General features: G+C 40.2%; 1 protein-coding gene and 5 long non-coding RNA genes across 6 annotated transcripts; 3 read left to right on the top strand and 3 right to left on the bottom strand.

The window, feature by feature from the left end:
* The first annotated feature begins 54,216 nt into the window (after positions 1 to 54,216).
* zmat4a (zinc finger, matrin-type 4a) lies at positions 54,217 to 282,743 on the top strand. Its single transcript, XM_032516090.1, has 7 exons — positions 54,217 to 54,422; positions 90,016 to 90,117; positions 137,573 to 137,662; positions 169,434 to 169,590; positions 198,702 to 198,923; positions 237,213 to 237,309; positions 280,450 to 282,743. Exons 1-7 carry the CDS (start codon positions 54,336 to 54,338, stop codon positions 280,475 to 280,477), a joined length of 783 nt encoding a protein of 260 aa, XP_032371981.1. The 5' UTR covers positions 54,217 to 54,335; the 3' UTR covers positions 280,478 to 282,743.
* LOC116689534 (uncharacterized) lies at positions 92,496 to 110,567 on the top strand. Its single transcript, XR_004332020.1, has 3 exons — positions 92,496 to 92,506; positions 101,707 to 101,710; positions 110,461 to 110,567. It is a non-coding gene; the product is annotated as an uncharacterized LOC116689534 (long non-coding RNA).
* LOC116689539 (uncharacterized) lies at positions 117,667 to 134,950 on the bottom strand. Its single transcript, XR_004332026.1, has 3 exons — positions 134,805 to 134,950; positions 127,987 to 127,989; positions 117,667 to 117,677 (listed from the first exon to the last, which is right to left on the bottom strand). It is a non-coding gene; the product is annotated as an uncharacterized LOC116689539 (long non-coding RNA).
* LOC116689528 (uncharacterized) lies at positions 155,802 to 169,726 on the bottom strand. The gene is made up of 3 exons (XR_004332013.1): positions 169,647 to 169,726; positions 162,133 to 162,141; positions 155,802 to 155,812 (listed from the first exon to the last, which is right to left on the bottom strand). It is a non-coding gene; the product is annotated as an uncharacterized LOC116689528 (long non-coding RNA).
* LOC116689542 (uncharacterized) lies at positions 234,093 to 247,485 on the bottom strand. Its single transcript, XR_004332029.1, has 3 exons — positions 247,473 to 247,485; positions 242,735 to 242,738; positions 234,093 to 234,177 (listed from the first exon to the last, which is right to left on the bottom strand). It is a non-coding gene; the product is annotated as an uncharacterized LOC116689542 (long non-coding RNA).
* Positions 243,149 to 263,766, top strand: LOC116689536 (uncharacterized). The gene is made up of 3 exons (XR_004332022.1): positions 243,149 to 243,159; positions 244,035 to 244,038; positions 263,650 to 263,766. It is a non-coding gene; the product is annotated as an uncharacterized LOC116689536 (long non-coding RNA).
* Positions 282,744 to 288,358: the final 5,615 nt, after the last annotated feature.

Raw genomic sequence — 288,358 nt, 5'->3', positions numbered from 1 at the left:
GTCTCAGTTTTTGGGTGAACTTTTTGTTCATCTTGTTCTGTCAATCCCCATGTTTCTGTATTGCATTTGTCCATGTTCAACAACCCCACCCATATTTCTCTTTCTGCGCTTCATACGCCTTCTGCTTTGTTAGTCAATTTAAACATTTCTTTTCTTTTCCTCCTCTGCCTGCCTTTTCCTCATACGCCACATACTTTTTTCATACTTCCACTATTTTCATTCACTTTCTCTCGGGGACGGCGCCCCTTTCTCCCTAATCATCCTTCCCTCTCTCTCTCCCATTCTTTCACAATCTCTTTTTCTACTTTCTCCTCTCCTTTAGTGCCATACTTTTTCCACTGCCCCTACGGACACTTTAACCATGAGGGGTCGCATTTTACAACAAATAAGCAGTGAGAAAAATCCACAAGGCCAAAACCACAACAAATCACACAGGGCAACAACACAACTTTTTCATTATACTCCACCTAGAGCCTTTTTTATTTTACATCTCTATAACTTTACAACTTACAAAGTGACCTCTCACTCCTTTGCCAACATACACTCTCGGTGGGACTCGTATATTACAATGACCTGTTAACGCAATTCGTTTTCAGGATGGTTCCACAGACCAGGGTGCAATTCACAATCACTCATCTAACTATCTGTCCTTCATCTCCTACTCGTCAACCATCTGGAATTAATTTCCTCGACTCTTTGTCCCTTTCCTCTCCTACCGCCCACTCCCGTATTTCAACAATTCTCTCACACTCGCTAAGTTGTTTTTTCTCTGTTTTAAGCACTCACATGCCACTTTCATCTGTTATATCCCTTTAATTACAGACATTCAATCAATAGTTTTCGCTTAAAACCACGCTTACCGACAGTTGAAATGTGATCACATCCATTTAGTTTTCAGCCAAAACAGAATTTTGCTTTTAAACAGGCTTCTGCTTACCTTTTTTGTTGAGAGCTCGCAGTGATCACACCAAACGAATCGCAGTACGCCGCTCGTCCCCTTCACGGCTGCGGGATGTCAGTCCGTTGGCTGAGCTGACCGGACCAGGGTAACAATGCCAAGGTTCCAGTTGGATTCTCCTGTCCAATTACGTTTCCCGTCTGGTTCCCAATTTGTTGGAGAAATCCTTCGATAAACTGACAACTGAACGTCCATGATAATTAACACAGCGTTTATTCTTGGTGGTCACAGATGAAAATGCGTTTTCGGCGTTTTTAACCGTGCACGGACCAGATGGAACTTGTCTAGTACAGGGTTCCCAAAATGCCTTACACAATAGTGTGCTCAGGTTTATTTGGTTCCCCTGTGGGGCCTGATTGGTCAGCTATACGGTTCGGGTCAATCCCTGCTCGCCTCCTTCCTCTTGCCTGTCTATTATTTCCTTATCATGTACTACCTTCACAAGACAGCTATTTTTTACCTCCCTTCTAAGTTGTACGTCCTGTTCTCTGAGTTCTCAGAAACGCGTCCTCGAACTTCAGTGTCCCTTGGCCTCACCATCTCCTCTCTCCTCTTCTGTGCTCACTGTAGCTTATCTGACTAATAATCCTTCCTGTTCTCTCCCCCCTAGCCGTCAACCCCAGCGCAAAGCATATGTATAATAGTCACACATACACACACTCTATTTAGTCTTTGTTACTTCGCATATACTTTAAGCCGCTTTTACGTGGCCGTTCCTGAGTCCCTGTTCATCCACCACCTCAGTCCAGTGTATTAATTTTCCCACACACTACTATGTTGCTGTCTTTGGAAAGTTTAATGCACTGGCATATTCATCTCTCTGTATATTCCGTTACCGATATTCGTAACGTTAGTCAGAGTTTAGAAAGTTGGTGTGTTATCCTGGTTGGATCTGTAGACGGGAGGTAACACTGCACTGTTAACTTCACTAACAACGTTTAACGAAGGCTACATTATAGCACTCCCGTGTAATAACGTTATGTTATATGCTTCATTACGAAACCATTACCTTTAGGTGGTTACCTGTCCCTTGAACAGGGACTAACGGAGACGGTCCCCCAAGGACGCAAAGCCACGACCAGCAGGGAAACAGAGCCAAGAAAGAGGGACTACATTATTTTCTATATTACCGATTGTCTTTCTAACTATACATGCTTTAAATTAACTGGTTGTCTCGGGTCCATTAAGTTCTTGTGCGTGTTATATCTAAACTATTATTGTTACTGTATTTCGTTAAATTTGACGTGGATTGTTCTGAGGCTGTTGTAACCACTCTAAGGTGTCATGTTCAAACATTACTAATACTGTACACACAAGTATATTATTCAACATAAGGGCGATCAGACAGCTGCCGTGATGTTGTTGCTTGCAGACAAGGAGAAGGTTTAGGTTAGTCACCGTCCTGTACAGTTGCATCACAGTATTTATACAGTAAGTCCACGTGTAGTTTTCTTCATCCATTAACGTAACAACCCTTGACCTTACACACACCTACTTTACTGTTCGCGGATTTTTATCAATGGTATGACTTTTCATGTTTGTACACGTGTCAACCGTATTATTTAATCTTTGCTCACTTACAGTTTACTGCATGTCATCTACCTGCCTGTGTAGCCTTAGCGGGTTACCTTGTAGTTGCTGAATCATATTGTTTCATTTCTTGACCTGTAAAATAAGCTAATCTACATGTCTGCCCAGTAAAGGCAGCTATATTTTAACATCTACCTTTTCTTTTTTAAACATGGATACGATAGCATCTGAATTATAATTGTTGACTTATAGTAAATAATGATTTTCCTCCTCTGTCCGTCACAATTTTGATGGAAAATAGACCTTGAACAACTTAATTATGATATACACACGCCAATAACTTATGACCCGGACAAACCAGTTAATTAAGCATTTATTGTTAAAAGAACAATCTTTAATATAGCAATACTGTATTCAACCTCTCTCTTTGGCCTCTGTCGTCCCTGCTGGTCGTTGGCTTTTGCCGTCCTTGTGACCGCCTCGTTAGTCCTGTTAAAAGACAGTGAACACAACTAAAGATTTTAAACTATGTTATGATGCGATAACATACCGTTATTACACGGAGTGCTCATACATTCAGCCTCTCGTTGAACGGCTAGTGAAGTTACCAGGGTGCAGTGAAATTCCGTCTACAGATACAACCAGTGATAAATCACCAACTTGCTAATCCTGCTATTGCTAACGTTACGCATTTAGCGATAACGGCAGATAAAGAGATGAACCTTGCCACATTAAAATTTACAAAAGACGGCAACCTAGCTAGCTACAGCCGAATGTTACTGACATGTTCAGTTAGTTCGTCAGCTCGGGGTGTCTCTACCTAGATTGTAATAGTCCCTTTGTACAAGCCCTTTAAAGCGTTAAGCTTGACATTATGTACCATTAACGGTGATAACAATGTACGGCACACACATAAAGATACTTACATTTAATTATACTTCACCGTCAGCGAAGCCGCTCGAACTCCCGCTTATTCAGCTGGTTTTTTTTTTAAACGAGCCGCCAAAGGCTCGCGCGAAGGATTGTGGTGAATTTGGGACCGCAAGGATCACATATGCTCCTTCTCCGTCAATGGGAAAATTTCTGAAAAGGACTTCCGTCCTCGGGGAAATTCGGAGATGGCCGAATGGAACGTCCTTCGAGGGACGTTTTATGACGTAGCTCCTCCTTCATGGCTTTGGATGATTCTTCCGTGCCATTAATAAATGGCTTGCTGATTCAACTTTTCTACAATCCCACACATAATTTAACAGCACAGTTAACACTCCACAACCATTTCCTCCAGTGTTTTTAAAGGCAGCAAAAAAATTACGTGACGCAAGCCCCCTGCGTGCACGTTGATGAGCCTGTTCCATTGTACATGGTTCCCCAAATGCAAGAGGACTCTGACCGCTCCTGAAGGATCCTTCCTTGAAGACGAGTCCTACCAACGGAAGGATCCTTGCCATTGAGAAACACCCAGTGTTTTGCCATTGGACAACATCAGCATGCTATTGCTAACATGCTATGGTTAGTAACTTCGTCCTTGGGCTTGTGACGTGAAAGCCGTGCAGATTTTGATGCCTTTCCACATCCACCTTTGAATCATTTTGCTCTCATAACATAAAACCACAACCCTATATTGTATTGACAAACTATCACCTAGCTCCTTATCAATGTCAAAAGTTGGGATTAGACCAAAATACCCTAAAACGATGCTTTACATTTTTATATGAACTTTGTTAGTACTATTAGCCCATGCCGCATGCATCACAATAAACTAGGAATGTCCGATTAGGCTTTTTTGTTTTGACGCCCCCCCCTGCTCCAATCTGTTGGTTTTTAAATACTGAACAAATCTGCCGATACTGATCCCATCCAATACTTGTATTCTGCGATACTAGAAGCTGGACACCGTTTTCAAACCAAAAGTAACAGTAATAAAAAAAACAGTATGTCTTGTTTTTGTTAGAAATAAAAGAGGGACATAAAATATCACAATAAAAACATCTTTTCACAAATGTAAATAGCCAGATTGTAGCCTTAAGCTATTTCCATCTGCAGACCCCTGGTCTTAACCTTATACATTGTAACTTAGTGCAGCAAACGAGTATAAAACAGTTCTCGTTAAGTTAAGATCCTTGTGCTTAATAGACATTTTAGATTATTTTTGCATTTTTAATTTTTACATTTTAAAGTCAAATGCAAAACCCATTAATGGCTGAGGGGGTAAAAAATGGGGCTGTGCTTGGTTTTATTCTCATTTTTTTAAAACTGCAGAACAACACTAGCCCCAATGGAGTAAAAATTATAGGCCTCCTTTTCACAGACTTTTGGGCACAGCGTTTCCCCCCCGCTTGGGGCCCTTCTTCCTTTTTAGGCGTTTAAAAACGCACACCCGTTAAAATTTAAATTTGTAACTTAGACCGGACATACAATAACAAATTTTTTTGGGGAAAGTCACACGCAAACGGGGCTCTTCACTTCCACTTTTGAACTCTTATGCAGGTAAGCCCCTCCAAACCCCGACCGGGGCCAAAAAAACCCCCCCCGTGAAACATAATGACCCCTTTTTTTTAAAATCACTGCCAGTTTTGGTGGGCCCCTGAGCCCACATGACAAAGTGCTGTCGGAAAATTTTAAAAATTAGGGGGCTGGTGTTGGATATTTAAAGGAAATTTAAAAAATTATTTTTAATTTCACTATGATGCAAACTTTTTTCATGGGATTTTCAAAAAATTTTAAATAGCTTTAAAGGGGAGGAACTGTCACCAATCTGGGGGCCGCTCCTTGTCAATTAAAAAGATGCATTCCGTTCTTTTGTTGGTCCCGGGGCTTGGGGATTTATTTTTCTTATCTTATTGACTTTTCCAGGCAGGGGAACAGTGCGGGACCAAAATTTAATTCAAATAACAAATAGTCTATACTGGCCTGGGGCTTTTAATTTTCAATGTTTTTTTTTTTTTTATTTTGAAAAATTTCTTTGATTTAAAGAAATGAATGACCCCAATCCCCTCGTAGGTTTTTATGTCCCAGACCCAGTCCCTGACAAAAGTCTTGTCCCTTTTCTTTTGGGGAACCAAACCTCTATAACCCTGACCTTTTTAATTAACCCAAATTGGGGGGAAGAAAAAGCTCATATGAAAAGCAAAACCCCCCAAAGGATGTTCATGCCCTGAATAAATTTGTTCACTAAAAAAAAAATTTTTTATAAAAACAGAAAGGTCAAATTTTTGCAAAACAAAAATTTTTGGGCCCTTTCAAAATTGAACAAAAACAAAAAAGTCACAAAATTAAAAAGTGTGCTGGGGAGTTCAAATTTAATATCCTTGTATGACTTCCATGGCCAAGGGCGGGATTTCCTGCGGTTTTGGGAAAAAATTTCCCACATGGGATTTATTAAATCATCAGGAAAAGCCGGAAAACTCTTGATGCCTCCCAGAGTTCATCAATGCGGGGGGGGGGGGGCCAGGGGGGGTTTTTCATCCTTAAACCCCCCAATGCTCCATGAGGGTTTAGGGCGGGGGGCTGGGGCCCGGCCATCCTGGAGCCTCTTGGGTCTTCTTCGCCTTGAGGGAAATTTGGAAATGGGGGTGGAAGTAAAGCATGGGGCACCACCGGGTGGGGGAGAATTTGGGGGCCTTTTAGGGGTTGGGAAAATAAAGGGGGGCCAAAAATTTTTTGGTATTTTTAGACTATTTATGTTTTCCCCTTTCCCCCCCTGGGAGATCCTCGACACCCCCATCCTTTGGGTGTTTCCCCCGACCCGATTTTTTTTCCCCCACCAAACCTTTACTTTTTTTTCTGGGGAAACTTGGATTCATTTTGGGGGGGCTCCATAAAGGGCCCTGCAAATTTGCGGCAAATGTTGTATTCAAAAGAAGATTTAAACTGAACCAAAAACCACCTTTTTTTTCCCCTTTTTTTTCCCCTCGTCCATCCTTTTAGGGAGGGTGTGGGCCTTGGGAAATTTTGTTTGTGAGGCCCTTTTGGAAAGATTTTTTGACCCCGGGGGGGGGTTTCAAAACAGAATCCGACAAACCCGTTTCAGGTTTACACAGGGGCTTTTGGGGGACCAGGTTGTAGAGCTCTGCTGCAGGGAAACTTTTGGGTGGCCTTGGATTTTGAGGGGCCCAAAAAACGGCCTCTCGAGCGTTGTCTTGGGGGGGTCTGCCCGGCCCCGGGGTTGTCAAAAACATCTCCATTTTCCCAAATGTTTTTTTTAAACCCCTGTACTTACGCTGAGAACATTGAAGGGGTTTCCGCCACATCAGCAGTTTGGGTCCGGGCTTCAAACCCCCTTGAAAAAAAAACTTTTGTCTCAGGGGGAAAACTTAGGGAAAGTTTGCAGATTCCCAGTTCAATTTATTTTGAAAGGGCTAGTGTACTGGGGGGGTTTTTTTGTACCCACCTGAAAGGAAAAAATTTATCCTTTTATCCCCGGGGGAAGCTTTATATGACCCGCGCAACACTTTTGTCTTTGGGAAAAATTTTAACCCCAAAAGGCTTTACCCCAACTTGAATATTAGAATTTCTTTTTTTACAGTTTTGTTTTGCACTGAAAAAATTATTACAAAGGGTGTTTTTATAAAAAGACCATTTCTTGTAAAAAATCTTGATTAGAAATATTTGCAGCACCTTCAGGTCAATTTTTACCCAAGCGCAAGATTTTGTCCCCCGGAAATGTACAGGGAACATTTGGGAAAACTTTATATAAACCTGTTTTACCCCAGTAATCCACATTCGTTTGGGTTTGTTATTAAGCAAAATCTACAACACAGAAAGTTTTTCACGGTAAAAAACCACAGTCCCCAAAAAAAAAATCCCAAATGGTTAAAAAAAAACTAGATTTGGCTGTGATATAATGCGCTTTTTTCAGTAAAAATAGAAGTAGCCGGTGTGAACCGGGGACACGTTAAAGTTAAAATGAGTGGGGAAAAAAGCTGTCTCGTTTCCGGGCCCAAACGGAATTAAACTGCTATTTGCCGCCGCAGGTTTAAAATAAACGACATGGTGTTTCTTTTTAAGGCACTACAGGTCATAGACAGCAGCGCCCAAAAAAACATAAGCCGGGCTTAAAGAACAATTTTTTAAAAGCTGAAACACATAGGGGTTTTATTACTGAATTTAAACTGAAAGTAAATGCTAAATTTTTAAAAATTTAAAAAAATTTTTAAAAAACCTCCAAGGTACTTTTGAAAAGCGTAAAGGGTCATCCTCAAATCGCGGAGAAAAAATTAACTGACTTTTGTCTGGATTTTAAAAGAGGCCCAAACACGACACTTTGAATCGGGCAACCAAGGGGAAAAACTAGCAAAATATCGGGCTAAAACGGGTGTGATTCAATGTACCCCAAAGATCCTTGTGTGCCATAGCAGCTGAACAAACAAAGCAGTTAGGGAGAGAATAAAATGTGACAAATATCATGTTTTTTCCCTGCTTACCCCCGAATGCATCACACCCTCCTCTATCTCTTTTTAAAAACTTTTTTCACCACAAAAAATTTTTTTCCACCCTTTTCCTTTGGTGGGCCTGACCGGGAGGGAAACCCCCAAAAAATCCTTTCCACCTTAAAAGGCGACATAATCATTTGGGGAAGAGGGCACCACACAGACGTTGAGAAAAAGGGAGCGGGATTAAAAAGGACATGGTTTTTTATTTTGGAAAAACACGTTTTATCTATTTTGATTTTAAAATTTTCCATTAATTTAGGGCTGTTCTTCTTACTTCCAAATGTTTTTTGACAGCAACCGTTAGTGTATTTCATATTACAAATAACTTCCATTAAAAACACCAAACAGTTTTTTAAAAAAACAATAAAAGTCTTACCAAAATTTTGGGGAAAACCCTTCTCCTTTCTGATAAGAGGGACATCCCAAATTTGTACCACTCTCTTTCATTCATGGACCCCTGAAAGTCTGAGGACTGGCGGGGGCTCCCTCTAGTCACTGAAGCCGTACTTTTTCCACCCCACTTTCAATTTATTAAACTGAAGTTCGGTAAAAAACTCATGTAAAAAGCCAAAAGTGGTTTCCATTGAATGGCTTTAAATCGAAAAAAATCTGGGGTATGACGTACATTTTTTTTTTTTTCCGTCAAATTGGCATATTAATTGTTTTTAGATTTTAAGGTTTTCCCTTTTCATTTTCACACGAATCCCCAAAACATTCAGCAAACTTTAAAAAAAATTTTTCAGACAAAATGGTTGCGCCGCTACCAAAAAATACATATTGCTTTAGTGCTTTTGCCAGCTGATACGCATTTTAAGCTTAGTAAGAAAAACACTATTGACCATCGCTGAGGATGCCATGAAACTTGGCTTGTTTTTTCCCTCCGGCACCCGTTGGGAACAACTTTTTTTTGGACTGCTGCTGTTTGAGCGCCTTCCCATTTCTCCGAGACTCCCTTCTTGTCCAACCCTTTTTTGGGCCATTTCCCTTGGGAGTTCCTGATAATTAAAAAAGTCTCCTTCCCTCGTTGTCCATTCCCACCCTCTTTGTTGACACCCCCATGTTGCAACCCCAGAAAAACTGGGCGGAATTAACTCAACTTTTTATTTTGTAGTGGGACCAAAAAGGACCTAAAACTTAAACCCAAAAATTCATTTTTATTCGCAAAAAACTTTTTCATCAGCGTTTATGATAAGCCGTATATCGAAAGATAAAAACGGAGCCTTTGTTTTGATATTTTAAATTCCTGAATTTTACTTTTTTCCTGTCCTTTTTTTATTAAATTTTCCTTATTTTATGAAAACTTTTTGGTGGTTTGGAGGGTTAGCTCCCCCTTACCCATTAAAATGGCTATTCTGCCCTCCCTGCCCTCTTGCTCGTGTTCAATTTTTGCTATTCCCCTACTCCTTTAGTGAAAACGGTCATGATAAATGTATATACCGTGCCCAAGTTGGGCTAGTGATTTTGAGGTGGCTCGGCCCATGGTCTTTTATATGCCCCGTACTACCAAAAACTGTATTTTCTGTTACCCCCTTGGCAGGCCCAGAGCCGGCTGGGGGTGATTGCCCAAAAAAGAAGCTTGGGCGCTACTCAAAAACCGGGGAGGCACCACCCTCCAAATCGGACCCCTTGGCGGGTTTTGGATCTTACTGGGGAAAATGAGTTGGTGGCTCCGGTGGCCGTGCCATGTGGTCGCGGGGCCAGAGGGGGCGATGTGCTCCCCAAAAATCCCAATCGACTTCTCTCAACCCGGTTTTTTTTCACCTGAGCCAGGCTCAATATCAAAAGCCCTTGGGAGCCTCTATTCCTTGCTTGGTTTTAAACGACTCTGAGTTTTTTTCCCTGATAAAATTTATTAAAATTTGAATAAATTCACCCCCTTTTTCCAGAAATTTCTAAGGGTTCACCATTAAATCGTACACAAAAACAAAACCCCTGATAATATTTACCCCTGCTTATTCCTATGCCCTTAAAACTTGTGTCAAGGTCTTTTCGCAAGCCATCTCCCGTCTTTTAACCCCATTCCAAAAACTGTTTAAAGAAGGTTACCAGGGGTTTAAACATTTAAGTTGTGCTTAAGGGTTAATTCCTAGATGATAAATTCTATATTAAACGGTTATTCTGGGGTCATTAAATAGTTTGGGAAAAAACTCTCATGAAAACCCCCCCAAACCCTGGGGGGTCTTGGAAAACTTCCCCCTATTCAAACCTTCCTTTCCCCCAAGATCTTGCGAAGGTAGTTGAAAATCAGTTTGTGTTTTACTACATAGCAATTTTTTTACTTGAGTACTTTCTTCGGTTTTAGAAAGATAAACCCAAAAGGACGGCACGGAAACTTCTAAAAAAACACACAAATTGGTTTTTGGGGTCTTTTTTCCGATTGATCTCATTTGTAAATTTAACGATACTTTTTCCAAGACCAAAAAGTTACCATGGCGTCCTAAAGGCTTATGTTTGGGCCAAATTTTATCTCCTTATATTATCTTCCTCTGGGCTTTTTTAGGAAACCTCTTCACTTTCCCTTTATCGGATGACACCCAAATTTAACTAAAATCAAGCCGACAAAACCCACCCAATTAGCAAATTTCAGCAGCAAAAATGATATAAAACAGGGAAAACCTACAATTTTCTGATTTTAAAACTCGAAAACCCTTAAGTTTTGGGGCTGCCCCAATACACCCCCAAACTTTTTCATTTTTCTGGATATGCCTCGGGATGGTTTTCCCCGGGCCCTTCACCCCTCTGAAAAACTGGGGGGTTTATTTTTGGTCGGGAAAACCCTTTAAAACGCCCACAAAAGATACCTCAAAAACTAGTTTTTTCATTTTTGTACTTTGTAAAAACTAAAAACCCCTCCTCTCCCCAAACGATTTGTAAAACAGTCCCTTTTGTTACTCCACGGGGACTATTTAAATTTTTTATTATCACGATGCCAAAAAATCCCTTAAGCTCCCAGCTAATCCAAAAAATGCCCCAGTGCTTTAAAATGACAAAAAAAAAATTAAAAATTTTTCCCTTATTCTTCTCTGATTGGCTTCCTGAAAAACCCAAAATTGTATTTAAAACCCTTCTCCGACCTACAAACCTAAAGGGCAAAACCCTCTTATCTTGGAGCTCTAGTCCCTTTATTGTCCCACTTCCCCCCAAAATTCAGATTCTTGTTTCAAAGAGTCTGAAATAGGCCAGAGCCTTCTTTCGGGCCCTCACGTGGATCGTTTCCAGTGGGGGTTTGGGACGACCTGCACCACATTTTAGTAACTTAAAATCTCATTTTTGAAAAACTTATATTTTGGGAGTGTGATCACAACTCCGCAAACCCGGTCCACCTTTTGTCGCTATTCCTCCATATAACAATATAAAAATAAAACAAAGGGGCGGCAAAAACCCCTCCAGGCTTTTCGTTTTACCCCTGCCTCTTTTGTTATGCTTTTAATTTTTAGACCCCGGGGGGCTTCCTTTGCACCTGACCCTCTCTCCTCTTCTTTCCTTTTGTGTGCACCTGTCCCAAATGTTTGTTACAAACCCAGCTCTGGGGATCATTCCCCTGTCCTTAAGTTCTTTTTCCCCCAGCTTTTCTTTTGGGTCGGAGGGTCCAAATCATTTTCATGGTGGCCTTGGGCCCCGCACAAACGATCCTGCACTCCTGCGTGCCTTGTAAACCGCCAATGCCCGGGATGCCATGACCACAACAAACCCCAAACACTATTTTTTTGTACGTTTTGCCACTCTTTTTTTAACCCCACGGTCTCAGACCGCCTACCAAGAGTCTGGTCTTTCAGAGGTTTTGACCAAAACAAAAATTTTTTTTCTCGCCACTGCGGACGGTGCTTTTTCTGGGGGAAATACTAGAGCTGTTGGGCCTTTTAAATTTTGGAGGGGCTAGACCACCTTTGTAAAGTTCTTGAATACTCTTGTTATGAATTGTCTCATAAATAAAATTGATTGAATAGCTAGTGTCCGCAAAAAAACAGCTTGATCTCATTTTTACGTTTTTTTTTTTTAAATTTTTTTGTGAGGTTGGGGTCACTGGGCCCGGGTTTTTGTTTTTGTTATTTTTCCCCTGCCTTTTTTTTGCTCGCCCCTAACCCCCAAATTTCCCCCGTGACACCCCAGGACTTGTCGTTTTCTGTGGCCTCCAAGGGAGCTTGCTCGGCCCCACCCTCCTATTCGCTATGGGCCGGGGCCTCCGCTCCCCGACTGGGAGGTCCAGCGTTGGGTTGACAACCCCCTTCTCATAATCCCTATCCCCCCGGGAATCTTGTTTCCCTTGCTCGTCCTCCCCTCGCTCACTCCCCCCCCGGCATTCGGGACCGTCCCACATCCAAAAACCTTCACCACGGCCGCAATTTTTTTTTCCGGGGTGCTTGGAAATGCAAGGGGTTTTTTGGTACGTGTTCCCGGTGTTCACAGACAGCCTAAAATTCCACTCCCACGAGGCTAGGTTTTTTTGGGGCGGGTTTCTCCGGACCCCCGCTCTCCCGGGCAACCCCGTGAGCAGGGGAGGCCCAATCCCCTCCCTACTCCTCCTCGGGCGTGATCGTTTCCCCGGGGGTGTTGCGCCCCCCGGGCCGACAAAAATTTTTTTGGGGTATTTTTTGTTCGCAAATCTCCGTTCCCCCCGTCCTCTCAACCCCCCCTCCCCCGCCACTATCTCAACTCGTCTTCGCCACCCCCACTGCACTCCCCCCCTCCGCTCCCTTTCCTTTGGGAACCCCTACGAAACCCTCGCCTTTCACCAATTTCCCCCCCGCCCTCCCTTGTTCCCCAGTCTCCCCCGGCTAGTCCACAAACCCCAAAAAGTGAAGGGCGCGGGGGAAGATCAAAATTGGAGAACCCCCCGCCATTTCCTCCTTTTTTTGCGCCTAGCCCCTGGTACACCCCTCCACGTTCACCCACCCTCCTGACCTGTCTTGGGCCCAGCCTCCCCAATCTCGCCTTGGGTTAACAGGGGCCAAGCGACTCCTTACCCCCTCACGTCCCTAAAACTGCTCCATGCCCCCTTCCGACGCTCCACTGCCTTTGAGGGCCCCCTTATTTAGCTGTCCGGTCCGAGAGAGGCTATTTCATACATTAAAAAGCACTCGCCGCCGCATTATCCGCCCGTCCCCCTCCCCATTGGCGCTGTGTTTCGGGCAAATCCTCCCTCCTTAGACACCCGGGGGTCAACGCGATCAATGCGGAAAAAATCCCCCCCACCCCCGTGGATTCGGGGTAGATCCCCCCCCCATCCCCTGTGTTCCCCAAACTCGATCTTAGGAACCGTACCCCTTTTTTGGAACCGGAAGGGGGATGGGGGAAACCCGTTCATCCCCCCCCTGGGTCTTTGAAAACCCGTTTTTGCCTTTTTTGGCCCCCCTAGGGTCCCGCTGTTTTTTCCCAGCTTCTCAAAAATGCTCTGTGATTTCTCAAAACCCATTTTTTTCTTCTCTACCTAACACTCCTGATCTTTTCCGGACCCTCCACACAAAAACAGTCCGGGTCCTGGAGAACATACTTTTAGTAAGGCGAGAAATTGTAGTTTATGTTTCCCCCAGTACAGTTTCTTGGTTTTGTTATTTAGTGCTGGCCGGGGTTTTTTTTTTTTTTTTTATGTTTTTTCTGCTTTTTTTTGTCGTCCCGCCCTTCCTTGTTTTTGTTTTTTTTTTTTCCCCCTTTTCTCCCGTCTGAAGCCCCTGATTAACCCCACTGCCACCCTCTGCAATCATCGATCCTCGCTCCCACCTCCCCATCACCCCCCCCCCCGCCTTCACCCTGCTCCCCCATCAACCTCAGATCACCCCGGGTCTTCACCCATCTCCCCTGACGTTGCTTTGTTACTTTGTTTATCTCCCCGGTCAGCTGGCTTTAAACCCCCGGCTTTTCCCCCCTGGCGCACCTCTCTCGCCCTCCCCTCCTCGTGCCTGTTCTTCTTAAAAACCCCCCTCCACTCTCTTTCCCCTTTCTCCTCATCCCCCTCGCTCCTTTTGGCCGTGTCTCCTCATACCCTCAGTCCCTCTGTCCGTGCTTCTCCCAGCCCATGCTCCCCCCCCTCCCTCCCGGGCCTCTCCTGTGTCTCTCTCCTTGTTCCCGATCCCGCCTCCCCCGGTCCTCCCCTCCCATCCCGGGGTCCCCCCCCGCTTCCCACCCTCCTCCACTTCCCTTTGTAAATACCTTTTCCCTTTAGCCTGCTTTGATCCTCCTTTTTGGTCTGTAACAGTTAGCACTATACGGGACTTTAGACACAAGGCCACAACCTATAAACCTTCCCAACCCCCTGAACCAATTGTTTAAATCGACAACACTTTCCCCGCCACACACTTCTCAGTTCAAAACCCCACTTTCAAACACTAACCACAATTCTCTACTGCAAAACCCCTGCCGATAAAAAGCTGGGCCTTAATGTCCTGCATCCACCTTTTACCGTCACATGGGCCAACCCATTGCACGACGTTCATTAGCAAACAAGCTTAAATACGACTCTGACTCTGCTGGAAATCAAAATGCTTTCTCACTACACACGCCTTTAAAACAACACACAAACCTTCTTAGACATAACCTCAACAAATTGGGAAAACCCGTGTCCAGGGGATGTTACGAAAAAATTTTTTTCTTATAAACCCTTGCGAAAAAAAAATGTATCACTACGTGTCCCGTAAAACCTTGACCGCAATTTGGAAGGGGTACAAAATTAATGTCTGTTTACAGCAGCAATGTAAAAGGCCAAAGGACAATGGAAACAAAATGAAAAGCACATGACAGTACACAAAAAAATACTGTGGAACCGCAAAATGCGACATCAACATTCATTGCTCCTGTGCCTGCCACTTGTGCACTCTGAACTGGTTTATACTGTATGTTCTATGATTGGTTGATCACTTCATTAGAAACATGTGTGTACAATTTTTAGTTGCTGACAACTGTCTTGTAGTTGTGTTTAAGTTTTGCTGCTCGTGCATGTGTTGTATGTCTCCCTCCCTCCAATCTTTCCTCTCTATGTTTTTTGGCCTTGGGACAGTTCTTAGTCTTAGTGTATTGCTTGTAATTGTTTGTCACTGTTTATAATTTCTAAATATATAAAAAAAAATGTTAATCACTTTGCAACACAAGCACATCACAGTGTGAAATGTATAGCGACCAAGAATGTGTTTAAGTTTTGCAAAAGAGTGATTGATTTTGACAAATGGGTTTAGGCTACTGAGCATTTGGTTCAGAAAATGGGCTTAAGTGTTTTAGCAATTCAAAAACACTGTTTTTTTCCAAATGCTTACAGTTTTTGCCACACACTGAAATTTATAGTATTACACAATTATCAAGACCTTACACACAAGGAGCAAAACACTGGCCCAGATGTTCACCACTATAAGCACAATGTCAGCCTCACACTTTTTGCAAAACAATACACACAGGTTGAAGTTCATACATTAGACACAGAAGTACCGACTGTCAAATTATCCCACCTATGACCCTATCTGTGAAGCACAGCTACCAGGTGCGGAAACACATGATTGCTTACAGTTTTTCTCAATCAATTTAGTACATTTCTCCAAACTCAGGTAACTGCTCTCAAAACAGTAACACAGCAAACTAAACACACTCTTATGTTGGCGAAACAGTTGAGTATTCACTGCATAATAAAACAGAGAATTGTATTCTAGTAATGCATTTATTAAAATTCAATATTCACATCAAAACTAAAAGTGTGTTCTCTATTGATTCGATAACAAATTCAGCTGAAGATACACAAAGAAATAAATGTGAATACACGTTTTTCATCATGTTCTTTCATGAGGAGTTCAGGTGTATCACAATGAGTTGTCACCCCACAAAACAAAATATTTAAACAACTAAGTACTGGTAAATAGAAATAAAAAAGAAAACTAATGCCCTTCCTTTTTATTCATTCCATTTATTGATCATGCCTCTCAACTACTTGGCCCAAAAATTCACACATCACGCAAAATTTCCAGAGTCGCACCCCCTTGACACTTTTGCCTTAATATCTCCACCCCTTCTTGTTAAGAAAAATTACTTTTTGTAAGGGTTGTTATGTCGTTCCATCCCCAAAAAGGGGAAAAATTTTCCTCTTTTGGTTTCGGGAAAGGAGAATTGGTGGCAAGAAACCACCTAAAATGTGGTTGAGCCCCAACCACTCTTGCTCTGTGTGGATGGGGGAAATTTGGGGACATTGTTAAATACTCAATTCCGCACCACTTTGCCCTGATACCTTGGGGAAAGGATTTCTTTGAGGAGTTTAAAAAAATGTAGGGCCTTTTGGGTGTTGTATGGCCAGGGGTAAAAAATATGGCACGGGGATGATGTTCCCCTCCTTTGTTCGGTTCTTGACGTAGCACAATACCAAAAACTTTTCCCCCTCTTCTCCTTTTTTTGTGAAATTAAAGCCTGTCATCAATGAAAGGTACTCGTAATGATTTTGCATATATCCAACCTCCAAAGTTCTCCAGAGTAAAAGCCCAAAAGGAAAATACGAAAGTTAGTGTTTTAGAGTAAGCAGGGATTGCAGAAAAATTGCATTTCCCCTTTAAAACACGATCAAATTTTGACGAGACGGGGAACGCTTTGGGGTTATGTAAACCCTTATTACCCTTTCATTTTTCTTTGCTAAATTTTCTTTGAGGCGGAGGGGACTTTTCGGCCCAACCAGTCAAAAATGCACCCACCATCCATTTTCACCGCTTACCGAATTGGGGGCGAAATGCTTTTGCCCAATTAAAAAAAATTTTTTCGTTCACCTAATTTTTTTAAGTTCAATTTTCTGAAAATTTTTGGAAAGCGGAAATTTTTATATAGAAATCTAGACCTATGTAAAACAGAAAACAGGACTTCTTGTAGAATAAATGATTAGAAATACTGGGTTTTCCCTCTTACCCCTTGCCCTCCTTTTAATTGCCCCCCCTTTCTCTTTCCTTCCTCTTTGTTTTTACTCCTTTTTCCCTATCCCCTTGTCCCCCTTCACTATCTTCCCCTTCTACCCTCATCTTCTCCGCTCTTTTTTGTTTGCTCCACTCCTTGCTCTCCTGTTTTTCCCCCCTTTCTCTTCCCCCTTTTTTCCCTTTTTACCCCTTACCCCCTCACCCAAAAACCCTTTTTCCCTTTTACGGGTCTTTTCTTTTTTTTCATTTTCTTTTTCCTTTTGTCTTTTTTGTTTTTTTTCTCTTCCCCCTTTGTATTGTTGTCATTAAGACAGCTTTTGTGAACAAGGAAAATGGGGGTTTTTTTGGTTTAGTGGAACAACTAACAATATAATTTGGGGTATTGGGGGACATTGGGGTAAATGACTATTTTTTAATTCACAATTTTTTTATGTTTGTTTTTAAAATGGTAAAATGCTTGGGGGTTTTTTGAAAACCAATGAAAAAGCTGCAAATGGTTTTTTCCCGTAATTAAAAATTGGTTTTCTTTAACCTTTTGGGCAAAATTGGGGATTTGTGCACAGTGTTTTGAGAAAATTATGCTTTTTATTTTTATTGTTGAACTAAGGAATTCATATCTTTTTTATAATTCAAAGTTACAGATCCTGGTTAAATGTTTTTAGAGAGTTAGTTGAGTTCGGGGAAAAATTTCCATATCATTTAGAAAAAAGTGTTGAACACACCAACAGGTTTAAAACACTATCAACGTAACCCGTACGGATGCTATTTTGCTGTTTTTGGGTGCGCTAACATGTTTGGGCATACTGGGGCGATGAAACGGTATTTTTTGTTTTGGGTTTTCCCTGTTGACATTTTTTACTGATTGGGATAGGGAGAATACTTTCCTCAGTCAACGCTTGGTCTGGGGTAGTGTTTTTTGAACGTATTTTATAATTGCACCTTTTTCTGTGCGCTTTATTTACGTACTTTATTCCAAAGAAGGAAATTTTCAAAAAAGTTAGCAACAAAATTTAACTGGTTCAAAAGAATTTAACATATGAAAAGTTTTCAATGGTAGCAAACTTGTTTTTAAAATTTAGTGTTAGTTTTTGCAATGTTTAATTTGCAAAGGGGCTGAGGTGTTCTGCTAATTAGGTTTTTGGTTTTGGTAGGGTTAGGTTTTGAGAAAAGGTCCCCCTTTTTTAAAAAATTTTTTTTCTTTCCCCCAAAAATGATAAAAATCCGCATTATGGTTTAAATTTTTTTAGTACCAAACCTAAGTAACCGCTATTTTCCCCGAATCTAAAACCCCACTCATCGTGCTCATACCCCACGTTTTTTTTTGTTAGAAAGCAGGTACCAACATCCCTGGTAGGCATCATTTAACACTTTCTTGTTACTTTTCAATAAAGCATCGTTAAACACCTAAAATGCTTAAAAACCCTTCTTTTACATACCAGCCAACCCAAAACCAAAAAAAGTGTTTTACGACAAATTTTTCAAAAAAAAATAGGGGTGTCAAAATTAGCGCGTAATAAAAAATTAAGAATCATATATTAAATTTGATTAAAAAAAAATGCGCAATTAAAGCAGTTGTCTTTGACCCCTTGGGAAGGGCCCGTATTGAGGGTTTTTTGCCGGGGGGCGCGACACGAGAAAATAGCTGTGCCGCCAATTAGTTCATAGGGGGTGCAGCCCAAATTTAAAAAAATCCACGAAGGGATTTGGAAAGAAGGGGTAATGGATGGGGAATTTTTTCAAACTTTGCCAGATAGTACACTTGACAAACGAAATTATAGGTGCATTTGTCGAGCGGGTTTAGTTATCCAGTCGAGGTTCACTCAACCAACCCGGCCCCCAGCGTAAGCTCTCCCTTTGGAAACTACGCAAACTCACTTACACCTTTTAGAACAGATTTTTGGGATATCGACCTCCAAAAACCCCCAAGCTATGCTAAATGGTAGCCACAATGCAACCTTTAATAGGAAGACGAAGGGTCCCGTGATTACCCGGGATTGCCTCCGGTACCCCGTACGGTTGCCATCCGGGCCCAGTCCCGGGGTACACGATGGTATGAACGGAAAAGGGAAAAACACTACGAATTTCCCCCAAACCATTTCTTCCCTTACTGGTGATTTTGGACCTGCAGGTAATCATACTATCTTGGAGAAACACTCTACATCGATCGGGGGGAAGTGCAATCACAGTTTTTGACTGAAAGAGAATGATAAAGGGGCCCATAGCGAGTATGCGCGGTCTTTTGGTTGTGGGGGGTCATTGGAACATTGAAGAGAATGGGCACCTGAACCAGACAGTGCTAGAATAGTTTGCAGCTTCAAACGCTCCCATTCAACACCTCCCGGCCGGCTAAGTTTCACCTCTCACAGTGTCTCTACAAAAAGTGCATTTGACTTGCATTTGCTAATGTGAAAAGGGGTTGGCCACTTCAAACTACCCCCTAATATGCTAAACTCAAGACACAGAAATTTGAGCTAAATTGGTCGTTTTTTACTTATTGTACTTTGGTAAAATGAAAAGTGTCTTACTTTGAAAATCCATTTAAACTTAAATTGGAGTGGTTTTAAAATAAAATTTAAAAAAAAATCGTTTAAATCGTGAGTTAATCCCATTCGGGCGTTAATCAACTAAAAAATTTTTTAATGTTTGACAGCCCAACGAACGAACTCAGTTTAAACCAACCAAAGGAAAAAGCCCAGGGAACAGCTTTCTTTTGAAAATTGAAACACAATTTAGAATACAGCTTTTACAATGAAAACCCCTGTTTGCTTTGTTTTTTAATTTTTTTAAGGGAAATCATTTGGGCCAGTGTTTTTAGTTGCTTATAATTGTTGATGTCAACTGTTTCAAAATTCTTTGTTCATCAGTTTGACCTTTTATTTTTAAAAAATGCTTAAGCAAAGAAAAAAAAACTGTAAAGCAATCTGTGTTTCCCCCACTGAGGGCTGTTTTCCCAATTGGTCAGTGCTTTGGAATTGCAAGGAAATGCATCATGAATACTGTACTTCGTGTCCCAAAGTTACAGTGTGTTTAGGTTTAAATCACTTGGGTATGTTTTGTAAAAAGTTTAACTGTTGTGCTTACGGGGAACATTTTCGCAATGTTTATGGGTGCTTGGGGGCCCCTGAAAAAAGAAAGATGCAGCCCCCAATTTTTTTCTTTCTTTTTTTCTTTTTTTTTTTTATATCAGTATAATTTCTTAAAATTTGTTCTGTATGTAGAAGATTTTACACATTTAGCTTTATGTTTGATGGGGTTTTACAATATTTTGGGGGAAAATAAAATTTTTTGATTTATACATTTTTGGGGCTTTAAAAATTTTATGCAAAAATGCAAAAGATTTTACAACACACAAGTTTTTTTTTACAGATCGTGGGCCCAACAGCAAAGGCGTGTCTGTGAAACGAAAATTTTTTTAAATCTAATGTTTTTTTACAATAAGTTCTCTGGTTCTTACCCAAAATGGTGTGTGTGTTTTTCAGGTTGTGGTGTGTTTCATTTTAAAAACAAATGACAAAGAAGGCAGAGTTTATTTTCCGGAGATTTTTTCCTTTTTTGTGGTGGTGTTGGTGTGTGTGTTTTTTGGGATTTGGTGTGGGGTTCTGGATATGAGGGGACTCAAAAAAAAAAAGTAACAAAGAGAAAACTTATACTAGTGGGGTCCCGGAAAAAAAATCAAAATTTTTCTCAACAAATCATTTCTTTTTTTTCCCCGGGTTTAATTCAAAATTTTTACAGCTGTCTGATAAACTCAATGAAATAAAGTCCTTACGGCTTTTTCTGGAGCTTTCAAAACCCCAATAATGTTTGTTTTGAATTCCATTTGGGCAAACGTTAGATCTTTAAAAATAGGGAAAAAACTGGGGCCTCTGTTGGGTTTAAAATACCATTTCCAGGGTCAACAATAAACATTGATGCTAAAATATCCAGTTGTTTTTATACCCATTCTCAAATCTGTTCTTAGCCAAGATGTAAAAAAAGAAAACAAATTCCATTATATTGGGGTTTACTACACATCTGTGAAATGTCCTAAACAAAAAAAGGTTCATAAGTATCCCCATGATATAAACATCATTGTTGAAGGGACATTAAAGAAGGCATGTTTTAACAAAGTCTAAAGGAGAAGAGAAGGAACACGATCTTAGTTTCAAAGTACATATTTTCACACATTTACAGTGTTTTGTTGTGCTCTCTTTTTAAATTTTAGGTTATGTAAATCAATGTGGGTTTTTTTGTTTACAAAATAACACTTCATGATTATTTCCTTCATTTGGATTTATTAGATCAGATTTTTCCACAGGGAAAGTTGACAATATTTCAGTTTAATGTGTTTTGGCTAACAACTGATCCACAATGTGGTAAACCCAAACAGGCTTTTGCTGTGAGCAACTTGAACCAAATGATACAATGATTCTCACATACTGCCTGACCTCAGGTCTGGTCTCTGGATACCAACCTTTTCTTCACTCAGGCCCGGAGAGGATGAGGTGAGATGCTGTTGGACATTTACGCTGATATTCAATTCTTTGCTTGGCAGCACAATAGGTTCCTTATTCCCCATTTACTCCACGCTGGGATGCCAAGACAAACACGCAGCTGCCTGTCAGCTCTCCACCTCTGTGGGCACGAGTGCCGTACGACCGACAACCCCCCACACACTCTTCCAGCCTTCCCTGAGAGGTGACGGGCATGTGTGTTCACAGTGTGCTTCATTTTCTTTTCCCTCAGGTTAGGTTATGGCTTTTTCTCTGCCTCCTGGAATCTTGTTTAAATGGAAACAGTCCTGATTGCCTGTCTGTGGTTGTTGGAAAGGGGTGGCAGTGGTTTGGGTTGAAATGCTATCAAATGATGTGTGGAGGGGTGAACCTTGATGTATTTTCCCTCCTTTGCTCTTTCCTTCCTACCTGTTTCCGTTCATCTAAAGAGAAGTGAAATAAAATAAACTGACATACACTGACTTCATATTAGGTAGTAAATTAAATAAACGTTCAAATAATTATACAAGTGCAAATTGTTTACATTTTTTTGTTTGTTTATTTTGTAATTTTAATAAAGTGCCTATATTTTTAAGTGCAAACAAATTCATTTTAAGGTACAATCAGCAATCAAAGTGTTATTCTAAGCACTGTATAAACTGATTGTTAGGTTCAACTTCAAAATCTACTTCAAAATCTTAGTTATGTCTTTGTCCTGTCTTGGGGCAGGGGTTGATGCATAGACTGTATATGTGAAGTCAAAACATCTAAACCACTGTTTAATTCACTTTAAAGCTTTAAATGTGGGGCGGCTGTGGCCGCCCCACATTTAAAAGGGGCGGCATTTAAAAGGGGCGGCTGTGGCTCAGTGGTGGAGCGGTTGCCTGCCAATCGGAAGGTTGGTGGTTCGATCCCCGCCCCTGCAGTCATTGTCGAAGTGTCCTTGGGCAAGGCACTGAACCCCGAGTTGCCCCCGGTGCTGCGCATCGGTGTGTGAATGTGTGTGAATGTTTATCTGATGAGCAGGTGGCACCTTGTACGGCAGCCCCGGCCACAGTGTATGAATGTGTGAGAATGGTGAATGTTTCCTGTAGATGTAAAAGCGCTTTGAGCAGTTGTTAAGACTGGAAAAGCGCTATATAAATACAGCACATTTACATTTACATTTACATGTGTCCTGCCACACAAAACTGTTAATACTGCATGCTTGCATTTTTTTAAATCTGTCTGGTCCATATGTGTTTGGGTTATGTGGTGAATGTGAAGATGAACTGCTACCTCCTCTGTCAGCTCTAGCCACTGAAAAGAAATAAGCAGAGAAATCAGGCCAATCACAAGAGCTGGACAGTCAGTAAGTTGGCTGAGCTCATTACTATTCATGAGCTCGCCCAGTTGCACTGGGTAAAGGATGCTGATAGCCAGGCTTTCATTGGCTAGCTGTTAACCAGTCAGAGTCAAGCAGCTTAGCTATTTGAATATTAATGAGAACTGGCACAAATCGAGCAGAGTCTTCCTTAAGGCTTTCTGTACCACACTAGAATGGCTTGAAACAAGGTAACCAAGGCATTTTTTCCACAAAAAATGTTTGTGATAGAACTTCAGACATTACCACAAAATAATAAAATACATGTGGCAGGGCACCTTTAATGTGTAAATTTTGACATTAATGAGCGTCCATTACACACGTTGGGGTTGAAATGAATAGTGGCAATAACAGTCACAGTAAAAGATAATGGAACAGTGAATACAAAAAATAGTAGTTTGTAGTAGTTTATGGCATAGCAGGGCACTGTGCGGCATTACAAGGCACAGCAGAGTGTAGTAGGGCACCGCAGAGCATGGCAGGCTGTAACAGGTAATCGCAGGATGTGTAGCAGGACCACGGCAACAGATGTAACCATGATTTTGGAGCCTCCCTGATCCAAGGAAACATGCTGGAGGAAAAGAACATTAGGGCTCCGGGGAACAACTCCCCAGTGCTCCCCAAGCATTTCTGGGACATGGATGCACACAAATGGAAAGATAAAGGAGCTCAGTGCGTCAAAGGCAGTCTAAAACTATTACAGCATAACTAAGAGAGACATAGTAAAGAGAGGAGCCTGGTCGGGCTGTACTGCCCTACCTCTCTGTAGTTTAATTATATTATTGATTATATGGTAGATGAATCTGACGACTATGACGAGAAGCAGGTGGGCCGGGTTAGGCAGACGCTGCGACTCCTCACTCGCTAACCATAAGCTTTATCAAAGAGGAGAGTTTTAAGTTTACTCTTAAATCTGGTGATGGTGTCCGCCTCCCAAACCCAGACTGGAAGCTGATTCCACAGGAGAGGAGCCTGATAGCTGAAGGCTCTGGCTCCCATTCTACTTTTAGCGACTTTAGAAACCACAAGTAAAACTGAATTCTGGGACCATAGTGCTCTAGTGGGACAATAAGGCACCACAAGCTCTTCAAGATAAGATGGTGCTTGGACATTTATAGCTTTGTAGGTCAGGAGAAGGATTTTAAATTCAATCCTGGATTTTACAGGAAGCCAATGCAGAGAAGCTAATACAGGAGAAATATGATCTCTTATTTGAGCATCCTGATAATAAAGAATTACAGTAGTCCAGCCTGGAAGTAACAGAGGCATTGACTAGTTTGTCAGCACTGTTTTGAGACAAGATGTTCCTAATTTTGGCAATGTTACAAAGATGAAAAAGGTTGTTCTTGAGGTTTATTTTATTTGGGCATTAAGCATGGGCATGTTGGAGGCCAGGGCAATACAAACCAGAGTAGCTAGTGTGTTTCCTTATATAATGAAGTTTGGAGATGTTTCTGGCTCAGCACAATAACTGAGTTTAACATCAGAAAATTGTAGGTCATCCATGATTTTATATCATTTATGCATGCTTGAAGTTCAGCTAATTGACTGGTTTTGTCTGGCTTAATTGATAGATATAATTGGGTGTGATCCGCATAACAGTGAAAGTGAATTGAGTGTTTCCTAATAATACTGCCCACAGGAAGGAGAATATAATTGATCCAAGCACTGATCTTTGTGGAACGCCATGGCTAACTTTAGCGTACTTGGAGAATTGATTGAATGAATCAATCAGATAATTATGACTTAAACCAACTTAGAGCGATTCCTTTAATACCAACTAAATGTTCCAGCTTCTGTAACAGGATGCTACAGTCAATTATGTCAAATGCAGCACTAAGATCTAGTAAAACAAGTACTTAGATAAGTCCTTTGTCTGCAGTTAAAACGTTGGTCAGCTTGTTTGGTAGCTTGATGGTTAGTTAATTAGCTAATGTTAGCTAGCTCATCCCACCCAACATGCTTTCATTACTAACAGAAAATGAGCCTGACAAAGATCTCACTCAGCTGACCAGAGCACTGTGCTTTTCTATACTCTGACAAGAGTGTGTGAATGAAACATTAAGTTGTTAAACTTTACTAATTTAGTGGCTGCTGGCTGGCTTGTTAGTTAGCTTACAAGGCTCAGTTTTCAGTTCAGTATCATCTGTATAAGAGAAAAGAATCACTTCATCCAATGTTTAAAGTGAATAAGATAGCTTTGCCAGCCTACTTACTGGAATTCCACAAATACACACTTCCTGTCTTGTGTTTGTCCCTTGAGTGTTTGTATGTTCTGTTTCCTGTTTTATTTTGAAGTGTCTCGTGTTTTCCCACCTGTTTGATGGTTCTGCCCCGCCCTGATGTGTTTCACCTGCTGTATCACCTGTCCCTTGTTTGCTTGTTACCTCTTGTATTTAGTCTTTGTGCTTTCCTTTTCTTGTGTCGGATCATTGTTTGTTTGTATTTCCCTGCGTCAGCATGCTGTGTGTTTCCCTGCCTGTTTTCTGTTTATTCCCTCGGTTCTAGTTCATCTTTGTTTCTTCGTTTTTTGGGGATAACTTAACCTGCTTTTTGTATACACCTGTTTAATGGACGTTTTGCCTAATAAAGAATCAAGTTCAGTAGGGGAGAGCCGGGACAGTTGAAACTCTTATTAATTAAACGTAATTTACAAAGCGGTCGTATTACACTGAAAGCTGATATTTTGTCACTAGCAACCTACACGTGTCATCTTTCAAATACAGTTGCATTTTAAGCTTTGGACAAAACCGTTCAGGAGTTATTGCAGCAAAAGTGGGACGTGCGTAATGTTTCATCTGTCCCTCCTGGACGGGGCGAATGAAACAGCATGCGGGGACGAATGAAACATACAGTTTAAGCCATATAAACTTCCCACAACATTAATATTTTACTGTATATCATGGATGGTACTTCCAAAAGGTGTTATTATAGATAGATTGTTGCAGGACTATGCGTCTTTGTGAATGTCTGTTAATAACTAATTGCCGTCATCCTGAAACGCATATGAAGCGGTTATTGAAATATCATGCACTGTGGATGATTGTGCTATTTTTATAGCTAGAACAGTAAGTTTTTTTATTTAAATCATGTTTCTATTGTAGAAAATAGCATTTCACTAGGTTTTTACATGGGTTATACCACTGGACGTCCAAAAAACGCCCCCCTACCCGTCAGTCTCCATAGGATAACATGGGAAAACTCTCATAAATAATTGTATGAGCACAGATATTTGTGCATTTACTTAAAATCCATGGAGTTACAGCCAGGTCGGGGACAGTTGAAACAGCTGTTTCAACCGTCCCGACGTAGACATATAACATTACAGCCTGTTTTTCTTCTCATGTAAACAAGCATGAAATGTGAAAGTCTGGGATTGTGGAGAACACTAACTGGTCTACCGAATAAGCATGCAGTCAAACCTTTAAATGAAAAACCCTCGTTAATAATCGAAAAAATGTGACCGCTAATGAAGTTTACTTTTGACCATCAAAACTCGTTTATCAGCTGTAACTCTGTGATAAAAGAAAATAACAGGAAGATATTTGGCTGACAGGAGGAGGGTAACATGCTCTATGTTCAGACCTAAAGAAGTCTGTCTATCATCATTGCACTCGGAGAAAACTGGAATGTTTCATCCCTCCCACATTTCAATCGTCCCGGCTCTCCCCTACCTTGCCAGTCATCTCTGCATTTGGTTCCATTCTTCTTCACCACTCACAACACTTTTCATGTTTTAATGTGATACTGATCCTTTTGTTTTGGTGTGGCATAGGGATGGTGAACTGAAGCTTTCTGAACCAGTGAAGCTTTCAATCCAGTTGAATTGACAAAAATTCAGTACTCAAAGCTTCAGAACTCTATGAGGACATCTGGTGGTTAAAAGAAGGATAGCATTCTGTCACAAAGTTGAAAATGAATACATTTTGAATATGAATTCATGTATAAATAATGACATACAACTAAGCCTATTTGGGACCTTGCATACATAAAAAATGTGGTTGTCTCCTCTAGAAAAAAACCTGAGGATTTTGGTTGTATTTGTGAACAAATACATCAATTTGGGAGGGAAATGAATGAAGAAAACATTCCCCAGTGCATACACATTTCTGTGATTGTATCAAGTACGTAGCCTAGAGAAGCATTGTCTCCTCAGCCAAACAGTTGAGAAAGGCAGTGCAGAAGGCATAGGCTATATGAGTAATCTAACAATCTGACTTGTAGTCTCCTGCCAGTGTGGTCTTTGTAGAAATTGTTTGAGTCAATTGTTTGGGGAAGTGTTTTGACAGTGACAAGGACATACTTTGGGACAGTGAAAGTACTTGTGACAGTTAACAAACAGGGATGGTTCTTATGGACAAGAACAGTGCTCGTGGAAAGGTCAGGGGGATATTATTGTGCTTGTGTTTGTGGGAATAGAAATTACATGCCATTTTTATTCAGAAATAGAACTTTTTCCACTCTTCCAGGGCTTAGCCTATTTGTTTTCATGCTGACCATTTCACCAGCTTTAGAAAAACCTGATCACATAGCACAGAGGATGCAGGTGTGCGCAGAATATTATGGGCCAGCACATACAAATGACTCGCTATAAACTTACTTACAATAAACTCTACTATAAACTCTCTACTCACTATGAACTTTCTTGGCTATAAAAGTTCTACTGGCAAAACACTTTCTATGAACTCTCTACTCGCTATAATAATTACTATAATAATCGCTATAGCAATCTCTCTATTCACTAACTTTCCTGACTCTGTTGACTCTCCTACTGCAACAACCCACAAACTTTCAAGCTTTGAATTCAACTTTGAAGCAGTCACATGTGTGCTTGTGAAACGAAGCTTTGGACGTCAGTGGTCATGTGATTAATCACAAAACGAATCAAGCTCCGATACGAAGCTCCTTTCCAAATTGGTTCATGTCGTCGATACATGCCTCGAAGCATGGGGTCCACGGGTTACATCACTAGTAGCAAGTAGGAGCAGCTGTCGTAAAAGATACAAATATAAGAATAAATATTAAATAAAATAACAGAAAGTTAAAATTATATTTGCCTTGTGTGTTATTTGTACATAATAGATGTAATATACGCTGACTATGTAACAAAAAATTAGAACATGTGTAAGTGCAACCATACAGTACATTTTTTTAATTATTATTTTCACACCATTGATGGGTGTAGGAAGTAAAGCCACTTTTAACCCAAGAGTAAAATTTAGCAACAGTAAACTGTTAAGCAACAGGCGTTTTCATTACAGGAATGCTTTAAAGATGCTTATTATTTCAACTGGAATTAAACTTTTTTTTTTAAAATATGTATGGCTGCTATTAAATAGGACAATAACAGGTGTTGAAAAAAACAAATCATGGAGATATAACATATTTAGCCTACTGTATATATACACAACATATTGTCATGCACAGTTTTAGTTTACCTCAATAAAAAGGAATGATCTGCATGACTTGCATGTCTTGTGGCCGGACTACCTTAAGATGGTGCTGTTCTCTAGCGTTACTAAGGATTTTATTCATCACCAAGCACTGTAGCCAAAGACAGTATACTGTGCACCTTATATTGCTTATTGTATCTCATTGTTCATGCAAAAACTACATAAGAAAGAAAAGAAGTACCGAAGAGCCCCACCCCTCCTTTGAGATTTGGATGGATGGTCCCACGATTCATAGTTTATTCATCATCATGGATGAGGGTACGTAGAGGCCCCGGGTCCCAAGAGTCTGAGCGATTGATATGCTTAACTGTGGACTATTGATCTGTTGTACATGGAGATGTGGTGGTTTCCCCCTCTTCTCTTGACTGTACCCTCCCCAGAGGATCATTGATCCTCTAACAACAAGTCATTCTGCTGGATGAATTGTTAATCAGCAGCTGCATGCTCACCACAAGTGGAGGCAATTCAGTCATTTCAGTAGTAAAAATCAAGTAGATGAATCTAGATCAGGGCTCACCATCTGGCGGACTCCGGTCCAAAACTGGCCCGTGAGAGGCTTTCAGCGAGTTTCTCCTGACAATACGGTGATGACACAATTGTTAGCCTATTTTTACAAAAACGTCTGCTACGGAGCTAGGTGAGATACAAGGTAATGGAGCCTTTTAGACATTGTTGGATTTCTTTAGAAATAAATAGTGGAAAAATAGAGTCTTTAAATGCTTCAGATGTAAAGTTATTTGCTGTTAAAGTGACATAAAAATGAATGGTAGTCATTGGAAAGCTAACAATGGGTGAGGGCTTCGTAGCATTAAAATGGTGCCATAGGAGCTACGCTTAGAGGGGAGGCTTTTTCCCTTGGCGACCGCCTGTGACTGTTTGTTTCCGTTGCTAGGTTTTCTGTTACTTACGTTACAAGTTTTGCGAGGCAGGTGTGCCCTGGGCGTGCCTGTTGAGTCTGTTGCTATTGTCAAAAGTGGAAATATTAACGTGTTGGGCGTATAGGTCCCGGCACCGGGATTTATCTTCGCCGTTTTTCGGAAGTGCTGACTTCCGTCATAAATTGCAAGCATTAAACCGTCATGAACACGCTCAAGTCATACATCGTTAGAAAGCTTAAAGTCTCATGATTCCATCGAGCCCACACACAAGCAATAAGGTGACTCACAACGGTTACAATCATGTTCTGAAGTACAGCAAGACAGACATATTCGAGTCTAAATTGAGTGTGCTTTCCTACCTGTCTGCTCGTGTCTTTAATCACAGCGGTGAAAGATCGCCGAAAACGTGGTATTCCTCCTTCGTAAACATGTAAAACTATTAGAATATCCAAGCCTTGTAATCCATAATTATCTGGTCCCCTCACAATCTTGTAGTTTCTGGCCAGTTTCGACATTCAAAAATCTAGGTAGTGCATCATTTCTCGGTTTTGATGGCGTGTAACTTTTTCCCTGTGCGCGCTAGAAATCATGTCGACACATCATTGTAATCTGTGGTGCCAGCACGTTCGAATGAACCTGGTTGCCAACCAATAGCATGATTCTATCAAAAGATACACTCAAACTAAACCAACCCTATCGTTCAGCTCCCATTGGGCCCTCGTGGAAAGAATGACAGTTGAAGCCACCAATTAGAAGGACCGGCCATAAAACTGGCATCGCTGTGTAGCTAGTAAAAGACGAGTTGAATGGTACCAGACATGGCCAACAAAACCTATCCCTGAGTTCACTCCAGCTGTCTGAAAGCCAAAAATAAGGCTGTCTTATGGCATTTCACCATTTCATCAAATTATGATTACTTATTCCTATAAATCTATGTATCTACTTATTTTAGGAATGTGTGTGAGTGATGTGGATGTGTTTTTGTATTTCAGAAGTTATGTATTTAGCACTTTTTGGGCTTTTTTTAGAAATAAGAAATTAGACAAACGCACAGACATATCTGTAGAAAAACATTCAATAAAATCCATTTTATAAGCAATTTTCTTCTGGATTTTTCTGTTCAAAGTTGAGACATGTGGCTAGGGTACTATTTTAGTATATAGCAGTTGTAATATGCTTACAGTAGTGATTTTTATTAATTTTTAGATGATTTACTTGGACGGAAATAGAAATTCTGTGTTCTAAACCTCTGTAGCTCTGTGTCAATAAGGCCTAGTGTCACAATGCCACTAGAACAACAAGCTGAGAGTGTTAGCTTCACAATGAACTCAGGGTCATCACAGAGGGCCAAAGCATGTGGAAACTGCAGCATGTTTTAGGGGGTAAAAATTTAGGCGAGAAAATCATATATTTCCAGTGTGCTTCAAGAGGTTAAACGGCACTACAGTCCCTGACAAAAGTCTTGTCGCTTGTGTACAAATTGACCTGAAGTGCAGCTGAAATATATTTCTAATCAAGATTTATTTACAAGAAATGGCTCATTTTAATCCCACAGCTTTTGTAATAATGTTTCAGTGCAAAAAGAAACTGTCAAAAAGTATTCTAATATTCACAGCTTGGTAAAGCCCATTGAGTCATTTTTGCAAAGACATAAGTGTTGTTGCCTTGTCATATGAGCTTCACCTGTGACTAATAATGGATCAATTAGGTGTCAGGTGTGTATAAAAACAACCCCAGTACACTAGACCTTCACATCAACTGCAACTAGACCTCTGCAAACATGCCTAAGAATCACCCTGAGACTAAAGTTTGATTATCAAGAGCTGAAGACCAGATCCCCTGCTGATGTGGCAGACACCTCAATGTGTCTCAGCGTCAAGTAGAGAGGATTAAAAAACATTTGAAGACACTGGAGATGTTTTGACAAGCCCAGGTCAGGCAGACCCCGCAAGACAACTGCTCGAGAGGACCGTTTGTTGGCTCAAAAATCCAAGGCCAGCCCAGTTTTCACTGCAGCAGAGCTCCACCAGACCTGGTCCCCTGAAGTCCCTGTGTCAACCAGAACGGTTTGTCGGATTCTGTCTCGAAATGGCCTCCATGGTCGAATCAGTCCCCAGAAGCCAGCACTAAAAAAAAGATAATTGAAAAACCGTGTGGCGTTTGCCAAGGCCAACAGCCTGCTAAAAGGATGGACGCTGGAGAAGTGGAAGAAAGTGGATTTTTCAGATGAATCTTCTGTTGAATTACACCACATTTTCCCCAAATATTGTAGGAGACCTACTGGAGCCCGCATGGATCCAAGATTCACCCAGAAAACAGTGAAGTTTGGTGGCGGAAAAATCATGGTATGGGGTTACATCCAGTATGGGGGTGTGTGAGAGATCTGCAGGGTGGAAGGCAACATCAATAGTCTCAAATACCAAGAAATCTTAGCTACCTCTTATTTTCCCAACCATAAAAGAGGCCAAATTCTCCAGCAGGATGGTGCTCCATCGCATACTTCCATCTCCACTTCAAAGTTCCTCAAGGCGAAGAAGATCAAGAGGCTCCAGGATTGGCCGGCCCAGTCACCAGACATGAACATCATTGAGCATATGTGGGGTAGGATGAAAGAGGAAGCATGGAAGACCAAACCAAAGAATATTGATGAACTCTGGGAGGCATGCAAGACTGCTTTCCTAGCTATTCTGATGACTTCATCAATACATTGTTTGAATCCTTGCCAACCGCATGGATGCAGTCATTCAAGCTCATGGAAGTCATACAAGATATTAAATTTGGTTCTCACAGCACCACTATTAATTTGCTGGACATATTTTAGATTTGTGGTAAATTTGTTCAATTTATGTATAGGCGACAAAACTTTTGTCTTGCCAAAATTTGACCTTGTTTCTGTCTGTTTAAATGATAAATCTTTTTTTAGTGAAACTAATTTATTTCAGTGCTTGAACATCATTTGGGAGGGTTTAGCTTTTCACATGAGCTATTTCTTACACCAATTGATTAATTAAAAGTCAGGTAATAGCAGGTGTTTCTACAAAATAGATAAGCGACAAGACTTTTGTCAGGGACTGTAAATGAAATTAGACACAGAAACTTTGAGGAAACTTACCCACAGTAGTCTGAGGTGAGGACGTGGAAAATCAATCTGCTCAAAGCCTTTATTTGAGTTATCTACACTGTCTCACTCTCTCACAGCGCAACACAGGCTTGTGTGTTCACTGAGAATTCAGTAGATTTTAGGACAACATAATTATTTCTATCTATCTATGGAGAAGTGGTAAATGAGTGCATGTATTATTATTGACAATGCCAAGCTTTATGTAAAATCTGAGATTTTACAATGCAGAGAGAAAAGATTTTTGTGTTGACACCTTAGGTGTCGTGGCTAAAACATATACCAGAGGCGAAGACGTCAGGCCATAAAAGAAATATTGACAAAGAGAGGTATCAGCCTGAAAAAGGTCTGATCTTATGGATCTCATTTGTGATTTTTTTCAACCTAGTTGAACCTAGTATGTTAGGGTGACCAGACGTCCCCGGTTTTCGGGGACAGTCCCCGGTTTTGGTGACCTGTCCCCGGCTGGATATGTCCCCGGAAATGTCCCCGGTTTCCACTGTGACTGACAGACCCGAAAGTGGAATGAAAGAAAGAAAACACCCACCAAACAGAGCCGATCGAGCAGCGCTGCTCAGAGCTCAGAGATGTTCTAGAAAGCCGTGTTTTACCATGCTAAAATCACTGATTATTTACATGGAGTCTGGTGGCTTTAGCCAACGCAATTTCGCAGACTTTTATGTTTTAAAAAAGGATCTTAATCTTTAACAGAAAGGTCGAGCTCCTTAGAAATCCTGTCCATAATGTTGTCTGTTGGGGAGAAACAGCTCTAGGCCTAGTGTCCTCGTTTTAAGTTTTACAAAAATAAAAACATGACGTGTTTTGGAGGTAAATTTGCTTCTGAGCTGAAAATGTCCCCGGATTTTATCTAAGAAATCTGGTCACCTTATAGTATGTGCTTCTTTCTTTAAGTGATTTTTAAGCTCAGGTCAGCCTCAAAGAGCAATATTCCGTTTTCCTTTGAGGAGGACATTTTTATGGACTGAAATAAATATTTACAAAGCACATTTAAATATGATTCATGGAACTTTTTAATTTCTTCAGCCTCTTTGAGTTTATTAATAATTTGCATTTTACCTAAAAGCTTTAAATGAGAATTCCGGTCGATTTCAACACATAAGTCTGTGGTTTGGAAACTTGGAGTGCTGTCAGCAGAGAAGAAAAATGAAAACAATTGCTGCTGCCTACATCGTATTATCCTCCTGCTAGAGTAAGCACCCAACAGGCTTAAACAGGGCAAGTTTTAAACTTGTTTTTAGCCTCTAAACATGAGGGAACACAGTGAATCTTACTGCAGTAGATGTGACAGAAAGGCATAAATGTTGTGTTAATCCATACCTCTGTTTATTTCCTTTTTTTCTGGTGAAGTCCACACTAGTCGATTGTCCAACTCATACAATCCAATATTCCAAAATGTACAAGGAATTACTCTACATGGGTAGGCCCTTTTAATGACATTTTGAACATGTTTAGTGACTAAAAACAAGTTTAAAACCCTGTTTACGTCTGTTGGGTGCTAACTCTAGCAGGAGGATAACACGGTGTAGGCAGCACCGATTGTTTTTGTTTTTCTCTCTACTGACAGCACTCAAAATTTCCAAATAACAGAGCTACGTGTTGGAATTGATCGGATTTCTCCTTTAACAAACCAGCTTGAAAGACAGAATAGAGCAGTGTTCGATCCTTTTGTCAAGGTCCTCCCCAAAACATAAAACATAAACCAAACATAAAACTAAGAACATTGATGACTAAACTGATTTTTTCAGTAGATATAGTAATATATATATATATATATACATATATATAATATAATAATAATAGTTTATGGAATTGTTCGGACCTCAGCAGGGGCGGAGGGTTGACTTACTGGACCTCTTGCAGTTTAAGTTGAATACCCCTGATCTAGATGGTTCAGGTAACTGCTTTTGTGGTCCAATGAATCCTGAAGAATTATTGGTGGTTTGTCAGCATTAATTACAGAAAAATACAGGTAAAAGATAGATACATTTCACTAATAACTGGTTCATATCTTCTTTAAAGCTGTGCCAATAAATACATTTACACTCACCTAAAGGATTATTAAGAACACATGTTCAGTTTCTCATTAATGCAATTATCTAATCAACCAATCACATGGCAATTGCTTCAATGCGTTTAGGGGTGTGGTCCTGGTCAAGACATTCTCCTAAACTCCAAACTGAATGTCATAATGGGAAAGAAAGGTGATTATATATTAACAGAGGATTATGTGAAGATGTGAAAGGGATGCTCTGAATGACAGACTTACATAATAATTATCACCTGACTCTGCAGTTCCTCTCAGCTCTATGAAGTGCTAAGCATCTTACAGCTAATTGTTTTGGTTTTTTAATTGTTTACTTTGCTCTAAACTAAGTTGAATACTTTGTAAATGTGGTCAAAAGCCCCAGACAAGGCGTATACAGGGACATTGAGTTAAGAGTTTTTCGTAGGACTAAACATTAATTTATTGTTTTACTAGTATTTCCACCTCCTCCTCCTCCTACTTCCATACTACTACCACTATCAATAATTCATCATTCATCATTATATATTGCTGCTGTCAAGAAGAAATCTTGTATCTCCATGATTCATCATTTTAATTTATATTCATGAATCAATGGTATTGGTTACCCTTCAGGTCTGTCTGTGGGTTTTACAAATATTTAAACAGTGACAAGACAGGAGACTTTGTCTGAGCAAAATTGCCCAGTAAAATGTTTTTTAATTAGCTTTCATCATTTCTTGTAAAGCAACTTTTTTGGACATACAAGGTTTTCAATGACCAGTGACGATATGTGGAAGTGTCATTGATTGCATAATGCACTGGATTTAACTCTAGATGACCGGCTTCCAATTGACAACCAGTGAACTATTGATAAGTTCTCCAATTACTAACACTATAACTCTCACTAATCACTATATAACTACATAACAACTGCATCGTATTAATCATATCAGAGCTGAATAACAGTCACAAGCCGATATGAAATCTTTACAGCCTGACATGTGGGTGTGTAACCCTTGTAATAAACCCACATTATTCATTTTAGTCGGACTAAAGGCAGTTAGAAGCTACTGGCTGTTTAGGCTGCTGGCAGCTTGTCCAATGCTAAAACCTTAGTCAAGAGAATTGGAGTTCCATGTTGCTGATAAGGACCGATCAGCCCTCTGTCATGGCTGAGAGCTAAGGGATTTTCCCTTTCTGCCTCACTTATCTTCCTTTGAGGTTATAATGAGGTTAGCAAAGGATTTAATGAGTGGTTTTTGCCTGGCGTTGTTTTCTTCCCTCTCCTGTCATCCTGGCAGAGATACTGAGCTGTAATCCTTTTCTCATTTTTTGTCTGTCTGGCAAGGTGAGGTTAGTGCAAGGTAACACTCTGGGATGATTTTGAGTAAATTTGATCCATTATCTCCTCTAGCAACAACAGCAACACCACCACAATAGGAGCCAACTATAGGAAAACAAATTTGGTGGCTGTAAAACCATTTAAGATGTTTTACAGCACTTTAGTAAAAGTTTGAAAATTGCTGTATTTTCACCTCTTTGTTATGTTACCTGACAATGTATTGTTTATAGAGCGTATTGTAGTTTTTTTTTTTAATTTTAAGTCAAAGTCAGGGTCCAAAGAAAATATTATAAATGCTGGGAAGATTCAGCACCCCATCCCCACACCAGTCATTTTTGTACAATCCCTTACCACTTTCTCTGTCCCATTTACTGAAGTCCTAATCCGGGATGCAGGCTTGAAACAGCGGGGCCATTTGCCTATTTGACCCATGACTGGCCTGTGCCATTAGCAATGTACAATCTAGAGTGCTATTACCCAGCAGGGCCCACAGTATATCCTCCCAGAGCCGATAAACTGGCTGATCAGCACTCAATTTTCTGCTCCCAATTTCACAGGGACTTGACCACTTTCCACCAGCATTGACAAACAGAAAAAAGCGCTCAGCCAGGTTTCCATTGATCACAGCACTTCTGCAGATGAAAACATCATGGTCTGTAACTCCAAAAAGTTCCATCTAAGCTAACCACTCTCACTGTGATTGCGTTAGGATTAAAAGGTGTCTGGAGCAAGAGGAAATGAACTGAAAAGTGCAGCTTTGTCAGAAGGATATAAATCAGTGCAGTGGATGGAAGTGACCTGCACAGCCTTTGCATGATGAGACATGAAAGAGCCATTAACAACCGATAGGAATTGATCACAGCACTTCTGCAGATGAAAACATCATGGTCTGTAACTCCAAAAAGTTCCATCCAAGCTAATCAGTCTCACTGTGATTGCGTTAGGATTTAAAGGTGTCTGGATCAACCAGTAGGAACTAGGCTAACTCATGTTGGCTTGTCACACATTGCATGTTTCTAATAATTGGGCTGACATGAAACATGTCTGTGGATGGCTGATGAGCTCTGTAGTGTAAAGCATGAAGCTGTGCTTCCACTGCACTAAATAACTAAAGCTGCGCCAATGGACACATATATATTAACATAGGATTATACGAAGATGTGAAAGGGATTTCCACCTCCTCCTCCTACTTCCATACTACTTCCACTATCAATAATTTTAAAAATAAAGGTCAATACATATCGCTGCTGTCGGGCAGAAACCTTGTATCTCCGTGATTTATCATTTTAATTTATTTTCATGAATCAATGCTATTGGTCACTCTTTAGGTCTGTCTGTGGGTTTTACAAATATTTAAACAGTGACAAGACAGGAGACTTTGTCTAAGAAAAATAGCTCAATAAAATGTTTTTTAATTAGCTTTCATGATGACCGGTTTCCCATTCACAACCAGTGAACTATTGATAAGTTCTCTGATTACTAGTACTATAAATCTCACTAGTAATCATGTTACTACATAACAACTGCATCATATTAATCATATCAGAGCTGAACAACAGTCACAGGCCAATTTACAAATATTTATAATTAGAGTCTGACATGTGGGTCTGTAACCCTTGTAATAAACCCAGGTCAGCACTCAATTTCCTGCTCCCAATTTCACAGGGACTTGACCACTTTCCACCAGCATAGACAAACTCTGAAAAATAGCGCTCAGCCAGGTTTCCATTGATCAGAGCAGTTCTGCAGATGAAAACATCATGGTCTGTAACTCCAAAAGGTTCCGTCCAAGCTAACCACTCTCACTGTGATTGCGTTAGGATTTAAAGGTGTCTGGAGCAAGAGGAAATGAGCTCTGTCAGAAGGATATAAATCAGTGCAGTGGATGGAAGTGACCTGCACAGTCTTTGCATTATAAGACATGACAGAGCCATTAACAATAGGAATTAGGCTATCTCATGTTGGCTTGTCACACATTGCATGTTTCTAATAATTGAGCTGACGTGAAATGTCTGTGGATGGCTGCCCTAAGCTCTGTAAAGCATAAAGCTTTGCCTCCACTGCACTAAATAACTTGCATGCAATGGCTCTGTTAGCGTCCAAGCTCAGATTCTTAGTGTGCTAGTGTGAGTGTGTTGATTGGGGGGGTTGTACAGCCTGATGCATGCATTTCCTAATAAATCACACTGTTGTACTGAAGGCCTAATGTGGCAGAGGCTCCGCAGACACCGTACAGATGCCCACAACAAGCCAGACAATGCAGGAAATGGATGCAGGAGATCATTTGAATATTAAAATGACCCATATCATCAAGTAATCCATTAAGCAAGGAGAGAGGGCAAATGTAATTTAAAATGTAAGTTACTGTTAGCTTGGTGTGGGCATGCTATGTTTAGGACAAATGTGTTTGAAGGGATGGAAATTTTTTCAAACAAACAGTTTTGTAGACAACAAAGATTTGCTCTGGGGAAAAGTGGCCTGTGTGCACTACTCAGTATTTTCTAAACAAATGAATTGTTAAGGGAATTATTGTATAACTCAAACTTAGTTCCCCTTAGCTCTATGGAGTGTTTTAGTGTCTTTCATCCCATTAAGTTTTTTTGTGGCAACCAAATGGTTCATTCTCACTGCTCCCATCAACAAGACATCTAGCAGCAGTTCGCTTTTTTAAGTGAGAAAGCTCTGATGAACCCACTGTGAACCCAATCTGATGCTAAACTCTATTGAACGTATTGTACTTGGCCCCAAAACACCCCTGAAACACAAATAAAGATAACGACATCTTTAGATGGCATTGTCCTGGCCTTCAGCACAACCCTAAGACATCTTTTATCAGGACAAGTCCTTTTGCTACAACATTAAACAACCTTCAAGTACTGCCTTTTAAACCTGCGTAACATTGCAATAAACAGCCAAACCATTTCTCAAAAAGATTCCGAAAAACAAGTCCATGCATCTTCCAGTTTTCCAGACTCCATCTAAGAGTAGGCTTAAAACTTTCCTTTTTTATAAAGCTCATATAAAATTAAAATAAAGCGGCTCAGCCTTGTTTAAAGACAGGGTTTTCAACCTGGGGCATGGAGTTCATCTCCCAGGGAAAACACAAGGCTTTCACCAGGGAAAAGCTTAAAAGACAACCCACTCACCAAAAGAGGTGAAAATAATTGTTCAGGGGACTCAAAATATGTGTGAACTGTGTCTAGTTGTGCTACACTCGGGGGATAAAGAACACAACAGAACCGTTTTCCTTACAAAGAAAAGATCTCATTTCACTGGTACTGGTATCCGGGTTTCCTTGCATATGTGGATCCCAAACCCTCGGCTTGGTGCTCCTGGCAATAATAATAATAATAATAATAATAATCAAAGGGTTTATTGCCAAAATAAGTTGCACTTATGTGGAATTTGCAATTTTTGAATGGTGCATACATAAACAAACATATTAAAAATATGTGAAATAAACAATACATATAGAAACAAGTATGTACATACAAAATAACTGCTGCATGAGAAACAAAGGGGGGAGGGGTTAAAAGTTAGTGTCAGTGGGGGTCCGGGGCCTTGTTGGTGAGGCTGACTGCAATTGGGAAGAAACCGTTATTATGGCGTGAGGACGGACTGCAGCAACCTGCCAAAGGGCAGGGGTTCAAACTGTTTGTTTCGGGAGTCCAAATGATTGGCTACAATCTTTCCGGCCCGCCTCAGTGTCCTGGAGGCCCCCGGGGAGATGGCAGATTTTTGCCAATCACCTTCTCAGCAGAGCACATGATATGCTGCACTCTGCCCTTTACCTTAGCAATGGCAGCATCGTACCAGATGGTGATGGAGCAGAGGAGGATGGACTCAATGATGGCAGTGCATGATTGTCTTTGACAGATTCAACTTCTTCGGCTGCCGCATGAAGTGTAGCTGTTGGTGTGCAGGGAGAAGAACAGAGGGAAAAGGACGCAGCATTTAGGGTAACCGGTGCTGATGGTCAGAGAGTCAGAGATGTGTTTCCCCATCTTCACACGCTGCTTCCTGTCAGACAGGAAGTCTGTGATCCACCTGCAGGTGGTCAGGCACATGCATTTGCATCATAAAGTGATGCAGAAAAGGCACAAATTGTTGCAAAAATAATTACCAGAATGCTGAAAATTAAAGAATGTTGAAAGAAAACTTACGCCCTTGCAAACAACAATATTTTTTTCTAATCTTAACTAGTTTTGGTGCCTAAACATAACTGTCATTGCCGAATGACTCTCACTTTTTGTTGACTGAACTGAATGCCACAGACCCTGAGAGGACCCGACAGCTCACAGTGCTCTGTAGCCGGCTCCCAGTAACCTTTTGTCGGCTAAACTGTAAAGACCGCTAAACTTAACTGTCACGTGACCTGCCGGTGGTCGCCTATTTTTGCAAGATATCATATTGGTGGTACAAATTGGTGTGCACACGTTCTTGTACGATATCATACAAACCTGTTTAAGTTGTACTGGAGTACATGACTGGCAGCCCAATACAAGTAATAGTGGTATCAACATTCATGGTCATAGTTGAGGAAGAATGACATTCACAATAGAATAACCAATAATACAGGATACTAGTACCACTAGTAGTATAAGGGGATGCAGTACAGTAGTTGCAGTGGAAGCAGTAGTGACACTGCAGTATCAGTAATAGCAGTTGTTCTGTGTAATATTCTTTGTAACAGAGCACTGTACTGTAGTGAAGCACTGCCGGTTGCAGTCCTCATTTTTTGCTTTTTACAGAATTTAATTCCCTATGATGTTCAGGTAAACATATTTATCTCAGGAGCAAATAAATGTATTTACTATTGATTTATGCAGCAAAATTAAAAGCAAACAACCTTGTCTTTACTGTCTATCTCAGTATTAAAGAATGTATGTTACAGTAGTGTGTGTGTGTGTGTGTGTGTGTGTGTGTGTGTGTGTGTGTGTGTGTGTGTGTGTGTGGTGTGTGTGTGTGTGTGTGTGTGTGTGTGTGTGCGCCTGTCAGCATTTGTGTGTCGAATGAGCCTGTTCATTTATGAGTGCACCTAAGTGAAATGTGTTTGCATGTGTGTGTTGTCATGCAAACAGCATCACCATGTTAAGCATTAAAGCAGTGTAATGGCTGGAAACATGCCAGGTGTGTTTATGCACATATTTACCAGCCTTTCTTTCTGTTCTAAGAATTGCACATTAAACATGGCACCAATACAAAAGGTTCTCTGTAAGAAACACAAATCTACCACAAAATGCCTTTTAATGAAGATGAATGTACATACAGGAATAACATTTAAACTCCATTACATAATGCCAATAAAAGACGATCAGGATGATAAATTACTCTGTGCACCTCAGAAACTCATTCCTTTGTCTTTTAGCATCCTTTAAAAACATACCCATGAAAGGGGGAAAAAGGTTGGATATTTTTGAACAAAGGACAAGGCTGTTGAAGTCACTGTCATGGGCTGTCATACACCCTCAAAGCAGGCTGGAGTCACAGCTCCCTCAGTACTGGCCACAAGCTTCATATTGTGTGTAGGGTGATGCCTGTGACGACCGACAGACTCTCACCCTTGAGGGGGTAAAGATGGGAAGTGCACTGCCAAGGGATCCTTGAGTCAGAGTTGCGTGTTTGGGCTTGCAGTCTTATTTGGGGCTTAAAGTGCCCGTCTTCCCCATAGCAAGGAGCTTGACTCAGACCGTGGAGTCTGTATGCCAGGATTACCAGATCCATCCTATTAGACGAGCTACATCATTCTCTGTCATGTCTTTTAGTTGAATAATTTTAGCTGAAGCTCCTTGTTTTGCTTTTACAAACCACAACCTTACTGTTTTGGCTGAATCTCACCGCTCTTGACAATCCGGTTTTCATTAGCAGCAGGCAGCTTTAGTGGAAATACTCTGATAAACCCACTGTACCTGCTCAACACCAAACAGCAGACAAGTTGGAGACAATCTGGTTAATGTGTAGCGTTTAGCAGCTAAAGAGACAGATATATAACTTGGTGGTGGTGGAGACCAAAGCAGCTAACAGCGAAATAATTTAATTTTAAATAAAAAAGTGTCATAATATGTCAATGTTTACAGGTTGTTGCATTGCCATCAAGTATCCCAAAAATTAATCAAGGTCGTTTTAAGAAGTGTCATCTGAATGTTGATGGCCCGCCAGCAGGCCCAACTGACTTTTTGTCTTTCAGCGGCTGTAGTAGGTTCATATTTGAAAAATGCAATTCTTAAGGAAATCCTCTAATGTCCAAGGTTTTTGATACCAAATTAATCCCAGCATGTACTTTCTATGGTGTTCCTCATGGAACGCCATATTGAATATTTAAACAATCAGAGTTCAAAGCCATTGCAACCCTATAAATGAGTGAGAAAACTTTGTCAACAGCTGTAGACCTCCACTATGATCAAATGAAAGCGCTTCATTCATTCGTGAGCATGTACCACAGCAAAGTGTGTTTTGTGATTATTTTCTACACAACCGCCAGTGTTTTGTCTGCAAACGCATATTGCCTCATAACTGCAATGTGTGTGAGTAATTGCCTGGTGTGCACCTGTGATGCACAAGGCAATTTCAATGAAGCACTCAACAATGGAGCACTAGAGTAATCCAACCATCTACTTCCGCTTACCATATCTGTCCATTCACCACAAGGGTAGATGGAGAACATAAATCACAAGCCCTGCATTATTGAGAGGGTGTGAGACAGAAAGAGGGGATACAATCAAACTCACTAGTCAACGGTGACCCTGTGTGATCAGTCAGGCACTGGCCTGTGTTACATTCAGGGATGTTAGTGTAAAGGAAGGGAAACTGCTAACCTGCTACTCTGACAATATATTTGATCTGTGTGGTCCAGATAATTAAAAACACAGACCAAGCCCTATGTCTTGTGCACTGCAATTACTTTTTTTCATTAACACAATGAGGAACTGTTTCCAATGAACATACAGTATCTTCAAAGTCAAGAAATATCCATACTGAATGTTTCTGCAATACACTACTGGCAACTTATTTAGTTTAATTCCTATAATACATGGTTGTAACAACTAAAGCATTATGAACATTTGTATGTTTATAGTTGCACTTGGTTAAAGTGGGAAAGATAGGACATCTTCTTTAAATACTGAAAAACTGAACTGTGACTTGAACAAAGTGTTTACATTATTAGTATTTAAACAGCACCTCCGTCTTTCCCTAACGGTAAAGAATAATATTTATCAGCCCGCACAACACAGTAAGTTAATAGATAGAGGGTTGATGAACTTGCACTGGCGTTGGAGGGCACCGTGAGAATTCCTATTGGCCCAGGCTAGCTGATTGGCTGAGAGTGTCAAGTCGGTGTTAAAAATGAAAAATAATATGGGTAGGCGAAAACCAACCTGTGGTAACTAGAAGTGGGAATCAATTTAATTATGATTGTCCTGTCAACAATTTGATACAAATCAGATATATAGAAAACACTTCCTGAATGAGTCTGAACACAGCAGACAACAAATAAAAGGATAAAAGAAATAAAACAGCAAGCAAAAAATAATATTAAGTTCCATAAGTAGCCAATAATCGCTTATGATCTGTCACTGATGCAGAATCGTCCAAGCCCGCATTACAATGCATCGATGCAATTATTACTGTAATTTCAACAGCGCTACTGGCAACCACCATCACAAAGAACTGTGGACCATAAGCCTGCTTTTAACCTGGTGGTATTACATCTTCCTGTCATCACATGCGATTGGTGGAGTGCACATGGCCGATCAGTGTGGAGAACAAATGGACTATGCAGGAGAACGAGAGAAACACATTAAAAAGAGAAAGTATGCCAAATGCTGCAACATTACAGATATGTTCATGCGCAAGTGCAAGAGCAAGCCAAGAGCAAGCCATGTGTTTAAAAACCTGCTACCTTATAATATTGAAAATAATGCTTTTATGTCAGTTGGAAACAGCTCCAGTGACTCCGAGCCACACAGATTGTAAAAATTATGGACACGGCTTACAGGCCTGAAAAGTGGAGCCTTAAAACTGCATTCTTTTTTAATTTCCAGCAGGGGGCAACTTTACTGGTTGTAAAAAAAAACTGTTTCTATAGAATGGGAAAATGACTCTACTTCTCACTTCATTTATGACCTCATGGCATTGAGACACATTACTTTTTGACCCTATTTATGACCCTTTATCACTAGTTTCTTCAATAGTCTTCTACAATACAGCATGTTGTTAATCTCATAAATGATGGTGTCATTTATTTTATAATTGATGATCAAGCAGGGGATGCTTTGGGGCTTGGCTACACGCCCACCTGTCAATCAGTTCAATACTAACCTTGACACTGTGTACACTATGTTAACTTAGCGTAGCGCCATTGCAACCATAAACAACACTGGCTTGGCCACGTCATCCACACAAGCTATCCAGTTTAAAAAAAAAAAAAAAAAGTGGCTGTATCCTACAGCTGTCAACTGATGCTGCCTGTGTTGCATTTTGGAATACCACATCTACTATCAGGAATTTTCCAGGTATGTCGTATATGGGTAATAGTCATTAGGCAGAACAAAGAGTTGAAGATGAGGCACGAGTAACTTGAAACCTCCCCTTCATCTGTGAATCTCTGCTGTATGAGAACCTTATGTGAAACAACATGATTAATTTGTCAGGGAAAGGTAGACTGAGATATAAACGCATGTTCATATGTCTGTGAGAACCTTGCTGGCTTATCCCCATTTTCCCTGCATCAGTGGAACTCATTCTTCACCTGTCAGGATCTGTCATCTCCACTGCTGTCATGTCAGTTCCCAGAGCCTATTGTTGGCAATGTCAGGCCTGTGTGAGCGTGTGTGTCTGTGTGTGTGTTTGTTAAGGTAACACCATTGCAGCAGGCTGATTTATTTTTACAAAAAAATTAATAATGTCACCCAGCCCAACTCAATTCACATATAATGGATTCCCTGATCTAAAATCTATACTCTAAATCTATATTTGACTAAAAAAATAAATCAATTTAATGTCTTCTGGGAAACGTTCTACTCAACAGGGTACACAACCTGCAGCAAAACCTCAGCCATGTCCACACTGTATATAGTTTACACTTTCATGGGTTTGTACATTATGGATCACAAGCATTTTAAGTAGAGCTTCAAAGATTAATTGATTAGTTGTCAACTATTAAAATAAACGCCTAATACTTTGAAAATTGATTACTGAGTGAGGGTTTTTTTAATGAAAAAAGCACAATTTTTCTTAAATGTGAATATTTTCTGTCTGTTTCTATCTATTATATCTATCTATTAACTATCCTGGAGGGAGCCTGGGAGTATGCCCAACTGGTCTACATGTGTTTTGTGGATACTGTGGGAGGTTCTGCAGGAGTATGGAGTGAGGGCCATCCAATCTCTGAATGACCAAAGCGAGAGCTGTGTCCGGGTTCTCTGCAGTAAGTCAGACTCGTTCCAGGTAAGGGTTGGCCTCCGCCAGGGAGGCACTTTGTCACCAATCCTATTTGTAGTATTTATGGACAGGAGAAGCACAGTCATCTGTGAGGAGCTCAGAGTAGAGTTGCTGCTCCTTCGGGTCGAAAGGAGCCAGTTGAGGTGGTTTAGGCATCTGGTGAGGAGGTCTCCTTGGTGCCTCCCTAGGGAGGTGTTCCAGGCCCATCCAGCTGGGAGGAGGCCTTGGGGAAGACCCAGGACTAGGTCGAGGGGTTATATTTCCAACCTGGCCTGGGAATGCTACGGGATCCCCCAGTCGGAGCTGGCTCGGGAAAGGGAAGTTTAGAGTCCGCTTCTGGAGCTGCTCCCCCGCGATCCCATACCGGATAAGCGGACGAAGATGGATGGATGGATGGTAAATATCTTCTAGTTTCTTCCCTCCTCTATGACAGTAAACTGAAAATATTTGAGTAGTGGACCAATCCAGACATTTGAGGACATCATCTTGGGCTTTGGAAAATACTGATTGACTTTTTAACTAACGAGGGGTAATTGCTCTGTGTGTGAGCTCTGTCCGTTTACATGAGAAGTCACTGTTGTGTTGCAGCTACAGCAGAAGTGTCCTGACACCCACTGTGCAAACAGATACACACGGTTTACCCCCACACTGTGTGAGGCCATCCAAATTATGAGAATAATATTACAAAGATGTTTAATTTTAAACAGATAATGTGGGGCTGATGATGCCAGTGGGGATGTTGGCCACAATTTCTACAATTAGAATGTTATGTAACGCATGGTGTCATGCAGTGGCGTGGGGCAGTTACGACAAGCAGCAGAGCAGGCTATTATGGAGTGCCCTTGCACACACTTGTTAGTACTTATGAAACACACACACACACTCACACTCACACACACCATGCAGATGGGCTTAGTCAGTCTTGACAGATTTTGTGCCTAAACTAGCTATCGTGTGTTGTAGCTTCTCATCACATGACCAAATAAGGACTTGAACAAAATCAACATATATATTACGCAGTAATAATCATTGCATATCTGAATACTATAGCAAAATTTGTTAATGTTAAAACAAACTATTTGTTCCAGGGGTGCAAACGTGTCACCTTGTAGATATATATCGCTGTTTTATATTCCAAAATAAGCTGTGTGATTCAACAGTAATTTGTAAATGTTGTCTAATATTTCTTTTATGATGAAATACCAGCAAAACAATTGACATTCCCATCAGCCTCAGCTGTACTTTACATTTAGTGCTAATAAGCTACAGTTAGCGTGCTACTATGTTAAACTAAAATGGTAGACTCTGTTTAAGTTTTAAAAAACTCCGGGGTTTCTTTGTACTCTGGAAGATAAAGATGTTGCACTGCATTTATGCATTGCAATACAATTAAATGTATTTAAAATTGCATTTCACAACTTTTCACATCTGAACTTACAGGAGCAGCAAGATGAAACTGTTTGAGTATCTCTATTCCTACACAAATCCTTGAAGATGTCAGTGAGCTAAAATAATGACAAATTTTATCTTAATGTAAGACAGTTTTCTGTTTTCTATCTATTTAATCTCATCACAAACAGATGTTGCTACAGTAAGGATGACGTAGCTGCACTTGATTATTTCAGTTGCTAAATTGGCTGTGTGGTGTGTGTGTGGTGTGTGTGTGTGTGTGTGTGTGTGTGTGTGTGTGTGTGTGTGTGTGTGTCTGTGTGTGAACATATTATCTCAGTTTTAAAATAGTCTACTCAAATCATGAGTGTGAGATTCAGTCAGTGCCATACCAAAGCCACATGAAACAGTATTTTTAAGATATGATGAGTAGCACTGGCAGGTTTACAGTTTGTTCCTGCTTTCAGGGTCACAGTCAGTTTGATGCTGTAGTATTGGCTGGTTGCTAGGGGCTACGAGGCAGAGATTGACTGATGGTGGCTTAATGTGGCAGCTCAAACTGTAAAAAAGAAAAAGAGGAAAGACAGGAGCCAAAACAGCATGCCAGCCACAGACAGACACGTGTGCTGCAGGCTGACACGGAGGCTCCCCACAACAAACTGAGCCAGGTTTGAAAAGCTAATTGCAGCTACCTGCTGTGTTTAGAATAAGATAACCATATTGTAGAGCAATTGTTTGAACCTCTGGTAAAGATCCACTGTCTAAGGAAACATGAGTCCTGCTACTTTTCTCAAGGAGCCTGGTGAAATGGTATGCTATTACCAGAGGCAGGGATTTCACCCGTAAATCCTTAACCTTTAGGAATGGCCTATATTTTGCTTCTCATGCTTCATAAAATATCCCGGAGTAAGTGCTTTATGCACTCTTATTTCATTGGGAGTCTTTGCATTTATGTGCTTTGTTGCTAAGTGCAGCAGTTTGTGACTATATATATATATATAAATTATGCGTGCTAAGCCTAGGAGGTGGGAATCCGATTTTGGAAATGATGTAAAAGAGGGAAGAATTAATACGCAGGGCTCAGCTACAACCACTCCTTCATAATGCATATCATGAATATATTCCACAACCGAGAACTGAGTAATGAGATGCAAAGAAATCTACAAATGAACAAAAATAGATCATCTGGCCCTGACACATTTTCTTTTTTCAAAGCTCCAACATGCAGCTGGGATGTGAGAGCTCTTATCCGCTTGGAGCAGGTTGGCAAGGAGGCGAGAGCAACTCTGTTCCCTACTAAAAGGTCACAGGTTTGATTCCCACAGCAGCCTGCGCATCCGTTATCCGTCAGCTACCGAGGGTGTATGCCAGAGGGCAGTGGAACGTCGCTCTACCACACATGATCCAGCTAAAATTGATATTGTTTTAAGCTCAGAAAGATCCAATAATCATAAAAGCGTATGTCATGCAAGAGAGACAATAGAAACAAATAGAATAGTCAAAGTTGTTATAGTGACATTTAATGTGTGTTAATTGAGTCACAACGTCAACTTTAATGCAAGGAAATATTCAACCTTGAAATTATTTTTCAAAATTCATAGCTAGCTAACTGTTTACTAGTAAATATGACTATGAGTAGGGATGGGTATAGGTTGGGTTTTATCCAATACCAGTACCTACTCAGTATTTCTTATACTGTTCTGGTGCTTAAACGGTTCTTGAACCGGTACTTGAAAAAAATATTATGACTTACATTAAGCAGAGAAATATCTGACACTGAGCAGAAATATACACTCACAGTAGGCTATAGCCTTGTATTAGTGTTCTTTGTTAACACATTTTGCACACGTCACACACGCTGTAGAATAGTAATGGTGTTTTTTAGCCTACTTGATATTGCGGTTGGCATTAATTTACCATACTTACCTGAAGAGGAACAGCTTCTGTCATCATCATCATCATATGTGATGTTCACCACCACACTGGCAGGGCTGGGACTCTCTTCAATTTGTCCGGCGGCGAGGCCAACACTGGCTGCTGCTGTTGACGTGCATTGTTTGGTTTTTAAATAAACTCCATGTCTTGCCAGATGTTTCATTAAATTCTAAGTGTTAACTCCCTTGCATGATATTGCTTTAAGGCATTTGTTGCAGGTTGCAGAGTCTACATCCTTGCACATAAAATGCAACCAAACCTTAGAGTATTTTGCCCTCGGCATCTTCATTAATCCTCGCTATCAGTTCAACAAGTGTGTTGGCACTTGCGGCACTGACTTCACGCAAGTTGATGCCGGAACACCAGGGGTTGGTAATAAAAGTCAGGCACTGAAATTAGGTAAATAGGTCTTGTTCCTAGCGTTTACGTTGGAACAACGGTACCCAACCCTAATGACAAGGCAGCAAAACATCCATTTATTTTAAAGTTGTTGTCGTCTAAAGTGTGTACACTTTGTAGGAATAGATGTTAAATAACCTTTGAAGCAAACAACAATTTAACAAGTGCGCTCTGGTACTTAAACAAATAACAAAACGCCGCTGTCAGTTCCCTTGCCTAGCGCCTATCTGCTGGCTGACTGCAAGACACACTGGATGAATGCCAAAAATGTAAGTGTGGCACAGAGAAGCCCAAAAAGGATGTGACATGTTTCCTTTTGCAAACATAGCTTGTCGTGACAGTCCAACCATCTGGACCATGGGCCCTGTGCTCAAGGCCAGATGAAAGACATTTCCCCGCTCTTTTGTATTTTTTCTTTTCTCCCCCTCCACCAAATGCAATTCGGTACTGACCTGATATTGTGACCTAGTTAAAATATTCAGCAGTGGGGATATTTTGCAAATTGCATCGCCAACCCTATTTGCACATAAAGGTTGCTCTGCGGCTATGCACCGCCTTTAAACCTCAACCCACATTCTGAAGCAGACCTTGAAGCAGGAGGTGCTGGGGGTATCTCTAGGAGCTTGTCTTCTAACTATCTATTTCATACTCTTTTGACTCCTCCTGTTTATGTAGCATGACAGCTGCTGCACTTCCTGCACAACACAAACATCATCAGTCTATATGATCCGATGAGGAGCATGGTGCTACATAATTAGTGGGTTGTTCCCACCATAGGCTACACTACATCAAGTGAATTGCTTGGCCCACTGATAAATATTGTTGCAATAATCAGTCCCTCAAGGATTTCGCCGCCTTTTTTTTGAAATTGTTGCGGCTCAAAATGCCGGATTTTACGGTAGCTTTTGTGAAAAAATTGCGATAAAAGTTGCAATGTCTTTTGTATGTTTGTTGCAATGAAGTGCCTTAACAAAAAGGCTCAGGATGCTGCAAATGTTAGTATAATTTGAAAATGGCTGATGGATTTAAGACAAAAAATAATATTTTATTATTATTATTATTATTTTATAAATTTGAACATATGTGTCAGTATGTTGATCTGTAGTTAATTTGTTATCCTATTATTTGTTTTAGATGGGCGTTAAAGGATATACCCTTATCAAAAATAACTCCTATATTTCTGACAGTAGTGCAGGAGGTCAGGCCAATACCATCTAGAGTAGCTATATCCCTAGATAATGAAGTTTGGAGGTGTTTCAGGCCCAGCACAATAACTTGTTTTTTCTGAGTTTAACATCAGAAAATTGTGTCATCCGCATAACAATGGAAGGTAAATGAGTGTTTCCTAATATTAAAAGTTAACAATAACAAATTGAAATTGATGGGACAAATATGACTTAAACCAACTTAATGCGATTCCTGTAATGGCAACTAAATGTTCTAGTCTCTGTGACAGGATGGCATGGTCAATGGTGTTGAATGCAGCACTAAGATCTAGTCAAACAGGTACAGAGACAAGTCCTTTGTCTGCAGTAGTAAGAAGGTCATTAGTAATTTTCACCAGTGCCGTCTCTGTGCTATGATGCTTTCTAAATCCTGACTGAAAGTCCTCAAGTAAACTGTTGCTATGTATAAAATCACATAACTGATAAGCGACTACCTTCTCAAGGATCTTGGAGAGCAAGGGAAGGTTAGCTATAGGTCTATAGTTTGCTAAGACCTCAGGGTTGAGGGAAGGTTTTTTCAGAAGAGGTTTTATCACAGCTACTTTAAATGGCCGCGGTACATAACCTATTAATAGAGACATATTGATCATATCTAGTAATCGAGTGTTAACCACGGGTAACGCTTCTTTAAGTAGCCTCGTTGGGATGGGGTCTAAGAGACAGGTAGATGGCTTAGCTGAAGAAACCTTTGACATTTATTGTTGAAGGTCTACAAGACAGAAGGAGTCTAAGTATATGTCAGGTCTTGTCATTCTTTCTAGTGCTACTGCGTTTAAAGGTGAACTGTTAGAAGTTGAGGGCAAAAGGTGATGACTTTTATCTCTAATTATTATAATTTTATCATTAAAGAAGCTCATAAAGTCGTCACTACTCAGAGCTATAGGACTATATGGCTCAATAGAGCAGTTAGCCTGGCTACAGTGCTGAAAGGAAACCTTGGGTTGTTCTTATTTTCTTCTCTTAGTCATGAGTAATAGTAATAAAATCATGGGCCCGCTGCTGTCTATGTCTGTCTTCCTTTTTTCCCTGTGTGTCTGTCTGTATTACTGTCGTCCACTAGAGGACTCTATTGAGGAACCTGGTCCAGAGGCGTGTCCAGACTCTGCCATCCGCTTTCCACACAGCTGCAACTCATCCTCATCAATCCAGCTCCACAGCTGCTAACCATCCTCATCAATCCAGCTCCAGCTGCTAACCATCCTCGTCACTCCAGCTCCACAGTATATATACCCGGGCCGAACACCTCTTCGGTGCCAGTTTGTACTACCCCCTACGTGGTTACTAGGCCAGTCATTGGTACACGTTAATCTCTAAACCTTGCATCTGACTAACTTTATTTGTTCCTATCTCAGTGTCTGTCGTCAGTGTTTGCCGTTTCCTCAGACCCGCTCCGTGTGACCATCATCCACCACCACCACCTGCTTCTCGTCTGTGTGTTTTTATGTTGCATTAAAACCTCTTCTTTACCTTTTGTCTATGTGCTTGTGTTGTTTCTGTGTTCGGGTCCAACCTACCCATAACAGTCTTGCCAATCTAAACAAGATTCTTCCAGTTTGGTGGAACGCCATTTACTTGCGAGATTTGTTTTAATTTGTGAATTAGGGAGTTATACCAAGGTGCTAGTTTCCTTTGCTTCATCATCTTCTTTTTGAAAGGAGCAACAGAGTCTAAAGTCATCTGCAGGAAGGTCGTAGCACCATCAACAAATTTATCAATTTGGGAGGGAAAGTTAACATAAAGGTCCTCTGTTATAATAAGGAATGGAACTGAATTAAATGCTGTTGGAATATCTTGCTTAAATTTAGCTATAGCATTGTCAGATAGGCATCTAGTGTAGAAGCTTTTATTTCCTTTAGTATAGTCGAGTAGAAATAATTCAAAAGTTATTAGAGAATGGTCTGATAATAAAGGTTTCTGTGGAAATACTTTTAAATCTTCAATTTCAATGCCATACATCAGTACAAGGTTGAGGGTGTGGTTAAAACGATGAGTGGCCTTATACACACTCTGACTGAAACCAGTTGAATCTAGTAGTGAGTTGGAAGCAACACTAAGGCTATCATCAATGTCCACATGGATATTAAAATCACCTACACTAAGTACTTTGTCTGATTTAAGGACTACACCTGATAAAAACTCAGAAAATCAGATACAAATTAAAACACAGCCCCATACCATCACAGATGCTGGCTTTTGCCCGCATCTGTCTCGTCAGACCACAGCACACTTCTCCACTTTGCGTCCGTCCATCTCAGATGAGCTCGGGCCCAGAAAAGCCGCAACATTTCTGGGTGCTGTTGAAATTTGTTTTTTTCTTTGGGCGGTAGAGTTTTAACTTGCACTCGTAGATGTAGTGACGAACTGTGTTAACTGAAAATGGTTTTCCTAAGTGTTCCTGAGCCCACATGGTAATATCCTTTAAATAATGATGTTGGTTTTCAGTGCAGTTCCATCTGAGGGATCTAAGGTCACAGCCATTCAATGTTGGTTTTTGGCCTTGCAGCTTACGTGAAAAGATCTCTCCAGATTCTCTGAATCTTTTGATGATATTATGGACTGTAGATGATGAAATCCATAATTTCCTTGCAATTGTATGTTGAGAAACGTTGTTCTTAAACTGTTGGACTATTTGTTTCCGCAGTTGTTCACAAAGTGGTGAACCTTGCCCCATCCTTCCTTGTGAACAATTGAGCCTTTTGGGAATGCTCCTTTCAAACCCAATCATGGCCAATTTACCTGTTCCCCTGTGGAATGTTCCAAACAGGGAATTTTTGAACATTCCTCAACTTTCCCAGTCTTTTGTTGCCCCATTCCCAGCTTTTTTCCAACGTGTTACAGGCATCAAATTCAAAATGAGTGAATATTTGCAAAAAACAAACAATAGTTTGAGTTTCAACATAATCTTGTCTTTGTAGTGTATTCAAGGGTGTGGCAGGAGGTTGTTGAACATTGCAATTGCAGAAGAATTAATAAAAACATTGTAAAAACACATTACTTTTGCTGCTGCTAATTACTTTGTCAACAACTAATGACTTAGAAACTGGTTTTAGTTATTTGCCCAACACTGGTCAACAAAATAATTCAGACCAGCTAAATCTGTCCACTATGACCAACAAAACTTGACAAGAAAAGGATTTGGACCTTTATCCTGGAAAATGATTACAAACAACAACATTGAATGGTTGAATAAACAATCAATACATAACTGTTGGAGAACATATGGTATTTAGTCAGAATGTTCTGAGAAGAGAAAAGTGGGACATGGGATCTCAGTATTTTCAAAATACTGGCAACTATTACTACTACTCAGGGGCAATTCTAGGATCAGACCTTTAGGGGGCTTAGCCCCTAATGAGAATGTGACACAGATACAGTTCCTTGCAAAAGTGCAACCCCCCGCTAAATCAGTAATTTCATTAACAGATCATCTCTGAGCTAGCTACTAAACAACAACATCAGCTAACGTTTTTATCAAACATGACACTTTACAAGTTAAAGTAATAATGACCAATTTGACACAATGTTCTAACCTTCAGCAAATTTAGTTCCTTACGTTTCAATCTAATCTTGGCCATGAAATGACCAATTTCTACTCTGGGGACTGGCAACGTTAAATTTTACAACCGCACTCCTGCTCTCCCTCTGACAGATTAGATTGAGACTCAGCCAAAGGCGGGAGTCTGGCACAACCACCTCCAATTGACCTAAACTATTTTTCTGTTAACCCTTTCCTTGACTGGGTTACAGGTGCCTAGCATTGGCTACAGCCTCACATGATAATAAACCTGTTTTAAGCCCTTTGGACCTATAATTGTTTGTCCTCTGTCACGAACAGACAAGTTTCCAAACTCTCACTTGAAGCCCCAAAATTGACTACAATAAAAAGGGTGCTGAGATAAAGTTTAAGCCCCCCTAAAACGGGTATAAAATCGCCCATGCTACTAATAAAAAAAGAGAATTAGGCTATGATAATAATAGGCTGATTATAATAAATAAATAGGCATAGGCTAATAAAAGTAGGCTGCCACTGATAAATGCCTCTTCATTGGTCCTTGCTGCTCTGTGGCCTATGTAAGAATAGTTTGGGTGCAGAGTAGTGGACTGATGACTTCATGTCACCATCAGTACTGTGTTCTTGTCGTTGTTGTTGTTTATGTTGTTTTTTTGTGCATTGTCTAAATTTTCACTGCTGTGGTTTTATTGTCTTCTTATTGTCTTATTATTGTTTTGCTGTTGTATGGGCTTAATGTTTAAATGTGGCTCCCTTGAGCGCAAAACCAATTCCCCTCGGGACAATAAAGGTTTCATTCAGACCGTGACATTTGCTGATGTGAGCTACCACTTCCTGATCAGCCTCGAGTGAGTTGACGCGGCTGATAAGCGAGTGCGGCCAATGGGAGCGCAGCAGGGCGGAGAGCAGCGGCACATTGTACTACAGCGGAGAACTGCCGCCAACAGTAGACGCGGATCCCGCTCTGTCTGTCGCTATTCAGCATATTCTGGTTAATGGATTATACAGTTTCTCTCCAAGTGCAACATCAGCTGGCGGTGTTCCCAACACACGTCTGCCAGGGTTACAGTGTGGAGTTACAGGTACATTTATTTTCGCATTTCTCTTCTCAGTCCCGTCTTCTTTTCTTCTCTTGAGAAAGAGCGGTGCATGCGTGCAGAGGAGTGTGTGTGACTTTCTGGAGATGCTTTACTGCAGGGGGGAGGCATGGTTGTCGTGTTGCATGCAGATTTTTTTTCCCCTCACCGAGATTCTTGTTGCGTTCCGCTGGGAGATGAAGCGGAGCCGGGGGCTGCACGCGCTGTGCGTTGTGAACATGGGGGGGGGGGCTGGGTGTTAAGAAGTCAACAGAGCATCCTGGTGGAGGTGGACCTCACGTCTCATAAACAGGTCCCGCTTGTTGGAGAGCGGCGGTTCTTTGACGGGGGTCCGGCCGGGGACACCCCAGGGGATCCTTTCGGAAGTCCCCCAGTAGGCTGTGACTGAGACAGACATGAGAAATGTAGGCTAGTCGGCTATGTCTTTACTCTTCCAATCAGCGATTTAACTTTCAACGAACAACGGATACAGTCCAGTGCAAACTCCTGCATCAATTAGGCAAAAGCATCTGTACACTACAGTTGCCTTGGATATCTGTTTCAGAGTTTCAGAATAAGGTCAATTCTGCAATCTGGCTATTTTTTTTTTAAAATTTCTACAGTGGACAAACAGTGACGAATATGAAGCAAAGTAACGATGTGAGCATCAACATCCTATCGGTTGCTCTGCATGCAGGAGAACGGCTGGTCGATTCTCTCAAGGTGACATTTAAAGTGGATTAGAAGCAGTGATGTAGCACCTACCTCACCTCTGTGGAACACAGTGCTTGGTTACAGCTCATAGGAATCCTAGTCACATGAACTGACATTGTGGGTCATAATTAAAAAAAAAAAAACTTTTCTTGAATTCTTTTATTTTTTTATATATTTGGTTGTAGACTTGAGGTCATAGTTTACCATGTTTTTATGTAGGCTATCATCCTTAACGGAGTGAATGGTCTATATGTATAGCGCACCAGAAGAGAAAGGACTCCTGATAGACATGTTGCTATGCTCTGGGAATATACATTGCTAAACATATTAGGTCTGCAACCAAGGACTATTTGCATCATTGAATAATCTGTCTTTTGTCATATTGATAAATTGATTCATTATTCGACTGATGAAATGTTTAAGAATAGTGAAAATGTTTGGTTTAATCTCCCAGAGCACAAGATTAATTGAAAAACAGTCAAAAAACCCAAAGACGTTCAGTCTTCTATCCTGTCTGGAGAAAAAACAAAACATCAAAGCTTTACTTTTGAGAAGCCAACTGAAGCAATACTTCATCATATATATTACTCTCAGTTCACTTTTGATTTTATTGCTCTTAACAGCTGTCTACTCTTTGTACCGTAGGCTTTTTTGCTTCTGTGCTGTGTCTTGTTTTGGGCCAAGTTCAGCTTTGCTTGTGTTGTCTTTCTTTTTATTTCTTTGTATTTTAAAAAGCATTTCTTTTTTTAACCTCCTGGGGCAGGGTACCACAGAGGGAAAAAACGCCTTTTGGCTAATTCTGGCATTTTCAACCCATGTAAAATTATGGGTTTTATTAATATTCAGTGTCCTCTTTCATTAAAAACAAAAACAGAATTAAATTACCAAAATACTAAATTGTCGATTGACTCATTGGTTTATCAACTAATAGATTTTGAGCTCTAAAACCCCAAAAAATAAAATAATATCTAAATTCAGTTCTTTCTGTCTCTCCGTCGTTTACTGGCCCTTCAGGACTTGTGATCATTTCTCTCTTGGACAGAAAAGCAAAAATAGAAACTACAGAACAGGGTTGTTACAGTCTTTGCTTTGATGTCTCTCAGGTGGCTATTACTAATTAGATACAGCATTATTGCTTTGTTTCCAATGCACAGCCCAAATATCTTTTCATTCCACCTAGTGGGATGTAGACTTTAATATTATAAATTAGGGCTGCAACTTTATTATCATAAAATAAACAACATTATTACGATCTATTATCATTATCGATTAATCAAGACATCAGTTAATTGTTTGGTGTATAAAAACGTGGTGGAAAATATCTACATTTGTTTTTCCCATGGTCTTCAAATGTCTCATTTTGTCTGAGCAACAGTCCCAAACCCAAAGCTATTTAGTTTACTAACATAAAGACGAAGAACACCTGTTAATACTCGCATTTGAGAAGCTGGAGCCAGTGAGGTTTTGTAATTTTTAAGCAAAAAGCCACTGCCCCTTGCAAAAAAAGTTTGCTGTCACTGTTTTCCTGGAAAATCCGATTTCTCTAAGCATCACCAGGTGCTCTGCATATGAACTCGAGCATGATTGTGTACACAGAGTTCACTAAAAAGAATTTTGAACAACTCACTTTAGCTAATTTTGCGCTTAAGCGAAAGTTTGACTCGAGTACATTCACAAAAACAACCTAGGGTGCATTTTGGCGAGAGTCACACTTTAACACATACTTAAGATCCAGCTATGGATGATATGTTTTATTCTGCAGCCTCTAGCGTGATGGAAAAAAAATAATGTCTTTCTAATCGACTAAACTTTTAACTCTAAGAATTGACTCTTAGCCCAACATCTCCTGCTGTAAACCACAAGATGGCTCCATTTTGGCACCATGGAAGCTTTCTCAAAAGCTTTCTCTGTCTCTATCACTTCAGCTCTGTTCTAAGACACCACATGAGAGTTTGTCACTAGCAACATGTTACAAGCAGCCACAGATAGTAAAGCTCCCTCATCGACCCTTTCTTAAATGATTTTCCTGCGTCTTTGCGGGCCCTGCAGTCATCTTTTTTTTGAAAAATTTGAAGAGGGGGAAAAAAAACACTTCCATTATTCCCCAGTCTGCTGTCTGTAATTTGCGATGCCTATAAATAAAAGACTTTGAAGCTCAGTGCTTCGATGTCATCAATAATTGTTTGCTTTTGTAAGTTAAAATTGCCCTGCTTCTTTGTTGCTTCCATAGTTTTCTTGCAGCAGTTGTTTGCTGTTCCATCGCCATTATTTCTTTCATAGAAGGTCAACTGAGATGGGTCTGAGGATTTTTATAAATAGCACACAAAGAAACAAACAGCTCCAATAATCTTGGGTGAACACATTCATTTTCACGTAGTGTAGAAGTGGCTTTGAAGCAAACAACTGAGCAGAGTCAGCCGCATCACAGAGGGAAATGTGGTCTTCATCAAAGGTGATAAATCTTTTCCTCTAGTCTTTCATAACAGCCAAATAACAAATGTTGGATCTGCAAAACGTGCTTCTTTTTTTTAAACTAACAAGCAAACTGCTTTTTTACTTGTAGTGTCTAAGAGATATCCAACGAAGCATCCAGAAAGTGACAACTATTCTGATTGACAGCCCGAGCATCAAATACAACATGACACTTTAATGAAGTGAAGTCATTACTTGGCAAGCTAATAATTCAACTCACAAACATGTGAATAAGTTTGAAGGTACATTTTTACCACCAAATGATTCAAACAACATCCTTAAATTAATAAGGGAAATTACATTTTAGTTTTAAAGAAATCCACCATTTAATATTCTACTTATACAAAGTTTGGTGAATTGAGCTGGATAGATTTAAAAAAAAAAAGAATGGTGCAGTTTGATGCAGCACATGAAGAGGTATCAGCGGAATCCAAATCCAGCCCCTGGACTTGCAGATTGAGGCCTGGCAAACTTTGATCAAATGTAGTCTTAACATGCCTGAAGTGTTCACTGTGATCACATCAAGTCTTTAAAGGTCAGGAGGATATAAAATGCAATATGAGATGGGGCTTAAAAATCTCTCTAGTTTCCATGGAAATGCAAGCAAGATCTAATTTCATTTTTGTTAGCTGGATGTGAACCAACCCATAGAAATAGGATGAATACATTGAACTGTTTGCCATGGTCATTTGACTAGTTCAAAAGAAAATAGCACACTGTGTATTGACAGTAAAAATAGAATGAGTTAAGCCACTTAACTTAAGCCACGGTCACAGTTCTTTGCAATAGCAACAGTACACATAAAACTGGTCAACGCTCTGATTGTCCGTTCTACTATTGTACTATTCTATTCACTCTATGTTCTATTTCTGTGAACTACAAAGGCGCTGAAAGGCAAGGTGAAAAAAACTAATAGTATCTTCTATGTAGGACATACACTTTTACTTCTTTATTAGGCTGTTTTTAAGGGCAAGACAGCCCTGCCCAAGGCTTAGTGCATGATATAAAGTGAATTGAAAGTTTAGCCAAATGCATAATAAACAAAAGCTTTTACCGTCTTTGTGTAAAACATAATGGAACTGTGTAAAGTGCTGACTTAGGTTAAAACAGTGTAGATATATGAGCACATGATTAATTAATATTCACTACACATAGTTTGATGACTCAATCACGTAAATATTAATGGGGAATTACGGTTGATTCCAATATGTAGCTCTGTTGTGTGAAATTTGGAGTGCTGTCAGTAGAGAGAAAAATCTATCCTCCTGTGTTATCCTCCTGCTAGAGTTAGCACCCAACAGGCTATAACAGGGCAAGTTTTAAACCTGTCTTTAACCGCTAAACATGTTCAAAATGTCATTTAAGGTGCCTAGACATGTGAAGTGATTTCTTCCTAGTAAACACTTTGAATCTGACAGCAAAAGATGTGAAAGAAATGCATGGAAGTTGTGCTAATTCAGCTGTGTTTAGTGCAATATGAAGTCGAGATTGCGTGCAGCAGGACAACATGCTGTACTTTTACTCTGTGCGACACATAAGCCCATGCTCCAAAACCCTTTTAATTGATCTTCTACACACTTGCACCACTTATGCAATATGAAAATACTCTTTTTACGTCTGTCTTAATTAGTTGCATGTTTTCCTACAAAAGGAGCTGTACACACAACCAGGGCTTGAAATTAACACCCGACCACCTGCCAAATGCGGGTGAATTTTGCAATTGGCGGGTAATCAATGAGAATTGGGTGATTCAGATACGCAACTATTGGTAAGCAGGGTATGCAGTTGCTTACAAGCCCGGACCAATCAGTGGCCCGCATCACTGGAAGACATTGATTGATAGCCAGGGCCCCCTATCACATTTTCATTAATCGCGATAATCCCAGCAGTCCCACGTGCAGCCACTGCCCAAACGGGAGTGAGAACGGGTCAAAGTTGTTTCCATGTTTCTGATATGAGGACGAGACGTGTGTGACTCAAACATCTCATATACCAGCAAAACATACAGCGCAAGACCATCCTGCCAACATGTACACATTTTAACATCAATGTACGCTGTAACGTCTTTTCACTATAAACTCGCTGTCAGCTCGCTGCAGCGGACGGGGTTACTGCTCCGTTCCCCCCATGAATGACACACACACACAATCACACACGGTGGATGCAGAAAAAAACGCAGATGAGATGTACAGGATGACCTAAACTGAGGACAGCTACATAATTTTAGGTGCAATGATAAGTTAAAGTCCAATAAGTATTTTATCAAACTGTATATGTTTCCCAGGCCAGGATAGGAAATTATGCCTTTATGATGGATTATCAAGGCGTGGCCCCCTACTAAAGCATGTGATGAAGGTCCACAGTCCACGAGTAGGCTACCATGAATAGGACAGTATAGATCTCATAGAGAAACAGCAATTCCTGTTTTTCACCTTTATGAGGCCAAAAAAAACTGGCTGTTGATTTTTAGGCCTTGCACACAACCTTATCACAGCTGAATATTTTATCACTGTACTGTATTTAATCAAAATAACCAAAATAATAATGTTCTAATTTCCAACAAAATTGTGACTTGTGAAAATGCTACATCACTTTGGAAAAAAAAAGTGGCTGGTGAGCCCCGCATGTATGAAATGAAATACATACAAAAACACATTTCAAGTCAAACATTACCAAGACAAGCAAATGTAAATATAATTATATATCCAAGACACATGCAATGATAATGTCATGCAACTGCTTAATTAGAGCACAGGCACCTCTTTTGGTCCAATTCAGGCATTGCTTATAAGCTATGACATTAGTTATGTTTATTTCACCACATGTTATGAATTTGAATTTAGCATAATCCCTGAGTAAGAAAGCAAACACTACAAAGGCTGTGCTACATTGGAATCAGTTCAAAGCCTCCTGCGTCTGACTGAGATGCTAGGGGACTTTCTGTGTAGATAACTTGCCGAAGGCACCTGACCAAGCATTGGTTTTTGACGTACTGTGAGTGAGACCTGTTAACAGTTAGCTAACAGGGCAGCAGTGAAGTAAACATGACTAAAATTATAGACTACAGTATAAGCAGTCCCTGAATTGGACCAAAATAGGTGCCGCTGCTCTAATTCAACAGCGTCCAGATCTTTTTTCTCTCTTCCAGAGAACACACTGCTACGTAATATTCATATGAATGGTGTCATCACACTACATGCACTACATGAATATTAATTTGTCATGTGCCTATATATACTGTTTAACCCTGGTTGGCGCTATACACAGTTCCCTTTTACAGTAGACAATTTTAATTAATAAGGTACAACCTTTTGTTCATGTTGCACTTTGCTGCACTTTAAATTACCTTTCTATTATGCAATAAGCTTTCAGCACGGCTGTCTTGGCCTCAAAATAGCCTAATAAAGAACTACAAGTTTTGTCCTTGAAGATACTATTGGTGGCCAAAACCTAAGTATGAGTCTATGTGTCTATGTACAAGTTACACTTGGGTTTTGGGCCAACAATTCCCAAAAAACCTTTTTCTTCACCTTGCCTTTTGGGTCTTCCGTAATGAACTCTGCTGGTCCAAATTTTCAGATTATAACTAAACAATCACTTGTCTGCAGAAATAAATATGTTCTGCAATTATTGTTGTTACTTTAATTGTTGATTAAATCTGGGTATCAATGGTCTGCACCCCCAGCCAGCTCCCCTTGCATACTTGATGAGATGTGGATTTTGACAGCCATAGACACTCCAGGACTTCCCTGTGCCTGTTAGGTCTGTGAGTTTACAAGTGTGTGGAAGTCCAGACATTTGGATTTAGCCACTAGAGTCAGGGATGTACTATACTGATACACAGGCTTTTATCGGTGCCAATACAGATAGAGATCTTGTTAAACCGATCAAGGTATTGGCCAGGTCCATGTTAAATGCAGTTTCTTTGTAAATATCATTATACAATTCAGTGCTTTCACTATTAGTATCATTGGTGGCAGCTTACTCATGTTACTTTACACACTTAACTTTGATACCAATAAGTTTCATATGTTGAAATAAAACAATATTAAACTTGGGAAAAGTAGAGCTGCAACCATAGTCTGTACACAAAGATGGACGACATGACATCTCCCCAAAAGGGAAGCCAAAACATCTTGATTGCCTGCTGGTGGCAAAAACCTGTTTACTCTTCAATGTGAAAGGAGCTGAATGACGGTTTAAATAAAATATGAAAATATAAAACACAAGTGTGTAACAGACTTTGGTATGCATTAAAGGGTTCTTCAACAACAAAATTGGTCCTTGATGGAAGAGTGTAATCAGGGTTGAGGATGTGAATAATTTTCCTGAATCTGTCATCCTCCACCATTGAGAGTGGCCTCATGTCAGTTACCAGCATATTCAGGATACATCAGTCAGAACAGCTGTTTGCTGTGGTGAGCATGGAGAGAGACAATATGAGGATGCATAGTAGCGTAGTTTACATGTAATGAGGGCTGAAACTGATTATTTTTTATTGTTGATTATTTTCTTGATTACTCGCTTAATAATTTGGTTATAAAATGTCATAAAATGTTAAACTAGGTGGCCAGGTGAGCTCAGTTAGTAGAGCAGGCGCACATTTAGAGGTTTACTCCTCAACACAGCAGCCGCGTGTTAGACTCCGACCGGCAGCATGACATTCTTCTTCTCTCTCCCCTTTCATGTCTTCATCTATCCTGTGAAAATAAAGGACTAAAATGTAATAGTTGAAAAATAATCAAAAAATCTCCAAATCATTGCAGCTCTACATGTAACTCAATACACATCTTGTTGTTTCAGTTAATAATTGCTGATGTAAAAGGAAAGTACAGACAAGGCCACTACACTATAAACAGAAATTTAATAAATAGATATTGAGGGTATAGCTATGCACTGACAATAAAAGGAAAATGTAATTAGTATATATTTAACCACATATTGTTTAAGTTTTGATTGTGAAGTAATAAAGGATTCACTTTAGACTGTTTATGACTAATAGCATGAACTATTCCAAAAAGTCCATAATGTTACTTTACTTAATTTTAGCTAATTAACGTAAATTAAATAAGCCATCTCTAGCAGATTTGTGTTTGTTTTGATGGAAAACACAAGAATACAGGTTAATATTACAAACGTAACCGACCAAAGTACCTGTCAGTTTTCTCTCTGTTTTGTGATGAATCAATGTACCCGGGCATTAGCTTTATCAAGTGTCTCCTTAAAAATTGCTTTATCGGGTACTTGTTTTGTTTTTAAATTAGAACCTGTAATCGTGCATATGTCCGTCAAGATGGATAACAAATGGATACTCGTCATTGTAAACTAATTCAAAACAAGGCAAACACAACGGATCAATGTAGCCAGGCTAATGGTTTTGTAAAGTTACTAACTTACTGTGGGTCCCCTTTATCCATTGCTCCAACATGCTTCTTCTTCAGGTGCTCACACAAGGATGATGTGCTGCTATGTCAAGTGCTCCCACACTTTTGACAACCTTTGTCCACTGTGACTCTGCACTTTTCTCCGCTGTAACGTTAGCCTCTGACTCGGCATTTTTCTCTGCTGTAACGTTAGCCTCTGACTCTTCTTCTTCTTTGTCAGTGTCATTATAAAATGATGTGTTTCTGTGACCATATTTTGATTTCCAAAAAAGAGGACACTCGGCTCAGCCTCGAAACACAAAAAGGCTTTTCAGTCTTTTATAGGGATGAGCGAGTACAGCATTATCTGTATCTGTTTACCACTTGTATTATCTGTATCCGGATCCGTATTTGGAGTGGGCGGGACCTAAACCGGAAGTGGTCAGATTTAACCCGGAAGTGTGTCAGGTTCTCTTGAAATGTGCGGGGCTTTAACCAGTATGTTATTTAAGCATGCAATTGATATGAGTTGATCAAAAATTGTTATATTTATTGCTGATTTGAAAACTATTTACATGACAGCATCAAGCTTCAGATCAATGGTGTTGTCATGGTAACAAACTATATAGGCCCACAGTATATAACAAGTTTTGCAACAATAAATACAGCAATGTGGTTGCAATTATTAAGTAAAATGTAATGAACAAGAGTTTTCATACTCAATAATATAACTATTTTTTCTATTATCAGTGTGATCAATTTTTTTTTTTATTGGTTCTTTTTTATTTTCCCACCAGGTATGCGTGAGTGTCTGTGCCTGTGAGTGAGTAGGAGAGAGAAAGAGAGAGAGGCAGAGGCGGCGGGGGGGGGGGGAAATGTGTTTGTGTGTGTAACTTAATTTATAATATTATTCATTTCAGTCTGTCTGCGTAGGGAGGGGCGCTGGGACTAGCCAATCACAGAATAGTGTAGGGGAGGGGCGCTGGGACTAGCCTATCACAGAATAGTGTAAGGGAGAGGCGTTGTGACTGGCACTGTGACTAGCCTATCACAGAACAGAGACACAGTCAATGGAGAATTTCATTGAATCCGAGCACGGATATTGACTCGCATTACTCGGATAATACTTGTACTCGGCAAAAGTGCATTATCCGTACCGGATACTCGTTTCAGCCGAGTACTCGGCTCATCCCTAGTCTTTTATCTGTGATTTGTGAATGTAGAAGGTGCTGCTTCATTCTTTTACAATGTAACTTTTGGCCTAGTGATAAATATTAAGAAGCTACATGCTAACACAAGATTAGAGATAGTCTTGGCGGCCAGTACTGGTTATTTCTCCCCAGTTGCGATTGATTTAGAAGCTTTTATTGGTGATTTTTCACGGTATAAAGTCCTGCTATAGCAATAGGTCCAGTGAATCAACAGTGGAGGCTGCGGAGGGGAGCAGAGTCCAGGTAACACTCTGACCAATCAGACCACACTGGACTTTGTCGGGAGGGGGGCTTGAAGAGATAGGGGCTCCAACTGAGCACTACATACAGAGGGTGAGTTTGTTAAATGGTCGAGTTATTTAATCTATTGGTTTGTACAGGCTACGTTAATGTCGCTCTCTCTGTTTGTTGATTAAAAATTTTGGAGTAATGTATTTCAATGGGAAGCCTATATCATGATCACACAGTGATTACGATAGCGAGTAGCATTGAAAAAACCCAAATCCATGCAGGGATATTGGTTGGGGTGGTGGATGGGTCAAACAACACAGGACTTTCACCCTGGAGACCGGGAATTGTGTCCCATGTGTTGCAGAACCTTTCCGCATTATTCTCTTTCTAACCACAACCTTCTCGTTAATGTCGGCGTGTTTTGCGTGTGGCGGTTCCTTTCCCCGGTTTTTTTTTCGTAACCACAACGTCACGTTGTTGTGGCCGGCGTGTGGCGTTTCATTTCCAGGTTGTTACGTGCCACAGAGACCGCGGATCGTGTCCCTGCGGCAAGGATCATGTCCCACGTGTGGCGGTTCATCCTGTTGTTGTTTCCGGCGTGTGGTGTTTTATTTCCCCTTTGTTGCATTCCCCAGAGACCGCGGATCATGTCCTGGCGCCAGTTGTTGTCAACGTCCTGCATGTGGCATTAAATTTACCCCTTGTTGCATCCCCCAGAGCAGCCCATGTCATGGCAGTTTGTTAAATGGTCACATTCTAAAATTGTGACCTGTACACAAAAATTAAAATCTAAATAATGTGACTATTTCACGAACTAGCATGAGACCAGGTTGGAATACAGGTGCAGTATGAGAAAAATACATTAATACATCTGCTTTTACATTAAAGCAGATAAACACAATCTAGCATAAACACAAAATACAAGTATTATCCTGAAAAGTCAAAAGACCCTTTGTACATGACGTCACCCTGTAATTGCAAGAAATATGAACACCATGACGAAAAAAAAAAAGCCAAACATGTACGTGTTCATTTGTGCTTGTGTTCTCATATACACAATCTGCAAATTATTCTCACCAACACAAGCATGTGTATGTATTGCCTTTCTGTTTTAAACTGACTGACTGATAAATAATAATAAATTATCCTCACCAGCTAGCTGCCGTGCTAACCAGCTGTTTCTGCAAAATGTCAACCCGGTGATGACCAACATAACTAACTATCAGTGGTTATTCATTGACCTAGCTAGCTACATATGCCAAAAGGAAAGCTGTTCCTTTAATCATTTAACTTAACACACATACTAAAATATCAGTTAAATGAAAGATGACATAACAGGGAAACTTAGAGACATAACTTAAAGAGTTAAATTGGGGTGTGCTGACTACCATGACTAGCCAACCAGCTAGCAGCAGCTAGCTTTGGATTGCTCATTAGCTGCTGCCCATTGCGTCGTAATATCCACCGGTCAAATCTTAACAGTGAATATAATCACAGATATGAAGATGGCAAGATTTTACAATTATGTGTGGTTACTACTGATTATGTGATTTACTGCATGGATTAACCGGTTTGTCTACTCTCACGCATTGCCTGTGAGACACACGCATTTGACTGGTTTCACACGCTCACACGCCACACCCCCGATTTCTCACGCTGAAGTGTCAACCCGGTCGGTCAGATTTCTGAAAGATGAGTATATCTATAGATCTACCTGTTGAGCCACTTGTGATCGACTAGTTGTGCTTTCAGAGACTGTGAGGGGCTTCAAGAGCGCTCCCTGTCTGTGGAAGTTTCGAATTGTCGCAAACTGAAAACATTTTGTTCACGAGCCATCCCAGGTGCATTTCTCCGGCTTCAGGTATGAGCTCTGAGTATTACAGACCCGTCCGTCGCTTCGTGTCCACTCTCTCTGTAAAGATAGAGGTGAGCAGCGCGGCTGGTGGACCCGCTCCGCTGGGGGCAGTGACGTGTTGCATCTGAGCGTAGTCCTCCGATAATGAGCAGTGTACAGCCTCCTCTAAACTTTGTCAGAGACCAGAGACCCAAATGGGCCTCTGTGTCTGTCAGACGGTCTGAGTGAGATCCACCATATCAGCGGAGCAATGACATGTACAGCAGACTATATTACAACTCTCCAAATCTCGGACACCAGAGATGCGAGGAGTTATATTTTTAATGTTTATTAAGTTGTAAACATGAGCAGAAATCTGATGAAACACATCTAAACTATACTATATATACTGTACCACGTATACGATACTGCAACGTTGGGCCACTATGGTGCTTCTCTAACCTCTGTGCATCTCTTAATGTAACTGTAAATAATTCATTCAATGTTTTAGAAAATGAACAAATAGTCTTTATTTTCCCAAAAAAGTAAATACAGTAAGTGGGGCACAGAGGATGAGGGCCAAACATTGCTGAGCCTTGGCACAAAGGTTAAAGGATTAGAATTTATGCAAAACAGTGGTTCTCATTCTTTAGAATTTCAGTGGTCTTAGTTGATCCCTCAACATTTGATTTGATTGATTGATTGATTGATATCTTTATTTTGAACATGCAAGATTAATTTAACTTTGGGTCCCTGGTCCCTACACCAGGGACCCCTGGACCTGTTCCCCAAATCTTCTCAGCTGTTGCTGACATATGCTACTGTCTCTTCATGTGGTTCATTATGTTTGGCACATTGTCTGGGTCAGTTCTTATATCATAAGAAGTTAATAATGTATATAATGTAAATGCTGAATGCCCTAAAACCTGTTGATACTACAACAACACAAAGGCTCTTAACCCTACAGTTTTGCACATATCATGCAAGACTTGATTTCTCCATTTTCTTTGCACAAAACTCTCCAGAAAGTGCCATTTAATGGTTTATTTTTCAAATTTTTCCCTCAGACCCCCCTAGGGAGAGCCCCATCCCCCCACATATAACAAATCCCAATTTAAATCCTGAAGTATAATGATGCTGAAAGAGCCAAAGAAATTGCTTCGTACACAGCTAAATAAATTAAAACCATATTGATGTCTTATTTTTGCCATTATGAGGTACCTCCCCCCGCCGAAAGCGTAGCATCGCATACCAGTAACACGGCCAGCTACACAGACCTGGTAAAGCATCCAAACTTTTAACAGCTTTGAGATCAGCACCAGCGTATGGGGATGTTTAGCTTGTGCTTCTGGGGATTCTGCCGTCCGTCATGGCGTTGTCATGTGGTCGTGGTCACGTGTTTGCAAAGGGTCTATATAATAGTTACCCTTTTAAAATGTCCAAGGCTGAGTTGTAGTAAACCTGATGATATCATCAATCAGCCAGACATTATAAAAAGTTGACTGTTGCAGTATTTACTGATCATCAATAGTGGTCAATAAAAGTCATAGATCACTTAGTAACCTTTTAGTAATGATCCACACATTGAGGTAATGCTAGAAAAAATGAACTGGACCGATCAATGGTTGTATTTTAAGCTACTAGAGAACATAGGTTATTTTGTATTCCCTGATCGGCTGTTGCTGCACCAAGAGAGTCTTTTAAATCTTAGACGGAGTCAATATATGGATCTAAACACAGCTTTTTACCAGTTTGTACTTGGTAAAATCTAAGAGATACTGCATTTACAGTCTCCTGCAACAGGTGTGAGCATAGGCTGTAATATTTCCTTGACAGAGGAAGATTTTTCATTTTTTAATCATCCAGCACTGCAAAGAATTAATCTCATTAGGCTGACCAGTGTCACAATTTTATTATCACACCAACTCAACATTTGCCCTAAATGTCTGCTTTGGCCGAACACCAAGCCGATTATATTAATGAAGTGCAGGCCGTCTGCCCAGTGCACATGTTAATGTTTTCACTCAGCAGATCTGTGGACGGCGCTTAGGTCACACTGCATGGGAATAGGCCACTTAGCAGCAAACACAAAGTATCTGCTCATTGTTTTGACCTCAAGGCATGGCATTACATTTTGGCTTGCCTTTGCTTCCCCAAAGCCAAAGCAGAATGACAGAGACAGAATGGGAGGCAGATCAGTGCACAGGGTTCTGGGATAGGAAGTACAGTCTCTGCAATGTGAGTGTGTAGCTTCACTCATCCAGTCTGGCTAATTTACCCTCCCCGAGGAGCAATGTTTGAGTCTCTCTCTGGCCCCAGAGCACCAGCTGGACAAAATGCTGCTGATGATAGAGGTAACAGTTTCCAAAGACCTTCTAGGTCACAGTGAGCACAGGGAGGCCAGACAGCTGCTCTCATCCTTATATCTGAAGCTTTTCCTTTCTTCCTTACTAAACCACCTACCAGCCGGTAGTCTCGTTTGTGTTGAAGATAGGATTATTTTAAACAGATCTGTTCAAAAACATGCTAACACTGAACTGTAAAATGACATTATTAATTGCTGAAGAAGCAAACAATATTAGCTAGGGATGTGCAGTTTTGGTCTAAGGTCGATGTGATACATTAAAGATACATATGCAGCAACTACCAATGGGATACAATCTGATTCACCCCTTATTGCGAAGCAGTGCAATTCTATGGGTATTAAAAGCATATTAGTCTATGGAGAACAAATTTGGTTATGATCTATTGACAGAATTTTTTTTTTGAAACACAAAACATAGGAGGATAGTAAAATGGATAATAAAATGTTGTATATATGTTGCTATATGTGTATAAATGATAACCTGGTCCATTTTTCCATTTGGGTTTTTGCAGGTCCTTCTGCTTCTTATTCTCCTCCAGGAAAACACGACCGCATTGCATTGTGGTATATGGGAAAAATTGTAGGGTACATTGTATCAGAAACGGTTTAGAACCAAGACGCCCCAACTCAGAGTAGTTTTCTGTATGTGAGTCACTTGGTCTCCGCCATTGCCACGCCTCTTTAGGAGACTAAGGGCAGGTCCTGAGTGTATTGATTCCAACGTGAGAAGTGAGCCTGAGCACAGGTTATAAGTGATTCTTTGTCACCAAAGAATATATTGGACCAATTTTTCACAAGTCAAATAGCTCCAGAACATTCTGACAATAAAAATTCATTTTTCAGACAAATCAGGAGAAAATTCTCTTTGCTTGAGACCCGTTTCCAAAGTTGCGCAATCTGGCAACACAGAGAAGCTAACGTCCCTTTAAGACACAGGAAGTGTGATGATTGTATGTACGCTCAAATTAGCTGAGCATTGTGGGTATTTTCACGAGACAAGACACACGATTCTGTTCACAAGAATGAGACGAGATTTTAACACTATTTTAAAGAAAACTGCAATTAAATATGACTGGATGGTCTATACCCAGAGAACCAAGGTTACAATGTAACTAAACGTTTCATTGCAGCAGTAAACAAGGAAGTAGGCTGCTCTTGTATTGATTTATGACCATTTTAAGATGAGGGGAGTACATTTCTCTTTGTCTAATATCATTAAAATTAAATTATGTTTTTGCTTTTTGCTTCTATTCTTTAAAATTAGACAGAGGAAGAGATCGATCAGCACGAGTCAGCGCCACCTGCACGCTACATTCCAGTGTGTGTCGTAGTCAAAGTGAATGGAATCTTATGTTGTTGGTTAGCATGTTGTGAGTAAAAGTGAGCCAACAAAAAAACAACAACAACCTAATTACTATTATGAGTACAAAGAGCAATGCAGATTAAGACTTGACGATTTCCTAGGCAGATATTGATTTGGGACAATACTGTGGAAGCACAGCCAAAGCACTGCTACATAGGTAGAGAGATCACACAGCACCTTTAACTTCTGTCAACATACCCGGTGTGAATAGCTGGCTGTATTTCCTACAGTAGATGGTGAATGGCGATGAACATGGCATCTTTTGTGAGAGACAAAGAGGATGACTTCTCAGACAGTCAAGGTCCAGAAGCATATCTCTATGAATCAGAGTTTTCAGAAGGAGAAACTGCGTGCTTTGGAAACTGAACGAGAGGAGGAGGAGGTTGTGACCACTCAACTGTTTGAGGATGTGAGGCATCTTGCAGTCCTCGACTTTTTTTTAAGTGTGATAAAGCCAACTGGGAAAACCCAATAAACAGCTGTCCACAGAGTAAGGGATTACTGTAAACATGATGCATGGTTATTTCATGGGATAGATCAACCAATATTAGACCTGTACTTGCACCATTTAAACCAGTCCACCCAATATAGTCCCAAATCAATATCTGCCTAGAAAATCGCCTAGTCTTAACCTGCATTGCTATTTGTACTTGTTCTGAGTACGCGGGCCACAAGAAGTAATTGGGTTGGGTTGTATTTTTGTTGGCTCACTTTTAGTCACAACATGCTAACCGGCAACATAGAAATCCAAGTACTACGCTAAGCTGACTAGTGGCGGCGATGTTGCACTGGACTAAAACAAACCATCCACTGAGACAAAAAATGTGTTGGCCCTCCTATCTACAGCTAGGGGAGACTGTGATAAGCCCTATTTCAACAAACAGTGGCATAGTCTTTTAACTCACATTGTAGCTTGTTTTGTCGCTGCTGACTGCAGCAACCTTGCTTAATACTGGATCAAAGATTGTTGTTTCTATCACTCACTTAGACACAAAAACAGGAAAATAGGGTCCAACGGGAGTCACAATTTAAGGCTTAAAGCAACCAATTTGTACTTTTTAGTAGTCACTATATCTAAATCAATTTCTGATGTTCATGTCCAAGATTACTTTTGTTACCCACTTTTGCTTTTCTTCTCCTCATTTCCAACTTCACCTTCTTATCTGGCAACTCAGACAAACACTCACAATAGGTAGTGGGCGTGTCTGGTATCCAAGCCGAAAAGGCAGACAGAAGTTGTTATCGGGTAAATATGTCCAAAGCTTATCATCATTATAGACCTGAATTTTATTGTGAATCCATGTGGAGATCATTTTATCGTCCAGCCCTAGCTGCATCATATTCTGATTTCCCAAACTAAGGAGCAGTGTGAGGCCAAAATCCCAGAACATGCATGCGTTATTTGTGCAGGAATTTGCTCATTAGTGTTGCTTTCTTTGGGTGGGGAGTGAGTCCTTACCCCAAGTGAAGGAGTTTAAGTACCTTGGGGTCTTGTTCGCGAGTGAGGGGACCATGGAGCGTGAGATTGGTCGGAGAATCGGAGCAGCCGGTGCGGTATTACATTCTGTTTATCGCACCGTTGTGACGAAAAGAGAGCTGAGCCAGAAGGCAAAGCTCTCGATCTACCGGGCAATTTTCGTTCCGACCCTCACCTATAGTCATGAAGGCTGGGTCATGACCGAAAGAACGAGATCCAGGGTACAAGCGGCCGAAATGGGTTTCCTCAGGAGGGTGGCTGGCGTCTCCCTTAGAGATAGGGTGAGAAGCTCAGTCATCCGAGAGGAGCTCGGAGTAGAGCCGCTGCTCCTTCGCGTCGAAAGGAGCCAGTTGAGGTGGTTCGGGCATCTGGTAAGGATGCCTCCTGGGCGCCTCCCTAGGGAGGTGTTCCAGGCACGTCCAGCTGGGAGGAGGCCTCGGGGAAGACCCAGGACTAGGTGGAGAGATTATTTTTCCAACCTGGCCTGGGAACACCTCGGGATCCCCCAGTCGGAGGTGGTTGATGTGGCTCGGGAAAGGGAAGTTTGGGGTCCCCTACTGGAGCTGCTGCCCCCGCGACCCGATACCGGATAAGCGGATGAAGATGGATGGATGGATGGATGGATGGTGTTGCGTTAATTTTGACATAGCTAATTTTGAAATATTTTTTCACATTGAAATAACCAAAGTTGGTGGCATCACATATGCACTAGGGCCTGCATCAGTACTGTATAAAAAAGTAAAATTAAAAAAAATATTGGTATCAGATTCAGTTAATACACCCTAAACTATTAGAGGTGAAATATTGTGTATGTTAGGTGCACAGGTGTTTCTGACACACATTGATACAATAAGTCCAATTAGTCATCATGTTCTGGTGACATCGTGATTCAACAGGCATAATACTGTACTTGCGTACCTTCATCTGTATACTATTGGCTGTGTGGCTAATGACACATTCATCAGTCGAGATGTTATAAATAATTACAAAGACTGCCTTTTGTTTGCTCTGTTATGGCAGTTTGAGACATAATCTCATTGTATTTCACAGAGAATTGAAGAGTGTATGATACTCAGCTCTACAGACAGTTTGAGACTTTTAGATGGCATCTTTTTCAGCCTGACGATTCTTGCCTACACTGGGTTTTACATTTATATCTGGCCCAAGATAGTTGCATTGGATGTCCTCCAAAATTCATGACCGACATGCTCACTTCATTCCTTATCATCATTCACTGTCAGCAACAGGTCAGCAAAGATAACCACTGATTTAAAAAGTACAATTCTTGCCATTGTACCATCAGTGATTGATTCGTTCTGCTGTGCTGGGCGTTTAAAACTCATTTGTTTCACTTGCAAAGTTAGACAAAATGAGAAATAATGTAGGTGGTGTATAGGACTTTTCCAGAATCTAAATAAATGATGACCATGACCTCTGACAACTTAATCTATACTGGCTGGATAGATTGCAAATTCTGTTTAGTATGCTTTTATTTTCTACAAATCAACACTGACAAAAAAATGGATTACCCATTGATTTTAGAAATATACATCTACTTCCATGGAGCCGCTCCAAAGAAGTTTCTTTTCTATTTCAGCACCAGGTTTGCAGAGACTTGCTAAACTGGAATATCTTCTCTAACTACATTCAGCATTCAACATTCATAATGGAACTGTAAACACCTGCAAAGACAATTATTCAGCAACTCCAAACAACAGCAGGGTGAGCAGCTCTTCACAGTGATTTATTGGAGTTGTGGTCAGGGAGGAAATATTGTATGATCACACTGGTCTATACTGAATATTTAATAAAAAGGCCAGATCATCAACATGCTATGCCATCACAGAAGGATGTCTAATCATAACCCTGACTTCATAATCTTTCTGAGATAAAAGTTTATTAGTTAAAGACTAGGGCTGGGAATCGTTCAAAATCTTTTGATACGGGGCCAATGTTGATACCTCAGTTTTGACGCCGGTTCCTTAGAGATATTTTTTTCAGTACCATGTGTTTTAAAATCCATTTTAACATCAACAAAAATGCATCCAACACAAAATGTTTATTTTCCACCTTTTATTGCCACTTTGCTCATTTTCATCCAACATGGCCCACCCTAGTCCCAGATCAAAAGCACTTTTCAGTTAATTTTTTAACAATTGACGTTTTTGCAACTGTTTATTTATTCTGTTATTATAGTGCAACCAATGTAAAATGTTAGTCTTGAGCCCCGCTTGTAAAATTTGATGTCAGGCACAGTCCAAACAGCCACCAATAACTCAGACTGGCTAAGTTCGTCAAGTGTCCTAAAAACATATGCAGACATGAGGACCTCATTATGACTTTTACTGCATTGTGTGCGTCAGCAGTTTTTGTGACAGCCAGTGTTTTTACAGGCATAGCAGTTATTGGGGTTGGCTCTTACCCTGGTTATGCCAGTTCTCCACATATCCGAGAATCAATTGTCGCTCCCACCCCATCCCGTGCCCTTGAAAATACACTGTCATATCCTGATCACGTGACTACCCCCCTAAAAAATAAAATAAAAAATCCTGTCCCACAAAATCTAGAGAGAAAGACTCCTGAATCCCTTTCTACTTCCGTTTCATTCCCTATGTTGTTTAAAGTTATCAGACTCTGTAGTGGACTCACGTTTCACCAGGCGAGCAGGCTCGAGTGCCACCCGGCAGAAGAGAGAGACGGTTGTCCGTTGCTGTCTGGAGGATAACTAACCAGTTGATATTGAGTGTGTGCATTTAGTTAAATCGCAGTCAAATCAATAAGGTTGCCTCGGAAATTTAGGCTACACTATACATGCATTACCTCCAGGCCTAGGCGATTTCATTACATAATTCCTAACAACTGGCTTTTTCTGCCAGTTGTCCTATAGATGCCAACGTTACACAAGCAAAGCTAGCAAGCTAACTTTATTAGCTAACTAACATTAAAGTTGGCCAGCGGCCCCAGCTGGGGCTGTTCGGTCCCTCCACTTTTTTGCAGACACAACATTGACAGCCATGACTGCTGCTGCCTCAGGTATCATCAGGCATAGCTGTTTTGTTATATGGTGTCAAAGCAACGACTATGACTCACAGCGTGCTTTTTATTATTTTCGCTTCAAAAACCACTGCAGTAGAGTGGGGAGGGGCAGTTAAAGCAAGTGCAGACGCTTAAACCAATCATAGGTCGTTTAATGTGTAGGCTGTACATGGAGCAAAACCCCGGGTACTAAAGGAGTTCTCTACCTCTGTTAAACGGGTTATTAGAACTTTGATTTTTTAAACTGCAAGTATACACACTGATGTGTTGGGCAACTATGATTAATTGTCAGCTTTACTACATGTAGCTGCATATAGAATGAATGACCAACTTCTGATTTATGAGTTGCCACTGTCATGAGTGTGTATTTATTAGGGCTGTGCAATTAATCTAATTTTTCATCTCCTAATGATTACAAAAGTATTCATTTGCATGTTACGCATTGTTTCCGCTCTATCCATTCAGTCTGACGCTGAAGAAGTGATTGCCACTGCTCCTTCAGTATTTTAAAAAATGTCATGAAGTCATAATTACACGACTCTTGAGAGCTGTCTTCTCCAATGGAGTCAAGCGAATAGTCATCTGCTCTCTTTCCTCTTTGAGGGAGAGCAACTGGAACACTGACAGGACTTCATTACTCGTGATGTCATGACAACCAAATAAACAGTGTGAGTATAGCAGTTTCTCCTCAGGCAGAGTGTCAGACAGCGCCAAAAGCATCAGCGGCTGATTTACCATGAAAACCAAGTGACAAATGACAGCTACAGTTGCTTGGAAAATAGCATTTTGGGCACTGACTTTGGTGAATATACTGTTTATCAGACCCCAGATGAGACAAGAGTCCCTCTGCCTTTGACTCCCCACTGCAGTAGACATTGTATTCCCCCGACACCCTGTAACGTTATTCACTTACGGTTTAAACCGTTTTCCAGGTTAGTGGGGGTGGTTCAAAACCAACATGAAAAAACATAGTAATGTCCCCTTAGGATTTTGTTTTGTTGTTTAAACTGTATGTAAAATGAGCGGTCACCTAAAATAAATAAATTCTATTGTAAATGTGCCTTTACATTTGTCCCATGTAAACAGCATATATTAAAACTATAGTGTGTAGTTTCTGTCCCACCCCCATGAGGAATTCAAAGTAATTACAACAAAACTGTTGGCGCATCCACATAATACGTGTCTTTGTGGTGGTGATTGTGCACCACCTCCATGCCTCCTCCACTCAGTTGCAAGTAACCAAGGAGGACACGGAGGATTAAAAAAACATGACGGACTCTTAAGAAGTGGTAATTATCTTTGCTGGATTTTCTGTGTGCAAAAGTCGCCAGATGAAACCAGTTTCTGTACATAGCCATTCTGAGAAATACAAAGAGACGTTGTGTGGAGCTGATGGTCTTAATCAGCTTTGTAGCCACTCAATTGGCAATGGCTTGAACGTAACGGACGTTCATTGATAACAAAATGTTACGCACTAAAGCTTTAAGTTGTTGAAGTATAATAATCACTATTTAAAGAAAAAACGTAAATTGTGCAAATAATCATTAAGAAAAGTGAATGTCTCTTGATGAACTGATAACTTATAGCTGTGGTGCATTATACAGTAAAAAGGCACACAAAATGACATTTAAAAATCAAGCAAAATTAGAAACATATTGGTATAACGGACAGATAATTGGCTTGAATTAGACATTTTTACAACTAATGCAGTACCTGTCAAAAATGTGCCTGTTTGGAACGATTGCTTGGTCTCCGGTATTTCCTGGCCTTCGATATTACTGCTTGCAGCTTTCAGAATTACGGTGGCCAACCAGGGCAAATGCTTCAAAGTGACCCAAAACATTTCCGTTAGAAGATATGTGCTGCAAATACTGAGACAACGCAAAGTAAAAAAAACACATAAACCCAAAAAACACATGCAACAAAAAAAAGTGTTTCTCTCTTCTTAATGGTGTTGACTTAATAGCTCCTACACATAAAAGTAATGCTATACTATAGTCAATCCACTTTTTGCAGTGATGTCTTTGTTGCTGCGGCATATATTAAAGGTACAACAATAAGCTATCGTTGACCTCAAATAGGCCTCTAAGTGATAATTAATCCCTGTTTGTCTGCCACGGTTTGTAATAGTTTTTTTGAATTATGGGCTAAAAGGATCATATTCTGTCTCTGTTTGTATTCTCCTCTCTCCACACATCATTTCCTGTCATTGAATTGTTGCACAGTGCATAGTGAATACTGAGTCATCCATCGGTCAGGCGAGACACTCAGTCTATGGAAAGTGTACTTAAGAACATTTTTCACAGCTCTGACACAGAGTGCTTTCCTATTCCACAATGTATCATTGCTAATATGTGACTTTCCACTATATGTCTTGTATTTATTTATTTTTGTAAATTACTATCAAATAAAATGTATAATACTGCTTAAATTAAAGTCTCTTTGCCATGAATTATATAAGGTCCCCTGTCTTCTAAACTCAGTAATAACCCAGTGAAGTGGGACTGTAGGAGTACTTTAGGATGACCTGACATCGGTGGGCTGTTACCTCAATTTAAAGTGTCTCGTTTTACTATCCCACCAAGTAGGGCTGCACGATTACGGCCCAAATGATAATCGCGATTATTTTGATCAAAATTTTGATTGCAATTATTCTCACGATTATTTGTTGATTTTAACCAAAACAAATTTTATCGTCACATAGGCTATTTATAACTGCGACAGGGAGTGTGATGGACGCTACTCACAGAGAGACGGCTGACTCATTATGAACGGGTCCAGCATGGGTCGAACGGCGGATACACACGCCGTGTGTATGAAATGTCTGTATCGTCACTGCGCTGAATTTTTATTAACTATGATAATCTGGCCCTGCATGGGTCACATCTCTGGCCCAGGTCCAGAAGCTCCGTCTCACACGCTATTACTCTACCAACTGAAGTTAGTTGCATTCAATAACTTCTTCTGTGTTCTTCGCCGTGGCGGCCGCGATAGCAGAGTTACCCGCGGAAACACTGGTACAAATACAGGTTTGGCTCTCATACTTAACAATATACAGCTGTGTTAATAAAAATTTTAACTGTGGACAAATGTCAGAAGTGTGGACCGGGCCGCTGTGTGGCCAGGCTGGAAATTAAGAGGAGAGAGAGTAGAGGAGAGATTCAACACAGACACGGCTTTACAGACGAAATGGGTCATGTAACGCAAAATTAAACCATATCCATATAAACAGCATTGCAGCGGATGCGAGGACGTTAGCACCGATGCGTCCTAGAGGAGCTAACAGCTAACAGACGCTACTAGCACCAACTAGCACTGCTCACTGCTGTTGTCTGAAAAACAACAGAAGGGACAAAATGTTGCGTTTACTGGTAAACTCGTAAACCTTAAGATCGACGTATAAGCGACTGCTATCTGTTGAGTTTTCTTCCCGTTACTCTGTCCTCTGTGACTGTCTACATCTAGAAACTAAGCTGCACGGGGTGCAGGGAACTACTCTGACTGGCACATGAACAGACGGGTTTAAGGCGGGGTAGATTGGCTTTGCAAAATAACCCGGAGCGTTCTGTGAAATGACGCTTTAAAAAAAATAATCGCTCGATCACGCAAATTTGATTGTGGGAGTTCTAAATCGTGATCGTGATTAAAATTTGATTAATTGTGCAGCCCTACCACCAAGCATGTTTTTCTCTCTGTTGTTGCAAATCAGTTATTTAAGCACTTGTTTTTTACATGTTTGTAGCTCAGTTATGTTCATGCATTTAACTATGACATGACATCTTCAAGATAGGATCTTTCAAGTATTAGGTGGCTGTTTACTGTGGAGCCCCTATCTTGGTTTTCACTCGTAACTGGCTGGGTGGTTGCTGCTATGTAGTCAATGCGGACATTGGGCTCAGTTTTTGTAAATCAGTGGTGCACTTGGTGTGATACCAGTATGGCCAGACATGCAAACTGCATTCATGGTAGTGTTGGAAACACTAAAATGCCTATTTTCCTCTCTGTGCTACAGCTCTCTGGCAGTTTAATGATGGAAAGAAAAGCCCAGGACTGATTTGCAACAACAGCTTCTCACAAAAGGAAGCTGAAATCTCTGCATCGGATGTACTGAATCCCTCACTGAATACAGTAGCACTTTAAAATAAATTAAGAAAAGAGGAGACACATTTGGTTTCTTATTGCTCTGGTTCTTGGAGATCATTGCTGAATGTAGAAATGGTCTAGAGGTCTGCAAAGACAGTGTTGTGATTTTAGCCAAGGTAGCAGTGGTCTGTAGGAATGGTATTAACTCCACCAGTTTGGTCCAGACTTAAATATCTAATGGGATAGACTGCCATGAAATATTGTACTGTCCTTGTTCCCAGATGATTGATGCCAATGGCTTGTTTAATTCTCTGACTTTAGTAGACTTTAGTACTAGTAGACTAGTAGACTTTGCAGTAGCAGGTTGACATATTTGGTTTTGAGTTACATACATCAACAGTGATTGTATAGTATACAAAAGAAATTTGTATTGCCGTTCATGGTCCCCAGTAGATGAATCCTAGTGACTTTTGCTGATTTTTGAAGTTCCTTTTTTTCGTGGCCTGTCCCCAAACAACGTCTGGGACGTCTGGTCTAGGTATGGGCTGGCGTAGGATTCGGACGTTATGATAACCTTTGGCAAAAATATCCCGGTTTCATGGTATTGCGGTATTGGAGTTACAGCTTTAAAATGTATATTTTAAACAATCGGGTAAAACAATTTTGTTTTTACGATTGCATACAATGTATTTTAATTTTAAACACACTGCACACTGGCAGAGAGAGTCATTTCTTTTTCATTCTTATTTTCTTTAATTTGTAAAAATATTTGATTGCATAAGGAACACAAGTTATACATTTGCCATCATGTCAATAACAATAAAAAGCTAAATGGAGAGAAGCTCTAGTATGTACACGAGCCCATACTCTGCCCATATTCTCTAAAAGAAAGCAAATAACATAATTTAAGAACAACAGTACAAGAAAAGACAATTATGGATTTACCTTAGGTGGGCGTGGCCATTTTAGGGAAAACTGGCCCATCATCACTAGCCGAGTCAAATACTCAGGTAGATAGTTAAGCAGAGGAGCCCACATTTCATTGAAAGACCTCTCGTTACCCTTCGCAACTGCACTACACTTCGCAGTCTTTTATGTGGGAGGGCCCTGAATATTTATACCATATTGTGACAGTAGGTGGTTTATCATTGATCCAATTCATTAAAATATATATTCTAGCCAAAATCAGCAATTTGTTGCATAGTTTGAATTTTAAGCGGGTTAGAGTCACCTTTCTTGAGGGGAGGCAGAGAATGAAACTGCAGTTTCTCTCCTTGACCACTCGTAAAAAACAGCTCATACCAAATGGTATGATTTAAAGCTTGACTTTTTCAAACCGGTATACCATGTAAACGGTAAATGGCCCATGCCTAGTCTTGTCACACCTATGTTTGTGCCAAGACGAGGCGCTAAAAGGAGATCACATTTCAGTAACTGTGGGAGGGGGGGAACAGCACACACTTTTTGTTTGCCTGAAAGTTCATGTGTTTTTTGGGGCGAAGAGACGATATTTGACAGTTTGTCTCAAAAAACACTGTGATTCCACCAGGTGCAGATGTGCCATGTTTTGGCTGTAACCATGGTTTTGTTCCGTGATACCACTCCGGCAGTGTTTTAGAAGGAGAATATGTTCTTATATGTTCTATATCCCTAACTTAGATACATGTGGATACGATTGAAATTTGGTGAATTTTAACCTTATATAACCCTTTTATTACTATAAAAACTGACTTCTAAAAAAGTGCAAACAGAGCTTTGTGCAACCACTTTTACTTTTTATTGTTTTAACAATAGATGAGCCTGGATCGGTACTTTGTTTCCGTAACTATTGTTCATACCGGAGAAAGCTGACTCACAGCTGTAAGTCTATATAAACATGATCAAGGTGTAAAGTAATACTTTGCTTAGACTAGGGAAAACAGTCTCTGACAGTCTGTAGCCAGCAAGTAGCAGGGTCAGTTGGTATCAGATCAGTACTCAGGATTGGCCGATGCGCGAGTTCAGGTATCAGAATCGGTATACGGAAGCAAAAAATGGTATTCAATTTTATTTGTAATATCAAATCATAACAAGAGTTATCTCGAGATTACAGACTCTGTAATTTATAAAGTCCAAATAGTTCTAGTAGTTCCCTCCAGAGCAAGCATAGTGCAACAGTGGAAAGGAAAAACTCCCTTTTAGAAAGAAACTTTGGCCAGACCCAGGCTCTTATTAGGCAGAGTCTGATGGGCCGGTTGGGGAACGGATGGATGGAGATCGAACCATCTCTAACATGGAGACATGGCGTGCACTTCTTGAAAAATGTAACTACATGTCGTGGCAACATCTACTTATTTCCTGCTTCTCCTTCTCCTCAAGGAGAGGAAGAACTTTTCTTGCTGCAGATTTCCCTCTGTGGTCAGAAAGCACTTTGTTTCTGTCACTATGAGTCTAGGTGATACATGCTTCGAAGCTAATCCCCGTTACTCTCTCACTCGCTCTACCACACACTCCCCATCAACACATTCCATTTGTTGACAGATATGACCAAATAGCTGCGAAACTAATGAGCTGGTAAGCGTAAATTAGCGTGTGATGTAAAGCATTGCTGTGCTTAAATACAACATCATAGAGTTGCTTGTTTGCCTTGGATTCTTCAATAACCGCAAAAAAGCTTTTGAATAAAAGCTGTTAATCCACACACACAAAAAGGCAAAAAATTGGCACAGAACTTTGTGCACAGTACAGTGACCTTTGAGCTGTGTTATTTGCTGTGCGTGAATGAAACACCTTTTCTTTCATTCACGCACAGTTAAGATGAAGAAGAGACTTATGTTTATTGCACAAAGCTCACCATGCCATACATAGTTACATAGTTGTTGGTGTGATGGACATTGAGGTGAAATTAGTATCCCAGTTCCAAATGTGTCTTCCTTTAAACTTGCCATGGTATTACAGTCAGTCTTCTTTGTCATTACAGCAACTGTGCCTTGTGGTGATCAGAATTCCATATCTGAGCTGTCCTCAGTCAAATTCCAGAGTCCAATTGGTCTATGTGGGTGTTTTTTTTAAATTTTTTTTTTAGCTTTCCATCTAAACAACCACCCTAATTAATTACAAATGACCTTTTATCGCTGCTGGGCACTCACTGCTGTGACCTCCCCTTCATCTCTGCACTCCCACTGTTTCATCAGCTTTTACTATCCAGCCTCGGGCTTCAAGCTCCTCGCAGCTTGCCTTGGCTGATTTGCTGGCGGCTCGTCATTGTCAAAGATAGATGGTAAACAGTGTTGACTAGGTGTGAAAAACAAGCTGGCTTCCTGCTAATTTGATCATCCAATTGAAGCACTCAGCATTGTTTCCTCTATACCTTCTCTGTCCTGTTTCTCCTTCACCAAAGTGGCAATACGACTTCTGTAATGAGCTTAAAGTGCTGTGCTAAGAGAGCCTGAATGTAACAATGCAAAACAACAGCCGCTCTGATCAGATATTGATGATTGAATTGTGTAGAGAACCCCTTGTTGTTTGTGATGTGATGCCTTCCCTTATCCAATTACGCTTGGTGAAATTTAATATTTCTCTTAGCATCTGATTTAGAAGAGAGTCAACCTTTTACAATTACAGGGTTTTATCTGACAGTAAAATCCATTAGCTTAATGAATTGATCGCCAAGGAGAGTGGCATGTTAATTTAGTGAGCAGTAGTTGCTCTTCGGAGAGTTGTAGTTCACACTCAGAAGGACCTTGCTTTCCTTCCTTCCTTACATGAGGGTTAAAGAGGTTAGCGCAGATGCTGCAATATCATCAGTAATATCAGAACATGGAACACAGGATATTTCTTCATTGAAAGAGCAAAGAACGGCACTGAAAGCTTTTCTCAATGGACAAGATAGTTTTTTTCTACTTCCATCTTGCTTCTGCAAGAACAAACTATTGAGCGCGTCATGTTACTTCATTCCTGTTCTCAACAAGTTAATCGCTAAGAGTGCTTAAGGCTTCCAGCTATATTTCTATTGCTATACACAGATTGGCACAGCCATTTGAGTTGTTTCCAGCTACTTTTAGTAATTTAATTCTTTATCTATAATCATTGAATTCAAGATATGAGGTGTATAACAGGCTTTGCCAATCCCAAACAGTGTGGGCGTTCCCAAAACAAACTGTCTATCTGACCCACTGCTTGTGTTCTCTTTGCTAACACAAAATGCAGAAAACTAGTGTATAATAACAACACCTAACCATCTGAATGGATAATTATAACACCTAACCATATAATGTGTGAAAGTACAGGCTCTTTGGTTACTGTTTTTTATTAAGTTAAGCTGTTATCTCCAGTGAGGGAACTGAGGCACAGCAAATGAATTAGAATTCTACAGTTTATTTTAGAATAGACTATGTAGATTGTGTTCAAACAATTCTCACAAGTCTGACACACTATGCAGATGGCATTGTGATAAAATCAGGCCAATAATAATAGGCCAAAGCCGTTAAAAGGCAAATTGTAATGGCGCCTTATGTCGCCTGTGTCTTGGCCAAAAAGCTGCAAGAAGTCTCTCCGCGGTGGTGGGACGGAGCAACCCGCTGCAGATGGCTGGCTAGTTAGCTAGGTTGCTAATTCCACCCATCACGTCTTCATGCTACATCGTTAAAAAAAAATTAGCCAAACGAAGTTGTCACTCATTTGGCGATAGCAGGGAGCTTTTCTTATGCGGTGACAAGAGTGTGTGAATGAAACATTAAGTTGTTAAATATGTTCAATTTGCTGACCGTCAGTCCGACTAGCCAGATAGTCTATCTAACAGCTTAAACCCACACAAAAGTAGTAAACTCTTAGCAGTTAAAATGTGCTATTTTGCTATCTGTTGTAAGGCCATCATTGCAAATCCATCAATTCAGCTATGGAGGACAAGGTGGACGAGAGTACCAACGTTAATGGGCGCGACTAATCCGCTCAATCAGATTAATCCCTCTCACTGCCACTTCTGGGAAACAACCGCTGAGGGTCGACTAGTGGCGACAGTGCTGAACACTGCAAAAACTAGGGCAACTGACGCTCGCCATCTACCGACGTCTCCGTGGTGGGTTACCACCTTTTAATTTCAAATAAGGTAAAACTTGATTTGGATGTGGCAAACAAGTTAAATAATGCAAATACATTATAGGCTTTTTGTGCTGTAGTTAAGTTGAAGTATGCTCCCAGTGCTGCATGTTTTCTCATTAGTCCCTGTCACACCAACAGGAGCCTGGTTTAAAGCAGAGCATCAGTACAAGGTCAGATCAGTCAGTCATCCTTAGTTTAGCTGTGTTTTGTTTTCTTCAGAGGAGGCAGGGAAGATAATTTTTGTTATGGAGATGTATTGGGTTGCATTGTAATATCCACATTTGTTGTGGTTATATCACCATCCACCGCCCCAAACCTAGTGGGATCCGCTTGTAACGATTATGTGGTTAAACTCTTGGCTTGTCTGACTGCTCATGTATCTTGCCCCTTTACACTTCATTTAGCAATTAGTTTGGTACAATATTATCAAGACTGATAGCAATGATGGCCAAAACCATAAAAATGATTAATAAGCCATAGTAATCCTTCCGGAGCTGTGCACTTTTTGGTGACAATAACTAAACTCCCATGACTACTGTCTTTACATGCGGACAAAAGTTAGAGCCAGAATTCACATCTTGACAATGGATACAACGCAATGTTTCTTCTCCAGCATGGCGATGCATTATTGAGTCATATATTATTGGAAATAAACAAACTGTTTGTAGATTATCTGTTTAGGATCAGGGCAATTCAGGTGAAAATGCAAAGTTAACAATGAAACAACGGGGAATGAACCCTTCCTCTAGCTGTGGGAAATAAAATCTAAAATAAGAGTTTTCTCCCAGGCTGCCGCTGCTGCTGCTACTGCTGCATCTCCTTGTGCTGCTGCTGATGCTTCTGTTTCAAAATTTAGGTTGATTAATCATTCATTTCCAGCATCTGTGTACCCTTGCTAAAAAGGCATTGGGCCCAACACTGGCACAAGATAATAGAGCTCTCAAAGCTGCTCATTTATGTTGTTTGTCCTGTAGAATCTGAACAGGAAACCCCAGTGCTCTTGAATGATTACAAGACTGAGAAGGAGAGCGGCGTCACTGATTTATTTATATTTCTCTTCTTCCCTAGCCGCTTGTCTGCAGACACATTGCCCCCCTGACATGTTTTATCCTTGTCCAGTCAGTTTGGCTGTGGCCTGTGTGCTGCAGGGTAGACAGCAGAAGGGCTATTGGTCAGAGGCAGAGTACATCCTGATATAACTCACTGACGAGTAGGATTGGGCATTGAGAACAGGTTCCAAATTTAAACCGTTTCAAAAATTACGTTTCCAATGGAACCCTTTTTTTTATTGGATTAATTTGGAAAATTTCGTTTTGAAACCGATCATCTGTTCCAAATTTATTAGCGCAAGTTTTGGTTTCCCTAGTGGCCACCGTACTTCCAGCCGCTTGTTGTGTTGCAGTGATGCAGTGAGGGGTGGCTGTGGCTCAGTGGTAGAGCGGTTGCCTGCCAATCGGAAGGTTGGTGGTTCGATCCCCGCCCATGCCGTCATTGTCGATGTGTCCTTGGGCAAGACACTGAACCCCGAATTGCCCCCGGTGCTGCGCATGTGTGTGAATGTTTATCTGATGAGCAGGAGACACCTTGTACAGCAGCCCCGGCCATAGAATATGAATGTTTCCTGTAGATGTAAAAGCGCTTTGAGCAGTTGTTAAGACTGGAAAAGCGCTATATAAATACAGCACATTTACATTTACAAGGAGCACAGCAAGCGGCACTCTATAGTGTGGCTTTATTTTACGTAAAGTCTGGTTAAACTGTACCATTGTATCAAAACAAAATGTTCCCCTTATCTTTGTGATAAACTAATGAACCATTTCAACTCCACAATAAGAACCAGAAGGAAGAATCGGAATTAAATGCATGTCCTTATCAGCAGCGTTTTAGACATGGAGAGAATGTTGACGGTGTGCCAGCTAACAATGTGAGCCTCCGCACTCGGCAAATATGGGGAAAGGCGTTCTGCCCATTCTTCCTCGGCCTCCCCTTCATCAGCAAAGGTTATTTTATTAGTAGGGTGGTGGTGTCACATTGGTTAGTTGCCCACTGCCACTCGGCTTTGTGCACTAACTTTACCCGGGCTGGGCGTAGACTGGCTAACGGCTCCACTCATTTGACTGCTAAAGCTACATGCCAGCATGGTTAACAGTGCTGGAAAACATCTTGCCTCCCTCTGTTAATAATTCCAATAGCTGTGTTAACATTGTTAACCGTGTTAGCCTTATAAGCTAGCCACTGCCTCTCCAACTCTATCATCTCCCAGGCTGCGTGTGGCACCCCATGGCTTGCATCTTCATGGATGTATTAACTCTTAGCTGATCTTAGACTAAACTGCCATCTGTGTGGACTGGGGCATGTGAAGGCATTGCGCCAGTGAGAGCTGCAATCTATCGACATCTTTTAGTCGACACCTCACTTGAAACTGGATCTTACTGCCAAAGCTGCTAGAAAAAAAACTACCTCAAATCTTACGGACTACATCTTTAAGTCCAAGTCAAGGCCGAGTCCAAATGAGAGACAGTGACAGAGAAAAAAAAATCCTCTTGAAGACCATTTACTTACATCTTTATAATTTATGTGACTTGAAAGACAGTATATCTGCTATTTTAAGATAATCATTTTGCAATATTACTTGTATTGATCAAAAAGCAAGAGTAGCAGAGTAACAACACTGTTGACAAAATTAGGCAATATTATTTTAAGTAGAGGAATTTCACATAAAGCTAAAGTGCAACTTCAGACTTCAGATGTTGAGTCTTTTTTGGTCTGCTGTTCCAAATACATTCTGGAATGCCAATGGAAAATGTAACAAATAACAAGCAACACAGGTGTCACAAAAAATGTTTATGTTCCTATTCTTGAACATAATTACTTGTCCTGAAGAATCCATAGATCCAATGAAATGATTGATGCCTGATAATTGTGGTATGTGACACAGCCAGGCATATACCAGGTAACAAATGTCAATGCCTAAACATGTGGCGATTTCTATGACGAAGTCCGAGACAAATTAGAGACCTTAGAAAAACGTCTTGGACTTCTACAATACTGACTCAAAGTTATAGGACAATCACTTAAAACTCCACTATGGTAGAAAGAAACAAAGTAACTGCTGTTATGTTAGATTTTAGGGCTGCATTTGGGGTGATTGATAATGAGTTATATTTCCTCTAGAACACAGAAGGTCTTTTATAATGGTAGTCTATCAAATGGCAGAAATTTAAAATGTGGTTTACCTTAAGGGAGTTGTTTGGGTCAACTTCAGTTTTAAATTTTTATTAATGACTTGTCCTTTACAGGGAAAAATGCTGGTTTAATAATGTATGCTGATGATTGCACGTTATCAGCTACCACATATCTTAAAGTAAATCAAGTTATGTCTAACGATTTGAAAGTTATTCATTATTGGATCTAAACAAATAAACCAGTTTTAAATATATCAAAAAACAAAGATTTTTTGGATCAAAACATACATTTTCTTCAAAACCCAAATTGGAGTTATCTACACTCACCTATAGGATTATTAGAAACACCATACTAATACTGTGTTTGACCCCCTTTTGCCTTCAGAACTGCCTTAATTCTACGTGGCATTGATTCAACAAGGTGCTGAAAGCATTCTTTAGAAATGTTGGCCCATATTGATTGCATAGCATCTTGCTGTTGATGGAGATTTGTGGGATGCACATCCAGGGCACAAAGCTCCCGTTCCACCACATCCCAAAGATGCTCTTTTGGGTTAAGATCTGGTGACTGTGGGGGCCATTTTAGTACAGTGAACTCATTGTGATGTTCAAGAAACCAATTTGAAATGATTCAAGCTTTGCGACATGGTGCATTATCCTGCTGGAAGTAGCCATCAGAGGATGGGGCCTAAAGTGTGCCAAGAAAACATCCCCCACACCATTACACCACCACCACCAGCCTGCACAGTGGTAACCAGGCATGATGGATCCATTGTCTCAGATGAGTGATACCCGGTGGGGTCTTCTGCTGTTGTAGCCCATCCGCCTCAAGGTTGTGCGCAAGGTTGACAGTTTCTTTTTGCACTGAAACATTATTACAAAAGCTGATGGGATTAAAATGAGCCATTTCTTGTAAATAAATCTTGATTAGAAACATATTTCAGCGGCACTTCAGGTCAATTTGTACACAAGCGACAAGACTTTTGTCAGGGACTGTATATAGAATCACATATGTTGAGTGATGTGTCCAAATCACAAATTTTATGTAATTTGGACTATTGTTCAGTTGTATAGTCATCTGCATCTAAAACAAACCTTGCAAAATTATAAGTTGCACAAAACAGAGCTGCTAGACTTGTTCTGGGGTGCTGTGTGATAACTAGTACTTTAAAGTTTCACACCAGCCTCTCCTGGCTCACCATTGAACTAAGGATATCCTTAAATATGGCTACATTTTTAAAGTTGTGTTGTTCATTTAAAATAAGTTTACAACTTATACGATTCAATATATTTTACTTTATTGAATGACAGCAGAGGCTCTAATGCACTTAATGTCAGACATATGTTGGTGTATCCACAAACAGAAGTCCCATCAGTTTAAGAAATTAATTCAGAAGAATCTAAAATCATGTCTGAAAATCATTTGAAATGCACAACTGAACAAACAAAATGTAGCATTAGCTCTGAAAACTATTTTCGACTCCTTATTTCATAATTTTGTTTTGTTCTCACTGAAGAATATTCAAACTTGGAGAGAGTCAGCATTAATACCCTCAGGACAACTGAATCTGTCCTGCTGCTTCTAATGAAGACGTGCCTGTGTAAATGAGGACGAGTTGAGCATGACTGCTTCCATATATGAAATGTGAGCCCTAATGGAAGCCGGGCTAAATTAGTAATAGAAAGCAGAGATGGCTCAGCTGTGTCCGTGGAAATGGAAATAAAAGCTTTTCGCTGTCTTTGAATCCTCTTTTCTCCAACACCGCAACAAGTTCAGCCATATATTTTAATGAATTTCCAGGAAAAAAACTTTTGGCGGGATCTGTTGTTTTTTATTAGTCATTCTAATATATAATTTTGACTTAATGGCCTCGGCCAACTTTTGGTGGACTGTTTGACACGCAATTTTTTTTCTGACTCATTGCTCAGCCACTGTCACTAACTCAAATGCTCAAGGCAATGAAATGTTGATTTACACCGATGAAGTATTAAATTAGTGAACTGTTTACTTGCTCTATTACGTCCTGGTTGGTTTGTCTTAGCTCCCTACAGACCTACAAAGAAAAGCTGTGTGACAGTAACAACACAAATGAGATTGCTTTTTTTGTGTACTGTAGATAGTATATCTACATAACGTTAATACCAATTTCCATTTCAGCACTTATTTGGTTATTGAGTGAGGTCAAACATGGTTCAGACGTTTTAATAAAATTAAATACTTTACCTAAGTTTGCAGGCAAGGGATTCAACACAGTACCCAAACATCTCACATTTTGGGTTCTCTGAAACATTCTGAAATCAATGAAAACTAGTGCAAATGGGCTGATTGCTCAGCCTGTGGCATTGCTACTTGTAGCTTTCCAGAACCATTGTACCCCAAAATAACTTAGAGAAGAACCACAAAAACAACCCAACTGTGTACTACTGACTTGCTGTGTACTTCTACTTCAGAGGAAAACAACATTTTACTCACAAAGTATCACAATAACAATATGATGAATTATTATTCATTAACCTATGCAGCATTAAATTAGATTTAAAAGCTCCACCTTGAACAGACATTAGGTAAATTAAAGTACATTGAGCTTAAATTGTCTTTCTTTTTACTTGAAGTTAACAACTGAATGCAGGACTTGTATACTGTGCAGTACCGATAGTCTTACTAAAAATAGTTAATAGTTTTACTTCATAAAAAAAACATTGAGTACTTCTTCTATTACTGCCAACATAAACATTCCCAGTTAGAGAAAGGATGAAAAGTAAAGTGAGAATTGGTAACATATTTAACACTTCAGCAGAGGTATTAATTCCCAAACAGGTTTAGTTAGGCTCACTAGGGACGTAGCAACCCCGCCCTCGCTGCTATATCGAGGCTCGTACAACAGCGTGTGACGTCTTTTGCGCCTGCAGGTCATTTCAGTTTCACAGTTCATTTGTTGCGCGTCAAAACTACACCAAAACCGCGATAATGCTTCATTGGGTCCTCAGCGACACACTTGCCAAGTGTGAAGTTAGATTGGAACTGTTCTCTAGATGTTAATTAAACACCGGACACATGCACACACAGAGGTGCCTAACTTTTTTTAGTTAGATGTTTTTTTAAACTGGTCAGTGTGGCGTGTTCAGATCAGTTCCACAAAGTGTGTCCAGGTCAGTAACCATGTCTGTGTTTGTCTTTTTTTCCAGATGAAGTCAACAGAGGTGGACCAAGGGCTTTTCACAGACAGCTACTGCAAAGTGTGCAGCGCTCAGCTCATCTCCGAATCCCAGAGGGTTGCCCATTATGAGGTGAAAGCGCCCCCTCACATTACCTTACATAACTCTGATACACTACACTCTATTGTCATTAATGAAAGGCTTAGGGTGATGCTGTTTTGGCTGTCCCCCCCAGAGACACTTGGCTGATCTATCCACCTGAACCCTGCAGCTGACATTTTGCCTATAAACACAACACACCTGAGATTACCCCGTTTTTTTTGCCTAAGTAGAGAGCTGCAATGTAAATGAAGAAATAATTGCAGTAAAAATTGAACTTTGTATAAAATGTAAGTGGTAAGTGGGGTAAGCATGCATCATTTTTAAAACGTATGCATGCCTTTTTTTTAAAGGTGCCAAGTATAGCTTTTTTAACAGCAATACATCATTGTCATATTATATTTATTGACTCATTACAGTAAATAAGCAAAGCCATTTACATGGTGTTGTACCATGCTGTCAGATCTTGATGGTATAGCAAATCAAAGTGCTGCAAACATGACAGATGATCCAGCAGCCAAAAGCACTTTGTAATAAACACATAGTTACATTAATACTCTTTACAAGAATAATCAAGTCTGCACCATATTAGGTGTGTGTGGCCATTTTTCCTGATAAACGGCTTTCCTGTCATGTAGTTGTAGCATCAAGTGTTGTAATTTAGTAACATTTTACATTACTTTGTAACATGATGTAGTTGTTTTTTTCAATAATGAGTATTTTAAAGGATTTCAATTTTATATTCAGTAATTACAGGGTGGCAGCTCACAAGGTTCCCTGTTCCTTCCTTGAATTGAAGTGTCCATGAGCAAGACACTGAGCCCCAGTCCGGTTAAGCTCGATGGTTGAGCCAGTGCATGCTAGTTCACTGGCATCGGTCTGTCTGTGTTTGTGTGTGTGAATGAGAATGGTAAAGGTCTTTGGTAAAAATGATAAAAGTGCTATTTAAATGCAGCCCATCACAGTTACCAATCCCAGTAAAGCTTATCAAGTCCTTCAGGAGTTAGAAGGGGTGATATCAATAATGTCCTGTGTTCAGTGGAAAGACTGGCCTGCAATTTAATAGCTTGGCACAAGGGCTACAGTAGAGTTGTGGGGAGGGGGCTAGTCTTTACCAAAAGAAAAGAGATCCCTCCCACTTATTTACATGTTGTGTCTTATTAGCTTCTAACAGTGTTGCCAACTTGATGACTTTGTCGACTTTTCAGACCCTCTTAGCGACTTTATTTCTAAAAACTGACCGGTGACAAGTTCAACAATTTGTTCAGAACATCTAATCAAATACATTATATTGTAATGCTGCTTAGATAAATTGCAGTGACCGGCTCTGCTCCGCCTGTCAACAGCACGGGGTCTCTCGCTCGTGGCATTCAAAACAACCACTACATTTTATGCAGATGATAGCACAATGTCGTCATCAAAATGCTAATCGTCATCTGGCAACTTTTGGAGCTAGTACTCGCTACATTTATTGGAAAAGAGTTGGCAACAGTGGCTGCAAGTTGGTAATAGGGATGTAACGATCACCACAGTGAGGAAACCCTGTCTCTAAGCCTTCCCCGCTTCATCCGAGGCTCCTGAAGTCGCCACGCAGACGCACTTGGCTCAGACAGGAGAAGGAGACAGAATGTAGCAGTGAATGTAGCGGACATTTTTCCTTCTTTTTTCTTTTCTTTCCCGTTTTCAGACTTGTTGAAATGATGTGGGTAGCCCAGAACATAAGTTAAAACTATTATATAGCTTGCTATACTGTCATGGGTTTTATGGCCTTGTTATCTTCAATAAATGTTCTGCTACGATGTGGAAGTTTAGCCCGTGTTACAACGTGACACTTATTTGGAAAGAGAGAGAGAGAGAGAGAGAGAAAGAGAGAGAGAGTGAGATATTATCGCCTTGATAACATTGATGTTGCTGTGTATCTTATTGCATAGCGTAGGACAATTTGCTAGCAAGGTGCAATCACCAGTAAACAGACTAGCCTGTAGAGCTACATGGTTATTAAAGGTGTATTACACTGTTTGCTCCGTTATGGTTATGTATGCTGTAACAGATGTGGCTTATTCTCAGTTTGTGTTACTGAGCAACATTAATGTTAATTATTGCAGAGGAATGTAATTCTTAGTATTGTGTCTTGTTATATGCTGGTCGCTATACTATTCAATTTGGGTAAATAATGTTCATAGTAAGTCAGATCCTCATTAAGGCGCATTATTATTTGCTTGTATTTCAGAACCACATCCAAGTTCCCAGGTAACGTCAAATACAACTTCCTAGTTAACTTCATGTTGGAGTTGTGAATAAATCTTCCTGGATCTCAAAGTCAGACATCTCTGGTTCAAGTTCTTGGGACCAGTTTTTCAGTAGCCAGTTTTCAATAGTTTTTACAAGCCTATTGCCTATTATTTGTTATATAATAAACACTGTTACACTTTTTGAATTTATTTTAGCTTGGCTAGGCCTATCAGTGCTTTCTGAACATATTGAACACACTTTTAAAAATACTGCAATACTACTGACTGTGATAATTTTGGTCACTATAATCGTGAGGTTAAATTTACACACCGTTATATCCCTAGATGGCAACTTGTAAGCCTACATAAAGAAATCACCTGGAAACAGTTTAAAAAAATAAAATGGTAGGCCAACACAAACACGGAATAAAAGGAATTAGAAGTTATTTTATGAATGAAATAGACATATTACATACCTGAGGGCCAATTCCGGGACGGTTTTAAATCATTTATAATCCCGTAATTGTCTCCATCTGTTAAGAGTGTGACTTGCGTTATCACACGTTGCCTTTCACTTTTCCTTTTAGCTTTTAGTTCTTCTTCGTTTCATTTCCTTCTTTTCTGTGATGGTCCTGCCCCAGTATCAGCCATAACTACAACCGATAACTAAAATAACATTAAAATACAATCAGACCTATATAAAGAAATCTCCTTCTTCCTTTTACTTGGCTCTGCTGGCATATGCTAACACAGGCTTTTCCGGTGTTACAAAGAAATCTTTGACCCGTGTTACTGTAGCGCTGTCTACCTGCCGCTAATCATTCTGTGACTTTGCGGGAAACATTGGAACCGGGAAGATGCCTTACTAAAAACTATATAAAAAGACTTAAGACTTAAGACTGTTAGTCTTGTTTGCTGTCCCAAGTCAATTAAGACCATTGTATAAAAAATAACAACAAATCCTTTGTGTATAATAAATTCAGTCAATACTTGGACATGTCCCTGACTGTATTAATTATATATTAGGACTGGGACGATATGCTTTTGTCCCGATTCGATTCTTTCACGGTACATTGGTGCCAATTCGATTTGTATTGTGATTTTGTTTTCTTTCTTTAAAAAAAACAAAAGTTGAATAATACCCTTCTAGAGACAGCGTATCATGAGACATTTCTAAAAACGCAAAAAAGAATACACATCACATTTCAGTTGGTCTGAGATTTATTTCATTTCAAGAAGTACATAACATGTATTTTCTGCTTTCTGTCTGTTCTGCTGCAAACGGGTATGATTTAGTTGCTGTCAACGGTACTGTATTAACAGATACAAATAGTTAGGTGAGTCAGTGGTAAAAGAAATAAAGGATGTTGATTGTAGGGAAAGGAAACAATTATAGAAATCCTCACAAAAAAATTAAAATGCATCATAATCAGAATCAGAATCAGCTTTATTTGCTAGGTATGAGGGCACATACGAGGAATTTTTCTTTGTAAACATCGTTGCTACGAATGTGCTTACACATACAAAAACAACCAAAACAAAAATATACACACTAATATATACACAATATATACATACTCTAAACAGAAAAAATATAGATGCATAAGTGCAATGAAGAGCCAATGTTTTGCCCTTCACCTAGTATTTACACGTGTATGTAATGTATATAAATTCTTCTTCCAGAAGGTTTCCAGGAGTTGTACATCTGTGTATACCACCGTCTGATTCAGCTTGACACACAAAAACCAAACGAGTGACCCTGATCAGCTACCTCAAGGACAGGTTTGAGTTAAGCAGCCAGTTGGTTTCCTTCCCTCATGTCTTGAGTGTTGTCAGGTAGTAGACTTTTTTCCCTCTTTGCAAATGCTGCCTCTCACTCACTGTCACTTTGAGTTACAAGACCAGTGAGTCTGACTGCACTCCTGCATGCTGTCAGACATCTGCAGTAACCGGAGTTGAAGGGATTCATATGAACACTGGTCCACTCTTAAGTATTAGCAAAGGGCGGCTGCTTTTTTTTGTGTGTGTTTGTGACGCTGTGATTGGCCTTTGGATTTGTGGATGGTTCTGATTGGTTTAGCAGAAAGGAGAATGCCTCCAACAGCTGATGAAATTTAGGAAGAGTGCATTGATTAAAAGTTAGGTATTCCCGAAAGAATTTACGCTGCGCTACATTTCAGTTAGGAGAGACATGTTTGCAGATATGCAAAGGTTTATTGTACAGCCTAACAAAATGCATGAAGTCTTTGGAGAACAGGTGATTCGATTTAGGAGAGAAAATTGATTAAAAGTTAGGTCTCCCTGAAAGAATTTATGCTGAGCTACATTAGAGAGCAGGTTGCTGTTGAGGTAAAGTCTCATCAAACAGAGGTTTTTATGATTCTACAGGACCGTGTCACTTTGTTGAAAGTTTGCGTTACTTTGTCTTTGAGTAAACTTTTCTTTTGCAACTGTTGAGAAGTCAAACGAGTCAAGCGCTGTGTCACTGTGTTTCTGTGGAGTGCTATTTAAAGTAGTTCACGGGTAACAGGAGAGCTTCTTTGTTGTACAGGGTGTTTGCAGGAGACAGGAAGTGGACTGCACCAATCCAAATCAAATATTCATTTTGTTATTGTGTGGTGAATGCTGAATACAGCACTCGGCCTGTTGCCTCCTGGAGACTGGGCATATCGGGATTCTGTTTTAGCACAGTTAGGGTCTAATGCATCGTGACATGTTTGGGTCACGGTGACGACAGCGAGTAAAAAAAAACAGATGGGAATAAAGGAAGTGCAAACTTTTCTTTCCCATCCAATAGAGGTCATTTAGAACTACAGAAATGTTCCAGTTTTATTCGCATAGATTATTCCCTGTTGTGCTGTGCTTGATTGAATGTGCTTGTGTGGTTATTTTGTTGCAACAGCTAAAAGTAGGAAATGGCTGCAGTAGTTCACAGTATGAATATCAATATCTGGATAAGGGTAAAAAAAAAATAGCATTACTGGGGACATTGTTTGTAATTCCTTAAATCAAATGGAGACATGTTTAAAGGCTTTATTCCTTATCCCCCCCTCCCCATCAGTTGAAATATTTTTGGGAGACTGGTCATCCAACTCACACTAATACAGTGATCTCTGATCTAGTCCCTTTAAATTTGAATACATGGCTTTTAATTGAATCTTAAACTCCAAAGTTAAAGCAGACCTTTGGTGACAGTAGAGACAGAAGATATAATTGATCTTTAAACCTTTTCAACACATCAAAGCCAGTGCTCTTCTACACACCGGATCAGAGCTGTCTCTGGTTTTACAGTTCAAAGAGCTGTGTCACTCATGTTAATTTATGCATCCGTCTTTTTGCATGTGTACTGCAGCCTCTCTTGACATAATGCCCCTGCTCCAAGCACTGCCTGTTACTTCACAGGGAAAATAGAATGGGGAGTGACCTGGGAGCTAAGTGTGTAAGTAATAATGTGTGGTGTGCTGGCAGAACATTAACATTAGCCATTTTCTAACAAATATGTTACAGTTCTTTAAAGCAATTGAACGTACAATGCAAATGAATTAGTATGTAATGGATGTTGAGTGTAGCTTGGGTATTGGGCATTTAGGTGCTCAATAGTTTGTGTAATCGTTTTTTTAATGTGCATTTTCAATTTGTGCACAAAAAAAACTAAGTAGAACGGGACAGACTGTATTTAATAAAAAAGCCAACATATTGCAAAAAAGTGATTTCCCTGGGCTGATGTAGAAAACGTGATGAAAGCTCATGGAAACTGCTGCTGCTCAGAGAAAGTAGTCTTTCAGCAAGGTTTTGGAGTAGTAATATGATGGTGGAATACTAATACATCGCAGTTCCTAAAAGCAACAGACTGTACAATACCTCTTTCTCTTATTTAAGTCAAAATCATCTAAGAATTTATCAATACTAGAAAGGATTACTGCCAGTTGAGTTATCCAGTTAGCTATTGTATGTGGCTTGGGTGTCATGTTTCAGGAGCATCATGTATTCCATGTCAAAGTTTTTTTTCTCAAATGAGGTCAAGAAATAAACGGTTCTCAGATTGATTGGTCACCAATCATAATTGCCTGGTATTCTTTTTAAAGTTCTGTGTATTTTATCTACTTCACCCTGAATAATCTCATTCCTCACATTCAGGAAGAAAGCAAAAACTGGTATTTTTCAGCACTAGTCTTGCCACCAAACTAATATAAACGCCGGATTCTCTTCACAAACGGAGCATAATCCTCTTCTGGTGCAGCAGCCAGCCACATTGACAATAACAGCAGTATTTAACTGCATGGGGGAGATGCTAACATTAGCATTTGGCAAGTCTCACTTTGCCAGACCATGCATTCCCGGATGGGAGAAAAAACATGTTCTGGTTTATTGTCCATGTCTTTTAACCAATCACAATCGTTATGGGCGGCGCTCAACTCCACAGGGAGTCACTCTAAACCAGTCGTGCAAGTAAAAACTCAGATTGGACAGATAGTCTAGCTAGCTGTCTGGATTTACCCTGCAGAGACCTGAGGACCAGGTAACCATAGTCCTCAGATTGGACAGATAGTCTAGCTAGCGGTCTGGATTTACCCCGCAGAGATCTGAGGAGCAGTTAATCATAGTCCTCAGAAATCCACCAAAGTTTAAAATTCCAACACAAAAAAAGCAGACATTGGTGAAAATACATGCATTTTGTGGACTTTCCTGCGGCGACGGATCAATCCTGGAAGTGGAACATCAAGGATATAGACGAGTGTTTGTCTGATGTGTGCTGTTTGACTGCTGTGCTCTTTGTCCACTTCCTGTCTTCACTAATCAGTTTTCCATTATCTTGGATGCCTTGCATAATAAGTTTGCCTATCAACGTTTTAAATGTTAATTTGCTTCTGCTGCTGACCATACAACAATTATCTTGGAAGGTTTGCAGGAGGATTAGAGGGGTTTAGAACAGTGTAACCTTACAGTACATCATCAGTTAAATGGCGTTTTTCCACTGCTGGTAACAGCTCGACTCGACTCGCCTTGACTCGCCTCTACTCGACTCGACTCATCCTGCGTCCGTTTTCCAATGCAAAATGAGTAACGCCTCAGCGTGGCTGGTCACCATAGCTACGCGTGATGATGTAATTTTCAACGCGACTCACAACAGCACGTCGGCTACTCGCCACGGCCAGAAGAAATGTTTTGTTTCTAAAGAAGCTGAAGGAAGCAACAAAATCACCGCTATAAAAAACAAGAGTTTGGGAATTCCGACGGAGTTCAGACGTCGATATGACGGTTGTTCGCTGACACAAACGGGTAAGTTAAGTTTCTTGGTAACGTCAGCTAACATTTGCATGTGTTCGGGGCCCCGGTCAGTATTTACTATACGCTAGCGTTAAATAAAGTCCATGAACTTTAGCAACCACGATTACACACCAACATGTGTGCTGTGTACTGTTTGTGTTTCAGAGCATTCACGCTTTGCAAAATCGCCGCCGCAGACCGTCTGGTGGGCGATGTCCGACCGGTGAGATCTCTGGCTCGGACCTACTGTGCTTTGTATAATCTTTATGAAAGTCATGGAGAGGCTTATGACAACGACTGGGATGCATCTGGGACAGCAGAGCCGGTGGTGACACTGTCACAGGGGGCAGAGGAAGAAGGTTGGGATGTACGGGAGGGTTTGATGCACTACTTGAATAGCGAAATAAAAACTTTTCTTTGATAAATTGTCTTTTTTTTTTTTTATAACAGTGTGCAATATTGGAAACAACATAAAGCCCCTAATGGCCTTTAATATTGAACAGTTGAAAAGTGAGAATAGTGCAGAGAGTAGATAATCTGTCGGTGTCTGGCTAGATTTTTTTTTTAAACGTCCCGTTTGTTCTGGACACACACTCCTCACTCTTGTTTGCTAACAACGCAGTGATCCGATCAACCAGCAGTCTGCAGGTTTCCACGTCACCTTTTGGTATCGCCTCAGCTCGCTTGGAATCTCGACTGAGGTAGTACTAAAAAAAGTACCTGGTAGCGGGTCCCAGGAACTTTTTTTCGTAATGGAAAACCAAAAAAGGCGAGTAGAGTCGAGGCGAGTCGAGTAGATACCACGCAGTGGAAAACCGCCAAAAATGACTCTCAGTACCTTGTTCCTCACACTATTACTCTGCTGTGGTTCTCAAATAAGGTGTCAGAGTGTTTGGTCAGGTTTACCATTGGATTACAGTAATACAGACTCTAGTTCATTTAGGTAATTTAAATAACTTTTATATGCTGTGTTGTCCTGCAGCATTGTAAAAACATAGGTGAGTGTGGATCCAAAATGAAAGTCAACATGATGTCTATAATTTGCTGATACATCATTTTGTGTTATCAATATCCTTTGCTTCTGGAAACAGTTAAAACTGTGTTTTAATAGGGCCATGCAAAAAATAAAATTAATCAAATTACAGACATTGTGAATCCTTTCCAGACCATAAAAGGCACAGAAAACCTCAAACAGCATTTTACAATGAGTGATGGGGTTCCACATTATCATACCAAAAGGTTGAACAGTTGTAGTTATTTCTCTTGAGAGATTTCTGTATTTGAGCCTTTCTGTGTGCTCCCTACACTGGTTTAAAGCAGGCAGGGCTCAGCTGAAACAAAAAGTTGATGTCCTGTACTGTACTTCCGTGCACCAATCACAATTTAGCAACATTTTCACTAAAATGTCAGTTGTGGGTGGTTTGCTTATGTTGCCAGGCAGATAGAATGGTTTTTCCAACCTATAGTAATTGAATAGGGGATGGAACCGTTTGGTCAGCTATAGTCACAGCATGTATGTATTCGGTTGATTTTAGCCTCACAGATTTTAGATGAAAAGGCTTGTACAGAAATTAACTTAAAAATAAAGTTATTGGGGAGAAAAAAGACTTGTGCCATTGTGAAACCACAGTTGGAATGGATGAGGTGTTGAATGAAGCTGTTAGTTTTCTATTGCTGTAAATGTGACAATGTATTGTGTTACATATGTATTTTTGGTCTGTACCCTCCAGGTAAACATTTCCCAACCCTTATGTACACTTGGGTCATCTTTTTTTATGTAACTGGAGACTGTTTTTGAACCCTGTTCAACATTTTGGGAAATATGCTAAATATTGGCTTTTAGGTGGAGAGTTAGATGAGAAGAAATTGTTATGTCTTAACATTAAATGTGAAACTACAGTCAGGAGCTGAGCTTCACATCCAACTCTCAACAAGAAAGGGAATTTCCCGAAATGTTGATGTGTTATAGTGAGATTGGTTCAACAGTGAAGTTTAGGTCACATGTTGTTATATACTGTGTACTTTGTATGATATAATAGCGGCAGGATAGGTGGTGTTGTGGACTGGCAGGGAATATGAAATGTCTTCAACATTTTATTGTTGTCCATAGTTAAAAAAAAACTAAAACAAATCACAGTTATGACAGAAATGATGTTGCTGCCAGATTGGACATTTTGTTAATGTATGAAAAGAAACTTTTTCTAACAACTGGTAAAAATAAATGTGAAACTACACATGCTGACCACGTAGGAAAATACCTCCCTGTATATTCTACCCTTATCCTGGGTGTTTTGTTTGTGATATTCCCACATTTCAGCAGTCCAATAAGGCTGCTGAATATGTATGAAGCTTTAGATGTGTGAAGGAGCCCACAAGGCCTCATAAATGCACTATGGCGATATCATCTGCCCTCAACGATGCCTGGATGACTGTCTCATCCTCAGTTTCCCCCACTTCCAAACACTTTGTGATTATTATTGGTTCTGGCCTCTGTGCGTCATTCAGGGTAGTCTCACATTGCCAGATCACAGCGCTGTGGAGTAAGATCTGGCTACACCACAGATACATTCTGGGATAGGAGAGAAAATCGCTCTAGTTTGTTTGCATTTATTTAAACTAATCACAATTCTTTTGGGTGAAGCTCAGTGGCACGACAGTGGCTCTGCAAAATAGTCTCGGTAACAAACTTGTTTTTGTGGAATATTTGCTTGCCGCAAAAGAGAACGGCACATAAAATATTAAATGAAGTCAATGGTTCATGCATAACAGTAACGTGCGCTACTTGAGTTAGCTGTTTGGTTAAATGATGGTTAAATGTAATCTGCTCATACCAGCGTAGCCCCATGTGTAACTGTTAATTTAAAACGTCCCAGTTACAGAGTAAATGCCGTAAACATATTCTTTGTAAATCTTTACAATTATTCACCGAAAGAACCAAGCAGGCCTGCCTAATTGCACAAACAAAATTTTCTTTGAAACTTGCCATTTCCAGCGTGAAATATATACATATATATGTATATATATATATGTATATATTTACACTATGTAACTCTAGACATACAGTATGCTGACATGACATAGAAATATATACTGTTTTTTTTTTTTTTAAGATTATTTTTTGGGCCATTTAGTTTCAGATAGGGGGATTGACATGCAGCAAAGGGCCGCAGGTCAAAGTCAAACCTGCGGCCGCTACGTTGAGGAGTAAACCTCTATATATGTGCACCCAGTCTACCAACTGAGCTATCATGGCCACGTAGAAATATACACAGTACTTGTAGAAATGTCCTCACAATATGCATTTTGAATGCACATACTGTACTTATAAAGAGAAAAGAAATGTAACATTTTCATCACTTTTTATTTATTCCAAGGTAACCTAAACCCTAAACTGTTCCAGCTGCCTCCGCTCACATCTGCTCAATTCCTGCTTGTAGCATGTGGGTGTAGGAAAGTGTGTCAGTTATTGACGAGCTAATCTGCATTTTCCATGCCCGCTCTGTTTGACCTTTACAAATATTGATTTCGAAGGAGAGGATTAGTGAAGCATCGTAGCTCAGTATGAGTATTAGTAGTTGCCCCCTGGCTCAGATTGTATCACTCTAAACAGACACAAAGAGGTATTTTACAAGAGTGATGAAAATAAATGTCTTTTTGACTTTAATTATTTCTTTAACATGTCACTTTAAACGAGCACTCAGCGAACATATGGCAACTCATTTGTAAACCAACTGCCACACTGATTTGATTAGGCCAGTATACATGCACAATCCTATATATATATATATATATATATATATATATATATATATATATATAATTTTTGGGGGGCTTTATTAGATAGTGACAGTGGATAGACAGGGAAGACATGCAGCAAAGGGCCAGATTCAAACACAGGCCGCTGCAAAGGACTTGGCCTCCATGGGGTTAGCTAGAGGTCACCTTTAAATATATTATAAGAAATGTATTCGTACACAGCGGACTGACACTTCCTGATGTTGTAGCGCTGGCGTTTTTTTTCCCCAGCCCTGCTGCAGTCTGTCATAATTGAACTTGATTGTCAGATAAAGAAACACATTTCCATGATCCCTTTATAATTACTTCTCATGCATCATTAGCCCAGTGAGGTCTCCTAATAGTTTCAGCAGGTCGGTCAGAGAGTTTGTGGATGCTTATGTCTGCGTCTGCAAGAGTGATTTTCACACTGCACCGATCAATCATTTCCTGTCATTCTCATAGGCTTTGGACTTAATGGGATGGAAATATTAGTCATTTCTAGTGCTGACAGAATATAATCTACAGTAATGAAATGAGAGGGAATCATCATGGTGCCTCTGATAATTGAAGAGGCTGGAAATGGCTGTTCCAAAGAGCCTTTAGTGTGATCAGCATGTAACCCATAATCAACAGTAAAGCTACTTTGCCTTTAAATAAAAGTCCTCATTAAATTAAAATGAAAAACAGACAAACCTCCTCAGGAATCTCTCTCCACGCCATGTGCAAAGTAATTAAAATGCTTCCAAACATGTTGGCACAAAGAAAAGTGGCCCAAAGCTTCTTGTGTAAGCAAAAACTGCACCGCTGAGATGCTTAGTCCTTTTTATTTAGTTCACTCAAATGCAGCAGCGTTTACACAGTTTAATTATGAGCCTGTCTCGCCGGGAAACCAAGGGGTTATTAATGGAAATAGTCCTGAGAGATCAGTTGTTAGTCTGCCCTTTAAAAAGTGGCGTTAGTGAGCTAGAGTGAGTGTGTGTGAGAGAGAAAGAGATAGAGCGTGCGCGAGAGAGATAGATAGGTGAAAGATGATAAAACAAGTTTTAAACAGCCCGGAATCATTTTGACAGGGAGGCGATTAGCAAATGAAGCGTGTCAAATTTAAAGAGTGTGAGATTCCGCTCGCACTTAGATTGAATTCTTTCACAGTTTCGGCATGACTCAGCTCATAATCCCAGTGCATGATTTTAATTTCAACAATGCTCATTTTGTGTGTTACCTCTGCTGTGCATGAATACAGAAGTCGTATGCACTCTCAACATTTAATGAGAAAATTGTAATCACTGAGACATTTTACAGGCTTTGATCAAGCTATGTTGGTTTAGCTTTGCAAGACACAAATTTTGGGGCACATGTTGATGTTTTATTTAATTTTAATAAATAACACATTACTTATACACATATAAAAGTGGTGGTGAAGAAAATGAAGATCCAATTCATCCACATAGGCCTAATTCCCCTTCTCCCTTCCACATGCGACTTTTGAACATGATGATGAGATTTCAGGAAGTTACTGCTTCCCACTCGTACCCTCTGTAACCCTCCAGGGTAAACGCTGTGATCAGCTTAATGAGGCATCCAGAAAGTCAAAGCTGGATTCCTGGAGAAAACTGTTTCTTCTCAGGGAGGTAAAGATAAACAGGACTCCAAAGAGGAGGAGTGTCTGATATTTGTATTTTAACATCTTTATTGATCTACTGAACTTTGGATATTATATGACATCCCAAGTATGCATAAGAGCATATAATGTTAAATTTACAGTTAAATTTACAATATTCTCAGGATGTACTAGGGTTAGGCGCTAATACGGTAAACTGCGCGCAGGGTCTTAAAAATAGTAACGGTATCAGTTTCAAAGACAAGGATAGGATTGGAGACAAGGATCAAATGTAATTTATTTAATGCCTAAAAATGCCCATTTTTGGAGGAAAGTGAGACGGGGGGGGATGGCAAGTCGTGCACCGAGTGACCTGGTCTCGAAGAAGAAAACGACTTCTGCAGATTGGCAGCATTTTGGGTTCCGACCTAATGAAAAGGGAGAGGTGTTTCAGTATTTGTGTTTGGTATTCAGTTTCTGAATGGTGTAGGCACCCGCCAACAGTTTGGTGATGCCGTCTGAGTCTTAATTTGGATACCGCCCAACTCTAGGGTGTACATGTTGTAGACCTATATATAACGTTATTTTAATTATTTTCTGTTTAGAAAAACAATCTGTGGCCTGGCCAAGTAATAGTTACCTAGATTACCCCCAATAAGGGCACAATTTCTTGTATGGATGTTGTTTCCCACAAGTGGAAAATGTACTTGTATGGGCTTTGACTTTTTCCTGCTTCCAACGTTACATCCAACGTTACATGAATAGTGGATATACCAAACTAACTTTTCTTCACTTCTCTGGAGCATGAGCAGATAACACACAGGAACATCACAACTGTTGTAAGAATGCCTCTAACTTTCACCACATATGACTTATTACGTTAATACAGTGTTTATCTTTTGTAAAAGTGTTCCTTAACATGGTATAACTAAGGTTTTAAACATGTTGTAGTTCTGTAATAATATGGACACTGGGTCAAGTGATAAGATGGAAATGGTTGCCATATTGTAAACATTGTGTGTGGACCTCTTAACTGCTTGACGGATTAATAATTCAAATGTTTATTCATATATATATATTTTTTTTAGGACCTGCAGTTGGGGTAGGGTGGGGGAGTGGGAATAAGTCTAAAGACCAAAGTGTAAAATATATATATATTTTTTTTTACCTTGTTGTAACCTTTGAATCCTAAAAAAAATCCCTCCTTTTAAAAGAAAAAGAGCAAAACTTACGCCTATTACCATGGTAAGTGCTGATCCATTTTTGCGACACAACTGAAGCGTGGTGGTGCAGCTGATTGGAAGAACGTGTCACGTGGGTCCGGCTGCTCGAGAATTTCAAACTACTGTCATGGCGGCTCAGACGGCATAAAATATCATATTTTACAAAAATAGTTCACTGAAACGTTTTTCTGAAAACATTTTAAGGGAGAAAAAGGCCAAACTGTTGCAGAATCTTTTTTGTCTACTTCTACTGGATAGTCACGTTGCGTTCAACGGATTTCTCTGCATAAAGATGGCCATTGGCTAGCTTTCGGACGTTCAGCATTTTTTTAAATGCAGTGCCACCGTTTCGGAATGCTTTGAGTGACTTTTAAGACGCTCGACGTCACCCATAGGAATAGTTGCACTACGGGTAGAACAGAAGCGTCGCCCGGACATATCGATCACCAGCGTTACGGCTCTAACGTATATCTCCCTCACAAAAAATTAAAACCCGGCCAATAAGTTTATTACAGCCAATAAATTACTACAATCACAATATTGTACCTAACGGGGGAACAGACTACAACACAACATCAAATAATTGAATGTATTTAATCTTTCCCCTAGGGGTGACCGCAGTAAAAATGCAGCAAACGTTTTTTAAATGTTGATGACGCTCTGTACAGCATCGTGGGCTTTGACTTTGACTGTTTTGCGCTACTTGATTACTGGATATAACATTAACAACCAATCTTTTCTTCGCTTTTCCCGGAGCAAAAGTGGATTGCTTGAATGGACGTCACACGAGAGACGAGACAACGCCGCCCTCATTGAACTGTGATATTATGCAATATTGTTTACAAAAAAGACGACACTACAATGTTTTCTCTCCCTTCTCTCTCTCTCTGTCTCTCTTCTGCACACACCCCACACACACCACACACACACACCACACACACACCACACACACACACACACACACAACACACCACACACACACACCACACACACACACACACACAGTCCAGCGCTAAATGTGAGATTGTCTAGGCTACTTGCTTGATTTCTAGTGCTTGATTAACGGAGATAGGTGCTGATTAACTCTCATAACGGGCCAGGTGGATAGTACATTGAGTCTGATTACTCCACATTTTCATTGTGATATTTTGTCATTACATTCTGAATCTGCAACGATCCCGGTCAGTTAAATACAGTATGCCCAGCCCAATGTCTTCCTACACTGTAATTCAGTAGTAGGCTATACAGTGGAGTCCTTCTGTAAGTCATTTTGGGATACATTTTGGTTTTGAAAAATTCTACAAGCACCAATACCACAGGACAAGCAATTGGCCCGTTCCTAACAGGTACATTTTCAACGGGCACTAGTTAAACAAATTAGAATAAAAGATGATACAGATACAGATGAAAATATTGCGACACTATGCTGCATCTGACACAATTTCAGTGTAGTTATTAAGGCTGCACGATGATGAAAATATGCAATATGCTCTAACGTTGTTGAATATCGCGATAATGATATTAATTGCAATGAATAAACACATTTTTTAAATGTACTCAGTTCTGCCTTTCTGCTGCTTTCAGTATTCTGCTCAAATAAAACAAATGACTCATTGAATTTTGAATTTATGACAAAAATCTTTGTTTTTTTTCTCCAGTTTTTTAACAGTTCAGATGAAATACCATACTATAATATGAGTAAGAAAGTTACGTTATTACAAATCTCAACACTGTCTCCTCCTAACTCCTGTTAAATCATAGACAAATCATCGCACTATTGCTTGCTCTGGAGGAAACTACTAGAACTGTTGGGTCCTTGTAAATTCTGGAATGTCTACTCTATCTGTAAAGTGTCTCAAGATAACTCTTGTTATGAATTGATACTATAAATAAAATTGAATTGAATTGAATAGAATCAATAGACTAGCGCCATGAAGTAAATTATTATTCATTGTTTTGTGAAGTGTTTTAATCCTTTTTTTGTGAATCGTAAACATGCTATTATGTACTATACATGTCCGGTTGCACTCATTAAGAGCTCCTCTGTGCATATTTTTGTCATTCAAACTCTGAGTTGTAGTTTAAAAAACAATTTTTTTTAAATTATGGGTCTTATTTGGGCTTAAGTACTTAGCTCGGTCAGTAACAATTAGCTCTGAATAGCGGTTAGCTCCGTTATAAAGATATGGAGCGGAGGAGACTGCCGCGGAAAGGGTTAGCAACCAATCTCTGACGAATGAAATTCAGGGATCATTCACAGTGGTGTGGTTGCGGTGTTTCTATGGTTTTATTAGTACAGTTAATCACACGGTAAGACCACCAGCAGCATGCTACTACTAACTAGCTCTTAGCCTGAAGTGCAGCGTTGATACATTGCTGTCGTGCACGTGGGGGAGGGCCTGGAGGCAGCTTGTCTGCGTGTGCTGTAAAAGAAGATACACCATTGAAAAATGAATTCAGATTTTTATCTACCCGGGTGGGTCTGAATCTACCTGGAGAGGGCCACAAGTAGAACCTAGGTATGGGAAACACTGAATTAGTAAGCTTAGAGCTGCATGTAAACTAATTTTGTTAGCTTTGGACAGAGCCAGCCTAGCTGTTACTTTGTTTCCTTTACGCTAGGCTAAACGGCTGTTGGCTGTAGCTTTATATGTACCGTACAAAAAAAATGGGCATCATTTTTTTTATCTAACTACTGCCAATACATTAAAACTGTATTTCCCAAAAAACACATTGTATTTGACAAACAACAGATGTTGAATTTGCTGATGTACTGACCTCGGACCAACGTTCTCCATCTGAGCTTGCTTTAGTCTGAACTGGGCTCTTGCACAAGGATGTGTTGATTGTGCAGGGGCTGGAGGTGTGGGAAAGTGGCCTGCAAAACAGATGAAATCTTCTTTCCAGTAACTTCAAAGATGTTTTATTTACACGTGTTTACTCAGCAGGCTTGCTGACTAACAGTCGCAACACACCGCAAGCGTAAGCAGCAATAGTTTTGAAGCTCTATTACTTGCGCATTACAGAAGCGGATTTGTCAAGCCAGCAAGACACGCAATAAGGCACACAAAGAGAGAGAGATTGACACACACACACACACACACACACACACACACACACACACACACAGCCACATAGCCTAGGCTACAATTACCACAGTTTTCCCCACTCATCCTGTCTCTTTTTTGTCGGAGATAAAGAGAGAGAGAAAGAGAGAGCGTCCGGTATGAATGGCCAGGCGCATAATCAGGCACGTATCTATTCCATGCGACACTTATGTGTGCAGTGTGTTCCAATTGTAAGTCTACACTCAGAACTCACCTGGCTTTGATGGAGGCTTCACTTTAAGGGCGGGACTTTGGAGTGCTGCATGCAGTCACAGGAGATAAGATAGCTATCTCCAAGCTGTAGACTGACTGCTGGTCCAATTTATTTTTTTTCTGCATGTGTTGTGACTCGTGGGTATGAAGGTTTTGGAATTGTTTTAATAATTACTTTTGCAGTTGAGTAATTAGTAAAGACTGCAATTACATTTTCAGAAATATCAAGTCCAAAAGGAATGAAATGAGTACACGGCTACTTAAAGAAGAGGTTACTGCCTGATAATGCCTGTGTCCTGGTCAGGACAGTTCATGTGACCTCTGATGAGCACAGGAAGCCAGGTTAGGAGAGTGAGCGAATCATAGAGCTAACTAATTCTCTCTTTGCACTGTTGCTATTAGCGCTCTTAGCTCTCCCTGTTTCCTTCTCCCTTTGTGATCCGCTGATATTAAATTTAAAAGTGAGTTTATTTATTTAATGTTGATCCCCTAGAGCAGGGGTTCCCAAAACTTTCAGCCCACGACCCCCAAAGTAACAGTGCAAACGTATATAAATGTATATAAACATTGCCCGCAACCGTGCACGCACTATAGGCATATCCAAACACAAGCATATTGACAACACAAAATAACAACAGTTTTATCTTGTGTTAAAATCATGGCTAACATATGCTATTTCTAATCATTTTAAAATTTTTATTTTATTTCTGGAAATCAACTTGCGACCCCCTTGTGGGTCCCGACCCCCACTTTGGGAATCACTGCCCTAGAGTACATGATCAGAGCTCTACCGAAGAGACTCAGGGCCACGTGTGAAAAGTCAGAATTCTGAGATGAAGTCAGAATTCTGACTTTTTTTTTTTAATACTAAAAAAGGTTTAGACTTTTATAAAAGTCAGAAATCCGACAATAACAAAAAAGAAGAACTCAAGTACATTTTTTCACATGTGACCCCAATATTCTTCTGTAGAGTTCCGTCCAATGGCAATGGTCTGTTATACTTACTGGGGTGGCTGTGGCTCAGTGGTACAGCGATTATCTGTCAATCGGAAGGTTGGGGGTTCAATCCCTGGCCCTGCAGTCTCATGTCAAAGTGTCCTTGGGCAAGACACTGAACCCCAAGTTGCCCCTGATGCTGTGCATCGAAATGTGAATGTGTGTGAGTGTTTATCTGATGAGCAGGTGGCATCTTGTATGGCAGCCTCTGTCACAGTGTGTGAATGGTGAATGTATCCTGTATGATGTAAAAAGCGCTTTGAGTACTCGTTAAGACTAGAAAAGCGCTATATATACAGCACATTTACTGTAGCAGTGGTTTGTTAAACTTAAATAACAGACCGTAAAATGGGATGGATTAATCAGAATCAAGTATTAAGGTAAGGTAGTACAATATGTGATGTGAGTAAAAGAACTATATGTAATCCCAAAATAAACCCACGTAATTGTGAATATAATTCTTCATTCAAACTACTCCAAGAAGTACAATTTACTTTAAAAAGTAACTACCCTCCTCTCAAAAAGCAAAAAAGTCTGAAAATTGTGATAATTATATATTTAGGGACTTTGATCAAGGTTATGTGTAGGTTTATAAGGACAGATTTTTTATCATATGGAGTATGAGAACAAATTAGTCTCCTTTGAATTGCAGCGTTCACACCCTTTTTGCATCAGTCCAACTTTCAAGACAAATCATCTTGAAATCTACTGATGGAAAGAAGAACAAAAGCCTTCTAAGCTCTGGGGAATTGAAATAAGATATAATAAAATGAGCTGTCAAAAAAGATAATCAGTAGAGTGAAAAGTCCTCAGGCTCAGGAGAATTAATTTTATATAACATTTCAGACTATAAGCTCTGTGAGATGTATCATTTTCCAGGGGGTCATTCAACTAAAAAACTTGGAAATTAACAGGCAATTTAACAAAGAGAAATGTGTAAATAATTGTATTGGTAGTACAATTGAATAATCTTAGCGACACAAAACAATCAGCATCATTGCATCAACAAGGGTTTGAGAATACATAAGGGCTCTCCTGCAATCCCAACACACGCACATAAACACACACACACACACACACACACACACACACACACACACACACACACACACACAGACACACATCTGCACAAAACTAAAAAGACATAAAGTAAATGAACACTACCAAACAAAATAGCATTATGTCAAAGTATTGAGTTTTTCTATGAACAAAAAATAAAAACAAGTTAAATACAATCCAAAAATAGCAAGTGTAGTTGCGGCAAAGAAGCCAAGAAGTCATGATAGATAGTATACTGGTGAGAAGACTGCCGACTGGGAAAATGTCTATTCCCACTGGAGCTCAGCAGGAGCATGGATGCTCCTATACCCAGAAACTTCCATTAATCATCCACCATTTCTCATTTCATGTACATTATACGGACTGAAACTGGCAGTTAAATCATTTTGAACTTTAATACAGCACTAATCCTGTAAGGGTTTCCTTCTGTGTATTCCGCTTTGTCTGTGATGATCTGTGCCATCCGAAGGGATGAAAGGAGAAAAAAGATCTAAAGCTTTCTCTGGATAGACCTCTTGCCCCCTGCAGTTTAGGAGACATTTAGAAGACATGCATTTCACCAATGTTTTCACCACAAGTTTGACTCCCAAGAGTCAAGTGCAAACCATGCCTGCCATTCATGAGTTTACCTGTCATTTCCCAGATTTTATGATTTCAAATCATTTTAAAAGGAGAAATAATGTGTGTAAATCTAATTGGTATCCAAATACATTTGAAAAGTTAGAAATGCAAGTGTTGATTCATCACGCATAATTAAAGACCATGGACCCCCATCTGATAATACTTTTTCCCAGGGTCCTCTACCTGTTAGAATTTTTGCTTTTAGATGTTTTATTACAGTAAGTGAATGAAACCCATGAGCAAAATAGTCCTACAATCTGTGTTACTGATGGATGAAAGTATAGTGAAAATAAATAATTCCCCTTTTTGCTGGGGACCCCCTGGAACCCCTTTAAGGACCCCTGATGGTCCTCAGATCCCAGTTTGAGAATCACTGCTCTAGAGTATGGTGTTGGATTTTGGATTGTGACCAACTTGAGTTCAGTGTTCAAGGCTACTTCAACATAAACCACTAACTACATTTGAAGATATAATATGTATTCCTGTAAAACAATTAAAATTATTAATCGCGATTAATCACATTAATTCCATAGTTAACTCGCAATCAGTCTCAATTAAATCCACATTTTTATCTGTTCTGAATGTCCCTTGATTTCTTTTTGTAGCATTATTTTTTATCATTTTAATGTTCTTATCAACATGGAAAAGTGGATCGTCTTTCTTTGTGCAAATGTTTTTTTATTAAAAACAACATTGGCAAATAACTTACTGTAGTGTTCAATTTCAACATTTTCACTTGGAGTAAGCATTCACACTTGGAGCAAATAATTTAACTATCCATCAATAAATCAGCTGTGTGCTTGGCCATCAGGTGGTATTTCAGACTGGACGTGTTGCGATGATAGCTCAGTTCACAACGACAAAACACACAGATCACTTTGGTCTTGTCAATGGAACCATTTTTGCAGCTTTAAAAAAGTAAACTTATTATTCAGAATCTTATTGGCATCCGTTTCCATGTCTCACACTCGCCATCCACTCAAAACGTAACAATACTACTCTTTGGCCGGCTCGCAACCCCAAACAAGTGTGCATGGTGTGCCTGTGGTTTTGTTTCTGGTCTAGCTAGATCTGGTTTAGTGTTTAAGTTGTTCTTAGTTACTAGTTGTTGCAAAAGCATGTGAAAAAAACTACAAAGTATGCTAGGCCAAAAAGAACGTTAATCTTCCGATAAAAAAAATTGAAAAAAAGGGTTTACATTGACGTTATTAATAACGGATTTAGAAAGCACTAACACTATGTAATATTTTCCTATATAAATGTCTAAAAACCTATGTTATACATTTTGATTGGTCGTGTACTAACATTATCCAAAATGTTTCTATCAATGTTCAAACCCAGATAAATACATAATTTTAATGTCATTTGGTCACCAAGGGCGTCTTATAACTAACTAGTAAAACATGGGAAACACACCAGCATCAGATAGAACCAAAACAGTGTTTTTTTTCATTTTTGCTGGAGTTTTCCACAGAAACCTCAGATAATTTGTTTTGACTGTTGACTGAACTGAAGTGAACAACACACACCAGACTATTACTCCATCAGGTGGCAGTAGATAGCATATGAAAATAGCTAATTTTACACTGCTAAGCAGTTAGTTGTGAGATAGTAGTAAGCTGCTTCAGCTTGGCTGCGTATGGGTAGTGTAGTGTAGTGGCTGCTTATGGAACACATGGAAATGGAGAGTAGATGCCCATCAGCGCGAACAAACAAGCTCTTGGGTGTCAGACTTGGCGGTGACCACTAAAGTTTTGGTGGTTCTAGTGTTAGCAATAAGGACAACAACTCCCATGATCCCATACTACCTCACAACATCATCAAAAAGTCCAACTTTTGTTAGTGTTTTGATTGAGAGATACACTCACCTAAAGGATTATTTGGAACACCATACTAATACTGTGTTTGACCCCCTTTTGCCTTCAGAACTGCCTTAATTCTACGTGGCATTGATTCAACAAGGTGCTGAAAGCATTCTTTAGAAATGTTGGTCCATATTGATAGGATAGCATCTTGCAGTTGATAGAGATTTGTGGGATGCACATCCAGGGCACGAAGCTCCCGTTACCCCACATCCCAAAGATGCTCTATTGGGTTGAGATCTGGTGACTGTGGGGGCCATTTCAGTACAGTGAACTCATTGCCATGTTCAAGAAACCAGTTTGAAATGATTTGAGCTTTGTGACATGGTGCATTATCCTGCTGGAAGTAGCCATCAGAGGATGGGTACATGGTGGCCATAAAGGGATGAACATGATCAGAAACAATGCTCAGGTAGGCCGTGACATTTAAACAATGCCCAATTGGCACTAAGGGGCCTAATGTGTGCCAAGAAAACATCCCCCACACCATTACACCACCACCACCAGCCTGCACAGTGGTAACAAGGCATGATGGATCCATGTTCTCATTCTGTTTACGCCAAATTCTGACTCTACCACCCGGTGGGGTCTTCTGCTGCTGTAGCCCATCCGCCTCAAGGTTGTGAGTCATTTTCACCCACAGGACTGCCACATACTGGATGTTTTTCCCTTTTCACACCATTCTTTATAAACCCTAGAAATGATTGTGCGTGAAAATCCCAGTAACTGAGCATATTGTGAAATACTCAGACCTGCCCGTCTGGCACCAACAACCATGCAACGCTCAAAATTGCTTAAATCACCTTTCTTTCCCATTCTGACATTCAGTTTGGAGTTCACGAGATTGTCTTGACCAGGACCATGCCCCTAAATGCATTGAAGTTACTGCCATGTGATTGGTTGATTAGATAATTGCATAAATGAGAAATTGAACAGGTGTTCCTAATAATCCTATTGGTAAGTGTACATAGCAGCTTAAAGTGACATATTGTACCCAACCCTCTCTAGCCCCTGAGCCACCGCACTTATAGACTATTATTTCGGCAGCTTGTCTTTGTTTGACAGTTTATAGCAGAGATTTATGGTAATAAGTGAGAAGAGCTAAGCTAGCATCTGCTCCCGCCAGAATCAAACTGGAAGGTTGTGATCTATATACTACATGCAGCCCTGTTGCCAGACCTCAGTCTTAAAGGGGGCATACGATTGTATACTTTATTCGTGCAATACTCCGACTTAAACTTTACTCACACCCACTAATTCAACAGGCAGTTGTGGCCCAAATGCTGCCCAGTTGCGGTTGCACTTGACCTGCAGGTAGTGATGGCCAAATGAAGCTTTGTGAACCAGTGTCTTTATTTTCTTGGTTTTAGGAGAAAGGCCTTAGGCATTGCAATTCATTGTATTCTTAACCCTTTGTTAAAGAGAGAGCGCCATCCAGTAGCAATGCACAACTGGATTTTTCTTCCGTTTCACCTGTGTCAAAATTACACCGATCGGTCAGTAAACCAAATTTTTCATTTACTTTTTTATCGAGACACAGTGTTGACAGCCTTGGAGATGGACAATCTGTTTAGCAAACCCCCCAGTGTCAGCTGCTACCTCTACGCGGAGTAATGATGGACTGCAGACTTTGTTGTATGGTATCATAGCAACAACTACAATTCACAATGCTGACGGATTATTTCCGGATCAAAAACCACTCCAGCAGAGTGGGAAGGGGCAGTTAGTGCATGGGCATTTGCTGAATATCCTGTCCATACTCTCGTTAAGGTGCATGCATGCAGGGATACCCCGGTTCTGACAGAGTTCTCTAGGTCTGTTACCTGGGTTATGGTGTTTACATAGCGTGAGAGAAATTGGGGTATTCCCTTAACCCGAATATAATGTTTTTTTGTTTTTTTTAAATGCATTTAAATGCACTGACCAATAAGGACATTGGGATGACTTTGAGGAAGTACACTGAGTGTACAAAACTGTAGGAAGGCTCTTTTGTCTGTGCCGCAGTTCCAGTTACTATGCTTGTTATTTCTGAGGGTTAAAAATAACAATTCTTCTTATCTACACCTGTCATTCATGTCACAAGTGAAATAAGTTGTCTGTGGTTCTAATTTTTTTCTTTTAATTTTTGTATTTTTTAACTACATCATTTAACAGCATTTTGTCTGCTTGTGTAATTGACATACATAATGGAATGCCGTAAAAGAGGGGAAGAAACATAGATAAGTTGATGACACAGAACACACATCACAGTAATGATACCAAGATGGATTTCTAAGGTGCTATTGAAGCTAAATGACAAACAGAAATAGCAGCAAAGCTGACATAAATCATTTTAATGTGATAAAATGCAAGAGTACATTCTCTGAATTATAGTCAGAATCTCGATTAGTCAGACTTTGACAGAAATAATGTTACAGTTGTGATTAAATATGTGCACGGACAATGTTTAGTTTGGATTGAAATATTACAGACATAAATAATGCCATGTGTTATTACATTTTCATTCTCATCATCATTTTAAACTGCATTAGCTGTCATCACACTCAGTGAAGGATAACATGCTGACGTCCCATATGGTTAAGATACCAATCCTCCCTTGGAGTATTTGATACTGCCCCACTAACAAAAACATGCTAAAAAATGGTCTGAATGGGAATTCATTTTTGTTACCGTGTGGTCACTAACCCTAGTGATTATGTCAGTACTTCCTGTGACTGCTTCAAAATAACTGTGGTTTTCTATTTAAAAGCTTTAAATTAATACCAATAAAAAACATAAAAGCAGAGGGAAGTGTTTATCTTCAGTTTGCTAAAACAATTACAGCTCATATAACCCAGCAAATGACAAGCAGGATTAGGAAACTTTGAGGCGGCTGTCTGTTAGATAAACTACACATGAGCTTTCCGTCTAGACTACAGCCTGACCATTGGCAAGCCAATCAGTTTAGTTTAACAATACAGTTATGCTAAACTGTGATACTATGGACCTCCAAAACAAGTCCATAGTATCACGGGTCAATGTAGCTTGCACCTGCTGGGAGGGTGCAGGAAATGTCAGATCACAGTACAGCATGCTCTGGTGTGCAATAATGATTATGGGGAAGTGGAGTGGATTTGGGAATATGTCATTAAGGAACTAGACACCATGAAATATGGCCTATATAGTTGATGACTGCCCCTCCGGCTCCTTTGATACTATGGAGAAGAGACTATAGCCACACTTTATTATTCATGCTGATTTTAAGAAATTTAATATGTTTATTTCAAGCTCAGTTAAATAACAAATCTTTTGGTCCACCACTGCTAAAGGAAATCAGGCAAATATAGTTTTAGTCAAGAATCAGTCAGGTGCACTGGTCTTTTATGATCATCTCCACAAGTTTACTTGACTAACTCCTTTGAGGCTATTATCTCCTTCCTTACAGCTCCAGTCTTCCAGGCTTCTTCCATCACATCATTTTTATTCTCTTTTTGGGCATGTTTTTAGGCCTTCAAAAACAGGACAGCTGAGGAAGTGAAAGGGGAGAGATGGGGGGAATGACATGCACCTCTATATATGGACGCCCGCTCTACAAACTGTGCTATCCGGGCACCCAACCTTTATGTTCTCTTAAGACTGGTTATTTAACTGTTTGTAGATTTATATATATATATATATATATATATATATATATATATATATTTGTATATGTATATATATGTGTGTGTGTCTGTGTGTATATTTCTATGGCCGCTTCTAGTTTTTGTGGCTTGTTGAACATTTAACTGATTTCTACTTACTGTAATTCCGTTATTGTTGTTTGTTATATAAAGGTTTTTAGCTTCTAACCTCAATTCTGTTGTAATGTTAATCTTGTACTTCTGTTGTAAACCTGCATGTTTGAGATTCTGCGTGTGTGTATTTTTTATTGTGAGTTCTCATAGTTGTTCTCATGAATGCACATTTATCCACTTTCTACTACACAACTGTCTCCCCCTCGTGAAGCGTACTGATGTTTCTAGATATTCTCTCATTCAAAAAAATGTACCAACATTATACATATACCGTATATACTAAACATATTATTTATTAAAATATTACCGAAGTAAAACCTTTGGCATACGAACGTGAAAAACTAAAAGCGTTAGAGCTATCCATTTAAAACATTAATGTTGGAAGCTAATGTTAGCCGACAGCGATACATTCAAATACTTCTTCGATGTTAAATCAACTACATCCCATATCAATACACATAATATTTTTTACTGGTCCAGCTATCTTAATTATCAAATCATAAAAGGCTTTTTATTACAAAGCCTTTTTGTACTTCTGTACTTACATCTATTAACTTACTTTTAGTTGCAAGATCCCTGTTCCTTAGGTAGAGAGCGCCAAAATAAAGGTTGCATAATATTAAAAAGGTAGTAATAAAATAAAAGCTTGCAGGAAGTGGTGACCTTATTAATAGACCTTCTTAAGAGTTATTACATTGTTATATTTAACATGGAAGATTGGCAGAAAGTCTTTGGCTGATAAACACTTTGGGTAAATGTTGTACTACTATAATTGGGGGCACCCTGGTAGCTGGGTTAAGGTGCCAACCATAAACCAAGCAACACACCAGGAACCTTTGGTGCATTTCATTCTCCATCTCTGTCTCCCGTAATTGCCCAGTATCTCTCCACAGGCCATTAGATAAAGGCATAGAAATTAAATGCCTATGAATAATATATAAAAAATAAGACTAATATTCTACAGCCATGCAAGCAGCTATGTGAGGCTGTACTTGAGCTAATTGTTCAACATGCTTACAATGATAATGCGAGCATGTTGATGTTTAGCATATGTCATGTTCACCATGTTCACCATGTTGATTTAGCTTGTAAGATGCATACACACTTTCTAATGGTTTGAGGCTGATGGGAATGCCATTAGTTAATAGGTATTTGGTCATGAACCAAAGTATTAGACAAAATGAAAATTTGACTCTAGATGAAAAGTTAGGAGATGGCAATCTATGTTATAGTTTTTTTGAGATAGTTCATATGTCACCCTCATAGTGGTGCTAGAGGAAAAGTCTGGGGTTCACCAAAGTCAGTAGGATTCATCCTCTGGGGGCTTTGAATGTCGGAGCAGAATTTGATAACAATCCATCCCATAGTTGTGAGATATTTCAGTGTGGACAAATGCGGTGGATCGCCAGATCAACATTGCCATAAAAATGTTCCCTACGGACTGAGCTACTGCCACCCCTGTGTGCTACTTGTGCCTTTTACCAGGTAAATGTGCTGCAGTTTGCTGATGTTAGGCAACAGTTGAACCATTCTCTCTACTCTGCTGCGTTGTTTCTAAAAGCTTTAGCAGAACTTTGCTGCGTTCTGTGCTGGAAGCGTCAAATCCTTGGAGGTCTTTCTGAGTAAACACTGTAATCCCCCCAGAAAACCCTGCATGATGTAAACGAGTGATGATTCATGAGATAATGCCTGTATGAGTGTGGACTGTGGTGCTTTTACCATGCTTGCATGCAGTAAAGGGAGCTTTGTTAGAGACTGGAGGGGTACAACAACAGTAGTCGTAGTTAGTAATGCAGAGCCCTGGGCTGACTGGTAACCTCAGAATTTCTGTGTCTGAATCATCCAGGGGCAGTTGAGTAAGACAGCCTGCGTCCTGAGTGTCTTGGAGCTTACCTGACTTCAGTCAACTGTTTTTGTCTGACTTTCTATAATTAGAGGCCTATTGAGGCTGCCAGCATACAGCCACTGGTCTATTCCAAGTCACAAAACACTCAGGGCTGTTTTGGCAGAATGCTCCAAAAATTACAAGGGAGTAGAGAGGTGCATCCGAGTTGTATAACAGGCATCAACATGAGGCAGTTAGAGTGCTGTGATGACCAGAGACAGTTCTAAAAATGACGCACAGGACAGGCAAGCTTTTTTACCTTGAAATTAAATAGCTTTTATTCGCGATAGGGGATATAATATCATGATATTATATGATGTGGTGGTATATCACCAAGTACCTCAAATCAAAATTTTGGCAATATTGAAGGGTTGACAATTGGTGCTTTTACAACATATGCACACAATGTGATTTTTGATAAATAATCATCAGTAATGTTGACAAACAATATAAACAGCTAGACTAGTCAACCCTTATTTTCAAGTCAGATTACAGAACAACACAGAAAGTACAATCATACAAAATATAGAAAAACAGTAAAACATTCTGAATTGGAAAACATTTGATAAATAAATTCTAATAAGTTAGAATAATGGGGATGCTAAAGAAAATACAATTATGTAAAGCATCTACAAGTAGAAGTAGAAGTTTGCAAGTTTAGAACCAGATTTCTAAATTATCCAAGAGAGATTGTGTTGATTTTAAGACAGTGCTGTAGTTAGTTGCAGGAGTCAGGTGCACTTAAACTAAAATCAGTTTTTCCAAGTTCAGACTTAAATATCTGACTTGTTGGCAAACAGGCAAGTTATCAAGTCTTTTAAAGAACCATACCAGTAGATTTGCACGCGTATGCCAAATACTACTTTCTATATCCTCCTTCCATTAGTCCATTATTCAGCAGTCTTTTGTGCATACCTATGAACATAACGACATGAAACAGGAATGTTTCTTTTATTTCATTCCAGTGAACCTATGAACCTTCAACCACTGGACGATCAAGGTGGGGTCAAGACATTTGTACCATATTAATCCCACCTGTCACCTTCTGCGCACCCTCAGTACTGTATGTAAGCTACTCACCCAGATGTGCCCCTTCTTCATCTTCAACTGGCAAAGAAAGACGCAAATAATTGGTCAGGATCCTACACGTAGTCTGCCATGTCTCTTGCCAAAGTCCCTAATCTGACACAGTGATCAAAAGACAAGGATACTGTGTAGTCTGATCCTGATATTACTCTTTTGATGTCTTGTTTTGAGGTATTGATCCTTGAAACCAAACTGGGATCAAGTGAAATTATTACACCAACACTAGCACAATTTGTCTTTCTAAAATATAAACCCTTTTTTAATCTGAATATGAGCTAAAAAAAGAAAAGAATTTCAACTGGTTTTATTGTTTGTTTTTTCTATTATACAAGTTGGCATTTATATAATTGCACCAACTACTTTGTGGTCTTTAGACATTGTAAAGTAAGACCATTAACAGAAAGTTAAAGCTGATTTCCATGTAGTTTATCAGCATTGTCGTTTCATATTCATGTAACTCAAAGACTCTGATTGACTGTACTGTGCTAGCAATCCAGCATTTTTGCAGTGAGACATACATTACTAAACGACAGTGCAGTTGTTTTGCTCTATATGGTAGACTTGCACAACAGTGTGTAGTGGTATTAAAAATATGTCATTTGTAATTTGTGGGATATAATAAATAGGATACTGTTTTGGCAGCATTTACTCATGTAAACACATGGAAGAAAATGCTGCCAACATCCTTAATTAAGAGGAAAAGTTGACTACTAACTGTGCAAGTAGAGCATAATAAATTATTATTAAGAATGTTCTAGGGAATAATTGCAATAAGCATAAATACATCCTTAATATGCATTTTTAACTGAGTGACTGTATTGCTGAATGGGTCCTCTGATGGGGAAACCCATTAATTTTTTTTCACAAAGCCTCTATGGTCTGATAAGAAATTCTATAAGCTGGGTTGATAACACCTCTGTCTGCGCTGGCGTCAGGCGTGGCCAAAAGGTAAAGCTGGGCGATATAGAGAAAATCTAATATCATGATATTATATGATATGGTATATGACCAAATACCTCAAATCAAAATGTTGGCGATATTGTAGGGTTGACAATTGGTGCTTTTACAACATATGCACACAATAAGATTTTCGATAAATAATCATCCGTAATGTTGATATATTAACTATGTGGGTAAAGACAAACAATATAACAGCTAGAATAGTCTGGTAAGGTAAAAAGGTAAAATTATGTCACTTAAATAAAAGGTATCAATAACATTACCTTTTATCAAATTGCTTTAAAGTCTTCACTACATATATTGAGTCTGGACAGACATTGATGCAACTTGACTGGTTGGCAGAAGGATACAACTACATGCAGTCATTGTAGTTATTAATATTAACAGTCTGGTCATTGGTCATTTTTTGATGCCTGACCATGATCATCAGCTTTGACTTTTAACCTTATTCCAACCTGACTATTCAACACTCAAATAAGAAGTTAACATATCATTATTTTATGTAGCATCGCAGAACTAGAACAATCAGGCTCTAGCCCTGTTTCTTTTTATACAAAATAAATATTTTAATAGCATTGAAAACACTATATGGTACTTCATAGTGCACATAATAAAAGTATTATGTTTTTTTCTTTTCATTCATTATATGGCATCATTGTTACTAATGCTGCCCTGATTCACATTCATACCAGGGCCTGCCCAGTAGAGCTGCAGCCGGCTGCTGACAGTTACTAAACAGCTACAAAGGAGCTGTGTGGGGTTATGTTCTGTGCTTTAGAGCACCTGGCTGGCAGCTGTGTAGATGAAATAAATGCACACTTATCCACTTTCTACACTACTGCCTCCCTCTCATATTTATATCACTGAAGATCTGTTTTAAGTAGGGTCCGTTTTTGTTATTTCCCACTAGGAACAAGGGTAGTTTCTAGTTTTATATATATATACTGTATGTATATAGATGCTCTCAGGACTGTGAACTAGGTCCCCCCCTCTCTTTTTTTCTGCACCACCTATACTTTATATTTTTATATTTTATATTTTTATATTTCGTGTCGACACTGTAAAGGGGTTGCTTATAAAAAAAAATATTCTAGTTGCATGTGGTTTTCCAGTTTCTTTTGGGAGTTCCTCGGGGAGTATTTGACCTTTGTCCTCCACAGTACCCATCCCGGTTCTGGGGAGGGGCACGTCTGATCCCACACAAGCGCTGATTAGCTCACTAATGTGGTGGTAATGCAGTATGGATTTTTCTTCAGCCCTGATTGTGTCAAGCATGCGCTTAGGCTCTCTCTCATACAAACACGTCCCACAATGTGGCAGTTTCAATATAGTTCTGGATTCAGGGGTCATTTTTCTAATCAGAGTCCTCAGACAAAATGCTGAAACAAGCAGCTGTAAGTAGGATTGGGTTACAGGCTCCCATCAGTTAAATGTATCCTTCATTAGTCAGCGCCTCACAAGTGTGTATGTGTGCCTGCGGTTTTTCTCAGTCACTTGGTTTTGCTTGTTTTGGCCCATTCACTCCAAATCACATATACCTTACAAACCTCCAGGCCGCTTTCCAAACACACTGTTCTATCTTTATATGCATTGTTTCTGTCTCCCAGTCAATTAGTTACCATTCTTTTTAGTATGGCGTGAAAAGCAACATGCAGTGACTAACTGGTTAAAGTACATACAATAAATTGCTCCACCACACATGATAGTGAACTGGACAAAACAATCGGTTAAGTGCAAAAATCATCTGCAGATTAATCAGTAATGAAAATAATCATCAGTTGCAGCTAGAGATGGTCTGATACCATTTTTTGCTTCCCGATACTGATTCTGATACCTGAAATTGCGTATCGGCTGATACTGAGTGCTGATCTGAAACCAGTGTGTCATATATTTTATTATTGTTTTAACAGCTGTTACCTACTATCCCTGTATGGATGTGATATGATTTATATCTTTGTTGTTGGTCTGGCTCAGGTTAAACTCTTTGTGAAAGATGAACAAACACAAACAATGAATGCCACAGAACTTTTTTTTATTATCCAGTTTGACAGTCAGTTACTACGGAAAAAGAATATAAATAAACTACTTCAACGTAGATTTTCTTTAGTTTTTTTTTAACGTGCTATCAGATCAGTGTATAAACTCCAGTACTTTCCGATACCAGTGTTTTAGGCAGTATTGGAGGCTATAAAACTCAAATGGATTGTGATTGGCTGTCAGTGTTTCTATCGTTCATCAAATCGCTGTGACAGTGATCCTAACGATATCTTTCTCTATGTTCTATGTTGTTGTTGTTATAGTTGTGGTGTGGACTCCACCATCCACTCGAGTTAGAACAATTTTTCAAATTATATACAGTTATCAATATTGTTGGTGTGGACGGCGCTTTATTGTGTAAAGGTAGTTATCATGAAGGAAAGCTTTTTTTTACCAAGATTTGTAATTTGTGCTCTCAAATTCCTGAGACATGTAGATATACATACACCTTTCTGTGTATACCAAATTGCATGGTAATCCATCCAATAGTTGTTGAGACATTTCACTAAAAAGCACAAAATAAGCTATTTTTTGCATGTAACTAAGCTCAAATATCTCTGAATAGTACCCTGCTTGTTTTACAGTTTTGAAAGATGCATGCAGTAGTACAGGTTGACATTTATTACAGTACACTGGGAGGAGGCAATGGGGGACCTGCTGGCAAAAACTATCAGCTTTCCTAATGCACACTTTGATCAAACTTTCAAATGAGCCAGTTATGGAACTAGTCATAACTTTTTTTGCAACTTCTTTTTCTTGAAGAATAGAGACCACACCGTTACACATTGTCTGCTGTAAACAATAACAGCATAAAGTTCTTGTCACTTATTGACTAATAATGTATTAATGAATCTTTAATAATTTATCCTTTTATTTTAATTTATTATTCCCACAAGGGGGAATTGCAATTTACACTCTGTTGTTATTACACACATTACACACAGGCCTGAATTACACACACATGCTCAGTACCTATACATGCACTAAATGGAGAGATGTCAGAGTGAGGAATGCCCCGAGCAGTTGGGGGTTCAGTGCCTTGCTCAAGAACACCTTGGCAGTGTCCAGGAGGTGGACTGGCACCTCTTCTATTGCCACCCCCATAGTTAAACATACCTCACAAACACAGTGAGACCCTGAATGCACACAGAAGCATGGAGCGTGACCAAAATACAGCAGGTTGCTGTTCTATATTCATAATGTAAGAACAGTTGTCATGTTAACAATTGTAGAAACTGTATGATTTAACATATTTTGATGCTTACAAGGATGAACTTTTACAGTACATGCTCTAACAGAGGTGTGATAGGTGTTCCTCTGTAGGATGCTGTTGTGTGTCCTCATTCAATGAACCATTTGTACAGTTACAAAAAGTAATGCATTGTTTGTATTCCATGAATGTATTACAGTATGCACCATGATTAATACAATTGTATAAGAGTGCAAATATCCACGTAAGCAGAAGAGCAGGGTGGATGGATGGGTCCTAGTCCATATCCATGACCTTCCACTGCTGGGAATGTTCAAGTTCCCCGGAAATTCTGCCGGATGTCTTTCGTTTTTGCCGGATGTCTGTTACCTTCTGATTTCCTTGTGTTGGAATTTTAAACTGTTGATTTCTTAGGACTGTGGTCAGCTGCTCCTCAGATCTCTGCAGGGTGAATCCAGATAGCTAGCTAGACTGTATGTGGAATCTGAGTTTTCTGTTGCATGAGTAAAACAACTTTTTAACGTACACATGTTCCACCACAACAAGTTCCTTCTCAAGGCAATTTTGCAGAGGCCCTGTTGCTCTGTGTGGTGCTTAGCACCGCCCAAGACGATTTTGATTGGTTTAAAGAAATGCCAATGAAGCAGGACATGTGCTGTGTGGACTAGCCAGACCCTCCTTCGCAGCACCGAGGAGGAAGGTCTGGCAATGCAAGACTAGATGGGTCCTAAAACAAAGGGTTGTAAAGTTGGGGAGTACAGTTTGTGTTCTAGGAGTACTACCTGAGGGGCTGGTGTTTAAATACGATCCATAATCTTTTTTCACATCTTAACTAATCATTTTGGTGCCTAAATGCAGGACACTCACCTTTTGTTGGCTAAACTAAACTGCAACGGCCGCTGAAACAACCATAACCTCACGGTGCCCCTTACCCAGCTTACAGTAACATTTCCTTTTTTTTGTTCTTTTCTAACCTTTTTTTTTTGGCTACATCCAACTGTAAAGACTGCTAAACGTAACTGTCATGTGACCAGTCACAGAATTCAGTTGCATATGATTTGCAAATTGTTTTGCATACGTTTTTCATACAATATCATAGAAAACAGAATGCGTTGCCTTGTTCAGGACTCCTTTGGAAAGCTTCCGCACTTCTCAATCCTAGCTCATCCCAGAAAAAATAGGAGCAATGGAACATCCTGAATAATAGAGGACCCATTCAAGTTATGGGTCCAGGATATCAAAGATTGAAGAGTAGGGAACGATCAAGTAAGAAAATTGGCATGTACTTGTAGGAAAATGTATGGTTTATGGTGGAGTCTGTGCTGAATTATTTCTTGCTCCCGGGTGCACGGAAACTCCTAATCCTGGCTACTAAATAATTTGGCAAATGAGCCCCGATAAGCCAAAGCCATTTGTTAATAATTTGTTATTAATACCAAACAAGCTAGAATGTGTTAATTAGTACGTTTAAAGGTGCTCTAAGCAATGTTGGGTGACGTTACCTCTTGTTGCCATTAGAAGTATTTTCAAACAAAACCAGACTAGCTCGCCCATTCCGCTATCTTATCCTGTCCCCTCTCCCTCCCTTCTGTGCTTCCGCGCTGTAACCCCCCAACCCCCACCCCCAAATCCTTCTTGTTGGTTATTTGCTGGAATGGTGCAGGTTGGCACAATTTGTTTTTTGTTGCCGTTTGTAGACCCTGGGCTGTCTACAGAGACCACATTTTTTTTACAGTGTGTTCTGGTGACAGGCAGCTTGAAGACAGTGAGGAGATGTTTGCTGTATGTGACACTAAATTTTCTAGCCTAAAACACGGTTGACATCGCTTAGAGCAGCTTTAAGAGGTGCTGGTTGGTTGATTTTGCTAACTTTTGACAGAACCAGGCTGGTTGCTTTCAGTTTTTGGGGAAAAAAAAGAATATTCTGACCACCCACAACATCAAACTATTCCTTTAATGGTTAGAAGTTAGTCCAAGTCAGATCTACAGTAGAAGACTCCCTGGATATGTTAACATTGCCTTAACTCTGGGCAGAGTGCAAAAACAAATTGTAATTGCATATGCAAAAAAACTGAAAGGAATACTATATAATCGGAATTAAAATAGTCAGTAAATAAGTTAAATTTGAAATGTGCATATATAAAGGCCAATATACAAAATAGCCCTATTGCTGGAATGTCCACTGGTGGTGGAACATTTCTATCCAGTTCAGAGAGTGTTTGCTCAGCAGAAACCCTAATAGCTCTCTGCTGCAAAGAATAGATGTCACCTTAGTGTCTAAAAAGGCACTTTAGGATGACATAACAAATAATGGGTCTTTGAACCAGTGTAATTGATTGCAGTTTTTTTAAGTACCGATACGATTTCAATCAGGAAAGACATGTTTGCAGATATGCAAATGAGGTTTATTGTACAGCTCAATAAAATGTAGACTTTGGCGATTAGACTCCATCGCAATACAAATATTTTGCATATCTATATAGGGGTAGAGAACCATCAGACTCCCAGATGGAATCTAGACCCCAAGGGTGGCGATGAATGAGCCCGAAGACCAGACCAAAGGAGGCGCTGGACCGGTCAGCTGGAATAGATGACTGGAGGTGGAAGGGGGGGGGGGGGGGGGGGGGTGGAGGGTTGCACTCTTTGCCTACAACGACAGCTGAATAGCAAAGGGAGAAGTAGATTTTTTAAAGGAGGGTTGAGACTCTGTGAATGGCCCTTGCAATTTGTGTACGATTCTGATTGGTTAGACAGGAAGGTGAACGGCTCCACCAGCTGATTCCGTTTAGGAAGAGAAGACTGATTAAATTAGGAAAGAGTTCCTGAAAAAATTGAGCTATATTTAAATCAGTAGACACTAGTTGCATATATACGACAGGTATACACTGCAAAAAAGTACATTTATAAGAATAACAGCTGAATTTATTTAGGAGTGCACTGATTAAAAGTTAGGTCTTCTTGAAAGAATATACGCTGAGCTACATTTAATCAGGAGAGACGTGTTTGCTGATATGTAAATGAGATTTATTCTACAGCTCAATAAAATGTACAAAGTCTTTGGCGATTAGAATCCATTGCTCCACAAATATTTTGTATATCTACTGTATATAGGGGTAGAGAACCATCAGACCCCCAAAACTAACTAACCCCAAAAAAGACAAATATACTGTAAGTACATATATGCAAAGAACCATATGGATTTACATCTATGCAGCAATGGATCTGAAATCGAAAAGCAAATACCACCCGAATACTTAATACTATATAGTATTTATGAATACTGTATTAATTCACCATTTACAACCCTGCACTGAAGACGTGAGAAGACGAACAGATCGTGAAGGCACACCACCATCAGTTATCTGCATGCTACAATTCATGCAAAATGCCAGTTGAATTTAATGCCTGAGGTCCGGGCTCCCTAATTCAGCACTCCAGGAATTCCGCAATGTTGCGGAGGTATAATGACGGATCTACTGTTAGCACAGTACAAACTAAGCTGCCTAACCCGGCACAGCAGTGGGAGAGACTTAAAATCCTCTCTTGAAGGTTATTAGGTCAGGACATGTAGGGAGGAGACACAGGGAAGTCATTTGCAGACTGCCAAAACGAAATAACCAGAGAAGGAGCTTGAAGCATAACTTGTTCCTCTTGCAAAACGGTGCCATTTGGGTCCATTTAATTCTCTTGCAGCATAACCTCCCCGTGTATGCATGCAGAGTATTGGTTAGTAAATAAATGCTGCCGACTAATCTGTCATGCAGATTGCATGTGAGATAAGCTGCTTTACTTAAAATTAGGTGAAGAAGTCAGGACAACTAGAGGTGTCATGGTAATGTGCACGGAGAACGAAATCCTCATGACTATAAGCAACAACACAGATGCTGAAAATGCTGAAACCAGTGCTCTGCTCAGGTGCTACTGATGCTTCAGAAGCAGGTGGTGCCATCAGCACTGTAACTGTGACTGCAGCCCATTGTGACATGACTGTAAAATGAGTTCAATAAGCCTGTTTGTGGAAGAGTGGGAAACATTTACCTGCTTCTCGTCCTCCTTCCTATGGAATAGTGATATAATAAACTCCCCATCTCCAACTATTAATGCTGCAGTAGGGAGTTCTGAGAAAATGTGGACTTAGCCTGAAAATTTCAAGGGGGTAAGCCTCTCCTCTCTAAGTGTAGCTCCCATAGCGCCATTTTATTGCTACAAAGCAATCACCTGCAATTAGCATCCATTGACTGCCATTCATTTTGGCGCCATTTTGACAGTGAATAATTTTACATCTGAACCGTTTCAAGACTCTGTTTGTCCATTGTTTATTTCTAAAGAAACACGACAATGTATAAAAGGCTCCATTACCTTGTACCTCACGTTATGGCTCTGTAGCAGACGTTTTTGTAAAAAATAGGCAAACGATTGTGTCATAACCACTCAACTTGCTGTCGCATAGTCAACAAATCACCGTATTGTCAGGAGAAGCATGCAGACAGTCTCAACTTACATCAGCTGTTTAGGTTTAAATACTCATGTTAACTAGCATGTTAGTTAGCAGTAATTAGCCTGTGTCTATGTTATCTCCTCACATGAACCTACTTCTCCGTCTCTGCTGATTGGGAATGAATGAGATTGCTCTTGGCACAGCTACCAGAAGACTTACAACTTTCAGACACATCACAACTACGTCGTCAAGCTCAGTTGGAGGCTGCGCAGCAGCGCTTAACCATCACCAGAAAAGTAATTCTATTTTCCCTCACTGGTCTCCGTCCAGAACAATGGTATCTGTTGGTCTATGGAAAATTTGAAAGAGCACACCTTACAGGTCCCTCCCCTTTGCTCTCTGCTGCGCTACAGCCCTCCCTCCACAGCTCCTCCCCCACAGCACAGCCTACAGTGAACGCACAGGCTGTTAAGCAGTGCCACCAATGATGGCAGATAAACAGCTATGGCACAATCACTGGTAGGGACAAAACATCAACGATATGCTTTACATTGACTACGGCCTGCCCATATTTTGACTACAAACTTGGTCCTAAAATCATTACGTATTTTGCAATACATGTAATGTAACTTCATAACGTTGCACTCTTTCTATAAGTTATAAATAGCTAACGTTAGTAAACTAACATAACGGTAGCTAATGTTACAGTATGTCAGTAATTATTCTAGCAATATATAATGTTAGATAAGGTTTGCTAGTACATTATTTCAGTAACATGACAAGCCAGTGAATTAGCAGGTTTCAATTGTTGCTTTGCACAGTGCGTGACATTTTATCTGTATGTTATGCGGCTAGAGTTTTGACACTGAGTCAATGGGCTTCGACGAGGAATTCACACCCTCAGCGACCTCTACGAGCCGACGGGCGGGGAGAAGAGGAAGCAGTGAGCGCGAAGCATCAGGCAGGGCACGTGGGAGACAGGGCAGAGGTTGCCTAGTGGGTCCAACTCCCCAGCACCCCAGCAAAGAGGACATGGCGCATGTGTAGAATTTAAGATTATAGAGGACTGCTTACGAATGTGTAAGTTACCTCAGTTATAACTGTTTTCCCTTTGAAACCATAAAGTATAATATTGTTCAATTCAATGTAGTTTATATAATATAGGCCTATGTAATGTTAGCTGTTTATCTGTGGATAATGAGCTTTAGTAACCATTTTTATCTGTTATTACTAGGAGCAAATTCAACAATTAGATTTACAACAGACACAACAATTGTTTGAGCAATGTTAGGCACGGGATCCAAGCCTGATCTTTAATGTCCTCAGCCATTTGGGACTTGCTGCTCCTCCAACATTACCTCCGGTCCCCAAGCAACCGTCATGGTGCATCTGCCAGAGATGCAGAGAAATGCCCACCGCTTTGCATTTCAACTCTACCACACATGAAGGAATACATTCTGCAGGCAGGAGTCTTGTGTCTGGCCAGGAGGACTGGAATGACCTGCGTGCTGTAGTTGACCTTCCAGATGAAGGTGAAGACAACAGGCAATTTAGACATGCAGCAAATAGACAGTTTGTGGCTTGGCAGTGTGGGACTCTGGGTCCTGGTCAGCTGCTGTGTAGGCAGTCCGGGACCTCTTTAAAGATCCTCATGGACAATGAGGGGCGGCTGCGGCTCAGTTGTAGTGGTTGCCTGCCAATCGGAAGGTTGGTGTTTGATCCCTGGCCCTGCAGACCAATGTCGAAGTGTCCTTGGGCATGACACTGAACCCCGAGTTCCCCCCAATGCCACGCCATCGGAGTGTAAATGTGTTTGAATGTTTATCTGATGAGCAAGTGGCACCTTGTACAGCATGAATGTGTGTGAATGGTGAAGGGTTCCTGTACGATGTACAAAAGCTTTGAGTAGTCGTTAAAACTAGAAAAGCGCTCAAAGAACAGTCCATTTACAGGGGATTTATTCTGAGGAGGGTATAGGTGCTGTGTGCTGTGCTTTTAAAACTTTGAATGCTTTCTTGTTGTGTAAAAAAAAGTCTTATTTAAAATAACATTTCTATTAAGTTTTGTAAATATTTTTCAATAAAGGGCTTAAAATGATTTTTATGTGATTGCTCATTTGGGAGAACAAAAGCAGCTCTTTTCCTTTTGGATCAATTTAAAACTAACTTTCAGTAAGAATGATGAGAATCACTGAGTCAATACTAGTCATGCAATGTTGAGGAATCTAACTAAGGCAAGGAATAACAACATCTTAGAAATATGTTATTTTGCATATGGGTGAAATAAATCAGCTTTTTTTGCAAAATACTGCACAAGAAAATACGTGAACATTTTGATTTGTACTGAAAGATGATTCCTTTAAGTGCCTCTATGTCTGAGGCAATGTCTGACCTGTTGAAGGGGCATAACAAATTTGATGTGTCATATATTTTGATTTACATATTACATCCTGAGGGGGAAGAAGACATGTGTATGTTTAAATATAATCAAAAATAGAATTCTGCCTTGCCAAACAAGGCCTGGTTTTTTAAATTAGATTAATTTCCAGTTTTCATTAGGAAGGTAACAGGTAGCAGTGACAGTTTGATACAAACATTTACCTTTTACCTTGGCCCTGGCTGACTTGGGTCTCCTGTGTGGTGGGAGCTGGTTCACCGGACAGCACACCATGCAGACGTGGGTCATTTGGTTTCATGGTTGTAAGTCGAGGGAGTCCACATCCTGATGACACCTGTTTCCTTACTATTGCCCTCTGAACTTCTGGGATGTAATGGTAGTCCTTTTCCTCTTTTATGGCATACAAACTCCACTTTCTGGACTTCTTATTATAGAGTTCGCGATATCTGAAATCAGATATTTCTGAGACGATGAAAACAGATGAAAGTATTTATATTCTACACCTTTTGTGATATGGTAAAGTAATGATAAGCACAATAAATTTGAACTTGACACCCCACCACACACACTTTGCTGTAGTGGTGTGAGTTTACTAGGATTCCAAAATACAGATGATAATCAATAGAAGTAGGCTATAATTATGTGGCTATAGGCTAGTAACTCCAGATTAGATTATGTTCTGACAATACATGGTGATTACAATGCAGACATCTGCAATACAATGTGCAAAATATGTGCATTTACTACCCAACACCCTTGATAAGACATTATGCATATTACATACTCTATGGAGCCATCAGGCCTTCTCTTGGGTGGTCTGTGAACATGGTTGTGGTAATCCAGGCCAGCCAGTAAGATTTGGGCTTCATATACAGGAGGTCTGAAACTGAAGCATTTGCTGGCATACATCAAGATGTGATTATGGAAAAAGTCCAGATCAGCAGTCAACCTACAAATTCAGTGAGAACTGTAAGATTATATACATTCTTTCTCAACAGTTATATAGTTAAAACCACTGAATAGTGTTTTAGAGGCAATATGACAGGAAAATTAATAAGCATAATCAAACCTAAAGTGCAAGTATTGTGTACCTCCTTCAGCCAGCGTTCACTGAGAATGATTTAACCTGCTACAACATTCCTGCCTTGCTACAAGCTGTTAGACTTAGCAACAAGCTCCAGAGTAAAATGAGATTTGCGCTATCACCAGTGATACTGTAACCATCGCTATCTTAGTTGTGTAGTTCTTAAAAAATGAAACAAATCAAGCAGGGACACTTAGTTGTCAAGCAGAAATGTGGCTAGGTCTGAATCGGTGTTGAATCCTTTCAGGATACGTAGCTCCCTCCACCTCTGAAAAGCTGCTCCAATGTTCACCCTCGTTTTACTTCGGGCTCGGTCTAATTCTTCTAGCTTGTTTTTCGTCATTGGTCTTCTTCTGTTTACCTGTCTTTGTTTTCTGAGCAGGTGCCACTCAAGAAATTGGCAGTTTTCCTGAAACGTTAGGTTGTTTCTCCGCCATTAGCACAGCTGCAGCACACCAGAAATCTTGAGCTTGAACGAAAGTATGCGCTGTGCGGTGGAGGGGTGTGAGCAGCGCGGACAGCAGCGTGATTGACACTGCTAAGACATTCCTCCTGGCTCTGATTGGTTGTTTCTGACTGGGAGGAGGTTGATTTTTTCACAGATTATCTGTCTCAAATTCTACTGTCAGTTCATAGTCACAGTTTTACCAAATATGTGAATAAATACATTTTTACAAAAGTTACCTACTGAAGCATTAACTAACCTTAACATTATATGATGAACCATTTATGAAAATTACAAATATTCGAAGCCAAACTGTTGCTTTAAACATCCCTAGGAGCTACAACATACATAAAAAACAATAAAATCCACATAGTATCCATACCAGGACTGCATACCAAAGAATTAGCGTAAAAGAGCAGCCACTCGTGAGGCAGAAGTTGCATGCTTAACCTACAGCATTAATAGAAGAGAAACAATGTCTCTGGTGGTCTCTATTACAGAATTTACGGTAGTAAATTCACAAAACAGAAGCATAGACAGCGCCTGGAATCATGTCCACAGTAACCCGGTCCGCATTACCTGTGGGCAGCAAGATGAATGACAAAACGGAGCCTGATGGGATGAGACGATTGAGATGACATGCCAGGTCCTCCGCCTTGATGAAACCGAGCAAAGTCAGTGACCTTGACCTTGACCAGTGACCTTATTGGCAGTTACCTCACAGTAAATTAATGTAATACTGTGATTAATTGTCTTGTCCCTGTGCACCATGAATGCAAATGTGGGAAAGCATTTCACATATTTCATATCATTATCTCTTATCACATGGCAAAAGAGATCTAAACATCCTATTTTTAGCAAAAGAACAAACCATTTGAACAGTACAAAGCTGACTGCACTGAGCTTTGGTTCAAAGAAAAAGTTATTTCACTTGTTTTATTCCAGCTATTTAGTGGTAGGTCGGGGAGAGAATCTGAATTTCAAATGGTCCTATTTTTCTTCTCTGTTCATACAGAGTATGAAATGTCTCTGCTAAGGCAAGCATTTTATATTCAATGGGTAAGGCAATATAAACTTTACATTCCCAAAATACATAAACAACTGGTGTTTTATAAAGGCAAAAACGAAATGAAACAAAATGTGTCATTATCAATGCAGGATTACTTGTTTAAAATAAACTGTTTTAATTAAAAGTATAGTCAGTTAACTGCTATGCATTGTTTATGTTTTTCAAACTGGGTCATTTTTTTCCTCAAAGAAGCAGCAGAGCTCACGTTGCGGTATCTCTGCCAAAAAAACCAGACAAGCACGACAAATAGATTCATGCAGCTTCACTCTCAGCCCAGGCAAGGGCAAGGCAAGATTGGTTCGTCTGTCATGCCCTTGTAAAAGGAGGCGGAAGGCTGTCCTGCCTGACAGAGAAACACCACCCTGTCCACACTCCTACATGCCTCACTAGACGCTATCTTGTAACTGTAAACTCTCATCTATGGCTTCCCCTGACGAATGATGCAATGACAATATCGTGGAACCTTTGCCCTCCTCTTTCTGTATCAGTTCTCTTGACATGCAAAGTTTCTCCCTGTGAAGCAGAATAATTTTCAGATAAACTAATCTGTCCTTCCAAATCCTGTTGTGGCTGTGCAATCAGATCCTGGGGGATCAATGGTATGCTGGTAAAAAAAAGGCTCTTGCTTCACCCTCAATGAGCCACACACTCAATTAAGCCCTTGGCAGGGAGTTGCAATGTGCACTTCATTTGACAGTCTTCTCCTGTTAATAATGGGACCTCTACCTGGCATAGACGGATGACACATTTTTGAAAAAGGAGTGTGTATTGGAAAGGGCAAGAAAGGCACAGGGCCAATGTTCGGTTGTGGACCGTTTCTAATAGTATGAAACGGTCCACACTTACTGTCTCCTAAACAGGCGTGACCTTGTTTGAAAGTAAAGTGAACGTTGTGTGTGTCATGATGCTATCATGGCAGCCCTTTCCTCTCCCTGTTTTTTATCCCTCATGTTTCTCCCTCCTGCTCTGTGGGTGCAAGTTGTGGGTGTGGCAGGCTGCGTCAAGTGAAGCTCATTCCTCAATCATCCCCCAGCAGTACTTAATGCCGAATCTGTGATTCCCTCGCCGCCAGATCGTAGAGACTACTAGCATGGTCCCTGTCTAATTCTGTTTCCTGGTGTTCTAGCTTGTGTGGCTAATGTTATCTGTGTTTTCTCCTATGGCAGTCTGCCTTGCTTGCTTGTGCTTACGCTTCTTGTTACCCTGCCTGCCTTTACTAAATCACTTACATGCATTTCCTGTGTGTCACGTCTGCTTTTAGGTCCAACCTTCAGTGCTGTTCCATAACAGTGTGGATGGTTAAAAAGTTATTTTTGCATAATTTATTTATACTTTAACTTGTAAAGAAAACATGTAATAGTTACAACGCTAAAATACATATTTAGTAGTGCAAAAATGAATTCTCAAACATAAGTGGACGTGTTGGCAGATTTCGCGAGAGTTTGTTCCTGAGACAGAAACAGGTCTGGAACAAAGTAATGTGTAGTGTGTGTCTAAAAATAATTTATGTCAGAATGTTAAGGAGATATGTGGCTTGTTAGGGTTAGGGTTAGTTGTTCAAAATGTGCCCAATATTTACTTTGATGATTACGAGCCCTAAACAACCAGTCTCCAGTCAGCTAGTCTCCTAAAGCCACGTGACACAGATACAGAAAACTACTCTCAATGAGGCGTCTCAATTCTCAAATTATTTCCATTACAGATTTATATGACACAGCCTTGTGCTCTATAAGCTGATTTAACAGAGAGTTAAATGAATCGTGTAGTGTGTAAGCAGTAAACTAGTTTTTCATCACGTTTTAATAGTTCATGATGGTGATTACCCAGTGTCTATACTCTGCAGCAACAGGGTTCTGACTCCACCACCCTTATCACACACGCATTAACAGGGAAATTCATATGCAGATTTGTAAACCTGCACGAAAAATACAAATATGAACTGAAAGTCTCAAAGCACCTGCAAAGGGTGAAAGGCTCCCCTAACTGCGCTGGCAAGGACATCTATGGTGTCTATGTGCTCATAATTGGCCAAATGAGCCTCATTGCAAAAACAGTCAAATTCATGAAGATTGGCAATCAATTTAATTTACGGTGTCAAATCAGAACAGAGGTTAACTCAGAACACATATAGTGCTGGTCTATTTTACGAAGGACGTTTATCAAACTCTGAGTTAATTAACCCTGAGATTGGAAACTGAGTTTTCAGTTCCAGAACAGCTGATTTGAGTTGGTACAATCAACTCCGAGTAGGTTCACTCCGTTTTAATAACAAGGCAGCATGAATGGAGTCATGATACTATGATCCACCATGGCAACCACTACAAACAAATCGGTCAGCATACTTTACCCCTCTAGAACTAAAACTACTCATGGCAACTCAACTGCTGCTGCAAAATAGCAAGAATTGGTGTGGGAAAAAATGGCTGCTTGAGTCAATGCGTAAGCATTGACAGTGTGTTAATTTTATATTTAATCACAGGTAACCTATAATATTACTGGTGAAAACTGGAATGGTATTACACATATAATTTGAGAGAGAGAGCGCTGTGTCAGAGGGAGGAGACTGAGAGAAACTCAAGGTTTGTTGAAGAAAACTTGATTCAAACCAGGTTAGGTTCACAGACACTGTTACCATAGTAACTGACTCTGAGGTTAAGGTTGAATCTCGTTTCTCTTTCTTACTCCTTCCCCTCAGTTTTGCGCATTCATGAGAGAGTAAGGGCTGTCCCAATACTCATTTTGATAGAGGTTTAGGGCTAAGGGGAAGGGGCTGGATACCGTAGTTTTAAGCAAATTCGTGAGCTTACTTAAAAGTGAGGGGTACCCAGAATACACTGCGCTGCCGGCAACCGTGGCAACCAAAGAGTCCCATAAATCTAAGTATTTTTGGCTTAAATAATTGATTTAAAAATGTTGAGTCTTGTGTTGTGCTCTATACTGTCCTGTACATATATACTTGCAATCATGTTCTTGAATGAAATGTTTTTTAAATATCGCTAGCTTGCTATGCTAATGCTAGCGCTAAGGGTATCGTTACATTGCTGATTTGCACAAAAGTCCTGCATTTCTGTGCCTAGAATGGGCTCCATGCATGTTTGAAGTTTTAAGTAAACTCCATTAGCAGCGAACTTTGTTTGATATCAGTGCACAACACTACTTTCTTTGGAGACATTGATACATGCTTTGCATATACCGTCCTACATCACACAGGGACTTCTGAGGAAACCCAACAGCTGATCCACTTTCAGGCTCAAATGAGCAGAAGTTTCTTAAATCAAAAAATATGCTGAAAAGCAACTATGGGAGGGAGTCATTCGTTCATGTTGTAGCCATTCATTATTTTATTGGTACTGTATTCTTGTAATCATTTGTAATTAATTCCTGTTCATGCACCTGTACATTGTTGTTGGTTATGACACAGGACATCAGACTGAGGTGTGGGATTTCAGAATAGCTGTAGTTGTGTTTGTTTGTTTGTGGTCTTGTGTGTCTTTTTTGAGTTTTACACATTTGAGTCCCTTTTTATGTGTGTGACAAGTTATGGTTCTAATAGTTGAAAATGGTTCTGTAATATAATATATTTTTATATAATGCTTTTGCTTGTTATGTTTACTTTATTGGGCAATAAAGACATATTTCTGTTAAAGAAAGCCTTTTTTGAACAGCACCACCACTACCAAAGTGAACGTAAATACATACATAATAGAAAATATGACACTGTTGTCCCCCAGGGAATAGTCATACACACAGATGCAGACGTCGTCTTGGAAGTGGTGTCCCATTTCATAGGGGTATGTTTTCATCCATGGCACTTACCTCTTGGTTTTGAGGGCCAAGGGCTAGCAGTAAGACGAAGGATAAGAGGTAAGACAGAGAAATGGGATTCAGCCCAAGTTACCTCTCTTTCTGAAGCGGAATGAATGTCGATTTTAAAGTCCTGTTAAAATTATTTCCCACCCACAGCCTGTAATTCCCCCTGTACTTACTTTGTACGTAACGTTAGCTCTATGATCTGAAAACCTCACAATGCTTTGTGTTTTTCACTCCCATTAACTTATTGCTCATCAGACGTGACATGACAAAAGCATTTAGTTTTCACATGCGGGTAAGACAAGCAAGAAGAGGGAGATTAGCTATCGTTAGCCAACATATTTACACAAAAATCACATTTGAATAATAATTTCAGCATTTGAACAGTATTTTTTTTACTATTCACATTAGGCCTATGTGCAACTTTTAGATTTTGTTCCAACAGCCCTAGTCTAGACCACACTACTTTACAGAGACCCAACATTCCCCCATGAGCAAGGACTTGGTGCAACGGTGGGTAAGAAAAACTTACCTTAAACAGGGAGAAACCTAGAATAGAACCAGTGAACCTGACTCTAGTTGGGCAGCCATTTGCCTTGGTTGGAGAGAGAGAAACAGAGAAACACAGCAATCACAATAATAACAGGAAGAACTATAATAATAATAGAGATATGACCAATATTAATAACCATAATAGTCACATTCAGTTACAGTGAAATTATTAGCATCTTCAGTGTTGTTGGGAACTGATATGGTTTTTAAAGAGTGTCCTCTGCTCCAAATCATGCCATCTTCTTTTACAGTCTGAAGGTGTGCGTTGAAAACACCAACAGCACTGACAGACTGCTGGAATATTAAATCTCAAATAAAGTTTCTCTCTGCCACATTTAAATTTCATGCCTGAAGTTTTGAGGAATGGCTCTGCACTTCGTCGGTCAAGACCATAGCTTGCATTCTGAAAATGTAATTTTTTCTTTTATTTTCTGTCATTGTTATGGCCTATGTTATGGCCTACTGTGTTTTTGGTGCTAGAAGTTTTGTTGGGTTGGATGTATGGATGTTTTGAAGTCAAGCTGGATGTAATTCAGGCTGATTTTACAATAATCCGTTGTAAGTCACAGGGGCAGCGATTCTGAGCGTCCGTTTTATTAAGGTGCGTTTCAATAGTGGTTTAACAAGCCCTCCTTCATTTCCCTTCAGGGGAATCCTTGTTGGCTTGTAAAATGGCGTTGCTATACAATACTCAAGGGAACTGTGGAGACATCATCACCGGGAACCATCAAGCATCTATGACTTTAATGACTTTTTTACTAACTTTTTTGTTCTTCTCTCTCCTTCAGAGTCGGAAACACGCCAACAAAGTCCGGCTGTATTACATGCTACATCCTGTGGATGGAGGGTGCCCTGCCAAGAAGCTCAGAACAGACAATGTGAGTCCTGTGTGAATTATACATCTTCCTGTCCGCAGTTTCACCCCAGTGTCAGTAATCACTGAGAAACATACGAAAATCAAACCACTGACCTCCACACTCATATGGAAACCTTTAATATTAATGGATTTTCCTCCTTTCTCAAAAGCCACCTAATCCCCCCCCCCCCCACAAACACATATTTAGACCAATGAAAGATGCGACAGGGATGTTGCTGCAGTTTGATGCTAAGGGATGCCAACCGTTCACTAAATACAAAGACACATTGAGAGGTGTCCGGCCCTCCCAGCCCTCCCTGTCATGCAAATTGGAAGTACATGACGTGTTTGACAGACGCAACTAAGTGGCCTGTCACTCCCTGCTCAGTAAGTGTTTGGGTGGTGATGTGTGTTGTTAAGCATCACCATGTTGAGATTAAATGGTGCATGTTGAGATTAAAATGCTCATATTATGCTTTTTACCTTTTTTCCTTTCCTTTATTGTGTTTTATATATCTTTTTTGTGCATGTTATAGGTTTACAAAGTGAAAAAACCCAAAGTCCACTCTTTTGTAGTCCTGCCTTTACTTTCCGCAACAACTGTGTGTCACTTTAAGACACTCGTTATAATGCTCGCCTAGCTGCTAGCGTGGCATGCCCTCAAACTTTGCTACGTAATGACAGGTTGTCCTTACCTAGGTACTGCGCATGTGCGACTACAAACAAAAATGACATAGATTTAAGATGCGTTTTCATCCTTCTTGCGTTCAGTGCTGTTGAGGGGCTGCGGACGACGCACATGGTCGCAAACTGTCTGGTCTTTCACACTGGTTGCAGTCAAAGCGGCTCAAAGAACCAACTTCTTCTTTCCTGTAGCCAATCACTCGTCCAGGCCACATTTGCGTCATGTTGGCATCCGCACCGCACCGTTCACGCTGAACGCAAGAAGAATGAAACAGCTTTAAGGTTGGCATGGTGTGATGGAGGAGGTGAGGAGAGGCTGGAGTTGATGGACTCTGGTCTCCACTTTGATTACTGGAAGTTTACCAGCTATGAGTCTGGAAATCTGGACTTATGAAACAGATAAGGACACTTTGTCCACTCTTGCTGTTCTGTCTCTGTTTTCACTGTACATTAACCAATCACCTTATACTCTGCCTCTGTCTTTTTATGTTCTCATCTCCTCATCAGCCCTCTGTGTGCCCCGTCACACATCTCTGCTCATCTGTTTTTCCACCATTCCCTTTTCTCTTGCCTCTTATTTTTTCCCTTCTTTCCTCTATTTGTTCCTTTCTCTCTATGTTCCTGTTTTCCTTTTCTTACCCTTCCTCTACTTCCCCTCCTTTTTATTTCCATTGCTTTCCTCTTCTTTCCTTGACTTATCGCTCATTTATCGTTTCTGTGCAACCCTTTCCTCTACTTTCCTTTCCATTCATATTCTTTCCTTTGCTCTCTTCTACTTCGCTCGTTAAACTTTTCTATCCTTTTCTTTCTTCTTCTTTTCTTTTCTAAACTTACATCTATGTTCCACAGTCCATTAAATTACTATGTTAATCCTTTCCTCTACTTTTCTTTTATTTCCTTTCCACAAATGTTCTGTAATTTCTTTTCCTATCCTTTGGTATCCTTTAATTTCCGTTACTGTCCTTTCCCTCTCTCCCTTTGATTGTTTATACCCCTCCTCATCCATTTTATCCTCTTTGGTTGCATTGTTTTCCCCCTCCCTTTCACCCCCTCTACCCTCATCCTGTCATTTTTTTCTTCCCCTGTCATAACCTTTCTCTTCCTCTTCTGCATTAGCTGCTTTTATTTTCATTTATCATTTTTTCCAAACCTTCCATTTTCATCTTTCTCTTATCTGTATCTTGCTTCCCTTAGTTCTCTTCCTCCTCTCACATTTCACATCCTGTTCCCCTTTTACTTTCTTCTTCTTCACTTTTCCTATCTTTTCTCTTCCTTGCTCTTCTCCCCTCTCCTCATTTTCCTTCTGCACATTTCTACAAAAGGTCTTTCTGTGACTGTTTCTTTGATTTGATTTTTTGCAATCTCTGCGACACAGAAGTCTTGAACTCTATCTCCTGTCAGCGTTCTGCTGATGCGTTTATCCTTCGCACTGAAACCATGTGGGATCACAGTGGTGAGACTCGAATGTAGGAACATGGACGTCTCAGCTAATCATTCTTTCACTCTCCTTATGCTTCCCATTACCGTCCTGTCAGGGACCTTTGTTTATGAATTAAATATACAGTGATGTTGATAGCTTTTGAATGTAGTAAGTCCTGGTACCCAAAGGTGATCATTTGACGTTGTTTACAGGGAAATTTTGTGGGTTCCCAATCAAATGTGTGCTTTTGACCAATTGTGGTGGTAAACTTGTGTTTGATGTTAAATGGTTATGATTAAAGTTATCTTCAGGTATTCTTAAAATTTATCTGAACATTAAAGAAATAAATTCTCAAATCAACTTCTTTTTGCATTAGACAAATCTTGAGGGGAGTAGAGAGAGGTCCAAAATCAGCCAGTACCCCAATATCAAGTGAATAAAATGTGATATTAGTAGGGTGCGATTTGTTAAAAACAAACATGTGGGGACATTTTTGATCATGCAAAACATTTAAGAATTAAATCCATCTTTCAATACCATGAATATACAGTGGGGCTCGAAGGTTTGGGCACTCCAGGTAAAAAGTTGTATTAATGTGCATAAAGAAGCCAAGAAAAGATGTCATCTCCAAAAGGCATCAAATGACAGATTAGACATTTGTATAATATGTCATGAAAAATTAGATTTTATTTCCGTCGTTTACACTTTTAAAAATAACAGAAAACAAAAATGGCGTCTGCAAAAGTTTGGGCACCCTGAAGAGTTATACTTTGTACTGCCCCCTTTGGCAAGTATCACAGCTTGGAAACGCTTCTTGTAGCCAGCCAAGCGTCTTTCAGTTGTTGTTTAAGGTATCTTCGCCCATTCTTCCTTACAAAAGTCTTCCAGTTCTTTGAGATTTCTGGGCTGTCTGTCACGCACTGCTCTTTTAAGGTTTATCCATAGATTTTCAATTATACTGAGGTCAGGATATTGTGAAGGCCAAGGCAAAACCTTCAGTTTACGCCTCTTGATGTAATCCACCAAGGATTTTGAGGTGTGTTTAGGTTCATTATCCATTTGTAGAAGCCAGCCTCTCTTTAACTTCAGCTTTTTCACAGATGGCATCAAGTTAGCATCCAAAATTTGCTGGAATTTTTATTGAATCCATTTTTCCTTCTACTCGTGAAATGTTCCCTGTGCCACTGGCTGCAATACAACCCCAAAGCATGATTGATCCACCCCTATGCTATAAAAAGTTGGACAGAGGTTCTTTTCATTAATTTCTTTGCCCTTTCTTCTTTAAACGTACCTTTGCTCATTCGGGCCAAAAAGTTTTATTGTAATCTCATTAGTCTACAGAACTTGTTTCCACAATGCATCAGGCTTGTCTATATGTTCATTTGCAAACTTCAAACGCTGATTTTTTTGGTAAGGACGTAGAAGAGGTTTTCTTCTGATGACTCTTCCATGAAGACCATATTCGTACAAATATCTCTTTATAGTGGAATGGTGTACCACAACTCCAGTGTCTGCCAGGTCTTTCAGGATGGATCGTGCCGTCAAATGTGGGTTTTGACTTGCTTTTCTCACAATCTTGCAAGCTGTTCTGTCTGATATTGTTCTTGGTCTTCCAGATCTTACTTTAACTTCCACCGTTCCTCATGACTGCCATTTCTTAATTACATTCCGAACAAAGGATATTGGCATCTGAAAACGCTTTGCTATCTTGTTATAGCTTTCTCCTGCTTTTTGAGCGTCAACTATTTTCACTTTCAGTTTTCTAGACAACTGCTTAGAAGAACCCATGGTGCTGATTGTTGGAACAATGTCAGATCAGTCTGGGCATTTAAAATCTTAAGATTGACATTACCTGGTCTTTCCAGACAATGATTGTGAACAATCCATGATGCTGTCAAGACTCAGCTTTCCAAAGGGGGTGGTACAAGGTGTTAACTCTGCAAACTTTTGCAGACACCATTTTTTTGTTTTCTGTTGTTTTGAAAGTGTAAGTGAAGGAAATAAAATCTAACTTTTTGTAACATATTATATAAATGTCTAATCTTTCATTGGATGCCTTTTGGAGATTTTTCCATCTTTTCTTGGCTTCTTTATGTACATTAATACATATTTTCACCTGGGGTGCCCAAACCTTCGAGTCCCACTGTAGTGCTACTCGGCCAGCCATGCTAAAACACTTATTTATGAACTTCAATATTCAATGAAAAATATCCTTATATGAAATTGCAACCTTGTGTTGACATAAAACACAGCACTTTCAAGCTGGGGAGCGGAGTTTACTTCTGGGCAAAAACATAATAATTTCACAGAGGAAAGGCTTGTTTGTTCCTCTGGAGAGTTTTAATCCAACAACACCAACCACAATCTCTTTCCTAAACATAGTCATTTTGGTGCCTAAATTTAACTGTGATCCCAATGGTTGCCTGAAAGGAGCCAAGGACCGGACATCTGGCGGTGCCTGTAGTTGGCTCGCAGTCACCTTTTGGACTGCTGGCAGTCAGACTCAAATGAGTGCTAACCCGAAAATGACGAGCGGGGTGTAACTACAGTCTCAAAATCTTTTAGACTGATCTTTGTTGATCTGAAATGAAGAAAGATTCAACAACTGTCTGGCCTATTTGTCACTTGAAATGTTTTTAGAAACACGTTTTAGTGAACTATTTAAGTAAAATATGAAATCGTATTCTGAACAAGCCACTATAAAAGTCTAGCTTTGAATATCCCAGAGAAACCAGACCCACGTGACACATTCGTCCAATCAGCTGCCGTTGGCATTGCTTCCGTGTGTTCCTAGGCACTTTTTTTGATCAACTCTCGGATGCAGTCAGTCCGACTGTCTTTTCTGCCAACGTTCAGCCATCTGGATAGTGTTTCAGGGGCATTAATTAGCTTTGTAGCATCTCATTTAGATTGGAGAAAAAAACTATCCATGCTGTTTTGAGTGAGATACATTTTCCGAATGTCCTCTGCCTTCAGTCTCCGGATGAGCTGTTCAAAATCTGCACGGCTTTCTACGTCACTAGCCGAGACGTGGTGGCTAACCATAGCACATGCTAGCGCTGCAAAACACTGCTACGACACACACTAGTTCACCATAATGTCCAAAAGAACTACTTCCATGTCCCTGTTCTGCAGGTATTCCATAAGTGGCCCTCGTCTAGAAGAAGTCTCCCAGTTAATCCTGCCTTGGACTGACCAAAGTTGTAAAATAGTTATCTAGCTGATGTGATCTTACCTAGCTACTGCACATGTGCAACTCCCAACAAAGATAGTATAGAAGTGAGATGTCTCACTCTGTAGCTAAAACAAGTGATATGTCTCACTCTGTAGTTAAAACAGAGACCTAAACACACAGGGTGAAAACAGGATCTGCAGCAATGTGCATTACAACAAAAATATGTGTTTTTTTTTTTTAAATGAAACCATGTAAACCTATTCTGGTATAACCTCAAAATACAATTATGAACCTGAAAATGAGCAGAACATGGGCGCTTCAAATATTCCCTTTGATTAGCCATGTAAACAGTTTAGTCGGAATATCGTTTTTTTCAGAATAACGCTAAAAAACGGAATAGTATGTGCATGTAAACGTAGTCAGTGTTATATTTGTGTATTTAGTTACTTAATGGGTAAACATAATGGGACATGAAATTCCACAGTAAATAATCATGATAAAACATATTCATGCAGAATCATTCAGCACTGAGGTGGAAACAATTATATGTATGCTTTTAATTTTTCCTCCGTGGCCTATATTATTACTACTTTGTATTACTGCTCTCAGTAACAAAACTGTTTGTATTTTGTGTAAGGCTGTCAGGTAGAATATATGTCTGCCTTTTACTGGCTGTCTTAACAGGGACTGCAGGGTAATGGGTTTCTCCATGGATTCAGCTGTTTTTCCAGAATCACTGTCCATACTGCAGCATCACTGAGCAGGGGAGTTAACAAGAACAGGCTCCAGTCCTGTGTTTGATGCTAGTTCATGTGAGGTGACCTTCATGGCTTGTATCATGTAAAGGCCTTGGTGTGGGGTAGGGTTGAGCTTAGTGTTTCTGTGCAAGTCTATGATTTAAAGGTGTGGTATCTGCTTTAATCTTTTTAGAGTGAAAACAAGCTTTGAACATAGATCAGGTGGTTGACAAATAGGATGATAAATTAATACAAATAACTTCTTCTACTCGCAACTTATTTTCAACTCTGTTTTGAAGTAAAAGCCTAGCTCCTGGTGTCACGGATTAAAGGAGATCTTCTATACTACACAAAATAATATTGCCCCCATTTTTATGAGCTGAACTCAAAGATCTAAGACTTGTTCCTAAGCCTTTTGTACACAAAAGCCTTTTTTACACAAAAAGCGTATTTTTCTCAAATATTGTTCATAAATCTGTCTAAATCTGCACTAGTGAGATAATTCAATGCATTCAATGCTTCCTACTGTTACTTGAGAAGAAGCTACTAACAAAATTTGTTTGGCGTGGTTTTGTAAATTATCAGAACATCTGGGTGCTGGGTTGTAGTAACACATTGTAACACTGACATATAAAGACCTGTATGTTATCGGCTCTGAGCCTCCTCTTTACCTTATTGAGGACTTCTCTTAAATAATTATATCATATCATTATAGATCATAAAATGCAGAAATCCTGATCTCAAACCTAAAATAAATCATTTTTACTTAATTTCTTTGTGGTGCAGTTCGAAACTTTAGGCAAGCTATCCAAGTTCCTGACCTCAGAATAATTTCCTCCCTTTATATCAGGTTGATACATTCCTTTCAAGACCAATACCAGTTCAATATACACAAAATGCATTATCAATCATGACATAAAGTATGATGAATTACAATTAGTTGTGTCATAGTTGATTCCCATGAATATAACCTGACTAAGAGAAGGGGACTTGGTTGAGCATTTCAGCTAAGCTTCCAGACCTGCTGCTGAGGATGTGGACTCGTAACAGCTTTGTGTGGACATGTTTCCCTAACTATTCTTGACAGATAAATTAAAGTGTAAAGGAAAACACAACTAATAGGATTAAGTCAATGACCATATTGTATGTGAGCCTATTCAATAAATCAGCCTGTATTAAATTTGCCTCAGGATGTATTTTGTCTCAGATGATGTGTTGGTCATATCTGCAGCTTACATATCACAGGATAAAGTTTGCCATAGCAAGAACTAACAAAGCCAGAGCTATTTTAAAGGTCCCATGTTGTAAAAAAGTGAGATTTCCATGTTTTCTATTATTATTATAAAGCAGGTCTAGGTGCTATATCATTGTTGTGTCATAACTATACTATGGATAGAAAGTTTATGCTACTGTGCCGTTATAGTCATTCCCCGATTGAAATGACAGTACAGAGACTCAAAGAGTGTAGATGCGGAAGACCTAGAAACACTACTGACCAATCAGAGGGGACTGGGGAGGGGTGTTTAGAGAGACGTTTCAGACCGAGGGTGAATACAGGTATACTCAGACAGACAGTATTAGGAAAAATAATGTGGTTTTTTAACATTAAAACATGTAGACATGTTCTAGTAGGAAGCCAACATCATGTATGTACCGGAAAATGAGCATGATACGGGACCTTTAATAATACCATGAATTGAGGAACTGATTTGTTAATCCAGAGAGCCACACCCATTAAATCTACAATACAGTGAAACTACGGTAACTACATATAAAAACATTGTGCCTATGTTTAATTCAATGCCAATGCTGAAACTTCAGGATTTTTTTAGGCCGTTTTACTCAGTTATATCCTAAAAAAATAACAATCAATTCTACTTCTGTGACTGCAGTGGTAAACAGGAAACATGTCTGTATGAAGCGTCCACCAAACTCGTCTTCAGCCACATTACTTTCCATGTGACACCCATTGTTGACAGTGAATGTATTGCTTATAACGAGATGTCACCCACCAGGACAGCATCCTTCAAATCTGCCCATAGAGACATGCTCCCATTTGCGTATCACAAATCAATTGCAGACTTCAGCTCGCTAATGGCACATGGACCTCTGTAGTATGGGGACAGAAAAATCTATTGGTTGTGCAGCTTGATACAGAGTCAAGTGTGAGAGCCAAGTGAGGGGTTTGTAGCTGATAGAGCAACTCCTCTGAGCCTCACTGCTATTCAAATTAAATCAACCTCGGGGCTAATATGTGTTCCAGGGGAGACAGATAGCTCCTGTTTCATTGTGAGAGGGCAATGAGGGGGTGTAAGGGAGTTGTTAGGTTGGGGGTTTACTATTCTTTGCTGTTTTCTGCTGCAGTTGGTAAGTTTCTGCAGCTGCTTGATAAATTGTGTGTCATTTATTATATAGTTGGATAATGTATGAGTTCATTTTTATACCCAACATTTTACATTGCATACATTAACATTTGAAAACACAAAGCCGCTGATGGCGGGCCTCAAGGATATCTACCGGTCAGTTGGTTGGCGGCTATCAATTTGCTTTGGGATGTATAAAGTTGCCAAATGGGAAAAGTTTCAAGCATTCATGGTTTCAGAAGTAATGGTCCCAGTAATTTTCTGCATTGCTAATGACAAAGACTTGTAGTCTTTTGTAGGATTTTCAACCTCACTTAAAAACTAGCTTGAATATTATTATCCATTCATTTATTTAATACCCTACATTTGCGTTAAATTGTGTAACTGAATATTAAATAATAATCCCATAAAATATCAATTTATACTTGAAAATATTTCAGACCCCGAGCATAGACCAAAATTCCAAGCTCAATAAACACCTTAAAGTCAATTTTACTGGATTTGTCCTTATTTCACAAGAATGTGTACATTAAAGGGGAAAGACACCAAGACCCTAGACCCTGAGAATCTTCTTAGGAATCATAATCTGGTTTATTGCTAATATAAGTAGGTTTTCACATACAGGGAATTGTCCATAGTGTTTCCACAAGATCACATGAAAATTCATCTTGTCAGGCTAATGCGTTTGTGTTGGACCAATCAGTGTCCTTTGAGGAGCTACTGGCAACTACAGGCATAGTTTACGTGTGTGTCCTGACAAGGAGAGGTGACTGTTCCTTCAAAACCACAATGGCAGCTCCTAAAGAGGTAAGTATAGATGCCAAATAGCATCAGTTGTATCAGAACTGGAGAGTATTCATTGAAAGAAGAGCAAATAATGGCACAGGGCTTTTCTTGATGGAAAATATGTTTTGGCATACCTCGAGACTGGCTTTGGCAAGAGTTTGATAGACATTTAGTTTATCCAATCACCTGTATTTGTTTAGGTGCTAGCCCTTTTCCAGACAGTTTCCAATGAGAGGTTCTCAGATTATTTTGCGTAACAAACCCTCTGGCAGGTCATAGTTATCATCATCTGCACCAGCACAACTAACTTAGGGCGGCTGTGGCTCAGTGGTAGAGCGGTTGCCTGCCAATCGGAAGGTTGGTGGTTAGATCCCCGCCCCTGCAGTCATTGTTGAAGTGTCCTTGGGCAAGACACTGAACCCCGAGTTGCCCCCGGTGCTGCGCATCGGAGTGTGAAAGTGTATGAATGTTTATCTGATGAGCAGGTGGCACCTTGTACGGCAGCCCCGGCCACAGTGTATGAATGTGTGTGAATGGTGAATGTTTCCTGTAGATGTAAAAGCGCTTTGAGCAGTTGTTAAGACTGGAAAAGCGCTATATAAAATACAGCACATTTACATTTACAATATGATTGTAGTTTGATTATAAAAGGGATGACTAAATGTGCTTTCAATTGGACTTTAGAAAAACCTCTAAACCACCCTACTGTACATTGAATGTGGTTTAGCTTTTGAAGGATGACACGATGTGTGATCAAACCAGGGCCAGTTTTACACATTGTTTCATCTTTGTTTTTTCAAGTGTCACAATACATTTATGTTATGTCTGCAGTCTGACCTTAGGCTCTTGGTAAAAGGGCACATTGCCTTGATGGGGGAGGGGTCCACTTAAACAACACAGATGTGATGCGACCAGGCTGTGCTTATAAGGTGGCAATGTCTAAAAATACACTCAGCATCGCCTCCAGAGACTGGGCGAGTGTGTCCATCCTGGCATGGCCCGCCGTCTGGAGCTGGTTGAGCTGATGACATCTGACAACTGTACATGCTGCTGGTCATGCTAGTTACTATTATAACCTGTTCTTATGCGGAGAGGGAGTGTCAGTCAAATAGTATGTTCTTGGGGTTTTGTAGATTTTTGCCTAAAATGGTTAAATAGCATGTTTTATGATTATGGACTCTGGTTTAGGCTGATTTTCGGACCAGTCTGGTGAGTTTGAGATGATTGTTCACTATTCAGATACAGAAGCTGCTGAACACAATTACATTCACGTAATACTTTCTTTTAAAAAGAATGAAACCTGGGAGACAAACAATGACTTAACATAAACCTGTATGGAGGCTGCAGTTTTGCCTGTTTGCCTGTTCAGCCTGTGGTTTTTACTCTGCTAAGGGGTTTCTAGTTTGTTATTGCAGTTCATTCAGTCTTCTGGTCGAATGCATAGACAGCAGTTGAATTCAATCCAAGCATTCTTATGCAAATGATCGGATATCAGATTTGGATCGCTGTATAAGAATTGCACATGTCAGCTTTATGTCGTCAGTGTTCAAAACAGTTTGAACAGTTGCTTAGGATAAAAAAGGCTTTTTGTTGGTAACAGTGCTTGTGTGAATTTATATATTATACATGTAGTGAAATGATGAGCGTGTTAATTGATTAATAAGTGGATAGAAAAATCATCTGACAAGTGTTATACTGTAAGTCATTCCATGTAATATCAACGTAAATTAAAAACCTTTTGATTTTTTAGAAATTGTCAAGACATTACATTGTGTTTTGGGAATGATTCTTGAGGAATCGTGCAATGCACACCAAAATAAAGACTACATAATAAAATGTTTAACACCACAGTCTTCAACTGTGTTGTGTCTGTGCCCTGAAAACATGCAATCGATTAAGATACAGACTTAAAAAAAGTAGCTTTTTATTGCATATGTGGTGCAGGGGTGTAGAGGATTAATTGAAAGTGGTTTAGAGTGAGCACTCACGTGTCACTAAAGCACAGTCCACAGCTGGCACGTTTTTAAACAGTCTTTTGTTCTGAGTTAGCCATCCATTCCTTTGGCCCTCGCCCTGCGGGTCATGGTCCAGCCAGAAATGAAACAAGATAAAAACACAAAAATACAAAAAACATTATATACACTATATACACCTTACAATTATACAGATATGTCCATAATGGATAATTGCACTTGCATAGGTTAATAATATCCTGTACAACCAATGTGTTATGACTGAGTTGTTTAGTTGAGCAAAATATAGTTAGACCTACCCCTTATAGACCTACCCTCTTCATTTTGCTCTCACCAGATTGATGCATTTAACTTTAAACTATACAATGTCCAGGCGGATTCTCTCCTCAAATTTTCTTTCAGTAGAACAAGCCCCTGGACCCCCCTTTCATACAGAGGTAGTTTCATACTGCAGTACATAGCAGAAAAATATATATAAATAAATATTGCAATGCCAGTGTTTTTGCAGCCCTCCATGAAATATATACACATGTAACTTTTGTCCTTTAATGTTTAATAAAAACATTTCCATTTAATGAACAGGATTTGTTAATTGTTAACTCACTTTGCAACAGCTTTGGTTTGAAAGTTGTGATTAATGTACATTCCGGTTCACAGAGTAATGCAAAATTATGTGCTTTGTATCACTGTAAGAAACCACTGTAGTCAAACCTTATAGGCAACTGTTGGAGATCACCAAGAATGGTCACAGCTGAAACTCAGATATGCTTCTAATATCACCACCTTACAGTATGATATCCTCTTGGGTGCTCACAATTGCCTTGGGGTGTCTTTAGCATAGGTGTCGAGGTCTTGAACATCCATTGAATCAATGCCTATGCTTTTATTCAAATTCAAAGTAAGAAATAAACTTGAAATGCAATTGACAGTTGAATGTAAACCAGGAGAGATTGATTGTTGACGATATCCCCCTTGCACGGATACAACATGAGGCAACACTTTTAACACTTTATTCAATCATTCTGACACAGCTGCATAAGTAGGGGCTAATGATGGCTACACAACATGGTATTGATTTGGTTTAGAATGGCTCAGAGCAGGATAGATTTTTTATAAAAGCCTGTTCATGCATATTACATACAATACAATGTTTGCTAACTGGATACATGGGCTTTTGACAAATAAGCTCTTTGATTAATGTACTGCATTAGGAACACACATTTTGTACCATGTGTTTGTGTTAGTTCAATTGTAGCATGGGCCATAATAAGCTAAGAAGTTCAGTTTTGAGAGAAATGTTGACAGAACTGCTACCATGGAGCTGGACTGTTCCCAACAGTAGAAGACTATTTTTGCAAACACGCTACATATTGTTATATAGCAGGTTCTGTATTGTGCCGTGTTTGCCATCTTGTTGTGTTAGCATGCTAAAATTAGCAAATTATCAGTAAACACAAAGTACAGCTGATGATGAACGTTTAGTTTTATTCAGTTTATTCTTTTTTTCTGGAATTTGATCATAAACTAAATTATTAGTTGCTATACTGAAAGTTAAGATAACCATAATTTTTCAAATGTATCCTCTTGGGAGCATGGATGAGAGTCTGTGCAAATGTCATGACATTCTATCCAGTAGCTTTTGATACATTTCACTTATAACACTACTGTTAACCTCATGTTGACGCTTAAGGAGAAGTCAGGATGAAAAAATTCAGTAGGATACATTGTCTAGGAACCATGATTTTGCAGAGAGGGCGAGCTGGCCATCTGGCTTTCGGACAAGCAGAGGACTAGAAATATTTGTTTTCTTGAAAAACTTATTATAACAGATGCACGTGTACAGCTGTCTATATGTTTATATGTCTAAATGTTTGACTGCGTTTTTTAAATGAATTGCACTCTCAAATTGTAGGAAGTTGCTTTAAAGTTGTTGTAAAGTTGTGTTGTTTGGAAATTTGGAGTGCTGTCAGTAGAGAGAAAAACTAAAACAATCGGTTCAGCCTACATCTTGTTATTCTCCTGCTAGAGTTAGCACCCAACAAGCTTAAACAGGGCAGGTTTTAAACTTGTTTTTAGCCTCTAAACATGTTCAAAATGCAATTCAAGTGCCTACCCATGTGCAGTTATTCCTTCCAAGTGAACACAGCGAATTTGACTGCTGTAGATGTGACAGAAAGGCATAAAAGTTGTGTTAATTAAGCCAGTGCACATACTTCTGTTTATTTCCTGATTTCTGGTGAAGTCCACTCTAGTCAAAACACGCCTTTCTGTCACATCTACATCAGTCAAATTCGCTGTGTTCACTCGGAAGGAATAACTGCACATGGGTAGGCACTTATAATGATATTTTGAACATATTTAGAGGCTAAAAACAAGTTTAAAACTTGCCCTGTTTAAGCCTGTTGGGTGTTAACTCTAGCACGAGGAAGACACGGTGTAGTACAGCACCAGTTGTTTTCATTTTTCTCTCTACTGGCAGCACTCCAAATTTACAAACAACAGAGCTACATGTTGAAATTGACTGAAATTCTCCTTTAAGTGAATATTTTCAGTATGACCTAAACCCTTTTTAATCTTAAACTTACAGTAAACCTTTCCAGCAGGACAATTGAAGCTGCTCTGCTCTGAGGAAGTCCATGATTTCTACACTAGTCTCTCATCAGTGAGAACATTTCCTAAATACAAATTGTCTTTGTTGTGCTAATCAATACACAATTTAGTACTTTGTAAAGCAGAAATAAAATCCATTATAAATGGTTATAAGGACAGACATTTGCAGTTGGTTGGCTGAGTCGGTGTTTGCCTGTCTAGTTTATTCAACTGCCAGTTTCCATTAAATCAGGCCTGCAGCGTGGCTACCCGATCCAAGAGATGGAGCAGTCACACTGAAGATGGCACAGGTGTCCGGCGCTGCCTTGACTGAACAAGAAGTGACTGCAGTCTTATGCTTCATTGCCTCAACCTCTCCTGGAGCAATATCAAACAGATTGCACACTTGGCGCACAGACACTTACAGCAAGTATACACATTTCTTATAGCATGGAAGCACACTAAAGCTGTAGTAGGGTCAGAGATAACCATGGATGGAAAAAAGACCTCTGTAGGTTTAAGTTAACTGTGGGGTCACATACAGAAAATTACAACTCTGTTCTATTATAGGAGTGGCTGCTTTAATATTAAGATGACCTTTAACATAAAGTAACATTTGCTGGGAGTTTCATTTTAAAATATGGTGTCGTCACTTTATAAACTCTCAATAAAATAGTAACTGCTTTTACCCTTTAAATGCAGTAAAGCTCACATTTAAAAAAATAAATTGTACAAATCCTTGCAATATTTGAGTACTGATACTGCAGAGTCAAGAGCATGAATTGGTACATGTATGGCAGAGATGGGCCGACTGACCCAGTCAGAGTTAACTCAAATTGGGACTTTCAGTCAAAAATAAGCACATCACCTTTAAATGGGATCTCCGTTTGCAGGGTTCAGGCGGTACCAATTCTGACCAAAGAAAAAACCTGAAGTATAATCACAGACAGCCATAAAAACATATTTAGACTGCAGTTTTAGAGAGTTAAAACAATACAAGCTCTTAAATTTGTTGTATTTTTGCTTAAATGCCTTGATGCAGCATTTTAGCCACGTTTACCTTAAAACCCTTAATTTAATTACCCTTAATACCCTACATCGCATCTGTATCGTGAGATATAAATAAGCAGTTAAATATAAATTTGAGGCTTAGTACATGCATACAGACTCTACAGTACACAAAGCTGAATAAACATAAAGGCACCTCATAGTGTTATCAAAATTAGTATCAAATCAAGTATCAAAGTATCAAGGATAAAAATTCCCCACTGAACTGAAGTTTTGCATTTTGCAGCTTCTTTTAGTGTGGATCCTGGACTCCACACTACCATTTCTTCAAAAACCGGTTAGCAATTTAAATGTCCTCTGAGCTTCTTTGGAAAGGGGATACATCTGCATTGCTTCTCTGAGAGGGAGGTGGGCCATTATTCCCAGTGAAGGGCTGTGATTTGGCAAAAACCTCACCTTGCGGAAAGAAAAACCCAGCAGAGATACAGTACTGATTGATGGTAATGAATTATTTGAAAAACAACCTTTCTAAAAAGGAGTAAAAAAAACTGGCTATAGAAAGGAAACCATGTCCAGCTACAAGAAGGTGTGAGAGATGTGACAATGTTCCTCCTCTTTGATTAGACTGCAGCCTCGTGCAATCTCCACATCACATGGGACTGTATTTCTCATTTTTCTGTGTAAAGTTTAAATCTTCAGAGTAATGTTAATATTCCACATTCACTGGATTTCACAGTGTACCTTTTTCAAGAGAATAGAAGGAGATGATCAGCTAAAGAAGCTGGTTTTGAAATAAGGGTTTTGCAAGTCCAAATCTCAAATCAGCTGAAAAATGGACCAGAAGAAGCAGTTTAACAGCAAATGCTTATAAAAGTTGCATTACAAATCATTAGTGGCCAGGTTAGCTCACTGGGTTGGACTCCTTGCTGTATGTCATTCCCCTTCTCTCTCCCCTTTCATGTCTTCATCTGTAATTTGCAATTAAAGGCCTGAAATACCCCCCAAAAATAATATATATTTATAATATGCTCATTAGCCACACTAGACAAGTTGCTCAATTTTGCATTCTACTTCCAATTATAGTTCTCTATTCTTTATGGACACAATAAATCCCACTATTCATCATACCAATTTCTATAATCATTATGAATCATATTTCTGTTTTTCTGAATCTGTGTCTCTGTGTCTAAACCTAGCCTGTTCTCATGAACCACATAAAAGCTAAGAAAAGAAAAGCACTGTAATTTGTATGATTCCCATGTTTTTTTGTTGTTGCTGTGTGCACCACATAGAGTGCTGCTGTACAAGAACGTGGCTGGATAGGTGGGTGTTAAAACGAAAGAACTTCGAAGCCAGGGAGAAAACCAAAGACTCACCCAGGAAATGTGTGTTCCTTGGGAGTGTTTGAATCCAAACCACAATCTTTTTCCTAAACATAACTAGTGGTTTTGGTGCCTAAACTTAACTTTCAAAGCCACACAATTCTCAGTTTTTCTTGCCTAAACTTAACCTTAATCTCCGCTGAAAGGGACGCACAGTCACCTATTCTCGGGTAACTGAACAACCAATTACCGCTGACCTGAAGGAGCACCAAGACCGGCAGCTAACGGTGCTCTGTAGCTGCTAACCCATCCACTACCACCGCTAATACGACGAGTTGTGAGGTCTGTAACCGGTGTCATGAAGCTCTGTAGTGGCTTAAACAGCTAGCAACTGCCGCTCTGTAGCACAGAGCTTTGTAGCCAATCACGTGTCCAGCCAGTCTCCTAGTTTTCATATGATATCATATGTTTAAGTGTGCGTATCTTTTCATACATTATCATACAATCCCATTCATGAGAATGTGTTGCCCAATGGGCAGAGGCTAATGGCCTCCGACAAAGAGCAAGGGTCTGTCCGAGGTTTCTGCCTGTAAAAAGGAAGTTTTTCCTCGCTACTGTCGCACCAGATGCTTGCCCCAGGGAAACTGTTGGGTCTTTGTAAATGATAGTGAGTTGATAGTAATAGTGAGAGAGTGTGGTTTAGACCTGCTCTATCTGTAAAGTGTCCTGAGATAAATACAATTGAATTACAAGAAGTAATCCTTTGGTCTGTAATGTTTTCCACCAAAGGATTCCAACAGAACCTGTGTTGCTCAATACAAAGGTTTGGGCTTGAATGTATGGGGTTTCAATTTATGTGATTTAGAGAATAGTGCGTTGTTCTCTTGCAGCCCTAGTGTGGGATTTAGTCTGATAAAATATGAGGTTAACAACATGCAGTGTGTTGCTTTAAATACTTATCCAAGTCATTTTCAAACTGTGAATTCATTTAGGAAACTGCCTGGACCTCCTCATCAAGGTGAGGTGTGACTTCAACAATGGGAAACTAATTTAGGTGAATATGTCAGCTTCATATGGTTCATTAAAAGTGCTGAGCATGTAGCCACCCCAGCTGCACATTTTGCTGAGTTGGTTTAACTGATAAGAATATCCTCCGAGTCCCTCAGCTGGGTCATCCACAGTGAACCTGCTGTTCACAATTATGTTACGTAGTGAAAGACTTAGATAGGGATGAGCAAGGAATTGTTTAACCTTGAAAAATGAAAACAACAGTGTCGATTAGTGGGCCACATGCAAGAACATTTTTTTTATTCTCTCCTGAATCCCTCTTTTTCTGTGTGAGGTGTCAGATTCAGCAAACCTCTGAACTGCACACATTTGTGGTAAACAATTGCTTGTGTTAACTAACAGCAAAACTTTACTGCAAAATCTATTTGTTTATTTTGTTTCAACAATTTAACAAACTTTGACACCCTTAACCAGCCGCACTGAACAAACCTTCTTCACAGCACTGGGGGGCCTACACACTCTCACAGGTAGTCTATATCCACAACCTTAGTCTGGGATTGCCATGGTTCCACCGGAAATTAAGCCGTATATCCTTCTTTTCGGACAAATTTCTGTTACCTCTTGCTTTCTTTGTGTTGTTCAAACTCCGGTGGATTTCTGAGGACTATGGTTAACTGCTCCTCAGATCTCTGCTGGGTAAATCCAGACAGCTAGCTAGACTATCTAGTCCAATCTGAGTTTTCTGTTGCACGACTAAAACATCTTTTGAACATACACACGTTCCACCAAAACAAGTTCCTTCCCAAAGCTATTTTTCAGCAACTCCAGGGCTCCGGGGCTACGGGGCATGACTACTGTGATTGGTACAAAGAAATACCAATAAACCAGAGCACGTTTAACTCCCATCACGTAATGCTGTGTGAACTAGCCAGACCCTCCTTGGCGGCTCTATGGAGGAAGGTCTGGCAATGTGAGCCAGGTAACTCTGCTTTCAAAGTGTATTTCTGTTTGTGCAAATCAACCTGACATTTGACAAGTTGGGGACAGAAACAGTTGCGGAGGCACTGGCCCTCTAATAATTGGTCACTTTTAACGCAGTCAAACCCACTCAGGAACTCCTTGTAAGAAAAGAAGAAAGTTTCTGTCTTTACAATTGTAACTTGATAATGTAGGGCTACATAGTGTGGTAAATAACGGAACGTTTAAGTTTATCTCGTCCATTCTGTTGTTGGGATATGAGCAATGCTTTTGAAATGGCTGGAAAGTAATTTCCTGTAAGCCTATCCTTGCCGATATATTAGAGCTAGCCTTAACTACTGTAACATGGCTATTGTTACTAGCCACTGTGCGAGTGGAAGTTAACATATGTTCGTGTGAAATAATATAATTTGCTTGTGAGCATCTTTTATCATGCTTGCTACATAGTACATAAGTGTTTTGACATTAAGTTGGACATTTTTTTTTTAATCTTGCTGAAGTGGGCCATGATCACAATGGGTGGTGACCAAGGGACTATGACGGTCACAGAGATGGACACAAATTGACATTTCATTATAAAAAGATCTTTACTAGTCTACGACAAAATTGGTGATTGCAGTTCTCTTAAATCACTCATATACAGTATGCCATTTTAGAAGTCATCTCTTGCAAGAGGTTCATGCATGAGGATTAAAATCTTGTAAGCATTCAGGTTGGAAGGTGTAAAGCCACTTTTACCATCACCTTTTTCTTGTTACACACTTTCTAGGCGAGTCCAGACAGGGTCTATTTTCTGTCCCTGTTGGTACTGCGTGCCATTTAATTTGAAGGTCACTTTATTGTTTGTGGCTGAAGCAGTAGCAGCAGCTGTGACCACTGTGCCAGCCCTGCTTAGCGCACCCTTCTAAGCTGCATTGGCAGCAATAGACCACATTGTTCAAATGCTATGTTGTGAGCAGGTCCTTTTCATCCTTGTTTTGCAGGGATACCCTTGCAATTGGCTGTCCTATTTCTTGGGAGTGTGCCTTAGGAGAGATGAACATAAATAGTGAGTGTTCCCTGATCTCCAGATTTAGCCCAGGCATAATATGGTACTTAGCCAGGTCGGGATCATGCCAATTCAGTCCAGTCTAACCGAAAGCCCTAATCTATTTCCTCAAGCAGTGCATCTTGTTGATTTCAGGACCAGAAAGAAAATGTTGCATTCTAGATGGAGTATCTGCAAGCTTGAGAATGTTGATGCTGTGGCATTTCGTATGCAGTGACAAAAGAGAAGTCCAGTGCAGTAAGACATCACACTGCCCGCTTATATATACAAATACAGGCAGGCAAAGGCCCGCTGCTTCACTTAAAAGCAATGTGAAAATGTGCTGCACAGTGCTGACAGCAAAGAGAATTTACTGCTTGCAAATCAAAAAGATTATTTTATTACGTCTCACATTAATGGGTATGAGGCAGAACACCCCCTCCCAATCTCTCTATCTCACTCCTCAAAATGCAATGTCTCCATCTCTGTCTCCCTCTCAGTTACATTTACAGCAGTACATCCTGTCAATACAGAACTCCGATTATTTCTCACTATTGGGTTATGATAGCATATAAAAATGAAGCACACCATACATGACTGCTGCCATATGGGTGCAGTTGGATATGTTGTGTTTCAGACTTGTGGGTTTTCTGGAACCAAAAAGAAATAAAAAAAGACATCAGAAATTCCCCTACATTCCTAAACTTTGATACTCATTTCATTTCATAATTATACTTTCTCTATTCTAATGTGCTAGAGCCACACTACAACCAAAATACAGTACACTGAAACAGCTACTTTCTGACTGGCAGGTCTGTATATTAAACTGTAATTGTCAATCTAGCAACATACACCTACTGCTTCATTAATTACATTTCCCTGCAATTAGCTCCTCGTTTATCCAGTTTTAATTAACCACGGAATTATGGTTCCTTCCTATTTTGAGGTGGTGTCTCATCTCCCGGCGTATTTTGGTCTCCTTCTGTATATATATTTGCTCATTATAATGAAATTCTCCAATCCAGTGGCTGGTCTGCTACCCTGGTAGCTGAAGAAAGGGTGTGTGTGTGTATAGTTAGTGAAGGACAAGACCAAGGTTGGAAGGAGGGGCTGTGTGGGGTGTGGTGTGTGTGTGTGTGTGGTGTGTGTGTGTGTGTGTGTGTGTGTGTGTGTTTGTGTGTGTGTAGCCCAGTCTCATTGCAGTTCATGAAATGGTGATGTTATTTAATCTATTGATTCGTGTACAGGAACACAATTTTGTTATTTTCATGGTGGTGAGCATGAATTTTAAACTAATGTATTTCAATGGGAAGCATCTTTCATGATAACAGCCTGATTACGGTAGCAAGTAGTAATGAGAAGCCGGAAATCTGCATAAGGAGGTTGGTTGGGTTGGTGGATGAGTCAAACAACACAGGACTTTCACCCTGGAGACCAGGGATTGCGTCCACGTGTGGCAGTTCCTTTTTTGCATTCTTCTTCTCTTAACCACAACCGTCTCTTTGTTGTCACTGTCTCCTATGTGTGATGAGTCCTTTCCCCGTTGTTCTTTTCCTAACCACAACCGTCCCGTTGTTGAATCGCGTCCGGCGTGTGGGGTTTAATTTCCCCGTTGTTGCACCCCCCTGAGACCACGAATTGTGTCCCGGCGGCTGTTGTTGTCACCATCTACTGCGTGGTTTCATTTCTCCGTCGTTGCGTCCCCCAGAGCAGCCCAGTGTCATGGCAGTTGACGCCGGCGTCTGGCCCTTTATTACTCCATAGTTGCGTCGTCCAGAGACTGCAGGTCGTGTCCCAGTGACCACCATGAAATAAACAAGAAGTTACATGTGTCAGAATAACTCAGTGGGTGCAGCAGTGTTCTTCTGTTATCAGACACTGTGGGAGGAAGAACTGTGTCTTTGTTGTCTCATTCTCACACAAACACACACACACACATACACTGGGGTGATCTGCACCAGATTACAGCTTGCCATAAATAGCATTTCAGTTAAGGGTCCAATTTGAAATTGCAGTATGGGACCCCCGCTGGTATAACACATCCACCCCCACACCGACTTTGTTTACAACGTGATTTTCTCAAACCACAGGTATTTTATTCCTCGAATGTAATCATATCAAGGGTTGGGCACATTTCAAAGCTGTGGACACTATCAAGACATTTGAACAAACGTGTATTTTAAGGTGTATGTGTTATCAATTGTTTAGGACTAGAAGTAAAAGCATTTTAATCAACTTTCAGCTCCAGAAGTGTGCTGTTAAGAGCTTTCTGGAGATGGCCTTCTTATTAAAAGATTGTTTTTCAAAAAACACATTGTTTTTCAGAAACCTCTCTGCAGAAGCCTAATGTTATTTTTTTGCAGTGGGAAATCAGTGATCAGAACCAACAACTCCAGAAGTTATATTTAGGCCTTTATTTGAATAGGACAGTAAAGATATGAATGGGGAGAGGGGTGGGTGACACACATACTGCATATGTAGTGTGTCTGTATTAATTGTATTTTACAACTGTCAGCTGGTCGAAATGGCAGTGCTAAAAGGCTCAACGAGCACCCACCTGCACGGTAACAGTATTTGGATGACCGAGGTATAGCGTTAGCTACGGAAGAGGGCCAAGCGACATTACAACCAAACAGAGAATCAAGAATCTCCGACTGTATCAAGCATGTCATTATTTCTTACCGTATCTTCATTCTTATTTAGACACAACAACTGATACAGCATAAATCCAGCTAGAAATAACTAAGTACAGCACTGTAACGTGAACAAATAGTGCCATAGAACTCTAAAATCCGAAAAGCAGTTGCTAGTTATATTTAGCCGCTACAGAGCAGTTGTTTAGCTGCCAATAGGTGACTACAAGCCGGATTCAGGGACCGCCAATTTCATTTTCATATCAAAGATCATTGGATTTAACAGCTCCTCGGAGATATTAAGAACTTTGTACAAGGCACAGAGTGTTCTATACAAGCTCACTAACTCTTTTTCTAGATAATACATTGGCCAATTTTACTTTGATACAACCACAATAACCACATTAAAAGGATAGTTTGACCATTTTAAAATGGTGTTGTATGAGGTACTTATCCATAGTTGGTGTTCAACACGTTTCCAGTTTGGAGAAATAGACCGGAGTACTGACACAGAATCACTGCGTCGGTACTCCGGTTTACTGCTTTGTATGGGGCATCAGCAAAAACTTGCCCACCAAAAAAAAGTTATACATATAATATTTTCAACACTTTACCTTGCCTTGAGACATCCCTTTCATTTGGCACTACACCACCGTAGAGCTTCAGTATTTTTGTTTTTCATTAACATGTTTTATTTATTTTGGCAATGCAAGTCCACACGCATATATACATGATACAAATGTTATGCATATATCTCACATTTGGAAATACAAGCTATAGAGAGTAAAATAATAATCAAGCAAAATAAAACAAATAAAAGACCAAAACCCGCTCAGCATACTCATACCCATTACATACACACTGTTACCCACAAATATAAACACACACATGTGTGCCTGCAGTCCATAATTATCCTCTATCCACGTCCCCTCTAAAAGTCAGAAGTAATACTATATTCAAAAGACATCCATGCTTGTCTTTTTTTGCTTTGGTACAGGGGCTCTGTGCACCCGTAACTGTAACCTGTCCAATTCCATACCAAGAGCTTCGGAAGTTATCGTTTTCACAAATTCCGACAGTGCACCGTTTTCCATCTTTTCTTTTAGTCAAACAAGACATAGATTCTGGCGTTGGTCTCTGTTAGCGGCATCTTTGACAGCTTGGTGTAGTTCATCACACTTCATTGCAGTTTTATTCGCCTTTTGTCGGAGCTGGGAATTCTCGTCATCTAGCCGAGAGATTCGGCTTTCTGCTTCATCTAACCGGAGAATGGCACTATCCCTATCCGTTCATAACCCGACATTGGCCTCCTTTATGCCTGATATGTCTGCTTGTAAAGTCATTAAAAGCTTTCCTACTCTTCTCATCTCCTCCATGGCTTTTGCCAAGGACCGCTGCATAGCAGACAACACGTTTTTATTACTCTCTCATTTGCTAGTTCCTGCAGTTGTTAGTAGGTTGTTAGCTTTTTTTAATGTATGATACATTTTTACTGCTGCCCCCGTACACAGAAGTACATTACTTTGCTTCTGTGTCGGTACTCCTGCTTTCATCATCAAACCATTAATTAGCCTAATCCCTTGCCTCATTACTGTGTTACATGCAATATATTGTGGTTATAGATACTGTCATGTTGGCTTCATCAAGCTGAATGTTAATGTGGGGTCCAGGTGAAAATACACATGACCCTCCACTGGTATTGCTAGGTAACAAATGACGGGGAAAACACAATGACTTTAAAATACCACCTGTGTTAATGTAGTTGACCTTTACAGTTGAGAACTGTTTCCGCATTCTACGTGACTGTATGTAAAGGCTTCCACAGTAAACAAACAATTTGCACCACTGGAAGTTAATCACGAGTCATGTAATCTACAAACAAGCTTCTTTGATCCAGCATATCAATGCGCAAACAAGGCTGTTGACAATTTTATAGTTTCAGCACACCATTATGAACGTTACATTTCAGTAATTTCATACATCCCCCCCCCCCCCCCCCCCCCCCCCCCCGCGGTAACACTGTTGGAACGAAATTGGATAAAGGCTTTGTTATCTCTGTGTACAGTATGTGTACCAAAGTAGTAACCATGTCCAGTGGACTTGTCATGTTGTTGCATGATGTAATGTAGAAAACAATAGGTTAAGATAGGCTACATAGATTTGCTAATAAATGTGATCAAGTTTGGACTGGAAAAGTCTGCTTGCAAGTAAATGATTAGTTAGACAATTAAATGGAAATAGCTTTTTAAATTTCTTGCCAAGAGTTAGATGGGAAGATTTATACCACTCACAAGCCTGTACACTAAATTAAGCTATAGCCTTTCATTGATTTGCTTAGGTTAGCCTACAGAGTGGAAGGAGCTAGCTTGGCTCTGTTCAAAGGTAAAAAAAGAAAAAAAAGAAAAAACCTCTGGTAACCAACATCTTTAAGAATCACTTATTAACACATTTAATCACCTAGAGTTTTGCCAACATTGTGAGATTGCTAGGCAACCAGAATCAGGAAACGACTTTGCCTGGCCAAGAAACAGTCAAGCACATAACCCCCCATAAAACCGCAACTTGATTTTACACATTGGTTTTTCTGTAAATTGAACGTATATAACTTTTTAATTATTGAGCTATAGAGGTGCTGGTAGAATTTTGTTAGCTTTGAACAGAGCTAGGCTAGCTGATTCCCTGAGTTTGCAGTCTTTATGCTAAGCTAAGTGTCTCCAGGCTCTAGCTTGCTTTGCAATGGTGAAAGGTAGTAATCTAAAAACAGTAGTAGTTAAATTTCTAATGAAAACAAAAATTAACTAGAACTGCAAGCAGTTATGACGGGGTCCAAGCCTCACCGTGCCAGTTGCCCGGACGCGAGTCAACCCTAGGAACGCGTGAAAGCGGAACCCAAAGCGGAACAGTGGGGAGGCAAACGTCAGGAAATATCAAGATGTGTGAGCTGCAAGGTCGGCGGCACATTGCCGTTGCAAATGTCCCTAGATTTTTGACAACCTCAGGTCTGTCTGATTTCATTTTCTATCAAAGCTTGTGAAACATCAAGTCTGTTGTCCATAGTCGATCTATGAACATCATTCTTTTCAGTAAAAATGGGCTTAAAAACTTAGAATATTTGTGCTACAGTGACTTTAATGTTAAAAAGGTTGTAGGACCATAAAGACAAATAAATAAATAAAACGAAACATGAATCTCACAGATATATATTGCTATCACACACAACAATGCCATACAAGCATTTGTGTTGTCTAAAACAGTTCTATATATTTTGAGTAATCCAGTGCAAAAATAAACATATTGAACATTATAACTCATATAACGGACAATCGATTTACATTTCTTACAGTGTATCAATCTTGTATGGATGTAACAGTATGGATGTAACTTGGATGTACTTGGATGTAACAGTATGGATTAATACCCCAAAAAACTCTGGACTTCTAGGCTGGATACAAAGCCTTCTATAAGGGCTAGGAAGAACACTGTACGTTTCTACTAGTTATACATATAAAGTTATTAAGTTATGAGTCAAAAGTTCCGTTAGACCTCAGATAAAAGGGCCCAAACTGGTCTACGTCGATTATAGCGCCCCCTAATGGCCGATCTTTACCAAATTTTGTACAGAGTCTCAGAGCGGCATGCCAAACAAGCATCACGGGTTTCGTCGGATCGGACAAGCCGTTCATGAGACATAAACTTTTTTTACTTGTAGCGCACCCTTGTAGCCATTTTTTGTATAATATGTGGCGGACCCCCAGACGGTCATGGCAAACAAAATCTAAAATTTTGTGCAGATAGCATTTATATTGGTCGAGATATGACAAAGTTGGAGTTATCCTACTTAGCTACACTTTCCCCCTCAAAAGAGCAAGAATTGCAAGATGACTGCAGTTGGTTTAAAATTCAGGTTATGTCTGTTACCATATATTTTCATGTAAATAAAAAGAGATTATAGTCCTACATATGTTAAATATCAAGAAAAGTCCAGGTTAAAGGAGAATTACAGTCAATTCTAACATGTAGCTCTGTTGTTTGTAAATTTGGAGTGCTGTCGGTAGAAAGAAAAATGACTGCTGTAGATGTGAAAGAAATGCATGAAAGTTGTGCTAATTCAGCTCTCTTTAGTAGGAGCTGGAATCATTCACAGGAACAGTACTGGACTACATTAAGTTCTGCATTGGGAATGTGACTGTGGACAAAACCATCCGGGTCTTCCCTAACCAGAAACCCTAGATGACCAGCCATGTCCGTGCACTCCTCAGGGTCCGCGACGCTGCCTTCAGGTCAGACGGACCGAGCAGCCCTGTGTACAGGTATGCTCGAGCTGACCTGAAAAGTGGAATTAAAAGAGCCAAAGCGGACCACAAGAAGTGCATAGAGTCCCATCTGTCCAGCAATAACACACGGGAGGTGTGGCAGGGCATACATGACATCACCAACTACAAGGGCTGTGATTCATCATCAGGAGACTTCAGTGCGAAGCTGGCAGAGGAGCTGAATTGCTTCTTTGCTCGCTTTGAGTCACCACAACCCCGCCCCAGCCCTGCCGACACCTCCACCTGGTTTCTGCACTACCCCATCCCTACCCCCATCCACACCTGGTTCCTGCACCACCCCTCTCACCGTAAAGGAGCACGACGTGAACGAGTACTCCTAGCAGTGAATCCAAGGAAGGCTGCTGGCCCAGATGGAGTTCCTGGCAAGGTGCTCAAGGCGTGTGCTCACCAGCTCGCCCTCATCTTTGCTAGGATCTTCAACCTCTCCCTGCCCAGGCAGTCATCCCCCCTGCCTAAAATCAGCCACTATCATCCAGTGCCGAAGAAGTCTCCCATCACCAGCCTAAATGATTACCGTCCTGTGGCCCTCACCCCGGTAATCATGAAGTGCTTCGAGAGACTTGTTCTCCAACACACTCAAGACTACCTCCCCCCAGATCTGGACCCCTATCAGTTTGCCTACCGCACAAACGATCCACAGAGGATGCCATGGCCGTAGCTCTCCACTCTGCACTGAGCCACCTGGAGCAGCAGCAGAGCTACGTCCGGATGCTCTTTGTGGATTACAGCTCCGCCTTTAACACAATCATCCCGGACATTCTCATATCCAAATAGTCACTCTAGGCCTCCCCCTCTCACTTGTGCTGGATAAAGGACTTTCTCCCAATCGGCCGCAGCGGGTGAGACTGGGCCCCCACCTCTCCTCCACTGTATGTTGAGTACTGGCTCCCCACAGGGCTGCGTGCTGAGCCCCCTCCTGTACTGCCTCTACACCCACGACTGCAGTCCGACCCCACACCAACAACCTCATCGTCAAGTTTGCTGACGACACCACATGGTCGGACTCATCTCAAAGGGAGACGAGGCAGCCTACAGAGAGGAAGTCCTGAACTTGGCAACTTGGTGTTCGGAGAACAACCTCTCTCTGAACACCAAGAAAACCAAGGAGATCATCGTCGACTTCAGGAAGAAGAGCACCGACCTAGCCCCCTGTACATCAACGGCGAGTGTGTGGAGAGGGTCCACACCTTCCGGTTTCTTGGTGTCCTCATCTCAGCTGACATCTCCTGGTCAGCCAACATCACAGCGGTCATCAGAAGGCCCAGCAGCGACTACACTGCTGAGGGTCCTCAGGAAGTACGACCTGGACTCCAACTTGCTGCTGACCTTCTACCGCTCATCCATCGAGAGCCTGCTGACCTACTGCATCACAGTATGGTACGGCAGCTGCACCGTGGCAGACAGGGAGAGGCTGCAGAGGGTTGTAAGGTCAGCACAGAAGATAAACCGGCTGCCCTCTCCCCTCCCTGACGGACATCTACACCTCCCGCTGCCTCAGCAGAGCAGAGAACATCATAAGGACAGCTCCCACCCCGGCTCTGATCTGTTTGACCTGTTGCCCTCAGGAACGCGCTACAGGTGCATCAGAGCACGGACCAACAGACTCAAGACAGTTTCTTCCCAAAGGCCATAACGACCCTGAACTCACCCCTGAACTCACATATGCACTGACTCCACTCTACAGCCCCCCCCGGCCCCCGGACTGTCTTCTTCATTCCGTCCGACTGTGCAATATTATTGTTATACTGTTACTGTTATATAATACCTCATAGGACACTGGAATCTGTGCAATTTCATTTCATATTATTTAATACATTAACCTTTCCATTACTGTGCAATATTTATTTACTTAATATTAGTACTTAATCATTTCATTCCATCACTGTGCAATATTATTTATTGAGTGTTAACACTTACCTATACTTATTCAAGCTGATTTATATATGTATACTTGACAGTCACTACACTTTATATCTTTGACTTTATATTTTTGATATTTTATACTGTTATATTCTTATATTTTTTTGTGTCAACACTGCAAAGGGATTGCTTTAATCTCGTTGCACAAGTACCGTGTACTTGTGTATAATGACAATAAAGGCATTCTATTCTATTCTATTTTATTTAGTTCCTGTTTTGATACTGCAAGGAGTTCTTAGGGACCGTCTGAATTAGCCCAACTTTCATGAATTTATTACATATCTACATTTATTACAGATTCACTTTGTTCAGTCGGAAAGAATCACTTCACATGGGTAGGCACTTTTAATGACATTTTGAACATGTTTCGAGGCTAAAAACATGTTTAAAACTTGCCCTGTTGAAGCCTGTTGGGTGCTAACTCTAGCAGGGGTATAACACAGTGTAGACAGCACCAATTGTTTTAATTTTCTCTCTACTGGCAGCACTCCAAATTTAGAAACCACAGAGCTACGTGTTGGAATTGAAGGGAATTCTCCTTTAAAGGTTCAATTAATTGTCAAATGAGAAAATACTTCTTGTAATTGTTCCTGCCCTATGTGAAGGATGAGTTCTGTCGTTCTCAAGTAAAGAAAATGTTCTCTGTATAGACCACAGACTAATGTGGTGAATACTGCTGGCTTATTGAAAGTGCTTGAGTGGTGCTGAGAGTAATTAAGTAGTGCTGAAATCACCTATTAGTTTGTTTGAGCAGAGTAAAAAGCAAATGCTGTTTCAAGAGCTCTAAAACAAAGTCAGTGTAAACTGGCAGCTGTTGCGTCCCGGCTCACATCCAGCATTCCTAATGAGCACAAGCAGTGTAAAGAGGGCTTACATAAGACGTTTGCATTTGTAATTAGTTTGGTTACTGTTCAAATTATTTTTGACAAGAGCTAAATATGTGTTATTGTGTTAACTCTGAATTAGACCACTATTAGTTAACAAATGAGTTAAATCAACCTTGATTACATTAGATTTTGATGTAACCTACATTAATTCAAGGTCATCTGCTCTTCTCTATGAAAGATACAAATATCAAATTTTAAAAGCTACATTTTAATTAATGGGTGTGGTCACCTAAATGTTGAAATATAATTGTTTAAACACCTAAAGGAGCTTTGTACGATAGAACATTAATATAGCAGCAGACAACTATTTGCTATTTTATGCTAGCTGGTCTGAGATTAATGCAGGCATGGGATTGGTAAGAAGCCAGATTCAACCTGGCCTTATTTTATTTATGTATTATTTACTATAAATTGACCATTCAATGTCAAGCCTCAATGCGATTGGCTAAAATGTTTACTTTTTCCTCTTAGAGATGCCAGGAAAAGCTGGCCAAACTCAGTAAAGGGCAAAACTCAGAAAAAGACAGCTGTGGGAATCATGCATTTAGTTTTTTTTCATAAGAATATTTTAAAATGAAGGTCATGCTTCCTTTGCCACCATACATTGGATTTCTTCTTTTGAGCACCCTGGATGTCTTGTACCAAATTTGATGGCAATCTATTCAATATTGTTCTATTTATTCAAGATGGGATCAAACCGTTTTTGTACACATTTTACAACAGCATCTAAAGATGGAATTATGCTCCCACAAAGAGACATGTTAAACCCGTTTATGCAAACCGCTGAATCAGCATTTGTTATTATAACACGTTCTGGCAAATTAAAAAAGTAGCCTACATCAGCAAACCTGTACCGACGGCGTCACAGGCCTAAATCAAACTTGTATTGCAGTAGTAATAAGCCGTACTGATGGCACTACAGCAGAAATATTAGTTACCCGCTGAGGTCTAAGGGCATTTTCATATATAATCTTAACTGTTCCTTTGTAAAGTATTGCATATAACTGATCCCCATTGTGTTGTACAAATTGTTTAAGTGCCAAATAAATGTCTGAAATTAAATTTTGTAATTTCAGTAGCTTTGCTGTTTTATGAATCAAATTGCTTTTCTACTAGCTTAGCTCTTTCACTGATCAAATAGTGCGGTAGCATCCACACAAGCTACATTTCCCCGAGCATTTCCGAAGCTTAAATGCCGCAAAGCTTTCTGCTGCGGTCTGAAATAAAACTAAGGATCTAATGATGCTAAGGATCACTGACTACGTTTACATGCACATCATTTTCTGTTTTTCAGAATCAGAATCAGAATCAGCTTTATTTGCCAGGTATGAGGACACATCTGAGGAATTTTTCTTTGGAGCATCGTTGCTCACATTGTGCTTACACATACGAAAACAACCAAAACAAAAAATATACACACTGATATATACACAATATATACATACTCTAAACAGAAACAATATAGAGGCATGAGTGCAATGAAGAGTTCCATATAAATTATTTCAATGTGGAGCATAGTGCAAAGGATACTGGGATAAATAAAAAAGACGATATTCCGACATGGCTAATAAAAGGGAATATTCCACTAATATTTCCCCTTTACATGCAGCTGTGCAAAAAACTATTTTTTTCAAAGTTTAGTAGCAGTGGCGGACTTGTTGGACCATTTGAATACAGTGTCCTTCTTTCATTCCTTCTTGAAAAGAAGCTGGTTGAATTTACGTTTAATTCTCGTTTTAGAAGTCTCTAAAACGTGAATAATAAAAGAATATCCCACGTCATATTCGGAGAATGCTATATTCAGAAAAAGGTCTTAGTCAAAATTGCCAACTGGAAAATGCTGTTTACATGACCTGTATCAAATTTGGAATATTGTCATATTTGGAATAATAGTGGAATATTGTTGTGCATGTAAACATGCTGACTGACACCACCACCAAACACGGATGTGAATGTCATGTTTGGATGTATTAAAAATAAATGTATTACTGTACTTTTGCAATGCTGTAACTTAGCTTGCTTCATTTCTTTCGGGGTTAACGTTAGCTACAGTGTAATCAAGCTTCAATTAATGTAGAGTAACTGCTAGCTTAGCAAACTACACCTTCCAAGTAGCTTGCCTAACACTGGTAATGTTCAATTTGACAACGTGATTAACTACGCTGTGGGTTACACACAATAACATCTGGAACACACCGCAGGCATATAGCAGTGTAGCGCAGCTATTTTTATTTCGGCGCTCGTTATCCAAGCTGTCCTGCCACACCAGGCGCATATCTCGTTTGTCTCAAGCTGAGACAATTCACCTGAAGAGAACTGTATACACACACACATTTCTCCATGCTCAGGCCTGCTGTTTATTTACTTTAGCTGGTAGAGTACACCAGTTGGAAGAAAAGACATCTAAATGAGGTCAGGGAGTTCACTTTCTTCTCCTCTTCCTTCACTCTGAATATCAGCCCTTTCTTGACCCAGCCTGCCTGGCGGGGCTCTGTTTTCCTCTCCTCCCTTTTGCATATCAGCAAAAACTGTAGCATCCGTCTTTCAGTGCATGGCGGCTTGCTCTGTTTCCTTCACATTTTCTGAGTGTAATGGGTTTTGTTGCAGCTTGCACAGATGGAGACTCAGGGAGTGGTCCACCATCAGCTGTATTAGCTCCACTATCACCCCCCTAAAAAACAGAGTCGACTCCATTTGCATAACGCTAGGATCTAAAAACTCTAGGCAAGGAGTGTTATGGAGTGTTGCGTCCCCCCTTCATCTGAATCAGAAGTGGTAGAGATTAGTAATGTGTTCATTGTCCAGCTGTCTCGCTAGAACAGTATACCATGCTTTCTACATAATACATTTGATTGATTTAATCATGTTTTAAAAGCTCCCAACTATTAAGTAAATGGCATATTGGAGTCCTTGTTGTGTCATTGATAAGATGTTACTGTGTTTTTTTAGGGCAGCGACAAGGGCGACGTGGACAAGAATAAGTGCTGCACGCTGTGTAACATGTCCTTCACCTCAGCAGTAGTGGCACAGTCACACTACCAGGGTAAAATCCACGCCAAGAGGCTAAAACTGCTACTCGGGGAGCAGCCTGCCATCACAACCAAAGGTAAGTAGAAACTTACCAACAGGTTATAAGACAAACATTACTAAAGGAGACAAAACAAAATGCCACGGCGTATTGGCGGCTAAGCAAATATAGTGCAAATGCTAGCAGTCTAGATGAAAATTTCTATGGCGACAGAAATGTTGTCGAAATGTTGTTTAAAATACATTGTGTTTATAAATGATAAATGAGCTACAGTACATGTGTCCAAAGGGGATTTATTATTGAGAAGAAAAATAACTAAGAAATGAGACACAGGATGTCATATGTGTTGACGATGTTTGGTGGTGTTATGTACGCGTGAAGTGAAGTAGAACCTGATTTTAAATAATTAAGTAGCTTTCAGTTCAGACTGAGAGTGTGTTCTCCACACATGTTACCTACTTTTGACTCTGAGCTTGAATTCTAACAAATATTGTTGCCGTTAATATTAGTACATATTATTGTACAGTTGCACTTTCTTGATTTAGTGCTCTGAAACATCACACACACACTGAGGTCATGTACCTATACAGCAGCATGACCACACGTTTACTGTAGTTGCTATTCCAATAACTAAGCTGCTTTTGTATTTTGAGTAATTTCTTTTGTATGAGTTTTGGCTTCAGTAGTAAATTCTGGGCGCCTGGGAGCTCACCTGTTAGAGCGCACGCCCATATATAGAGCTTCACTCCTCGAAGCAGTGGCCACGGGTTTGACTCTGACCTGCGGCCTTTTGCTGCATGTCATTCATTCTCTCTCTCTCCCCTTTCATGTCTTCAGCTGGCTTGAAATGCCCAAAATAATTCTCCTAAAAAAATTCACACCCTTAATTTGTACCTCTACATTCATTATGAACTTTATCAAAGCTATAGCAGCCATTATGGAAGCATTAGAGGAATAATTTACATTTTGGGGAATACACTTATTGGCTGAGAGTTACAGTAGGTGAGAAGATTGGTACCACTCTTATTTTTTATATTGTAAAATCTGTGTATCTTTCACTTTTTTTTCCATTTCCATCAGAAAACATATCCAAAAAACAATAAACATCAGCCAATGTCATCGGTGAATGGCATCTAATTTGTCATTAGGCCAATGGCAGTCAACAATATAACAATACCAATGTTTTGCCAATAAATCGGTGCACCCCATATGTAATGAATATGAGATTGAAAATCTTGTAGGTATTTTGGAAATGGGAAAATAAAATGCTCACAGTCGAACTCATTGTATATATAGCAACATAATACTTCCTGTTTCTTGTAAAAGTGCATCTGTTCACACAAGACATAATTTGAAACTAATTAAAAAAAAACTTATATTTATGTTCAACCTCACATTTATGATATTAAATCGGGTAGCACCATCACACAATTGTATTTGCAGCAAAGTTAGGCTATCAAATCCAACACACAAGGAAGATAGTAACTTCCTGGTTCCACAAATTGGACACATTAGCTGTGTTCGATTAACCGTTGCCTCATTTACTTACTCACTATTGCCTATACAGTATAGTATTTATTAAACAGCGAACTACAAAGGGAATGACCAAACGAGATTTTGGGTACTACACTGAAAACATTGTTGTGTCAGTAGATGCGCCGGTTATTTGTGTGACAGAAGCCCAGCATTGTGTAACCAAACAAACATATTTATAATACGCCCCTGAAGCAATCAGGAGCATAGTGAACGATTGACTTTTCACTGTACACTGTATGTTACATGTTAAATTTCCAATATGTATAAATGAAAGTCTGGTCCATTTTTTCTATGCAGTTTTTTGCAGGTCCTTTTGCTTCTCCTTCTCTTTTGGGAAAACACGACTGCATTGTATGTATGTACGCTCAAATTTTTGTTGCACAGTATTTATATTTAAATAACGACATAGCAAATATTTAAAACTGAAAAAAAATACTTGATACATGGATTTGGTAAATGTGAAGCTTCAGTTATCATCCCCTCTAAAGTTAAACAATTAAAAAGTTTTTTCTTGTTTTGTTATCTTGGACACAGCTGTTTTTCTCTGTCTAGATGACAGCAGTATTGCCAGGTCTGGTCATGTATTGTATAATGACATGTTAATAATGATTTTAATTATGTCCCTAATTATTTTCAGTGTATCAATGCAACTCATCAACTAAAGATACTTTGATTAGATAGATTTGATTTATGTTCTGACATTCACACATTAACTCCATTAAGATTATAATTTTGGATGGTCAGTTGCCAATTTGGGATGGGAGAAAAACATGCTCTGGTTTATTGGCATTTCTTTAAACCAATCACAATCGCCATGACAGAGCCACATTGCCGCCTCGGGAAGGAACTTGTTTTGCTGGAACATGTATACGTTCAATTGTTGTTTTAATCGTGCAACAAAAAACTTTTACAGATTTTACAGATAGGCTAGCTAGCTGTCTGTGTTTACCCTGCAGAGATCTGAGGAGCAGTTAATCATAGTCCTCATGAATCAACCGGAGATTAGAATGCTAACACAAAGAAAGAGGAAGGTAAAGGACATCCCAAAACAGAAAATATAAAAAAGTGACATCAGACGGAAATTCCGGCAGAACAATGTCAATCCCGGAAGTGAAATCAGTACAGTTGCCATTGTAGTTGTGGACGGCGCTTTAATCTTGTTTATGAAAATGTTGCATGCCATGTATTTTGGGCCCAATTACAACTTACTAGCAGCCCAACAAGCTGGTGTGTTTGGCTGGTTTTTCCAAGTCTGTGTGTGTGTGTGTCTATGCATGTGTTAGTTTAACTTAATCACCAACTGCTCTTTGCCTTCGGGTGATTGAAGTCTGCTGCTGTTGTAATCCACTGACAGCTGCTGACCTTGAATCTACTTACAAATTGGCAGTTGTGGGAGAATAATGAGCGAAGGCCATGGGAAAACAGCAAATGAGAAACATGGTAAACATTATATTTTCAGATTGAACACCTGAGTCCACTGTGAGCAGTGTCGATGTGAATAGATCAGCCTTGAGCGTGGTTTGTTTATCTGGTTTGTTGTTGGTGCTCCAGTTGACAAAGTCATTTATATGCACTTCACATGTTTGTCTTTGACTTTTTGCTCAGCACTACTTTTCTTTTAATTTGCCGGAAGTTTTCTGTTGACTGATAAGCTGGTGCATTTTTATAGTGGAATTATCTGAAGTCACCCATTCTAAATTTATCTTGCATTATATTGCTTCAGCCACTGCAGCCTTTTTCTCTTCTAAAGTGGTGAGATTGAATCAGTAGATTTGCACACAAAGTTCTTGTCTTTGAGTCAATGTTTATTAGACAGATTCTTAAAATATTTGGCTGAAAAAAGAATAAAATAATACCTTTCACTGCAGCAGCACCAGAATAGCAGGACAGAATATGTGAAGTCTGCAGAGCTACTTCAGGCAGAATTTGCAGTGTTGCAGCCACAGGGAAACTTGTTTCTGCTGTACACCCAGTATTAAATAAAGTACAATATGAGCCTAAATCTTGATCTGAGTCAACCAGAAATCTTAAGCATTTCTGTACTCTGGGTCATGTCTGTCAGCTGCACAATTGTCTTGGCCTAAAGTGCTGCTGCTTCTGCTTCCTGTGCTGCATTTACAACCTATCATCCACCAGTGAGGTGTCAGGGGGGTTGCATTGATCTCTCTCTCTGCTTTTGTTTTGGCTGGTTGAAATATTTATGTTCTTGTGGAGGTATCCAAACAGAGCCTGACACCAACTGAAGTTTTATTCTCAACAGTGTTCCTATTCAATTCATGACTGAACTACTGAAGGGTGTGTATAAAAGCAGCATACTACCTCATGCAGAGCTGCGGGAACATATTTTGAATTGGGGGTGCTGATAAATTTCCTGTGAAGTTTTCAGCCAAAGTCAACCACCAAACACCTAACTGCATCCATCACAATTTATTTCACTATATAGAGATTCAATTCATTATAAATAGCCTATTCAAGACAATAATTAGCCTGCCAAAGGCTAGTGACCCGGAAACACCAGAAAATAATACACCATTATTGCCATTCAACCAAATATAAATTTCTTTCTTACCCATAGGCCTACTGTCAAGATATAGACTCTTTATTAAAACAAAGGCACTTTGTGGTGTCAAAACAGTACTTAGGCTTCAATAAAAACAGAAACACATGTAAGGTACACGCTCCACAATTATAAAAACAAGTATAAAGTCCATAACACAAGACAGGACCAACTGGGCACGGGTAACGCAGGATATAGGCACACGGCTGCGACAATAACACAGAATAGGCCTACTACAAGTTAAAAAACAGAGCCACTAAACACATCACTGAATTATATTAAATCAAATGAAAGTAAAGCAAGCCAGTCAGTCCTGATACAAACATTGAAATAGAGAAATGCAGCCTTAAGTTTTTGTAGCACAGCAATAGCAAATTTAAGGCAGAAAGCTATTTGGCCGTATATTAACAGTTCTTAACAGGGCCTAATCATTTTATAACAATACAGTGAGATAATTAAATATAGGTGCAACCTCATTCTGGTTTTCCAATAAGAAAGCTTTACACGCATGTAAAAAAAACCACAATTATCTCCAATAAATTTTATAAACTTTCAGTTGAACTGTTACTGAACAGTTGATGCCGATTTACTGCACAGCGACAGCATAATAATAAACCAGTAGGTTCCCCCAGTGGTTGCCCTGGTGCTGCTAGTTTTGCTAACAACATTAGCTCCCTCGTCGTCTGTTGCTAGCAAGTCGCTCCGGGAGTGTGGAGGTGGAGAGGTGCTGCTAGCTTGGCTAACAACATTAGCTCCGTGGTCGTCTGTTGCTAGCAAGTTCCTCGGGGCTTGTGGAGGTGAAGAGGTGCTGCTAGCTTGGCTAACAACATTAGCTGCCTGGTCGTCTGTTGCTAGCAGGTCGCTATGGGAGTGTGGAGGTGGAGAGGTGCTGCTGCTCCTTCTTTCGGTTACAGTTGCTGAGTTTTCCGCCTCCGATCTTTTAGACGTTTTAGCCTGTGGTTTATTTATAAAGAAATCCAAAATGTGCTTTTGTCCCATGGCTAGCGAACGTCTGTACTGTTGACCCACCGGGAAAGTTCCCATAACTCTCTTCACTCATCAGCATCAGAGGCAAGCAGCGCGCCTCGATTTTGGCAAAATCGGCAGATTCATTCTAATCAAATTATGATTTGATCTCTTACTTACCAAAATGTAAAATGTATTACATTTAATTTATAATGAAAGAGATTAGGTTTATATTAATAATCAATTTATTAAAATAAATGTGCTTTTTTATCATGGTTGTAGTTGTTTGTCCTTTTTTTAGGGGGCGCTGCAGCGCCCTCCGCACCTCTAGTTCCTGCGGCCATGACCTCATGAGTAAGAACCCCTTTTTGTTTCTTTTTCACAAGTTGGGAGATAACAACCCAGTCTCACCGTAATTTTTGAAATGGTCAAGTTATTTTGAATTTATTGATTTGTGTACACTGACACGTTCATCTCATTTTTTCCATGCGCCTGGTCACGATCTGCTATCTGTGGGGGATGCAACAACGGGGAAATGAAACGCCACATACGGTAGACGGTGGTGGTCTCTGGGGGACGCGCAACAAAGAAAACTGAGAAAGACTGCACACAATCAAAATGCCCCCAAAAAGAAAATCCTTTTCTGCAGATCCCAAACTGCAGGTAGTAAAATGTGCTGCCGAAAACGGTAATCGAGCAGCAGAAAGAAAGTTTGCAGTGAGTGAGAAACTTGTGAGGGAATGGCAAAAAGGTTACTCTTACTGAAATGAAGAAAACAACGGAAGCTAATTGTGGGCTGAAAGCAAGATGGCCAGAGCAAGAGGAGCTTGAACAATAATAAAGCTTGATGGGTGCTTGAACAACGTGCTGGCGGGAGAGGCTTGTCAACAGTGCAGTTACGTCTCCACGCCCTGGTAGTTGTTTTATGTGCTATTGTATAGTTGAATAACTTGCCTTTCCAGATTAAATGTTTGTTTTTTGTCTTGGATTCTGTGAAATAAATTTCTAAATTAATTTTGACAGTGTTACATGTTTTTTTACCTCTTCATGATGCATTTTTTGACTGAATAAACTTACACTTATAGTCCGGAAAATACAGTTACATGTCATTTAGCTGACACTTTTATCCAAAGGGACCAACAATTTTACAATTTTACAATATCAGAGGTTGTGCGTCGCTGGTTGATGTGACACAGTGGGAATCAAACCCAGAACTCCCACACCAAAACCCAGTGCTATTATGGCACTGGTGCCTAAACGACCGGTATCTTCCGGACCGAATAGCAACGCAAATTTTAGTGCCTCATTTCAGTGTCAAGGAACTGACACTGAAAAAGGTTAAAAAGAATTGCTTTATCACCAATGTAAAAAAAAAAAAAATGAAAGCTATGAAAAAGCTGTACTATTACGATGACCTTCAAAGGATGGTGGCTGGTATGGGAGTTGGAATTCATTTTCTAGGCAATAAAGTATGAAGAGGTTTACTGTAAGAGGAGTTAAAAATCTATCTATTGTCAGATCAAGCAGACAATTATTTGGAAGCACCCAGGATGGCGTTTACCTCGAAGATGATAGTCCGTCAATAATTTATCTAATAATAGTAAAAGATACTATGGCTTGAGGTTTAGAAAACTTTTACACTACTTTTGATTGTACTTTGCTTTGATTGCAGTCTGATGGTGTAGAGATTACACAAAGCCTTTTTGGCTACTTGCTCTCTTTGCACTTGTCAGTGACAGACACAGCCATAAGCATGCCATCTGTGGTCAATGGTTCAGAACAAAGGCACCTTCATTTCAGCGAAAAGAGGGGGGTGACACAGCAATCAATTGTAATGATACCCAGCACCCTACTGGGACACTGGATTGCAGCTGCTGCAATTATTATATTAACATTTTTTGTTTTTCTGCCAAGATCGCTTCACTTTAAATTTGACTATTTTCATCAAAAAAAATTCGAAAAGCACATTCATTCAGCAAAAGCATGAAAAAAACATCATGGGACACTACACCTCAGCGTTAATATTCATAGATATGATGTAATAAAAATATCAGATCCACATTTTACCTTCAAGCACAAAATGTTTGCTTTGTCTCACTGTCAGTGCATAGAAATAGTTGCAAATATCAGAATATAAACATTGAGTATATTAATAAAAAGTTAAGTATTTGGCTCTTGTCCAAATGACCCATATTCCAGTTGAAATAAAAGAACTGTTAGCCATTTAAAAGCCATTTAAAGCACCTCTAGTGTACAGGCACCCAGATCTGTCACAAATAGAAAATGTCAGGAAGATAAATCCAGGGCACCGGGAGGCCCGGGCTATTGATTTCTACATAAGTAACGTCAGCAGACTGGCCTCGCTCCTCTGTTGATCAGTCGACCTCCTGGGACTTGCTGTTGTTCCAGCCTGCTGTCAGCCGGTATTCAGTTGCAAGAATTAAAGCTTACCAAGCATTTTTTCCCTCATTCACCCAAAACACCAAACATCCATGCAGGTTAGGGCTGAACTATATTGTGTTTTAGCATAGACATCATAATGTGCCCATGCACGATAGTTACATCGCAGGAAGTTGCGATGTGATCCTTCCCCTTAAAGAAAGGTAGCCAAGTGGGCAAAGTGTGTATGTGACGTTAGTCCGACGGGGTTTTTTATGGGAAGTGAGGCCCTCCGTGTGTAGAAATGTACAGTAGTCAGCAGCTGCCGCTGACACACTGATGCGCACAGTTTTTGATGGGTAGTCAGTGAAGCTACAGTAATAAGTGTTTTATGTTCTCTGCAAATACGAACTAAATCACCTGATTAATGCCACATAATCACAAAGTCTCCCGGCTATCCCCCCCCCCGCAGAAAGCTGCTGCCAGCCATGCTAAAGCTAATATAGTTAGCCTTAAGAAACAAGGGGTCCGTCTGTCCCAACTAATGTTACGGTTTGCCGCCGCAAAGCTAGAAACGTAACACTTCTCTACTACAGAAGTCTGTATCTGATCTAACGTAATTTACACACATGTAATTGTTCTTGGATACACAGAGTTTGTTGCTAGTGGGTGTGACATGCAGGTCTGATCAATTTATCAAGCTAACAATAGGCCCCGCTAGTCGACCACAACCTGAAATTTAGAGGAAGCAATATAAGTCTTTGTTATACATTTTAGCCGGTTTGATAGTATTATATGATAATGGTCATCTAGTAAACCCTATTTTACCAATTTCCCCCCAAAAAAACTTCAAAGAGTGCCCATCCAAACTTGCTTTGGTGTTTAAAAGCAAAAATTTTTAAAAAAAGAAGGGTTTCCATTAGAAAATTTTTTTCTTTTTTTACTTCTAGGGAGATCCACTCCCCTAGAAATCACGCGTGTCAAAATGTTTATATTCCAAAAAAGGCTTTTATCATTTTTTAAAAAATTACTTTTTTTTTTATATCCCTATAATCATAGGGAAAAAAAATTGCAATGTCATTTTTTCCAATCCCCTGGGCCTAATGCGGGCTACGTTGCAAAAGCCTGATAAACACTAGTAAGAGAGAATATCAGGACTATGTTCATCTCAGTTCGTCAGGGGAATTATGTTTTTTTTTTCCCTTTGTACAAAGGGTGTACACATTTTGGTCCTGTGCAAAATTCCTTGGGGGGCCAAACGTGGGCTCAATAGCTAAGGAATCACTCAGCTTTGTTAGTATACCAAAAAATTTATTATAAAACAGAGAAAGCTTGGGACAATAAATACGTGCAGGGGTCTAAATGGAACGATAGTTCAGGGTTTCCAAAAAGGCCCCGAAACGTCCAAAACGGTTTAAAAGCCGTTTTTAAAGGGGCCCAGGGGTTAAAGCGTCACGGCGGGTCTATCCCAGCAACTGTATTTCTATTGGCTGGTGGGCGCGACTTCCTTTTACATCTTGGCAAGTTGTGGTGTTGGGGGTTTTTTCCGGGGGAACCTTTGTTCCCCCCATTTTTGGGGAACTGGGGTTTTTTGGGTCTTAGCACCGGTTCACTTGTAAATTAATGTTCCCCCCACGGGATGCCCCACCTGGAGCTAAGCAACGACACTTTTCCCTCTTCGTCTGATTTTTTTTTGTTTCTTTAAAATTTATCATAAGTTCATTCCAGTGTCAATTGAAAACATCCCTGGTAAAATTTTCTCACAAAAAAATTTCAAAATCCCATTTAAAATTTTCCACAATCCCCCTTTTGCACCTGCTTGGGGCAAAACCCTACTGAACGGAACGGGAAAAAAACCTTTAAATTCATTTTAGTAAAAAAACCGTGAGCAAAATTTTAAATATGGAAAAAAACGAATCCCCCTTTTACACCTCAAGGTGTGAATCCAACCTCATTTTGCCCTTTTGGGACACCGGGGTCCCCCCTGGTTTATTAAAAAAGGGGGGTCTCTTGGCCCAGTGGGTGTAGGTGTTGTGTGTCTATTCGTCAAAATAACAAAAAATTTATCCTCCATCTTTCCCTTCTAATTATTTTATTTCCCCTACGAAACTACAAAAAACCCCGCGCTCACTAGAACTGATCTTTAAAACCGGGTTGCATTTCCCTCAGGGAATGTGGGGGGAGGGTTTTGCCCCTCATTTCAAAAACCCGGGGGGATAAACCTATAAAAAGTCCAACAACTTTTGTATTTTTTAGCCTAGACTAAAACCCCGGGGCGGGGGCAAAATTTTTTCTAATTGGTACCTTAAATTTTAATTTTTTACAACTCAACAACCCCTAACAATTCTGTTCTGACATTTTGAGACGGGTTTATAACAAAATGAAACAAGCACATTTAAAAAACAGAAGATTGAAAAACCCTAAAACAAAAAACAATCCTTATGACAACAACTAAACCTTCATGACCAAAAGTTCCTTTTATGCGAAATAATGTTTTTTTTGACTTAAAGTATAATGAAAATCGCACACTTTTAACACAACACTTAAAATTTTTTAAACTTTTCCCTTTTTGGCAAGCTTCGAAACACCACCTTTAGGAAATCCTTTTCATAACACAATAAAGAAAAACCCCCACAAAATCTGGAGCCCCCCGGAATAGGCAGGGGTTTTTTGAACCCCCCCTTTTTTATCCACTCTGTGCTAATGTTTACTCCCCTGTGGACAGATTTTTACACTTTAAAAATCAATACTTTGCAATACGGACTATTCCCCCCAAATCATTTTTTAAACATTTCTTTAAAAATGTGAGGTTATTTTAAATCCTCTGTTTCCTAGTTTCCCCGATCTTGCTTGGAAATAACGGAAATTTTAATAAATAATTTTAAAAATTTTTTAAAAGGCCCCTACAAAAGTAATTTTCCCTCCCAAAATTGTTTATCCCTTTTAGACATTTTTAACCTTTAAACTGTGTTTACAAAACTTACCTAATTTCAGAGTTTTTTGTTTTCCCAATTTTATGTGTTTTTTTTTTAAATTTGAGAGCGACGTACAACCTCCCTTCATTGGATCCGAAGTACCAAAACCCGGACGGCCCCTCCTCCCCCCCCCTTCTCTTTTCAGTCCATCTTTCCTTTGGGTCGATCTAGTCTTTTTTTATGTGTACGGGCCACAGGTTGCCCCCCGGGGCCCTCTCACCTTAGCCAGCAGGCCCCCCACCAAGTTCAGACCTCACCCTTGCTCCTGGTCCAGCACAGCACCCACAGATGTGGGAAAATATAAAACATTTGGCCCTGGCCATTTTCAAGTCATTTTTGCCAAAATCGAGCCAACCATAAGCTTTATGGTCTTCGCTGTGCTGGGGTCGAGGTGCTTGAGGTTTTGTTGGTTTCGGGCCTTTGTCTCTGACCCCGCAGGGGGGAGGAGATGGACCGGGTTCGGACAACGAGGCACGGGGGGGGCAAAACAGAACTCCAAAAGAAATTTTTCTTTTACAATACTCAAGGTTATGTCCCTCTGTCACTCAAATAACATTTTTTTCTTTCTTTCGGTTTAACCTAAAACCTCAACATTCTAAAAAGAAAAAAGTTTAAAACTCCTCCAAGGCTTTATTTTTCTTACGGGGTTTTGCACAAATAAAACAAATTTTTAAGTTCTTTATCCTTAGTTGGCCTGTTTATTGTCTGATCTCCTTCTGGTTATGTCCCTACGCATTCCTTTTCCATTTGTAACGTTTTCCCCCCCTCTGCTGCACGCTTAAAAAAACAAAAAAAAGTTTAAAAAAAAGAATCACCCAAAAAATTTTCCACACCTAAAGTTAAACAGTTTTTTTAGTAAAAAACCAAAAACAAAAAAACAAAAAACCAATTCCACAAAGCCATTTTAACCACATCAAAACCAAGAAAGGTCCCACGCGGGGTTGGTTTTTTTACCAACCAAAAAATTTGTAAAAAAAAAAGGGTTTCTTTTAACATTTTTGTTTCAACAAAAATTGTCTAACAAAGGTAAGGTTCTTTAGGGCCGATCCTAGTAACTAGAAAAAACTTTTTACCTTGGGGCAACCAATTTTTTTACCCGAATAAACAACCATTTTAAATTTAATTTTGGGAAAAACCCGCGCAAGTTACTGGAAAACCTTTTACGGGGCACCCTTTTATCTTAAAACCCCTTTACGTGGTTTCTTGAAAAACCCCAAAACCCGGGCCCTAACCCGGGAAACAAGGCCCCCTCTTTTTTTTTTTTTCCGACAAAAAAGCTTTAAACATAAAATGCAAAAAAGTTTCACAAAGGCCCTTTAAAAGGAAAAACCCCAAAAAGGGGCCCCCCAAGAAACGGGGGGTTTTTTTTCAAAACCCCTTCCCAAATGTTTTCCCAGCAGAAAAGTCCCCAAAACGTAAAGGGAACAAAAGAAGCCCATATTTTTCCCAAAGGAAAGATCAAGCCTTTTCCCCTAAAACAGTAACAATTCCACTTTTTGGTAATTTTTTATCAGGACCCACATTTGGGGGACACTTTTTTTTTTCTTTTTTTTTTAAAAACCCGGGCCCCAAAACTAAATTAAAAAACGTCACACCCCTTTTCCGGGAGTTTCTCACCCCCAAAACCCAAATGGGCAGGGGCAATACAAATTTTATCCACCCAAATCAAATACAAACAAAAAGCAAACAAACACAGACAACATTTAAACAAAACCAAAAAACCCCCCCCGAAAAAGCCAAATAGTTGGGAACCCCACTGTCCCCCATAAAAGACTAAACCATTTTTACATTTTTCCGGGGGAACAAAAATTTTTCATTTCGCCCAAAACCGCTCACAAACCCCCACACCTTTTTAAAACCCCCCCGCTTTCTCAAATTTTAAGCCACAAAGTTTTTTTTAACAATAAAATTCCTTGGGTTACCGACAACCCTCTTAAATACCCCTTTTTCCCTTTTCCCATTCTTAAACACCCCTTTTCTTTTTCCCTTTTTTGTAGTTTTTTTAATGTAAATGTGTGTTTTGAACGCTTTCCCCGTCTTAAAGACGCTCAAGCGCTTTTACATCTACAAAAAATTTTCCCCCCCACACCTTTAACCTGTGGGAGGGGGGCCGACAATGCCCCTGCCATCGAAAAATACCACATCACCTCCGGCCAGCCCGGGGGCAACCCGGGAAAACTTCCAAGGCCTTCGGGCGCAGGCAAGGGGGTCAACCCCAAACCTTTTCCCATTGGGGGCCCAAACCCTTACCCTGGGGCCCACCGCCCCCCTGTAGGTTTTTCGCGGGGAATTCCATGTGTGCCCCCCGGGACTATTGGGCAGTTTTGTTTTATGGAAATATGATAATTTTTTTTTTTTCCCCTTTTTTATCCACCCGGGCCCTTTCTTTGTCCCATTCCCCCATGGGTGTGTTCCCCCTTTTTAGGAAAAAAAAGCGTGGGAACACATTTTTTCTTCTACATTATTTTTTTTATTTTTCCCAAATTTGGCACGTAATACGAGATTCATTTTGGGATTGTCCCCCAATTCAGTATATCATCCTGTTAATTGATTTCTATTCCCCCAATCTCCCCCCCCTATTCCCCCAGACAAAATTTTTCATACTATTCTTTCCACCCCATTTTTTTAGGCTTGGTGCCCCCCGTCCGACTGGGACTGTTGGGCCCCTAACAGCGCTTAATTTCTGCATTTTTTTTAATCAAATTTTGTGCCCCTAAAAAAGGGGGGTTGGAGGGTCTGTGGGGGGGCAAAGTGTCAGGTTTTGCCAAGGTGGGGGGTTTATTACCTTTGACCTGGCCGGTGTGAATAAATCCTTTACTTTGGACCATCCACCGGGGTTGGGGCCCTTCCCCTTGTGGACCTTAACCCCGACCCCTCCACCCTTTAAAGGTCTGCCTCCGTTCTATGGGGTGGCTTTTTCCCACCTGGGTAAGAGGGGTGGAAACCAAGATTTTGTTCTTCTTAAAACTTTTACCTTTTTACAACCCCTAAGGCTATGACCCCTTTTGGGGTGGACCTGGCATTTGGTCTGCCGTCGATCTTGGGGGGGGGGGCGTCTTCCCCCCTTTTGCAGCTCTCATGGCCATGGTGCCAAGGGGGGCCCCACCCCCACCATCCCTTCTGGAGCTTGGGTTCTAGCCTCAAATTTTTTGGGTTTGCTCTTTCCACTGTCCCCGGGGCTGTGGTGGTAAAAGCCCAATGGTTTGTGCCCAGGACTTGAATTCCTCAAATTTTTTAAATGGGGGCCATTATCTGATTGATTGTCTTGGGAAAGCCCTGCGTGGTTCAGTTCGTTTTTAACATCTTAACGGTCTTTCCCTTTTGTCCAGCTGGGGGTGCTTTTTCCCCCTGAAAATTGTCTCCTTTCCAAACGACTTTTATTCTTGGTTTTATTTTAAGTTTCTTTTTGTTTTTTAAAAACTTTTCCCCTTTCCACATGCGAACTTTTTTCATTGTCTTATTGATTTTAAGCTTATGACTTTTAATGTTTGACTTTTGTTTTTTCTGTTTTTAAAATTTTGGGTAAAGCACTTTTTTGCCCCCTTTGAATTGTAACAATAAAACTCCTTGCCTTTCCTTCCACTCTCTTGCATCCGTCTCTTCCCCCCCCTCCTTTTCTCTTGCGGCTGTTCCCCTGCAACGTGTCCCCCCTCCTTCCTCTACCTTTTCCCCCCCAAATTTTTCTACTTTTATAACCCACAAAGCCCCCACGAACTTTTACAAAATCCAAAAGTATTTTTTCTGAATTTTAAAAAACCCCTTCAACGAGCACCACGAGGACCCAAAGGTGGCAATTGTCCGTCCATGGGGTCACAAAAAACACCTTTTCCAACTTTTCAAAAACAGACATTTTCAAAAAACAAATTTCTCTTTTCTTCTTTTTCTCTTATCTCTACATCCGCTGAAACCCTTTTTGGGCCCCGGTTTTCCCTGCAAAAATGACACGTGGGCGCCCCGACCTTTTCCCCCCTAACCGCGGTTTTTTTCGAAAATCTCGCACCACTGTCCAAAGAATTTATGGAATCGTCATTTTTTCATTCGCTGAAACCCAGTTTTATGAACCGAGACTCCAAATGGTGAACGCTGGCTCTGTACGCGTCGAGACCTCCCTCGGCATGTAGGTCAATCACTCCTACCGGCAATTTTTGAATCCCTCGGGGTATAGTAGCTAATGGAATACCTATGAACAATGGCTCGCTATCGCGTTTCAGGTCTTCTCCATCAGTAATTCTACTAAGAAAGTCTACTAACAGGTTTATCGAACCTCAACACACAGCGTAGCTCCATACAATTATGGAATCATATTATCAACTCACTCATCCTTCAACAGCTCTCTATGTTTCCCCACTCACGCACTTTCACGTGGTGGCCCACCTTATGGGTGGAGCCACTACCCCGAACACTGGCTGCTGTGCCGTGGCCTTCCCTCATCAGCATACGACTTGCAGCGATCTACCGACAAGTTTATCGGATCACACCACAGACGCAGCTCCAATAATTGGAATCGTCTATGAACGCTGGCTCGCTATTCGCGTTTCAGGCCTTCTCCTATCAGTAATCCTACTAAAGCAAGTCCACTGATAGGTTTTTATCGAACCCTCAACACACAGCGTAGCTCCATACAACTATGGAATCATATTTATCACACTCACACTCATTCAACAGAAAAAAGGGAATGCATTGCTCTATGTCCACAAAGCACTTAATAATTTTTAGTCTATATTTTTTAACATAATGTACTCACCCGGAGGTCTGATCACTTTAATTTGGTTTTAACTATTATACAATATGCTGAATTTGATGAAACAGGTTTCAGCTTACCCTTTTTTAGAGAGCTCCCAGTGACCATTCCTCCGTGGTTTGCACACAATGCCTCCTTTTGTCTCGTTCCGGCAGACGTGGACTGTCCGTGGAATCTGGACCCGAGTTAAACAACTTCTAATCCTGATTCCGTGGAATTCCTAAGTTTAACCACTACTCAAAAAACCATCCTCTGCTACCAAATTTGTTTGCGAATTCCACTTGGAGGGTCCAAACGTCGGGACTCAAATAGCTAAGGAATCACTCTAGCTTTGATTAAGTATACCAAAAAGATTTTAATAAAACAGAGCAATGCATTCGGACAATAAATACGTGCACGGGTCTCAATGGAACATGACTAGTTCAGAGGTTCACAAAAAGGCCCCGTAACAGTCACATGCAACGGTTTATAAAGCCGCCTTTAAGGGAGTCCTATTGGTTAAAAGCGTCACAAGGCGGGTCATATCGCCATAGCAACTGTATTTCTATGGGCTGGGGGGCGCGACTTCTGTTTACATTCTTCGGCAATGTGTGTGCGTGTGTTGGGGGGTTGTTTTCCTGTGGGAATTCCTTTGTTCCCTCCATTTTTAGTGAACATGTGGCTTTCTGGTCTTACTGCATCCGGTTCACTTGTAAATGTAATGTTCTGCCAACAGGGTATCGCCCCCACCTGGATCTAAGCAACAGTACACTTTCTCCCTCATTCGTCTGATATGAGTTTTGTTTCATTTAAATTATGCATAAGTTCATTCACAGTGTCTAAATATGATAACAATACCTGAGTACAATTTCTCACAATAATTCACAATACCTGAGTATAATTTCCCACAGTCCATAACCCCAATTCAAAACCCATGATAAAAATGTCAAAAATGCACCTTCATCAAGGTAAAGTAATAGCACTGAAAAGCCCTGCATGAGTTGTTCTAAATTTCAAATGAACTTTTTGAACATGCAAGAATTTCATTTGACAGTTGAAGTGAATGTTTCCTCAGCTATATTACACTCAGACCTTGTATCTTAACAATTAACCAGTTTGCCCTTTGTCTCAGGTACAGTTGTATCAATGTCAATATTTTCATTGGCCTATGTAGCACATGCTCATGTGCATGCATTGTAAAATTAAACATTAAAGTGCACATAATATGCTAATTTTCAGGTTCATAATTGCATTTAGAGGTTGTATCAGAATAGGTTTATGTGGTTGAATTTTCAGAAAACACCATATATTTGTTGTATTACACATTGTTGCAGTTCCTCTTTTCACCCTGTGTGTTGAGCTCTCTGTTTTAGCTACAGAGTGAGGCATCTCACTTCTATACCATCTTTGTTGGGAGTCAAACACGCGCAGTAAGTACTGCCGCACGTTTGTCACGGAAGTAAAGGCTGGACTACAATAAAGCTGCTTGGAGTAGTTTGTGAACAGTGTTTTCTCTGGAAGATAGTAAGTCCCTTTGGGGTGGACTTTGGGCTTTTTCATTTTGGAAACCTCTATAGCGTGCACAAAAAAGATAATATGAACACTTTAACTAAGCTAGTGTTGCAATGTGTAGCAATTCCTAATCAGTTTCAACTTTAGAGCTCAAGGAGGCTGTTAAATTGTCACTAGTATTTTTATATAATTACAGCAACATGTATTTCATATTCCTCCACATGGTTTCTACATTCTGGCCTGTTTCCAATTCTCTGGGCCGCAAGCACAATAGCTGCCATGCATGTTACTTCCCTTAACATTTGCAGCTAAATGTCAGGCACTGATTAACTGGGAAGTGATTTGGAAAAATCTGGAGCTAAATGTTATGGTAACATGGCTATGGCTCTTTTCCTTCACATGTAATTAAAGCTATAATCTGATGACTATAAATGTCTCAGTCTGTTAACAGTGAAACAAAAGTTAGGGCCCTAGCTTAACAATCTAAGCGCACAGCGTGAAGCGCATGGCGCCAGTTAGTGTAAGGTGTATCCATATTCACTTTTACTAGTTTGGCGGCGGAAAAACAGGAGAGAAAAGGGTTGTACTTAGTGTCTTCATTAATTCATCCTTTAAAAGCCAGGCACGTTTTCACCTTGGCACATTACTATTATGATGGTAGATTTGATCCCTTCAGGGATCAATGAAGTATTTCTGATTCGGATTTGCATTTTTTATCTTTTGCAGGTGTGTGTGCTGCTGCGCTTCCCGGTGTGTGTGTGTGTGTGTGTGTGTGTGTGTGTGTGTCAAGCATAGTGTGCGCGTTGTGCACAAGCCTAGGCACATTTTACTAATGCACTGTTAAAATTCTATTAAATGCTGCGCTATTGACTTTTGACCAGTTCTTTGTTGGTCAATAGGGTGATTACTTTCTGCTGCCGCCAGATAGCAGTATACCCAGAATTCACCTGAACACACTTCCCTGTAAGACCAGCACGCCCATGGGCGCATAGATAGGCGCAGGTGCATTCGCTTCTTTAAGAAACGTGGGCGCGGGACGAGAAATTAACTACTGCTTTGGTCTTAAAAGAGCAAAGACCCTTGTGTTGGACTTTTTTGGCACATTCACACGTTGTATTGGGTTGTTTCATTGCATAAGTTTGATTGCGGGATCATTTTGGGATCAGTTGTGTTTAATTAAGTTACTTGTGCTACTTGCATAACTCTTGCAGGTTTAGAGTCGTACACATTAACAGCTTTTCTTCATCAATATGGCCAAAAATATTATTGTTCCTGCTATTGCTGCTTTGTACCTGTTGTAAAAGTCACAGATACGTTGGGAAATCAAACGACCTCATGTCTGGATTAATAACATCATATAGGAGAATAATGCACTGCCTATTCCGGGAAGTAAACATTGAGTCTGGATGACGTCTGTCCCCAGCACTACTAGGTACAGATTTTGCTGCTGTTTTGCCAAAATCTCCCACACTGATTTTTCATGATTCCACTGACTTTTTGACTGTTCATTGCCTCACATATAACCTTCTTGGGGGATAAATGCACGCTTACAGAAGTGTCTTTTCTTCAGCCAATTTTCCAAGTTTAACAGCAGAAAATAGTTTCTTTATCGCTCTGTTACTGTACTTTTTTTTAGACACGTCCAAACATCCCAGCATAAAATCTAATTTAATAACACTTCATCCAGTGCTGTGGCTGTACTCAAATATATTTGTAGTTTTAGTAACTGACAGTAATTTACAGCAGGCTTAATAAATGTCCCCTTCGGTCCTCTTTTCTCATTTCCAACTTCACTGAGTCTAAAGGACAAACAGCCTGCAGTTCAAGTTCAGCTTGATTCAGGTAGTAATAACATCTCGGGGATGGAGATGTTTTGTTCATTTGCTTTACATGACCTGGACAGCTTACAGAGGTTCCCCCTCTGAAAATATGAGAACAAGGTTTGTAGACAGAGGAGAGGGTGGTGAGTAGAATGCCCAAAAGGGATGCATTGTAGGGATACAAGAGATAACTGCATGGATTCAAAGCACTTTGATCCAATCTCCTCACAGAATCTCCTTATTGACTTTTGAAATGTAAGCTTTTCATCCAGCAAGAGTGGTACCCATCTCCCTGGAAACAAACATCAATTAAAGCTGCAAGCACCGTTGGACGGGCTCTCGCTCCTCTGCATGCATTGATGTTACTGGTGGACGTAGGGCTGCACAATTAATCAAATTTTAATCACGATTTTGACTAACCACAATCAAATTTGCGTGATCAAGCGATTTTTTTGAATTCGTCATTTCAAAGCCAATCTACTGCTCCGTAAACCTCGTGATCATGTGCCAGTCGGAGTTGTTCCCTGCACCGTGCAGCTTTGTTTCTAGATGTAGACAGTCACAGAGAACAGAGTGACGTGAGGAAAATTCCACAACAGATCGTTGGTTATACATCGGTCTCAGGGTTTACTAATTTACTAGTAAACGCAACAGCAGTGACCAGTGTTAGTTAGTGTCTGTTAGCTCACAGGGCTCTAGGGCGCGAGTAATATTTTTCGCATCGGTGCACATAATGTCCTCGCATCCGCTGCAGTGTTGTTTATATCGATATGGTTTAATTTTGCGTTGCATGACCCATTTCTTTTGTAAACCAGTGCCTGTGTTGGATCTCTCCTCTACTCTCTCTCTTCTTACTCGCCGCACAGCCACGCCACACATCGGCACCGATCCACATTTCTGACATTTGTCTACAGTTTTAATTGTTAATAACACAGCTGTATATTGTTAACCATGAGCGGCAAACCTGTATTTGTACCAGTGTTTCCGCTGGTAATGGCGAAAAACACAGAAGAAGTTGAATGCAACTGACTTCAGTTGGTAGAGTAATAGCGTGTGAAACGGAGCCTGCTGGATCTGGGCCAGAAATGTGACCCATGGCCAGAATATTATAGTTCATAAAAATGCAGCGCAGTGACAATACAGACATTCCATACACATGACGTGTGTAACTCTGCTGACCCGCCATTCGACCCTTGCTGGACCCATTCATTATGAGTAAGCCGTCACTCTGTGAGTACGTCCATCGCACTCCCCCCTCTCTCCCTAGCACTTTTAGCCACTTTGAGCCGCCTTACTGATGAACACCTGCAATCCATCCTGAGAATCTCCACAACACAGAACCTAACCCCAAACATAAACCAACTTGTTGCAAAGAAAAGACTCCAAGTATCAGGCTCTGACTAAATAGGACAAGAAAATTGAATTTTAAGTTTTGTTATGATTTAACTTTTACTTTAAATAAAAAAAATTATTTATATTTCCAGATTTGTTATATTCCAGCATGTACAGATTTTGAATGTATTGCATTGACAGGATATTTTTTTATGAAGAGTAAAATATTTTAAGTTGAAATTTATTTTGGAATGATATCCTGTATTTTAATTCATATTAATGGTTTAAAAACACAAATATTTAGTCTGTTAAATAAATGTTTATACTGTTTGGCCCTCGACATTAAGTGTGTTTTGAGTTTTGGCCCCCTGTGCAATTGAGTTTGACACCCCTGCCCTAGGAGGACGCCACTCCTTGCGTCCGTGCATTAGCGCGGCACTCAATGAAAATGGAACTCCCTGCTGAGTTCAATGATACCTCACACAAGACTCTATGTCATATAGTTCATTAGCTGTGAAAGGGGGCGTGGCTTAAGCATAGGGGTCGGGGCAAACCTTTACCAATAAAAAAGGAAGTCTCTGCTGAGTTCGTTGATACCTCACATAAGACTCTACCTTAAACAGATCACCAGTTATTAAAGGGGGTGTGGGTTAAGCATAGGGGGCAGGCCAAACCATGACCAATGAATAAGGAACTCTGCTGAGTTCAGTGATACCTAACACAAGGGTCTACATCAAACGGGTCATAAGTTGGTCATAAGTTATCAAAAGGGGCGTGGCTATATCATAGGGGGCAGGTCAAACCATCACTAATCAAAAAGACTCTCTGCTGAGTTCAATAATACCTCAAACAAGAGTCTACCTTAAACAGGTCACCAGTTACGAAAGGGGCATTGTTTAGGCATAGGGGGCAGGGCAAACCATCACCAATGAAGAAGGAACTCTCTGCTGAGTTCAATGACACCTCACACCAGACTCTACCTTAAACATTTCAAAAGCCATCAGAGGGGTGGTGGCCTAAGAACATGGGCATGGTTAAAGTATAGGGAGCGACTCAGTATCACATGTAGACCACATCTGCCATACATGATATTATGTATGGCAGATTTTTTTCTTTTAACAAATTTTTCATCTTTAAGTTTTTCAGATTCTACAGACCAAATTGAATGAAATCTCTAGATTGTTAAAGTAAAGTACCTTGACTTTTACGTCTACTTCCGGTTGTCACTATGGGACGCTATGGTTTTGAGCCAATATCGGCCTATAGATATCTTCAGGGTTGGACTCCTGAAAATAAATCCTGAAAAGTTTCAAGCAAATTCATGCTTTGCAGTCAAGTGATCACCATGGTACCTGGCGGGCAAGAAACGCCAAGAAAACGGCAACAAACAGTGGCCAGACAGACAAATTGCCAGCTTGCAGAGTTCCAATACTATATGTCACCAAATGTTAAAATCAGATATCATGAAAAGATTAACATACTCAGAACTTGTGGTCACAGCACCCGGTCATGTTTTCATGGCTTTGAAGCTGGCAAAGTCTCTACCAGTCTTGGAGTTTGGAGATATTTACATCTATCTTATAGAGAATCCATCACCTTACACCACACAAAAAATGAGAGCCTACAAAAGTACGGATGGCTATCTTTTTTCAAGATTGGATGAGTTAATAACACTGTCGTATGGGAGGTGAAAAACATCTTCATAATCAAAGCAAAGGTGAGTGTTACTAGCTGGATACCCGCAAACGCTTGCTAACGTTTGCTAATCTGTTCCAGCGTGTGATGAAGTCTTCATCTGAATATGTTGCGCTACACCCGCCAAAATCCGCTAAAATGTTATTATATAGATGATATCCCAATCATTAACTAAACCCATGTAGAAAGACTAAGAAAGCATCCAGCGTATAATTTTAACAGTGTGTGTGTGTATGTGTGTTTGTGTGTGTGTGTGTGTGTGTGTGTGTGTGTGTGTGTGTCAGTCAATGTCTGCATAATCTGTGCATCTAGAGTTATCATGTGGACTATATTTGTAAACATTGTTGCAATACCTCTCTGTCTGGTTTTAACCAGTCCCTCCAGGATTTTGCTACCTTTTTAAGATTGTTGTGGCCCAAACTGCCCAATTTTGCTGGAGCTTTTGTAAAAATGGCGATAAAGTTGTGTTTGTCTTTTGTAGGTTTGTAGGCTGATGAGAGGAACCGCATGACCATTCCCACCTTAACCCTTGTGTGGTATTCAGGTCTGTGGGACCCATTTTCAAAGTTTGCTAAAAGAAAAATGATGCTATTTAATATTTCTTCTAACTGCTATGAAATTTAACAGTGTCCTCCTTCTGGGCCTGCTGTGTGTGTCTGCAGTGTGTCTGTGTGTGTCTTTGCGTCTGTACAGTTTGTGTGCGTGTCTGAGTCTGTTAGTCACATTTACGGTTAGTGCATCCCATCGCACAACTATTTGGATTCTGGTTTGCTTTTAATTCACCTCAAAACAATAGCTTTTATAAAGTAAAACTGGCAACGTCCTGACAAGATGATTATCTTACTAGGTTTTGTTGCTAGGAGACTGATGTTCTTGCTCGCCAGCTAGTAGTACAAAGTACGAATTGGACAATATACACTCAGGTTACACTTCCTGTTTTGATGGTGAAACGCAAATTTAAAGTTGATAATATTAAATCTCTAGGAGCAATTTGTTAAAGTATGACATGTGGTAATGGTCAAAAACGTGCAAATTTGGAACTTTCAATTTCAATTCAATTCAATTTTATTTATAGTATCAATTCATAACAAGAGTTATCTCAAGACATTTTACAGATAGACCACACTCCAGAATTTACAAGGACCCAACAGTTCTAATAGTTTCCTCCAGAGCAAGCAACAGTGCGACAGTGGCGAGGAAAAACTTCCTTTTAGACTTTCAATTCAAAATGGCGGACTTCCTGTTGGGTTTACGTTTTTTGTACGTCTTGAGTCTACAATAAACATACTGCAGGGGCTCAACATTTTTTACTTTGTAGAGGGGGCCAGCAAACTATTTTTGTACATTTTCTCCAGACTTGATGCAACCGTTTTTGAGTATGTCAGGTCAAGCTCAAAAAGGCAATTTATTTGAATGGCTGTGTCCCTCCGCTCCAACCCTATTTCCTTTCCCCCAGGTCCTTTTAATTGTCATTTTCCATCCATTCACCAGATTCCCCTCATCTACACACCTAAACATTTACCTGGCCTTCCCCAACCACTCACTCACCTGCATCCCATTAATTCAGCCTCCCGGTTTACATACTGACCCATTTCCATTCATTACCTGCCTGGTCGAAAAAGCTGAAATGTGCTTCTTGCCTTCGCTTTCTAGCTTCTGTATTTTGTTATCTGTTATCTAAAACCCCCAACATAGAATATGTCATTTGTTACTTGTCTGTTTTAACCTCTGCTGTGTGTGTGTGTGTGTGTGTGTGTTTGTGTGTGTGTGCCCGTGCGCACGCACGCATGTGCATACTCTGATTAACCAGCCACAAGGCTGTCAGGCTGAAATGTGGCATGTGCACTGTCTTCTTGACTTGATGATGATAAATCAGGACCATCAGGCTTGGATGATTCATACCCTGGTGTACTGATGATTCTCCTAAAAAAATGTTCTTCTCACACATCAATGTCAAAATAAATTGTGAGACTTCAGGAAAAAGCTACAATCCTCTCAGAGTTTTTAGTGTGTTGTCGGTGCTTGGCACTCTGTGTCCAAAGCTCATGAATTTGACTCAGCAGCGATATAAGGCACATTTCTATCTCGCTGACGCTTAAATCTATAATAAAGAGAAGTGAGGGCCTTTTCACAGAGTTTAGTGTCCTTTACACAGCAGGTGCTGCACTGATTCAACACCATCTGCCTCTTGGCGATGGCAATGAGCCCCATCTTTTGAACTTAGCTGCACCCTTGATCAAAGGAGACAGGGGTGTTAAACAGTATAGCTCTAATGATGCACTTAAGGGTTTTATTCCTTTATGTGCCTGCAGGGTTATCTATGGGGTTGGAAAGCTATCATGCAATAACGCAGCCCAGTATGAATGAGGAGTCTGTCACCTTGTATTAAAAGTAAATACTTTAGGTAAAACTGGTGGGCTGCTAGACGAATGGCCAGGACACTCTGTTGTAAAAGCAGTAAGAATATTAAATCAGTGTGATTACACTCTGCTGGAGGAGGATACTGCTCTGAGAATTTGCACTGATGATGATAAATGATCTTTGCTTAGGTCTTGTAATCATGGGCTATTTCGAGTGTGTTTGCAGAAAATGATTTGCAAGAGTTTCTCTTCTATGCTTCTCATTTTCTCTTCAATCTCAACTTTTCAGAATCTTTAACCAAAGAGATTTGACTTGTTTGAACCTAAAGCTTTAGTGCGTAACTTTTTGATATTAATGAATTTCTGTTACATTCAAGTCATTGCCAAAAAAGGTGCAAAAAAGCTAATTAAGACTATCAGCTCCGGTGACTTTCTCGCACCGATGCTCGAGTGAAGATAATTACTTTTTCTGAAGAGTCCATTGTGTTTTTTTAATCCTCTGTGTCGTCCTTACTAGCAACTGCGTGGGGGGCGTGGTCACAGAATGCTTGTATCATGTGGACACACCGACAGTTTTTTTGTCGTAACTTAGAATTCCTAATGGGGAGACAGAAACTACACATGCTACTTTACAGCTTTAGTCAAGTGCTTTGAATAGTCAAAAAGTCATGCTTAGGTATTGCAGACCTGATTTTTAAATTTTTTTTTCTTGAATGCAACAGAAGCAACACTGACACATCATCAGCCATTAAATTGAAATGGCAAACTTGTTTGGGATTAATAGTAGCATTAATTTAGAATTGTGTTTCTGGCAACCAAACATTACCATTTCTGTTAACCCTCTTTATCTCCGATTTCACCTACAACTCCAAGTCCTTTTTTAAAATCTTTATTTCTTGCAAACAGAACAATATGTCATTTTTGAGAGATACACAACACAAGCAAAGTACCAAATACATTTTCTTGACATACTGTACATTGTGTCAGTATAAAATTCACATAAGAAAGAACACTTTAGCAAATACAACACCAAGTCCTGCCACTTACAGAAGTTCTCCCACGACACTGCAATTGTAAACTGCATCAGCGTGGATGAGGCTGGATCGATGGGCATTTTGGACTCTTCTTTTAAGTGTTAGCTTAACAATAGCAAGACAAAGGAGTTTTTTGTTGACTTCAGCAGCCAAACAATACCCCCTAAACCAAATTTGATTCATGGGGTGGATGTGGACTGCACAACACTACAATCTGGACAACAAGTAGGAATGGGCTAAGATCACTGAGACTGGACAACAAGCAGGACTGGGCTAAGATCACTGAGACTGGACAACAAGCAGGACTGGGCTAAAAACACTGAGACTGGACAACAAGCAGGACTGGGCTAAGATCACTGAGACTGGACAATAAGCAGGACTGGCCTAAGAACACTGAGACTGGACAACAAGCAAGTCTGGGCTAAGATCACTGAGACTAGACAACAAGCCGGACTGGGCTAAGATCACTGAGACTAGACAACAAGCAGTAGTTGGCTAAGATCACTGAGGCTGTGTACAAGAAGTGCTAGAGCCACTCTTTATCCTGCGGCGGCCGGGGTCATTAATTGTCCCTGTGCAATGCTGTGGAATCTATACCTGTCTGTGGTAGCCAATGACATCTTCTGTTGTGTGCTGGGGCAACAGGGCGAGGACAGTCAACGTCAGCACAATCAACAAGCTCATCAAGAAGGCTGGCTCTGTCATGTGGATGGAGCTTGATTATTTGGTGGTGGTGTCAGAGAGGAGGATGCTGCGCAAGCTGCGAAGCGTCATGGACAATTACTCTCACCCTCTTCACCATCCTCCTGTGGCCATTAGACATTACAACTCCTCCACCTCAGGTCGAGGTCTCGTGGACTACACTGGATTTTTCTAGTTTTTTACAACTTAACTTGTTACTGAATCTTCGGACATAATGTGGACATAATATGGGACCTTAAAGGAAATATTTTATATTCAAGGAAACATTAAATTTGTAGTAGTCTTGCATTGCCAGACTTGGCTATTCCAAACAGCCTTCCGGAATGAGAGAGAAACGTTAATCTCACGGTTATTGAAAAAGCTGCAAGCAGCAATACTGGAGGCCAAGCAATCATCCTGGTCTGAACAGGCACTAGAGTAGTAATAATAACAACAACAATACTTATATTAATTGTAATAATACCGATAATAAATATAGCCGCAAGCGGCGGTTTGCGGGTTCAAACATTTTTTTCTCAATAGTGACTCAAAGTAATTTCCCACCTGGGGTCCAACGTTGTTATAAAACATATCCTGCAAGCTTTGGACAAACAGCGCACTTTGTTTAAAAGGCGTGACTTGTCAAATATTTTCAATTCAGTGTGATATGTATCTTGGTCCAGCTCACAGCAATTTGAGAAAAGCAGATGAGCAAAACAAAAACAATTGCTAATAAAAGCCGCAATCTGCAATTCTAATTCCAAATCATTCCACTCCCAGTTGTTGTGCAATTTCAATAAGACTTGCAGTGTATGTGTGAGTTCATTATGTAGACATTTCCTGGAAGTTTTGTGTTAATTGGACAAACATTCAGTCATTTATAGCCTGATTTGCGCTATATCACCTGCAGTTGGTTTGTTTTTACAGCGCCCCCTGGTGTTCAATTTGTATGAAACTTTCAGGGTGTGGTTCGGGTACACACGAGGATATATCCTGAGAGATTTGTGATGATTGGACAATGAATATGTGATTTATAGTAAAATGTGAGTCATGCCACTCACCTATCTTGTGCTTGTACCCCTCCCTAGTGGTATATTTATATAAAACTGTCTGGGTATATCTGGGGCAATTATCTGAATATACCCAGTGAGTTTTGTGATGATTGGCGTTATGTTTGCTGATTTGTTTTTATTTATGTACAGAGCCAAGTCTCTTTTGAAGTTCATTGGTGAATAACTTGAAAAGTAATTGAGATATGGACATGCTTTATACACCTTGTAATAAGTTTGATCCATTGATGATTCACTGTAAATTTGGTCACAATCGGAGCTACAGTAAAGATGGAGATCTCAAAAAAGTGTTTTTCAAAAAATTCAAAATGTGGGAAATTTTTTATAGGCGAACCTTAATGATCCTTGTGGCTTTTTTGTAGAGCACATTAAGCTGCAACTGTGTGAGAAGTTTCAAGTCAATCAGACTTCTGGTGGGAAGGGCGTGGCCTATCATAGTTTGCATTTTGAAGCCTTAATACACGGCATCATGTTGTTGATTGGTTAATATTTCTATAGAAGCACATGCACACAATTTCCAGTTATTCTCCCAAGTTTCATGTTTCTAGCTCATTCCAGCTCACGGGAATTTGAGCCGGCACGGCAGACAACAAATAAAACAAATAAATACAACAGACAAACATAGAAGGGTTCTACTGCTTTGCGTTTTGAACCCAAATAAAAATAGCAAAAAGCAGCAAACAGAAAGTAAAGTGTAAAGTCAAGTTATTTCTTTATCATCCTAACAAAGTAAATATTTCACCTTCATTGAGTTTCCACACCCTTTTAATATTCTCTTTTAAATTCTGTCACCCTTTCTCTGCTCTGCTAGGTAATTGCCAGACTGTTATTGTTCAAACCAAGAGCTCTGCTTTCAGGTTAGGTCTCATATGCCAGAGGTATCTAAACAGATTTGATGGAGAATTACACCTAGTTCTCTATATATGTCAATCTACCAACTGTGGTTTTCTCACAGACAGAGCAGGTGGGGCTCCTGCTGTGTGTGGGGCACCTTCAATCTGAAGTATACTGGGTGGGCATGTTTGGCTAGTTTTAATCCTTGGATTTAGTTGCTGAAGTGTATGGCGGATGCACACCTCTTTCTAAAAGCATATTTCTGTTTGAATAGGACATTAAATCAAAACAGCATCTTGGCTTCTGTAGCTGACCTCTGACATTCTTGCACAGGGGACTACAGGGATTAAATTAGATCTGACAGTTTACATTGGCCTATTAGTTGGAAAGGTGATCCTACAGTGCGCACAGATTCAAATCCTACATAATAGCCAATTGCTGTGGATGAGAGCATTTTAATGTAAAATATAATGCAAATGTAAACTCTGCTCTGCCTGGGGCTCAGCTCTGAATCACTGAAGGCTGAACCCACAGAGAGCAAAATGCTGACAGTAAAGGTTCTATACATTCTCTCTCTCCCCTGTGTTTTTCACTGGAGTTGCCACTTTGAAATGTTGACTGGTGTAATGGAACGTAATGGCACAACACTTAATGTTGACTTAGGGTGGGCCGAGCACTCTAGGGTTAAAACTGATTAAGTTCATGGCGTTGTTTTGTGTTGAGGAGCGCTCAGTGCAATGCCGCACTCGCTCAGATTTAATGCAGTCATCCATGCATGAAGGGACAAGTGGGCAGCCACGAATGCAGCAGGCTTTTTAATCCGTTTGCCAAGAAGAATTTAGGTTTTCCTCTTTAGGCGCTTAATGGAGATAACAGCTTGTTATTCAGGGGGCTGCAGTAGCAGTCATTGTAACATTGTTGCTGATGAGTGCTCATTAAATCCTTTACGTTGTTCTCTGTCTGCTGGCAACAAATCTCTACTTGTGTTTTTAGGCTGTGTTGACATGTCATTAGTAGTCTGCAGTCTTGTTACAAATGTGTAAAAATATGTATGATTTAATGCAGTAAAACTATTTTATTCTTAAGCAGTGTTTTTCCTGCACAAAGAACTGAGAGGTGGCCATCTTCCTTAATTTCCATGTGAAAAATACAACACTGTAATATTCACATATCCATTGCAAGAGTTACATTGTTTGCAAGAGTTACATTAAATGGCCAACTGCAGTTAGAAGAATGAAATAACTCTACTATGGTGCAAGGTGAAAAGACAGCATGATAGTTAATTAAGATGAAAGTTAATTAGCACTGGTCGTTAAAAGTATGATTCACATGACAAACAACATACTATACATTTGGTGGGATGTTCCGAGCCCATCCGGGGGATCAGAATCAGGTTAGGTCCGGGCAGATTTTAATGGATCAATGTCAGCTAACATAAAGCCAATCAAAATTGTATTCTTCCTTTGTTGAACTCCTACTGTGTTTTGTTCATTAGCCTGCTGCTTTCTTTAATCACATCTGAGCTCTGCAGTGCAAGCAATTTGCTTCATATGCAAGTGTGTGAATGTGAGAAATGATTTGGTCGCACTGGTGATTTACTCAGCTTTTTACATCCAGGTGGGCAAATAAAAAAACAAATCAGTGAGGCACGTGTCTCCTTTTAAACCAGTAAAAACCCTGCATATCCTCAATTGTGTGTTTTGTTTTTGTTCCGTCAGAGGCATCGCCCAGTCCAGTAAAGAGCTCCCCAGAAACATCTCCAATGACCTCCCCGCGACAGCGCCGTGACTCTGACCGCTACTGCCAGCTATGCAACGCCTGGTTCAACAACCCAGGCATGGCTCAGCAACATTATGATGGCAAAAAGCACAAGAAGAATGCTGCTAGAGCAGACCTTTTGGAGCAGCTGGGCAAGACCCTGGACATGGGAGAGATGAAAGGTACGGAGCACTGTTGTTAAAAATACTTTTCATATTCTTACTGTATCTTTGTGATAATTTTTTCATATTTTTTTTATGTTCAGAAAACATGACATTCACGAACAGTTACAAACAACACACTGGGACATAAGAACCTGTCCCAAGGCCGCTAAAACAAAGATAGGAAAAACGGGAGGAAGGGAGAAAAACCAATACACACAGAAACAGACACACAAAGAGATAGACACAAGACAAGGGACCCGCAACATACGCAAACAACAGAAAAGAGAAGGCTGCAGCACAAATTCACAGCATAGACTTGAAGGACTCAGCAATGCTGCACCAAGTGTCCCAAAGTCCTTCCCGGGCTCAACCTATGCGAGCCGTTTACAGATCAATATTCTGTATATTACGTCCAAAAAAAAAAGGATCCATGTACGAGCGTACAAGTGATGAGGTGGCTTCCAACGGGTTGCAATCATCCTCTTAGCAGCTGTAAGTCCAGCAAACACAGCACGTTTTTGAGCTTTGGGCTGACAGATCCTTCAGAATCAAAAAAACAAAATTCCAAGGTGGAAATTTTGGATGCAATATTGTTCCAGAACTGACCAACAGGAGAAAAGTCCCATAACGTATGAAGAAATGTACCTTGTGCTTTTATTGGGCAGAATTCAATTCAATTGGGCTTTCAATTATTTTCATGTGGTACATTTTCACGGGGGTGAGATATGTCCTATGTATGAAACTGTAGTGAATCTGCTGATGTCTGGATTGTGTGATACTTCTGGAATGTTAGACCATACATCATGCCAGTCAAGATTGAAACTCATTCCTGGGCCATCGCGTGCCAAGATCCTCTCAATAGGAAGGGCAGAGCGTTCAGATATCACCAAGAGCTAACAAAGCCTAGATACCATACCGCAGTTTTTAGGCTGCACAGTAAATAACTTCCGAATAGGATGGATGGGTAAAGGCCTTTGCCGGGGGACACCGTATGACATGATTTCCGACCTTAACTGAAGGTAAAAGAAAAAGAGGAATGTGGTAGACTGAATGCATTTTGTAAGTCAGAGAAGGTTAACAAGTAGTGCTGTGAAACGATTAAAATATTTAATCCTGATTAATCGCATTAATGTCCTAGTTAACTTGCAATTAATCACATTTATTCACACATTTTTATCTATTCTAAATGTCCCTTGATTTATTTTTGCCCCATTCTTTATTCTCAATGTAATGTTCCAATCAACATGGAAAAGTGGATCAGCTTGCTTTGTGCCAATGTTTTTTTTATTTAATTTTTTTATTCATATAGCCTACTGTAGTGTTCATTTTCACATGTAACATTCTTGGAGCAGTCATTCACAGTTGGAGCAAATAATGTCTCACACATGTAACACTGTGCATCAATAAAAGGGTGAAAGAAATACTTTGACGAGGGGGTGTAGAATTGGCATCAGCTGTGTGATGATAGCTCAGTTCACAACGACAAATCACACAGATCACTTTGGTCTTGGCAATGGAACCATTTGGCAACTTGAAAAAAGTAAACTTTCCATTCAGAATCTTATTGGCATCCATTTTGGCATCTTGCGCTCGCCATCCACTCAAAACGCAACGTTACTACTCTTTGTAGGGGCGGCTGTGGCTCAGTGGTAGAGCGGTTGCCAATCCCCGCCCCTGCAGTCATTGTCGAAGTGTCCTTGGGCAAGACACTGAACCCCGAGTTGCCCCCGGTGCTGCGCATCGGAGTGTGAATGTGTATGAATGTTTATCTGATGAGCAGGTGGCACCTTGTACGGCAGCCCCGGCCACAGTGTATGAATGTGTGTGAATGGTGAATGTTTCCTGTAGATGTAAAAGCGCTTTGAGCAGTTGTTAAGACTGGAAAAGCGCTATATAAATACAGCACATTTACATTTGGCTGGCTTGCAAGCCCAAACGGCTTGTATGCGGTGTGCCTATTGTTTTGTTTCGGGTCTAGCTAGATCCGGTGTGGTGTTGTAGTTGGTCTAACGTTACTAGCTGTTGCAACAGCATGTGAAAAAAACTCCAAAGTTTTCTAGGCCAAAAAGAATGTCAATCTTGCAATAAAAAAATCAACGCCGTTAAAATGGGTTTGCGTTTATTCCGTTAATAACGCGTCTAACTGACAGCACTGGTAACAAGCCAACCTCACCAAAAATGTTTTTTAGACGAACTCCCATTTGTTCCCATTGTGGGGCTGTTATCGGCCTCCCGCCAATCAGAAGTGTTCAAAAAAAGCCATAACAGGCAGTCATGTTGAACCCAGAGCTTCTCAACCACAGTACAATGTACTGTACTTCAATGGGAGAAGCTTACCATTACTAATGTGATCATTATGATTCAAGCCACTTGTCAGTAGGCAGGCTAAAACTAGCTGAAGTGTCCTTGAGCAAGATCCCAACACCTTGCTGGCTCTTGGGGTGCTTAGGGTCAACGTCTGACCCTAACTTTTAATCTGCCTGTGTTTGACAGTTAATAAAAATTGGTGCAACACATTTGGGACTATTCCAAGAAAAAAATAAGTGAAATTCCTCATTTGGAAAAGTATTAAGTTATATTAAGTTAGGTCACGCTGTAAATTCAACATAACAGTATCATTTTTTTTAATTTTTTTTTTAACAGCTGCATATTTACAAACCCAGAAGCATTGACATTCATTTTGAGTTACTTTTCTTTCCCCATGGCAAATAATATGTCCCAATATGTCCTTTCCTTCTATCTCTGGTTTGGTCTTAAATGTGCTAATGATGCTAATATATTAGCAAACAGCTCCCAGTTTAGGCAGCTCTCAGACATGGAGCTATATTATTATTCATTTGGAGTTGTGTTTCTGGCCAACTCTGGCAATCTTTTTCATTCTTTTTTGTTCCTCCTTGTTGTTGTCATTAAACTCTAACATTTTAGCTGCTAAATACGTCACTGTTTTTACCAGCTAGTTGCTCGTCCGCTGTTCAGGGTTGCAGTGAACAGTGGGGTAATAAGAACCAAAAACATGTGCTAAAAGATGCTGACGCTCTGTAGAGCTGAGGTTAGATGGTGGTAGTTCTCTGTGGGTTCTTTACAACAAGACTTTTACATTATACATTAGCTGTTCATTTGACGTAACAAATATCAGGCCAGCTTTGCAAGACTTATCATCATTTACTTTGTGCTATTCTCCCACTTGGTCGCTGTCAGCAGTGGTGTAGTGGTAAAAAAAGAGGTGGGTAAACTATAAATTCTGTGATCAGGTGGACAAGGACGCGATCACCGATAAGGGGGGCCACGGCCTACCGGTGTATCCTGATGACATTGCTATAGGTGGTCTTTTATCACTGGTTGTTCCCTCATAGGTCACACAATCAGTATTCAGTTCATACATTAATCAAAGTTCTTGTTAAAAAGACTCAAGAAGGAGTTATATGGTTGAAATCTATAAAGTTTACTAAATGACAAAACAGAGACAACAAAAATAGGTGTAAAATATTCACATTTAACAATCTGGAATCAAAGACCTTTTTACTTTTGTCTTAAAAAAATTACTCAAACCAACTAATCAATTATCAAAATAGTTGGTGATTACAGTTTATATATATATATTAAAAACCCCATTGATTTTCTCCATATGAATTTAGATTATTAGCCATAATGTATAAACCATCCCAGGTAGACTGACCCAGTTTCTGCTCCTGATGAAGCTAGAAGTCTGTATGATATCAACCTTGTAACATAAAAACAATTATCCACTATCTTACGTAGAAAAACTACATTACCCACAATCCTAAGCGTAACAGCAACGTTTCTGATTGGTACAACTCGCTGTTACCATAGAAACGTTTACCGTACCCGCGAAACTGCGAACAGCTAGAGCGACAATAACTAGTTAGCTAGCTGACTAGCAAAGGGAGCTACTTGTCACTAACTTTCAGTGGCCAGAGAATGAAATAACATCCAGTTATTTATCAGACAATATATCCTGAATTTCACTAATGGGAAAAGGTAGCTAGGTGACCTGCAACTTCATGTTTGAAAGGGGAAGGCTAACCTAATCAATGCCGTGGCTTTTTGAGTCAGTGGCAAGAATCTGCCATTAACCAAATTAACCTCAAAAACATTAAGTTGAGTCCTGTTTTCCGAGATCACTCACTTTGGGCTTCTTTCCGAGACCGTTTGCTGGCATCAGGAGGAGGGCTGCTGTTTTGGCGGCGCTTAAAAAACTGACGGATATCCATTTTTAAAACCCGTTCATCATTAACTACATGAGACATGTAGCCTAATGTAGGATAGTGTGACTGACGTATCTTTGACTGCTGCTTACTGCTAGATGTTTTAAGCCCCCAACGTCGACTTCAAGGCAGCGCTTCGACCGTGACTTCAAGGCACCCAACCATTGCCCAATTCTAGTACCTTCCAGGCGAAGCTGGGGGCGCTATACCCCAAACACCGCAAGAGATTGGTCAACACCGACAGTAATGCAGCGCAATATGATAGACTTCGTCTTAGGTTTAACAACCTATAAAACTAATAATGAACAATATGAAACTAAAACAACATAAGCTTAATTTAGAATGGCTTTGGGACGATAGGCTATTCAGAGGTGGGTAAATGCACTTTGGAGGTGGGTAAACGCCATTTCAGAATTTTGAGAGGTGCATAAACGGCGTTTACGTGCGTTTAGCCTCCACTACATCACTGGCTGTCAGACAAAATATATAAGTGTAATAGTAGGCAACGTTTCAAAACTAGACCATAAGTTTTAGGAAAAATGTGCCTAAGGTAGTACTGAAACGTTGCCTACTCTTAAACGTCATATATTTTTGCAAGTTAGACAGTGAGCGGTAATTTTCTTTGCAACTTTTGACCTGCTTGTCTCCCTCTAATGCACCTTTCTCACGTTTGTGAAGTATTTTTTCTGTACTGATTTAAATGATGTTTAATACGTAATTCTTGTCAGACACTGTAGACAATTGTGATGTGTAATAAGGATTAGTGAGAGAGACCAGCATTAAACATGCAAATCATTTGTAAGTCCTCTAACTGGACATCCTCTTGACTAGAGGAGTCAGCTCGATGCCTTATGCAGTCCACTAGCATGTCACAAGCTGTTAATTTTACGGAGGAGGAAGAGAGAACATTCTTGCTCATTCTCTCCCAGTCACAATATGTCAATAACAATTACGCAATATTATTCCAGCTAGTGCAGGGCCGGCTGCCAGAAGAGCAGAGTGCGCCCAGAGGAGTTGTAAAGGGTATCGGCGCGTGACTGCATCGAATGGGAGAAACAAGTCCTCACAGCTGATTGGACACAGACCCCTAACTCCAGGCTTGATTTGTGCTTTATAACTATAGGTGTGCTGTGGCTGGTTGAGGGCAAATTGAATGGTTGCAGTCAGTTCAGCTTTGTGTTGTTGGCTATTGAGGTTTTGAGTGCATGATGTCTATTTCAGGTACAATACATCTGGCCCATGGTTGAACATCACTACTCAGCATTTAAGTACATTATAATATAGTTTTAATTCTTTTAAGCAGTTATATTAAACAAAACAATGATAAAATTTGTACAGAACTGAATGTGTTTGAACATTTTAAACCCCACTCCAACAGAGTTACAAACCCAGTTGTACCATGTCTTTTGATACATTATTTTTGATACATTACTGTGCAAAGCTAATGCACTGTATGGGAGTTGTAATTTAGACTTAGTTAAGGCTTACATTTTTTTTTTTAGGTAGGGTTCATATGTAGTTACTAGATTCATTCATGTACATGGTCAATGAGATTATATTATTGTGTTTGTTGCAAAACATGTAGATAATTGTATTAGGAGTATAGCAGTAGATTTAATTAGTATATGTAAAATCCTAGATGTAACAATTTAATTCAGTTAATTAATTCAAAACGCAACTTTTAATATATGTACAGTAGAATCTAAATACAGATATGAATAATACTAATAATTACATGAAGAGAAACACATTCATTCCTTTTCAAGAAGTTAGGTAGGTAGTAAAATTCTGAGGGTTTATGTCCATTTAAGCAGTGTATGTCTTCTAGAAAAACATGTATTAGTTACCAGAAAATTGTTATCTTAGAACAAAACGTCAAAAAAACGAAGCTGTCGTTTTGCGTTAATTTTTACTTAGCAATAAACTTCTATTTTAAAGCCACTGAATACTTTGTTTTTAATTAAGAATATGTCTCTATAACGGTAGTCTGGTTTTCGGGATGTACAGTGCGAGTATAAAGCCTGACATCTGACACGTGTTGTGACATCACCTTTTTTTTCCAGCAAGCCCCATCTTAAAACGTGAGAAGAGCACAAAGAAACAAAAGAAATGCAGGAATCTCTAATGTAAAAGAACCCAAACTGTTTTAAGTTTGGCAGAAAATCATGTGTTCTTTTCAGACCCTGTCACTTCACTCATAGTGTAAAGCTAATTGAGAAAATAGTTTTAGGGCCTTTAAAGTGCATTACCAAGTGTTGTGAACTAATTGAAAATGGATAAATTCTAATTACATTTTCCAAACATCACGAGGAGCTCAGTTTTTGATACTTCTTACCATTGCTTTTCAGATAATTAAACAGGTTACTATAACATATTGATCTCAATGGTTTCACATTTAAAATATTGTCAAATGCACAACAATTACAGAATCAGCCATTGTCACTAAAATCAGGCTCCCTCCAACAACGCTTATTAAATTATAATATACATCATAACACAATGTGAAATAAGGTAATCATTTATAGAAGGCAGTTATTGCAAATTTGCTGACTGTAAACACAAATATAGTAAATGTATATGGATAATGAGAAGTAACATATGTATACGTCTATATATATATATATATATATATATATATATATATATATATATATATATATATATATATATATATATATACATACAGTACTGTGCAAAAGTACAGATTCCCCCTGGGGTCAGCTGTGAAAAAAAACTAAAACGTGCGCACAGAATAGAAATCTGTTCCCTCGGTTAAATAAACTGTTCACACAAATTCACAATCCATGCTCTTGGTTTAATAAACTGATTTTGATGCTCCGTCCCAATCATGTGCAAAGCAGTTCTCACCACACTCGGTAGAGCCTTATGGTTGAGGCGGTTCAACTGCCAAACCAGGTGGTAATGCAGCCAGTCAGGAGCTCGATGGTGGAGTATCCTGGAGTCCATGTCGAACCTCCTCAGCCTGCGGAGGAAGAAGAGCGTCTGTTTAGCAGTCTTTGTGATGACGCTGTGTTGCTGTGGTGAGTCCAGGTCAGGTCCTCGCTGCAACCTGACGACGCTGACTCTCTCCCCCGTTGTACAGTTGATGGAGACGGGAGTGTGGCCTACTCTCTGTCACTTTTTCTTATTGTCCACAATCAGCTTCTTTCCTTTGCTGATGGCAAGATAGAGATTGTTGTCTTGAAACTCAGATGCCAGGGCTCTAACCTCCTCACTTCAGGCCATCTGCAAACTTTATGATAGTGTTCGAGCTGGGTGGGGCCACACAATCGTGAGTTAACATGGAGTACAGGAGAGGGCTGAGCACGGCGCCCTTAGGGTCTCTGGTGTTAAGGGTCAGGATGGAGGATGTAACTAGTACAGAATGAGTAAAGAATATGAGTTAAAGAGTTAAGTAAAGTAAAGTTAAGTAAATTAAAAACAGTAATTATTACTGTTATTTTATTGTAAAGACACAAGCACTCTTCTGAAATCAGTTTGTTGCAGGATTCTGCACCAAAGGTTCCTCTCCACCTCGCCACTAACCTGAAGCCATCCCTATCTTGGGCTTCTTCTCTTTTGCTCTATGGCTTTGATGCACTGTGTAAGGAGGAGAGGGATTTGCCAACATCAACACAGTCATGGAGAGGCTGAAAATGTCAGCATGCTAGCTCCACTATTCAGCAATTGAGCTAATGAGCTTTTCTCTCCGGCGATTATCAATTAGTAATGAAGTGGCAAATCATCCTATCAGGCAAAACCAGCACTCTGAGCCTGTGGAGAAGAGAATGGGACCGCAGCAGGGATTGCGGGCAGCCAGGCAGTCGGGATAGAGAGGGGAGGCAGAGGATGCTGATGCTGCTGCTGCTGATGCCGCTGCGGCTGGAGAACGCATCCACCATTGCCTCTACTTGGAGCTCTTTTTCATCTTTGCATCTCCTCCTTCTGTTCTCTTGCCATTCCCTCTCTCTGACCTCCAGCGTTGTACCCCTCCCAACTTGCTGAAAAATGTGCAGTCTGACTCTGAAGATGTGATGAAATATTCAACAGCTCCCATAAAGGAAGAGGGGTTATCATCCAGGGGTCTGCATATTGTTGTTGTGTATCCAGCACTGTGCACCTATGAGAAAATGTATCCTTAATTTGCAGCACACTGTAAAATTGATGTAACTCCTCACATGTGCTGTTTCAAATGTCTTCTGTTCTTAAAGTGGTCCTATTATATAGCATTTTCAGGTTCATACTTGCATTTTGTGATTCTACCAGAATATGTTAACATGCTTTAATGTTCAAAAAACACTTTATTTTTCTCATAATACCTATTGCTGCTGCACCTGTGTTCACCCTCTGTATGAGACGCTCTGTTGGAGAGCCTTTCTCTTCAAGCCCCCCTCCCGAAAAAGCCAAGTCTGCTCTGATTGGTCAGCAAGTCTCCGATTCTCCACTGTTGTTTTACTCAGAGGCTTAAGACAGACTGCAACGGAGTATTGCTATATACTCCGTTGCAGTCTATCTTAAGCTTAAGGACTTTGTACCGTGAAAAATCAGAAATAAAGGCTTCTAATAATTAACTGTATCAGTGAGAACTGAAATGTTTGCAGAGTTGTAAATAGGATGGAAAATGACTATGCGGTAGACAGTCCATTAAGACACTAATGTGAATAGAATGTGTAAGACATTTTTCCTGGTTATCACTGCAGAGGATTTAAAAGAGATAATGGTGTCTTTTTCTCAAAGATAATTTTGTTAATTCTTCCAGAAATTAAGACAAATCTGGGAAGATTTACCTCAAAATCACTTTGTTTTATAGGTATTTTAAACATATTATTTTCTATTCTTTCTAACTATTAGTGTTACTTACTAGAGATGCACCAATCCAAGGGTATCTGCAGATAAAAAGCACTGATCCAATATTGGTGCTCATTACCCATATTTAAAATCTGTATGCATTGCTTTACAAAACTTATATAATTATTTTTATGTGAGGTAACTCAAGGCCAGGGATCGCTGCCTGAATAAGGTGTCATTTTATGGCAGATACCTGATTTGCTTAATTGTCAATATCAGAACTGTTACCAGTCCAACATATCCAATTTGTGCATCCCTATTTATTACACTGGTGCATATAATTATTAAATTTTAGAGCACAGTACATCATTCAAATGTAAGCAGGGCTGGATTAAACTGTCGTTCCATAGCCAAAACAAATGCTGTTGGTCCCCTACTACTGGGCACCTCACACATGTCCAACATATTTTCAATCTCCCTTTGTGTAAAATATGGACCCCTTAAGCCTTTAACGTTTGTTATTCACGCTAAAAGTCTACTTTTAGGGACTCTTGACGTCACTTTTAAAGTTTTGAGTTGGGACGTACTGACTGACCATAATGGGACAGTTAGGTTTGGGAAAAGTTCATGGGTAGGGTTATAATATGTCAGTTTGATTGACACGCAATACACAAACGGGACAGGTCTGCTCCTCTACTCAGTGCGTTCCATACACCTGCTGAGTTTGGACGCTTTTTGCTTTGTATCTGACGCTGAGAGCCACTGCCCAAGCGTCCATATTTCACGAGTTGGGAGTGAGAACTTCAAGTACAGACAACACTGCAGGTGCTTTACTCAGACGATCAAAACATCTTGGATGTATGGCATACTGTCCTTGTTAAAGACACTTTACACAACAAAGACATGCAGCATTAGCAGTGTTGTCAGACAGTCTACAGAATGTAAACTCAGCGAGGATGTAGTCTGGTGATGCGTCATCATAGTGAGTAATCCTTGTAGAAAGCTACATGTAGCAAAAAGTTCATTTAACAATAGCCAAACTGAAAATGACAAACAATAAAAGCTAGTGTGGAACTTTTACACATAAATGTACGTCTGTTACATTCAAGTCCCTGCCAAATGCGCTGAGAACACAATGCTGATTAAAGCCTAAATTATATTTTGCATTATGTTGGAGCTGTGCAAGCACCTCTTGCGAGCACCAGGAAAAATCAAAAATGTGTGTTGGACCAGTACTGTCTGTCTGTCTTATGGTGTCTGGTATCTGAGGCGCAAGGGATGGATGCTTTTATAGCTTATTTGTAATCAGAACAAGAAGTTTATTAACTCCACAACAATGTTGTAATATACAGTAGACAAAGTGCAGTCAAGCAAAATGTTCACTATTTTAGAGTTCTTCAAAGGGTAGCTGCTAATTCTGGCTCTCTGATTGGTTACACTGTATGTCGGTCTACATGTATTACCCAATACCTTGACTTGAGGCAAGAAGGGGGGAGAGATCACAGTGTGTGAATATACAACACATTCTTATAGATATTGTATGAAATCTTATGCACAACAATTCATATGAAAACTTATGAAAGTAAGGAAACAGCCAACCGGTCACGTGACAAAGTTCAGCTGACCTTTAGGTTTTTGAAGTCGTTAAAGTTGATGTCACAAGGCAACGTCCCCATTAAGTAGTTACCTAGTTAAATTAGAAGAAAAAAAGAGGTCTTCTTAAAGGGCCAACATGTAATATATTTATTGTATTTATCTTTTCTGACAACAATGCTAATGCCAGTATTTTCTCCTTTTGAAATTTCCATTTCATGACCGAATTTTGTGTGTATTGGTCTATGAGTTGTTATCAACCAGCGTGCTACAGCTGCAGTTTTCCCCCTAAACATCTCCCGGGACCCAAACTCTTCTCCCTTGCTTGAAAGCCCTGTGTTTTTTAGGATCCGTCCATCCACCTCTACCTCAACGCAGATCTTTGTGGTCCTATACAGCGGCAGTGAATGTGGGGCATGCAGTAATAAATGTTTGGAATATATATAAAATACAGAGCATTTGTTTTCATAGCTATATGTACAATTGGTTCATGAGAACAGCCTGGAACATCCTGTAAGGTTGAAAGGTAAAATCATCCAGAAGAATTATTCTTGAGTCTTATTCTGGCACAGTTCTGGGTAATGAGGGCACTGACTGTAGTTTTCCTAAACTAGAGGAATACAAAGAGATGATTGCTACCTAATTCTCTTTATTGCACAGGGATATAATGGAAGTCCTATAAGAGGCTGGAACATCAGACCTCATCTCTTTAATCTTCATGCAGCAGCTAAATGAAAAAGTAGCTGCAGCCTCTGCATCTGTTCTGCTGAGTGAAACAACATCCCAAGTTTACCCTTACAGTGACAGACAACCAGACATTGGAATATCAGACAGCAGCCAGCCACCAGTTCATTAAATGGGCCAACTTCTTTTTATATTTTAAGGTTAGGGTTTGGGGAGTCACGTGATCGGCTAGATGGAGATGGCGGCTTGAGTCGAAGCTCCTAGCCCAACTTTGCCAAATAGTTATTTTGTATGGTTCCTACTCCAGTATTGCACAACATAGTTACTTAAGGTGGAATCGCAAGCAAAGGCAAAGCAAAACGCAGCGATACTGACACTATTACAGAGGCAGTACTGGACAAACAGAAAAGCTACCTTGAGCCACGCTTTTCTCAGATCCAACAGGTGAGGGTCAACAATGATAAGAAGCTAACTGCTATTTATGCTTAACTAGAATTAATTCTACCACTGAATGCAAGCCTTGGCTCTCTCAGATGGAATGTGAACACCCTAAAAACTATTGTGGAAAAAAACTCAGGTATTCTGGACAGCCATGCTTTTTGGGAGATAGAGGTGAATCTAGCAGACATGGAGGACAGAAACCAGAGATGTAACATTTACATCGTCGGGCTGAAAGAGAGGCTGTAAGGTGCTAATGGTATCCAGTAGCTCTCAAACTTGCTGCCTAAGTGGCTCCTGAATCTAGCAGATGTTCAGATCGAGATTATGAGAGCCCACCAAATTTACAGCGATAACCCAAAGAAGAACATTACCACCAGTCGCACGCTGATTTTCAATGTGCTTCGTTACATAGCCAGGCAGCAGGGGTTTTATCGAGCTGTGGCGGGTCAAGGGTCTGGATCTTGTCCTGCTTTATCCAGCAACGCTGAAGATCAGGGAAGGTTCCCAGTACAGAGATGTCACCTCCGCCGGGGAGGTTGAGGACTATGTGCCGTGCCCCATCTTCCTAAGGCTAGCAGGCAGAGTTGACGCTTTGAATTCTATCACGGAGGGCGCCGTGGAGGAAGATCAGGACTGAAACAACTGCCTGAACATGTCGTGTTCTCTTAAGGGGTCCTGATTTTATTGCACCGTTGTCTGATATGATTACAGAGACTGTGTTGCTGAATTTTCTGAATGCAACGTCACCCTAGTTCAATTTGGCCTAAACACCACTCCCAGGCTAGTTTCCCTTACAATCTGCTTGCTGTTTTGTGCATTTTGTTTCTCGTTTCTGTTGACGAGAAACGCATTTATTTAATGGTAATATGGAATCATACTGTGATAATCAGGTAATTATGGGCTGGTGTTAATTTTTTTGCTGCCCCGTATCCAGTCTTGATCACAGACCTACTTTGAGTGTTAGCAGTCTGACTATGTTTCTCTCACTTTCCCTTTTGTGTCACTATTGTGTGTGTGTTCTTGTTCTGTGTTTTATATGTTTTGTTTAATGAGGGACTTAGCATTGGATGCACTATTGTTAGGATTTAACAAAATGAAAGGCTGTAGCAATTTCCACATATACTCTCATTTCGAACACAGCTAAATCGAAATTGGGTGATCTTTCATTTTTGGTTTGGATTTGTGGGGGACTGAATGCTCCTCATAACCGTACCAGCCATTGTCATTTCTTTAAAGCCGCTGGCTCAAGCAATTCGCCGATTATGGTGTCACCAATATGCATTAGTAATACACAGTATTATCTATCATTATTTGCGGACAATGTTTTGGTCTTTTTTGAAAACCTATCTCAGTCTCTCCCTCACCTTCTATCATTATGCTAGGAGTATGGATGGATGCTTATCAGGCTTTAAAATGAACTGGTCAAAGTCTGCAATGCTTCATTTAAAGGATTCTGCCCGCAACCATCTCTGCCGACATCCCCATTGTTAAGCAGTTTAAATATTTAGGCATTGAGATCTTTCCCTGCTTAAACCAGATCATTCAACATAACTATTCTTACTCTTACTCTGAACAGCGTTTTGAACAATATGGAAAAGTACAGTGGTGTGAAAAAGTGTTTGCCCCCTTCCTCATTTCCTGTTCCTTTGCATGTTTGTCACACTTAAGTGTTTCGGAAAATCAAACCAATTTAAACAATAGTCAAGGACAACACAAGTAAACACAAAATGCAATTTGTAAATGAAGAGGTTTATTATTAAAGGTGAAAAAAATCCAAACCATCATGGCCCTGTGTGAAAAAGTGATTTCCCCCCTTGTTAACACATACTATAACTGTGGTTGTCTACACCTGAGTTCAATTTCTCTAGCCACACCCAGGCCTGATTATTGCCACACCTGTTCACAATCAAGGCATCACTTAAATAGGAGCTGCTTGAACCAGTAAGGTCCACCAGAAGATCCTTAAAAGCTACACATCATGCCGAGACCCAAAGAAATTCAGGAACAAATTTAGAAAGAAAGTAATTGAGATCTATCAGTCTGGAAAGGGTTATAAAGCCATTTCCAAAGCTTTGGGAATCCAGCGAACCACAGTGAGAGCCATTATTCACAAATGGCGAAGACATGGAACAGTGGTGACCCTTCCCAGGAGTGGCCGGCCGCCCAAAATTACCCCAAGAGCGCAGCAACGACTCATCCAAGAGGTCACAAAAGACCCCACAACAACGTCCAAAGAACTGCAGGCCTCACTTGCCTCAGTTAAGGTCAGCGTTCATGCCTCCATCATCAGGAAAAGACTGGGCAAAAATGGCCTGCATGGCAGAGTTCCAAGGAGAAAACCACTGCTGAGCAAAAAGAACATCAAAGCTCGTCTCATCACATCGTCACATCTTGATGATCCCCAAGACTTTTGGGACAACATTCTGTGGACCGATGAGACAAAAGTGGAACTCTTGGAAGGTGGTGTGTCCAAGTATATCTGGCGGAGAAGGAACACTGCATTTCATAAAAAGAACATTATACCAACATAAAATATGGTGGTGGTAGTGTGATGGTCTGGGGCTGTTTTGCTGCTTCAGGACCTGGAAGACTTGCCGTGATAAAAGGAACTATGAATTCTGCTGTCTACCAAGAGATCCTGAAGGCGAATGTCCGACCATCTGTTCGGTTACTCAAGCTGAAACGAACTTGGGTTCTGCAGCAGGACAATGATCCTAAAACACACCAGCAAGTCCACCACCGAATGGCTGAAGAAAAACAAAATAAAGACTTTGGAGTGGCCTAGCCAAAGTCCTGACCTGAATCCTGTTGAGATGTTGTGGTATGACCTTAAAAAGGCTGTTCATGCTCAAAAACCCTCTAATGTAACTGAATTAGGACAATTCTGCAAAGATGAGTGGGCCAAAATTCCTCCAGGACGCTGTAAAAAGCCTCATTGCACGTTATCGTAAACGCTTGGTTGCAGTTGTGTGCTGCTAAGGGTGGCCCAACCAGTTATTAGGTTTAGGGGGCAATCACTTTTTCACACAGGGCCATGATGGTTTGGATTTTTTTCACCTATAATAATAAAACACCTTCATTTACAAATTGCATTTTGTGTTTACTTGTGTTGTCCTTGACTATTGTTTAAATTGGTTTGATGTTCCGAAACACTTAAGTGTGACAAGCATGCAAAGGAACAGGAAATGAGGAAGGGGGCAAACACTTTTTCACACCACTGTAGATGGGTCTGATGTTGATTCAAGCCTGTATCTCAGTGGTTAAAATGAATGTTTTACCCAAGGTCAATTTTGTGAGCTCTAAGCTCCTGTTGGCTACTGGTGTAAATTACAATCAGCTGTGTCTAAATTTATCTGGAAGGACAAGCGGCAACAGGGCACCTTAAACAGGGCGAGTTTTAAATGTGTTTTTTTACCCTCTAAACATGTTCAAAATGTAATTACAATTGCCAAGTGCAGTTATTACAAACAGGATTGGTGACAAAGCGCAGCCCTGGCGGAGGCCAACCCTCACCTGGAACGAGTCCGACTTACTGCCGAGAACCCGGACACAGCTCTCGCTTTGGTCATACAGAGATTGGATGGCCCTAAGAAGGGACCCCCTCACCCCATATTCCCGCAGCACCTCCCACAATTTCTCCCCGGGGGACCCGGTCATACGCCTTCTCCAGATCCACAAACACATGTAGACTGGTTGGGCATACTGCCAGGCCCCCTCCAGGATCCTTGCGAGAGTAAGATCTGATCCGTTGTTCCACGGCCAGGACGGAATCCGCATTGTTTCCTCTTCAATCCGAGGTTCGACTATCGGCCGAAACCCTCCTTTCCAGCACCTTGGAGTAGACTTTACCAGGGAGGCTGAGAAGTGTGATACCCCTGTAGTTGCACACACCCTCTGGTCCCCCTTTTTGAAGAGGGGAACCACGACCCCGGTCTGCCACTCCTTAGGCACCGTCCCAGACTTCCACGCAATGTTGAAGAGGCGTGTCAACCAAGACAGCCCCTCCACACCCAGAGCTTTCAGCATTTCTGGACGGATCTCATCAATCCCTGGGCTTTGCCGCTGTGGAGTTGTTTGACTACCACAGCGACTTCCGCCAGGGAAATTGACGACAATCCCCATCATCCTCCAGCTCTGCCTCCACCACAGAGGGCGTGTCAGCTGGATTTAGGAGTTCCTCAAAGTGCTCCTTCTCCACCGCTCTATTACCTCCCCATTTGAGGTCAACAAAGTCCCATCCTTACTGTATACAGCTTGGATGATCCCTCGCTTCCCCCTCCTGAGGTGGCGAACGGTTTCCAGAAGCACCTTGGTGCCGACCGAAAGTCCCTTCTCCATGTCTTCTCCGAACTTCTCCCACACCCGCTGCTTTGCTCTGTCACGGCAGAGGCTGCAGCCCTTCGGCCCGTCGGTACCCTGCAAACTGGCCTCCGGAGTCCTCCGGGATAACATATCCCGGAAAGACTCCTTCTTCAGTCGGACGGCTTCCCTGACCACCGGTGTCCACCAGGGTGTTCGTGGGTTACCGCCCCTTGAGGCACCTAAGACCCTAAGACCACAGCTCGCTGCCGCAGCTTTAGCAATGGAAACTTTGAACATTGTCCACTCAGGTTCAATGCCCCCAGCCTACACCAGGGTGCACGAAAAGCTCCGCCGGAGGTGCGAGTTGAAAGCCCGTCGGACAGGGGCCTTTCCAGACGTTCCCAGTTTACCCGCACTACACGTTTGGGCTTACCAGGTCTGTCCAGAGTCTTCCCCCACCCCCTGACCCAACTCACCACCAGATGGACAGGATTATCGAGGCGTAGTCGGGGCGGGGAGGGGTTGAGTTCGGTGGGCTCGGGATCCCATCGCTGCTTTTTGCAGATGATGTGGTCCTGATGGCATCATCGGCCTGTGACCTTCAGCACTCACTGGATCGGTTCGCAGCCGAGTGTGAAGCGGCTGGGATGAGGATCGCACCTCTAAATCTGAGGCCATGTTCTCAGCAGGAAACGATGGAGTGCTCTCTCCCGGGTAGGGGATGGAGTCCTTACCTCAAGTGAAGGGAGTTTAAGTACCTTGGGGTCTTGTTCGCGAGTGAGGGGACCATGGAGCGTGAGATTGGTCGGAGAATCGGAGCAGCTGGTGCGGTATTACATTCTGTTTATCGCACCGTTGTGACGAAAAGAGAGCTGAGCCAGAAGGCAAAGCTCTCGATCTAACCGGGCAATTTTCGTTTCCTACCCTCACCTATGGTCATGAAGGCGGGTCATGACCGAAAGAACGAGATCAAGGGTACAAGCGGCCGAAATGGGTTTCCTCAGGGGTGGCTGGCGTCTCCCTTAGAGATAGGGTGAGAAGCTCAGTCATCCGAGAGGAGCTCGGAGTAGAGCCGCTGCTCTTCGCGTTGAAAGGAGCCAGTTGAGGTGGTTCGGGCATCTGGTAAGGATGCCTCCTGGGCGCCTCCCTAGGGAGGTATTCCAGGCACGTCCACTGGGAGGAGACCTCGGGGAAGACCCAGGACTAGGTGGAGAGATTATATCTCCAACCTGGCCTGGAACGCCTCGGGATCCCCCAGTCGGAGCTAGTTGATGTGGCTCGGGAAAGGGAAGTTTGGGGTCCCCTACTGGAGCTGCTGCCCCGCGACCCGATACCGGATAAGCGGATGAAGATGGATGGATGGATGGATGAAGTGCAGTTATTCCTTCCGAGAGAACACAGTGAATTGGTCTGCAGTAGATGTGACAGAAAGGCATAAAAGTTCTGTTAATCCAAACTTCTTTTTATTTCTTGTTTTCAGTCCACATTAGTCGATTGTCAACCTCGTACAATCCAATATTCCAAAATGTATTTTTTCGACAAACAACAATTTGCCGTTTTAATGTCCTTAGTAATGATTATGTAGAAACAGGCTGTAACCTAACCGTTGTTTTGTGGAAAAAATACCTTTTGGGATATTGGATTGTATGAGTACGACAATCTAGTACTACTCTGGACTTCACTAGAAAACAGGAAATAAACAGAGGTATGGATTAACACAAGTTTTATGCCTTTCTGTCACAACTACTGCAGTCAAGATTCTCTGTGTTCCCTCGGTAGGAATCACTGCACATGGGTAGGCACTTGTAATGACATTTTGAACATGTAGAGAGGCTAAGAACACGTTTAAAACTTGCCCTGTTGAAGCCTGTTGAGTGCTAACTCTAGCAGGAGGATAAGACGGTGTGGGCAGCACTGATTATTTTCGTTTTTCTTGCTACTGACAGCACTCCAAATTTTCAAACAACAGAGCTATGTGTTGAATTAGATTGGAATTCTCCTTTAAGACCCTCCTTTAATCCAGATACATCTGTTTGTTGGCATACCTTAAAGTGCTATGACAGAGCCTTGATGTTCTTTTTGCCAATGTTTCTAACAAACAGTGCCAGCTACGCTTTGGCCCCATGATCTCTTATCTTATCAATACTTGGAGATTATTCCCCCCATTACTCAATAATATGGCACTTGTGATTGGTGGGAGGCCAATACCAGCCCGAAAATGGAAGCAAAGGGGAGCTCATCATCTAAAAGACATTTTTGGCGAGGTTGGCTTGTTACCCTTCTCTGACACACAAAATGCATTCAGTCTACCACGTTCCTCTTTTTTCTTTTACCTTTAATTAAGATCAGCACTAAAGACGTACGGTGTCGCCTGGCAGAGGCCTTTGCCCATCCATCCTATCCAAAAGTTATTTACTGTGCAGCCTAAAAACTATGGTATGGTATCTAGCCTTTATAAGTTCTTGGTGATATGATGTGATATGATTGCCCAGACCCCGCTCTCAAATGGCGTGGTGTGGTCTAGCATTCCAGAAGTATCACGCAATCCAGACCATCAGCAGATTCACTATAATGTCATTCATAGGATATTTCTCACCCCCGTGACAATGCACCACATGAAAATAAGTAACAGTCCTTTGTGAACTTTCTGCCCAATAAAAGGCACATATCTTCTCATGATCCGGGAGTGCTCTCCCGTTGGTTCGTTCTGGAACAATATTGCCTCCAAAATGTCTTTGTTTAATGTTACTGTCAATGTCTTGAATCTGAATGACTTGTCAGCCTTTCAGCTCTCTGGAACTTGGAAACGTTCTGTTTATTGGACTTACAGCTGCAAAGAGAAGGATTGCCACCCGTTAAAAACCGCCTCACAACCTTTGTATGCGCACATGGATGTAGTATCTATGGAACTCTTCATGGAACGCATGCATGGAGCTCCAGGAAAGACTCTGGAAACTTGGCAGAACATTGCTGAATCTATTAGGGCCGGGCTGTAGCCTTGTGCTACAGGCCGGACCTCTAACTTGCGCAGGTGTTTGGTCTTTTGTCTTGTGTCTGTTTATGTGCGTGTTTGTGTGTGTCTGTTTCTGCGTGTGTTATTTTGTCTCCCTTTCGTCTTTCCTCTCTGTTTTTATCTTCTTTTTTTACTTGGTCCTGGGATGTGTTCTTTGTCTCAGTGTATTGTTTGTAATTATTTGTCATTGATTGTTCCTTAAATATATAAACATAAATTTAAACATCACAATGAAAGGGTTAGAAACATTATTGCTGTTCTTTAGCTCAGCAATAACTTTGCATAAGTGAGACATTATACCTGCTCAAAGTTTTTTTTCTAATTCAGAGCTATATTAGGTCTGCCATTTTCAGTTTAGACTCTAGCAGAAAAAATAAAATAAATATGCCTTTATTTATATGCTGTCATCATTGGGCTATGTACTTTACCTAATGCTATTTTCAACACCAGCAGACATAAAATAAATCCAATTGTCATCTCATTTCTTGCAAAAGAGGGTAGTATTAAATATTTAATCATCTAAAGTAGACAAGAGCTTAGTAGAAAAAAACTTGAGTGGTTTACTGTATCTTCCCATTGGGATCAGCCATTCTGAATTCTATTTCCTAAATTGTGTTATAGCATATGTTAATTTTAATCTGAAATGATCTGCAGTGTGACTTCTTGACTATTTTGACAAGTGCAGCATTGTGAGATTGAACATAAGATGACAGGGAAGACCCTTGATTGGACAGAGTGATATTGAAAGAATTTGACAAAATAACTCAGCCTTTTCAAGATGATCCCATCTTTGTTGCAGTCTGTGTTACAGCTACAAGTCATTTTATTTGACAGAGCTTGAGTCTGTATGTTTTAGACAGTGCAACAAGAACAGATGCTACCTGTTTTTGATGTAAGGGAATGTTCAGCTTTTGTCCGTGACTCCCCTATTCTTATAGTTACAAATGACTTGAGTTATCCAAATAATGAGAAACAATTTGAGTGATCGTTAAACATACAGTTGCAAGAAAAAGTATGTGAACCCTTTGGGATTACAAGTTTTGCATGAATTGGTCATAAAATGTGCTCTGAACTTCATCTAAGTCACAAAAATAGAAAAACACAGTCTGCTGAAAATAACACTACACAAACATTAGATGTTTAGATGGTTTAATTGAACATAACATGTAAACATTTACAGTGTAGGGAGGAAAAAGTATGTGAACCCCTAGCCTAGTGATCTCTCCAAGAGCTAATTGGAGCCAGGAGTGAGCCAACCTTGACTCCAATCAGTGTGATGATATTGGTTGTGTTGCTGACAGCTGTCCTGCCCTTTAGAAACACACACCTCTTTTGGGTTTACTGGTTTCAAGAAGCACTGTCTGATGTGAACCATGCCTTGCAGAAAAGAGCTCTCAGAAGACCAATGATCAAGAATGATGACTTGCATGAAGCTGGAAAGGGTTACAAAAGTATCTCCGAAAGCCTTGATGTTCATGTGTCCACAGTAAGACGGACTGTCTACAAATGGAGAAAGTTTAGCACTGTTGCTACCCTCCCTAGGCGTGGTCGTTACTGCAATGACTGCAAGTGCACAGCGCAGACTGCTTCATGAGGTAAAGAAGAATCCTAGATTGCCAGCTAAAGACATACAGAAATCTCTGGCACATGCTAACATTTTTGTTGGCACATCTACAATAAAGAAAAAATTAAACAAAAATGGAGTACATGGGAGGACACCATGGAGGAAGCCGTTGCTGTCCAAAAAAAATAACGCAGCACGTTGGAAGTTTGCAAAAGAGCACCTGGATGGTCCACAGCACTACTGGCGAAATATATTGTGGACAGATGGAACCAAAATTGAGTTGTTTGGGAAGAACACACAACACAAAAAAAGGCACAGCACACAAACATCAAAACCTTTTCCCCACTGTAAAACATGGCGGAGGTAACATCTTGGTTTGGGGCTGCTTTGCTGCCTCAGGGCCTGGACGGATTGTTGTCATTGATGAGAACATTTATTCCAGAGTTTATCAAAACATTTTACAGGTAAAAGTACAACCATCTGTCCACCAACTGAAGCTCCGCGGAGGATGGGTGATGCAACAGGACAATGACCCAAAGCATTCAAGTAATTCAACAAAAAAATGGCTTCAACAGCACAGAATACGCCTTCTGGAGTGGCCCAGTCAGAGTCCTGACCTCAACCCGATTGAAATGCTGTGGCATGACTTTAAGAGACTGATTCACACCTCCCAAGAATATTGCTACACTGAAAAAGTTTTGTGAAGAGAAGAAGTCCAGAATTACTCCAGATAGTTGTACAGGTCTGTTCTGCAACTACAGGACACGTTTGGTTGAGGTTGTTGCTGCCAACCAGTTATTGAGTCCAAAGGGTTACAAATTGTTTCCTTCCCGCACTGTGAATGTTTACATGTTATGTTTAACTAAACCACTGCAACATCTAATGTTTGTGTAGTATTTTCAGCAGACTGTGGTTTTCTGTTGTTGTGACTTAGATGAAGTTCAGAGCACATTATATGACCAATTCATGCAAAACTCAATATGATATCCGAGGGGTTCACATACTTTTTCTAGCAACTGTACTGTATGTCATACAAAGAATATGGTGATGGATAATACAACACTACTAAAGCGCTCATGTAGCCTTCCGTACGGGTGCTTGAAATCCTTGAAAATGCTTCAATGTTTTTATTTATTTTTTGCAACCCGTTCCATCAAAATAGTATAAATCACGTCAAAAACACTGTCAGTGTAGCTATCTGTGGAGCGAGCAAGGACGAGCTGTCACAGACCACGGGAAAGTTGGTTTAATATTGGAATGTTAAACTCTATAATGGATTTTTTCTTTTTCTTTTCATGTGTCTAATAACCAACGTCCAATATAAAACCAACTTTACCACGGTGTGTCAGCGAGTTGGCTGGGGTGCAGCATCCTTGCATCCTGGCTAAGAATGGAGCAACTGAGCTGCCCCCCCCGAGCCTCTGAAAGTGAAGTCAGTTTCCCCAGGTGAAGTGCTATGCTAAAAGTGAGTCAGGATCAACAACCGCGCGTCTTTTAGCCTACGTTAGCTAAAAGTCAAAGCGCTCCCTCTGGATTTATAAGAGCATTCTTCCCTTTGATTAGTTTTATTTTAATAAAGACAAGAATAGCATAATACAAAATATTACAAACTGGCATATTTGAATCCAAAACGTTAAGAGGGTTGCTGTTTTGATGGCGTTACGTTACAACACGCTACACAGTGCGTGCTGAGACCGATCATTTGTATTCAAATTCGGAGTAGTGCACAGGAGGAAGAAGAGGAGGGAAATGAAGAAGAAGGCAGTAAACTGGAGAGACCAGGTGGGTTAGAGCAGGAGAAGACCACAGAAGGAGATGTAGAAATAAGTGAAAGAGAACAGGGAAAGGAAGAATTGATGTGAGGGTTGAAGAGGAGGCTGCAGATTCAGAGAGAGGGACAGAGGCAATTAGTGATAAGGAGGATGAAGATGACAGGGAGGAAGAGGAGGCTGCAGATACAGAGACAGAGGTAGAGAAGGATCAGGAGGAGGCAGATGAAGATGACAGGGAGGAAGAGGAGACTGCAGATACAGAGAGAGGGAAAGAGGTAGTTAGTGATCTGGAGGTAGAGGATGAAGAGACCAGTTGTAAGGCCCATTTCTTAAAATAAAATAAGAATATATAGTAGTGCATCAAGATAAAATATAGTAAGATATAGTGGTGGTCTTGATATAGCTATCTATAGATATATGGTGATCTTGACTTTGAGCATGCAACAGTGTAGCCAATGGTTTACATTTTTCTCCATATACACCAATTGCCTGCTTCATGGCTGGTGATAATTTCATATTTTGCTCGTTAGAAATAATCTCTGGTTTTAAGTTAAGGCTTCCCTAGCTGTCTGCTTTATGCCACTGCTGCAGTCAAAAGGTGTTTGATTTTCTACATATTGAAACATTTGATAATTACTCTGTAGCCACCAAATTCTGTGAAAGACTAATTGTAAAAAATTATATTAAACATTTGTGCATCTGTTCTGTCTTTTGAATGCACTTTATAAATGTGGAGGCTATTGTAAATACATCTCCGCTGAGCCGTGCAGAAGCCTGATGGTATTATGGAAGTATAGGCTATATGGTCTTGATGATAGCAACATTGCAGTTGTTGCTTTGGGGCGGGGGGGGCTAGGGCACATGGAATTTTTAATCTGGCCCTGCTTGGTGTGATAATGTAATGTTATACGGGCTTATCTGCTACTGTCAGCTACCTATCGTTACCTTGAAACCATCCAGACGGTATTGAACATACCTGAAACCTGTGATTTAACAGCACCGTCCTTTTTTTTGTCACACAGTTTAACATCAAAACGCTGACTGAACTAGCTGCGTAGATAGTAGCCCACTGTTAAGTTGAGGATGGCCTTATATAATATTTACACCGCTCTTTTCCAGTAGATACATGTATATGTCTTGGCAATGAAATACAATTTTTTAACAAATATAGGCTATTTTCTTCATTTTTCTGTAGTCTTCGGGGTTAACATGTAATTACAGGTTATTGTAACTGTTTCAGATTTTGTTCAAACCTTGTATATATAAAAAATGTGTCCCAAAACCAAGGCCTGTAAAATATTTCTGTTGAAATCCTATGTCTTCATATTTTCAGCCCTTGAAATTACTTTAGTTTTACAACCGGAAAATCACATTATCTGGAAAGCAATATCTGGACATTAATATAATGGAAGGTATTATTCAGGTTAGAGAGCGAGACAGGCAGCCCAAACTTTGTAGGGTGGAAGACAAAAATGTCAATATGACTGAACCATTACAAGTTTGTACAGCATGCCCTAGATTTGGAAAAAGTGTGAAAAGACTGACATTAAGGTTAGCATAAACTTTGAGCAAAATCTAAGAGGGTGCACAGAATGACCCAGCTGCATGTCATTTGGCTCAAATCCTCATTCCTACATTGACTCAGGCAGGTTAGATAGCAAGCAAATTCTACTCAGATAGTGAGACATTTTGAAAATAAAACTTGTGTTTTGCTTAAATATCTGATCCTTCTGCTATTATGAAACACAATTTTGGCTGTTTATAGCATTATGTCTTTAATGTGATAAAAACACTAAATAATAATTTTGACTATGTATTAGTATGTAATTTACGGTGGTGTAAGGTGCGGGATAAAGCTTTAAAATGGAAGGAATTTGACCTTGGAAAAGGTGTACGGACCCTGTATTTTACATTTTGCTGCCTGCAGAATGTGAAAGCATATGAAACTCGATTACAAGAAATATGGAGGATGGTGTGAAAAAAAAAAAACTAATTACTAAGGTTGGTCTTTTTGTTTTTAACACGATACACTTTCATTTGAGATGAATGGTGAGGGCTAGGTCACATTGAAAAGCAGGTGGCAGTAAAGTGAGTTATGGGTCATTTCTAACTGTGATTTTTCTGACCAGTACTTAAATCTTGATTATTTCTCTACATAAAACTAAAGGCTGGTCATCATAGTTTTAAACTAACTAACTACTAACTAACTTTAAACGGAAATGTAAAACAATTAAAATATTACAGTACTGGTATAAATAGCATTATTCCTGTGTGAGTAGTTTGTTTAAAATAAGAAGTGACAAAACGTAATCTTCCCCTGGACGCTAAAATATATATCTAATAAGTTTCTTTTTTATCTCTTTGCAATTTGGGTGATGTAATGAATTTATTTCCCCATATTTTGTATATACACCACATGTATACATAGTTTGACTTTTATCGAAGAAGCAGTTGTATATCTTATGGACTCATGATTCAATTTAGCGAGTTTCTTGCTGATCTAAGCTGTAGAAGAACCAGAACCAGAGGCTCAACTCTTCAAATTTGAAAATTGCCTACTTTGAAATTGTGATTTAAAGGTAGCCCTTTCCTTAGATTGAATTACAACATTTGTTTCTGCTAGGTTAGCAGACAATATGTCAAAAAGAATCAATGTACAAGAAGGAAAACATGAACTCCATGCTGTACCGCAGCAGCTGTTTTCACTCCCATCCATTACCATGGCTGTCAAAAGAAAAGTCCATCATACTTCATGCCTGCTCTGCGTCTAGTGCATGTCTTGTTTGAACAGGCCCTGAAGATAGTTTCATGCTGAGCAACACATATTACCAAAGTGCTTCTCCGAGTGAGGCAGCTCCTCAGAGATTAATGTTGAGAGCAATTTGTTTTTTAAATGTGCAACAAACACATTGTACACATGCTCTACAGTACATTAAAGCTTTAGTGCGTAACCTTTTGATATTAATGAACGTCGGTTACATTCAAGCCATTGCCAAATGAGTTGCAACAAAGCTAATTAAGACTATCAGCTCCACACAACTCTCTCTATATTTCTCAGTATGACTATGTTCAGAAGATTGTGTCGCCTGGTGACTTTCCCGTTCAGAAGCTCGAGTGAAGATAATTACCATCATGTCCATCATGAATTGCCCATGTCCTCCTTTGCTACTAGCAACTGCATGGAGGAGGCGTGGGGGTGGAGGCGCGTGCACAATCATGGAAGGCTTGCCGACAGTTTTGATGTCATTACTTAGAATTCCTCAATGGGGGGCAACTAGGCACCATAGCTTTAATCCTGTACTAAATATGTTTCTTTACAATATGATAGGACAAACCAAAGATAATGTATCATGTAAACCTATCTCATACTGTCCAGGATGGGAGAAAACAAGCTCTGGTTAATTGGCATTTCTTTAAACTAATCACAATTGTCTCGGGCGGTGCTAAAGTGTCAGACAGAGCCACGGTGCAGCTGCAAAATGGCCTCAGGAAGGAACTTGTTTTGGTGAAACATTTTTACATTAAAAAGTTGTTTCAGTGGCGCAACACAAAGCTCAGATTGTTCAGATAGTCTATCTAGCTGTCTGGATTTACCCTGCAGACATCTGAGGAGCATTTAACCATAGTCCTCATAAATCCACCGGAGTTTAGAATTACAACACAAAGAAAGCGGAAGGTAACAGATTGCCGGGCCCTAAAAGAGTGACATGCGGCCGAATTTCTAGCGGCACTGGAGCAATCCCGAAAGTGGAACGTCATGGATATAGACTAATATTTTTACTTTGTGTTTCTGCCATTTTTTGGAAAGAACTACCCTTATAATCTTTCAGTTGCTAAATACCTACGTGTAAGAGAGTGATGTCATCTCCTACCAATCTTGGTTTACTTTAATTTTGATGAATAAAGTAAATAGTGGAATACAAGTGACTACCTCAGTGCATAGCAACTGGAATCAAATCTGATTTTTCCAAAAAAACAAATACAGAACAGGGAAGCAAAAAGAGCTGAGAACTAACACTGAGGTTTGACAGGTTTTAACACTTACACTGAGTCAGCTGGTCCAAGTCATTATCCAAATGTGGAATAGTTTTATGAGAAGATACAAGATATCTTTATAGAGCTTAGCATGATTAATTATATGCTAAGAGAGCATGATTAATCTAAAGAAGTGCCACTTTGTATTTTAGGAAATTCCGTATCGTTCTTTCTGAGTACAATACGAGAGAAGGATTGTGCAAATTAGCTTCCATGGTGTTCATTTTCATAGTAAATGTTGAAATTAGGTTATAATATATTATTTAACTCAATGTACTGCTTAATAATCTACAGATATGTTCTGTAAAATCTTTGATGTGGCCCTCACACAACTGTGTCTCATGAGTATGTAAGATCCCAATATCACCATTATAACAGTTGCTTATTTTGTAACAGTAGTGCAAAAAAGCAAAAATGTCTTAAGTTTTTATCATCTGTCAGGACAGATTTAAATTAAGTTGTTATAAATTCCAACAGTTTTCATCATAAATCCAATTATCCATATTCTACCAAGTTTTTAGGGGCTGTAGATTTGCTTGTTGAAAGATGGCAGTTGGTTCAAAATGGGGAAGGCACGTTGAATAATTTTCTAAGTACAATTTCTTTATTTTGGCAATAGGTGAGGGAAATTAATTGAATTAATGTATTTTATATTTTTATTATTTCAAAATAAACATTTTACCCAATGTACATGACGGGACTTACTACACTTGGTGTGTTTAGAGTGGTTTTGAACCGGTTAATGTAGAACTTTTTCCTTCTACATTAAAGTGAGCATGCATACAGAGCTGTGAATAAATGGATCACAGAATCCAAAGTTATACAGTGCACGGGAGATTGGTTTATTTTTAACCAAGAACACTGACCCAAAACAAGTTCACCCGTTCGCTCCTCAGTGGATTGGCCATGCATCTGTATCTGCTTTCACGCTTAAATCATCCACCCACAGACACCCAAATTAATCGTTTTCACTTCCCTTCTACCAGTCCATGTAGGCTATTGTTTTTTCAATTATGTATTGTATTAATTATGGTTGTTTCTTTAACAATAAACTTTAAAGACTAGAGAGGTTGCTTTTAGTAGCCTAATTCTAACCATTTCAATGCGTTTTAGCTTGTGAAATAATAAATGAAGTTGCTGTGTGGGTAAATGTGCACAGCGTCTCTCTTAATGGGGACACACAGCAGCTCTGCTCTCTGCTCTGTTCACATTTTAAACAATGTAATTGATATTTTTCTCATTAATTATGTAATATTTCACCCACTCTAAGCCCATCTGCTATTAATCAGAATGTTGCTTTACATGACCTGACCTGCCTGATCAGAAACGGGGTTTGTCTGTTTCACTGCTCTACCGGTTTGGCTTGCTCCTGGCTGAGTGTTGTGTATTTGGCCTTCTGCATGACTCCTCTGCAAATGTGAGCTACTGTATTAGAGCTGCAATGATTGTGTGAACCCACTTTAAAATGCGTGCGGTAGGCTAATCAAAATTTAATGGTGGTGTTGTATCTGTAACGTTGGTGCAAAAAAACATGAATACATCATGTCTCTCTGTCACTCCCTTGCCCTGCTGAGTACCTTACACATGTACAGTGTGTGCGTGCGTTGGTGCCTTTACTTTGCGGCGGGCAGTTCCTGTGGACACTATAAAATATAATCCTTTTGGCACAACTGTACAGGCCTATTAAAGGTTGTTGCTTGTGTGATAGGAGGGATGGCTGCATGCATCCAACTTCTACTGAAAGTACGTTACATTAACGTGACTATTTGTGAGGATTAGTGTTTTGCCTAAGAAATTAGCTGTTAGTTTAGTAATAGCTCTCACTCTATCTGTGCTGTTTTCTTGTTGAATTATCTGTACAAATAGCATCTTAATTTTTATTTCAGAGCTTAAATTGACATCGTTAACATTGTCAGTACTAAGGTGATCGCACAGAATGTGAGTAGTTTACTTTTTCCCTATTCACTGTTAACTGTAATGGTTGGAAAAGGTCAGCTTTTGCCTTTTATGCCTTTTTGTGTGAATAATGTTTTTTTATGATGGATCCGAGGATCATGCTTTTTTTTCTCAGAGTCACTCAGGGAGGGTCAAGGAAAATACTCATAAAAGTAGGGCTTGTATGAACGCACTTTACACAATGTTTACATTAAATACATACATAAACATTATCATTTTCGTCTATCTGAACTTCTCATGGATTCTTGTCACTATATTGATCACTTAGTTTCTTTTGATACCTTGTACGGACGAAAGACGACACAGTGCTGTTTTTCAGTGCTCACTCCAAAACCCAGACGGTAGTCAACCCTTGCAGACAAATAGCGGATTTCCAGACATCATCATAACCGTTAATCGGAAATGTGTTTCTGGCAGATGTGATTTAGCACATTGTCCCTCTCTTTCTCACTTTCTGTGCTTTCCAGCTCTTCCTTCTAACGAGCCCTGCAATTGCAGTTCTCAAGCTGTTGCTCTCGGCTGTGTGTTATATTAGCTACTCCCCCTGATCCTAAAATAGATCTATTAAAACCTTGCTCACCAAGGTCCTCTTCAAGGGGAAACAAAAGGCAAAGTCTTTCCCCATGTACATCCAACTTCTTCAATTTAAACACCTGATTGGACCACAAGAAGGCCAGCCATTTGTTAACAGCTAATGCCTTTCACAGCTAAAGTCTGTTCTCATCAAGATATTACATCTGAACCTACTGCCCATTTCCAAACTGTGTCCAATTCCAGAGACCAATCTTATCGGTAATCTTGTGAGCATGACTGTTTTATTGCTTCAAGGGGTTGAAAACACTTTTGAGTGATGATTTTATTCTGAAAGTCCATTTCACAAAGCAATCTATTATAATATGTCCCGCGGTTGCAACTTACTAAACAATTTGTTTCATACTGACTTGGATTTAGCATATGCTCTTTCAGCCTGGGCGCCCTGCTGCAATCAGACAGGGACTAAACTTCCACCATCTGAATGGGGCAGATGGCTGCTGGTTAATTTACCATGAACCCTGGACTTGCACCACCTTTTTTGCTGCTCATAAACAGTCGACACAGAGGACTGCACTGCTAATCAGTCATACTGCCACCATGTTCCCAGCCAAAGGCTCAAGCTATAGGTCTCAATTAGCTGAGAGACCACCAGAGATTTACTACGGAGCAAACAAAATAACTCAACTTAGCACCCCAATCTGTGGCTTATTGGTGAGTCAATCTAGAGGCGTGTGTGCCAGGTATAGACTAGCTAGCAGTTACCATGTACTATCAGCTTTCAATGAGATTGTATTGTGGTTTATTAACTTTCCATCGATGCTTATCTGCAGTAAATGGTTTGCATTCAGAAGTGAAAGGTGCATTTTGTTTCATCAGGGGTGTATCTCTCCCTCTCAGACGATGCAATATAAATGTGGATACACAGTCACCAATTGCATTCAAGATTATATAAATTAATCTTTAACTCACTGCAACTCAAACCGGATTCCATACATTTTTGGGGGAGGACATCAAGTACTGTAGAGGAGGATCTTTTCAGTGTTTATGTCAGTTCCTTGGTCTTTGTTATCAATCTAAATGTAATACTTTCAATAATGCCCTATGACACATGCTCCTGTAAATAAAACAGTACATACCTTTACTAACCAGGAGGAGTGGGTGCCAGTTAGAAGTAGCATTAGCTGCTAAGCTAGCATTATTTACCTTGTGCTGACTGCTTCTTTTTTTTTGTCAGTGCACATGTTGCCTATCGAAATTCCAACTGAGGATTTTCTAAATTTGGGTTGGTTCTGTGGTTGATGTAGCCAGGACCGTTGCATGCATTTCTGCTGCTCTAGGAAAACAAATATGCCATCCCTCTATTTGCAGCATATCATACCAGCAACGACACGCAAAGACCAATATGCCATAAACACTATGCAAACGGTCTAGTGCAACGCAATAATTAGTAGATGCACAAATAACGCACAAAACCGGTCTGTGTAATAATTCTAATAATCTTGAGCCAAATTATTTACAGCAGAGTGATGAATATATGTTTTCCAAATAATGTGATAACCTTCAATCCTGTAATTTGCTCACATCCACACTAAATCCTGTAACTGTAAATCATTGCTGGCTATATTCATAAAGAATCTTATATTTCTACTAGGACTGTCAAAGTTTATGCGTTAATAACAAATTTTCTTTTGAAGCCAAAATTTATTTTACACCCGATTTACATGCGTGCTTTCTGTGATTTTGGCCTTTGGATGTTCAGTATTTTTGCGAAATCAGGAAGTGATGCAGCAGAAATGTTGTGGATGGCTAGCAGAAACAAACCTCCTTGAGCAGAAAGGGATAAAGAAAGGGGTCATTTGAATGGCAAGTTCAGTTTCAAAGCCCTTCCAGTTGTGAATTGAGCTACCATCGGAGTACGTCAAGTCTCAAATACCACTTGCTGGCCAAGCGTAAGGCTGCTACAGATAACCCTCCTCCCCCTCGCCAAAGGCAGGTTGCAACAGAGATGTAAGAAGTGTAAGGAATACAAAGAAGTAAGAAGTACATGTGTAAAGTGGGACACTACATTGTGTTAGTATTACCAGGTAGTATTACATTCAGGTCAATAAGCCCATCGGTTGGTGCTTGATGGGCTTGAGTTTGCCTTTTTATGCTTTCACCATACTTTTTGAGCATACTGTACATTTGAGGTTATTCTGGAGAATATTCTAGATCGCGTTTGTCATTGAAGAACAGAAGAGATCGGAGAGTTTCTTGCATCCAGCCTTCTTCAGGAAGTTAAGGCCACAGGATTGGGGTGAAACAATTTAAAGCACCTTGTGCTCACACCTGGTAACTTAATGAAGAAGGCTGGATGCCAAAATGCATTGAAGTCAAATTACATTCCTTTTGAATGGGTTACTTTCTTTTGAACTTCTATTTTATTCCCACTCTCTGAAGTCACTTCTGTGACTGCAACAGGCATTTTCTACTGGGCACGTTTCGGCTGTGTTTTGAGGCGGCTCTGTAAATACTGTAAAAGACAGTAAAGACAATAAAATCTTTGAGTCAGGTAGCAAGACGCTCCGCTTCTGAGACGATCCCAGTGTGGTATGGCGTGTGACGGAGGATGGAACAAAACTGGAACACAGCCGGAACGCAGCAGAGAAGCGCCCAGTGGAAAATGCCTGTAAGATCAAATGAAGATAAGACATCAGATTGCGTTTTTCTCTGCATGCTTCAGCTCCACAACCTGTTTTCATTTCAACAATTCCAACCTAACCAAATATATGAGAATGCAGAGCACATTCTTCTTCTTCTGCATCCTCTTCTGAGCTGTCTCTTTTCCTGACTAAGGGACAAGTTAACCAAAACAAACGAGTCACGGGTGACTCGCAGACAATGCCTCAGAAAGGAAGAGGTACATGTGATCGAGGGGAAGCACTGCAGAGGCCCAAAGGCTCCCAGTGCTTAATCACTCACTCATGCAGGGCAGCACCGTGTGGGAAGAGCCGTGAGTGGCTGGCAGTGATGGATACCCGGACCGCTGCATAATCTTTCACCTTTTCAAAAGTTATTTGAAAAGCAAGCTGTCAGAGGGCCACTGCAGAGCAGACCCTCACTGCCTGCTGCAGAACTTTAATGTCAGCTCATGACTGCGTCTGGGGACGGCCTTGCAAAATTGAAATCTTAGTCCTGGTGGCGGCAGACTGACAGAGTGGTTATTGTGCAGCTTATCAGGAGGAAAGTGAAAGAGAGAGATTTGCTTATCTCTCTTTCTCTCTCTCTCTCTCTCTCTCTCTTTGTGGGTAATATTGCCCTCCATCAAAATGTTAGAAGAAAAAAGCTGACATCAATATCTGAGAAGTAAGTTGTTGGAAAAAGCAACATTTTCAACATCACCTGCCTGAAAGAAGAAAATAAGTTTCACCAGCTCATTCCTTGGTGTGATGGTTTAGAGTAACGATCATTCATGGGTGAAATTTGATAAATAGGATATGGAAATGTAATTCAATGCTTGTAGGATGACATTTATATTATCTTGGCCTTTAGCTCAGAGGTGTACTTATGAAAGAGTTAACTTAATAATGACAATGAGGCAATCATGATGGCCATTTTTCAAACCACAATAAGATTAGTACAACATGACAGCGATTACAGGGTGCTCATAATTTGTAGCAACAGCTTTTGTCCCAGACACTGAGGACGTTGTGGGTGCACAATTAAAAAAATTATTATTATTAAATTTTAGATCCCAAATAAATCAGACAACTCAAGGTCTAGGCATCAACCCCTGGTTGAGACCCTGAGTATAAGAGTAGGTAATTAAAGATGGTGACTAGATGTACAGTGCAATGCTAATATAACAGCTACTAAGAAGTTTTATATACTGTTAAAGTAAACGGCACTAACATTATACCTGCCTTACTTTAGCAGGTAGGTTTAACTTGTCATGATGAGCATGTTAGCATGATCCAGTTCTAGCATGAGAGGAAAAGGTAAAAGATCTAAACTTTATATCAAAATGTAGATGCATTTGCAGTTCTGCCAGGTTAAGCTATGGAGTTGACATGTTTGCGGAAAGATCCACCTTGACCTACTTTTTTACTTCATTTTAAAGTTTTTAATTTAGAGCGAGTTTGAAGAGAGCTCTGGCATAATCGACAAAAAGAGGCAAGGGACCTAAATCTGAAAAATGCCTGATTATAAAGGATTTTGTCAAAGACAACACTGAGGTAGAGGCCACCGAAGAAGCTGGTGCTGCCGCAGCTAGCGCTAAGGCTAACCTTACTAGTGCTAAGGCCCCAGCTACAAACAAAGATAATAAGCTGATAATAAGCTGAAGAGTGCCGTGGATGATAGATTTGACATGCTTAAAATGTCTCTAGCCAATCTTAAATCAGCTATTCAGACATAACTGAACGAGTTTCTTCAACTGAGATTGCTGTGGCATCGCATGACTTGAGGAGCTGGAGCGGCGACAAGATAGCCTAGCGTCCCAGTGAATGCCACAACAGGCCAAGGTAGATGATCGGGAGGAACTAAAAGCTATTTGAATTTCCAAAAAACATTTATGTATGTTATCAAACTTTAAACTGTATTATTGGGCTGCTCATCTGTCCATGCTTGTCTTGTGGAGGAGAGGCCCGCCCTCTGCTTCAGATTCCTGCCCAGCGTGGCTATACATAGAACGTCTGCTTTTCAGAAAGACTTCCTTACTAGCACTTCTTAATAGCCCCACCACAGTTAAAAAGTAATGCTATAGTAACAGCTTTGTAACTTGTGGCACTATTTGCTATTTATTATAGGAGCAGATACAATCTTATATTACTATAAGGCCCCAAAAATATATACAAACACTCCAATCTGTTATTCCTGGCTTGAAAGATTAAGTGTTTTTTTTGCCTAAAAACAGAAGAGTATTAATCATACAAATGATTTGTATATGCAAGGCAGTTTTGCATTATTTTGATCGCTAAAAACTGCTTATAATATTCATGCCTCAAGCTTTATCAGATATTTCCCAACAAGAGAATTTATCAGGGAAAATGTGCCGAACTTTTGAAAGCCTGAACAAGCATGAAACTCTTCATACAATGTCCTTCTTCTACCAAATCCTTCATAAAACAACTCTGCTGAGCACTTCGGAGCGTAGGCATGTATGGGCAGATTAAATGTGAAATTAATTGTTGAGCTATGGAATGAATGTTAAAAGAATGTGCATGGAGATTTCAAAAGCTTGATGCTCTTTAAATATGTTGTTGCACTGTAAAAAGGACGAACCCATCCCCAATTGCTCTCCTTGGTTCTGACCAAAGAATGGAATCTCCATTACGCACCATACCTGGCTGTGCTATAGCGCATCTCTCTATAGACCTTAGGCCTGTATTCTGGAAAAGTGGTCAGGCATCTCATATTTCCCCAAAACATAGGTTAGTTCTGCTCGTATAACATGAGGCTGAATATTTCACAATTCTGTTTAATTGTTTTAAGTTTTAAGTAGATCCACCCCTTGTTTCTGGAAAACCATGGAAGAAATTGGTCATATGATCACATAACTTTCAAAAGCCATCCATTTTACTAATCCTCCAAAGATGACAGACACATGGCATAAGAGGTACATTTTGAGAGGTAAAATTTTAGCTCAAAAAACTGTTTTTCCTTTCAAAGTAAAATTTCTACGATTTAAAGTTTTTTATTGTAGTGTCTGAACAATTATAGACAAGTTTGAAAACATTCCACACATGTTTTAGTGCTTTAGCAGGCTACACAATGAGTCTATACAGTTAGCATAATGTTAGCTCTCAACTGCTGGATCATGCTAGTTTTTCCAAACTTGTGGGTCTGGGATAATTTGTGCCAAAGTGCCTGGGTTAAGTTTTGCCAGTGGCGCAACTCACCCCCACTTATGATTTTTTTCAACATAAAGGCCTATATATTACATTTAAAGAAAATGATAGAATCATCCCTAGAGGTGATGTGCTCAAGTAACTAATGCCTTCAGCATTGGAAAGTTGGATGTTAAGTAATAGGACAGATGCAGACCACCTAGACCTACAAAACATGACTTATTCCAACAGTTTAATAGGGTTACAATATTTAATTATTGATATTATTGAATATTGAATTTGTTTTGCTTTCATTAGAACTACAGTTCATAACATTAAAATGTTCTGTTTTATGTGAGAAATCACTGGCACAATTCACCCCAACGTATTCCCCAAAGGCACAACTGACCCCGCACCAGCTCTGTAAAGAGTTATGAATTGATTATTATTTTAATTCATGTATCTCATAACGACAACTAAACTCGCTAAAGCAGAAGAAGCGACCAGATACTTTAGCACTGGTTGAGTTGCGGACTCATCCACGGAAGACAGATCTACTGGCTATCATCCATTTGCGAGTCAGAGGCAGAAGGACTAGCTCCGGTGTTATGTCCCTACTGGTTTCCGTATGTTGTGTTTGCCTAACAGCTGCCGTTGTGGCCTGCCTCTGTCACCAGATTTGTCACACAATCACAAACATGTTCTTGGCGATTTTCAAATCCTTTCCCAGATCTACTTCCGCGAAAATGTTTGTCTAAGTAAGCACCAGATCACAGCCACCTACAAAAAAGAAAATATGTAAAAAAAATATAATCATTCAAGTTTGGTCGACCTGGTTTCAATCTTGTGGCAAAAATGTTTAGTTAACACCCAAGTCCTGGAAACGATTTTCACACTTTCAGATCACTTGGAGGTAGCCTAGCATACCAACAGGCTGCATCTGATCCCAAACCTCACTGTCTGCTCAACTTGAGCAGAAACATCCAAATCACCTATTAACATGACCAGCTTTTTGAAAATGTTTTTGAAAACTAAACAGTTAGACTATTTTAGAACAAATTATGAGATCATTAGCCAATTTTTAATAATTCTTGACAAAATTAAAATATATTAAAATAAAAATTGAAGAAAAGTTATTAGTGGGCCTGTTGAAAAGTGGGTTGATGTTACCCTAGTGTCTCACCTGTCTGTAGTCAATAAAAAAGCCATGGTAGGTTACGTAACACGCTTTTGGTCATGCGGGAAATTTCATTCATATGTTCAATTCATTTTAATCATTCATTTTTTACTGCTTCTTGTAGACTTTTGGGAAAAGTTGGGAACCTAAACCTCTTGTAGCGATTCTGGGAGCAGCAAGTTCCTTATCTCTTTCTAAGAGGGAGAGGAAGGCTTGGGATGGTGATTGCGAAGAAATTGATTTTACGTATGGGACAAATGGACTCTGTGCCTACATATGACCTCTGGCTGTGTCTAACACACAACATTTGGAAAGACTGAGATACTATAGCAAAGATAGAGGAGATGTGTTTGATATGGTGTGGGGCCCTGTACTGAGATTCTTTAAAGGGCAGGCAGGTGGATGTTTTGTAGTGTCACTGTGAATATACATATATATATATACATATATATATATATATATATATATATATATATATATATATATATATATATATATATAACCGGCCACTTTATTAGGTACACCTGTCCAACTGCTCGTTAACACTTAATTTCTAAGCAGCCAATCACATGGCGGCAACTCAGTGCATTTAGGCATGTAGACATGGTCAAGAGAATCTCCTGCAGTTCAAACCGAGCATCAGTATGGGGAAGAAAGGTGATTTGAGTGACTTTGAACGTGGCATGATTGTTGGTGCCAGAAGGGCTGGTCTGAGTATTTCAGAAACTGCTAATCTACTGGGATTTTCACGCACAACCATCTCTAGGGTTTACAGAGAATGGTCCGAAAAAGAAAAAACATCCAGTGAACGGCAGTTCTGTGGGCGGAAATGCCTTGTTGATGCCAGAGGTCAGAGGAGAATGGCCAGACTGGTTCGAGCTGATAGAAGGGCAACAGTGACTCAAATAACCACCCGTTACAACCAAGGTGGGCAGAAGAGCATCTCTGAACGCACAGTACGTCCAACTTTGAGGCAGATGGGCTACAGCAGCAGAAGACCACATCGGGTGCCACTCCTTTCAGCTAAGAACAGGAAACTGAGACTACAATTTGCACAAGCTCATCGAAATTGGACAATAGAAGATTGGAAAAACGTTGCCTGGTCTGATGAGTCTCGATTTCTGCTGCAACAGTCGGATGGTAGGGTCAGAATTTGGCGTCTACAACATGAAAGCATGGATCCATCCTGCCTTGTATCAACGGTTCAGGCTGGTGGTGGTGGTGTCATGGTGTGGGGAATATTTTCTTGGCACTCTTTGGGCCCCTTGGTACCAATTGAGCATTGTTGCAACGCCACAGCCTACCTGAGTATTGTTGCTGACCATGTCCATCCCTTTATGACCATAATGTACCCAACTTCTGATGGCTACTTTCAGCAGGATAATGCGCCATGTCATAAAGCTGGAATCATCACAGACTGGTTTCTTGAACATGACAATGAGTTCGCTGTACTCAAATGGCCTCCACAGTCACCAGATCTCAATCCAATAGAGCATCTTTGGGATGTGGTGGAACGGGAGATTCGCATCATGGATGTGCAGCCGACAAATCTGCGGCAACTGTGTGATGCCATCATGTCAATATGGACCAAACTCCCTGAGGAATGCTTCCAGCACCTTGTTGAATCTATGCCACGAAGAATTGAGGCAGTTCTGAAGGCAAAAGGGGGTCCAACCCGTTACTAGCATGGGGTACCTAATAAAGTGGCCGGTGAGTATATATATATATATATATATATATATATATATATATTATATATATATACTTGTGCATCTTTTGTTCTTGCACTCTGCAATGTCCACTTCTTGTCCTTTTGACAAGAAATCTTTTTTGTTATTTAATTTTTGACCATGTTTGACCAAATTCTGATGTTCTTCGTTCTGTTTGGTGTGTGTATGTATTATTTGTCTATGCTCTCTAAAAAAAAGCAATAAACATATTTGATTTTTTTTTTTTTTTTTTAGATACATCTGTTTTGGAAAGATATAAAACAGACAACAAACTAAATTCTAGAAGTCACTATTCCTGCTTCAAATTGAAGAATTGCTAAAAATATGTTCAGGTACAGACATACATATACAAAATATGCACAAAAACATTTCTTTATCTGGAAGTGTCTTATCTACTAGCTTTCAGATTCATCCACGGAATTAATTTTCCTGGGTTTTGAAATGCATGGGATTTCATTGTCTGCCTAGTTCAAATTGATTTTTTCCCACTCCATCACCAACAACATTGCTTTGGTAATCTTGAAAACACAAGAATGCTTACCTACAGAGACTGAAATGGATCTGCGGGGAGGAATTGTTTTTGCAGGTCTGTCTAGGTTTGATTATGTGCAGTAGAGTGAAATGATATTATTGTATAATTATGTGAAAATGTCAGATTTTAAAATGTGTTTCTGTTTGATTCCAGGTCTTAAACGGAGCTATACCTGTGAAGTCTGCAGCGTCACACTGAACTCAGTGGCACAGTATCATGCACATCTGCAGGGCTCAAAGCACCAAAACAAGTGAGTGGATCATGCTGCTGTTCACTCCAGCAACAGAGCTAAAAGTGGAAATCACTTTTAACTATTAATGCTGCAGTGCTAAATGGTAGACCTTATTTTTGGCCCAAAATATGTTGTATTCTTTGCTTTGATCTGCATCTTTAAAACGCCTGCTTCTTAAGGAGGCCTTTGCACTTCAGATACAGTGCATTCCACATTGCTTGCATTAATAATGAGAATATTGCAGAGAGCTGCTTTGCTGAGACTGACATTTCAGATGGCCCATTTTGCTAAGGGCAACCTGTGATTATTTCCCCCTATTTAAGTTCAGCCTACAGTTCTAAGGGAACATTTTCTAATTGCGCCCTTTCCTGCTTTTACACTAGCTAACTGTTGGTACCAATGCCTGCAAAATACACAAGTGCAATCTATGGGATCAGCACTGTTAAGAAGAGAACAAAGTTTGAATAAATTCAGTAACGTTAGTTGTGGAACTCAAGTAGACAAGGCTATTTTATTCACTTTAAACCTTGGATGAAGTGATTGTTTCTGCTAATACAGATGATGCTGTGTCATTTAAATTCAGTATAAAGTACTCATAACAAAAACATACGGCTACCTGCCACTGGCGGACCAGAACTATCTGTATAATTAAGTATACTCTCCACTGAGTATAGAACCTGTCAGATGAAAATTTGATCTTCTCCTAGTTTCAGAAGACCTGTCGTGTAGCCAGACTTTTAGCCTTGAGAGCCAGGTCCATCATGCTTGGTGTTGGTATCTGTGGGAATGATTTGGTGTGGGATTTCACAAAGTCCCGCAACTGGAAGTAACGGAAAAAGTCTATGTAGATTAAAGGAAGAGATTAATTGATTGAAGTTTGCAAATATACCATCAATGTACAAGTCTCCCACACTACGTAGTCCTTTGTTTTCTAAGACAGAATTGTGGGTCAATCTTTGAATGAATAGGTGATTATTGCAAATAGGAGTTGCTAGAGGGAGGGTGAGCCATCCAAAGTGGCATCTTATTTTTCGTCCAAATTGCGGGCTTCCAAATTTTTGGAGTACCAACAACAACCAGATTGGAGGTAAAGCTTGACGAGGAGAAGGGCAAGGTACTACGTGTTAAAGCTTAAAGCGATGAGGAGCAGGAGGCTGACTCACTCTGGCACCAACTGGATTGAGGGTCAAGTAAACCAAGATATTATCTTATGCACGTTGGCTGCCCAATAGTAGCCGATTAGATTGGGTAGACCCAGTCCCCCAGCCAATCTATCCTTACAAAGCAGCGTACGACTTGCCCTTGGCCGTTTACCAGCCCAGATGAATGATGAAATAATGTAATTTATAACTGTGAAAAAGGATTTGGGAAGGAAGATGGGCAGACATTGAAAAACATAAGTATCTTGGTAACACATTCATTTTTATAAGTTGTATCCTACCGGATAGGGACAACGACAAGTAATTCCATCTTTGTTAGTTGGACTTGACCGTTGTTAATGAAGTAAGATTTTGGTCTTGCATTGTTCGCAAGGATCGTGTAATTGTAATGCCAAGGTATTTCAATTCTGGCTTGGCTATTTTAAAGGCTCCACCCTGTCGAAGGCCTTCTCGGCATCAAGGGATATAATTACCTCTGGGACGTTAAAGGAAAATGGAGAGAGAATGACATTGAGAAGCCTTCTTATGATGGAGTATGAGTGTTTTCCCCCTTTAAATCCCTTCTGGTCCTCTGAAATGATTTGCGGCATGACAGATTCCAATCGTTGTGCTAATATTTTTGCGTATTTGAATATTTTAACATCTACCGGGAGGAGTGATATTGACCAATAAGATGGGCAGCTTAGTGGGTCCTTACCCTTCTTATAAATTAGGGAGATGGAAGCTTGTATAAGAGTGGGCGGCAGGGTGCCTTGTTTAAATGAGTGGTTAAACATTTTGACTAATAGTGGAGCTAACTGATCTGAGAATTTTTTATAGAACTCGACCGGGTATCCGTCGGGGCCTGGGGATTTACCACTGTTCATTGACTGTAACTGTGATGGACTCTGAGGCATACAGTTGGGAGAAGAATGATCTAAAAGTGTTAGTTATTTTGTCCAGGGTTAGAGGTTATTGAGTTTGATTTGTCTATTATCTGAGTAATTTGATTCAATGCAGTTTTTGCCGTCAGCTGATGAGCCAAAAGACGTCCAGCTTTGTCAGCGTGTTCGTACACAGCTGTGGCTCAGTGGTAGAGCGGTTGCCTGCCAATCGGAAGGTTGGTGGTTCGATCCCCGCCCCTGCAGTTATTGTCGAAGTGTCCTTGGGCAAGACACTGAACCGTTGCCCCTGGTGCTGCGCATCGGAGTGTGAATGTGTGTGAATGTTTATCTGGTGAGCAGGTGGCACCTTGTACGGCAGCCCCAGCCACAGTGTATGAATGTGTGTGAATGGTGAATGTTTCCTGTAGATGTAAAAGCGCTTTGAGCAGTTGTTAAGACTGGAAAAGCGCTATATAAATACAGCACATTTACATTTACACCAACCCCCGAGAGCAAAGGAAAAGCTGTTCAGCCTCAGAAGTAAGAAGGAGATCAAGTTCTGTTGGAGTCTTATTCTTTCTTTATATGAATCAGATGAATTTGCGGATGTGAGAGAAAGTTATCTAGGAATTGCTTCCTCCAGAAAAACTGAAAAACTGAATCTGAATAGTAGAATTTGAAATTTAATTTATTTGTTGGGAACTTAAGTCCAAGGGCTAAGGAAAGGGGCTAGATGCCCCTTAAAACCAAGCAAGTTCTCGAAACCAAGGGGTACCCAGGATACACTGGCAACAATGGCAGCCAGATGTACCAGAGATTCCCATAAATGTTAGTATTTTCGGCTTAAATAATTGATTTAACAATTACTACAGTCTTGTTTTGTGTTCTACACATTCCTGCACATACATTTGCAATCATATTCTTAATTGAAACTTTTTGTTAAATTGCTTGTTTACAGTCCCGCATTTCTCTGTTTTGAATAGACTCCATGCATGTCTACAATTTTAACTAAATTATCAGCAAATTTTGTTTGATATCAGTGCATAACACTACTTGCTTTGGAGACATTGATACGTGCTTTACATATACCGTCCTGTATCACACAGGGACTCTTGAGGAAACCCGGCAGCTGATCCACTTTCGGGCTGAATGCCATTTTATTCAATATTAAATAAATATATAAATACATACATAAATGAATAAATACATGAATAAATAAATAAATATGTCTTTGAAATACATTGTGAAATAAATCAATGAGGCAATAAATACATAAATAATTACATGTAAATATTCATATAAAATGAATCTTTTATTGAATATATATGAATATATTATAATGTTTTAATTTTAAAAAGAATCATGGTACTTTTATGTTTTATGTCAAGTCCACGTTTATTTATTTCAAGAGATTTCCCTCGCTATATATTTCCAATTATTTAAAAAAAATGTAAAGATTCTTTTCCCTTTATTATTGTGACAGTGGATAGACATGAAAGGGCGAGAGAGATGGGTGGATGACATACAGCAAAGGGCTGGAGGGCGGATTTAAATCCGGGCCACTGCAGGACTCAGCCAACATGGGGTGAATGCTCATATTGGGTGAGCTAGAGGCCGCCCCATGTTTCCAATTACAATATGCAATTCAGGGGGCGTGGATACTTCTCACATTTAGAACACAACCATGGCCTCTACCTAGAACACAGTCACCTATTCTGGGGTAAATGAACCACCAACTCCCACTGACCTGACAGAGCAACACAACTGGCAGTTTTCGAGGCTCTGTACCCAGCACACAGTCACCTATTCTGGGGTAACTAGACCACCAACTACCGCTGACCTGACAGATCACCGCGAGTCACCAGTTGGTCTATATCCACTGCAATGGGTACTGCCCATTCCTCTGACGCTTCATTGTTCCAACCTCTCCATAATCCAAAAATTCCCTTTGGTTCTATAGCCCACAAGTCCAACGTCCATTTTTTTTGGAAAAATAAACCCTCTGCTCCGACATCCCATTGTTCCAACCATATGCTTTTGTGGAACACTTACCATAGCAGCATCCGCTGGCAGGGGCAACCTTATAGTGGGTTGTGGGACCAACATTTTTTGGATTATTGAGAGGTCGTAACAATGGAGCATTGGAGAAATTACATGGCACCATTAACACATTAGCTAAGGCATTGTTAAGTGAGCTAGCAGGCAAACGACTGCTCTAATTCACTTTAAACTGAAGCCAAGAAATTACCCCAGTTACCCCAGAATAGGTGACTGTGTCCTGGGTACGGAGCATTGAAAACTGTCAGTTGTGTTGCCCCGTCAGGTCAGCGCTAGTTGGGGGTTCAGTTACCCCAGAATAGGTGACTATGCGCTAGGTAGAGCCTCACTAGCTGCCGGTCTTGATGCACTCTCACTTCTCCAGCCTTTTTTTGCCCATGGTTATGTTCTAAATGTAAGAGATAGCCACGCCCCCTGATTTATAAGAACTGGAAATATATATAGAGTAATATATATATATATATATATATATATATATATATATATATATATAGAAAGAAAGAAATGTGGCATAAGGAAATAAAAGTCCTTGGAAATAAATAAATGTGTCATGAAATAAAAGTCTCTATAAATAAATAACCATGGACTTATTAAACAAAAGTACCATTAAATAATTAAAAGTAAAAAAAAATAGAACAAGCAGAAGTTTCTTAAATCAAAATATGCTGCAAAGCAACTATGGGACTGAGTCATGAGTTCATGTTGTAGCCATTCATTATTATATAGGTACTGTATTATTTAAGCATTAGTAATTCTGTTCATGCACCTGTACAGTCCCTGACAAAAGTCTTGTCGCTTATCTATTTTGTAGAAACACCTGCTATTAACCTGACTTTTAATTAGTCAATTGGTCTAAGAAATAGCTCATATGAAAAGCTAAAACCCTCCCAAATGATGTTCAATGCACTGAAATAAATTAGTTTCACTAAAAAAAGTATTATTTAAACAAGACAGAAAGGTCAAATTTTGGCAAGACAAAAGTTTTGTCGCCTATACATAAATTGAACAAATTTACTACAAATACTTAAATATGTCAGCAAATTAAATAGTGGTGCTGTGAGATTCAAATTTAATATCTTGTATGACTTCCATTAGCTTGAAGGACTGCATCCATGCGGTTTGGCAAGGAGTCATACAATGTATTGATGAAGTCATCAGGAATAGCTAGGAAAGCAGTCTTGCATGCCTCCCAGAGTTCATCAATATTCTTTGGTTTGGTCTTCCATGCTTCCTCTTTCATCCTACCCTACATATGCTCAATGATGTTCATGTCTGGTGACTGTGCTGGCCAATCCTGGAGCATCTTGATCTTCTTCGCCTTGAGGAACTTTGAAGTGGAGATGGAAGTATGCGATGGAGCACCATCCTGCTGGAGAATTTGGCCTCTTTTATGGTTGTGAATATAAGAGGTAGCTAAGATTTCTTGGTATTTGAGACTATTGATGTTGCCTTCCACCCCGCAGATCTCTCGCACACCCCCATACTGGATGTTATCCCAGACTATGATTTTTCCGCCACCAAACTTCACTGTTTTCTGGGTGAATCTTGGATCCATGCGGGCTCCAGTAGGTCTCCTCCAATATTTGCGGCAACTGTGGTGTAATTCAACAGAAGATTCATCTGGAAAATCCACTTTCTTCCACTTCTCCAGCGTCCATCCTTTTAGCAGGCTGTGGGCCTTGGCAAATGCCACACAGTTTTTCAATTGTCTTTTGTTTAGTGCTGGCTTCTGGGCACGGATTCGACCATGGAGGCCATTTCAAGACAGAATCCGACAAACAGTTCTGGTTGACACAGGGACTTCAGGGGACCAAGTCTGGTGGAGCTCTACTGCAGTAGAAAATGGGCTGGCCTTGGATTTTCGAGCCAACAAACAGTCCTCTCGAGCAGTTGTCTTGCGGGGTCTGCCTGACCTGGGCTTGTCAAAAACATCTCCAGTGTCTTCAAATGTTTTTTTAATCCTCTGTACTTGACACTGAGACACATTGAAGGTGTCTGCCACATCAGCAGTGGATCTGGTCTTCAGCCTCTTGATAATCAAAACTTTAGTCTCAGGGTGAATCTTAGGCCTGTTTGCAGAGGTCTAGTTGCAGTTGATGTGAAGGTCTAGTGTACTGGGTTTGTTTTTATACACACCTGAGACCTAATTGATCCATTATCAGTCACAGGTGAAGCTCATATGACAAGGCGACAACACTTATGTCTTTGCAAAAATTGACTCAATGGGCTTTACCAAGCTGTGAATATTAGAATACTTTTTGACAGTTTCTTTTTGCACTGAAATATTATTACAAAAGCTGTTGCGATTAAAATGAGCCATTTCTTGTAAATAAATCTTGATTAGAAATATATTTCAGCGGCACTTCAGGTCAATTTGTACACAGGCGACAAGACTTTTGTCAGGGACTGTACATTGTTGTTGGTTATGCTACGGGACACTAATGAAAGAAATGGGGTTGGAAGGAAAGGTTACTGGCCAACAGGCATCAGACATGGTCTGGAATTTCAGAATAGCTGTAGTCTTTTTGTGTCTTTTTTGAGTTTTATACATTTAAGTGCCTTTGAATTCAATAATTCTGTAATATAATATATTTTAATATAATGTTGTTGCTTGTTATGTTTACTTTATTGGGCAATAAAGACAGATGGACAAGGAAACAAGGAAAGTGTTTGTGAATATCAATGACATTCAAAACAGATATACAACACACACCATGCAGTGTGTATACAAATATTTATTGAAAACAGACCTAAGTAGTACACAGATAAGAGCATTTGCACCACCACCAAAGTGAACATAAAAGAACTATAAAATATATACACATATATGACACTGTTGTCAAAACCCACACAATTGCAACCAGCCAGTTCGTGAAATGGTCACATTATTTTGATTTATTAATTTGTGTACATGTCACAATTTTCAAATGGACCATTTCATTAAGTTCCATGACAATTGTCTGCTCTGGGGGACGCAACAACGGGGAAATGAAACACCACACGCCGGACACAACAATGGGACTGTTGTGGTTAGGAAAAAAAAAACGGGGCAAGGAACTGTCACACGCAGGACACGCCGACATTAACTAGAGGGTTGTGGTTAGGAAGAAAATAACGTGGAAAGGAACTGCAACACACGGGACACAATCCCTGGGGGAAAGTCCTGTGTTGTTTGACCATTCCACCATCCCAACCAACCTCCCTGCACGGATTTTTTGGCTTTTCAATACTACTCACTAACCAAGTGGTGTCCCATTTCATAGGGGTAGGTTTCACCCCTAGCCCTTACCACTCGGTTTAAAGGGACAAGGGCTAGGGGTAAGACAAAGGACTAGTAGGGGAAGTGGTAAGACAGAGAAATGGGATTTAGCCTTAAACTGTGTGAGCGTCCCCTAATGCTGCTGCAGCTGCTGCTGTCCCCTGAATCTCTGCTCTTTCATCACGATCATGAAAGGTCAGGGGACTCCTCTGAACAGAGAAATACCGCCAAATTTTATTTGTTTGTTTATTTATTCAATACATTTTTTTAAAGCTTGGCCGGCTGACACACGTATTTGTTTTCTGATTTTAACTCTGTAAAGGCAGTTGCCGTGTTTACGTCAGTCTAAAATTGTCTGTAGGCAGGTTGTAGCACCATCTACAAATGTATCAATTTGGGAGGGAAAGTTAACAAAAAGGTCCTCTGGTATATTAAGGAACGGAACTAAATTAAATTCTGTTGGAATGTCTTCCTTAAATTTAGCCAAAGCACTGTCAGATTGGCATCTAGTGTAGAAACTTTTATTTACTTTAGTAAAGTTGGGTAATAAGAATTCAAAAGTTATTAGAGAATGGTCTGATAAGTCAGCACAAGGGCGAGGGTTTGGTTAAAAGCAGTGAGTGGCCTTATGCACACAATGGAATCTAGTAGTGAGTTGAAAGCAACACTAAGGCTATTGCTGTCAACGTCCACATGGATATACAACACTAATAAGTCTACAAACAGAATAAAACAAAGTAATTGATAGGTTGATTTTTATGCATGTAAGCGTTAAAATGTAGTCAACCATTCATAGGGCGCTTTCAGGGCAGAGTCAGCATGAAGTGGACACTAAGTTGAAAGAATAGATCAGAATGTAACGAGTAGAATTGTCTCACTAAAAAGAAGTCGTTTCAAATGTAATTCTGTCTCACAGAAAAAGATTAACTGAACGCTGCAGGACAAGAAGACTATATATAATGCAGTTATCTTTAAAGTATTCATCATCATTTACTGATCTCAACCAGATATCAGTAATTAACTTTATCTAAGCCTAAAAGGAATGGGTGTGGAGTGGAAATTGAAAAAATGTTTTTTAAAACAAAATCATGGTTTGAAAGAGGGCAAGTTTCAAACAGCCAGTGGCACGATTTTTTACCAGGTCACATCTCACGTGATTAACAATGTTTTATAAACCCCTTGAGGACCCGTGCTATTTACACATGGCCAAAGATGTTCTTTCTTAGGAAAAAAAACCCCACTGCTCTATACAATTTTCTTTTGTCCCAGTTTTCAATAATATGCTATCAATTTTGCCCACAAAGTGAAATTTTTCGAAAGGGGCCCAAAAGTCACTGTCACTGAAATGTGTGTTTTCTGAATCCCCCAGTTTATCTACACACTTTAGAGCTATTAACAGAAGTTTAATAAGCCTGAGTAAATCTCCCAATGACCTCTTACCCCATCTGTCACAGCATGCCGCATTCTGATTGGCTGTTGTACATGTTAAGTAATAATTGTTTAAAGCTTTTTGCAATGACCTAAAGAGGCCAAATAAAAGTATTTATTGCAGGTTTAAGAAATAAAAAAACAGAACACACTCTAAATTCATTATTTTATTAGACTTTTTTCATGTAAAAACAGGATAAATGTGTGGTTATGCTTTATGTAGACCACCAGTACAAGCATAGAACAAATTGAAATGGCAGTGTTGGTCAAAACAATCGCAATTATTTTCACACATTTCAGTCGTGGTCCATTGACATCTGCAGTTGTGGTAACTTTTTGGGATATGTGTGTGTGTGTGTGTGTGTGTGTGGTGTGTGTGTGTGTGTATTTGACATTGATATGAAGTAGGTCACAATGATGTCCTACAATACTAAAATCAAAGCCCCACAAGCTGCATGGCTATATAGCTGTTCTTTACTAGATGAAGAAAGGGAAGAAAAGTGATGAGGAAATTCAATTTTGACTCAAGTGGGGAACAAGTTCATGACAAGTGTACTAGTGAGAAGTGTGATCGATACTCCTGTAACGAGCGAGCTACATGAGTCCAATAATCCTGATGTTTAAACCTTCTGATTTGCTGCTGGCGTTCAAAGCACACAACTAACATAATTGACTTTGCTATGTGCAAACTACTTTTTTTTTTTAAACACTGGATTCTCTGATTAATGGCCTGTACGAGTGGCCTCATATATGCATGACCTTACGACTAGAGGAGTTAATTAATAGGGTCGCGGGTGTGTCAGATGTGTACTCTAAATGAATATGGTGACTATTATATATCAGTTTAAGCCTTAAAACCTCTTTCCCAGGATAATGAGCAATACTCCAATATCCATGTGTTAATGTAGACAGTGTTGTTTTATAATATCTGAAAGCTGGGGACATCTGTTCCACAATAAAACTCAAATTAGTAATATTAATTGTGTTTTTATGGTTATAAAAACATAATACATTTCCTAAGGATGTGTAAGCAAGAGCTAAAATAACACAAATCAGCAACTTTGTTTAAACCTCCCAAATATTCATTTGCTTCTTAAAAGTTTTGTTTGTATATTTGTAAAGTGCCACTGATGTCACCAGAATGTAAACGCAACTCTAAAGCAAGGTTTGTTGTATTAACAGTCTCCTTGCTTCATGTTAATTCATATAAATGTTTTGCCACAATTTCAATTAGCTTTTTTTGGATTTTATTCTTTTTTTTAGGGTTTTTACTTAAAACCAAATACAAGATGCATTGCTTGTTAATAAAAGCATTCCTACACTCAGACTTTGCAGCTATTGATGGGTCAACTCAAGCTGACAGTGTAATTATTTGGCCATCACCTCTTATCAGGATAGCCATCCATCAAGGACCACAGGGCTACATGTGTGTGTATTCCTCCTACATGCAGTGTACAGATGTACTTTAGATCAAACCATTCTCATGGCTGCAGAGCTAATTAGCCACATATGCCCTAACTGCTGAAGCATGTGAATCTGGTGCAGATCATTTGACCAGTCTTGTATAAAGTAATTGAAAGCAATACTGGAGTAAAAGTACAAGTATCAGGGTTTGTACGGGTACTTGAAATCTTTGAAAGTGCTTGAATTTTGGATACAATGCTTGAAAATGCTTGAACTTGTATTAGATTTTTGCAACCCGTTCAATATATTATGATAAATCACGTTAAAAAAAACAGTGTCTGTATACTCTCTGCGGAGCGAGCGAGGACGAGCTGTCAAGGACCGTGGTAAAGTTGGTTTTAAATTGGAAAGTCAAACTGAATTAGCATACCAAAATGCATGACAATCCAGTAAACAGTATCAGAACATTTCAGTAAAAAAACAAAATGTTGTAGATGAAATATCAGCAGACCACCAACATCAGTAAGATTCATCTTCTGGGAACCAAATGTTTATACAAAAATCCCAAGGCAATCCATATAATAATTGTTGAGATATTTCATCCTAAAGACCAAAGTGCTTGACAGACTGACCGAACAACACTGTCACCCAAAGAGCCATAGTTTTAGCTTTGCTGAAAAAACATAAAAGGAAGGCTTTGTGTGTCATTTTCACTGCATGGTGCACTTTTAAGTCAATATGGTGGGGGTCAGGGAAGATTACATAGTTACGTGTACTGTACACATACTCATGCTGTGTCATCAGCCATACCAAGAGAACATACTGTAATATGTATTGTTATCAGTCAAGTTAAACCCAGCCTGGTGTACTGTCTAACAGGAGCAGCAGGATTTATTCTGTTTATCCTGGCTGTTTCCTCTCTGCTCAGCCCAGAGACAAGAAACAGGATGTCATATTGCAATGCCAGAGCCAGGATGCATGCCTACCTTTTTATCTCTATAGTGCCTTGTGTCTCTTCTCCATGGCCGCAAACAGAACAAGTGCCTATGGTCTGATCTGTCATCTATGACACCCAGTGCATACACGTCACACATGCCCCTTTTAGAAACAGGTCCGTGGCAACACATAGGCAGGCATATAGATTCTGCAATTCAGTTCAGCTGCGTGACATAGCCTCACAATTAATATTCTGCAACAGTTTCATTGTGAATGTGTAAAAATGCATCTTATATATACTCTACACATTACAATTTGATGGTTTATAAAGAAGACTTTACTGCAATTACACAGACACTACAAATGTGTTTTTGAAGACTGAATCTAATATGCATATTAGGGCTTCAAGCCACAATGTAGGCAGATAACATGTATGGAAAATCTAGTTATATTGTTAAATTGATCAATTAATAATAATTGTTAAGCTGAATCACAGAAATTATGCTCTTTCACAGAACTGCACTTCTGCACCAGCAGCAGCAAACTGGCTGCTTTGCACCTGCTCAGTCATTAGCACTGATTTGGAGGACCTGTTAAGACATTGAGGTGCTCAGTTATTCAGGCAAACAAACTGCAGAGATAAGATGCTCCAAGTTAACTCACAAGTTCAGTCCAAAGACACCAATGGTGTACAACCTAATCGACCACTAATCTACTGGCAGACCAATCATCTGACAAAGCCAAAAAAGAATAAAAGAGATTAAGTTGGAAATTTGAAAAAGTGGAGGTTGCAGTGTATGAGTCCAAAACACACTTTGCTCGCTCCATGAGGACAGCAGCTGTCAAATACCAAAAGATCACAAGTCCAACTATTGACACAGCCCAGCTACAACCGGAGGATGTGGCTCAGACCAAATTTGCAGTTGGCAGTAACCGTGAGTTCCTTGAGTGGTGGCGCTGGGACAGCATCGGAACTGCATGTGAGCCAAGATGTAGAGGATGCCAATGTGGAAACTGTCCACCAGGAGGAAAAGAAATGACCCTGGCAGAGGAGAGTTAGCTAGAGGTCATTAAAGGAGGCCTCACCTACAAGAAGGGGGATGCAAAGTATCCTTGGACGGTAGATCCAGCTTCTCTCCCAAACAGCGAAGGTGCAGTCCAGGCTTGTTTCTTAAGGATGGAAAAGCAACTAAACAGAGAGCCGGACTGGAAAGTCGCATATGCTACCCAGATCCACAAAATGGTCGAACGAGGCGCAGCCATTAAACTCACCAACAAAATCATGGACGAGTGGAACGGACCAGTGTGGAACGTGAGCCACCTGCTGGCACCAAACCCTCATTCTGTGACAACACCAGTTCTAATTGTATGGAATAGTAGCCAGAAATACAAAGGTGTGGGTATGAATGATCTTCTTTTGAAGGGACCAGACGTTCTCAACCCTTTTAGAGCTGTCCTGCTGAGGTTCAGAGAAGGGACGTATGCAGTTCTAGGAGACATCAAAATGATGTACAACTCTGTATGGCTGGAGTAGCGTGAGAAGCATCTTCACAGGTTCCTCTGGAGGGACAGCCCCAATGAAGAAATACGTGAATATGCAATTACAAGTGTCAACATTGGGGACAGACCTGCTGGTTGCATTTCTCAGTTGGCTATGAGGGAAAAAGCATTCCTGCCCAACCTTTTCCACTTGGAGGATGAGCGCAAGGTCATTGAAGAGGACAGTTATGTGGATGACCTCTTAACCTCCCAAAATTACTTGAATAAACTTAACAAGATCACAGCAAATGTTGAAGTGATCTTGAAAGCTGGAGGTTTCTTCCTCAAACCATGGGTCCACTTAGGGTAAAGTGGGAGGCAAGGAAATGAGACCGATGTTCTAACAGAGATACAAGGTAGAACCTTAATTTTTCCAAATCAAATAAGGGCAGAAGAGAACAAAGCCTTGGGTATCAGCTACCAAGTGGATAAAGACAAGCTGTACATGTTAACCTCAGTAAACATTTCCAAAAGGAAAAAGAAGATGAGAGTTGGAAAAGATCTTCTCAAGGCGGAGGTGAGAACTGGGACACCTAAACCACTGACTAGGAGGGCTCTCTTAAGCCAAGTGGTTGGACTGTATGACCCAATTGGCTTAGTTACACCTGCAAAACAGAAGGGAGCAATTCTTGTTAGAAAAGCATTTCAGGAGGGAGGGGGTTGAAAACTAACCTAAGAAACCTGGAACTAACCTCTCTCAGAAAGCCTCAGAGAAGAAGCCATACAACTTTTTGAAGAATATGTGCAGCTTGGACAAGTGAGATTCCACAGTAGCCTCACACCAGCTGGCTGGGAAGGGAAACCTTGGGGCATCACATTCTCGGATGGAAGTGACAAAACCTATGGCGCTTACGATCGGAGACAAGTCAAGGCACTGAGGTTCGATTTGTTGAATCAAAAGCCAAACTGACACCCCTGGATCAGAAGGGAGAAGCTGTAAAAGCTGAAATCTGTGGTGCTGTCTTTGCAGCCAGGATCAGAAAGTATGTGGAAAAACATGCTCAAATGAAGATTGAGGGATGGTTCCATCTCCTTGACAGTCAAACTGTCTTAGGAGCCATTCAAAGAATCAGTTATGGGTACAAAATCTTTGCACATAGAGTGGGTGAAATTCAGAAGGCTGGACTAATGCAAGACTGGTGGTGGATCCGTGGAGATCTAAACATAGCTGATATCATAACAAGAGGGGGCGCTCCAGGAGATTTGAAGGAGAATTCCACATGGCAAAATGGACCAGAGTTCCTGAAGTGGCCATTAGAGGAGTGGCCCATAAAATCAGCTGGAGAAGTTGCAGCTCAGGCCAGGGAGAGTGTAACAAGCTCCAGAGTAAGGCATTCTCATGTGCATTAACAAGAGCTCAAGCAAGAAGGAGTCAGCAGGAAGCCACTCGGGAAAGTCCAAAGAGTGAATCTCAAGAGAGAATTGACCCAACTCTTCTAGGAAGGAGGCCCACAGGCTGGATTAAAGATCTTTTGGAAGTAAGATGATTCAGTAGCCTGTTTAAACTGGTGAGAGTTGTTGCCTGGGTTTGTCTAGCTGCCAAGCAGTGGCTGAAGAGGAAGTGTCAGGCCCCTAAACAGTCAGAGTGGGAAGTAAGATCACCCGAGCAAGCTGTGTTGTCTGTCAAAGACCATGAAGATGCACTCACAGACCTCTTCCTCGCAGCTCAGGACAGTGCAGTTTTATCAGACACAACTTTTAGCAGTCTGGCAGTATACAAAGATTTGAACTCTGGACTGCTAATTTGCGGAGGCAGAATTCAGATGTTCATTGAAGATAAGACCGCAGTGCCAGTTTTACCATTGGAAGCATGGGTGTCTACACTGCTGGCACGAAAATCCAACAAAGCAAATCACAAGGGAGTGGCAGGAACACTTTTCCGGATAAGGAAGAAAGCCTGGGTAATAAAAGGCCGTAGACTGTATGCTATAATTGAAAGTAAAAGAAAAAAAGAGGAATGTGGTATATTGAATGTGTTTTGTTAGTCTGAAAAGGTTAACAAGCCAACCTTGCTAAAATTTCTTTTAGACAATGAACCCCCCTATATTCCCACTGTAGAGCTGTAATAGGCCTCCCACCAATCAGGAGCGCTGTATTTTTGAATAATGGAGAAAAAGTGTTTCAGTTACAAGCTATATGGCAGTATGTTTCAGACAATCTCCAAATTTTGATAAGATGAGAGATAATGGGGCCAAATCGTAGCTGGCACTGTTTGTTAGAAATCCATCCATCCATCTTCGACCGCTTATCCGGTGTCGGGTCGCGGGGGCAGCAGCTCCAGTAGGGGGCCCCAAACTTCCCTTTCCCGAGCCACATCAACCAGCTCCGACTGGGGGATCCCGAGGCGTTCCCAGGCCAGGTTGGAGATATAATCTCTCCACCTAGTCCTAGGTCTTCCCCGGGGCCTCCTCCCAGCTGGACGTGCCTGGAACACCTCCCTAGGGAGGCGCCCAGGAGGCATCCTTACCAGATGCCCGAACCACCTCAACTGGCTCCTTTCGACGCGAAGGAGCAGCGGCTCTACTCCGAGCTCCTCTCGGATGACTGTGCTTCTCACCCTATCTCTAAGGGAGACGCCAGCCACCCTCCTGAGGAAACCCATTTCGGCCGCTTGTACCCTGGATCTTGTTCTTTCGGTCATGACCCAGCCTTCATGACCATAGGTGAGGGTAGGAACGAAAATTCCCCGGTAGATCGAGAGCTTTGCCTTCTGGCTCAGCTCTCTTTTCGTCACAACGGTGCGATAAACAGAATGTAATACCGCACCAGCTGCTCCGATTCTCCGACCAATCTCACGCTCCATAGTCCCCTCACTCGCGAACAAGACCCCAAGGTACTTAAACTCCTTCACTTGGGGTAAGGACTCACTCCCTACCCGAAGAAAGCACTCCATCGGTTTCCTGCTGAGAACCATGGCCTCAGATTTAGAGGTGCTGATCCTCATCCCAGCGCTTCACACTCGGTGCGAACCGATCCAGAGAGTGCTGAAGGTCACAGACGATGACGCCATCAGGACCACATCATCTGCAAAAAGCAGCGATGAGATCCTAAGCCCACCGAACTGCAACCCCTCCCCGCCCCGACTACGCCTCGATATCCTGTCCATAAATATTATAAACAGGATTGGTGACAAAGCGCAGCCCTGGCGGAGGCCAACCCTCACCTGGAACGAGTCCGACTTACTGCCGAGAACCCGGACACAGCTCTCGCTTTGGTCATACAGAGATTGGATGGCCCTAAGAAGGGACCCCCTCACTCCATACTCCCGCAGCACCTCCCACAGTTTCTCCCGGGGGACCGGTCATACGCCTTCTCCAGATCCACAAAAACACATGTAGACTGGTGGGCATACTGCCAGGCTCCCTCCAGGATCCTTGCGAGAGTAAAGATCTGGTCCGTTGTTCCACGGACCAGGACGGAATCGCATTGTTCCTCTTCAATCAGAGGTTCGACTATCGGCCGAACCTCCTTTCCAGCACCTTGGAGTAGACTTACCAGGGAGGCTGAGAAGTGTGATACCCCTGTAATTGGCACACACCTTGGTCCCCTTTTTGAAGAGGGGAACCACCACCCCAGTCTGCCACTCCTTCGGCACTGTCCCAGACTTCACGCAATGTTGAAGAGGCGTGTCAACCAATACAGCCCCTCCACACCCAGAGCCTTCAGCATTCTGGACGGATTCATCAATCCCTGGGGCTTTGCGCTGTGGAGTGTTTGACTACCTCAGCGACCTCCACCAGGGAAATTGACGATAATCCCCATCATCCTCCAGCTCTGCCTCCACACAGAGGACGTGTCAGATGGATTAGGAGTCCTCAAAGTGCTCCTTCCATCGCTCTATTACCTCCCCAGTTGAGGTCAAACAACGTCCCATCCTTACTGTATACAGCTTGGATGAGTCCACGCTTCCCCTTCCTGAGGTGGCGAACGGTTTCCAGAAGCACCTTGGTGCCGACGAAAGTCGTTCTCCATGTCTTCTCGAACTTCTCCCACACCCGCTGCTTTACCTCTGCCACGGCAGAGGCTGCAGACCTTCGGGCCCGTCGGTACCTTGCAACTGCGTCCGGAGTCCTTGGGATAACATATCCCGGAAGGAACTCCTTCTTCAGTCGGACGGCTTCCCTGACCACCGGTGTCCACCAGGGTGTTTGTGGGTTACGCCCCTTGAAGCACCTAAGACCTAAGACACAGCTCCCCGCCGCAGTTTCAGCAATGGAAAACTTGAACATTGTCCACTCAGGTTCAATGCCCCAGCCTCCACAGGGATGCACGAAAAGCTCGCCGGAGGTGTGAGTTGAAAGTCCGTCGGACAGGGGCCTCCTTCAGACGTTCCCAATTTACACGCACTACGCGTTTGGGCTTACAGGTCTGTCCAGAGTCCTCCCCCACCCCTGACCCAACTCACCACAGATGGTGATCAGTGACAGCTCTGCCCCTCTCTTCACCCGAGTGTCCAAAACATACGGCCTCAGATCAGATGAAACGATTATAAAATCGATCATTGACCTTTTGGCCTAGGGTGCTCTGTACCACGTACATTATGAGCATCCCTATGTTCAAAACATGGTTTTGGGGTTATGGACAACCAGAAAGCACAAAAGGGTCCAACAACAAAAAACCCACTCTGATTCAGATCAGGGAGGCCGTCCTCCCAATCACGCCTCTCCAAGTATCTCCATCATTGCCACGTGTGCGTTGAAGCCCCCAGCAGAACTATGGAGTCCCTACTGGAGCCCATACAGGACTCCATTCAAGGTCTCCAAGAAGGCCGAATACTTGAACTCCTGTTTGGTGCAAATGCACAAAAACAGTCAGATTTTTCCCCCCTACCCACCCGCAGGCGTAGGGAGGCGACCCTCTCGTCCCCCGGGGTAAAACTCCAACTCAGCCGGGGGCTTGGAGTATCCCACACCCGCCGGCGCCCCCACACCGGGGGCAACTCCGGAGTAGGACAGAGTCCAAACCCCCTATCCAGGAGTACGGTTCCGAACCGGGGACTGTGCATAGAGGTAACCCCCACCAGATCTAACTGGTAACGCTCCACCCCCGCACAAGTTCCGGCTCCTTCCCCCAAGAGAGGTGACGTCCACGTCCCCAAAAGCCAGCCTCTCCCGGGCGGGTCTGGTCCGTCGAGGCCCTGACCTCGCCGCCCACCCAGGTTTGTTAGAGACATTGGCAAAAAGAACATCATGGATTGACGAAGGTCTGTATAGATTTTTAGGGTACGCCAGCAAAAAAGACACAAGGGTGAACCAGGTAAGAAGGGGTCTTAACACAAAGGACCAAGAATAATCTTTGAAGTTGAAAACTGAGAGGCCACCATCCTCTTTCCTCCTCTGTAAAGTAGACATCCTAAGTTGTGGCCATTTTCCTTTACAGATACATTTAGATACCGCTTATTATAATTTATGCCAATACTCAGAAGGAGGGGGAAGCAGTATCATAGATCTCACAAAATTAATCTTATCACCACCATAATCGATTGGGGAATAGCTTGAGCTAGAGACTCTATAGAGAGGACAAATAGTGTGCAAAACTCAAGTGGCTTTAATCATACCAATGAAAGCGTTACCAAAGCCCATCACCTCTAACACAGATTATAGAAATGACCACTCAAGCCTAAAAAATGCTTTCATTGCATCACAAGAGAGAAGTGACTGCTGCATCAACAATGTGGAGAAGGTGTCTAACATTATCTGCTGCCAGTCTCATTTTTATGAATCCTGTTTGGTCAAAGTTCACAAATTTTGACATACGGGACTCCAAAACCTGGGCTAGGAGTTTTGCAAATATTTTTAAATCAGAGTTAAGCAGGCTCAGAGAACGATTGCTAGAGCAAGTGCTTCACTTCTAAAAATAAACAGTCCTTTGCATGGAACAAGTTTTTAAAACAAAGTTGTTCATTTGTATTTTATAGGTCCAGTAAAACAATAACAGCTCTCTTCTGTCTCTCACACTTAAGCTTGAGGTGATTTGTCATGCAGCTGATGTTGAATACATTACAACATCAAAATCTCATTGTGATTCAAGAAAAAAAACACCCTGCTATCACAATCTAATATTTACTTTTTCTCAGATTTCAAAATGTCAGTTGGTGCTGTTAATGTAGCACCAACTGCACTGTCAACTTCATAATTATAAAAAAAAATCAAGACTGCATGTTATTTTTCAGTGATTTCCCACCCATTAACTATAATTGGCAGCAATACTGCAGCAACCCAGCAGTGGAGAAGTCCTTTGGCTGTCATTAAAAGGTTTATCCACAATCTTCATTTAGTGTTTTCTCAGGCATGGCAGTCATTGCAAGAAGCTAGCCTGGGGAGCCTGCCTGCCACAAATCACCCATCACCACCGGCATGATTCTTCCCTCCCATTCAACCTATTTCAAACAAGTAAAACATGTGCATATAAATGATCACATCTTCAAAGCATGAAAGAACGCTCTCTAATAAGCCTTGACAGTTTCCCTCATTGCAATTCAGACAACATATTTACTCTGTCTGTTTAAAAGGAACCCAAATTCAGCTGGTAGCATTTCTTCTCTGTACATTATGCAAAGGCTGGTTCAGCTGTGGTCGAGCTAGTCTGCTGGGAAATTGACTGGTGCGTATTTAGACATGGAAACAAAATGGCCATTTGGGCATCCATAAAGTCAAGCTTCTGGTAACATTTGTATTTCAAAATCAAATACAACATACTGTGACTGCAACAAGGCTGTCCCATGTCACAGAGAAAACAGGCTTTCCTTAGACTCATTTTAGAGGACAAACTTTAGTCTTTTTTTTATATTGTATAAAAAAATCTTCTTTTTACAGTATCTGCACAGGTTGCTAATGTGTGGTTAAGACAAGAGGAATATAGTTGCCATGGCAAATAAGCTAGGGTTAAGGTATGGAAAGGGTTAGGCAACAACAATACTTGATTGAGGTTTAGGAAAAGATCGTGGTTATGTTTTACAGGATTTCATGTTGATAAGGCGGCTTACTGCACATATTATGCAGACTATTGATGTTGCACAACGGGCAGTGTGCAGTTGTGATGGCTAGTGGCAGTCTCTGCATGCAACATGAGCATTTCTATGCAAAGTGATGCAATAGTCTGTGGCAATGTACATCATGTAGGTTTGTACTGTATCTGTATATGCACTATAATGTGTTGAATTTAAACAGAATATATTGTTTATTTATCTAAGAATAATCTAATCTTATAAATTACTACAGAAACTGCAGGTCTGTGTCTCCTGCAGGAAAATCAAACAAGCAGACTTTCATGGCTCATCATCCACCCCCACCTTAGAAACCTTATTTTCCGCCTCACAACATATCACAAGTCAAACAAAAAGAACCTCCCTCTCCTTCGGTCACACTGTACAATGGCAATATGTCATCTAGAATGTGTTAAAATGTCTCTCTCTCACAACTCTCGTCAGTGATAATTCATCACAATCTGATATTTGTAATGTAATATTTACATCATGAATTGAAAAGTACAGCCTCAGTAATGTTTGTGTCTGCAAGGCTTGTCCCAGGAGTTAAATCATAAAGTGGTATGACAGTACTTATTCCCACAAATTGGGATCTGTTTGTGCATATACAATTCTGATCAGTTATGGACACTTGCTACCTACAGGGAATAACCAATCACAACATGTGAATGAAGTCCTACACTGCTTCTTTTGCAGTGTGTGTGTGTGCATGGGTCCGCGCATGCATGTGTGCGTGTGAGAGCGAGGTCTTTCTCTCCTGCGGCCACAACACCTCTCTCCGTCACTTCTGACTGAGGTGCAGCAATGAGTCTATGGCCGCATCATGTGGCCAGTGCCTTGTGAATGGGTAAATGAAAGGCCAATTTATCATCAGATGAGTTATTGTTGAGAATGCTTTGAACGGGTATGCCACCCAAAAACGCTGAAAGCAGCAATGCTGGGAGCTAAGTGTTTTATGACTGCATTTTTATTTGTAGGAAAATAATTTTACTGGGAACCAAACAATTACTGGCACCGCACTAGTTTAATACACTGAACAAAATTATAAATCCAACACTTTTGTTTTTGGCCCCATTTTTCATGAGCTGAACTCAAAGGTCTAAGACTTTTCCTATGTACACACAAGGCTCATTTCTCTAAAATATTGTTTACAGATCTGTCTAAATCTTTGTAAGTGAGCACTTCTCCTTTGCTGAGATAATCTAGCCACCTCACAGGTGTGGCATATCAAGATGCTGATTAGACAGCAGGATTATTACACAGGTGTGCCTTAGGCTGGCCACAATAAAAGGCCACTTTAAAATATGCCATTTTATGGTATTGGGAAATCCGGTGGGGTCCGAATTACCAGTCAGTATCTGGTCTTATGGTTAGGTTTAGGGTTAGGGTTCATCCCCTAGACTTGGGAACAATATTTGAGAGAAAACAGCCTTTTGTGTGCATGGTAAAAGTCTTAGATCTTTGAGTACAGCTCATGAAAAATGGGGGCAAAAACAAAAGTGTTGCTTTTATAATTTTGTTCAATATATAAAATATCACAGGGTGGCAGGGTTGGTAAACATGTTTGTACTTAAAGGACTTTTGGGTATGAAAATGATATTGAAGTTCTTTTCTTATTTGCTTTAATATATGACTCCCAGTGGCATGCCAAACTGCCTGATGCAGACAACTGCCAGTAGGTGACTAGAAAAATGACATAATGCTGTTACTGAATGGTGATCTTCTGCTAACAAGTTCATCAAATAAAGAACATGGGAAAAGAACAAAAGAAGCTAGGAGAAATAGTGTTTTGAAATGATCCGTCAGTGGGAAGCTGTGGGAAAGCGACTTGGAGCACCTGTGGTTTTAGCGCTGGAGAGCTAAATATTGAACATGTACTGTGCATTGTGGGGGCTAAAGCAAGGGAAATTTTCACTGCCTATATTTTTCCAACACTCATCATCCATGTAATGGCTATGTGATTTACAAGAAAGCACAGCCGGAGCTTTGTGAATTGCCGGGCCATTTGTAAACCTTGCACCCCTTAGCTTCTCTAAGTATTTTAGAGTATTTTTGCAAGCCACTTTATGTGTGTGAAGTAAGCAGCTCCCAGGCATGACAATCTTGGGACAAAGGACAAAGTAAAAAACACCACAGAGAGAGATTGTCATGCGTAGCTTATTATTCAGCCTCATTTTCCCCGTCATCAAGCCTATATTCCCCTGTGCACAGAGAAATTGCTCAGGGACCCAGTTGGCAGGCAGTGTCAACGTCCAAGTGAGGCAAGTGCCTGTCAATTCACCTGCTTTCTTTTTCTCTTTCTTACTCTTTCTTCTTCTGATGTTCTCCCTGGGGACTACTTATACTGAGGCTAGATGATGCCAACCCTTGATCATTTAATCCCCATTTTATTCATTTAACGGAGGGTAATTACGTATTCACTTTGTTCTGTTTTATTATTAGAAATCATTCTCGCTGTTAAAAAAGGCGAGTTTGTATGTATAGCATACAGATGCACAGGGTTTAAGCCAAAGCATGCATCATGATAAACAACACCTTAAAACATAAAGTATCCTGTCACTACAACGTCCCTGTGCCCAAATCCCTCATTCAATCGTGGACTAGATCAATACTGTTCTCATTTTGAGGTAAGCTAGCCCTGTGGCTCTTTGGGTGGCAATGTCGGTCAGTCCACCACTTTGGTCGAGACTGAAATATCTTAACTATTGAAAGAGTTGTATACAAATTAATGGTTTCCCCGAAGATGAATCTTAATTTCTTCTAGCGTCATTATGAGCTTCACCTTTCGGGGCTTTGGCTAAAATGTATATACAAATTTTGGATGAATTGCACTGAAATTCACTACACACACATAAGTTCCCCCCAGGATGAATTTTAATTGGTAATCTCTTAACTTTTCATCTAGCACCATTATCTGATCAAAATTTCAAGTTGTCCAATATTTTGGATTATGACCAAACACCTGCTAAACTAATGACATTCCCATCAGCCTCTGCTAGACTTTTGTTTAGTGCTAATTAACAAATGTTAGATAACTACCCCAGGGTTACATGTTACAAGAACACAAACCAATAATTCTAAATCAAATTCTAAATCAACAATCACATATAGCACAATAATAAACATGACCTGAGACACGAGGGAGATAATGTAAATGTAAATGTGCTGTATTTATATAGCGCTTTTCCAGTTTTAACAACTGCTCAAAGCGCTTTTACATCTACAGGAAACATTCACCATTCACACACATTCATACACTGTGGCCGGGGCTGCTGTACAAGGTGCCACCTGCTCATCAGATAAACATTCATACATATTCACACTCCGATGCGCAGCACCGGGGGCAACTCGGGGTTCAGTGGACACTTCGACAATGACTGCAGGGGCGGGGATCAAACCACCAACCTTCCAATGGCAGGCAACCGCTCTACCACTGAGCCACAGCCGCCCCTAAACTTAAACCCTTAAACCAGTCACAATTGTCTTGGGTGGTGCTAAGCGCCAAGCGGAGCCCCGTTGACGCTGCAAAATAGCTTCTGGAAGGAACTTGTTTTGGTGGAACATGTGTACGTTCAAAGTTGTTTTAGTAACAGAAACCTAGCTAGCTGTATGGATTTACCCTGCAGATATCTGAGGAGGAGTTAACCATTGTCGTCATGAATCGAGCAGTTTAAAATTACAACACAAACAAAGCGGAAGGTGACGAACATCTGAAAATGGACTTCCAAAAAGAGTGATATCCGGCAGAAATTCTGGCGGAATTTCCGGCAGAACGAGAGCAATCTCGGAAGTGGAACGATCTGATATAAGACGGGATTTACCAGCACTGTCATTGTTACCATAGGTAGATAACTCATAGCAACTTCACAAGTATAATAAATGTAAACATTACAGTACATTTAAAAGAAAAATTCAAAATGTAACTATGTTTTATTATACTAATGGTCAAAGACACTCCAAAAATGTGTGATGCCTTCAGGTATAAAATGTGGAACTGCACCATAGACAATGAACTGGGAAAGATGGTGGGAGAGTGTTATAGATAACACTGTGAACACCCAGGGGGATGTTTTGAGTAAATGGGAACATTTTCTGGTTCAGAACAGAGCAAGACACTACAAGAGAATCAAGCTCATTTGGGTATAAAAAAGAAACTGTTCTGTGTGTTTACAAAATCAGTCCCAGTTGCAATGTCTATGGAGCCACTCAAGACTTTATACTTGATGACATCACAAGTATTAATTGAACTTTCCTTGGCCATGGAAATAACATATTGGAATTATTATTATACAAACAATTTTTCATCTTTGTAATTTCCTCTCAACTACAACAACTCTCATTTATTTAGCTTAATCAGAAACAAAATTAGATAAATGACTGGCGTAATATTTCTAGTATGAATTAATATATGATTTTGAAGGATCATTTCAGCATTTTTCCACCTGGACCCTATTTTACAATGCATTGATGTCTTGGTGACTAATGTAAACAAAAGTCTTTCAAATTCTTCCGGTATTGAGCAGGAAAGCTGTAACCAGCAGCCGCAAACCAGGCTTCAATGTAATCCTATAAGGCAAATGTGCGTAGTCAATTTCATATTATTCTAAGTGTCTGACAACATTATAAAAAGGATCCTTAGAGATAGAGTAAGGGGCCAGTTGTTCAAAATATTTAATCTGCATCAAAATTATTCGGATTTGGAAATCCCATTTTTTGCTACTCAGGATCAGGTAATCTGTCTTACTTTTATGCCGGTTTTTCAAAGCAACATTGGACTGGATCACCCTGATCCAGATACACAGTTCTGGGGCCAGTTGTTCAAAGGTAAACTAATCGGATTTTGGTTATCGGATTGGATCAAATCTTGAAAATGGGTTGTTCAAAAGGTAAAGAAGGAATCTGAAATCAGATTAGATCACGGAATCCAATCCTAATTTTAATCTGGATAAAACCTTCACTTTGTGTTGTTCAAAATTTGTCAGTAGGATTTGGATAACTTTGATCCAAAAAAACAGGATTATCCTGATCCCAACAGGGGGTAGGATTTCCAGGTGGATTTCAAGGTGGATTCCAGCACAAAAACTTAGTAAAACTTTAAATTGGTCAAATAATACATTTGCATCATTTAGTGTATATACTTTTTATATTTTGCACTTGACTTGTTTGACCTTAGTTAAGTTTAGTAAAGCAAAAAATAAAATAAAAATACAAATTATCTTGTCCTCATGAAACAATCCCCCAAACAGATTTAAATAACAAAAATAAATACAAAATAATAATATATTTCTCATTCATCACTCATCTCATTCATTAATTTCAAGGAAACAATCTAATACAAATTTCTGGTCTTTCCTCCTTAGATGAAGATGAACCCTGAACATTCTACTACTACTACTTCACTTTTAACCTCCTTTTTTTTTAAGATGTTTTCAAAACTTTCCACAATGTATTTGTTAATGTATATTAGTTTTTTTATTTGTAGTGGCTCAGATGAGGGGTTATAAAAGAAATTATGAATGGAAGTGGGAGTTCTTTTTTCGTTTTGTCTCAAAATAAACACTTAGAGTAACCCAATTTGGCTCTTCTATCTGTTCTGTACGTAGCTCGTGGCCCACATTGTGATATGTTGTCCTATTTAGAGCAGTGGTAATCCGGATTTGGTAATCTTGAAAACTGTGTATCTGGATCAGGGTGATCCAATCCAATGTTGCTTTGAAAAACCGGCATAAAAGTAAGACGGATTACCTGATCCTGGATAGGAAGAAATGGGATTTCCAAATCCGGATCATTTTGATCCAGATAAAATGTTTTGAACAACTGGCCCTTCAAGATTACCAAATCCGGATAACCACTGCTCTAAATAGGACAACATACTGTATCACAATGTGGGCTACGAGCTACGTACAGAACAGGTAGAAGAGCCAAGATGGGGTCACTCTAAGTTTTTATTTTGAGAAAAAACACAAAAATAACTCCCACTTCCATTCATAATTTCTTTTATGACCCCTCATCTGAGCCACTACAAATAAAAAACTAATATACATTAATAAATACATTGTGGACATTTTTGAAAACGTCTTAAAAAAAAAAAGTTAAAAGTGAAGTAGTAGTAGTAGAATGTTCAGGGTTCTTCTTCATCTAAGGAGGAAAGACCAGAAATTTGTATTAGATTGTTTCCTTGAAATTAATGAATGAGATGAGTGATGAATGAGATATATATTATTATTTTGTTTTTTGTTTTTTGTTATTTAAATCTGTTTGGGGGATTGTTTCATGAGGACAAGATAATTTGTATTTTTATTTTATTTTTTACTTTACTAAACTTAACTTAACAAGTCAAGTGCAAAATATAAAAAATAAATACACTAAATGATACAAATGTATTATTTGACCAATTCAAAGTTTTACTAAGTTTTCATGCTGGAATCCACCTTGAAATCCTACCCCCTGTTGGGATCAGGATAATCCTGTTTTTTGGGATCAAAATCCTACTGACAAGTTTTGAACAACACAAACTGAAGGTTTGATCCAGATTAAAACTAGGATTGGATTCCGTGATCTAATCTGATTTCAGATTCCTTCTTTCCCTTTTGAACAACCCATTTTCGAGATTTGATCCAATCCGATAACCAAAATCCGATTAGTTTACTTTTGAACAACTGGCCCCATATCCTTGTTGTTTATCCCAAAACAGCCCCAAAACTGCCATTGCCTAATTTACGGGAGTCTATTTAAATAATCAATACTTTTACCGTGTATAAAGCCAGCATATATGCACATGTAAATGGGTGTATACAGTTTATTTCCACCTAAACAGAGTAGTGATTGTTGGAACAAGGAAAAACGAACCACAACAGCTCTTGATAGTTGTATTTTGTGTTTTACGATGATGAAATTACTGTTTATTAAAATTAAACAAAAAGAATCTTACTCTTCACCAAAATGTTGACCTCTCTAGGGATCCTTACAATTATGTTGTTAGACACTTAAGAATAATTATCTGATCATGTCTGCACTTTTAGTGAACATACTTTGAAGGTAGATAGCAGCTTGTTTATCCTCTGCCAATTGCAGCAGCCTTGCTAAATACTGAACCAATTTAAAAAAATAAATGTTGTTCCCAGCGGTCACAAAAAATGGGAAAATAGAGTCCACAAAAAAAAATACCAAAGATAGAATTTACAGTAATTCTTTTGTAGCACTCACAGCTTGTTACAGTGTTGTTTATTGTCCCCCTTGGATTAAGCATTGGCCCTTCGTGCGTGCATGTGCAAGGGCGTATCTATATATATATATATATATATATATATATATATATATATATATATATATATATATATATATGGCATGCCGTTTAGGAAATAATATATATATATGAAGTTTATCCATCTGAATATATGGAATGAAAGTCTGAATATATTGAATGGAAGTCTGAATATATGGAATGAAGTCTGAATATATGGAATGAAAGTCTGAATATATGGAATGAAAGTCTGAATATATGGAATGAAGTCTGAATATATTGAATGAAAGTCTGAATATATGGAATGAAAGTCTGAATATATGGAATGAAGTCTGAATATATTGAATGAAAGTCTGAATATATGGAATGAAAGTCTGAATATATGGAATGAAGTCTGAATATATGGAATGAAAGTCTGAATATATGGAATGAAAGTCTGAATATATTGAATGAAAGTCTGAATATATGGAATGAAAGTCTGAATATATTGAATGAACGTCTGAATATATGGAATGAAAGTCTGAATATATGGAATGAACGTCTGAATATATGGAATGAAGTCTGAATATATGGAATGGAAGTCTGAATATATGGAATGGAAGTCTGAATATATGGAATGAAAGTCTGAATATATGGAATGAAAGTCTGAATATATGGAATGAAAGTCTGAATATATGGAATGAAAGTCTGAATATATGGAATGAAAGTCTGAATATATGGAATGAAGTCTGAATATATTGAATGAAAGTCTGAATATATGGAATGAAAGTCTGAATATATGGAATGAAGTCTGAATATATGGAATGAAAGTCTGAATATATGGAATGAAAGTCTGAATATATTGAATGAACGTCTGAATATATGGAATGAAAGTCTGAATATATGGAATGAACGTCTGAATATATGGAATGAAGTCTGAATATATGGAATGAAGTCTGAATATATGGAATGAAAGTTGGAATACATTGACAGAAATGTCACCAAAGGGATACCTTTCTGAATTCACTGGATTTACAAAATGGCATCGGCTGAAATAGTCCAATACTTTGTTGAACTGCAGGTTTTTTTTGCAACAACTGGTCATACTCCAAACGACACAAACAGTTTGGAAATTAGATAGCGTCACCTTGAGGATCATATTTCCATTATTGCGACATTCTTAGTGCTTATAAGCAATCCTGTTCAACAAAACGTTGCCGAAAGAACATTATGCATCATTCTTGAAGGAATTTATGAGTCTCTTTGGGAGATGTCGGCAGAAGTCACACTTCAACTGGAAGCTAATGGTGTGGGCACTGGATACGGTTACCAGTATTTTGGCCCGTACATGCATTTGCCAGAGTGTTAATAATCTCTTCATTGCTCAAAATAGCTGACACTAGATTCCTAGCCGATTCACTCATAGCGTCCACATTTGTTACATCCTGATTAATCAGCCACAACACAAGATGGCGCCAGCGCCGTAATGACGTCAGCTTTCATTCCATATATTCAGACTTTCATTCCATATATTCAGACTTCATTCCATATATTCAGACTTTCATTCCATATATTCAGACTTCATTCCATATATTCAGACTTCCATTCAATATATTCAGACTTTCATTCCATATATTCAGACTTCATTCAATATATTCAGACTTCATTCCATATATTCAGACTTTCATTCCATATATTCAGACTTTCATTCCATATATTCAGACGTTCATTCCATATATTCAGACTTTCATTCCATATATTCAGACTTTCATTCCATATATTCAGACGTTCATTCCATATATTCAGACTTCATTCCATATATTCAGACTTTCATTCCATATATTCAGACTTCAATTCCATATATTCAGACTTCATTCCATATATTCAGACTTTCATTCCATATATTCAGATGGATAAACTTCATATATATATATTATTTCCTAAACGGCATGCCATAATATATATATATTATATATATATATATATATATATATATATATATATATATATATACTGTATATATATATAGAAGAGAGAGAGAGAGAGAGAGATATAGATATAGAGATATAGAGCTGTGTCGCATTCATTTTAAGAGCCATAGCAAAACAACATGTTCTACATATGCAGACAACATGTTCAGTTAGCATAGCGTAACATAAATCATTAATTTTGCACCACATTTGTAATGTATCAAATCTGTTCCAGTATTAGTAAAGTTGATATTTATCTTCAGCCATTTGATAGTCATACTGATACTATTATTTAACTGTATTTAATTCCGTACTATTCTGTAAAAGAATATTGCAGCATTGTGGGTATTCTTCCAACTTTAATTCACAGGACCTGATTGGTCAAAAACTTTCAAAAGCATCATAGGAAAGCTAAAACTGTTTTAGCATCACAGCTAATGACAATAACAGGATCTAAAATGGCTAAAATAGGAACAAAAGACTATCAATATTGGCTATAAGAGTAGGGATTTATTGCACAAAATCCTTCTTTCTACACGTCCTGCGATGCCCTGCTACATCCTGCATCCTGCTACACTTTGCTATGCTTTACTACTACTACAAACTACTATTTTTTTTTCCCCATTATCTTTTATTGTAACTGTTATTGTCAATCTTCATCTCAACCCCAGCCGGCCGTCAGACACCATCTACCAAGAGTCTGGGTCTGTCTGAGGTTTTTTCCTTAAAGGGAGTTTTTCCTTGCCATTGTTGCACTGATGCTTGCTCTTGAGGGAACTACTAGAACTGTTGAGTCCTTGTTAATTATGTGATCTAGTGTGGTCTAGACCGACTCTATCTGAAAAGTGTCTTGAGATAACTTTTGTTATGAATTGAAACTATAAATAAAATTGAATTGAATTGAAGTGCAGACTTTGGACCGGCGTTTTACACTTCTCTGCATATTGAATGCACTCAGGAGCGCTCACAAGTTGCCATGCTGTGTGCTTGAAAAACAGGAGAAGGGTTGGGCACAACCAAGTCTCACACAGTGGCGGGTGAGGGGGTTCTGTAAAAAAAAACGTTTTTCTTTGCTTGCTAATTACATTGAATCAAGAAAGCCAACCACTTATCTTTTATAACAGTTAATATTTTACATTTATCATTATAACAAGATTACGACTGTGTTTGTTTGTGTGTGTGTGTGCACACGTGCGTGTAAAATAACTACCCTTAAGTTTTCCTTGAATTTAAAAACACAAACTCAGCAGGCTTTTTTCTGTTTTCTGTTTTTTGCATGGTGGATTATTAAATGTAAATCTTTCTAGCACTCCAGTACTGTACAGTAAAATTGTTTTGGACAGGTGACTCCCTCCATACAGACGACACAGATAATCATAACATGGAACATAGCCGAAGCAAGCGAGGCTGTTTATCACGAAAAGGAAATTAACTTCAAAGGGATTTAAAAATGTCCATGTGGAATGCAGGCTTGAGGATAAATTATGTATGAAAATGCTTCACTAGAGTAATGTGCTGACACAATTTGTCACACGCTACATGAATACATAAGTTGCAGAGTAGCCACGTTCAAAGAGTTGATGCAGCTACGTGGTGTGGTTTCTCTGGGCTATTGGAGGTCGTGCAGTTGTGTAACCAACACTGGCCACACGGTGAATTACTTATGAGAACCTTCTTTGGCTTAAGAGGAAGCTGGGAGCTTTGATATACAGTAGCTTTGAAAAATGTAACTCTTGACTTTAAATCTGTGTGTGTGTGTGTGTGTGTGTGTGTGTGTGTGTGTGTGTGGTGTGTGTGTGTGTGTGTGTGTGGTGTGTGTGTGTGTGTGCGTGCAGAGCGTAGATCAGTAGGATTTTAAGGCTGGATTTGAGGTTACGTATCATCCCCGAGCGTCTTTAAAAGCCTGTCCTGCTGTCAGTTTGGGGAGGATGCACATTTGAAAACTGACATTTTGATGGAGAGGAAGGCAACCAGCAGCAAGGATTTCAGATACTCAAAGGTTTTTGTTTCTGAGTTCAGCAACTAAATCTTGACTTGCCCCATGCACCGAGAAGGCTGTAAGATGTATTTCTCAATGCTCTCACTTGACTGTTTAATCTATTCAAAGTGCTCATCGGTAGTAAGTTGTAAGTGTCAGACACCATGCTGTGCTGGGGAGGAATTTATTAAATAACTTCCTCTGTAATCCGCAGTTGGTTGCTGATGAAGATGTGAAGAGTCACCACATGTGCAAAAGCATTAAATGTTTGCTCTACTGACCCACCATTGACATGTGTTTTTATTGGCAAATAATGACCTTGCAATAGGTCCTATTCAGGTTAAGGTCTTCCATGAGTTCATCTGTTAACACAAACATTTAACTTGCAATGGCAGAAGATTACTGTTGCTATGAATGAAAAAGTTAACAGGATATTCCTCTCGCTCTCTCTCTGAGCAACTGTGGCTTAAGAAATGATAATCGTTTTGTTTAGCACTGCCACTGTCACTCAACATTTTGTTGACACCAAAGGTACCTACAGGGTTGTGCTGGGAAGTGAAAGATAGCAAACTCAGCCATGGTATCCATCCTGCAGTAAATATATGGTATTTAACTAGGCATCTTAGTTTGCTTTCTAATTTGAGCTGACACAGACTTAATACTTCCCCAGAATGGTGTTGTTTTAGAGAGGCTTACGACTGGCATATCTTTCTGTCAGTCAACATATCATGTGGCCTGACTATCTGAACGTACGTTTGAAATGTTAATGTTGAAACTGCTCCTTCACTGAGGAGGAACGGAACAAATTCTGGTTCATCTGAGGACCGAGGAGTCGAGGAGCTATCAGATAACGGCCATGGAATGTCCCCAAAGTCTCTGAAAACTTCTCCATCTTGACTTTTCTACGGAAGTTATCATGTTGAAGGGCATTTCCATTTCAAGTGACTGCAGCATAAAATCCCACATAAAACTGAACATCACAGTAAATCAAAATAAAGAACGTACATGTCACTGTCATCATAAATGTAAAGGAATGTAGTATTCACAGATAAGTGAACATTTTACCTCTAGTTCTTCAAACATTAGTCCCTACATCTTTCTAACTGCTGTTAAAGTGATGGTTTGGAGGAATTTCACCTTACGGTCCTTTGCACCATGACCTTGAACCAAACACCCTCCCCAGAAGCTTTTTTCCCTTGGTCGAGTTAGCGCTATCAGCCAAATGCCTTAGTACAGGCGCTAATGGAACCATTTGTGTAAATTACCCCACTAATAAGGCCCAGAATGGTAACAAACTTCTACAGTAGAACAAATAGGTTCTGTACTCATAAAACAAGGCATTGTGAAGTTTGTAAGTACACAAGGAGTTTATTTAAATAACACTTGCCTGATGGCTTCTGCTTTCTGCTGCTACTGCTACCGGCAGTTAGACGAGTGCTAGAGACTGTCTACAAACTACAACACCAAAAAGAGAGACACAAATATTTATTAATTTAATGATTAAATAAGGTAGTGTCTCCAAATTAACCTCAATTGCAACTTGTCTCCTGCTAGTTGTACTACAGCATTTACATGAAAAATGTTAAAGTAAGTTCAATTATTAAATATATTTGTTGTATTTCATTTACAGTGTTGTAGTTAGTATACGGTCTCTAAGCAGTCTAAGCTCTCATTGCCGGTACCGGTAGCAGCCGAGAGCAGAAGAATTACTCCTGGTGTACTTGCAAACTTTACAATGCCTCATTTTAGTTAGAGCAGGGCGTGTCCTGGCAACACACTGTGATTGAGATCGTTTCGTCATGTTAGCATTGTTGGTGAAAGCATGGAGCCCAAGCTCATGAAGCTTGGGGATGATGTCCTACCCATAGATAAAGGACTCAAACGTAAATGGCGTTGGGCATGGATAGAAGAAGTAGTGAGAGACGGTGAGCCTTTTGGCAGTTGGTGCCAGAAACTGAGAGAGCCTGGTTCTTGGTTATCCACTTTCTTCCCAGCTGTGGCAAGAAAGGGCTTACTCGTCATGAGTTAGACCCCGGTCATAGAGCCGCTCCCCATGCCCTCAAACTTACCACAACGTTGACGGGAGCAACTGTTGACACACCATTGTCAATGACTTACCGTGTCTGCAACCTAATGTGCACATTTATTGTGGAACATGACTTGTCATTCACAATTTGGCCGCCACTGGTCACTCTGTGTAGAAAACTAGCAGAAGACAAAAAAGCGTTAACTAGCTTGTCGGTTTCAAATCAACATGTGAGTTAAATGAACACTCATGTCATTGCACTACAGTTCAAAAAATGTTTGTCTGAGAAGCAAAACAAATGCATGTTCTCACTCAATGTTGATTAAACAACAACCTTGAATATGAATAAAATACTCAATGTCCTTGTTCGCTTTTTTGATAATGAAAGCAACAGAGTAATAAAACATCTGGCAAGCAGAAATAACCACATTGCCAATGCCGCAGCACTTATGTTATAACTTCAAGATGTCCTGCAGACTAATAGGCTTGAGGGGAGACAGGGGACCAGAATCCTCCTTGACAACTGTGCAGTCATGAGAGGAAAAAAAGAGATACCTTGAAACCCAAGCAAGGAAGGAGAACCCATACCTCCTTGATGTATCTGGCCAATGGCGCACTTGCTGCATGTGGAGATGGTGGCCCTAGTTAGAGAGCCCCTCAGCAAATTTATGAAGCCAGAGGCCATCCCGCTAGGTGCTAAGTATATTATCAAGGTTGATGATAAATTTGCAACTATCAGACAAAAGGTTGTCTGTTGGTTGTCTCTGCACTGAACAAGGCCCATCTGGAGAGGAATATGTGGGTGAGAAACATTTACAACTCAGAGAAGGGTACATTACATTCCGCCCTCTGCCAACCAGACGTCGGCGTGTAACGTCACCCACACACGCCATTGCCCAACTCCAGACTCAACACCCGAGTGCCCTCATTGTGATTGGGGATTAAACTGACCAGACCCCACTAAAAACTACCCGTACGTGAGGCCATCCAGAGAGGAGGCCCCTGGCCCTGCGGGCAAATGTGGGGATCAACAGTTTTCCCCCCCTCCCCCAGGGCAGATCGACCACAACGGGCCATAAACCCCCTCCCGTCCCCTTGGTAAAAAGGGAAAAACCCTGACCTAAGGAAGGGGGAGAGGGGTCGGAGGAGGCCAGAGACACTCAGGGATTTTTTGAGGTGAAAAAGGGGATGCACTCTGTGAGCCAAGGAGGGGACGATGGGCTACTGAGTGTTTTCCAGTTTTACTAAACTTCTGTGGGACTGAATGCCCAGCAAAGATTTTTCAGTGTCCCCAAAACAAAAAACCGTGGGAAACAAGGACATAAACACCCTGAAGCTAAGGGGGGGCTTCAGTGGGAAAAGGGAGGAGGGGGGGCCATCAGGGGACCGAAGGGAAGATCGGGGGCTAAGGAGAAGTAAGGAGGAGTGGAGGGAAATCCGAGAAAACATGAGGGAGGTTTGGGGCGGAAAGAGGCATCACTGGCTTCAGACCAACTGGCAGCAGAGGAGTTGAAGGCAGCTTGGACAGGGCCAACGAACTAAATCTGTTCTTAACAGATTTGATGCTCCTGCTCCTGCCCATCCCCCATTAACAAAACTGCTGTCTTAACCCCAACCCCACTACTTCCCCCTCCCCCCTCACTGTCCCTTGTCCTCCTCCGGAGAGCCTACCTCCCCCCTCTAGCCCTCCGGTTAACCCTCTCTCCAGCCTGACTCCCCCTCCCCCTACCCCACCTGTGCCTCTGTGTGCCTCACTGCTGACCAGGTGAGAAGACAGCTAAACCAGACTCCACTCTAATAAGGCTGCAGGCCCTGATGGTATCATCCTGGGGTGCTCAAAGCCTGTGCTCTCAGCTATGTGGAGTCTTCACCATGTCTTCAACCTGAGCCTTAGTCTCCAAGGTCCCCATGCTGTGGAAGACATCTTGCCTCGTTCCTGTGCCAAAGACCCCACGTCCCAGTGACCCCAAGGACTACAGACCCGTGGCACTGACCTCCCACATTATGAAGACCCTGGAGAGACTGGTTCTGGAATATCTGCGGCCCATGGTGAGGCCTCTCTGGACCCCCCAGTTCGCCAAACAGCCCCGGTTGGGAGTTGAGGACGCCATCATCTTCCTGCTCAACCGCATCTACGCCCACCTGGACAGGCCGGCAAGCCGGTGAGGGTCATGTTTTTGACTTCTCCAGTGCTTTCAACACCATCCGGCCGGCCCTGCTGGGTGAGAAGCTGACAGCGATGAAGGTGGATCCCCCCCTGTCCTGGATTGTTGACTACCTGACTGGCAGACCAACAGTATGTGCGCCTGCAACACTGTGTATCAGACAGAGTGGTCAGCAACACCGGGGCCCCGCAGGGGACTGTCCTCTCTCACCTTCCTCTTCACCATCTACACCACAGACTTCAACTACCACACAGAGTCCTGCCATCTTCAGAAGTTTTCTGATGACTCTGCTGTGGTTGGATGTATCAGCGAGGGGGACGAGGCGGGGTACAGAGCTGTGGTGGGGACTTTGTCACATGGAGTGAGCAGAACCATCTCCAGCTCAATGTGACAAAGACCAAGGAGCTGGTGGGGATCTAAGGAGAGCCAAGGCAGCAGTGAGCCCTGTTTCCATCCAGGGGGTCAGTGTGGACATTTTGGAGGACTACAAATACCGGGAGTGCACTGGACAATAAACTGGACTGGGCCAAGAACACTCAAGCCCTCTACAGGAAGGGCCAAGCCGTCTCTATTTTTTGAGGAGGCTGAGGTCCTTTACATCTGCAGGACAATGCTGAAGATGTTTTTGAGTCTGTGGTGGGGCCCGTGCTATCCTCTTTGCTGTTGCATGCTGGGGCAGCAGGCTGAGGGTAGCGGATGCCAACAGACTCAAAAACTGATTCGCAAGGCCAGTGACGTCGTGGGGGTGGATCTGGACTCTCTGTCGGGTGTGTCAGATAGGAGGATGCTGTCCAAACTACATGCCATCTTGGACAATGTCTCGCACCCACTCCATGGCTTGCTGCTCAATCACAGGAGCACTTTCAGTGACAGACTAATTCTCCCAAAATGCACCACAGAGCGCCACAGGAAGTCATTCCTGCCTGTGGCCATCAAACTTTTTAACTCCTCCCTCTAAGTGTCTGACACACACACTTAGAGAGGTTGAAACTGGACAATATTATCTGTATTATCTGTTTTGTGCAATAACACTGGCCTGACATGTGTGCAATTTCAAATACTACAATTATTATTATTATTATTATTTAACTTTTCACCATTCCAAATCCTTAATTATGTTAATTATGTAAATAATGTATAATAACATTCCTTTATGTAAATACCGTACCAATTCCTTATATTTCTTTATTTCTTGTATTTCTACTCTATTTATAATATTTGTGCAACTACAACACAGAGTTTCCCTTCGGGGATCAATAAAGTATTTCTGATTCTGATTCTGATTCTGATAAAGTCATCAGAGTTCCTTCTCAAAAGCCTTCCTCTGGAAAACAAGATAATCACCTCACTTTCTGCAATCACTCCCTCTCTGATTCAAGATGACTCCTTCTGTGGGGCTTTTATCACATTAGGCGAGCCCTTGCCTAATGTGGTCGCACCAGAAAAGATTGGTGAACTAGAAGAAGAGATACGGGCGTACAAAATAGAGGTGGACCTGGTAACTTGTGCCCAGAACTACAGTGAAGAGAAAGGGTTAGCCGAGTTGATGTAGACTGGTGGAGCAGAGTTGTATCCATGAAAAATCCAGAGAGAGGTGTGAGATTTCCAATCTGGGTCAGCTGGTCTAAGCACTACTTCATCATTTTCCAAAGTCAAAATCTACAAAAAACGCGCGAACAGTAAGCTGACATCAAATTTATATACATGGCATTTAGGAAACCTTTATTGCAATGTTGGCATGGCAACATGTTCAGACTAGTACAAAAGTTTTTTTTGTTTTTTTTTGCATCCTGCTGCTTCCATCGACAGCCATTTTTTTTACTAAAGCAGTAGGCCTACATGAAATCAGATGTATTTCCTACCACCAATTAGTTGTTTTGTGTTATTTAAAATATGTATACAATATTTGGTCATGCCAGATGTAAATATCAGTCATTTCTTTAAACAATGCAATTACCTGTTTCAGCAGTGCTCACCCTGCCCCCCAGCAAACTCCATGTATGGGTCAGACCAATCTGCTAGCAATGTGGGTTGAGACTGAGAGCTACATGGAAACATATGTGATAGTGAGATGCTTGCTTCAGTTGCATTTTGAGTGATAAATTAAAAAAAATTCTTTTATTTCTCTGATTCACTGCTTCGTTTAAATGCTGCTTAGTGCTCCCTGACAGTGAGCCCACTAGAGGTGAACAGGCACAAATACACTGACTGCTGAGTGATCAAACCTCTGACCTGGTGTTTACCAGGCAGCAACACTCACTACAGGCTATGTAGAGATAAACAAGAAGAATGTACGCACGGCTCTCAAAGGCGCCATGTAATCCAGTTGTAGGCGGCTCAGTGGTGTAATGAGGTGCTAAATTGGACAAATTGAACTCTGCTCCTGAGACCTTCACACTCAAAAACATTATATTTTAAAGCCTCTGAATACCCTCACAGGTGATTTCATTTATTCTGGCTGATTAGACTCTGCTCAGGTTGTAGGTGGGCCAGAGCTTAGATGGGAATTTATTACATCACAAATTCCATCTATTAATAAGAATTATAAAGGTGTCATTTGTCCTAACAAGAAACTCAGGAAGATATCAGTCAATCAATCTTTACACATCCACACAGTCCTGGACCAAAAAGCCAGGTTAATGAAAACACTTGTGTGCTTGTTCAGGGCCTTTAAAGTTCCCATGACATGGTGATGTTTGGATGTTTTTAATAGTCTCTTTCCCAAAAGTCAGCCTTGGTGCAGAATTACAGCCACTAAAGTCAGTCCCACAATGAGCTTTCCTTAGTATGTGCTATTTCTGAGTCTAGCTTTTGATGAGGGGGGCAAGGTGGAGGCTGGGGGTGTGGCCTTGACCAACTGCCACTTTGCTCGTTTGAAAGCCATGATGTCTCTCTCTCGTGTGTGGGCCAATTTCACTGGGCGGGCAAAGCAAAATTATTACTTATTACTTCATAAGGGGCAAGATTCCAGCTCGGCCCCTCTGAGCTTTCATTTTCTCAAAGGCAGAGCAGGATACCCAGGACTTGGTTTACACCTATCGCCATTTGTAGCCACTGGGGGACTATAGGCAGGCTGGGGTAATTCATATTAATGTAAAAAAAACTCATAAAGTGATTTAAAAAAACAAAGTGATGAAAAGAATTTCCATGCCATGGGACCTTTAAATTGGGATTACCAGCTTTATCATATGACATTAAATGTGGTTTTATTTAAGAAGAATTGTTGTAATGTAATGCCTTAAAGGGGAAAATACACTCTTTGAATATAACATTGTGCTGTATGTTTCATCTGGAGAATTATGAAAAGAGGGGATTCCATCTAATCCTGAATGCACTACAACAGGATTTACTGCAATGCAAAGCATAGGATTGAGTGTACATTTATAGATATGAATGACATCAGAAGTGAAGAGCTAAACTAAAGCAGCATCTAAAACGAAAGCAATCCATTTTTAGTAATCTCTATTCCCCCCCAAGCCCCCCCGAGGTTCTTTCATCTATTTGTCTTGTGAGATGTTATCCAATACCTGTCCATGTTAATATCACACCAGCCCACTCTACATTTCCATTATAATGAAAGTGGAGAGAGAAAGATGACTTGTATGGTAATGTAATAAATGGTGTCATAAGAATACCTACTGAATCTTCAATTACTGTGTCTGTTAGAATTTAGGTTTATGCATAATTCATTAATTTTATACATGTAGATATATGCCTGTAAATAATGTTTTTAAGCTTATTTTATTACAAGCAAAGGTAATAATTATACATGGGTGTGTGGGCTGAAAAACATTTGACAGGTTTACTTTGTGGATACATTGTGTACAAAGCATTTTGTAAAGCAGTGTCTGATAGACAGAGTGCTGTAGATAAATTACAAAGAGATGTGAGTGAGAGAAGGGATTAACCCTTGCGTTATCTTTCCGCCAACCATGTCCTCTCGGGTCAAAATAGAAAATTTACTTTAATTTTGATACTTTTCAATGTTTTTCCATGTTTAACACATTTTTCTACTGCCACCAACTTCTATCCATTATAGTTTTACACTTATTCCTGGAATTCATGGTCAATAAACCTTGTGTATATGAAATGATACCTACTTTTTCAGTTAAAATGCTGAAATTAGGAATTATTTTGACTAATATTAGCAGAATTTTATGTTTATTATAAAATAAATTTAAAGATGATTTTTGGGGCATTTTAGGCCTTTATTGACAGGACAGCTGAAGACATGAAAGGGGAGCGAGAGGGGGGGATGAAATGCAGCACAGGGCCGCAGGTCGGAGTCAAACCTGGGCCCGCTGCGTTGAGCATGCATGGGCACCCGCTCTACCAACTGAGATATCCAGGCAACCAAGCAAAATGCATGTTCCATATATACATGTCCAGAAGACAAAAAGCAAAATCAGCATTCATTTTTAGTCATGTTTTTGTCCACCTAGTTTTGCGTTCCCAGACCTACAATGTCTCTACAGTGCTGTTAAGTAAGGTCTGGCTACTCAACAGATACATTTTAGGATAGAAGGAAAAAATGTTCTGGCTTGTTTGCATTTATTTACAGTAAACCAATCACAATCGTCTTGAGCTGTGGGGCTTTCAGGACACGCACTACTTTTTGTGTTTGTCTACACATTTGTAAATTATTTAGAATTCCATACATAGCAACATTAGCAAAATCTGAGTCCTGTCAGATACTGCTCCTCATGTGAACAAGGGAAAACTACTGTAAGGCTCAGGACTTAAAGTTCATTCAACAACTTTGAAGGGGTTGGTGGAGCAGCCATGTGCATACATGTCACCTATAATGGACATAGAGAAAAGGCTGATGGAAACACACATGGGAACAGCTTTGGCTGGAGTCCACTGTGCTCTTCAGTGCACCAGCATCTTGTCATTGAACTGACATTACAACACATAGCACACGTTCCTTTTTCAATCTGATACAGTACTTTGACAATCTGTGAGATTTTCATTCAATGGAAGTGGGATGCCAAAAAAGAAAAAAAAATGGTTTCCTCTGTGGTAAAACAGATTCCATAGCTTTATTTGTCAGAGATGCGCGTGTCAGTGGTGTAAAAGCTAATAAATCTTCTTATGGAAAATATAAAGATATAAAAAGGATTGCAAAGTTCTTAAACAGCTTTAAATCTCTGGGATACATATGCATTCTAAGCAGGAAGTTGTGCAGAATAAAGTCAATAAAATTGGATTGAAAGCCAATTATTATACTTTTTATGCCTCCTGCTCGATGATACTGCAGCCATATAAATGATTCATACATCTTTTGTTCTTAATACCTTTATTGTTGTGACAATCTTCCAAATGCTTGGTGTCTATCTTAAAGTTTATGGTCAGAACTAGATCTAGTAGCTGAAGAAATTTCAGTACAGTAAATCAAAGCATTTTGTTGGTTTATGTCTGATTGTACTGTACATTCTACTGCACCGGTGCGTTGTCCCACATTATGCTTTCCAGCAAAATAAGCATGACAGCTTGCTGTGTTGTAGTTGCATTGTCCTCCCGGAATACACACAGCAGGATGTCCCTTTTACAGAGGAGACTGATTATTCTGCTAAATTCACCTGAAGGCAACATAGAATTCCTTCTCGCAGCGACAGAACTGCATTGATTATGTGCAGTAAAAATAAAGCAACAAAAACAATGCTAACTGTCAATCTGTCATGCATCCGCCCCCGGTTACACTGTCACTGTGTATCCCCACTGGGTCACTCTGCCGGTTTCTTCATGATTTATTTCCATCTGTGCCATTAAAACAAGGAAGCACTGGGTATACTGTTTATACTGTCTATGAGATAGAAAGCCATTGGCTTGTCTTGACACAGTCCTTAGTGAGTTGAGTGATTGAGCCTGTGAGTATATCAGTTCTGCTAGCCGAGGAGAGATCAGGACATCGATTGTGCGATGATAAACGAAGAAGATGAGGCCATCTGTTGGTCCAGGCTGCTGGACCGATACATGAAAGGCTTCCACTCACCTATTCAATCACACAACAAGGGGGATTAGATGGCAACCTTTTGACACCGGGCGTCAGAGGAAAAGAGAAGAGCTTTGTTGAACAAAACCCTCATAAAGCACACAGGAAAAAACGAAAATGGGATTTGACTAGCAGATAAAACCTGCTGCAGTACTCTTTATCTCTACCTTGTTGATTACACAATTAGCATATTGCTGATATGTATAATAGTAAATATTATTATTAAATCCATCACAATAGCTTCAGGTATCATTTCTTGAGAATTGCTCTGAGTAACTCTGCCCAAACTAATTACCTCTAAGAGTCAATTAGTTTTTGAGCCTGAAACTAGCGGGTTTTTTTATTTTAGTTTCCATGGAACAGCACAGTTTGCTGATTTATGCAGCCAGGCACCTGGAGCAGTTTGTCCAGACAGCAGAACAGCTCTATACCTTAAAGGTCAGCCCAATTGTTCAGCGAGTGTCCCGTGAGTGTTACCTTAGGGGTACATCAGAGAGACACTAGCCCCTGCATGCAGACACTGGCTAAAATGCACCATGCTAGGCTGGGCGTTGCTGGTTCCAGCCCATATTTGATCAATGTTCTATATTTTTAATTATGTGTAATTACGTGTTATGTGTACAAAAAAAGGGTGATGTTTTAGAAATTTAGGTGAAATATCAACACGTTCCTCTAAATTAACTAACTGTCCTCCAGAATAACTGATATCAGCATTTTCTTATCTGACACCCTTCCAGAACCAATACAAATCACTGTTTCAAAGATAATGTAATCTGACACTACTATTTTTAAGATTTGGTTGGGACAAATACTTGGTGAGAGCTAGGGGAAGTTTGTGATTTGGGTTCAAATATGTTTTCTTGACCCAGACATTTTCTTGATTCATCTAGAGGGAGGTCTAGGTGCATAGACTTACGCAACTTTTTGGCTCTATAATAAAGTCACACTTCTTCCTCTTTTTCTCTGTACAGGCAAGAGTCATAATTACTAAGGCCAGTAAAGAGCATTGTCACTATGACCTTTACAACAAACACACGTCTTTTTGGGCATTTGCTAAAACAACTGATAGTGTCACTTATCCTGGGAGGGCAGTCTCTGAAATGATTATGGTCGAATGCTTTAAACGTTGTGGTGTTTTTCAAATGTCTACATGGCATTACCCTGATGGTGTTTGCAAATTTCCTCCCCTGTCCCTAAAAGAATCTGTGTACACCACTACAATTACGAGCAGAAATGTTACTAAAGTAGAAAAACTGAATGGTTTGAGGAATAATTTGCTAGACAAAATGTCATTTAAATCACACACAACTCTGGTTTATTACTTAGCTTCATATATAATTTGCGTAAAATCTACGCCATTGCTACGGCAACGCACATCACTCGGCCGTGGCTTGGTAGTGTTGCATTTCCCCCTACTTATTTCCTGGTTCTTCTTTTCCATACATTTTAACAACATGAAATCAAAGGGATGGTTAACTTTTCCTGCTACAGATTTCCCACTGTGGTCTGAAAGCACAGGGGAGACACTTTGTTTGTCTCACTATACCTCTAGAGTCACTACTCGCACCGAAGCTAATCACCGTTACTCTCACTTTCTCCCTCGCTCTATTAGCCGCTGCCCACACACACACACACACCGGCTCGACGTACACACCTACGTACTAGTATAAACATCAGGCTACTTACATACGCTGCGGCGAAAGCTCTGCGTGGAGCCTCCGCAGAACCATAAATCAAGCTTTAAGTTCTTTTATCTTTTATGATTCAAATCCAACAGCATAAGAAACAAGCGGTGTGACGATCGAACAGGTCGTGCACTGTAAAGACAAAAGTTCAGCCAGATTACCGGTAGGTCAAAGCCAGATGGATGTTTTGGATCATCTGGCTGCTCATGTTCAGTGAGTGTCACTACATTCCCAGATCTCATCAACTAACTTATGGTTACAATATTATTATCGAGAGGAAGGATGAAGAATGACCACAACCACCAGTTATTTTGGGCAAAATAGTACAAATAATGTCATATTATTTGTGAATAAAGCTAATAAGACATGACATGTTTATGTAAATAATTTGCTTATTTCATAATTTAACGGTAAATATGAGACTTGCTGTGTGTATTACTGACAAACTTAACCCTTTCATCTCACTGTCTTTCTTTCTTCAACAGTCTGAAGAATCAAATATGTGTCCAGTGAGCGTGGGCCGAAGATAAAAAAAAACAACTATTGATTGATGTCAGACAAGCTGTGATCAGCTTGCCCTGCTTTTTCTGCCTCTGCCCTGCTACTGCTCTCCTCCACATCATTTCAATCTCTCTCTCACTCAGCCACCCAGCGAGGAGGAAAAGAAAGAATTTTTTTTTGTAACTCTAGCACTGCATCAACTCTCTCACCTGTCGGTATACAGTACAGTTAAAACAGTTTCTCCATGGTTGACCTTTGACATTCTACTGCAGCTGTGTTTTTATCCACTGACTCAGACGAGAGCATTAAAGTGATCTTTCTAAAAACGCACTGGATGCTAGGTACTTGAGAATATAAGGGTTGTTTTTAACTCTTTTTGTTTGCTTTTACTTGAATGAAACAGCAAATTTATTTGAAATTAAAGGAAAAGATATACATAATTTAGCATTGTGGGCTTTATCTATGACTCAATCATTCTCCCTCAGATTCTGTATGGTACAACTCTAATGCTTTTATTGCATACATGCTTGCAGTGGAGTTAAATCCCCTTTCTGTCTTAAAGGGGTTGATGGCAATAATGACACCGTTCAGACTCTTAATATATGTTGTAATGGTATTATCTTCTACAGGCTTGACTTCTGTCTAATGACTTTGGTCGAAATAAGAAACAGACGATCATTTTCAAAGGTTTTAAAGTATAATTCTGATAATTCCTTTGTATAGAGCAAAAATAACAGTATCAAATGTGTTTCCGTAGATTTAGCCAACGTTCTTATCAATAACAATAACATTGCACCCACCAGGTTATTGCTGAGATACGGCAAGGCAAGAAACATTCTAAAATTTCTATTGGGATTTCTTTTCGGGATGAATAAAGTATTTTATCCATCTATCTATCTATCTATCTATCTATCTATCTATGAGCAGTGCTCACCTCTGATATTATACCTCCAAGTAAACTGGTTTAGATACTTTGGCAAAACTGCTGGCTTGTCTAGAACCTGACATATTGTTTTGTTGTAGCAAATGCACCATTCTCCCAGATCTCAGAAATTACTTTGTTGGGGACAATGTTACCAAACACAAATTATGCCTAATGCTAAAAGAAAATGATACTTTTCCAAAAATGGATTCCTCCCAATACAAACAGATGTGAGAAGACCTGATGTCTTCCACAATTTTTGTTCTTTTTCTTTTGCTGTGTAACGCAGCATACAGCATACTGTATGTGGTCCGCATTCTAGGCTTAGAAATATTTCCTCTTTCATTTCAGCATGGTCTTCATCTCAGGGAGGTGTAACTGGTTGCTTTAGTGAAATTGAACACTGATGTCGAGAATCAAACATTGACATGTACTGAGTCCATTCAACTACAGAGTTGTGTAGAATGTGTTGGCAGATAAGGTAAAATGGACTGAAACTGTAATGGTTTCACAAAAAGACAATTGATATTGTGGAGTGTTTTAAAGAGTAATAGTTCAAAAGAGTAATAGAGTATATATAATATATACAGTATATATATTATATATATGCGTGTGTGTATACACACACAATATATATCTTATTTTAAACTCATGTAGCATTTGGTTTCTTACATGTCATGTTAAGAAATTAAAGATGTTGACTTTAAAGCCAGTGTTGTATAAATGACAACTATGAGGAAAATTATAAATGAATAATAAATTACTGTTGTGGATCAGATTACTTTGTAATTGCTGTCTGTTTACAGTATAAGTGATTTCTTCTACTGTTATTATTTCAGTGCTGTGTCAACTGCAGAACTGTGTGTTGTGATCAAAATTTAGCTTTGACTCATGTTGTTCAAGGACTTTATTTTGCAGAAACCTCGAAGTCTATTACAGCAGAAATCTCTTGAACACAAAGCGGGAGATTTGTAGAGAAAGATTTAATATAATAATTATTATTAACAAAAAATTATCACAAAACATCATGGACTGAGTACAAACTGTTGCTGGCTGATGTCAAAGATGCCGCCCTATGCGAGAGACGCCACCACCGCCGACATTAACAATTATTTATAAAATGTTTTTTCAATTTTGCAATTAAGAAGTGCACGTATGAATTTTTTTTATGGCAAGTCAAAAAAACTCCACTGAAATGCTTTGATCAGCCTGAGTAAAAATATTTCTGTGCTAAGGTTGCTTTGGATCAGTTGTTTTTTCCTTCATCACAGGATGTCCACCTCTTATACACCCTCTAGTCCCCTTGTACTCTATTGTGTCTGAAAAAAGAATAAAAGACATTTGCAACTACACCTACTCTGTTTTGTATTGCTTTTTTGTTGTCAAATACAATAATTACAGTGATAGCTATATGTTTCTCTGTATAGTTAGTTATGATAATCACTATGTAATGTGTTTAACATGTTACACACTAAGATGGAAAAAGCAGAAAGCAATTTAGAATCACTACACGACATTCCTCCAAAAAGGCAGCACAGTTCTCTTAGATTGTACTTTTAATAACTGACAATAACTGAAAATTTTGATGCTGATTCAGCAGAATTCACAGTATTGTTATCCGATTGTCTATTTTTCTATTTTCTTTGGTTGCCTCTAACGCATACGTTCAGCAACAAAAAACATTCAAATATCAAAAGGTTCAACTCCTTAGGCACATGATTGGACTTCCTAAACTTTATTTCTGCTATTTATTAAATTGTTTTAAATATTAAGCTTTTACGTGTTTTTATTTTACATTACGGTCAATGGGGCAATCTATTACAGTTGAACTCATTTTAATAACATCTTTTAAATGTAAATGTGCTGTATTTATATAGCGCTTTTCCAGTCTTAACAACTGCTCAAAGCGCTTTTACATCTACAGGAAACATTCACCATTCACACACATTGTGGCCAGTGCTGCCGTACAAGGTGCCACATGCTCATCAGATAAACACTCACACACATTCACACTCCGATGCGCAGCACCGGGGGCAACTCGGGGTTCAGTGTCTTGCCCAAGGACACTTCGACAATGACTGCAGGGGCAGGGATCAAACCACCAACCTTCCGAATGGCAGGCAACCACTCTACCACTGAGCCACAGCCGCCCTTACAGTTTTGTGATATCACTGTTTAAGTTGAGTGTTTCATTCAGGCTTTTTTTGTGCTTAAATGGCGTGAGTTTTGCACAACTTGCATGATAGTGGGTCAACAGAGTGGGAAGCCTTGGAAAATAGTCTTAAAACCTCTATAACTTGCTCTCACACCCACAATATTTAATGCCATACAGAATTTATACGTCAAAACGCAGTGCCCACTTTTTAGAAAAATAAAAAATCCCATTTTTACATTCACACATTTATTTAACATTTCATTGAGAGTTATACTAAATTAAACCATTCCCACTTTTTGAACTATTTTTACTGCTTTACCTTCTTACGCAGTTAAAGCGAGCAATTTATCTGTTCAGCATTTACAAGCATTTTCTGCAGGAAAATGCTTTTTCTAATTAGTTATGTTGTTTATTGTACATGCTTTATAAATGCCCAGCCCTAATTGATTTATAACACCAACATACCGTTGCAGTGTTAAAACATTAGTCAGACAAGAACATAACTTCTTACATATAACATTACATTACCGACCTAATGCCTCCTGCCAGTAAAGGTTCCTTTCTAAAACTCAAGTTTTTCAACTTTTGCTCAAGACAGCTCAAGAATCAACATCCATTAATTTTGTTATAACCAAATACTAGTGAAAATATTCAATATTTACTGCAGCGCCAATGCTTTTTGTCAGTTTAAAACACAATCTAATAGGTTATTTTGATTTGCTTGAAAAGAGAATAGTAACATAGTGTGTGAAGTGCTTTATTAAATGGCATCTAGAAGTCATCTATTTTAACAGAAACAGTGACTTTAGGGTTCGGGTTGCGGCAGACAGGCAGTTATTTGAAATGGAATGAAGCCCACCCGCGGCATTCGCGGCATGACAGTGGTGGAACACGCCCCACACTCCGGTCCGGTTGGTGACAGTAATGTGCGAATGCGCATGTGTATGACTGCGCGGTGCTTTCTGGTCTTCCTGCGCGGCTTTCTGTGGCGTTAACGTTGCATTTGACTTTTTTAAATGAACAAAACAAATTAAACCATGTCATAAACAAAATATATTCAGAGATTTTACGACGGTAAAACAGCCGCAATCCAGTAGGAAACATTGCTGGAGGAAGAGTATTTTTCAGAACGAGGACATTTTTCGCGACGTGAAGGAGGGGTGGGGCGCCATTGGAGGATTGGAGCATGTGGGAAATTATACTCAGGTATTGTGATTATTGTGAGAAATTATACTCAGGTATTGTGATCATATTTAGATACCGTGAATAAACTTATGCATAAGCAAATGAAACAAAGCTCATGTCAGACACTGAATAAAAGAGAAATATGTTGTTACTTGGCATCCAGGTGGGAGCAACATCTTATTGTTAAGCATTACAACTAGCAAGAAAACAACACATACAGTAAGGCCAGAAAGACATGTGCTCATTCACAATGGAGGAGAACAAAGGGGATCTTTCACAGGAAACAACCCCCAACACACGCACGCACACAGACACATTCCTGAAGACTGAAACAAGATGCCGCGCCCACCCAGCCAATAGAAATACTGTTGCTAAGGCGATATGGTCCACCCAGTGATGCTTTTAACCAATAGGGCTCCCTTAAGGAGAACCCTTATAAGCTGTTGCGCACCTCTGTTAAGCGCCTTTTTGGGAACCTCTGAACTAGTCATGTTCCATTTAGGACCGTGCATGTATTACTGCGCGGAATGCATTGCTCTGTTTATTAATAAATCATAAACATAATCAAAGCTAGAGTGATTCCTTAGCTAATTGAGTCCCGACGTTTGGACACTCCAAGTGGGATTCGCAACAAGCAGCACTGAACACATTTCACATAAGTGTTTTAATTAACAAAATGATTTCTATTCACTAACCAACATATTCGGTTCTTTAAAGAAACGGCAGCCAAAGATGTACAGAACGGTATACGGTGATGTTAAAAGTTGCAAAACGAACTCCTTCCAAGTTAAGCTAACATTAGCTTATCAAAAGTGACATACACGGTTTGTAAGTTCTGAAAAGCATAATTTTCTTGGTTTATTTTTCATGTTAAAATTCATATAATGCATCTTGCAAAACATTTGATTTCACTGTGGACATGTCAAAAGCTATGGTGCTTTTATGACCGTGGCAGCACTTCAAAAGCATATGCAAGGCTGTATGTGTGTAACCAGTACCACAAACACATGGACAGAAATGCTGAAGCTACATGTTATCTATCTCATTTTTATTTAGATCTTTTGATTATATCTTAATAACTAATCTAATATGCATTAATATCTAATAATGACAAAGCAAATTCATATCTCGTTATTGAGGTTTAGCTATACTTTTTGTTCTGTGCTTATATGCAGACTCAAGAAGACCCAGCCAGCCACCTGTTCACCTGAGGGACAAAGCCCTGTCTTCAGCCCCGTCAAATAACCATTCCATGTGGCAGCAGCATGTTAATGGACAAGTTCCAGGCGCCATGGGAAAAAATGAGGCCCTCTCTTGTAAGAGACATTGTTGCTGGTAAGAGCCCTTCTATAACTTCATCTTGAACAGCTGTGAACAGGAGTGGCACCTGGTGTGGTCTTAGTTTAGGGTGGGTACTGAAACGCAGACAGGAGTGGCACTCGGTGGGGTCTTTGGCTGCTGTAGCCCATCTCTTTTTAAGGTTGTGTGTTCAGAGATGATATTCTGCATACCTTGATTACGGTTACATTCCATTTCAATGATGGCCTCCGACAATTATGAAAACAAAATAGTTGAGGTAAAACGATTATTGTGCCACACTCAGGTTCGCATTATTCTTTCTTTTTCATTTGAATTATATCCAAGGAAATCCACTGTTAAAAATACAAGTTTAAAAAAAAGGGATAAATAAATGGATGATGTTTCCAAAGTTGATAAGTAATCGTTTTAAATAATTGTGATCTCAATATTGACCAAAATAATTATGATTATGATTTTTTGCCATAATCGAGCAGCCCTAACCTTGGTTGTAATGAGTGGTTATTTGAGTTAATGTTGCCTTTCTACCATCTCAAACCAGTCTGCCCACTCTTCTCTGAAATCCATATGATATTTTGCACAATATATGAACACACACTGAATATGTATTCCCTTTTCAGGATGTTGGAGACGTATCAGGAGGAAGTGGCTCTGCGGGCATTGGTCAATGAGAAGCAAGTGCCTTCAGGAATCCCCACATGTCATTCATACTCAACCATTAGGTTTTTATGTGTTACAGACCTTGGATAGATATACTGAGATTTTGTTTGCTGTTAATTTTGCTTTCTAATTTAGCTACCTTAAAAAGCTTAGTGGTTGCTTATGTCATTCAGAGGTTTGTAGTATAAGTCAGAAGAGTAAAAAAAAAAATTTACTTTGGGTTTGCATGCTGAAACTGGCATTAAATTTTTTTATTAAGACTTGCCCAAAATGTTTTATTGTACAGTGTGCTATGAATGGTACACACTTTAACAATATATTAACATTTTCTGTTTGGGTTTTGTTTTTTATCACATTCCTGTCTTTTTCCATTGATTTTCATTGATTTTGTTTACCAACTTAATTGTGGACGTAACCAACTCTATGTAAATCCAGTGCACACAGATATAAAAGCTGGCTTTAGAAAGTCATATAATATAAAATTGAATCAAGAAAGTGAGGAAGTCTTATAATTGTACATGGTAGTTCACTGTATGGTATACCACCATTTTTTATTAACCTTTCATAGCTCTTACAGTCCTATCAAAGCAAAATGGCAACATTCATAGCTTTATGTTGACCCAGTTGGGTTTGAAAGTAAATATCTGAAAATGCTATCAATAATGTCAATAAAATTAGATCTTTTTGTGTTATAAAGGATTTTAGTTGTACTTTTTTATATGGGGGTGGAAATGTTTAAGCTGAAATGTTTGACTTAAAAAGGGGCTGTATGCTGCATTTAAAGTCTTATTTGGTAGTCTTGTGATCACTGTATAATAGCTTCCGCTAGCTAGTTTTAGATGTAAACTCCAACATTAACATTAGTACAGATGCTTTGGACGGCTGGTTCAAAGGCAACGTATAACAGCTGCTGCTGCAAGCTAATTGTTAGCAACAGCTAGTATTTACAACTAGTAAAGCTATCTGTCCATTGTGATTTATGAAACTTCATAAATCACAGCATTGAGGCAGAGCAGCCAGAGGACTTCAGAGTGAAAACCAGAAAGTATGTATACCTTTTCTTCATAACCGTAATAGCACTTTCTGTGTGACACACTGAACGCGCTCCAACTCAGTTCTGTCGTCCTGTGCTTTCTGGATGGACTGGGCCGATGGGGCAGCGCTGTTCCTGTGTTTAGTGGGTGTGACCTGTGTGCTCAGCCAGCAGCCAGATATAGGAAACTGGCTCAGTGTGTTGTCACACAGAGCCCAGACTAAAGAAAACTGGTGAAAACAATTCTGAACACTGGGTAATTGATTTTTTGTCTCACAGGGATTTCTTTTTAAAAAGTTTAGCTCATTATTTGACACTTTGGCCATGTTTAACATGAACACTGGCATTAACATCATAGATATAAGGTTCCTTTAACAAATAGTATAAATCAAAAGGGGTTTTTTGGGCTCTATTCTAACAAAATTAATAGTATACATACTACACTGTAATATAAAATGGGCAATGTGGAAATTTTAAATAAATTAACAAGCAAATCCATATAAAAATCTGAATATCTTTTACGGTCAAATTTTCACTAATTGCACCTACTTTTTGGGAATGTTTTACCGATCAAAACTTTAAAATTAGATTTAGCTTTTAAATAACTCAAATTTGTGAATA

Source organism: Etheostoma spectabile, chromosome 5 (assembly GCF_008692095.1).
Source record: "Etheostoma spectabile isolate EspeVRDwgs_2016 chromosome 5, UIUC_Espe_1.0, whole genome shotgun sequence".
NCBI classification, from domain to species: Eukaryota; Metazoa; Chordata; class Actinopteri; order Perciformes; family Percidae; genus Etheostoma; species Etheostoma spectabile.
The sequence above is the reverse complement of the archived record's forward strand: the minus strand, read 5'-3'. Positions and strand labels throughout refer to the sequence as shown.

What these genes read in the sequence shown, in the direction of transcription:
- zmat4a (XM_032516090.1), top strand. Translation starts at nt 54,336, where the DNA reads ATGGATTATACAGTTTCTCTCCAAGTGCAACATCAGCTGGCGGTGTTC. An exon ending in GCCTGCCATCACAACCAAAG is followed by an intron (nt 169,591 to 198,701) that starts GTAAGTAGAAAC and finishes TTGTTCCGTCAG; the next exon opens with AGGCATCGCCCAGTCCAGTA. An exon ending in GGCTCAAAGCACCAAAACAA is followed by an intron (nt 237,310 to 280,449) that starts GTGAGTGGATCA and finishes TTTCTTCAACAG; the next exon opens with TCTGAAGAATCAAATATGTG.